Source organism: Elgaria multicarinata, chromosome 2 (genome assembly GCF_023053635.1).
Source record: "Elgaria multicarinata webbii isolate HBS135686 ecotype San Diego chromosome 2, rElgMul1.1.pri, whole genome shotgun sequence".
In the NCBI taxonomy this organism is placed as follows: Eukaryota; Metazoa; Chordata; class Lepidosauria; order Squamata; family Anguidae; genus Elgaria; species Elgaria multicarinata.
In genome coordinates this window covers 41,042,104-41,285,444 of record NC_086172.1, presented here as the reverse complement: position 1 = coordinate 41,285,444, position 243,341 = coordinate 41,042,104, and the positions used below count along the sequence as shown (strand labels likewise).

General features: G+C 42.0%; 2 protein-coding genes across 3 annotated transcripts; both read right to left on the bottom strand.

Moving 5' to 3' along the window:
- Nucleotides 1-72,970: 72,970 nt before the first annotated feature.
- CHRNA1 (cholinergic receptor nicotinic alpha 1 subunit) lies at nucleotides 72,971-97,484 on the bottom strand. The gene is made up of 9 exons (XM_063118604.1): nucleotides 97,343-97,484; nucleotides 89,586-89,731; nucleotides 87,572-87,616; nucleotides 86,061-86,170; nucleotides 83,637-83,832; nucleotides 81,349-81,586; nucleotides 79,987-80,210; nucleotides 77,713-77,952; nucleotides 72,971-73,109 (listed from the first exon to the last, which is right to left on the bottom strand). The coding sequence occupies exons 1-9, from the start codon at nucleotides 97,383-97,385 to the stop codon at nucleotides 72,978-72,980; spliced, it is 1,374 nt and encodes a 457-aa protein (XP_062974674.1). The 5' UTR covers nucleotides 97,386-97,484; the 3' UTR covers nucleotides 72,971-72,977.
- A 21,580-nt stretch (nucleotides 97,485-119,064) lies between these two features.
- Nucleotides 119,065-231,506, bottom strand: CHN1 (chimerin 1). Of its 2 annotated transcripts, XM_063116347.1 has the most exons (13): nucleotides 231,387-231,506; nucleotides 201,258-201,296; nucleotides 198,581-198,636; nucleotides 188,812-188,843; nucleotides 186,534-186,647; nucleotides 162,881-163,169; nucleotides 154,909-154,986; nucleotides 138,576-138,660; nucleotides 127,676-127,849; nucleotides 127,013-127,090; nucleotides 125,226-125,363; nucleotides 123,571-123,676; nucleotides 119,065-119,969 (listed from the first exon to the last, which is right to left on the bottom strand). In XM_063116347.1, exons 1-13 carry the CDS (start codon nucleotides 231,403-231,405, stop codon nucleotides 119,798-119,800), a joined length of 1,380 nt encoding a protein of 459 aa, XP_062972417.1. In that variant the 5' UTR covers nucleotides 231,406-231,506; the 3' UTR covers nucleotides 119,065-119,797. The 2 variants fall into 2 exon arrangements, with proteins under 2 accessions (XP_062972417.1, XP_062972416.1); XM_063116346.1 differs by lacking the exon at nucleotides 231,387-231,506 and having other exon boundaries at nucleotides 119,066-119,969; nucleotides 201,258-201,318.
- Between the last annotated feature and the right edge of the window lie 11,835 nt (nucleotides 231,507-243,341).

Sequence of the window (243,341 nt, the reverse complement as noted above, 5' to 3'; positions counted from 1 at the left end):
TCCAGGACATTATTGAAAATTATAGAAAATCCCCCCTGATACCATGGAAAGAACAAAAACCAGGACAAACCCAGGGAAATCCTGACAGTTGGTCACCCTAACTTCAAGTATTTTTGCCATGTGTTTGGTATCAGATTTTTGTTTAATATAACAAGTGTTTTGCATCAGGAAGTGGTGTTAAACTTCTCTTGAGCATACATTCTGATCTTTCTTGCCCTATTTCCCAAAATTCACCCAAATCTGCCAGGCTCCATCCCTTAATCTGTTTAATGTGTTTTTGTTTTAAAGAGCACAACAAGTTGGCAACTCTTGACCTGTATAGTACAAGGAAGCCAGTGCAGTGCTAGTTTAACCTTTCAACTGGGAGAACCCCTGTCCTTTTTTCTTTGGCATCATCATGTCACATGCTGGAATGGGTGGAACTTGCCTCAGACTGCTTTCAGAATTCAGTACCATCTAGGCCGAGAATTACAATGTGGGCAAAGGTAATGGAGCTATATGCTGAAGTAACCCCTCCCGTCTTCTAGTTCACACTTCAGTTGTGTCGCTCTATTTGGGCAACAGCTATGCAGAAGCCTCGGTTAGTTACAGCTTCTGTCTAGAATGTGTCTTTTCTTCCTCACATCCCCCACCCACCGAAATGCCCAACTGCAGCATGTATTCATGACTACTCCAACCCAAAATCTCTGATCAAATGCAGCAACATGCTTTTTTGGCTCAAAGGCAACACTGTCGAAGTGAGGCAACCCTATTGCACAGCTCTGCTTTAATACCACTTACTCTAAGACAGTTTTTACATGAGGTTCCTGGAAGTGCCTTGCGCTATTTATGCCACATGTGAGCATAGTTATTTTTTATTTATATCTTAAGATAATTTACACCCAACCATTCTATTACCAAAGCAATAGGGGAGATTACATAACAACAACAACCAAAGTAAAACCCTAGGATGTTTCCTGAAGCACTTGCCTCTGATTTAAAAAAACAAACATCTCTCACACTAAAGAGCAGTTCTCTAAAAACTCTGCAGCCAGGCAGGCCCAAAGCCGCCAGAATGAAAATGTCTTGACTAAGTAGCAAAAAATCAAGAGAGAGGGAGCCAAGCGGGCCTCCTGGGACAGGAGCTTCCACTGCCTGGGAGCAGCCTCAGAAAAGGCTGTGTTCAGAAAAGCCACATCCCAACCTGCTGGGCTTCCACCAATCTACTTGGCCATGTGCCCAAGGCAGTGTACAACCAGCAAAACATAGGCCTTCTCTAGTCTCACTGAAAATCAATGGAACTAACCTTCACATGCAGCATCATAAGTGTCTTTGATGTTTGTAACATCAAAACCATGGACTGCTTTTTTTATGCTTCCCAAACGCTTAATAATTTAAAATCAAACATTTCAAATACCTCAGTAACTAAATTATTAACATGCTCATAAATCCCCTTTCATTCTCTAGGTCTAACAAACCTTTACATTGCAGGACTGAGGACTAAGTAGACAGCATGCACCTACCTAATCAGCCATTTTAAAGCAGCCATTCTAGAGACGCTTCATGTAAATGGAACACGGAAGTCAAAGCAGACAGCTCGCTGGGGTTACTCATTTCCTGCATGATTAATCTCCAAGTAGAAAAAAAAGAAAGACTAAATGACAGAGAAAGACTAAACGACCCCCAGAAACCTAATAGAACTTAGTTGGGGGGGGGGGGAATAAGTCAATAATTTCAGAGCTGGCATTTTTCCGCCTGTTTGTGCTCCCTGTCATTAACAAAAAGTAAAGGCGATTTTACAGGGCCTCAAGTTGCACAGAAGAAAAAGGAGGAAATAAAAATGTTCACCAGACAACTAAAGTAGCATCTCAACGACTTAAGTAATATAAGTGAAGTAACAAAGAACAACCCAGTTGAGGAAGACGATCTTAAAGGTGTTCTCCCTTTAAAAAGGGAAATTGACAAAGCCCATTCACCGCTCTGAAGAGAAGAGACTTTTAGGGAAGGTATGGAAGATGTGTTCCTCATTTCCACTCCAGAAACACCCATACAATACTTTAAGAGATGGGGGGGGGGGGGGAGCTGCACTTCTTACAACAGCAGGTCTGATTACATGTTAACAAGACATTCTCCCATTTATATATACAGCGGGGCTGGATATGCTGCTGTGGATACTGCTGAGGGACTTGCAGCACAAAAAGGAACTTAGGTGGTACTTTGGAAGATATATGTGGATAGTACCTGACCCCGTTCAGAAGACACCTTAAACTACAGTGGTTAAGCCAGAAAGCCAGGCTGTGTTCAGAAGACACCTTAAACCACGGCTTTAACCATGCTGAATAAAGCAAAAAGCCTTATTCACTGTGGTTAAAGCCATGGTTTAAGGTGTCTTCTGAACACAGCCTAGCTTTCTGGCTTAACAACCGTGGTTAAAGCCATGGTTTAAGGTGTCTTCTGAACGGGCCCACAGAGTGCTTCCAGATGAGACTTTTATTATGCAATCACAGTGCCTTATTTATGGAATTTCATGGGAGGTCCAGACGCTCCCATCTTCCATTTGTTAAACTCCCATATTTTCTCATCATTTCTTCCATCTTTTCTCTTATCACAAGGAAATTTGTTAACAAGAAAAAGATGGAATAGCTGCAAAATGCCTTCTAATTGGTCACATTAACAGCCCTCCACCTGGAAGCATCCTGTGAGTGCTTCCAGACAAGGTTTCTAAGTGCGATTACCTTGCTTGGTTCATGGAATTTTACAATGTCCATATGAAAATCTCATCCTCCCATAATCCTCTGTTTCCCCTCTGCTTCTTTCATCTATACTCAATACAGGGAGAATATGTAAATTTTTCAAGGCCAGAATAATAGTGCAAGTATCAACAGGAGTGCATGCTTTGATATCACAACTTTCTGGCATTTTGCTGAGGGTGTGATGCTGGCATGTACTGTGATGTTGCTGAAGGGTGTGTTCCAAAAACACACTGCATGAGTGTTTCTCCACAGCTGCGTTATTTCTGTTCTAGTATCCATGCTGTAAGAACTTTCAATGGTGCCAGAATGTTATTAATATCTTGGAATACTTATACCCAAAGATATATCTCAAATGATTAAGCATAATTTTAATAAATTGATTAACGAAATTTCTTGGGACTTAGATGAGGATCTTTAAAGCTGAGTTTGTGGGGTAAAGTAAATACACTTAAAATTAATACTATACTTCTGTGTGGGATTCCCTTACCTATATCTGGCAAATATTTTCAGAATATTTCAACACTTTAAATTGGGTTCGGAAACACACTGGTAACCAGTGTAGCTGGTGTAATATAGGCATTATATGATCAAATCACCTCGCCCCTACCAGTACTCAAACTGCCACATTCCGCATCAGTTGAAGTTTCCGAAACATCTTCAAAGGCAGACCCATGTACAGCACATTACAGTAGTCCAGCCTAGACATGCCTATTGTGTGGATAACTAAGGCAAGGTCCATCCTCCCAGAAATGGCTGCAGCTGGCATACCAGCCTAAGCTGGTAGAATGCACTCCTGGACACTGTAGCCACCTGGGCTTCCTCAATTAGCTCAGAGTCCAGGAGGACTCCCAAACTGTGTACTCAGTCTTCTAGGGGGAGTGAAACCTCATCTAAGACCAGTTGTAAACTTCCGTTCAAAGTAGTTGGTTTCCCAACCCACAATACCTCTGTCTTGTCTGGATTAAGTTTCAGCTTGTTCACCCCCATCCATCCCAAAACAGCTTCCAGACACTGGTTCAAGAGTTCCACAGCCTCCCTGAGATGTGCAGATGGAAACAAGAGGTAGAGCTGAGTATCATCTGCATTCTGATGACACTTCAGCCCAAATCTCCTGATGACTTCCCCAGAGGTTTCATGTAGATGTTTAAAAACATGGGGGACACAATAAAACCTTGTGGCACCCCAGAAGGGTGCCATTAGCCATGAGGTGGAATAAAAGATCACCAGCACCACCTTCTGATACTGCTCCTCCACAAAGAACTAGAACCACTTTAAAGCCGTGCCTCCCAAGCCTACTCCAGATAAACGCTCTAAGGCTGATGGTACTGAAAGCCACTGAGAGATCCAGAAGAACCAACAGAGTTGTACTCCTTCATCCATTCCCTGGCATAAGTCATCAACCAGGGTGACCAAGGCTGTTTCCATTCCAAAACCAGGCCTGAAACCTGACTGGAATGGATCTAGGTAATCAGTTTCATCCAAAACTGCTTGGAGTTGTGAGGCCACCACATGTTCCAGCACCTTGCCCAAGAATGGTAAATTTGAATCAGGGTGGTAGTATCTAAAATTATTGGATCTAAATTTGGTTTTTTTGACAAGGGGACCTTGCTAGACCTCAAGGAGGCATTTACCATCTCTGAAGTCCAGATATCCAACCTATGATATTATAACATTGAGAGGATAAATCTTCAGATGGATACTTAATTGGATATCTGGTTCATTTTCGTTGAAACCTATGTATAATTGCTAGTAAGTTGCATTTTCATATATATGTGTGTGTGTGTGTGTGTGTGTGTGTGTATGTATGTTTCATGTGCATTCACTGCTATGGTTACATACAAATGTATTTATATACATTAAAAACCTCCTTCCCCCCTCAACTCTATGATTCTATGAAATTGTTAGCTCAACAAATCTATTGATGCTTAATGCAGTGCAAAATTAGCACTGGTTGGGTTGTTTAAAGTACAAGACAGCACATGCAGAGTGCTAGTAAACAATATAACTACCTATTTAAATGCACAATTAAGATTCCAGTAGATACGATAGCATGGGGATAGACTTCACAGCAGATTCTGATCTTTATTATTATCAGGAGCATACTTTGCTTTCCTGCAAGAGCGATCCTTGCTAATATAGCAGGTGAACCAAAACAGACCAACAACCTCCCCTGATATGTTCCAACTGTGACCTTGTATTGGGGACATCAGATTGAAGTACAACTTACTACATCGTGTGCACTGTGGCGCTACCTCTATAGATTTAAAGTGAACGATAGCCTCAGGCCCCCATATCATTGACCTGTAGTCTTGGTTCTATTTTCTTTCAGCGTTCACATACTGCACCTAAATAGTCAATATTCCAAATAAAATTGTGACACTTCCAGTTATTCTAAAATAGATCTCCAAATAATCCAGCATTATAATGTTCAATAGCATATGCCTATAAGCTTAAGTTTAGCAATATCTGTATGTTAACAAGGCTGCTTGAATGGTTTTAAGCCAGTGGTGGAGAACTGGAATCAGGTGCAGGGCTAAATGGCACCCCGTCCACCAACCAAATAAGATCAGTGTGTGGGGCCACACCGACTGCCAACATCGGTCCCCATATGAAGCTTCTCCAGCTGGCTGTGTGCAGGGTTTCCCTGGCCTGGGAAATTCTATGCACAGCAAAGTTGCTCCCAACCGGCAAGAGGTGGAGGACTGTGTCATGTCTAGCCCTACTCCCCCTGGGTTGGAAGAAAGTGTTTCAGGTGATCAATCAGAATCAGACTCTGAAGTAGAGGAGTCGGCGCCAGAAACAGGCCAGCCTGTACCAGCGGGGGAGAAAGCTCTCACGAGCTCTTCACCAGCTGGGAGTGAACTTCTCCAGAGCTTATCTCCTCAAGGGCAAACAATACACAGTCAGTGGGAAGCCAATATTCTTCTGAGGGGGAGAACACGGAGAGGTTAGCCAATTCTAGAGTACGCAGCAGACCAAAACGGGCAGAGCTAAAAGAAGGCGAGAGAAAGTCGGCCCAGCTGGCGTCCCGTCAGAAGCTGCATCAGAACTAGTCTCTCTGAAGTTAACACTTCTTGGGAAAGAGGTTTCCATTCTTCTTGAAAGGACAATTGTCTCACTTAATTTGCGTAGTTTTGCCTAGGGAAAAGTTCCTAGAGATTAGACTCCCTTCAGGTGGGAAGAGATGCATATTGCTTGAATAAAGCTTTGTAGATTACTTAGCAAGCCTCGTTATTGTCTCCCAAGAAGACAGGAGGTTTTGAGAAACACGACAGAGTTTCTTTCCCCAGCACTTTGAACGTGGTGGCTTCACTTTCCCCATGCCTTCTCCCATTGGGAAGGATGTAGGGTGGGCAAAGTACGTCATGCTATGCTTGCCCTCCCCATCCAGATGGTGAACAGTGCGCGAAGGGGAAACCCTGCTGTTATCTCCAGTCAGTGATCAGAGATAACAGCAGGAATTCCTTTCCCCTATTCTAGAGAGATGAGGTTTTGGAGAGGGGCTTCACCTGAGGCCCCGCTGGTGAAACGGGCCTTGTTTTAAGCAGTGCTGGGCTTTAAGCAACATAGGCCCCACTCTAGCATTGCATGGGGAGAAACTGCTTACATGAGCCCCAGATTGTATCTGAAGCTACATAGTCTCATCTGCATCATAAGACTGATGAAAAGGTTCATGTTCTTCAGTCACACTGTGAACTGGCTACAAAAAGTTCATTAGATGATATGCTTGTGAATGCACACCCCATCTTCACAGATCTGAACCACATCTTTCAACATAGGTGGTGGAATTCAGTACAAATCTTTATACATAGAAGGCAGATATTTGGATTTGCCCCTTAAGCCCTCCCCTGCAAACATAGCAGGCTCATTTACCCATTTACCCATCAGAAAGAAGGCTCCTTCATCATCTCTAACCAAATTGCTATTATAGGGCAGGGTCCTCTGTGGCTGCATCTGACACCACAGTCAGCATCTCTCTTGGCGGATTCTGTCACTTACATCCTTTATTCAATGTCCCACTAGATTGAGGCATAAGGAGCAGGAGAAAAGCATCTAAAGCTATCGCACTTTCTCTGCTGCGCCTTTTAGTGTGTTGAGATAATAACCCATTAAACAAACACACACACACAAACACACACACACCTTGCAATGGCGGTACCCAGAAACCAAATGTGTTGGTACGAAAGGGGAGACATGGCAATAGCACACATTCATACACACAGGCATGCACAAGGAAGGTCAGTGCATAGGGCAAAACAAGGCCTTTAAAGAAAAAAGATGGAATAGCAGAGCTAAAAAGGATCTATACTCACGAAGGCTGTAGTTCTATTCTACTCTTTGCAAAGAAGTTACATTCCTGCAGTCTGAAAAACGTCACAAGAGCCACAGACAATTATTTAATGACTTCATCGTATAGATGCCCTGTTTTTAAAAAGTCACAAAAAATGTCAGTTCTGGAATAAATCTGACATGATATTTCAGGTAAGAATGGGAGAGAGATTTGTTCTGTTTGCATTTTAATGCCTAATTTCGCATTTTCGAATCACTTTGCAAACCAAAAACCAGTTATTCTTTGAAATTCGCACTTCTGTGAATTCTGCAACAGAGTTCTCCAATTAAAAATGTATACATAAATGCAAATAATAGGGAAATTAACATTCAACAATGTGTATGTTAGGCAAAAATGTAGATGCATTGGGAGAAATGGCCACAATAATACTTACTTAATGCAAACCTTTAAAAAATCTCAAAGTTCGAGACAAACCAAACCTAAGACTAGAAAAATTCTCAAAGGTTGAGATGAACCAAATTTAAGATTGGAAAAATAAGAAACAGAGAGAAACCGAAATGGACAGAATCACCTAACTGTTGTTTCAGATATATTAGATGTACAGTATACATTCTATGACCACCGTGGCTTAGTGTGTCATTTGAACAGGGTCAGACTCTCCTATTTCATATTCTGGAGTCCTGTAAAAACCTATAAGCAACAACAAAAAGCATAGGTCTGGAATTCCATTTGGCTGGGGAAGGGCTGTTGCAAGAGAAAAGCAACCAGCAAGGAAGGATTAGGTGTGCTCTACCTTACCTGCCATCTCTCTGGTGTGATCTGACCCTTTCTGGAATTGCTTTGCAGAGGAGAAGTGGTGCCTACAGATATGCGAATAGCAAAACTGGAGTTCGCAGAAATGCTTAAAATTCCATTTTGAAGCTCATTCCAACTTTGTTTTTTTAAGATTTGGTACATATGCTATTGAACACATTCTTTTTGGTCTGCAGATCACACTGCAAGTTTGGAAAATCTAGGGACTTTGACCACAGATTGTATCCAAGACCATGTTCAGTCAGGAAGGTGCAAACTCAGTAAATCCCGATCAAAAACAAACTGAAACGAATTTCTCATACTTCAGTAGTGGTGTCCAGGCTGTCTCTGGGACATGGAGGTTAGCCTGAGACTCAGAAGAAAAAGTGTAATGAATTCTAGGAGTCTTGTGCAGTGTATAGGTCAGAAGCTTCAGGAAGAAAGCTTCGATTTAATCTGTCCCATGTGTTACATTCAATGCATCATACCAATTGCAGGATAACTTTTTGTAAGTGTTTGAGAGAGAACTATCAACCCAATGATGAATCTGCTTTTACCAGTTAAGGGAGAGTTTAACATGAAGCTGGTGTCCTCAGCTGACCCTGCAGCTGCTACAGACTATTGGCTGGAGGGAGATCCTGCAGGCTTCAGAAATGACCTTTTTTCCAGAAAGGATTCAAAAACTGCCAACTCTCAGGAATAACCATAATTGAAACAGAATTTTAAGCTATATTTGCAAAAAGCTTACAAGCTTATCTTGTGTAGATTTAACTTGTAAACCATCATCTCCTAGTCAGAGAATTTATTCAACATTAGAGTGCTGCTGTCACTTACGTAGCCGAAACAACAGCACTCACAGACAAGAGAAAGGAATTACTCAGCTCAGGGGATCTCCAAAGTTTGCAGAAGCACTTTTTTTTTTAAGGAAAAAAACAAAAACTAAGGTGGGGTTGGGGGTGGGGGAGAGAATCTCAACAACAGTCTAATGAGGACTAGTAAGGTCAATGACCACAGAATGATAATTGGGGGTGTGGGGAAGGATAGAATGGACTGAAGTGGCAGGGAAAGGAGGAAGAGACATAGAAATATAAAACGAGTAGAGAGAACCCTCTCATTATCTGGAGAGGTCATTTTTTGGTTCACACCAAGAAGCTATTTTAAATGTCTACTGGAATGGAAATGAGAGCTGCTTATAGAAATTAATAGAGAAATACAAGATTTTAAAGTAGCTGGGACCGGGTATCAGTGTGTCCACACTACTTAATCCCTCTCAAAAAAGGTAGCAAGAAATTTAGTTCTTATATAGTATAAAGCATTAAAAAAAACCCAAAAAAACCACCAATCCTGCTAATGCAAATTCCAAAGAAAATGCAATTCATTGTTCCCATATTGCATGCTGGAATATGGGAACAACGTGGGAGAAAATGGCTTATGACAGCCCTGCAGTGCAGTTCATGCTGAGTGTTTTGCAACACCCTGCAGTGCTCTCCAGAGGTGTTATTAGGCTCCTACTGCAGGATGAGGGTTGAGCTGAAGCTACGAGAATAGCTTGCAACAACCCTGCAATGTTATCCTATCCCCTACATTGGAGATTGGGCTGAGAAAGTAGTATACAACTGAAGTGTAGTTCACCATCACACCCCTATTACAGATTGAAGGGCTGTGCTGAGAGAGAGAGCGGCTTACAGCAGCCATGCAATGTAGTCTACTTTTAATATTGTGAGCCAGAGGTGGAGTGGAGTCTGGTTTGCCTATGCAGGCAAAAAAAACCCTCCCATAATTCTCAGATTGCACCAAAGGACAATCTTCTTAAATTGCTCCCTTAGATCTCCTTGCAGGCCAAATCAAGCACTCACTTGCATGCAGAAGTGTCATGCTCTGTTGATTTGCATGCAGATAGCAATTTTCAAACGTTTTTTTTTAATTTTTTTAAATTAAAATCCACTTTAGAGCAGGTATTCCTGTCTTTGACACTAACTTCTTTTCAACGCCCTCATTTATGGGCTCAGGTGATATACCCCATTTGTATATACCATGAGCAAACTCGTTCTCTGAGTGCCTGCCCTTGTTTAGCCAACATGGCATCATTCACACACAACAGGGAGTTATCAGCAGGCTTGGGGAAATTCCACATTTTGCAGAAGCACACACACAAAAAAAACTTAAGGGGAAAAATACCAAAATGATGACTGAGCATGCTCAGAGGGCATGGAATGGGATGAGGAACACTGCAAACTGACCAGGGTGGGTGGGTGGAGGATGAATTGAAGAGAATCTTCAAAGGAGGTGTGGCTACCTGACTAGAACTCTACCCTGCAACATTTTGATGGAGGTTCCACTTGTATTTCTATACTGGTGACTGGTCCTGGCTTCTCATGGGTTGTAACAGGCCTTCACCTGATACAGTGAACACTTCAAGCAAACTTGCACAGCTGTCAAGAGTTGGACACAACGTGCCCAACCAGTCTGATGGATGCTAGGGACCCCCAGCCATGGTCCCTGCCATGGTGCACCCCCATAGTCCCTTGGGAAACAAATCTGTCAACTTCATTCCTCTGAGTAGGCTGGCATATAATTCTGTACCTTGGCCTAGTAATCTCAGAAGGACTGCAAAGCTATGTGTCTGTCAGGCATGTCTGCCTCTAGTGGCCAAAGATGTCACTGTAGACTTCAACTATATTGACACATTTATATTAATTAAAATTAATTAATGCATTTTAAACACACATACACACACACGCACACACACACAAATAACCACATGGTGCACATCCCTAGGGTCCCCCTAGCATGAATGCCAAGTTTCAGGTGCTTAGGTTTGATGATCTTCGTGCTATTGTGCTGACGGAAGGACAGACACACACACATGCTCTTTTATTCTTATAGCTTTGCTTCCTTTTTTGCTTTTATTTTGCCAGCTCAAAACAGCCCTAGCCACCCTAGCTAATGGTGAAAGATGGCAGGTGTTATAGGCCAAAAAATGTGGTGGGCCACAAGTTGCACTACTGGGCCACAGCCTCTCCCAAGGTGGATTGCAAGAGCAGCGGAGTCCCTATACAAATATTTGGTAAAACATTAGGTAATAAGTCATCAAGTGCATGTTTAGACTGAAAGCTGGGTCCTAGGTCTGAGAAGCTTGAAGACTTCTGAATGCTAGCAGCTGTCCAAAGCCTCAAGCCAAAGGTCTTTCCCATCACAAGCTACCTGAGTCCTTAACAGCTGGAGAGGCCAATGATTGAACCTGGATTTTTTTTCTGAATGCAAGGCATTTTATTTTATCTTTATCTCGTCCTTCCTCGCAAAGAGCCAAGGCTGGCATGACTTCTAAGCCCTGCCCCTCCACCATTCAACTGGCTGTGTGTGACTTTTGTTGAGTGATAAATTTTAAATTCAGTGTTAGTGGCTTAGTACAGTCATTCCCAAACAGGTGCTGGGGCACAATAGTGTGCTTTGAATACGTTTAAAGGCACCTGTTTGAGCCCAGAAATACTCACTTCTAGAGGGAGCTGCAACTCAGTGAAATCTACTGCTCTGGCCATGCCTCTTTCTAATCAGCCTCTGCTATCGTTACCAAGTTCAGAACAAGCCAGGATCTTAAGCCAACTACAAACCATGATTTCAGATCTTGATTTGTTCCAAAGCTGGTTACCATCAATTACCTATTCAACTGAACTGAAAATCCACTTCCTAGTTTGTTTGCTGCACAACATCAAGGGAGGGAGGAAGGAGCTGTGTTTGCAGAGAAAAGGCTTGTCTGAACACAGTCATGAGTGAGCCAAGCTGAAAGAAAAGCTAAGGATTTGATTATTTTAGACTGCAGCAGTTGACATTTTGCCTGATGTGGTGGAACTGTAGCTCAGTGGGTAGGACAGAAAGTCCCAGAAGATCCCAGGGTCAATCCTCAGCACCTTCAGGTAGGGCAATAAAAACTCCTGCCTGACACCCTGGAGAGCTGCTGCCAGTCAGTGTTGACAATACTGGGCTAGATGGACCAAAGGTCTGACTCTGTATAAGGCAGTTTCCTATGATCCTATGTGTGTGCGGGGGTGTGTGTCAGTGGATGGTGTGTGTGTGTGTAATGTACAGGTTATTGTTTATTCGTTCAGTCGCTTCTGACTTTTCGTGACTTCATGGACCAGAGCTTTCTGTTGGCTGTTGCCACCCCTAGCTCCCCCAAGGTCAAGTCCGTCGCCTCCAGAATATCATCCATCCATCTTGCCCTTGGTCGGCCCCTCTTCCTTTTGCCTTCCACTTTCCCTAGCATCAGCATCTAGCATCATTATCCCTAGCATCATGATTAACTAGGTATTCCTAGTTAATAATGAAGTGTTTAGGATTGTTCTCCTGTTCCCATGATATGCACCTCTAGTTTTAATTCAGAAAAAAAGTGAACTTCAGCAATTAGATGTTTGGGGAAACACTGGCTTAGAACTCTGCAAAGTAAGTAAAAATATTCTAATAAAAACAACAATTTAAGTTGTTTCCTGTATAGTTTAAGCACCTGCTAAAACCACAATCACAGAATGAGAAGGGCCGTCTGACAAAGTTTCACATTTTATTTCAAGTGTCAGCTAATCTGCCCAGTCTCATTATGTAGCTATGCAATGCTGCCAGTAGGGATAAATACTTTGGCTGCAGCAGGAAAGGAAGAAATTGTTTTAAGTTTGTCTCAACTTACTTTCTGCTTATTTAGTTTCAGTTGTTAAGAAATGGAAAGCAGCATTTCCAAAGGTGTAGGAAAAACCTTTTCCCTGCCAAAAGGAAACTAGAATCCCGATTCCCTGTCAACTTTGAGCCCATACATCTACACAAGGTTTACATATCCCATGGCAGGTCCTGCTTAGTGTAGACAACAATCCTAAATCACATCATAAAACCCTTTCACCCTTTCTGTTTTGCATATACATTTAGGGATACTATTCAACAGAACTAGTAAAGCGCTATGCAACTGTCTCTTCTGAATTACTTTGTAACTTTGACCAGGTTGGGCGAGCACGAGGGGACTGTTACTTAAGGCAGCTTTCCCTAACCTGGTGCCCTCCAGATGTATTAGGCTACAACTCCCAGTACTCCCCTAAATTCCCAGCACTAGGGCATGCTGGAAGTTGTAGTCTAATACATCTGGAAGGCATTCAGTTGGGGAAGGCTGACAGGGAATACATAAAAAAAATACAATTTAATACCACTTGCACTAAAATGGCCAACATTTTAGCCAATTTTAAGATATTTTTCCATTGTCTAACACCATGCAGAAGCTTCTGCCTGAACAAACCAAGCACAGAACATTAGAGTGTACTAACCCCTGCAAGAGTCTCACAGATCCTCCTGGGGTGGGGTGGGGTGGGGGGTGGAATTCAAGAAACTTCATGAAGAAAACCAAAACGAATTAACGATATCTGTCTAAAAGCAGACTGTTAGGTCCTAAATACATTTTTTAAAGCTGAACCGCAGTTGGGAGATCACTTTGCTCATGATCAGGCCACATGTAACTGTGGATCTTTGGAGTCTAAAGGCTTGGGTCCCAATCCAGCAAGAGTTGGGAGGGAAATAAGCAACATGTGGGTTTCTGGAATGCCTGAGCACAATGCTACTGATGAGAAATCACTTTGCATATTTTTCACCCATTCTAAAACATTGAAACGCCTGTTTTAAAGTGTAAATCCTTGCAGCAAGAGCTTTCAGCTAAAGTATGCTGTGATTTTGGCCCCACCCCTGTGGCTCTTGGCCCTGCCCACTACTGGAATCCAGGCCCCAAAGTGCTTCTCTGAAACTGAACTCAGTCCTGGGGCTGAAACAACCCTGGCTCTAAAAAGAAACTACAGCTTGATAAACAGCTTCATAATAGAGTTTTTATTATTTTGGAATGCACATAAATAGAGCAGAAAAACGTAACCCAAAACACTCCTTCCGAAATGCAAAACACCCACTAGCCCCTCCTGGTGATGTGCTTTTAATAGGGAAAAAACCCTTAATTTGTATTTAGATGGATGGAGAAAGGAGGAGGATGGGGCAAGGCAGCCCATGCACACCAACAGGAAAAACACGTTAGTGGCCAAATGAGTTCACAAGGCATGGAATGCTATGCAGCAAAAACAGATTTTTTAAAAGGTGCAACTACTAGGAGCACTTTACTAACCATTTCAATAAAGGTTGCAAGGGACTGCAATACAAAAGGCCACAATGAAACTAAATAAAGATTGAATTCCCTTCAATAACAGTATCAATAATATCAGACTATTTGGCTGAACACCCATGGTATCCTAAGCTAGAGAAACAGCTTTTGCAGTATCCAAACTGTTTTTCACGCAGGCCTTTGCATCTCCATCGTAAGAACAGAAGAACAGCCTGCCTATCAGACTGATGGTACTCTTACCCTAGCTTCCTGTTTCTGATAGTGGCGAGCCAGATTGCCTCCAGAGGCCCCACAAGCAGAACTTAAAGGCAATAGCCTTCTGCAACAGCTCTCCAGCAGCTAATATTCAGTGATAGACTGCATAGGAGCCTGGAGGTTTATTTTTATTTTATTGATAGATTACATTTTTATACTGCCCATCAGCCAAAGCTCTCTGGGCAGTGCACAATAAAAAAACATAAAATAGATAAATTTAAAATATTAAAAGTTAAAAAGGTAATATAAAACTGGCTGTTAAAATCCAGGGAAAGCCTGTGTGAAAAGGTATGTTTTCAGGAAGCGTTTTAAAGATGTTACGTTTTCCGCCTCTTGAATTGCACTAGGGAGGGTCCTCCAGAGGGTGGGTGCCACTACAGAGAAGGCCCACCGTCGAAGTTTTTCATGGCGGCATTCCGTTCGTCTCGGAATGGCCAGTAGTTGTCGTCTGGGCGTCAGCTGACTGAGTGCTCCACCTCTCCCTAACAGGTACATCTGCAGCCTGCCAGAGGCTGGGAAGGTGGGGTGTGTTTGGCTGGTGGGGGGGAAAGAAGAACAGGGACTGCTGGGGCTTCCCTCTGCAGTCTCTCCCCTCACCTGCTGGGCGTCAGCTGACTGAGTGCTCCACCTCTCCCTAACAGGTACATCTGCAGCCTGCCAGAGGCTGGGAAGGTGGGGTGTGTTTGGCTGGTGGGGGGGAAAGAAGAACAGGGACTGCTGGGGCTTCCCTCTGCAGTCTCTCCCCTCACCTGCTGGGCGTCAGCTGACTGAGTGCTCCACCTCTCCCTAACAGGTACATCTGCAGCCTGCCAGAGGCTGGGAAGGTGGGGTGTGTTTGGCTGGTGGGGGGGAAAGAAGAACAGGGACTGCTGGGGCTTCCCTCTGCAGTCTCTCCCCTCACCTGCTGGGCGTCAGCTGACTGAGTGCTCCACCTCTCCCTAACAGGTACATCTGCAGCCTGCCAGAGGCTGCGCCTCGGCGACGAGATACCATACTACTGTACCTGCAAGATCTCCAACCAGCCAACCAGCAGCAAATTGTAAAATACATTTTAATTACTTTTTAATATGTGCCTGGGGAGCTCTGGGGGATACGGGGATGCCCACATAACTGTGGTCACGGGTAGGGGGAGGTATGGTGCTAGGGGAGGAACAGGCCAGATGAGGAGAAGAGGGGATAGATTCCTTACAGCTATTCCCTCTTCTGGTTCCTACCCCAACCGGATAGTTCCTGGTGGCCATATCAGCTTGCTCTCGGGTCTGGTGGTGCTGCTGCTGAACGCCAGGTCAGTCCAGAATAAAATCTCCCTCATCCATGATTTGATTGTGGATGAGGGGGCTGACCTGGTATGCATCACTGAGACCTGGGTGGGTGAACTGGGTGGGGTTGCTCTCACCCAGCTCTGCCCTCCTGGGTACTCGGTGCAGCACCAGCACAGACTCGAGGGCCGGGGAGGGGGGGTTGCCGTGGTCTATAGGAATACAATCTCCCTCTCTAGGCTTCCTGTTCAGTCGAGTGCTGGTCTGGAGTGTTTGTACTGTGTGTTGGGTACTCGAGACAGATTAGGGATTCTGCTGGTGTACCGTCCACCCCGCTGCCCAACAGTCTCCCTGCCTGAGCTGACGGAGGTTGTCTCGGACCTGGTGTTGAGGACCCCCAGGATGGTGGTTCTGGGGGATCTCAACTTCCATGCCGAGGCTGCTGTATCCGGAGCGGCTCAGGACTTCATGGCTGCCATGACAACCATGGGGCTGTCTCAACATGTCATCGGCCCAACACATGCAAAGGGACACACACTTGATCTGGTTTTCTCGACTGGACAGGAGGATGGTGATCTGGAAGTGGGGGAACTAACATCTACCCCCTTGTCATGGTCGGATCACTTCCTACTGAGGTTTAGACTCTCGGCGGCCTTTCCCCTCTGCAAGGGTGGGGGGCCTATTAAAATGGTCCGCCCCCGGAGGCTAATGGACTCCGATGGATTCCAGAGGGCTCTGGGGGATTTTCCTGCTGATATGGCCGGTGCTCCTGTCGAAGCCCAGGTCGCTCTGTGGAATGCAGAGATGACTCGGGCGGTTGACACGATCGCGCCCAAGCGTCCTCTCCCTCTGAGCAGAGCCCGGTCAGCTCCTTGGTATACATCTGAGCTGAGGGCGATGAAGCAAGAGGGGAGACGGCTAGAACGCAGGTGGAGGAAAACTCGTGCTGGGTCTGATCGAACACGGGCTAGAGCTCACTATCGAGCCTACTCTGTGGCGGTGAGGGTGGCAAAGAGGCAGTTCTTTTCCACCAGCATTGCGTCTTCTCGGTGTCGTCCGGCGGAGCTTTTCCGAGTGGTTCGTGGCCTGTTACACTCTGGGCCAGGGCGTGAGATAGTTGAACCCTCGGTAGCACGCTGTGACGAGTTTGCACGGCACTTTGAAGATAAAGTCGCTCAGATTCGTTATGAATTGGACACCACACTTAATGCAGCACCACTAGTAGAGGCGTTCAGAGCGCCGTCCGGCTCAGTTTTATTGGATGAGTTTCAGTTATTGAGGCCCGAGGATGTGGACAAGGTGCTTGGCCAAGTCCGGTCGACCACCTGTGTGCTTGACCCTTGCCCCTCGTGGCTCATTACATCAAATAAGGAGGGGATCGCCGGCTGGGTCCAGGAGGTTGTAAATGCCTCCTTGAGAGAGGGAGTGGTGCCGGCCTCTTTAAAAGAGGCGGTAATTAGACCACTCCTGAAGAAGCCTAATCTGGACCCGGAAGATGTAAACAACTACAGGCCGGTGGCTAATATCCCTTTCCTGGGCAAGGTGCTTGAGCGGGTGGTTGCAGGACAACTCCAGGCACTCTTGAATGAAACGGATTATCTAGATCCATTTCAATCGGGTTTCAGGCCTGGTTTTGGAACAGAAACTGCCTTGGTCGCCCTGTGGGATGACCTCTGTCGGGAGAGAGACAGGGGGAGTGCGACCCTGTTGGTTCTCCTGGACCTCTCAGCGGCCTTCGATACCATCGACCATGGTATCCTTCTGGATAGGTTGTCTGAACTGGGAGTTGGAGGTACTGCGTTGCAGTGGTTCCGCTCCTACTTGGATGGCCGATTCCAGAAGGTGGTGCTGGGGGATTATTGCTCTGTGCCGTGGCTCCTAAGCCATGGGGTTCTGCAGGGCTCTATTTTATCCCCTATGCTGTTTAACATATACATGAAGCCGCTGGGGGAGGTTATCCGGAGATGTGGACTGAGGTGTCATCAATATGCGGATGACACCCAGCTCTACCTTTCCTTTTCATCAAACCCAGGTGAGGCAGTGACTGTTCTGAACCAGTACCTGGGCACGGTAATGGACTGGATGAGGGCTAACAAACTGAGACTCAATCCAGACAAGACGGAGGTACTGTTAGCGGGTGGTTCATTTGTCCGGCGAGGTGATGTTTGCCCTGTCCTGGACGGGGTTGCACTCTCCCTAAAGGATCGGGTCCGTAGTTTGGGGGTGCTCTTCGATCCAGAACTGTCACTTGAGGCACAGGTGAACTCAGTGGCAAAGAGCACCTTTTATCAGCTTAGGCTGATATACCAACTGCGCCCTTATCTGGACAGTGATAGCCTAGCTACAGTTATCCATGCTCTGATAACCTCTCGTTTGGATTACTGCAATGCGTTATACGTGGGGCTGCCTTTGAAAACGGTCCGGAAGCTTCAGCTGGTACAAAACAGGGCAGCCCGTTTACTAACAGGGACTGGCTGGCGAGATCACATTACGCCAGTCCTTTTACAACTTCATTGGCTGCCAGTCCAGGTCCGGGCCCGATTCAAAGTGCTGGTATTGACATTTAAAGCCCTAAACGGTTTGGGGCCAGGTTATTTGAAGGAACGCCTCCTCCCATATGTACCTACCCGGACCTTAAGATCATCTACAGGGGCCCTTCTCCGTGAGCCCCTGCCAAAGGAAGTGAGGCAGGTGGCTACTAGGAGGAGGGCTTTCTCCGCTGTGGCACCCCGGTTGTGGAATGAGCTCCCCAGAGAGGTCCGCCTGGCGCCTACACTGTACTCCTTTCGTCGCCAGCTGAAGACCTTTTTATTCACTCAGTATTTTAACACTTAATTTTAACTTAAATTTAAATTATACTGTTTTAACTCTGTATTTTAACCTTATATCAATTTTGCTGCATGGTTTTATCCTGGTTGTGCTTTTTATATTGTATTTTGTATTTGTATTTTTAACTTGTTGGTTGTTTTATGATGATTTTAATTTTTGTGAACCGCCCAGAGAGCTTCGGCTATTGGGCGGTATAAAAATGTAATAAATAAAATAAAAATAAATAAAATAAAATAAAATATAAGGGAAGGCAGTCTGCTAGGTATGCTGGTCCTAAGTTGATTAGGGCTTTGTAGGATAACAGCAGAACCTTGTATGTGGCTTGGTAGCTAACAGGCAGCTAAGTGCAGTTCTTTTAACATAGGTTCGATATGAGCAGAGCTAGGTGTCCCCGTGAGCACCTTAGCTGCTGTGTTCTACACGAGCTGCAGCTTCTGAACCTCACACAAGGGTAGCCCCACATAGAGCGTGTTACAGTAGTCTAGTCATGAGGTTAGCAGTGCATGAATGACCGTGGCTAGGCTATCCCTATCCAGAAACGGGTGTAGTCGGTGTACCAACCAAAGTTGATAATGGGCGCTCTGGGCCACCGAGGCCACCTGGGCATCCAGTGACAAAGATGGATCCAGGAGCACCCCCAAACTATGGATCTGCTCCTTCAAAGGGAAGGCAACCCCATCCAGAATAGGCAAACACCCCAATTCCCGGACCTGGGAACCACCAACCCACAAGGCCTCTGTCTTATCAGGTTTCATCTTCACTTTGTTGGCCCTCATCCAAGCCATGACAGTACCCAAGCACTGGTTCAGAACGTGCACACACAGCCTCTCCCGATTCAGATGTTAGAGAAATAGAGCTGGGTGTCATCAGCATACTGGTGACACCTTGTCACCGACAGCTATTGCTCTTTGTCCTTTTTATCATCATTGCTACCATTTACTTGCTTGACAGGTGGAGAGCCAGTGTGCAAGCAGACAGCGGCATCTACTGCTCCTCCTTCTCACCACCATTGTCTGAGCCAGAAGCAAGTGATCCAGCAGGTTTCAAGGGTGAAGAGAAGGCGCAACTCTTGTCAGTGGGCCCCTGCTGGAATGGGCCCCCCAGCAGATGCCTGACCATGCCTACCCTTGACGATAGCCTCGGCCATGTGGATACCTTAACTCAGTCCCCGCCTGGAACAGAAAGATGGCGCAAACTTACGTGGGTGGCGGCTATAAACTGGCCAAATTTCTATTTACTACATTTGTACAAAGGTAACAAGAACAATACGTTATTTATAAATTAGAAATAGAGGTCCTGCTGCAAGCACCCCTCTAGGGTGGCATAGATGACATTTTATCTCACCACCACTTTCTGCATGAGGTTGGGCAGGCTGAGAAATAGCAATTGGCAGTTTCCTATCCATGGCTGAGAAAATCCAATACAAACTACATCACGGTGGCTCCCAAAGCTTATGCAAGCTCACCCAAGGCAGTAGCAACCAAACTATCACTGTGAAACCCCCAGTGACACTTCCAAAGCCAGCTTCTCACCAGTATTGCTAAATCAACTCACTCCTAACACACACAGCAGGAAATGCTGACATGCATGCACGCTGACATACAAGCACGGATATTATAAGAACATAAGAGCCTTACACTACTGCTTTAAAGCGATTTAAAGCACTTTGAAAAAATTTGGAAACTGTATATGGCGTGTGTGCTGGGCCCCAACAGTTGTCAAAACTGTTATAAAGCGCTTTAAAGCAGTAGTGTAGATCCTGCCCAAGGGTCCATCTAGTCCAGCATTTTGTTCACAAAGTGGCCAACCAGCTGTCGACCCACAAGCAGGACACAGTGCAACAGCACCCTCCCTCCCACCCATGTTCCCCAACAAGTGGTATATATAGGCTAACTGCCTTGGATACTGGCATACACAGTAGTTCACATCTCTTGTTCGGCTATTGAACGGTATAAAAATGTAATAAATAAATAAATAAATTGTTCCATCCAAACTAGTTTCTCTTTCCCTTCTATTTAGCCTGAACTGCGCCTTCATTCTTCGTAGAACTGGGTGCCTTTTCTTGCTCTTCTTCATACCTTTATCATTTTAATCAGGAAAATTCATTCCCTCCTCACCCTTCTTTTTCCCAAGAACGAATGCTGGTTTACACAGTACCATTTCCGTACAATCCTCCTGTTGGGTTTTCCCCATCCTCGCCTCTGCGAGTACTCAGACTGCCCCACTTCCTCTTTTTTAAAAACTTTTCTCAGGTTTTCTCATCAAGCAATGTTATTCATTTAGAAAGTCCCAGCTCTCGTTTGCCGCTTTGTTTACGGACAGCTTTTAAACGCTTAAGTGAAGCATTTTAAATATTTTCCGTTCATTTTACGCTTCATACCAGGCCCAAAACAAAATTACCAATCTGTAACAAAACAAGAAACCTGCAGCCCAGGAATTGGCTAGTTAGCAACTTCAAGCCAATAAGTGGAATTCAGAACCCCTCCTGTAGATCCACTAATTGGCTTCTTCCTGCTCTTCGATGCTTACACTAGGCCACAATACTGCATGTACAATGACAATAGAAGCCATGACTGGCAACACTCTCCTATGAAAGTCTTTGTACCTGTCAATGTCTATGTAAGTCAGCTTCCCCAAATGTGCCACTCTCCAGATGTTTTGGACTTCTTCTCCCATCAAATCCAGCTAGCATTTCCAATGGTCAGGAATGTTGGGAGTTGTGGTCCAAGACCCACAGTCACTGTTCCTTCCAAATCCCTCCTCTACCTAAAACGTAAGTGAAGTTATGCCTCACTTCTACTTTCTCCTTTGCTTATCCTTCTTCAGTCCACCAATAATTCCCCAGCTTTAAACACACTGCTGGATTTGGCTCAGTTCAGACAACACATTTCTCTACACGGTGGGAAAACTCCACTCAACGGTTGGGTTTGTAAAGGATACTCACCACACAACATGTTCTAACTACACTGTTGTGTGACTGTGGGCTCCCGTGGAGTTGAGTAAAAGGCAACGCGATGTTTGATTGACAGTTCCTCCACCCTCTCTCCTCCCTGCAGTCCTCTTGATGGTATCTCATCAGCCAATGCTGCAAAAACACACAATCCCAGTGGTTCTCCTAGAGTAGCAATCCCTCCTTTCACCACTCTTGTCAGGGAACTCTGTAGCCAGTGGGAAAAGTCCACTCAATGAAATGGGAAACTCCATGGAGCTCTCCACGCCACACATAACACAACTGTTGTGCAGGAACTCTCTTCTGCACAATGTGGGTATTCAGCGTGGAGTGTTTTCTAAAAAAAAAAGCACCAACCTCCACTATAGGATGGAGTTTTCCCCTCCAGACAACACATTTCTCAAACTCAATGGTGGTGTAAAAACTCTTGTGTGTTGTCTGAACTGAGCCTTTGACTCACTTCCTTTAGTTACCCTGACTCTGGGACAGCTTCCCTAACACTTCCCCTTCCTCCCTTCCCAATACCACACAGCCCTTCACATTGTGAGGTTTCTTCCCCTCCCTTATTACTGCCTTCCTGTCTCAATTCCTTGTCTCCCCTACCTCCTATTCCTCTACTTATCCTTCTTCCAGGTTCCCTTTTCTCAGACCACTGCTTACTCTTCACCCTTGATTCAGCCACCTTGCCTCCAAAGTCATAGTTGCTTAGTTTCCCAACTCTTCTGGGACCAGTTGAAAAAGCAACTTTCATCACCAAGGCTTGAGGGAGGTTTTAAGCCCAACCAAACTCAACTTCCCTCCCCTCTGCAGAAGCCAAGCTGCATAGTTCTAAGATCCTTGTTCTACAAGCACGTGGAGCATTTCTGAACTTTCCATGCCACCACATCAACTCAGCCAACCAGTGTCACAGGTTTCACTATGACAAGCACAGGCAACGGAAAATGCTGGTGTCCTTCCATCACAAAATTAGCATTTTATAAGTCTAAGAGTATTTCCATGAAGCCACTCATAACTCCCTCTTAGACCTTGCAATTTTGTATTACAGCAGGAAATAGTGGTAATTAATTTTGTTGCATGTGCCAAAACTCAAATACAGCTTGCGGTTTTTCTCAGTGTTGATGATGTTATTAAAAAAAGAAAAAAGAAAAGATTTTTGTGGTGGGGGAAAAAAATCTCCAGTCAAACTTTAAAGTCAAGGATCAGCATATTATAAAACAAACATTCTAAATCCAAACATTTGTAAATTTGGAGCAGACCACAATGTATGCCAAGCTCAGCAGCCACAAAGACACTGGTTCAGTTCTAAAAGAACTTTGTTGGTGTTGCAGTTCTCCCTGGTCTTGGTTGGTTGATTTATTATGTTCATGTCCTGCCCCTTCCTCTAAGGAGCTCAAAGGTGACATGCCTGGTTTTTCCTCCCCTCCCCGCCCCCTGCCGCGTCTGCATTTTGCCCTCACAACAACATTCTCATAGGATTTGAATCTGGGCCTCCTCTCCAGTCCTAGGCTGACACTCTAACCATGCCGAGTTCTCGCAAGGCTTGTAGCACTAGGACTTCTCAGAACAAACAAGTAAGTTGTTTAACAAAGGCCAGAGTCCTAAGATCCATGAAACTGGTTCCGTGACTCTTAAGAGCTCTTTAAACAGGTTTTTACTCAAAGAGCAATTCCCGCTGGTCACAAGACAAACTGCTATTGAAACTGAAAGGAATTTTGAAAATTGTTTGTGATATGGTGGGGAAGGGGGGGAGAGAGTTCAGCTGTTTAATGGGGTGGGGGGAGAGAAAGTCAGATTCCACTGTGCAGGCCCCTTATGCGAGACTAAACAACTCCTGGGAAGGTTTCCCCTCCCGTCCTTATTAAAGCAACAATTCTTTGAGCAAGAGAAGGATCAGGAAAAATGCAATAGAGGAGAAGAAAGAAAAATCATATAGTCTTACATATCAGAACAGGGAGAGAAAGCTAACAAACTACACGAGAAGGCAGCTGCCCACATGTGCAACCCAATCTCATGAACGTTTATACAAAAGTAAGTCCTACTGTGTTCAATGGAGCTTATTTTCTAGCAAGTGGGTTTAGGATTGCAGTCATGCACTACAGTCCTAGCCATAGTTACTCAGAGGTAAGCCCCCTTTTGTTTAAAGGAACATAACCCCCAATAAGTTTGTATAGGAGTGCAGCGTCTTTTACATTAGTCAATTACACTAAAGCTCAGATTTTGTTTGATTTTTTTGTGTCTAGCCCAACAGTAAAGACATGCTACAGATTAGCAGTGCTTTTATTATGAAATATTAACATCCTCATTTTTTTATAGAAGGGTAGGATAAATCAACAGGCGCGTGTGCACACACACACAGAGAATCAAACCAACCAAGTTGAACATTAAGTCTTACATGTTCACAGAATTATCTGCATTTTTTTAATGAACTTGTGGTCAGATGTCCTATGCCATTTCATCAAATATCTCATGTTACAATATTTCTAGCTCACCCCTAACAGCCTTAAAAATGCATAACAATCATCGTCGGAAATAATAAGATTTGCTGCAAAAAACACAGACCTGTGATGTCTTCAGTAGCAGGAGACATCCATCACTTCTGAAGTTCGCTTCAGCTTTCTACTAGTTTCCTCTGAGTGAAGCGTATGACAACACACTTCCTCACTGCACCTTCTTAAAAAAAAACCTTGCTTCATCTGCTTTGCTCCTCATGGAGAAGATTTATACTTCACATTATCACGCATTTCAATTTTTTGTTTTGTTTGTTTCTTTGCATAATGCCACCAACTAGGTTTTGTTTGTTCAGCTCCTTGGGGTTCTCTAAAATTAAAGGGTAAGCACAAGGAGACAATTAAGAGTGCATAGGAATGGCTCTTCAACCAGTCAGAGAGAGAGAGAAACAGTGTGTGTGTTTGTGTGTGTGTGTGTGTGTGTGTGTTGAAGGCTTTTTTGATGCCACTCATCTGCTGACACATATAAACCATGCTGTCGCCTCAGCCAGCACTGGGCCACAGAGACAGGACCACACAAATGTGAATGAGCATATACACAAAACACATTCATTTCCCCATTAACTTCATCCTGTCCCAGAAGCCTTTCTGCAGCATAGGCTGTTTTTTGTTTTTGTATTTTTTAAGCTCTCATAGCTATATCTATGTGGGGGATATAGCTGCTGCACCATTTAGTGGTTCATCAGGAAATATCCACCACAATATGAACTACAGGAAGTTTTGAAAAAGACTGATGCAACAGGAAGAATCAGCAACGTTTTCAAAACTTCTGCCACAACAAGGGCCCATCACTGTGGCTTATGGAGCATGAATGGTAAACCCAGCCTTGGCCACTTAAAAAGGGAGTATAAGCCATTTTAACAGCAGATGGCAAACACAAATGAGATGCTCCTTTTGGTGCAACTGATGTTCTCTTTCTTGTGTTCCTAATTCATGCAAATTTGTCATATTTCCACTGGAAATACCCTGGCAAGTTGAGCTAGAAATAATACTATTAATGCTGCAATTCTCTACACATTTATCTAGGAGTAAGCCCCATGCAATTTGCTCCTGAGTAGACATATATAGGATTGTGCTGTAAAATCCCTAGAGCAGTATGGAGGAAAATTATCATATTTCATAGAAAGTTATCACTGAAGAGGATGCAGCAGTGGCACAAAAGAATGAGATAATTTTGTCTTTTCTGCTGTGGCACCACAGCTGTTTTTCCAGCACCAAGTGAAGACCTTTTTATTTTCCTAGTATTTTAGCAATTTCCGCTATTTTAAATCTCTGCACTGCTGCTCAGTTTTATTCTGATTGTACTTTTGTATTGTGATTTTATATTGTGGTTTTAAGCTTTCATATTATATTTTATGCTGTACTTATGGTTTTAACTTTTGTGAACTGCCCAGAGAGCTTTGGCTATGGGGCAGTATAGAAATGAAATAAATAAAATAGCACAAGGCATATTGACACAGAGCTTTTAAGCAGGGGTTGTGAGCAATTTAGAACAGTTTTGTGTAAGAATTCTTGTCAGAGATTGCTAACCTACAACTCAGGGTTGCTGGGAGGATAAAATAGGGGAAGGAGAACCATGTATGATGCCTTGAGCTCCTTGGGAGTAAAGGCAGGATATCAATATAAATAGTAATTATTATTATTGTGATAATGATGATTAATAATCATAATGATGATTAAAGTAAATTCTAAATTTAGTGTTCAAGAGTGTAATCGCCCTTCCTGCACAAGTACCACCACCTATTCAGTTTTAGCAAAACTCACACATGACCAACCTGCCTCTAGGTATGCTTTTACTTCGAGAACCTTGATTCAAACTCAGTTGATTAGCCAAGAGACTGGTCTCACCCAGCACTTAGTACAAGAGTGGGAAACATGTTGCCCTCCAGTTGTTCTTGGACTATAACTCCCATCAGACATAGCCAGCAAAGTCAATGGTGAGGGATGGGATTTACAGTCCAGCGACATTGGGGAAGCCACACAATCCCCATCACTGATCTAGCCCAATAGTGTCAACTCTGACTGCAGCAGTTGTCAAAGAAGGGGTCTTTCCCTGTGCTTCAACAAGAGCTGCACATAAATGGCTTCTCACAATTCACCACATTTGTGGGCAATACCATTTCACCAAATTTCTCCAGGGAAAGGATAAATTCTCCATCAGTTTCTTGGAACTGTCATTAACCACAAATCAAGAAGTGAAGCTTCTTTCTTTTTTTCCTGATTTGCTTTGTGTGCATTTGTTGCAAGGGGCAGGAACTGTTTTGGCAGTGTGACTGCCATTTTGCATCCTCCACAATGCTCTGCACCTAACATTATTCCAGGGCATTGGGAAAGAGGAGAAACGGTGACCACCACCAACAACAAAAAATAATAATGGTATGGTGGAAAACCCATATAAGAATACGTTGGAGTAAGGCTTGTTACTTGAGAACTGCCAGACCAATTTTGCTCATTTTTTGTTTTAAACTGAAGTGTGAGCAGTTAGAGCTCCATCAGACCTACTTTTTTTCCTGGTATGCACCTGCAATTTTGACCTCCGTTTCATTAGAGTGGCAAGCACTGTCCCTTTCATGATCGCTGCTGTAGCGGTGAACTCTCTTTTCACTTGTTTGCTCTCCTGCTGTTGCGCCCACCCCACCCTGCCCTCTCCAGTCCGTTGGTTCTTGTCAGGTGATGGACATGGGCACCTTCTCCACCTCGCTCTGGTTTTGTTGTCTAATGTTTCACCGATTCAGCGTTTAATCAGCTGGGTGCTGTTTCTGTGAGCAATGAGGGTGGGGTTGGAGCAGCAAAAGTCAATTCCAACAGCTCAGCACAAGTCCGTTCGTTTGACTGACAGGCTCAGCAAGCTGGAGGAGAAACACCCTGCCCTCCACTTTTGTCATCAGGATCACCCCCAACAAAAGCAACATAGCACAAGGAAGGCAATACACGGGGATGGAAGGGTGCTTTTATTTCATGTGGAGAAAATAAATCACACTTTCCCCGCTCTAGAAAAAGATGGAAAAGGGAGGGGAAGCGGCAAGACAACTGCAGGACAGGGACGACGTTGTATGAGTGTCACAGTGCAAAACGATAAACAAGGCAGGACAAGAGTGCAATAAAGCGCTGGTGTGATGAAGCTCTTTGACATGCAGAACATTTTGAAAAACTTCAGAGCTCAAGCTATAACAATTTTCTCAGCACTAAACTTGTAGGGCAGCCTCTCTGCCAGCGGATGATGGACAGCCCTACTCCGTCAATCAGTGTGGCATGAAGGTGGGCTGCAGGCACAGCTGTGCCTTTTGGTTGTTGCTGCCAGCAGGGAAGGGGAAGAGGATGGAGATGGTCAATCAGAGCACACAAGGGAGGGGGTGGCACTGTTGCATGCAAATTTTGGAAGGGGGATTCACTGTGAATTACTCATGAGCCCCTCTGTGGTGAGGGAGCTAAGGGGCAAAAAAGTGGGAAAGGAGCAGGCGACATGGGCTTTACACTAGTGTACAGAGAAGATTGGCCATTTTACAGGTGGCCAAAAATGCAGAAATGAAAGATCTCAGAAACTCTCCCAGAGAAATTAATGTCTTATGAAAAATTCAGCTCGAGCTACAACACAGGATCCTTTTAGGCAATGGGGTTGGTGATCCGCCCTGAGACTTTAGCCATTGCAAATCATGCAAGACTGGGTTATGCTTCCTTCCCTGTAACATTGTGGCAGATAGTTACTTCTACCTGAAGCCCCTATTTTCCACACTGGGATCCATTTGTGTAGAGAAAAGGGCTGAAGGGTGCACGTGTGTGTGTGTGTGAGTGTACACTGGAAACCTATGCCCAAAAGCTGAGAATGCAAATGCTGGTTATTTATGTTGGAAGAATCGTTTTTGCACACGCAGTTAAAGTGATCTCTTTCAGTCAGCAGGAAAAAAAGGCTTTCTGCGGTAGACCCCCCGAGCGTGAAAGAAGCTGAAGGGAAGTTGAAGAGTTCAGGAAGTTACTTGATGTTTGCTCATGAGACACTACCCCATTGTCTCTGCATTCGGCTCAAAACTGATCTAATTTTGAAGGACTCGAGGGGGAGAATGCTAGCACTCTTTGCTAGGAGTAGCAGGCCCCCTCTTTCGAGGAGGAGTCAACGGACCCATTTACAGCGGCACAAGTAGAGCAGCTTTACACAGTTATGATACACCAGAGAAAGGAAGCATCTACACCAGCTTTCTCATCTGGCTTCACATTACAGCTAAAATAGAGCTTTCACAGTTCCACCGCAATTAAGTGTTGGAGATAAACGTCATCTCCCATTGCAGGGGAGGAGTGTGTGGAAAGTTGTGAAAGTTTCATTTTGAATATGATAAGGAAATGCAGGAAACAGGAAGCACAAAACAGTTGTGGTTCCTTCCCACTCCCTCTCACATTCCATAATGTATAAAGCCATTCCTTGAAACTAAGGGTCAAACTACACATTACGTTAATTGTGTAGCATGTAGCTGAGCCAATTCTTTTTTACTTCAGAGTAAGTGGGGATGGCCCCTATTAGGATCAGGACCAACACACACTGGGAGTGGAGGCTTAAACCTCCCCCCTCCGCCATGTTTTCTCACTAAAATTCCCTTTGTGTGGTGCATATGTGTATGTGCCCCAACAGGGGAATTTAAAAAGGAGGAAGTCACCATGGCTTCCAGAGGAGACTTTTTTAAAAATTCCCATGGGGGGAATTGCAAAATGAGGGGAGGTTGATCTGAATAGGAATTGTCCACACTTACTCTAAAGTAAAAGAAAGGGGAAAAAAGGCTAAGCTACATAATTAACAAATTACATGGCTTTAAAGGGAGATTAGACAAATTGGCTACTGGTCATAATGACTATACACTACCTCCAAGTTCAGAGGTAATATGCTTTTATTATTTATTTATTTGATTTATATACTACCCCATAGCCGAAGCTCTCTGGGCAGTTTACAAAGGTTAAAAACAGTGAACATTAAAAACAAATATACAAAAATTGTAAACCATCAAAAGCATAAAAACAACAATATCCATTTAAAACAACTATTCTGGGGTCAGTTAAAAACTCAGCATATGTTGATAACTGCCTGGGAGAAGAGAAAAGTCTTGACCTGGTGCCGAAAAGATAACAATGTTGGTGCCAGGCAAGCCTCGTCAGGGAGATCATTCCATAATTGGGGGGGCCACCACTGAAAAGGCCCTCTCTCTTGTTGCCATCCTCCGAGCTTCCCTCAGAGTAGGCACTTGGAGGAGGACCTTAGATGTTGAGCGTAGTGTACGGGTAGGTTCATATTTACTGAATTTGTATCCTGCATTGCCGCCAAAAATGGTGATCAAGGTGGCCAACAATAATAAAAAACACAGATTAAAAATGAACTCAATTTTAACATTAAAATGAATCAATTAGTTGCTGGTATCAATTGGTTTCCACCACCAGCCTTTCCACCTGGTGACATCTGATGGAAAGCACAGTAAACAAAGGCATTTTCCAGTGAATCAGCAGGGAGCCATATTGGTCACTCTACGGAAGGGTAAGGCAACCTGGTGCCCTCCAAATGTTTTGAACGACAACTCCTGTAAGCTCCAACCAGCATGGTGAATGGTCAAGGATTAAGGGATTTATAGTCCAAAATATCTGGGAAGCACCAGAATGACTATCCCTGCTTTAGGAGGTTTTTTATAGAGGGGCTGTCAAAGCCATATGAACTAGTCCTGCCTATGCTGGAACTGCTCATCACCTCCCTTGTTTATCTAACTGCTATTTATGAGAATGAGTGCTTCACACATACAGACAGATGTTCATGTGGAGAGTTCCTACACTTGGCGAGACACTCTGATTGGGTAGAGTGGCTCCTTAACTGTATGAGATCCGCCTGAGTACAGAATCCACTGATTCTCGTGAGTGTCCACTGGATGGTCATCAGTGAAGGTGAAAGGTGGCACACGGTTCCAAAAGCGCTGGGGCTCGTTTGTTCAGCTCCCTCCATTCATTCCTTCAATTTATGGAAGGTGTAGCATGTGCCCCACTTTACAGCATCAATTGCATGCCTCCCCATCCCTTTGGTTTTGTGTTGATTAGATGGTTCCCCTGTGGGAATGGACTGGCTTGTGTTTAAATTTCTGTCATACAGTGCTTAGAAAATGTTAGTTGCTTTATTGTGAATAACAACAACAACAATAGCAGCAACAACAATAATGCTGTCTTGCTGGCTATCCAAATAATCTGTGGTGATTTTAATGCCAGGATGGGTTGGGATTTTCCCAGTATGGAGAAGGTTCTGGGGCTTAAATTGGATTCTTGAATATGAGCATTCCTAGAATCTCTCAGAATAATACTATTAATATGTACAACTGTGCACTTTATTTTATACTCTTCAAATATAATTTTGTTTGTTTCAGTGGAACATGTATGGACCTTTCTGCTGGGTATTTTACGTAACTAATATGGGGACCAGGATTGCAAATTATATTTTTGGGTCACCCCCAAACATCTGATTATCCTGCCTTCTGGATCGCGTGGAGAGCCCCTACAGATAGAGGACACTCTTCACTTCACGAAGTCACTCTCCTCATGTTCTTCGTGATGAGAGCAACAACGAAGAGGGGGTGGTGGTAGGGCTAGCTCACTCCCTCTCCTCCATAAAACTTGATGTTGTTTGGACTTTACACTGTTAGTTTTACCCTACCCTGTGCCTGTTTACATTCTCTTCCCCTCCTTATTGCTTTACTATGATTTTATTAGATTGTAAGCCTATGCAGCAGGGTCTTGCAATTTACTGTTTTACTCTGTACAGCACCATGTACATTGATGGTGCTATATAAATAAATAATAATAAAAAATAATAATAATAATAACTTGTTACAACACCTGAATTGTAAACTAGAGCCCAGCACTAGTTTAGGAAGCTGCTTTGTACCAAGTCAGGCCAGTGGTCCATCCAATTTAGTATCGTCTGCAGTGTTCCAAGGGCCCATAAAGGGTTCTTACCACTGGTTTATACTGACTGGCTCTCCACCGGTTCAGGCAGGAGTCTTTCTTAGGGACGGAACCTGAAATACCAGGGACTGAACCTGGGACATTCCTGCATGCAACGGAAATGTTCTCACTGAGTTTGTTATGGGAAGCTTTGCTCTTCACTTATGCCTATTTTTTTGCATATGCATTTAAAAAAATAACTTTGCTGTTGCTGCAATGGTGCTGTGGGCAGAACTTAACAGAAGGCACGACCAGCCACCATCCAGCAAGGCGCCCACCAGATATTTTATGTATTAGGTTGCATTATATCAGGAGGAATATCTGTTCCGGGCAGTAAGGAATTTGGGAATGTCCCCTTACTGAACCGTAAAGTTATTTTGACACACCCCTTAGAGGGAAATCACTTGGGTTAAGTTAGCTTTATTTTCTGTGCCGGCTGTCCGTTATGCCCAGGCAGGAACCAGGGGAAGGACTGCCTTGATTCTAATAACCTTTTTTAAAAAATATATCACTGGGTGTTTGTGGAATCATTACAGTTTCCTGTTCAGCACAGCACTAAAACGAGTTACTCCGGATGTAGAGCAGCGGGCAGCCATTTAAGAAAAAAAGAAAGAAGAGAGAGAGAGAGACCAGAAGCCTAGCTGCACACACAATACACGTGCGCACACACACACACACACACACAAATCTCCACACACTTTTCGGGATTGCCCATGTGTTTAGGACTGTAGGTTTCCTATGAGAAACGGCCCATCTTTCTTTCACTGACACAAGTATAGTAGGCCTATTCAAATCTGAACAGGCCATAATTGTCAAGGCTGTGAGTGTAGAGTGGGTGAAGAGTGGGTGGATACACTTAGGCAAAAGGACGGATATGTGCCCCTAGTCATTCTGAGGAATGACTCAATCACACAGCATTGGATTCTGCCAAGTCCCATCTTGTCCTTATGCTGCCATCCAGATGACGTTAATTCTGCAGACCCCAGAAGCCGATGACTGTGTTGATTATAAATGGCTTATTTGTTCCAACCAGTTCAGTTACCTAGAGATGTGAAGGCCTGGAAAAATTCAGGAAAACAATGTGTTTTTCCCCCGAAGCTTATTGGGATTTTTTTTAAAATGAAGAAAAAAATGATTATGGAATGTTTTATTTTAGCATAATGAATAAAATGTTTAAGACAAGGTGTTCAGATATTTACTTCACCAAATCATTTCAAAAAACTATGTACAGTATCAGATTATTACAATTTGTGTGCACCGAGGACAAGCAAGTCCTAGGTTGCAAACTGAGACTACAACTCTCAAATGCAAGAGCAAGATGTATTCCTGCCTCTAGGGGGCACTGCCACTGAAGCAGAGACTGAAACTGATCATGATAGCTATAGCTCAGAAAACGTGCCTGATCAAATTCGTTGCATATTCAATGAATCTTGGTCCCCACCTTTTTCTCATTTCTTTTTATGGGAATGAGCGCTTTATGTCTGCTTGACACTGTGGAAGACTAGCGGAGACATAATTTTCTTTGTTACTAATGTTGATGGTTTTTCTTTTGTGTTTTTTTAAATTGTTTTTTGCTTGCTCCTCATAGCTCCATTTGTTACAAAAGAAGTAAAATTTAAAAAAGTAAATGCAATTTGTAATAATTGTTTGAATACACTGTACTTTTAATATACCAAATGTGATAATTTTATGCCAAACCAGCTTGTACATAAGTACATTTTATGTTCCTAAAGTAACAAGGTGACTTTCAATCTGTAAAAAGTGCTAATGTTGCATTATTATTTTCAATTTGTCCAAAAATTTCTGCTTTCCCCCCGAAACCCCCAGGAAAAGCACAGTTTTTTTCCATGGCTTCAAAATGTCCGGAAATTTTACATCTCCACAGTAACCCAGGCTGTACTAGCAGCTCACATATGAAGCTGCAATCAGACTACTGATCTGCCTGGCCACTCTTGACTACCGCCACATCCCCAGGATCTGGACCAGGGGCCTTTCTGAAGCAAGATACAAGATGCCCACTGAAATGGAGACGCAAGGATTGTTCCTGGGCTCTTAATACTTGCTTAGCAGGTGCTCTACTATTGAACTATAACCTGAGCAGTACAGAAACATGTCTGTGTGTTTGGATTTCATTAGAGGGTTCACAGTGGCTCATATGGGTCTCTTATCCTGACACTTAGGAGCTAAACTACACATGTGTCATATAGACCTGACACCTTTCTTTTTTGAAAGCATCTTCTAGTAGATTTTAAGAGAAAAAGTCTGGAAGGGAGTGCTTAACTCAGTCTTCTCTAACCTGGAGCCCTCCAGATGTGTGGGATTGCAATATCCATCAGTCCCAGCCATTAACCCTAGTAATGGGAGTTGTAGTCCAACATATCTGGAGGGCACCAGGTTGGGAAGACAAGCGCTTAAGTGTTTTCCTACTCATTTTTTTCTATTGTAAATTGGATGGCCCACATTCCTCTTGCACTTTGTAATATACCTTGCATACTGATGGAGCTAAATAAAAAAATCAATCTAGAAAAAAATCATCATGATCATGCAGAAAACTAATAATAATCAGGACTCTGTCGCATGTATCTGCACTTAATAAATGCACAGTTAACTCCTCGGCTTCATGACATTCCTGGAGGCTCCCAGACCATTTTCTTTCATAAACGGTTAAAAAAAATTATGGGAAACTGAAATGGTTAAAGGATGTTAGCATATGCACATGTATCTTGGCCAATGATAAGCAAACAATTTCTTTTCAGTGTAGGGGGGAAAAACATCCTAAAAAGCATAAGATAGGCAATGAAACTGTAAGACACAGAACAATTTGCCAACAATGAGCCATTACAGCAAGCCATCCTTTGCACTGATAAAATTCAATTTTGTAAAAGTTCCTTTCTCTTTGAAATGTATGTCTTCTCATACACAAATATTTCAAAAGATTAATGACAATAACAGGTATTTTTGGTCTTCAGAAAAGCATAGACATTATAATATTAAAAGCAAATTAAATGTTTCCATCCCTAAGGAAAATAAGCTTTTGAGGACACGAACTCAGCAAAGACTTTAAAAATGCTCATGAACACCAGGAAAATCCATAGAAGTGATGACATTTCAAAACAAGACACTTTTTGAAGTACAAACAACGTGATGTGTCATATCGCAAAATTTACGGTTTGGTTGCCACTGCCATCCACTATGACCCCTGCTGCTGTTTCGATTTCCTTTTGTTAATTATCAGCACCTTGGGTTGCTGCAAATTAGTGAACAGTGGGTGTTGGTTATTGGTGGCGGGGTGGGGGTGAACTAGAGCATGTGAGATATAGGACAAGTCTCCCGTTGATACGAGTATTTAATGCATACCTAAAGGAACTGCCTCGCAAAGTTTCAAATAAGCTTGTGTTACTGGTGACCAGAAAGATGTCACAACAACAAAAATCTCCGCAAAAAGCAGCCATTTTGCCAAAGGACAAGTTTCCCCGCTGAGGTTCCTTTTGAAGCTCTCAGGATACAGGGCAAGATCTGCAGAGGTAACTTTGTGCCAATGCAAATTTTACCTCAGACCTCTGCTCCAGCTGGACTGCCTTCCCCACCACAAACTGCCCTGTGGGCAGAATCCCAGAAGAGAGAGAGAGAGAGAGAGATAGAGAGAGAGAGAGAGGCAGACAGGTGAGTGAAGTTTACCTGAGGCCCTTGCTCCAGTTGGACTGTTCCTCCCTTCCACCACAAGGCCTTCTACCAACAACTGTTCTGTGGGACGTATCCTTACAAGTTAATAATAGTAATAAATATTTTAGATTATTATTATTATTATATTTGTTTTACTAATAAGTTGCCTCGGTGGGATTTTATCCAGAAAGACCCTCTTAAAAAATGTTCATAATTCACTTACTGTGGATTATAAACCGTTTAAATATTTATTTATTTATTACATTTATATCCTACCTTTTTCCTCTTGCAGCTTATATGGTCCTTTTCCTCTCCAGTTTATCCTCACAAGAAATCTGTGAAGTAGGTTAGCGACATTGGGTCAGCGACTGTCCCAATGTCGCCCAGTAAGCTTCATGGCTGAGTGGGAACTAGAACAGGGTCCCCAAATCCCAGTTCAACACTTCTAACCACTCCACCGCACTGGCTCTATATGTCCATAGAAGTCCCTGTAGGATTTAAATATGCATGCACCCCCATTATGCAGCTTTCTAACACATATCTGTACAGCTACTCATGATCCATCTAGTATCGCAATAGAGGAATTCACATAGAGGAAATATATTCAGTTTGAAACCAGCAAAACAGGCAAGATCCCTATCACACCAAAGGAGAAAGGCTAGATATCAGGGGAAAGGTGGAGAAGTCATATTTGCATTCACATTTCAGAAGATGGGTGTGTGTGTGTCAAATGGGGCTTATTTTGATTAGTCTATCAACAGGCCTTCAAAGTTACATGTCAACACCTTTAAAAAAAGGTTTATATCCTGCCTTTTCTCAAGGAGCTTGAGGTGGAATATATGGTTATCCTCTTTCCATTTTACCCTCAGATCAACTTTATATGAATTACTCTGTTGTTGTTGTTGTTGTTGTTGTTAGTAGTATATTGTTAATTATTACATTCATGTGTCACTTCCCACCACAAAAGCAATCTCAAAACAACACACACACACGAACACACAAATCCATAATTAATATAACAGAACAGAGCCCAAGTCAATATAAGCAATGCACAATAATAAAAACAAAGCACATAAAATATAATCTAAAAAAATATAATACACAAAAACTCTCCCACTGCCATCACCACATCACAGCCTAGCGTGCGCACCACAAAAGCGGCCCCAGAAAATTGGGCCATATAACTAATGTCCAAATGCCCACCTTGATTCTTTGTACATCCACAGGTGTGAGAACTAACTTAGGACAGGAGTTACAACTAACAGAAGAGTCAGAAAGTTCCCCAGATCAAATATCACCACAGTTATGAGCTCACTAGTTGGCCTTAGGCAAGTAATTCTCTCTTAGCCTTTCTTCTGCAAAGTGTGCTGAATACAAATGTGAAGCACTTTGAATTAACCATTAAGAACATAAGAAGAGCCCTGCTGGATCAGACTAAGAGTCCATCTGGTCCAGTACTCTATTTACACAGTGGCCAACCAGCCGTCAACCAGGGACCTACAAGCAGGATACAGTGCAACAGCAGCACCCTCCCACCCATGTTCCCCAGCAAATCGTGTATATAGGCTTACTGCCTCTGATACTGGAATTCAGAATCAGCCTTCCCCAGCTTGGTGCCCTCCAGATATTTTGGACTACAACTCCCAGCATTCCTGACCATAAGTCATACTGGCTGGGGTTGATGGGATGCAAAGTTCAAAACATCTGGAGGGTGCCAGGTTGGAGATGGGTGGTTCTTATACATGTTAAGTATTATCGTTCGTTTTGTGAAAGTCCCTGACACACACGGTGACAAGATGGCTGGGATTTCAATCAGCATGCAGGAAAGAGTCCCCGGAAAATGGGCCAAGATTAAAGAAGAGAATGCCAGATGGTTGCCGCCTATTTTAAATGAATTAGCATTAGTGTATTTGGAATCTGCAGCAGGACACTGTGTGGAGACTGTAGCTCAGCTTGCCAGCCAGTAAGTATCCAAGCATTTAGATTTGAAGAAAAGCAAGATGCTCACTGGAGAAGGAAAGAACTTAAGATGAAGTTAACTTAGGACCCAGAGCCATCTGTTTATGCTTGGGCAGTGGAAATACTTGTTCATATATTATTATTCGAAGCTAAGCTGTCGCAAGACCTCTTTTTAGAATACTTTAGAAGAAGGTGACAGAGCCATGCAGAAACACAAGTCCTATCAGGTGCAACTCCCTTATTTTTCAGACTAACTCCCCACCTTTACCCAAGACCTCATGCCTTGTTATAGGATAATATTTCCCATTTCCTCCTCTTTCCCACGACCCCAAATATAACTAACAGTGCAATCCTATGCATGTCTTCTCAGAAGTACAACCCATTAGGTTCAATGAACTTACCCCCTGGTGAGTGTGTACAGCAGGGATGGGGGATTTGTGGCCCTCCAGATGTTATCACTGCAACTTGCATCATTCCTCACCATTGGCTAGGCTAACCAAGGCTGAAGGAAGTTGGAGCCCAACAACAGGGGGCCACCATTCCCCACCCCTGGTACATAGGATAGATAATATGCTCATTGAGAAATCTGTGATTTGTATGCAAAGATATATGGCGGTGTTCAATAGCAAAGGAATTCATTATAAATCAAACAAACCAAAATAAGTATTAATTAGAAAAGAGGAATCTGTTACCTTTTAAGGATTTCCAGGCCTATTTCTTAGATCTGAGCAAACAAATGCGCAAACCTACATGCCTTACTTGGGAGTAAACCCATTGACCTCAGTGGGATTTGCTTCTGATTATAATGTGTAATGGCGGACCGCACGGGACTCAGCTTAATGCCATTACCTAGCCACAGAACCACACTGTTCTGCCCATCTCTCGCCTCTCAGGCTTTGCAATGTGCTTCAACACACACCTTTGTTCAGGTGGACCTAGCATAGCACATCCTTTGATTGAAAGAACCTCTTTCTGCCCTGAGGACCGAATACCATTTCAGAAAAGCTTTTAGAGGATGAATTCCAGTGGTGGGCAAAGGCAAAAAGGGTGTGTGTGTGTGGGGGGGGGGGGGAATACCAGCCTATTTAACTTAAAGCTCTTACTGCCAGTAACTAAGTCTTAGGAGAGGCATTTCAACCAGGGTGGATAAAAAACAATTATTTTTTTTTAAAAAAATAAAAAAATTAGAATTTTTTAAATTTAAATCAGATTTTTTTAAATAAAATGCTTTTTGAGGAAAAATCTATCTAAAGATAGCTTTCTATTTAAGATACATTATAATCCAAAGGTTATTCTTCATGAAATAAGATTAGTTCTTAATTATGTAGCATGAGGCTGTTTAAATTTTTTGGTAAATGAATTCCATTAATCCATTCACAATGTCATGCTCTTCCAGAGGTTTCTGTAAGATTATTTTTCTCCTTCCAATAATGTACAGCAAAGTTGTCCAAATATGAATGATTAACCTATTAAACTGGAGATAGTTCACTTTGCAATAATTTGATAATTATCTATCTATGATGTGTTTCTAATAGTATAACCAAAGCAGTATTTTTTGATATAACTGTAAAAACTACTCTGAAAAGTTGTTATTCTAAAAATGAAACCTTCATCTGGTTGTAAATATTAAGATTATACCAGCAATAATGAGTCTTTGGTAACTCTGAGTTGTGTAAAATATAGCGAGGAAGAGTGTACTTCGGGGGGGGGGGGAGTCACATGATTAAATTGAGTCTTTCTATGTAGTGATTTAAATCGTGATTAAGATCATGATTTAAATCAAATTGATTTAAATCAAATCAACCCCCTTTCGAATAGGGGGGAAACCGGTCAAAAGTTGAGGTGGGGGAATGGGGCTTGGCCACCTGGAGGACCACACTGGGACCCCAAAAGGACCAGTTTTAGCCCCCAGGCCAGAGGTTGTATATCCCTGATTTAAAGCTATAATGTCTTCAATTCTGAAAGATCGGCAACTAGAGACATTTTCTACCATGCATGTTCTCAATGAAGCATTCTCAATCATAACCACTTTACAGCCCTGGAATTCTATGCCTCTGAAGGTTTGCCAAAGCTATATGATGATCCATCTCCCAGAGGAAATGCAAGGCCTTTTTAATTAGATAAGCATGAGCTTACTTTAGTGGCATATGTATGCAAGGCTATCTTAGATTTTTTTTAAAAAAAAATCCCACTGATTCTGTTTAAAAAGGTTGCTATTGACCCTGATCCTCCAAGAATAGAGAGGCCACCAATCTAAACATCACACTTCTTGGAAAAAATATCTCCTCCTCTTTACTTGCTCTCAGTTCAGGCAGATTCCTTTCAGGGTGACACAAAAGTTCTGGGAATCTGAACTGATTCTATTTAAAGGCCTACTGATGCACGAACACTCATGTGATATTGCCAAATAAGAAGCTAGGCTCAATGCTGCTGTCATTAAACATAGGAAAAGCCAAGTAAACAGTATTACATGGGGAATTCTGCTCAGTGAAAAAGCACTAGAGGCTGACAGCATCCAGGAGCAGCGCACAGGGGAAGGCCGTCTGCTTGTCCAAACAGAGCAAGTAGAAGGGCCCATAGTCCAAACACTTGCCTTCAAAGAAATGACTCCATCCAAATACACAGGTTTGGATCCAGGATCTGCCTTCCACAAAAGGAACAGACCTTCTGTAAGAGAAAGGGCCCTTTTTGTAGAAACTGTTCTTTGGGGAACCCTCCCCTTCCACACACCACAGCTCACCCCATTCAGCAGGGTCTTTTGACTCTCTTTGTAGCATTTTCAGGAGGATGAAAGAAGAGCCATGGGAAAGAAGAGTGAGCAAGTTCACTTCCATCAACACAATTGATCCAGTGTAAATCTGGATCCAAACCACAAAATTCTGGAAGATTAACATGGTTCTTAACTTGTAGGAACAGTAATAGATACTGGACGGTATCCAATTAAACATTCTCACTAACGTAAATTATGTTGTGGTAGCATAAACACACTCCAGTGCAATCCCAATAGTGTTTGCTGGTGTGACGGGTTTCCGTGGAAACCTGTCACATGAAGGTGCTAAAGCTTGTTTACGCTAGCGCAAGGTAATTTATGTTAGCGTTAATGCCAAATTTGATACTGTCCACTAACAGCAACATATAGGATGAAATGTTGCCAACACTGCACATGACATGGTGCAAAGGAGGGCACAACAATGCCTGAAGGAGCCAGGATTGCTGCTCATTCACTCTACATCTGAGAAGAGCCATCCACAGATAACAACCGACTAAGATCAGTCAATCTGGAATGGGCGCCCCAAGACAAGCCAAAGTGAGAGATAGAGCCATTCAAGCGCACTCTATAGTATATGTGCTTTAGTACAATTTTGCTTCTTGACTAGTTAGCCCAGAACAAGTAGTAGCAGCATAGCACCAGGCAGACAGGCCCAACTGTGCATACATAGACACTGGCTCAGACTGCATTTCTCTCACACACATGAATACACATCTGGATATAATATCACCAGGGTACTTTCATAGGCCACACACTATCTCAAAGATACAAACACATTCCTACTTTAGCTTGCGATATTGGGATAATAATAGACTAGGTATGCATTGGCAGAGAGTTTTATTTTATGTGCAAACATGCGCGCATGCACATTTTTCATGTAAAATATGATCCAAGCTAGAAAAGAGCATGAATAGGAATTTGTCGCTACCTTTACTTTCCGGACACACTGCTGCCCACTCACATATTCACTAAAACCCTGGATTTTTCCATTTTTTATGGGAAGCTATTTCTTGTGCCCCAATCACTGTATAATGAACCAGAAAATCCTGTGCAGACAATGGCTGCATTGCTTGTCTTAGGCCATAGCTAGACCTGCCAATATCCCAGGGATCACCCCGGGATCATCCACATGATGCACAGGGGATCCCGGGAGCAGGGAGGGATGATCCCTCCCTTTCTCCAGGATATCAGCATAGCCTTTAATCCCGCTTTTTCCCGCGATTTCGGGACGTGTGGGCGGGCGTCACAGTTTCATCTCGGCTCCTCGTGAGTAACCACAAGTAGCCAGGAACCGCGCACAGGGCGCAGAGCTCCTCAGGAGCTCTGTGCCTATCAGGGTGGGGTGGGGGGAGCCTTTTGCACTTGAGAGCTCCTTCCCCTTTAAAAAAACAAAAACAAAATGGCAGCAGTAACATCCTCCTTCTCCCAGGACATTGCACGCTGTGTGTAGACAGAGGGGGAGATCCCACGATCATAAAATTGCGAGTTCCTTCCCCCTCAGTCGCACTAGACCACTAGGTCTAGTCATGGCCTTATTCCCTTCTTTCTATGGGAAGAAGTGCAAGATGGGAAATAAAACAGGATAACACTGCTTCTCTGTCAGGCTAATACTAGGTGTGACTTCTCTTATTACAGGCCTGGGCAATCGACAGACCACTTATAATGGTTGCAGTTAGCTTGTTTTCAAGCTAAATGTAACCCTGTTGGTGCTCCGTAGAAGCTAAATTTGGCCATGTGGGCATGCTTTGTTTTAAAATTGGGGGGGGGGGGGCAGGAGCCACAATGGGGGGGGCAGTGGGGACGCTATGGGCCATGTGTTGCACACTCCTGCCTTTTTAGTTAGAACAATGAATGATGGGAAAAGGCTTGTTACAAATGCACAGAATACTATCTGCACATTTGCCTTGTATTTATGCTTTTACATGGGCTAGCAACTTGATTCTTTTTTTTAATGAAATCTAGCACAGCTATTGGCCCAAAGTCAGACTGCCCAGAAAATCAGGCCATATAGCAACCGCCTGCCTTTAACACACACACTTTGGGTTGGCATCCTATAGCGTAGGGTCCCTAAAATATCTCAAGTCAGAATAATGTGTGTCACAGTCCTTAGCATTTCCTTTAATCATTGCTTCATACTGAAGGCTGGCTTTACATGCTTACAGTATACAAACCACTAATCATTACAAATGCTAAAGTAATTTGAGACATGCTAAGAGGAGAGACAGGCAGACCGAAAGGATGCCAGTTCCAATCATGATCTTACAAAATTTCAGTGGAAGATGAGGTGGGCAGCTCATTGCCAAGGCTGTAAGTCATGCTGGACATTGAACAAAGAACATTTTGATCAATGGACCCCAAACAGCAGCCAAAACACACATCAATCAACCCCCCTAAAACCTACAAAGCTTGTGCCTCATTTAATCACAGGAGAGGAACTTAAATGTTTGAGAGAACTTCCTTTTTTAGAAGCCACATAACTACAGTTCCAAGTTTGCTTTTTCTCATGGGAATTATGAAGTTAAGATCAGCTCAACTGAAAAATGACCATGCTAAGTATGGCTGTGCCACTAAACAGCTTCTTCAAAAGCCGCAAGACAAGCAGAAAGCTGGTCAAATTCTCTTGCATTTCCTCATGGTTTTAAAGGACTGGTTTATGTGTTGGGGACAGCTTACCTCAACACACACCACCACTAGTGACTAAGAACTGTATGATATAGAATCACAGGGGAGTTTCCAGAGAAGGCAACTTTGCATAAAACTCCATTTGAAGGCCTGATGTTGAGATCAACTCCTCTTCTCCTTCTCTTTCTTCGTGTTTAAATGACATAACCATTTTAGGCAACTCAGAAAATGCTGAGATGAAATAAATTAGAAAGGTTTCGGAATCTAAGCTATTCTAAGGGCCCAATCCTATGCATGCTTACACAGAAAGAAGTCATACAATTGTTGGCATTCCCCAGCCAGCCATGCTGGGAGTTGTAGGACTTTTTTCTGTCTAAACATGCATACAATTGTGCCTGTATCAGAACCAATTTGAAAAGGGATTTCTCATTTTATAAGAGCAACATTTGCTTTCAGAGACACTATAAATTGGATTATTTGGAAGAAAATCTAAGCCAGCTAAGATGTGAGGATATTTTTTAAGGTGAATTCATATGGATAACATCCCCTTGAAGATATTTTAAAAGACTGTACTGCTTCCTGTTCATAACAAGTGTCAATTCTAATGGAATACCAAGGTATGATTTAGTGTTACAGGAGGCTTAGGCTCAACCCCCCCCCTTCCTACCATCCCTCTTTCAGAGAAAGGAAAATTAAAAAAAAAACATGGTTTGCTGTTAGGTTTTTGCCATTATTAGAGCGACTGCAAACTATAGCTTGCTAGTTCAGGTGTTACAGTCTGCCGCAAATGGGAAGGAAACAGAGCAAATGGGAGGAGGAGCTCCTGCATGCAATAGAAATTCATGGATTAGTGTAGCATCTGGACTCAGCTGAAGTCCTTGGAATAACAGACAATTATAATACAAGGATCTTGGGTATTAGAGATCCTGCTGATACCCCAACCTAGGAAGCAGGGAAAGCCAGAAAACCTGGAGAACTGGTGTCAGACATGGTAGGCTGTGCTGGGCCAAAAATAATTGGGGTTTCTCTATCAACCTAGAACAGTAAATCATGGGCTTTTTATATCAGGAAATACTGCTTCATGAACAAATGCAACTAACAGCCTTCAAAAGGGTCTCTGGTGTATTTTACCTCCAATATAGAACATAAGAAAACCCATGCTGGATCAGACCAAGGGTCCATCTAGCATTCTAGCACTCTGTTCATATACAGCCAGATGCCCGTGGGAAACCCACAAGTAGGACATGAGTTCAACAGCACCCTCCCACTTCTGTTCCCCAGCAACTGGTGCACATAGGCATAATGGAGTCTGGATGAGAGAGCATTTGTGGAATTTCATATCATTGACCTAGCCTCAAGGGGAGTACTTTAGAAAAGTTGTTCTTTCCTCTTTATTGCAAAGATGGTTATCTGGGATGGGCTCCAGGCTCACCCTTCATGCCAAGTTCACCAAACAATTGGGTCTTATGCATAGCACACAGCTGTTAGGGGACATTATTGAGACATACAACCCTTCTATAGTCTATCATGGCAATGTGTTTTCTGATGCTAGTAGCAGTTGTGCATTTCATTGTTGTATCTGATTTCTAGGATTTAAAGGATTGTACTTCTTCCTGTTCGCAACAGCTGCTTAATGCTGTTCTCTTTGGCCTACTTCTTTTAATATAGTTTGTATGTTTTAAATGCTTTAGATGGCAACCCTATACCCAGTTACTTGGTAGTAAGCCCCAATGAACTCCATTGGATTTATGTTTGAGTAGACATAATACAATGAACAGCACATACCTACAGATGTTTATTCAGAAGCAAGTCCCACTGAGTTCAACTGGGCTTGGGATCTTGGTTGAAGAGCAAGGTAAAAAATGTACAATTTTTTTTTTAAAAAAAACTACTGACCACTTCCTAACCTTGCTCTTTGTATCAGTGCAGATTAAAATAAATAAATAAATAAAACAAAGCATTAAAACAACTTTTACGGCACTAGTATAAGATAAATGATGCAAAGTTTCAGAATTTTGGGTCATGCCTCTGAAATATAACTGGATTATACATCTGCTATCAATTAGCAATGACTTGCATAACTGCATGCCCAATTATTTAAATAATAATAATAATAATAATAATAATAATAATAATAATAATAATAATAATATAGAATTGCATCTCACAGTGCAAAAGAAAAGCGACTAAATTTAAAAAGTGACAAAGTTAAATTGTACTGGAAGGTCAGTTTTCTACAAATTATTGTTTGTTTTTCTTTCATGGAAGCAATTTGTAAGGTCGGTGAATCTGGAATTCAGATCCCAGAAAGTATGTAGGTGTAATAAGTTCAAGCTACAGGAAGCTTGACCACAACACACCTTTATACTTGCATTAGAATACCATGACATTTTCATTGCTCAACAGATAAGTGCAGAACCTGCAAAAAAAATCTCATGTTTTCTTTAGGGTTAACACAGCTTCATACATATACTCAGAAGGGAGAGTACATAGCTCTGCTACAGTGCAAACACATCATGTGCCTTAGGCTGCTATCCTATGCGTACTTCTCTGGGAGTAAGCCTCATAGAACACTTCTAAGTAAACATTAACAGGATTTCCCTGTAATGTAATGTTCCCAGGTTCTACCCTGGGAACCAAAATTAAGGTATTTTAGGCAGAAGGTCTGGGGAAGCCCCCTGCCTGAAGACATGGGAATCCTAGTAACTCTGAAATACAAACCATGCCCACATGTACATACACACTTTGAGTATGGGAGGTTTTGTTTTTTGTTTTTTATCAAAGTGCCCACTCAACCATGGCCTCATGTCATGGATACCTTAGCAAGTAATTCAGTCTCAATTCTCTATCCTTAAAGGGAAAACACACTAGCTTTGTCCTTAAGTGTTTAAAAGGAACGTGATCATGGACTGTAGTCCATAATCTGATCAGATTGGTAATCTATCAGATTGGCAGTCTGTACACACATAAATCCTTACAAAATAATCTAGCCTCCACCTCTTCTCCTATACAGATTGAGCCATCTTATTCTCGTATAAACAATAGTATATTCACTGATCCCAAGGGAAGTTACATTGCAGCCACAACAAATTTTGCTTCCTGAGTTTGAATGGCGTTTGGTCTACCCATCCACACAAGGACCAATACTTGTGCACCAGATACCTATTTCATCTTTTCATCTGTGCTCCTTCATTGTGTCAGCTGAATCAGGTCACCTAACCCTGATGCATGGCAGGGCCAGCCCTGAAGAGGCTACATCAAGACAAAGACAAAGAAATTCTGAAGGATTTCTGTGTGTTCTTCCTTCATGAAACAACTACAGCTCATTAACTTCCTTATAAGCATTAAAACTTCCTTACTGAGGCAACTTCCTGTTTACAGTAAAGCTTCTTAGCAGTGGCCAAGTTCTTACCACTAAAATTTTACTGAGATTTCCATTATTTAATTATCCAGTTCATAAACACAAGACTACTGTGATCCAGACACTTATTGCATTGTTTCATTTTCTGGAAGGAGCATCCTAACATAAAGACACAGCACTGCTCTGCCACTTCCACTCAGCAACAAAGCAATATCTTGTTGATTCCTTGCTACAGCTGGTCAGCCCACTGGTGCCCCATCCAGCACAATGCCAATGATGTAGCCATGCATAACTAAGACTTCATGAGCACTAGCATCGGAAATACAGCCAGCCAGCCTGTCTCTAACACCATCTAGTGCCAAATAATTCCAAGAGTCTGTGAAGGTGTCATGCCCCCATACCTTGAGTTGCAGGATTGCATGGGTTGTATCCAACATTAATCTAACTTAAATCTTATTTCAATGGGTCTGCTCCCAGTAGGCTTAACATTGAAGACAACCCCATTTTCCCCCTTGGCTGAGAATTCTCTCCACCCTGGAGCAGCGTTACGTCAGCACAGATGTTAATCATAGCTAACCCTAACCAGGATCCCCTCTTAACAATTAGTGGCTAATCAGGTTCAAAGCTTGGATTCAAACCCTGGTTAAAAGGGAATCTTGGTTGGTTTCAGGCATGATTGTTTGTGCTGATGCAATGTTTAACTGTGGATAAAGTTGATGAGAGTTCACATCCAAGATTGGAGAGGGGAAGGAGAATGCACTCCTACTTAGAATCATAGAATAATCATGTTGGAAGAGGCCCATAAACCATTGAGTCAAACCCCCTGCTCAACGCAGAAATCCACCTCAAAGCATCCCTGACAGATGGTTGTCCAGCTGTCTCTTGAATGTTTCCCTTCTGATCTATGTACTGTAGTGCTATTGGTTTGAATCCAACGTTAACATAAGTCCCATTTATTTCAATGGGTCTAGCATAAGTCCCCTTTATTTCATGGGTTGTGTCCAATGTTAGTAGAACTAACATTGGACACAACCCATTATGTTTACAAAGGTTTTTTTTGCATTCATTGTTTGTGGGACATGCTGGAATTTACACTATATCATTTTCTTAATGTACCCACTTAATAACAGTGGTACATGAATTCCCTAAATAAAACCAACCAACACTATTCTTTAAACTCAATTAAATTCCCTCCTATGGCAATGATTCCAGTGCACCAGGGGCCAACAATTTCCTTTTCTTGTAAGAAAAGAAAAATACGCACACACATGGCAAAATAGTATTGCGACATTTTTTTTGTAACAGTATTGTGTTACAAAGATCCTTTAGTAATCTTTATCAAATTTAATTGTAGTCCCAAAGCATGGCCCCCATCTTGACAGCAACATGTTGGCGCTGGGAGGTCTCAGGCTCCCACACTCCTTCCTGGCATCTGCACCAGAAGGAGCACAACAGGGACATGAACTGGCACCCTGCCCTCTGACCTCCCTCTCGCTGCCCCATTCCTTCCACACATACACTGGTTTGTTTGTTTTTTATCTATAGATGTGAAGATTGCATCTATAGTTAAGAAAATTAAAAAATAAAAAACGTGGATGGGAGAGGAATGGGGCAGCCAGAGGGGGATGAAGAGAGGGACGTGCAGCGCTCGAACCTGCGCTTCTCCAGTTGATGGCAACCAATCGGTGGTCGCCATCGGCTGTGGCACGCCTCCGTGTCTAAAAAAGTCGGGGTAAGTATCCAACTTTTTTGGAGCGCAGTTTAAGAAGTTTGCCCTTGGATGGTTTCAGGATGGAGGCTGTGTCATATAGATGACCTACCGCCACTCCAACCCACCGAGGCAAAACCCTCTTCAAGACAGGCCCATGGTCTGAAGGAACCGGAGGCAGTCACCTTACTGAAGCTAAGCAGGTCTTGCGTTGCCCAATGTTTGGAGGAGAGGCTACCTGGGAACTAAATTCCAAGAAGGAAGTAAGGTAAGATATAAACGTAGTAAAATAAATAAATGAAATAATTATTCATATTCATTCAGAAAACTTGCAAATGACACAGCAGCTTTCATACAGATTTATGAAAGGAAAAATGAAATTCAGAGAAAACATTAAAGCCTGAGGAATGAAATAGTTCAGATAAAAGTGCCAACTTTCATTTGAATTGTAAGTGCCGCTCATTTCACTAGGAGAGTTGCCTCTCTCTTCCATCAGTGTCAAAAAAAGTGTGCTTAAATTTGGATGGATCATGCCCTTTTCCTTACATCTCATGGCATCACATGTCCACCAATCATTGTGGGATACTTCCAAGTTAGCTCCCAGGTTTTTTAAAAGATTATGGACAAGAATTTTATTAGATTCCAAAGGGCTAATCAGTATACTTACGTATTTCTTTCAATTCTATACCACCCAATATCCAAAGCTCTCTGGGTGGTTCCCAACAATTAAACCATATAATGTAACACAATATAAAAGTTTAAAACTACAGAGTAAAATAAAACAACCACCACCACCAAATATAGCCTAGCAACAGTGCAAAGATTTGAAATACAGGTAACAGATCACGAACCTCTTTATTAGACATCTTCAATAAAGATTTATTTGAAAATTAAAACAACAGATAAGCATATCAAACATTAAAAGAATGAACAGATGATGAAAATAATTAAACTGAACACACACCCCTCCAGCCCACCCACTGTCCATGGCAGCATCTTGTAACCAAGGTTTTTGCTAAGCCTGGGATTTATTTTCACTTTTCATTTTAGGAGCATAAATGCCTCCAAATGCCTTCTTTGCTTCACCCTTCTGCCATCACCCCCTTACTATTCTCAAATGCTTTGGGGTGGGGGTGGGGAGGAAGAGTCATCTATTCCACACTGCAAATTGTAGCTCTGTCTCAAAAACAAAAACGACTGTACACAACCTAACAGAAGAAGCAAAAGTACTTCTGCCTGTTTCAATTGCATAGCAACAGTACTTTTCACAGCTGTTGCAACAGACGAACGTAAGTGAAACTTCTGCGGGGGGTGGAGGGAGGAGGGAAGAGACAAGAATCAGCGAATGGATTTCCAGAATGGAGTGCACATTGCGCATTTGCCCCATGCAAATACCTATGTTTGCTTTGCTTTCAGTATGATTTAGGTTTTGATTTAACCATCTGTTTTGTATGAAGAGCACCTAGCAACGTGTCTCTTCAAGCAACAATAAAAACCCTTTCAACAGAACATCTCTACGCTTAATATATCTGCTGCCATTCTGTGCAAACCAAGTGGTAAACAGTTCAAATTTTGCCCGAAGATACTGCCAGGCACAGAAGTTGAAGTACACTACACAGGCTTTTCTTATCTCAAGTTCTAGACACATTTCAGCTCTGCCCAGGCTGCTCAGAGTGCCAGATCTTTGCTTGGAATTAGTGCCAAGACTTTTTAAAGGCCACTTGGGCTGCAATCCTACACCTACTTACCTGGAAGTGAGCCCCACTGAACTCCATCCGGACAGGATGGAGAACTCGGCCAAAACTAACACAATGAATTTCAGCACCGATCAATGTAAAGGGCTACATTTAGGCTGGCAAACTCAGATGCGCAGATACAAGATGTGTAGGCAACTTGGTGCTGTCCAGGTGTTTTGGACTCACATCAGCCCCAGCCAGCATGGCCAATGGTCAGGGATTATGGGAGTTGTAGTCCAAAACCTCTGGAAGGCACCAGGTTGCCTACCCTGATCTATAGATTTTAGTAGACCATAAGCTAAACATGTGTGAGTAATGGAATGTGGGGCTAAAAACGCTAATGCAATTTTAGGCTGCATCAACAGTAATGTTCAGATTGCAAGAAGTAATCCAATTCTATTCTGTTTTATTCAGATCTCACCTGGAGTACCGGGCCCAATTCTGGGCACCGCAATTTAAAGGCTATTGATAAACTAGGAAGAGTTGAATATGTTTAGCCTGCAGAAGAAACAACTAAGTAGCAATATGATGGCCTTCTTCAAATATGTGAATGACTGTCACATAGATGATGGAACAAACTTGTTCTCCGTTGCTCCAGAAGGTAGGACCTGAACCAACAGGTTCAAATTACAAGAAAGGGGATTCTGACTAAATTGTAGGAGGAACGTCTTGACAATGAGAGCTGCTCGTGGTGGAACTGCCTGCCTGATAAGGTAGCCCAACACATCTGGAAGACATCAGGTTGGGGAAAGCTGAGCTAGGAGCTGCCCACCACTGCTCTAGAAAGTATAGAGCTTTTTAAAGGAAAATCAAGTTCGCTTACCAGCGCTTTGCTTTCTGCTTTTCTTCCACAATTGTAATGAGAAGAGGGCTGACCACATGGTCAGCAGTTGACAACTTCCCCTCCTCTCCATTCTCATAGTATTGAATGGGGCAGCACCTCTAGTGGGTGTTCTGTAGTGCAGCTTTGCACACGGTAGGAAATCCAGAGATATTTCAGATGAAGTGGAATATCCAAAGTTGCTTTTTTTAACGGAATAACCAGGGGGGAGGGAGAGCTAGAGACGTGCAGGAGGTTCACGATGTTGTCAAAATGACCTGCAAACTTCCGTGAGTGGCCAGTCATGAGCTTGTTATAAATAGCTCAAATAGAGAAGCCCATAGAGAAGGAATCTGGAGAATCCTCTCATGGCTGAAAATCAATTATCCTTGTAAAGAAAGAAATAAGCAATACGCTCCTATAGACACAAGCATGTGTGAGCCATACATAGGGTGACCATATGAAAAGGAGGACAGGGTTCTTGTATCTTTAACAGTTCTATTGAAAAGGGAATTTCAACAGGTGTCATTTGTATGCATGTATCACCTGGTGAAATTCCCTCTTCATCACAATAGTTAAAGCTGCAGGAGCCCTGCCTAGTGTGACCATCTTTAGTTCCCTAAAGACGTACCTCAAGGTCTTAATCTTTTCAAAGCCCAACCCATGAACCCCATCCTTAGGCTCTGGGACTCCCTTCCGAGAGAGGCTAGACTAACACTTTCTTTGCTGCCCTTCTATAGGGTGACCATATGAAAAGGAGGACAGGGCTCCTGTATCTTTAACAGCTGCATAGAAAAGGGAATTTCAGCAGGTGTCATTTCTATATATGGAGAACCTAGGGAAATTCCCTCTTCATCACAACAGTTAAAGTGCAGGAGCTATATTAGAGTGACCAGATTTAAAAGAGGGCAGCTTTTACTGTTGTGATGAAGAGGAAATTTCACTAGGTTCTCCATATATACAAATGTCACATGCTGAAGTTCCCTTTTCAATACAACTGTTGGAGATACAGGAGCCCTGTCCTCCTTTTCATATGGTCACCCTACCTTCTACCACCAGGCAAAAACCATTTATATCCAGACAGGTCTTTGGTATGTAAGCTGGTCTGTTGCTGAAGGGTTTTTTAAGTGGCTGGTTCTATATATTTCTTTTATTGTATTTCTAAGTGTAATTTATGGAACTGTTTTTATATTATGTTTTAATTAAGATTATGTTTTCAACCTGTATTTCATTAATGGTTAGCCGCTTTGTGCGCCATTTTTGGTAGACAGGTGGGATATAAATAAAAAGTCTCAGCACCTCCGTTCTTGTGCTTTGAACACAACTTGAGGCAAGAAAAGAAGATGGGCAACATCGTGTGACAAACCCACAGGCAGATATGCATGGATACTAAAAGTAGCAACAGCAAAGAAAGGGAGAAGAACTGGAAAGAAAAGAGAGAGCAAAACAAGAGGAAATTACAATACGACTTGCTGAAATGAGTGAATTACATAATTTACTCGTCTCACTTCCTTTGTTTCCTGCAGCTTTCCCGCCCTCCCCCTCATTTTCCCTCTCATTCTTTCTTTTATCATACAGCTATTTATGGTTCTTTCAAACAGGTTTGTTTCCACTGTACTGGAAGCATATACCTCAGTGTACTTTGTTAAAGTGCAATCCTATACATGCCTACTCAGAAGTAAGCCCCATTGAGCTCAATTATATTTACTTCCAAGTATGCATGATTAGGATTGCAGCCTAAGTCTCAGCAACTCTCTGGTTTTTGTGCCACATCTTCATTGTATAGGCATTAGGTCTGTCTCTCGAGGTCTGATAGTACAACTTGGCACATGAAATAGGGATCAGCTCATTTGGGTGTTGATAAAAATAGGAGCCATGACCATCAGCTGACAACTTGTCGGTCTTTTCCATTTCAGAACCCTTCCTAATCAGCTTCAAAGTGGAAAACTTCAAAAGCAGTTTGAAGATCTTAGTGCATAAACCAGGGATGGTCAGATTTGCAATAGAGGGTGATTTGCAATAGATGGGGCAAGGAGCAACAAAATGACTCCCCCATGCCCTAAACCAGGACTTTCTGTGGAAGGATGGTGAGCTCCATTCAGTTCTGGCACTCAAAAAAAATTCCTGGTCTCAACATTCTTTAATTCTTTTGCACTAGGCTCCAGTTGGTGGATCTAGAGGTTTTAGAAAAGAAAAGAAAAAGGTAGATCCCACAAGATTGAAGTTTGCTCAACATAGGAAACTGCCTTATACTGAGTCTGACTGCAGGTCCATTTAGCTTAGTACTGCCTACACTGATTGGCAGCTTCCAGGGTTTCAGACAGGAGTCTCTCCTGGCCTTACCTGGAGATGCTGAAGACTGAACCTGGGATCTTCTGCATGCAAAGCAGGTGTACTACCTAGCTACAATTCTAGCATCTGTACAGACGCACAAGTAGGAAAATGCTTAGCTTTTAATCTGAAGATAAAGAAAATGGAGAGGAATTCAGTGACTGTTGGCTCCTACCCAATTGCTAACATCTGCTCATGACAGGCAAAGGAAGGAGATCATGGCCAGGCATCAGATACTTGTGGGAAAACCATGGACATCATGGACTTAAAATTCATGAGAGTGTTTTATGAAGTACTACCAACAAAAACCAGGAAGTTCAAATAACTTCTGCTAGAAAATGTGAGGCATTCAGGCAAATCAAGCATTAAGAAGTTAAAACTCCAGGAACGGCAACGGTCTGTTGCAACTTGGCAAGTGGGCAAGTTTGTCTGTTTGGCTTGTTTGCCGATCCCAGCCTTTCACTTCGTGATTTGCAGCTCACTCCAATGCACTGCATTTCAGGTACAGTGAGGGGAAACCAAAGTTCAGTTTGCTAGAGCTGGGTCGATCCCTTTGATGTTCTAATTATCAAGCGATAATCGTGCAGGCAGCAATCAACAGAAAGCAAAACACAGTATTTCGCCCTTGCCATCCATCCATCCAAACCCCCTCCTCTCTCTTTATCTCTCCAGACAGACACATAAATCCTCTTGCCAATATCCACACTTGTCAGAGTAGCGAAGATATCAAGAAAGGGGATCTTAAGCAGGAGCAAACAATGATGCAAATATCTAGGTTAGATTGGTGGCTTCCTTGGCAATGTAAAACAAACAAACAATAAAATGGCAAGAATCACGGGTGCTAACGCGGATTCCCACGCCGGAACTGCGTTGCTGTTTCAGGTCGTTTACAAAAATGCACTTTTTTAAAAAATAATAATCGTCTCCTGTCACGCCCCGGTGGGGAGGGGGGCGCTTTAAGCCAGGCAGGGATCTCGGGAGAGATTCCGACACGGTGGCCTGTGCCGTTGCCTCCTCTTTCGCGTACCACTTGCAAACCTCTCTCGATTAGAGGCTTTTTCAGCAGAAAACGAGGCGCAACAGGGAAATCAGCCCGTCGGGATCCGCAATTTGAGATGCGGGCAGAGGGCGAACCCGAGCTCGGATGCCCCCCCCCTCCCCTGGCTTTCGTTTGGGGGCGAGAGGGTCGAGGCAAGCAGAAGGGGCGGAGAGAGCACAAAAGGATCGCTCCGTGAAAACCAACTTGACCAGCCGGAATCTTGCATTCCAAACAAACAAACTCACCACGTAATTATTGTGTGTTGTTTTCGTTTAAAAAAGAAGAAAAGTGTGAAGGGTACCAACCTAAACTTCTACTCGCTCTCTTTCCTCCTTCCCGGAGCCATTCAGAGGTTGCCAATGGCCAAAGCCCCTCCAGAGCAAGCAGCAGCGGAGAAACCCTCCCCAGATCAACCCGTTCCAGATGTGGAGGGAAAGCCAGCCAGGCAGGCAGCAGGCAGCGGGACTCGGCTGCCGACGTTGTCAGCTGTTAACCCTGTAGGCAAAGGGGGAGGCGGCGGAAGGCGAGGGATCCGGAGAGGGCCGGCAGCCCCACCCCTCGGCGGGCCCTGCCGGGACTTGGGGGTCAACCCGGGGAAGAAGAAAGGGGGCGGGGAGAGGGGCAAGGCAGAGGAACCGCTATCCCCCTTTTTGAGATCCGCAGGCTCTGGTCATGAGCCTCCCCCTATCTACTCTTCCTCCGTAGTGGGGGTGGGGAGGAGGGAGGAAGTCAGAAGCGCTTGTTGTACAGCCAGGACTTTTCGGCCTGGGGAAAAAAGCTATTTATAGAACCGGCCAGCATTTAGCTTTTCGGCGGCGGCGGCACCGGGAGAGGGAGAAGGAAGAGCTCCTCCTGAGCTCGGTCTGTATTGGACTCCCCACCCACCCCGGCTCTACTTTCTGTACACATGTTCCCTCGTCTTGTCACCCCACTGCGCATGCGCCCCAAAGTGCAAGCATGCCCAGTGTCACTCAGAGGCGCCCCTTGCCCGAAGCGTCTGCCCTTACCCTGGCCTTTATCCTGCAGCTTTGAGCGTTAAGCAGCGCCGCCAAACGCCCCGTACTGAACAAGCCGAATATTTCAGCGGGGAAAACAATCGCTCTAATAAACAAAATAATAATAAAGTGGGACACAATGTAGTGATGGCCCCTGGCTTAGCTGGCCTTTGGAAGAGGATTAGGTGACATTTTACAAGCGGATCCCTGCAACAAAATGTTGCAGTGTGTGTATCACCTGTGGCTGCCTGAGCTGAAAAAAGAAGCAGCAAAAGTTAGCATCATTATTATTTTTTTAAAAAAGAGATGTCTCAGTGTGCATCTAGTAGTCAGCAGGAGACACCTGCAGGCAACTGATTGCTGGATTTGGCTTGAAGAGAAAGCCTGAAGGAGCAATTTAAGTAGATTGATCTCTGCTGCAACCTCTAAGTTCCCAGCAACTCCAGGGGCAGTAGCAGGTCCTTCATGCAATCAAAACACAATCTGTAGAACAGGCGCTTCCTCCCACATCTCATCTTGGGAACCTGGACATGCAGACACAGCATCAGGATGGGTTTTCTCTCCCTGATTCCCCAACTCATCCATCCTGGCCTGATAAAAAGGGACTGCACCCAAACCGTCGGAAAATAAAGCAGAAGAGAGTGTGGCTGCTGTAACTACCTGATTTGGGAGAGGCAAAGTCTGCTTTTTTCAATTCTGTAGGATCCTGTCGGATCAGAGCTGAGATCAGAATAAAGCAAAGAAAAGGTGGAAGTGATTCTCATTGCCATGAAGACAGCCCCCCAGTGAGCATCATGAGTGGAATTTGAACCCAGGTCTCCCTACCCTTAGTTCAAAACTTTAACCACAGTTGGCTGATATTCCTATCAGTATTTCAAGCATATGTCACTTCCTCAAACTTTTTTTAAACTTTACATGCTTAAAATTATCACAGATCTGTACTCACAAATTAATTAAGTTGCCTTTAAAACTACCAAAATGCACATTAATTGACATTTACTATTTGTGCTGTACAAACAGATAACGTCCATCAAGAGAGTTACAACCTTTTCCAGGCCAAAGTTATGTGCCTTTAACAGCTGCATGGCAAGCAGAAATTTAACAGCTGCAGCTTTTCCTGATATGGAGATGGTGCAGGGCTAGGAAATGTCACCTGTGGAGTTTTGATTCCCCCACCCCACCCCAGGCAGCTGCTAAAGGGCCAGGATCTCTGCCATGAGGAAACAATAAAGGGTGGCAATGTATTTTGTCCAGCTGTTCTCTGAATTTAACTAAAGGCTGGTCCTTTACAAGGAAAGTTAATCCTCATTATTTCCCGTCAAGTCTTGCGGCTATAGTCTTATAGCCTTGTGCCTCGTCATAGTCTTGTGCTTCACATTAGTTAAGCTGGAAAAATGGCCACTTAAAGTTTATATCCTACCCTTCTAGACAAAATGCTCACCCTAGATGTCTTAAAATACCCAAGATAAACATCAATAACAAAACAATATTAATATAATCAAACAATAAACCAAGAACACTATCTTCAATAAAAAGAATAACTTCAGATGAAACCAAGTTGCGTCTGTCTGCGGACAGGACAGCATCTGCCAATGGAATGGATTCCCACCCTTCTCACACCTCCCCAAATGTGCTCTTGAACCCTCTGAAGCAGATACTACTGCAGGATGGAGAAGAAAGGAGGTGGTAAAGGTCTGTTGCACAAGCTGAAGTCCGCTTGTGCAAATCAAACATTGGGAGAGGCTCAAAGCAATGCACATGCAATCAAACAATAAACTAAGACTATTAATAAAATAAAATAGCAGAGATAAAACTTACTTTAAAACCTGCTCACCAAAACAAGAATAAATTTATTTTTTCTGTATTTATTTAGTACATTTCTAATTTGCCCCCAAATTAGGGTGACCATATGAAAAGGAGGACAGGGCTCCTGTATCTTTGACAGTTGTATTGAAAAAGAAATTTCAGCAGGTGTCATTTGTATATATGGGGAACCTGGTGAAATTTAAAGCTGCAGGTGCCCTGCCGGCTTTTAAATCTGGTCACTCTAATATAGCTCTTGCAGCTTTAACTGTTGTGATAAAGAGGGAATTTCAACAGGTTCTCCATATATACAAATGACACCTGCTGAAATTCCCTTTTCTATGCAACTATTAAAGATACAGGAGCCCTGTCCTCCTTTTCATATGGTCACCAAAATCAATGTTCTCTGGGCAGGTTACAAACAATTAAAAAACTGAAGTGCCATATGACAGTTAAAATATAAAATACAATACTTTTTTGTTTAAAAGAATAAAATACAATATAATGCAAAATATAAGGCAGGTGGCTACCAGGAGGAGGGCCTTCTCTCCTGTGGCACCCCAGCAGTGGAATGAGCTCCCTAAGGAGGTTCGCTTGGCACCTACATTATATGCTTTTAGACGCCAGGTGAAGACCTTTTTATTCTCCCAACATTTTAACAATCTATAAATACATTTTAACATGGTGTTTTAAATTTGTAATTTTGCATTGCTGCTGTTTTATCTGGTTGAGCTTTTTTATTGTATTTTATATTATGGTTTTATACTGTTGTTTTATATTATGAATGGTTTTAATTTTTGTGAACCGCCCAGAGAGCTCCTGCTATTGGGCGGTATAGAAATGTAATAAATAAATAAACAAATAAATAAAATAACAAATTGCACAGGCATCAATAAAACAGCCATAGTAATCTAGAACTAGGTCCCTATAAATGTCAGGAAATCCCATCAAGACAAGGGCAAGAAACCGTTATGCTCAGAGTGAAGAACATAATAATAAAAACAAATAAGGAGTCATCCCCTTAATTCAGCCTTCCCAAAATTGGCACCCACCAGATATGTTGGACTCCAACTCCCATGATTCTCAGTCAGCATGACCATTGCTGGCTGGGAATGATGGGAGTTGGAGTCAAATACATTTGAAGGGGAAGGCTGCCAGAACTAAGAGTTGCCAGAAACTGTAGCTAAAATGATTGTTTCAGATCCACCATTACCATTTAAAAGCATTCAGTAAAAGGGTGGTGAACATAAGAAGGGCTACCGATTTCTTAATTTTTATCAAAATTATGTGTGTAGCAGAGAGATGAAAGATTTTCAAAGTAGTATGTGTCAAATTGTCTTACGTGTGTGGTCTAGCACACTTGGAGTGCCTATGTAGTACTCTGTTTACAAATGTACCATTTCAGCGGGAAATGCAGGGACAATCATACAGGCGATATCAAATTCATTGTCACATCAGTGCAGCTCCCCCAAATATAACTCCCAAGTATCTGTTTTTCAGTTATCCTCGTACACTTCAACTTAAAAGCGGTGAACCAGTTTTAGTTCCTTCATGTTGGTGCAACCTGCATGCTACATGCTTGGAATGGCTACCTGCTCATTATCCCACTCCCACAGAGCCGGCCCTACCTTAAGGCAGAGTGACAAGTCACCTCAGGCAGTAGGTGATGGGGAGGAGCAGCGGCATCAGCTCCATGGCCAGTCCCTTCTTTGAAGAATACAGGCTGCCGTTCCCACCTTTTAAGCTAGTCTCTTGCCCTCAGGCAAGGTGGAGGATGTTCTTCCATCACTGGTGTTGGACTGAGATTCAATTGTCCATCCAGTTGGCTTCTGAAGGTCGAATGGGGTGGGGGAGAAGCTTTCCTGCCCTTTGCCTCAGGCAGCAAAATGTCTTGGAGCAGTCCTGCACTCCCATATCAGGGCACCAGACCAGACTGAGCCAGGTGCCTTCTAGACATTTTATCTACAACCCTATTGGTCCCAGCCTCTATGGTCAATGCTAAGTAATTATGGGAACCATAATACAAAGCATCTGGAGGGCATCAGGTTGGGAAAGCTGCAGAGATTATAATGTGTAAAGATATTACAAATATAAAACAGGAATTACCTGGCCTGAACAGATGCCTTTGCTGAGTGCATTGTAAAATCCGGATCCAGTTAAGAATGGCTGTGAACTTTGTTGAGTACCATAGCTGAATTTCAAAGTTTTTACAGCTCAGACAGACTCCTCCTGCTCTTCTAAAACGAGTCAGTTCAGAAACTGTTGTGCAAGCTGCCTTCCAACCAGCAACCTCTCTCTTGTTTTCTGCACCACCACCAGTGGCTGAATGTGCTTTGCTGTGTTAGGTTGAAGACAGAGAGGCTCCTTTGCAGTTCCTCATTGGCATTGTGCCTGCAGTCCAACACAGTGCAAAGCAATGAAACAGGCCTGTTTTTAAGATGGTAGATGAAAAGCCAGACACCAGCTTGCTCATCTCTCAACTTGAAATTACGGTGCTTTCTGTACAAATGGAAAGCCCCAGGGTGGGTGCATGGTGCTGATGCATCAATTATACAACGCAGCATCCACCTCACAGCCACCCTTGGGGCTTTCCCACGAAGCTGTGAAGAAAAAAAGTCAGGGACTTACTCCACTTTTTTCTCTGGAGTGAGATGAGTACAGCATATCCGCCATCTATCCTTGCTCCGGAGTCGTGGCAGAGGCATGGCAGGGTGGATGGTGACCCCTGATTGGTCACTGTCCACCCAGGCAAAGGTCAGGGCGTGGGTCCACCACCGGAAACCCCGTGCTTTTGCTGCTCTGTCAGGATTAGCTGCTGCCATCCCAAAGCAGCAAAAGTGTGGAGTTTTGCTTATCATGGCCCCCTTCTTTACTGCGGCACTTTGGCACTGCGAGGCACCTTGCTCCCACACTAGAGTGATCAGATAAAAAGAGGGCAGGGCTCCTGCAGCTTTAACTGTTGTGCAGCTTTAACTGTTGTGCTGCAGCTTTAAACAAATGTTAAAAATACAGGAGCCCTGTCCTTTTCATATGGTCACCCTATTTTTTAGAGCAGGGAAAATGCTGCTTTTAATTCTGGAAGTCAAAGAAACCATTTGGATTTTATATCCATTTGTAGTTATTTATGTAAAATTCTCCCCCACAAAAAAGAACTGCAAGTGACCATCTGGTTCCCAATTCTATGATGTCTATAAGCAATTAAACATGGTATGTTTATTTATTTATTATTGCATTTATATCCTACGGTTTTTCCTTCAAGGAACCCAAGGCGGCGTACATAATTCTCCTCCTCCTTTCCATTTTATCCTCACAACAACAACCCTGTGAGGTTGGTTGGGCTGAGAGTCTGTGACTGGCCCAAAGTCACCCAGTGAGTTTCCATGGCTGAGTGGGGACTAGAACCTGGATCTCTCACCTCCTAGGCCAACACTTTAGCCACTATACCACACTGGCTCTCACACTGGTATATTCTGTTTATTTTCCTTCTAGACCCTCCGTTCTTTCCCATCCATCTTCTGTCCCTGCCCCTCCATGGGTAGACTAAAATCTGGGTTTAGAACTCCTTTCTTTAGAAGTACATCATATTTATTTCAGTGAGAATGACAATCATGGAAATGTGCTATCCCTGGCAGGTCTAGGTGAGGTGTTTTGCTTGGAAGAGTTCCTCCCACCTATATCCCTGTCCACTGACCTCCTGAGGGTTTCTCATTTTCTCTTTCCCCCACCGTGAATGGCCTCGATTACAGTTATCAGGGCTGGGAAGAGACCATGATGCTCTGGGGCACAGATGCCAGAGGCAAAGGGACGGGCGAGGGAGCAGAAACAGAGAGCCATTAAACAGTAGGAAAGTGATGCCATTGCTAGCTCTGCTGTCTCCAGATGCAGTATGTGCAGAGGTGTGGAAAGGTCAATTGCTTCTCCAAATGATGCCTGTGAGCATCTGATCTTGTTTCCCCATAAAAATAGCATTAATCTGCAGGCCACACAGCTTTCTGGGTCTTGTTTTCTTCCCCTCATACTTCATTCTGTTTTAGTTTTGCTTGAGAGGAAAAGGGAACTAAAACTTTTTTTTTTTTTAAAACAGACTTTGGTGGTGGCAGTAGGGAAGGACTTGTGACTCCATCGTATGAGCTCTGTTTACTGTAGCACAAACCTTTAGGGTGCTTCCAGACGGAGAACTCCTAGTGTTAACAATTGAAAGGCTTTCGGAATCTATGCCATCGTTCCCTGGTTAACCGGGGGGGGGGGGGGGTTCCTGTGAGAAAAAAAATATGGAAGAAGCAGTGGAGGGGATGCTGGCAGGATGTTTGGTACAGAGCAAAAGAGACGCTTATTGCACAGTGTTATAGCATGTGAAAAGAAGGGAGAAATGAATTCTCAGAATGCAGATGTCTGCAAAGATCTTCTTATCAACAGATTGTCTTTCTCTGATTGTTAATAGCGAAAGATAATCTGTTGATAAGAAGATATTTGCAGACATCTTCCTACAACCCCCTGAAGGAGGCCTTGAAAAGGTACAGGCCAAAACTTGTCAGATTTTACAACCTACAAATGAAAAGTTCAGCATCCTGAGAATTCATTTCTCCCTTCTTTTCACTTCATTGGATGACCTGATACTGTCACATTAAAAAGTTCAGCCTGGCGTCTGATATAGAGATGGGTCTAGACACTTGCATCTCTAGCTGAATGGGGAAAGTACTTGGTAAGCAGCCTTGTCATGAGGTCATTAGCATCTGGTCACATACCGAGGTTGGAAATTCAGCACTATGATTCTGGGCTCCATCACACCAGTGTTTTATCACACTCTCATCATGCCTGGTTTGCATTTTTGCAGCACAGCACTCAGATGACGTCGTGCCTGTCCTGCAGACACCCCACCTCTTTCTTTTTTGTGTTTTCTTAGAGCGGGGAAAGTCTGGATTATTTCCCCCAAACTGAATTAAAGTGCCCTTCAGCCCCCGTGTACTGCTATCATCTCGCTATTTCCTTTGTTGGGGGCATGTGCTTTGAAGGGGGAGCTTGCTGATGAAAGGGAAGGGTGGGGTGGTTCTCCTCCTCCAGCACTATGTTGGTAAATCATTAGACAACAAAGCCAGAGCAAGGGAGAAGGAGCCCATACCCATCACAATGTTACAACCAGTGAACTGGAGGCAGAAGGGATGGGGTGGGACAGGGTGGGGTGGAAGGGCAAACAAGTGAAAGGGAGGTTTCATCAGTATAGCGTGATACCACAAACCCATGTGAAAGGGGCCATTAGCTTGACACACTAATGAAATAGAGCTAGAAATCATGGAGACAAACCAAGGGGGAAAACAGGTGGGATGGAGTTCTCAATCCGCTGCACTAGAATGAGTTGGGTGTCAACAGCATATTGATAACATTATACTCCAAATCCCCTGATGACCACATCCAATGGCTTCGTGTAGATGTTAAATAGCACTGGGAACAAGATGGTACCCTGTGGAACCCCACAGTTCTTTTTATTTTTATTTTTTATTTTACATAAATAATAAAGGGACATAAAATCCAAGTGGCCTCTTTCACTTTCACAATTAAATGCTGTATTTTTCCTGCTCTAAAAAACCTTGCTGAAAGTACTCTTTGGACACAGAAATGAAACTGGAGGGTAATATTTTTTTGTCTAAAGAACACTGTGAACAACAACGATGAGCATACAGTAAATGCCTCATGTAGAAAAGCCCTAAATGTGGGGAAAGCCACTGAAAATGGCAGGAAGAGGGTTGTTGAGCCCTTTCCTTGCCTGGATAATTCAGCTCCTGGTGGCATCTCTCCCCCAAGGTCTTTTCTATTGTGGGGTTCCAAAAGACCATTGAAAAACCACCTGTCAGGGTTTAGTTGCATGCATTTCCCAGTACTATTTAATTAAGCCCTCCTGCCACTCCTGAGTAAATTCTACCATTTTCCTTTCCTGCTAAAAGCCATGCACATCTATTCTTTTAAAATATAGAAAGAGAAAGGTACGTTTTATTTGAAGAGAGGGGAATCATGTCAACAGACAGAGAATTTATATTTCAATTTCAATCTGTAATGCAACCCAAACCAAACAAATTCTGCTGTACTTTCCAGAAATTTGCTGCCCAGAAATGAACATTTTCAAATGGCCATCCTGCTTTAACTTTGTTAAGTCCTAAGTTGTTGGGTGCGTGTTTTAAAACATTTCCCTCTGGTGCTCCTTCTGTTGTTAGGGACTGAATTTTCAAATTTCGGTCTGCTGTGTTCACTTTAAGTTTATATTTGTCTCTCTGCTGTCGTTTCCTCTCTCGTGCGGAAGCTGACTAAGCAGTTCCTGTTTCCACATTTACAAGAACTTGCAGTGCAAAGCTGACACCAGAAGACTGGTCTTAGGGAAACAACGTTGGACATTTCTTCCACTCTGGAATTCTCCACTCTTCACTTTGTGTAAGAGCTAAAGTCCAGTATGGGGGCACAAGAGGCACTGCCCGATTTGAACCATGAAAAACAACATAACCACAACACCAATGGCAGAATACTGCAGCAAAGAACTCTTGCCTAAGAGTGGTTTTCATTATTAATACAATTCATTTACCTCTTTGGTTGATTGAAAAGACTGAGCTTTGCAGCCGTTACTCATCTTCTCCATCAAAACACCCTGGTTCCAGATTTTAGACTGTGGTCATTTTTTATTATTAACTCTGTGTGCACAAGGGTATATCATGAAGATGTGGAATCTGAGTGGAACACAGTAAATTCTCATGAATTTATTGTCTGAAATCATGTTTTTAAAAGAACAAAGCTGTCCAATTGCCCCATATTGGGGTCACCTAACCCAAACGTGGGCCAAACATAGTTCTCCAGATGTTTTGGGCTTCCTGACCATTGGCCATGCTAGCAGGGGCATCTGGGAGATTAACTCCAAAACATCAGCTCTCTGATCAAGGATCTGCCTTTCACAAGAAAGGACCTTCTGCAAGAGGCTCCACTCATAGGAGGTCCCTTCACTCAGTTTTAGGGGATCCCCTCCCACACCCACCACAGCTCACCCCCCTCATTCATCAGAGTCTCCAGATGGAGAAGTCCACTTCAGTCCATTGATCCAGCGTAAATCTGGCTCCGTCCCCTCTACAGCTACCTTCTACCCACATCTGACCTAACCTTTACAACGGTAGACAACATCATTTGATTACACAGGGATTCTGATGATCGCAACTATGAAGCTGCCATATAGAGAACCAAATCATTGGCTCTTCTAGACTAGGATTGCCCATTCACCAAGATCTCAGGCAGAGGTCTCTTTCCCATCACCTGCTGCTACTTAAGCCTTAGACTGCAACCCTATACTCCCTTACTTGGAAGTGCTGTTGAATCCAGTAAGGCTTACTTCTGAGTAGACATCTATAGAATTGCCTTGTGGCAGAGCAATTCTGTCTTTTATTTATTTAACAAATATTTATACTGCTTGACAAATGAATTTACCAAAGTGGTATACAAAACAAAAATACAATTTCCAACAAATAAAATGCCATGTAAAAATAATAAACTGTCCCTTTCAAGAATACATATTTAAAACAGCAAACAGCAACATACTCAATCAATGAAAATTAAGCTGGAAATGTTTTGCTGAAAATAAAAATAAACAGTTTTAGCATTACAGTAATTTGGTGTTAAGGATGCACGGGCCTTTGTGTTGATGTTACCTCGCTCTACCCAAGAACAGAGACAGCTGGTATACCAATCAAAGCAGATAAAAGGCGCTCCTTGAAACAGTTGAAATTTTCATGGGAGTAATGTTTGGCACAGACCAGTAGGTCTGCGGAGCTTTACCTTCCATAACTGGGTTTCAAAACACATGTCCACTGTCATGATTGAAAGACTGCAGCAGCTATAAGCACTCAAGGGATCAGATCATCATGAAGGGCTTGGGTCAATCAGACTATTTCCAGCTCTTGTAGAAGGTTGGAAGGTCCAAAGGTAGAACTATCTATAGGTAGAGTAGCCATATGGAAAGGAGGACAGGGCTCCTGTATCATCTTTAATGGTTCTATTGAAAGGGGAATTTCAGCAGGTGTCATTTGTATGCATGCAGCATCTGGTGAAATTCTTGCTTCATCACAATTAAAGCTGCAGGAGCCCTGTGCTCTTTTGTATCTAGTCAAAAGGGCAGGGTGCCTGTAGCTTTAACTGGTGATGAAGAGGGAATTTCATCTGGTGCTACATGCAGACAAATGACACCTGCTGAAATCCGCTTTTCTAGACAACTGTTAAAGATACAGGAGCCCTGTCCTCCTCTTCATATCGTCACCCTCCCAATGCCAATTAACACTTACATCAATGTGTTGGGAGCAGTCCTAAGGGGCATATACATGCCATTCGTGGAGATTTCTGGTGGCCTAAGCTGAGTGCATGGGATAGAGTGAGACGGACCTGCACTCCCCATTTCTTACTTTCCACTTCTCTCTTTTAGGCTGAAGAAGCTGCAAACCGTATTCCAGGGGACAGTCAAGGTCCATCCAGAGGAAGGGAGCAGCTCCTAACAAAGCTCTGCAACACCTGCAGCCTCTCCAAGGTCCTTCTGGTGGTGTTTCTGCTGCTGCAGGAACAGTGAAGTCCACCCACTGGGGCTGAAGCCTCCAGAGCAGGGAAGGCCCTGGACCTGTGCTCCCTGGAGACTACTAAGCATAAACTTGGCCATGTATTTTGAGGCGGGAAGCCTACTTGTCCAGAACCACCATTCTGGAACTGGTAAGGGAGCAACTTCAGTAGGAGACCCTCCAAGGACTTGATCTGACACTTTCCCTGTAGTGCTGTGAACAGCCTGGGCCCCTGAAAGAGTCTGAGGCAGCCCACGGTACCATGTGCTCAAACTAGCAGGGGTATCCCCATATCATTAGTAGGTGTGGGGGCAGAGGGAACCCAAACTTAGGCCATTGTGGCAGGGCAAGGGGTGAAAGCCCCCTTAAGCCCGCTCCCACAAAGCCTTCTGCTCTGTTTGTCTTCCAGTCTTGCAGTCGAGGGAAAAAATTAACCTTGGTTTCCAGGAGGTAAGTAAACGAAGGAGGAAAATGCCTCAGGTCAGGTGCAAACAAGTATGGGGAAGTAAAAAGAGCTGGTGATGATGATAATGGATGCTGATGCTAATATTAATGCTCCTTCTGTTCTGGTGGTGGTGTTAAAGGGTGCTGATGCTAATATTAATAATGCTCCTTCTGTTGCTCGTGATGGTGATAATAGATGCTGATGCTAATATTAATAATGCTCCTTCTGTTGCTGGTGGTGGTGTTAAAGGATGCTGATGCTAATATTAATAAAGCCATGGTGGACCCCCTGGGTGGGTTACGCGGATTACCAATTGGGAACCACTGTTCTAATGTGTACTATGACTGTTGTGGTTGTTTATTATGTTATAAAAAATAAAGAAATGGTTTTATATAAGTGTTAATTCCTTTTTTAGTATTTAGTATATTATTATAGTAGTTGTGTGCCTTTGCTACTCATTGGTTGCTATCATTTACTTTCTGTGAACCGCCCAGAGAGCTTTGGCTATTGGGCAGTATAAAAATGTAATAAATAAATAAATGTGACCGAGGCCACGCCCCCTTGGGGGCTGGACATGTTGAGTTGGCTCTGCCTTGGGGTGGGCATGTTGGGGTGGCCACGCCTCCTGAGGGCGGCCATTTTGTCATCCTTTTTGGTTTCCAAAATATGGTCACCCTAAGCTGGGCAGCATCTGCTTTGGGTTCAATCATCTCAAGGGAATGAATATGAAAATGTTGTGGGTGACAACACAGGGCCCGAAGCTTTGAAAACCTGGTTTCCCAGCAAAGGGTACTCTGCTGGATTCCTTGGATCTTCACTTGGCTGTTGTGAGCTGCTTTGACTTTGGGAAATCAGCAGAGAAAGTAAACTCACATGGCAGAAATCTACCATTGCAGACACCGGCACTGACCACCTCCCCAGCAAGGAAGGCACCCAGGGCCTGCTCCTTGGCTGGCTGGAGGGTTTCACTGGGTGATGCTCCCTCTGAGCAGACATGTCCAGGAGTCTGCAAGGCAGCCCATCTGCCTAGAAGAGAGGGACAGAACTTGGGTGACCACAAAACGGGCCTGTATAAGGAGGCCAGCCACACATTGGGCACCCTTGTAAAATCATAGGTCATACCCAAAAAACCACCAGTACTGAGAGGACCAATGCCCATGACTCAGCAAGGTTGCTATGTAACGACGGCATGGCTTCCATTGTGCCCCCAGGCTGGAAGGCCTTCAGGAGGCCCGTGGGGGGAGGCGATCTCTGTGGGTAGTGAGGAGAGAGAGAGAGAGAAAGAGAGAGAGAGAGAGGATTAGAGAGGGGGAGCGTGTTTGGGTGTTTGAGAGAGCCAGAGAGAGATGTAGAGAGCTGTAGAGAGTTATTGATCACTTCTAGAGTTCGTTAGGTTTACTTAGACCTTTCTAGGTCATTTTTAAATACAGTTAGAAAGCTTGATAGAGTTAAAACAAGTTTGAAGGTTAGAGTTAGAACACTAGTCTGTAGAGGCAGTTAGACTCAGTTGTTAGCAGAGTAAGTTAGTGGGAGGGAGGGAGGGTTAGGTCCAGAAGGAGATGTTGAATCCACAAAGATGTGAGTACAATTTTTATATTCTGCTTCTTACCCTAGGAGGGCTCTCCCACCTCTCTCTTGGCCAGGTCAATCATATATATGAAACAGAGCCAGGGCAGGCCTTCGTCTTCAAATATATATATATATATGATTATAAATGCTTGAAGACCAAGGCCTGCCCTGGCTCTGTTTCAGAATTCCTGCTGCTGACCCAGGGTGGGGCTGAAAGGTTTTTGTTTTTTTTTAATTTTTTTACCTGAGACCCCCAGGGTACCCTGTAATCCGCCCAGAGAGTTTTGGCCGTGGGCAGCTCGTGAAATGCAATAACAACAAATAAAAGGACACTCAGCAGAATTTTTCCAAACTGTCTCTACCATTTTGTGGTGGAGGGGGACCTTAGCTATATTCCCTTCCCCTGTCACACCCTTGACTGATGCTAGGCATATGGGGTATTCTGGAGGATGCAAAATGGGGCCGGCCGGCCGGCCGGCCAGTACAGTTGCTACTGTTGCCGCTTGAGCTGGCAGTTCAGAAAAACCCAAAGCCCCTAGGAAAAAAGCAAAAAGCTGTTCTACAACCTTTGCCAATGATGAGGCCTCTCTGTGAGTAATTGTTGGAGAATTTCTCCTCCCCCTCGTGAAATTCGGTGAAATTGTCCCCCTAATTGCTCTGCCCATAAATGGGAGCACTTGAGCACAGGTCAATGGGGCCCAGCATAGCTCTCCTTACGCTCCTTCTTCTTAAGTGTGTGTGTGTGTGTGGGGGGACATTCTTTAAAACAGGGATCTGTCTCTCTGAATGCATTTATGAATAAAAAGGATAAAGGGTTTTTTGAGCAAATGACTGTAAAACCTTGTTGAATAAGCCCTGAGGAAGGACGTTTTTTTGTCTGAAACGCGTAGGCACCTTCATTAAACCTTTTTCATACCAATAATATTTTGCAAAGATTATCCTTGGTTCCGCCCCTGCTTTCAGCTTGTTTTTTCATTCCCTCACAGGGTTTCCCTTCTCTTCCTGCATCTCTCCCAGGTGGCCATGGAGTCCGAGGGAGGACAAACTCTCCCCCGCTGCATCTTGGTGTGCGCCATGAAGGCCATCTACGGGCTCAGGTATCATGATGGCTTAGGGGGTCACGGATTGGTCTCTTCAGGCTCACCCCTCTGGCTGCTTTGGTCAAGGAGAGAGGGGAGATTTTTAGGCAGTACTCTCTGCCCGCATGGCTGGCTGGGGAGTGCTGGGGGCTGTAGGTCTTGTGTTTCTCTAAACATTAATCGGATGGGGCCCAGCTACTCTGTAGTTTTAAAATTAGATGGGGTTCTGAGCCCATCCCCCTGGCTTCTTGTCCTGGGAATGGGGCCAGGACTAGAGAAACTTTAGATGCTGGCATCTCCTCCCCACTCCCCCATTCATCCAGGAGGCCCCCTTTCTGCCCTCCCAATTCTCTCTCGAAGTTGCTCTTGCTGAGAAACTTGAGCTACAGCAGAGGTTTCCCTGCTGGTTGGGATGGAGGTGGGTGGGAAGGTGCCGAGATCAGGTATCCTCCTCCATGCTCTGAGCTGCTGCTAAGGTAACTGAGGAGGAAATCGGCATCTGGAGAGGGGTGCAAGATGGTCTCCCCCATCAGTCTGCTTCTGCCTTTAGGATATTGAAAGAGCCCTGCTGGATCAGACCAAGGGTCCATCTAGTCCAGCACTCTATTCACAAAGTGGCCATCCAGCTTTTGACCAGAGAACCACAAACAGGACGTGGTGCAACAGCACTCTCTCCCACCCATGTCCAGCAACTAGTGTATACAGGCTTACTGCCTCTGATACTGCAGGTTGCTCTTAGCCCTCAGGACTAGCAGCCATTGATAGCCTTCTCCTCCAGGACCAGCCTGAATAACAGCCCCTCCCTCTGCCAGTAGGACTGATTCCTTTCTCTTTTCTCCTCCCAGCCAAATCGGGGGACCCTTCAACCGGAAGCTGGAGTCCCATGTCTTGTGGGTGTCTCTCCATGGGGTCTTCAGCCACCCCAGGGACAGAGCAGCCCCTCGGCATCAGGTAAATCCTTTGGAGGGGGAAAGGTGTTACTGGCCAGAATGTGGGTGGGTGGGAGCCTTGGTGTGGCCTGAGCTTCTTGCACTCTCAGGCCGTTGTTCAGCACGGTGCGCTTTCCCCCACTTCTGTTGAAGACAAAGGAACAGCATTGCTCCATTGACTCTGTACAGAGGGAAGAAGGGAGACTCACGGGCAAACGGCGGGAAAAGCCTTCAGTGTCTACACTCTGGTCTAATTCCTTTCAGCATCTCTTCAAAGCCTACGGCTTTGAAACAGCTGACTTCATGCCGAGGAGCTTGCTGACCAGAGAGCCAACCGTCGGCCATTTGCTCTTCCTATTGAAAGTGAGTGGGGATGCATGAGGACTTCGTTTTAGCACCCCAAGGCAAGTGAGGACACCCAATTCGAAGCCCTGCCAGGATTCTGAGCTGCTGAGCTTGTCCACTACTGTCCCGGCCCCTGGATCAAGTTGAGAGGTGGGGGCCCCTGACATGCGGGGTGGCCCTCCTCCAGGATGCTGTGCAGATGCACGATTTGGATGTGAGTAACCCCACTTGCTGGCACGGCTAGCACCCTGGACTGGGACCGTAGGAGACTCCAAAGAAGTGGACCCGAGCTGCTCTTGGAGGAAAGAGCATGGAAGGAGCAGGGGTACTCAGGCAGCTGTAGGACACCTGTGGAAGTCACTTGGACCCCTCCAGGGTCAGTGGAGACTTCCTGATTGAGGCAGCAGCTGCCGATCGCCCTGGGAAGCAGCTGATCGCACAGAGGACCTGGGGATGGTGGCAGCTATTTCCTGTATTCCCTCTGCTCCTGGGCCCTGGTAAATACAGCCCTCCCAGGGAATTGTAGGCTGTATGGGGGGCCTAGGGCTGTGCAAGAAAATGGTGGATCTATCATAAAATGGTGGAACTGCCATGAAATGGCCTCCGTTAATCGGATTCCCAAATCTGAGGCCCGCTTGCACAGCCCTAGTCTTCAAGGAAGGTGAAGCGGAGCTCTACAAGTCGAAAGGAGAGGCCAAAAATGTGTTCTGCAGAAGTATGGTGAAGACTTCGATGATGCCTTCAGAATATTCCAGAGTCTAGCAGTGTCCAGAACAATGCAAGCAAGGCACCTTGGCATATAGATTGCTTCTCTCCATGGAGAGGGAACAGAAGAACCTTTAAAAGAGGCAAAAAAACAATGTCTTTTTTGCAGGGAGAGAAAAAAATCATGAAAATAAGGGGCAAAATTTGGCACAGTGATAACATACAATGCTCCAAGAGCAAGGCTTTAAACAAGCTGAGGCAGAGCCATGTCTGTATTCCAGAAACAGAGCTGGACATTCATTCTTGCATATGTAGATGATCTCATCAGGAGAACACAAAGAGAAGAAAATCCAGAATTTTATATCCCCTAAACAAGGACGTGGAAATAGAAGAATCTGGAAATGCAACTTTCTATTTATGCATTCAGATCAAAAGGGAAGAGGACGCTCCCTATCTTCTGTCAATCGCAAAAAGTTACTGATCTTTTGGAGACATTAAGAATCAAAGCTGCCAACACCATGGCAATTCCTATGGAAACAGACTTCCTGGAAAAGGCAGATGAAGGTCAACTGTTGACAAACAAAAGTACAGAAGAGCAACCAGTAAACCTTGTACTTTGCCACTACTACCAAACCAGGCACAGCATCCAATTCACCCAGAGACAGAGACTGTGGGAGCACTTCTATACCATGGAAAACCCCACAACTGTACCGCAGCTTTCTGGCTTCCATTTTTATCCCACAATCACAACATGTTCCCTTTACAATGCTTACTTCAACTTATAATCCTCCCACTGCTTCTCCCATCTATTTTCTTACCAGAAAAAAAGCAATTAGGGGAGGAAAAGGTGAAATAGCTGAACAAGGACCTTTGACTGGTAGCTCTAGGAGTCTGTCTGGAAGCCCCCATGATCTCACAGCTGGAAAACTCCTTGACATTGATGAGGGTGGAATAAATGGCTCTTGTGCTGGGTGTGTGTGTGCGTGGGCGTGCGTTTTAAAAAGCAGCAACTCTTTCTATGGGCCGCATGTGAAGAAAGCTGGAGGAAGGAACTTTTTCATAAAATTGAAGCTGACTCTGCCATCCCTTTACAAAAGTGTGCAACCCGAGAACAACAAAATGTCAGTGTTACGTCCTTTTTCATAAACATCTTTTAAAAAACTTGAAACGATTTCCTCCGAGATTTCAGTCTCAGTGTGTCCTCCATGATATGTTCACTTATGGTAGTGCAGACCAATCCGTCCCACTGGGGCTACCTCAGTGAGAGGAGAAACACTGTAGCGTATATCTACTGACTGAGTAGATATATGCTACAGAAAATTAGTAGATTTTCTAGCAATTAACATTTTTAGCAATTAACATTGCCCTGCCCTTCCTGAGCAACATGTGGGTGTTGTAACTGGGGGAAATACTAGATCTTCCTAAGTCATGTGATTCTAGGCATGTTCCCCCTTTGCAAATGATACCTTTGGAACCAATATGAATGGTTGGGGGACTATCCCTTGCCTACTTCTACTTTTCTCAGCAGGGGTCTTTGTGCTCTTATTTATGCCAACTGGTAGAACACACCCATTAAGATAGTGACCCTGTTCAGACAACACGCTAAGCATTTTGGGCTAAACATCGTGGCTTAGCATGCCGTGTGAACCACGAGTTAGTGTATTGTGTGAACCATTCCTAACTGGTGGCTTCATAACCACAGTTTAAACAAGCTCAGTAACCATTTGCTGTAAAAGGGTTAGCGGCCTAACCATGGTTTAGCGTGTTGTCTGAACAGGCCCAGTGGGTTGGGAGCTCCCAGTGGAGCACAGTTGTAAGTGTGTGTGGACCACCAAGTGAAAGACTATGATTGCTGATGACAATGTGGCAAACAGGAGGTAAGAAGAAAGAGAGGTGCACCAAGGAAGAGGGTTGCATGTTATATTAATGGCATACATTTATCCCAGTTCCCCTCAGTTAAAGACTTTCAACCAAAGAGAACCCATCCAGGAGAGATGAGAGAATTAGTGCAGTGAAGATCTGCAATGGGAGTCTTTCAGCTGTATACCATGCCACTAAAGTTTGTCATTTCCATTATAGCAGTGTTCATTATGGGAAGCTGATGTTACATACAAGTCGGATGTTTGCCAACATCTACTATTTTTCACCCACAAGAGGGAGCTCGAGATTCACAGATTTGAACATCAATAGAATTTGGGAGGAGTACCGTTGATATTTCCTTTTTTCAAATGAATGCTCTTTTTATTTTTAACATTTAAATTCCGTTTTATATAGTAGTACATTCAATATAGTACAATAAAATGGATGTCTAGATATTTTCCACATATATTCTCAAAAAATAATGAGCAACTAAGTAATGGTTTTGCTGATGTGGCTTCAGTGTGTGTGAAATTATTCCGTTTAGCCTTAGAACTGCAGTCAATTGGTCTGCTAGTGCTTGTCACACAGGAAGACATCGCCACCGGAGACACCTAGGCTCTTCTTGCCAGCTTGTTTTATCCCTGATCAACTGGGAATGGTCCTAAGATGTTCAATAGATCTGCCATTATCTTTTGGCGCTGGAAATAAATCCCTATGTGGACCTGAAACTGAGGGTAGACCTACACTAAGCAGGATATAACACTTTGAAAACGTTTTGAAGACTGTATAGGGAGTGCGTCCTGGGCCTCAACAGTTGTCACTACTGTTATAAACCATTTTAAAGCAATAGTGTAGATCCTGCCTGAGTTTTAAAAACCACATTATGGAAACACACTTAACAGAAAGTAAATTCTATTGAACCCAACTGAATAAACGTGACTTGGGGGGGGATCTACACTACTGCTTTTAAAGCGCTTTAAAGCACTTTGAAAATGTTTTGAAAACTGTATATGCAGTGTGTCCTGGGCCCCAACAGTTGTCAAAACTGTTATAAAGCGCTTTAAAGTGCTTTAAAGCAGTAGTGTAGATCCCCCCCAGGATGAGTCTGTAAAAAAAAACTTCAGGCGAGGAGAAGTATACAGTTCTGATCAACAGCTATTCCTTTCTTCTACACATGCCACGCTCAGCAGAACTTGGGCGTATGAAAACCAAGTTCCTCTGAGTCATTTGGTGCTTACTTTCCCTGTTTGTTCAAAAAGTAGTAAGCAATGGGCTGTGTGTGAGGATTCTGCAGGCTGGCTTGCTCAATAAATGGCAATCATTTGGTTGGGAGCAAGGCTCGGGCTGGACTAGGGATGCGCAACGGCCAGTGAAATGAATTGTTGGCATCCAGCAATGTTACGTACTTCCTTAAATATCTGGAAAAGACCAAAGTCTTGCCTTGTAGATCCTCATTGTCTTGCCTCATTGTCTTTCACCGAGAAAGATCCTTATTCAGTGCTTTAGCTGCAGCGGAAGCCACCTTCTTCAACATTCACTGTATCACTTAACAAAGTCTGTTGCAGAGTGATGCTTTTTTTTAAAAAAAGTCAGAAGCCATCTCAAAAATATGCTATCCACACAGATTTATTCCCATTGATTCTTTTCCCTCTGAAATGTCAGATTTATGGGGAGTGACAAAAGGCAGGAAGGAACCCATTTAAATTCAAGGGGGTGTCATTTAAGACACAGATTGTGCAGTAAGTTAACTGAAGGACATTCATAAAAGGAAAGTTTGGCATCCCATCCCTGTGCCCCTGAAAGGCATTTTGGAGGTTGGGAGCCCCTCCCTGCTGAACTATATGGGATTGAGTGTGTTGGGCTTCATGAGGAGTGGGGGGGGCAGGAAACTTTCCTTCTGTGAAGTTCTGTGAGTTCATGGACCTTAGGGTCCAGGCCATGCTCTCCCACGGATTTCCTCTTTTCACCCTTGCTGGTGTAATTCAATGAGGCGTCCAGCAAAAACACCCAGTGTTCCAATGATGCAAACTAACATGAAGATGCCAAGGAGAAGGTGATCAACCACCATCGCAACGAACTTCCATTCCTCTGCAGCCTGAGCGTGGAAAAACAAATAAAAGAAGAGGGCATTAGAATTCTCTGGGGCCTAGTCCCTCATTTTGTCAGGGGTTTGGCACCTGGGACATTCTTCATGGAGGAAGAATGATTTTCCTGCCTGTTCTCCCTCACACCAACAAACATGCACATGCAATGAATTCCAGTCTAAAAGGTGTTCTTTTATCACTCGTGAAAATGCCCTAAGGCAGTATTTCCCAAGCTGTGTTCTCTGGAACGCAGGAGTTCCATGTAATGTGAACAGGGGTTCTGTGAGAAAAAGTTGATGCAAGAGATATTTCTCGCTCTATGAAATATGAAATTATGCCTGTATCAAAAATACATGGCCGTTATGAAGCCTCATTGGCTCCTGCGAGCTGGCGCCCATGAGGAAGATGAAGCAACTCCCATCCCTCCTATGGGCAACATTGAGTGCAGACAGCACACTGTCGGGAGATAAAAGGTGGAAATGACAAATCCCTTCATCTCCCTAAAATGTGGGAATGTCACGATACCTGGAGTCCTTCAGACAGCACACTGTCTGAAGATAACAGATGGAAATGACAAAACCCCTTTATCTCAGTAATTGGCTATTGTCTTGCAATCAGTGCGTCTGCGTCCTGTTCAACTTCCAGCTTAATCCGGGAACAAACATGATGAGGAAAGCTAACTTAGCAAACACCGGTAATGAGAAAAGTTCATTACCTTGCTCAAACAGTGACAATTAATGATGATTCACGCAGGAAGGAGGGGGGAAGAAGTAGCAGGGATTTGGCTACTTAAACCCTGTGTATGTTCAATAAACTTCACTTCGGCCCTCAAACCTCGGCGTGCGTGAGTTTACTACAATTGGGCTTATCTACACCAAGCAGGATATTGCACTATGAAAGCGGTATGAAAGCAGTATACAAAAGGCAGGAGCCACATTGACCACTGACCACTGTTGGAGCCCATTGACACATACCATAAACTGCTTTCATACAACTTTTATAGTGTTATATCCTGCTTGGTGTAGATGTGTCATGGGCCCCAACTGTTGTCAGTGCAGTTCAGTAACACTATAAAGCAGTAGTGTAGATCCTGCAGTGCACTTCAATACCACTATAAAACAGTAGTGTGGCTCTTGCCTTTTATATACTGCTTTCATAGTGGAATATCCTGCTTGGTGTAGATGAGCCCGTTGAGAATGCAGAGCCCTATCAGAGCACAGCATTCTGCATCACGTGACTGGCGTATGCAGCCATGTGATGAATGCTCGCAGTATATAGATCTGCAGAGAGCAGAATCTGGAGCTAAGCCATCGTCTCTTCCGTAGGCAGCCTGATTGGGGTGGGGTGGGGTGGAGTAGGAGCTTTTCTTTTTTTCCTCCCCTCTCTTAATACTAGAAGCTATCCAATGAAATTGACTCAGGACAGGCAAACGGAAGAAATTCTTCATGCGGTGCATAATTGGTAAAATTCACTTGTGAGGAGGTGATAATAAGTTCATGGAAGATCGGTTGGTCAACAGCTATGAGCCATGTTTGCTAAACAGACCTGGCCCAAGGCAGATTGCTGCTGGGCCTCCTAGACACACCTAGCTGGCCACTCTGGGAAATGGGGCAGTATCCAACTGTGTCATTCCGTTGGCACAAATGACAGAGCACCGCTCTTCCCCTCCTCCGCCACCTGCTGCGCCCGCTTCCTTCCGCTTAATGGTAAGGCTGGCCCTGTGGCTAAATGGAACCACCATGTTCAGAGGCAGTGCATCTTTGAATACTTTGAATGAGGGATGACAGCAGGGAAGCGTTCTTGCTTTCATGTCCTGTTCCTGAGCTTCCTAGACGCACCTAGCTGGCCACTCTGGGAATCAGGGCAGTATCCTAATGTGCCATTCCATTAGCACAAATGAGAGTGCGCTAGCAGAAACTGTGTTCTGAACTATGCGCAAGAGAAGAATCCAACTAAAGTTATGTTTGTGTGAGCAGTGTGCAATGCCTTGTGCAACTGCCTTACACCCATTGTGCACCCGGTTGCGCTTTCCGCTTGTGTAACTGGTTACACAACTGATTGCATCCTTTGTGCAACACGTTGTGGAACTGCTTGCACAACTGCTTGTTCAAGCATAAGGGGCCACCGCTTGTACAACGGGAAGATTCAGTGGAGCTCCACTAGTGCAATTTAAGAATGCAGAATGTCACTGTTGGATACTGCCCAGGATGCTGGAACGCACATACCTTTATCTGATCCAGCAGAGCTCTACTTGCATCTCATAATAATCCAAGTATGTGTAGACATAAGGTCAGATTCACACATGCACATTCATCACTGGATGACTCACTACTAAATGTGTGAACTGTTTCAGTTGAAATGTTTTGTGTTTGCGCCAAAATAGGGTGTTAAAGTTCAGTCTCTGCTGACTAACATATGATAACTGATTCACACATGCAAGTCACCCTAGTCAGCAAGGGTAGAACATATACGTGTGAACCTGCCTACGAAATGCTTCTAATATGAGGACAGAAAGGAGGAAGAGACAGCCGGAGGCTGACTATCTGGCAGTGAACCCTGCATAGGGCATAACCCTTTTTGGAAGTGCTAAAATAATGTTGTTAAGAGGTTAGTCCTTCATAAACCTGTCAGTTTATGACAGCTGAAAAACAGCCACTGTCAAGATTTATCAGGAAGGCTAGCAGATGTTCTGAATATTCATTGCTTTCCCCTACATGTTTCTCTTCACCTCCTCACTAGTCCATGGTGGGGGGGCTCTGATTAGCACAACACATTTTCCACCCACTATTATATTCTAATCAGTTGGTTTGTTCTGGAATTATTTTGCTCAGCAATTTGGTGAGAACTTTGGCCACAAGAGGGAGCCAAATACCGAACAGCAACATTTCGACGTGGCCTAGAGTGGAAAGTAGGTGTTGGTTATGGAGAAACAAAACAAAGAAGTCATGTGGGCACTGTCTATATGCAAGGAAAGCCCCACGGGGGCAGGGAATCTGTGCTGTATCCGTTATATGACGCAGCTACGCAGCTACCATGGGGCTTTCCCTCGGTGCTGCGCTTTGAAAAAGTCAGGGAATTACCCTGACTTTTTCATTGGGAGCAAGGTCAGTATGGCTCTTCCACCATCTGGTCGTGTTCCGGTGGGGGGGGGATCTACATGTCGTACTGAAGGCGCACGCAAGTGCCTTCAGTGCGACCCGAAAGCCCGTGTGTAGATCCTGCCCTGGAAGAGGCGCAGGAAGAGGCGGAGAAGGAGGCGGCTGGGGAATCTGGCCGCGTCCTTGCCGCCGCCGCTGCCCACCACCTCCCCGCCGGCCTCCTGCTGCCGGCGAAAGAGCCTCTGCTGACCCTGGCTACTCACGGTGAGGAGGGAAGAAGCCGGGATGGGTGCCGGCAGCAGGAGGCCGGCAGGGAGGTGGTGGGCGGCGGCAAGGACGCGGCCGGATACCCCAGCCGCCTCCGTCTCTGCCTCTTCCTGCGCCTCTTCCAGCAGGATCTACACACGTGCTTTCGGGTCGCACTGAAGGTGCTTGCGTGCGCCTTCAGTACGACGTGTAGATTCCCTCCTGGAGCCAATCAGGGTGGTGGTGGTGGTCCTGATGAAAGGTGACCGGTGATTGGTTGCTTTACAGCAGGAAGAGGGCAGGGCGGTGGGAATCTCTGGTACCTGGTTGATTGCCAGAAACCCACCATCCCCCCTTGGAATCGTTACCTAGGGAGGTTGTGGGCTCTCCCACACTAGAGGCCTTCAAGAGGATCTGGACAAACATCTGTCAGGGATGCTTTAGGGTGGATTCCTGCATTGAGCAGGGGGTTGGACTCGATGGCCTTGTAGGTGCCTTCCAACTCTGCTATTCTATGATTCTATGATTACCCAATGCAACTCCGGGTGAATAAAACCACAGGGGCAGGGAAAGAGGCAGTGCCAACTTGGCACTGTGTAGACAGGGCCCTAGTACCACACTGTGCCAGTGAGGTGTGGTGGCTAGAGTGTTGGACTGAGAGTCGGGAGACCCGGGTTCTAGACCCCCACTCGGCCATGGAAGCTCACTGGGTGACTTTGGGCCAATCACAGACTCTCAGCCCAACCTGCCTCGCAGGGTTGTTGTTGTGAGGATACAATGGAGAGGAAGAGAATTATGTACACTGCCTTGGGTTCCTTAGAGGAAAAAAGGCAGGATATAAATGTCATAAATAAGTAATAACTTAATGATGAACTAATTTACTGCAGCATCAGCTTTTGTGCCACAAGACTGTTTTTTGTTTTTGTTTTACTGCAACAGAATAATACAACTACCCTTTTGGAAATCATGAGGAATAGCACTGAGTGCAGGAGATGAAAAATAGACTTCTTGAAAACGGTTTCTGCCTGAATACAACTGAATAAGACAGTGATACATTTCCTCCATTAAAACTGATTTTTTAAAAATCTGGATTGCTGTAATTACCTCTACATCTGAATCACCATTGCTTACTGTCCTTTAAAAACGGCATTAGAGGCCAAACAGGAAGATCAGAGTGTGTATGTGTGTGCATTGGTTAGAAATAGATTGGTATGGCTCCCAAACGAAAGTGGATTACTTTACAACTACAGATCATTCACATCATTCTTACATTGTTAGATTCTTGGTCTGACTTCATTGTTTCAGCGATGTATTTGATGCCCTCAATAGCACTTTTAACATCTGGGTTTTTGGTGAGCGCTGACTGGAAATTCACAGCAGCAGGACCTTGTTTCCCCGAGATTTCAGAAATATCAATGTCTTCAGTAAAAATCCTTTTCTCCTGTTTATTTCTGGAAGGCCGCTTCATTGTTGAAAAAAACATAACGTTGGGAATTGTGTCGATAAAAATCTGAAAGAAATGACGAGTCGTTTTTACAGATATGGTTTCATGAGAAAGAAAGCAGGGTGAAATATGCCATCACTCTTAATCTCAACATAAATAATATTTTCCGTTTGAAATTTGGACTCCCTTGCACACGCAACACCTGGGGGCCAAGGAAGCATCGTTGGCTGACAGTTTTTCAGGTTGTCCTTTATCATTCACTTGTAGAACTGATAGGCTCATTTTAGGGAAACTGTACATACAGTACATAAATAGTAACGCTGAGCCATGCCCCACTATCGATCAGCATGTGAAATTGGAACTACTAGTTTAGGTCCAGATGCTGGTTTTATGCTTATTTTATGCATATTGGGTGGGACTGGGAATGGAGTTCCATTTGCAGAAGGAGGCTTTTCCTCCCTGTTATTTTGACACCTGGGACAGAGAAACCCACAACAAACTCTCCCTAGGAGTACAAGTACAATAATAATAACACTAAAACAATGACAATTGTATTAAATTAACAATGTGCTGCCCTTTTGTAATATTCAGAGCTGCCTGAGATAACTGCTTCACTCTGCCTAATGGTAAGGCCAACCCAGCATAGATCACAACATAAGTTGTTATTATAGATTATTATTATTACTATTAGTATTAGTATCTCGCCTTTTGCCCAATGCTGGGCCTCGAGGCAGCTTTACAAAATTAAAACATATACAATTAAAAACTATAAATAGAAATATACAAAAGCTAAAAATATAATTAAATATGTTTTAATATTAAAACATTTAAAATACACAACAATTTTAAGAGTTGGTCCAGATTATTTGCCAAAGGCCTGCTGGAACAAAAAAGCTTTTGCCTGCCTCTGAAAGTGCAGTCTAGCTTCCCTGGGAAGAGAGTTCCAGAGCACTGGAGTAGCCACCGAGAAGGCCCTCTCAGTGGCTGCTCCAGTTTTTGAGGACTCCCAGGATTCCCTGGGAGCTGGGATACGAGGCCTAGCGCAAGACTTAAGCAGACAAGCAGAGCCCTGCTGGATGAGGCCAGTGGGCTCCCTAGTCCCATATTCTTTTCCCACAGCAGCCAACCAGATGCCCACAAGCAGAATGCAAAGGCAATAGCACCCTACACAATGCATAGGGTGCGCCAATTCTAGAAAGATTGTTCTAATCTGTTAAGAACACTAAATACAATTGTGTAAACGGTTCTTTTAAAAAGGCACTGTGCCACTTGTGACTGACCCCCAATTTAAAATGTCTGGGCCTGCATGCAGTGTCCCCCTGTTCTGTTGTGTGGGTTGACCATATATGTCAGTACAGACTAACTGGTGGGAATTGGGGTCACCAATGAACATGTGGGAGCGAATTCTTCAGGTTCTTCTGTCTGAGTCTTCGACAGATAATAATTACTAGCAAGCAAATGCTATGTTACTTTCCAGTATTGATACAATGTTTCTGGTTGCCTGAAGAATGGACAAAATCATGAATTCCAAGTAAGAATCTGGTGTGGTCCGGCAGAAAGGATTGAAAACTTGCATCTTCTGAGACAAGAAGAATGTATCTGGGCTGTAAATGAAACCACCTCTGAACTCGTACAAAATACCTTCAGCCCATTTCTTCTATATAGAGCGTCATCAGACGAGAGTTTTATAGTGGGTCCTTTTCATGACGCCGCCCACCTCCCATGTGTCTCCTGCTCCATCTGCTCATTTTTCCATCACAAAAAAAGACCCAGAAAATCCGATTTTTTTTTTTGCTGTGATGAAACTTGCCGCCATTTCCTGGTGTGTGCAGGAGAAGCAGCGCAATAAAAACACCTGCTGAAGGGGCCACGTGGTCATTGCTTGCTTCCTCTTTCTTCCCCGTGTGAAGAAAGAGGAAGCTGTTTGTCCCTATTGTGGGAAGGCAGCAGGAGGCAAAGTGACAGTAGGGAAACGTGATTTCCCCCCTGTCTAATGACGCTTTTAGAGAAGAAATTGCAAGGAAAGTCACTGCACTACAGGGTCTATTTATTTGAACAGAACAGAAGAGCCGCCCTGCTGGGGTTCATAGTTCATCTCACCTTCCTCACCCACTGTGGCATAGTGTGGGTACTCGGGGAGCGGTGGTGGGTATTGATCACAATAACAGTGATGATGATGGAGGTTATTACGAACACCATGGTAAAGAGCATGTATTTGCCAATCAAAGGCACTGCACTGGAGGTCGAGGGAATCAGCTCCACAATGACCAGAAGGAAGACAGTCAAAGAAAGCAGGACAGAGATGCTCAGGGTCATCTTCTCACCTGCGACAGGGAGGGAGTAAACAATGTATGACAGTCAGTGGGGTTAAAAAGGCGGAGAGGGTATTTCTCAGGTAGGCATAATAGGTAAAACCCTTCCTCCAATGGGAAGACAAGTAAGAGCAGAATGAGGAATGTTGTTAAATGTATCTTCGTATTTAACAAGCGGGCTGCATGTGTGTGTGTGTGTGCGCACACGTCTGTGGGGTTTTGTTTTTAACCCTTTCCTCCCCTGCTGCAGTCCTTTTGGAAAAGCTGTCTTATGAAACTAGTGGCTGCTTTGGAGGGAATTCCACATAATTCATCCTTTCCTACCCTGGTGCACTCCAAGGGCGTGTCTATTCACCCGGTATGCCCCGTCATGGTGCTGCGTTGTTTAAATGACGCAGACCCAAACTCACAGCCATGTCAGGATTTCTGCCCCCTGCCCCAAACTGTGATTTTTTGCAGTGTTGTTTTGCCACGACTTCTTCAGTTTCTCCGAAGCATCCCAGGCAAATGGCAACGCATCCTCAAAGTCACAATGAGATTGTGCTCTCTGTTCAAAATGGGGCAAAGGTTTTAGGGACATCTGCGCTGCCCCATGCCACCCCCATTCCCCCCCTGCTAAATCTGATTCTCTCCCCCATCTCTGGGGGAAAAAGATGAGGCTGCAGTTCAAAATGGCTACCTACCGTGTAACTCTGTCATTGCCGCTTTGCTGTAGCGATGCTGTGGGGTTTGAGGGAAATGGGGAGGCAAAGTGGAGCCGTATAGACACAGCCATGATGTATTAGAGTACAACTCCCTCCATCCCAGGCAATAATCCTCCCCACTGTATCAGCAATTTTTTTTTCTGTATTCAAATTGATTTTACTGCATATTTTCTATGATGCCAAACCCTGAGTGCTCTTTAAAATAGGTAGATTTAAAATAGGTTTCCAGAATTTTTCCTATCATCAATAGGACTGGGGAAAAGGTTACATTCTCACAGGAATATCATGAAATCACTCACAGGGATACATAGACAGAGCATGTCCCTCTAGCATTAAATTTCTATTATATAACTCCATAAATTCACCATTAAAAGAGAAGAATGATTGACGACAGCCAGAAGAGGGCAGATCTTTGAGTTACAATAAAATAGATAAAACGTGCTTACCTGAATCTGTGGGCAGATAAAACACTAATCCAGTTAGGAATGAGAAGAGAAGGCAAGGAATGATGACATTGACAATGAAGTAGAGAGGCAAACGCAGCAACACAAAGTGATAGGTAATATCCAGATACGGGGTTTCAGTGCAGCAGGCATAGGTAACCCAGTGCTTCCAGCCCCGGTAATCTTTCATTATCCACTCTCCACTCTCCATGTAGTTACTCAGGTCTGGTTGGTCACTTTCCTGAGGAGATGAATGTGTATCGCTAACGAGCAAGGCACAATACCAAGGCATGATACCACCTTATCATCAAGAGAAACTGAAATGCTGTAAACCAATCCCTCATTTGTATTTGTTTTGTTTTAACACAGTTATGCTCACCCTTCTTTTCCAAGAGGTGAGACACTCCATAGGGAACGCTTAGCCAAGTTTGGTTTCCTTTGGATGTTCAATGGAGTCTTATGGCATTTCTGTAATATTTGTGTATTTACAAATATATAGGTTGAGCCTGGGTGAAGGCACACAGCTTAAACACTCCAACAGACAGCCAAAGTCCGTTGCTCCCAGATCAAATCTCCAGGAAGAAAAGCCAACACCCTAAGATACTCACGTATCCCAAATCCAGCTTGCTGTGTTTCAGTCTCTGTCTAAAATCTATAGCCTCACCGCACACAGTCACCTAGATTCAAACATTGTTAGCTGGGAGGGGAAAACACATTGCCAGGCTAATCACATTCTTTTGTCAAATCTAAGGACTTCACCACATGAAGCTAAAATCCCACATCCTTACTGGGGCTTCTGCTTCCGGATACTTTGCAGGATTAAGATCGGTTTCTTTACACAGGCTGACTCATGCTCTTTTATTTCTCGGCTAGTTCTATATGTTTCATTTTACAGCCACTAGATGGCCCTGCTGTTGAAGCACTTAAATACATACAGCAAGTAAAGCGTTTCATAGTGCTTCCTAGAGGAAAATTGTATTTTCCCCATGCTTTACAATTGCATGATAAAGGTGGTATCTTGCAAATATGAAGTTATGGACTACTGGACAGATAAGTCTATTGCTAGGCAGATGGTTAGTTAATACCCCAGAATGGTCAGCAAATTTTCCTCTAGGAAGCACTATGAAACGCTTTACTTGCTGTATGTATGAAACGCTTTACTTCCTGCAGGGCTGAGTATAGTTGCCTAGAAGTCAAAGTGATTTGTGCTAAGGTGAATCAGCCAAAAGTTTTATCTCTTCCTGTGCTATGCTGCAACTTTAGAATGGCACTACTGGGCTAGTATTGATAAATATTTGCTTGTTTAGGTGCTTCCAGATGGTGAGTTTCTAGTGATTGGTAGAGTTTCTACCAATCAAAAGGCTGTGGGGTTGTTTTGAACCTTGGGTTGTCTGTTGAACTGTGGGTTAGCATAATGTTCAAACACAGCCAGCGTGGTTTGTTAACCATGCAGTGTGGCTTATTTTCTCAAAGAAGCCACCTTGAGAACCCATGATTTGTTGTTGGGTTGTTCAAGGTGGTTAACAAGCCACCCTACCTGGTTGACAAGCCACCCCAGCGGCATTCAGACAACATATTAACCCTTGATTCAACATACAACCCACAATTCAAAACAACCTGTACTCAATCACTGAGTGAGGGTTAGCACATCACTTCCTCTTTAACGTGTTTTTTTCTTGGTAAGCCAAAGACAGAAGAAGCAGTGGGAAAACATGGGAGGGTTACAAGTGGAAGACACCATCTTCTAGTCTTTTCCATAAAATTCTGTGTCTGAGGCATGATGATTGCTGGATTAAAGCTTCCTCTGGAAGCCCCCTGTATTTTTTTGCGGGGGGGGGGGATATTTTTTCCTCCAGAAGAAGGAAATTTAAATCAATATTTAAAAGTAAGAACTTTTCAAATATAGCAAAACAAAAACACCCGTCTATCACACCAGTATATACACAAATAAAAGCAGCTTGGTTTAAACATCCAAGTAGAATTCAAAGATCTGTGGGTCTAGTTCTAGGACTTTGCATTTCTTGAACAACAGTGTTGCCACCCTGATATAAGGAGACAAAACACTTTTGAAACTGAGGGGGAATTGTGAAAGACGTTTGTGATATGCCAAGATTATCTGCTGATAAATAATAATAATAATAATAATAATAATAATAATAATAATAATAATAAACCCGTACTGTGCATATACATGAAGATGGTTCCTATAGAAAGGTCCCATCCATACTATACACAGTGCGTAAAGACTTTTGGATCTGTTCCATATTCCCAGCTGCCCAGCTGTAACCTACCGGGTAGATGGCAACCACTGTGCCATCGTAGGTCCAGGTACCAAACTTCATACTGCAGTTCTGCTCATCAAATGGAAAATGAGTGACTATAATTTCACAGTAGCTTTTAAAGATGGCAGGAGGTGTCCATGTGATGTGGCCTGTATAGTTCAAAAGCACTTTCGTAAGCTGGGTAATAGCAAAATCTCCATTTGCACTGTAAAAGGAAAGAGATGGACATTAGTAGAGTGGAATTTCAAACTTATAAACAATTCCACTTGCAAATATCCAGTGGATTTTAGCAGGACAGATAATTGGAAGGACTTCTTCATATAGAGCATAAACTATGGAATTCACTATCACAAGTTGTAGTGAGGGACACCAGTTGGGGATGGCTTTGAAATGGGATTAAACAAATTCCTGGAGAAGAAGGCTATCAATTGCTACCAGTCCTGATGGGTATCAGAGCAGTATGCCTATGTACACTAGTTGCTGTGAAATACGGTCAGGAAGGTGCTGTTGCATTTATGTCCTGCTTGTGGGCTCCTGGTCGACAGCTGGTTGGCCACTGTGTGAACAGAATGCTGGAGTAGATGGACCCTTGGTCTGATCCAGCAGGGCTCTCCTTATGTTCTTATGATGGCTTGGGAAAGGCCAGGAATAACATATAGTGCAATCCATCAGAGTTCAATAGGAATTATTCCCAGATAAATGGGCATAGCATTAGGATTGGCACATCACAACATTTTGTCTTCATGTTTCTTGATGTTTCTCTTCTTAAAATAATTTATTTTTCAAAAATAAATATTACAAAACTAGAAGAGTTTAATTTTTAATGTAAAAATAAAGGATGGGAACTTGTAGAATTCAACAGCCTAAATCACTTATTTCCTAGAATCATAATTCAAAAAGGATTATACATAATTAAGCCTGTGAAATTTATGGAGAATTGAAGAGAACTGAGCCCTTATAAATGATATAGCTTAACCCCATATTTTGTTGGCTAAGATGAAATCAGATTGAAAAAGCTGATAAATAAAAATCAGTTCAACTAATAAAAGTATTTCCTGTGTTTTCTTAGGCACTCTTGTTTTAAGAATGTAATATGCAATGTCCAGTGACTGGCAGAGATTAATCTGGCACCAACCATTGCATTTAATACTGCTGTTTTATGTCATCCTTCTTGTCTCTGGTGGAATAAATGTTTTGCATGCTGCATTTCTTTTTGGACAATTTCAAAAACGACAGAAACAGGAGAAAGGAACGTCTCCTTTGCCCTTTCCAGTTCTATGGCCATTGTTGAAGCTCATTGGAACTACTAAAAAAAGAAGAAGCCCTAATCACGATTCAATATTTGTGTCACAGAATTAATTAATTAATTAATTAATAATTATGGATGCAATTATGTAATTAATTATTGAATAATTATTTACAGTATAACACTAAAAATTGTGCCTGACTTTTCCTTTCCCTTTCCCAATCCTTTTTACTTTTGAGTTGTGTCTTTTTAGATGGTAAGCCTGAAAGAGATAATCATAGAATCATAGAATAGCAGAGTTGGAAGGGGTCTACAAGGCCATCGAGTCCAACCCCCTGCTCAATGCAGGAATCCACCCTAAAGCATCCCTGAGAGATTACTGTCCAGCTGCCTCTTGAAGGCCTCTAGTGTGGGAAAGCCCACGACCTCCCTAGGTAACTGGTTCCATTGTCATACTGCTTTAACTGTCAGGACGCTTTTCCTGATGTCCAGCCGGAATCTGGCTTCCTGTAACTTCAGCCCATTATTCCGTGTCCTGCACTCTGGGATGATCGAGAAGAGATCCTGGCCCTCCTCTGTGTGACAACCTTTTAAGTATTTGAAAAGTGCTATCATGTCTCCCCTCAATCTTCTCTTCTCCAGACTAAACATGCCCAGTTCTTTCAGTCTCTCTTCGTAGGGCTTTGTTTCCAGACATGTCTACACCATAGGTTGTAGAGGAAGGGAGGGAGGGGGAAGGACTGCAGACTTACCGGCTTCCACGAACCTCCCCCAGCATCTTGATGGTCCCGGAAGAGGGAGAAGGAACATAGTTGCACTCCTCCACAATAAACCCAAACCTACTCCCCCCACGATGGGCACGGACTGCCCCCGTGCAGCTCTGTGCCCATTCTATGGTTTCTGCTACACACAGGGATGATGGTAGGACCCAGGAGCAGGGGCCACATGGCCCCGTGCTCTGCGGGGTTTCCCGGGACCGCGGTTCCCTATATTGCGGGGAAAGGCCTTTGTTGTTCCGGGTTGCCCCTGGGATCTCCCGTGCATCACAGGGACGATCCAGGGACTACCCAGGGATATAGGGCTGGTGTAGACATGCCCATTGCCTTGATTTTATGGATCTGTGAGCTGCTCAGCTGAAGAGTATGGTATAAATGCTTTAAATAATAAATAAATAAATAACTACTTACTTGTTGTACAAAACTAAATCTGGACGCCAGATCTTTTCTGATGAAATGCGAATTTGTTTTATACCCCCATAATCTTCCGGATTCCATTTTAAATTTACATCTCTCCATTGCTAGCGAAAGAATGTTAGAGAGTTTAAAAAGTCTTATTTGTATTGCTGAAGGTAAGCATGATGTAGAGCAATTATTTTACCCACTCATGTAAGTGATGTAATAAACAGAAGCTCATTAACGTGGCCTTTTCCGTTTTGTGAACAAGTACCAAAATGCATCCATTGTCAGAAACTCTTTATCATAAAGCACACACAGTATAAAAAGAGCACATGGTATTTTTACCATTACCTATTCTAAATGGAATACATTTCCACGCACTGTCTTCAATTTAGTTCCCAAATCATACCTTCCTTATCCTTAGCGTACCAATGCAACATTTTGTTAGGAACAGAATAATTAAACCATATTGAAGAACAACATTTCCTTTCCTTTTTAGAAACACAATGGCATGAAAGTCAACATAAAGTGTAGGGAAAGTTTTAAATGAATTCTAGGATATGGTCTTTGAACTCCACCACCTTTGAATAGCAATCTCGTGCTGTAACACCAATTGATTTTTTAGTTTTTGTTTTTTAATGTTACACAGTGTCAAAAGGAGTTTCCTGAATGTTGCCGTTTGAGAAACACAAACTCTGTTGGATGCATGCTGCGAGTTGCCTGGTTATTTTGAGCCCTAGCAAATGTTTCAGGAATTCCCGCCACAACCCAGCCAGTCAGCTTTCAGGAAATTTTGTAGTATTATTTAAGGTTTTTCCCCCACCTCAATTGACCAACTGCATAGCTCTATGATCTTGACAAAGGCTAATCTTATATAATTAAATGATTTTATAAATGATTTTTATTGCTGAATTGTTCATATTTTACATTATCCATAAGAATATCAGAAAGATGTTAGTCTATTGCAGCAAAACCAATTAAGAGTTTGGGGGCACCTTAAAGATTAACAGATTCATCCTGGCATATGCTTTCATGGATTATAGTCAATTTTACAAGAGGTATGAAGCATTTCCTAAATTACTATTATGTATACAGCCAGTTGGGAGGGGCGGGATTGTAAACAGTGAGGTCAGAGAGAACTGAAATGTAGGAAGAGTCATTGTCTGTAATTTCTGCATTTTATTTTATTTTTATTTATTTATTACATTTCTATACTGCCCAATAGCTGGAGCTCTCTGAGCGGTTTCCGCTAACCTCACTGTTTACAATCCACCCACTCATCTACCATGTGGGTATATACTTGAAACTCAATGTAACACTTCATACATCTGATGAAGTGGACTGCTGTTAACTTTATAAAATAAATTTGTTAGTCTTTAAGGGACCACAAGACTCTTTTGTTTTGTTTTGGCTTGGAAAAGAGATGTCTCATTTTGTATTACAAAGCTTTCCTCAAATAGGAGAGCATATCTGATCAAAACACACTCCTATGAATAATTGTAAATTATGGTGTGAAGAAATACCTGTTTTAGGCGCACGTTGGTCGATACAATTTGATTCACTTCATCCTGATAGGGCAAAATACCAAGATTAAAAGAAGACCATTTATTCAACAAAATGTACTGTGAAGGTTATATAAATATAAAAATCCCTTGCTATTCTTGCCTTCATCTCCCCCTATCAACATGTAGATAGATTGTAAGCTCCATTGGGAAGAGACCTGTTTGTTTTACTTTGTGGTACTATATAAATTATCCATATGAGTTTTCATTGATTAGTCAAAGCATTTGTCGTTTAAATTTGCATATGAGTAAAATAATAGTTCTGAAGTAACAAACATATTTTCTCTGTTGTCAGAAACTATTGCCTGTCGTAAAACACCTTGAGACTTTTTCTGATAAAGGCATCTAATACATTTAAATCATTCATCATCATCATCATCATCATGATGTTTTTAGATGATACGTGCATGTGATACGTGTCAAAATGGGGCCTGGACTCTCTGGTTTGGTTTCAGATGCTGAGTCAGAATCAGAGGCTGAACTAGAAGAAGCCCAGCCAAGACAGGAGTGGAGGAGGAAATTCCCCAAGACTCTCCAGGATTGAGTGAGGAATCTTCCTAGTAGCTCATCCAACAGGAAGCCCAGATTCAGAGACCGTCTTCCCCCTCCCAACTGGAAACTCAGCCTTTGTTGGAGCGGGAGGGAGCACTGGAATTGACAAATTCAGAGTCAGTCGCAGGATCAGGCAAGCAGAGTTGAATGGAGGTAGGGGGTGGCCACCAGACTAGCTGCATGTCAGAAGTTGGGTCAAGAAGACCCTCCCTCAAGGAGGCGTTAAGTAAAAGACTGTCAGGCATGGCAGGAAACCGTCCATTCAGTTGATAGACTACTGCCTTGCTTTGTTTGGCTAATTAGGCTTAGAGGATAGTTCCTAGCCTTCACAGTTGCTACAGTGTGAAGAGGCATGTTTTGTTTTTTAACTGAATAAAGACTTTGTGGATTGCACAGTGAATCTCTGCCATCTCACATTTTGGTGGGAGGGCTTGGAATCCTGACATATAGCAGGCGTCATTTTAGAAGAGACATTTCTCCTGCTTGTGAAAGAAAATGGGGGAGCCATATTTTATAATGGTGCTTGTCATCTGAGGTTTTTAATAATTACTTGTATAAAAATAATGTGTGTATGTATATATTAAACTAGTCAGATTGCTGTAATATCTTAGACATGGGGCTGCACTTGAAGACAACTTGAAAGCTCTAAAGAGTGCAGAATTTGGCAGCCAAAATTTTAACTGGTTCTGCTGCCAGGTTGGTTGACATAATCCCATCCTTTATAAAGCATTGCACTGGTTGCCTATTCACTTCTGGGCCCAGTTCAAAGGCTTGTACTCACCTTTAAAGCCCTAAAGAACATGGGACCCAAATACTTGAAAGAAAACGTCTTTCTATATCGGCCTGCCTGAGCTTTAAGAGATCTTCCACAGAGACCCTCCTCCAAATATCTTCTTTATTGTGCTATGTCACTAGGGCTTTTTCTGTGATTGTAACATCGCTTTGGAATACCCCCCTAAAGAAATCCACATGGGGTCTAATTTACCATTTTTAGGTGCCACAATACAGTATAGCATTTTACCCAGACATTTAAATCTACATAACTTTTCAGTCTGCCTTTGTAACTGAAATTGTAATTTTGGGTGCTGTTTTTCATAATGGTTTTTGGATTTTAGTTTTATTGTACTGTACTAGGATTTAAAATAATTGTTATTTATAGTATACCCCATCCTGGAATCTCTTATGATGAAGGGCAGTAAATGTTTTAAATATGCGAATAGATTTTTTTTTTGTTTACAAAAAATATGCTGCCAAACTAATTGTGAGCACATTTTTAGTTGAATTAAAAAAGGTTGTAACCAATTAATATAATTGATTAAGCAATTAAACATGGATGCCCTAAAATTAATACTGCTGCTAATAATTATACTAATTACTTAATAATTATACTAATCTCTAATAATCATTGATAGTTCTACTGTACCACATTGATCAGTTGGATAAGCTGCAGTCCAACAGTAACGTTAACGGCTTCACGATGACTGCTGACTGGCCGAACAACTTTGTTATAGTTCTCGAATAACTTATCCACCAGACGAGTTTCATCATCCGAACCCTGGAGCAGAACAGCTATAAGGACAATATAAAGCAATACTTTAAACTCTCTTGTAATCTATTATAAGATTTTCATCTGATTGCTGCAAAGGAGTTTGAGCAGAAAGAACTGAGTTTGAGGTAGAAGATTTGCTTGATGGAGGGTCAGACCTGAAGCCTCTCTAAGTGAGTGATAAAACCCGCTCCCTTACTGGGCTTTCTTCTTGCTGAGCCATTCTGGGATTACAATGGACACAATAAACTTAACTCCCATGGTGGGGACACGTAGGCCCTAGAAAGCCCTTTTGGCTAAACCAGCTTATCAGTACAAACAAATTTTCTTGAACTAAGAATTGAATTAGTAAATGTCAAATATGTACTTTGAAGAAAAGAGTATCACAGACAGAGAAAGCAGCAGCACGTTTTGCTCACTGTGGCCAGCCAATGATTGGAATTGGTTGCACTGGATCATTTAAAAAGACCCCTGTGTACCAGAAAATATTAATCTTTACTAATCATAATAATTTGATGAGCTTTAGTATTGGTGAGGGACTGTACTGTTGAGGTACTCAAGTCAAGTGAGTATTTGTTGAAAAGTTAGTGCAAATTTTCAGATACAAAGAAACACCATTTGAATCTCAATTATCCAGTTTTATGGAATAATGAAATTGCACACCACCATCAAGGAAATGGGATATCCAAAAGAATGAATCAGATAATATTCATGAGGGCTAACCGAAGTAAAAGAAAGCATGAGTCGAGATTTGTAGCTGAAGCCATTTTTCTTCGTAACACACTCATCAGAACTCTGCTGGGTTTGCACCAATATATCCAACGCTTAGAAGAAGGAAAAGTACTGCCTGGTGGTGACACTGTTACAGCGCAAAGAAAGAAGGAGGACAGTTTGGGTGGCAATCCTGTTGAGTGGGTGGAACATCATCACAGGAAGTTGTGAAGTCTGCATACCCAAGCAAGAGTGAGCATTTACAGGGTACAGGGCAGATGAAAGAGGGCTAAGACTGCTAGAAATTAAAACAGGGTGTTGTTAAAGAAAGATAGGAGAGAAACCCGTCTTCTGCCTTGACTGGAAAGCCTCCACAAGTAATGAGTCTCTTCTCTTGAGACAGTCCCCTTCATCGAGTAGAGGCAGTTGAACATGATGGAGAGAGGCAGCGCCAGCATCTCCCCTTTTTTCACGTGTTTGGCTTACTCAGTTATAGAATGCCTAGGGCTATAATCTGTACCCACAACAACTGGAACCGGGGAATAACAAGAAAGGGGGAAAGAAGTGATTCAACTGTTGGAGAGAAATGTATTGCTAAGTATTTAGAATAGCCGAAAGAGAAAGGAAACCCCAGATAACGAGTGAGCAAAAAAAGCCAAAGGCGAGAGGTGGAACCAGGAGTTGGGTGTCTAAAAGGATTTATTATTGTCGACGCGTTTCGGACTAAATCCAGTCCTTCATCAAGGCAATTCTTATAACAATGGCGCTCAGGAGATAAGTGATTTTACATTGTTATAAGAGTTGCCTTGATAAAGGACTGAATTTAGTCCGAAACGCGTCGGCAGTAATGAATCCTTTCAGACACACAACTCCTGGTTCCACCTCTCGCCTTTGGCTTTTTTTGCTCATTAAGTATTTGAAATCCAATAAAACGTTGCCAATTTATCCAAGGGTTTAACCGGATCCCTTAATCCCCATCTCAGATCTCTGTTTAGACAAACCCATGGCCCCAGTTGCCATCACAGATTACCAGTATGAGCGACTCTTCTTGAGTGCCAGGATGCCGTGTACTATCTTGCTTCCTTCCCTGACGTGCTTGCCTTTGCCCTTACATCTGCTTCTGGCTTTTTCAGCCCTCTATGGCTGCCTTTAAACTTGACCTTCTGCCTAGCTCTGATTCTGCACTTGCCTATGGCCCTTCGTTCCTTGTCTTCCTGATCTGGTGCCTGTCATGGTGTTTCAGAGCAGAAGCCAGGCCAAAAGGCATGCCTAGCAGAACAACCGCTTTATGGCGAACGACACTCGATGTCAGCAGCCACATTGACTGCCTCAGTTCGGGCACAGTGCCACCTACAGTTGGAATAGCAATATAACCGGTAAAGTCACCATCACAGTGCCTTATCTGTCTGTGACCAAGCCTATCAGCCTTCTAATTCTCTGCCTGCCCCAGAAATGGATCCCAGCTGCAACCAGTCACGGGGATAGGACAGGGACACAAATCCTTATTTCTGAGACATGTTATTGTGGACAGAACTCTGATGATTAAAACCACAGTCCTCCTACATGTCCTGGCCATCTGGTGTCGCTTGGGCCTGATCCTCTGGAAAGTAATCTAATCTGGATCTCATATTTTAAGATTGATAGAAGTTCTGCTTGGAGTTTCACTCATAAGGAAAACAGAATAGTTTTCAACACAAAACCAAATTATTTTCTCACTGGTAGTTTTTGCCAACTATCTAAAAAACATGGCTGGATCCTAACTTCTGTTCTGTGAATGTAACAGATCGCCATTGACAGATCTCTCCATCCATCTCTGCAGCCCTTTGCTGACCGTCCCCCCTTCCCCAGAACAGAATGGCACGACCACTTTGGATCCAGGGCCCTACGTCTATTCTGCTCCCAATGGTCTCTCAGCAAGCTTGTTGACCAAGTCAGCACCTAATTAACTTCTGTAATGCTAGAGCATCTGTCGTCTCCCGGCTATTCAAAGAGAGTCGCATTTTGCCAAGTTTATTATAGACACTGTGAGTGTATGTGTATGTATACACACATACCTACATATACACGTACACACAAAGCCCTCCAAGGTAGTTTTCAAAATTAAAAAACAAAACAAAATATACATTCACAATATGGAGAAACATCACATAATTCAATAAAAAAAAGCAATAGTTAATTTAGTAGGAACAGTTTAAAAATCACAAATTAAAAGCATTGGCCATCCTCAGATTAATCAGTTAACCTTAACCCTTAATCATGGGGGCGCTACATAAAAGGCCCTGTCTGTTGTGCTTGCCGCCCTGATGGACCTTACTGGCAGGTCCTTGAGCAGGGCTTCTGTGGCCTGTCTTAGTTTGTGTGTCAAAATATATTTCTTCTCCTTGCATTGTGGTCTGGAAATTAATACACCTCTTGACAACATAGAAATTAGCCATTTCTAATCTTTATCTCAGTTCTAAAAGTCTTGTCAGAAGTCCCAAATCAAGAATGTGTTTCCTATTCCATAGTTTCTTGCTTTTTAAAAAGACCCGTAATTAATTAAAGCTTTGAGAAATGCAAGGATGACACAAAACACCATCACTGGTGTTATAATATCCCCTTTTGGGGCAAGGTGCTTGAGTGTGTGGTGGCCGGGCAACTTCAGACGTTCTTGGAAGAAACAGATTATCTTAGGGTGACCAACTGTCAGGATTTCCCCGGATTTGTCCTGGTTTTTGTTCTTTCCATGGTGTCAGGGGGGATTTTCTATAATTTTCAATTATGTCCTGGAATGACACACCTTCCCCTTTAAGGCTGCCATTAGCATGGCAGGAGGGAGTGACATGCTTTCTTGAGGCACATCATTCCCCCACCCCGAGCTCCAATTGAGGTCTTAAAGGGGAAAGTGGATCATTCGTGGACATTATAGAAAAGGCCCCAATTGGAGTGGATGGTGGTGGTGCAAAATGAAATCCTTTCCCCTCCTCCACTCCAATCGGGTTCTTTAAGGTGGCGGGGGAATAACGTACTTTCTGCAGGACTCAGAAAGCTGCTTTCCCACACACACACTAGGTGTCCTCTTTTTTGGTTTCCCAAATATGGTCACCCTAGATTATCTGGACCCATTTCAGTCTGGTTTCAGGCCAGGGCAGGCACTGAAACAGCCTTGGTGGATCTGACTGATGACCTACTCCGGGTGAAAGACAGGGGGAGTGCTACCCTGTTGATCTTCCTGGATCTCTTGGCGGCTCTTGATACCATTGATCATGGTATCTTACTGGACCAGCTCTGCAAGATGGGAGTAGGAGGCACTGTGTTACAGTGGTTCCTCGCCTACTTGCGGGATCGATCCCAGAGAGTGATATTGGGGGATTCCTGTTCCACCCCATGGCAATTAAGCTGTAGGGTGCCACAGGGTTCTATTCTATCCCCCATGCTGTTCAACGTCTATATGAAGCCGTTGGGTGAGGTCTTTAGGGGTTTTGGGGTTGGGTGCCATCAGTATGCTGATGATACTCAGCTCTACTTCTCCTTGTCGTTGGAGTCAGCTGGGGCAGTGAAGGTGCTGGACCAGTGCCTGGAGGCTGTAATGGGCTGGATGAGGGCCAATAAACTGAAGCTGATTCCTGATAAGACAGAAGCTCTGTGGATTGGTGGTTCCAGAGTCCTGGAATTGGGTAAGCGACCTGTTCTGGATGAGGTCGCACTTCCTTTGAAGGAGAGGGTGCGTAGCTTGGGAGTACTCCTAGATCCATCTTTACCACTGGAGGCCCAGGTGGACTCTGTGGCATGAAGTACTTGGGGTCAGCTTCGGCTGATCCACCAGATACGGCCCTGCCTGGACAGGGACAACCTAACCACAGTAGTGCATGCACTGGTGACTTCCCGATTAGACTATTGCAATGCACTCTACGTGGGGCTGCCCTTGAAGATAACTCAGAAGTTATTATTTATTTATTTATTTATTTATTTATTTATTTATTTATTTATTTATATAGCACCATCAATGTACATGGTGCTGTACAGAGTAAAACAGTAAATAGCAAGACCCTGCTGCATAGGCTTACATTCTAATAAAACCATAATAAAACAATAAGGAGGGGAAGAGAAAGCAAACAGGCACAGGGTAGGGTAAACAGGCACTGGGTAGTATAAAGTCAGAACAAAATCAAGTTTTAAAAGCTTTAGGAAAAAGAAAGGTTTTTAGCTGAGCTTTAAAAGCTGCGGTTGAACTTGTAGTTCTCAAATGTTCTGGAAGAGCGTTCCAGGCATAAGGGGCAGCAGAAGAAAATGGACGAAGCTGAGCAAGGGAAGTAGAGACCCTTGGGCAGGCGAGAAACATGGCATCAGAGGAGCGAAGAGCACGAGCAGGGCAATAGTGTGAGATGAGAGAGGAGAGATAGGAAGGAGCTAGACCGTGAAAAGCTTTGAAGGTCAACAGGAGAAGTTTATATTGGATTCTGAAGTGAATTGGAAGCCAATGAAGAGATTTCAGAAGTGGAGTAACATGGTCAGAGCGGCAAGCCAAGAAGATGATCTTAGCGGCAGAGTGGTGGACAGAAACCAACGGACTGATGTGAGAAGAAGGAAGGCCAGAGAGAAGAAGGTTGCAGTAGTCCAACCGAGAAATAACCAATGCATGAACAAGAGTCTTGGCAGAAGAGACAGACAAGTTGCATTTTAACTTGGTTTATAGTTTATTTGGTTTATAGTTCATTTTAACTTGGTTTATAGTTTAATTTGTTTTTAGCTGTGTATATTTACTGTTTTTATACTGTATGCTTTTATCTGTATGCGCCCTGAGATCTTATTGATATAGGGTGGGATATAAATGTTTTAAATAAATAAATAAATAAATAAATACTCAAAAGACTCAATTCAAAACACCAAAATACCTAGCTCTCCTTCAAGCATTTCCAATGTATTATTTTGAACAAAAATGTATATTCCCATGATAATAGGAACTAGGGGAAAGCATCATCATCATTAAATTATATTCATGTACAGCCCAATCCTATACATGCTGACTTGAAAATAAGCTCTATGGATTTCAATGGGGATTGCTTCCAGTTAATTATACATGGGGTTGCAGACATATTTTATTAAAAGTCCTGAGGTAGAACTTTAATATCTGTAATGGATCACTCTGTTTAAAGAGTGGCAATCCTTTAAGATTGTGCTCTAAGTGTTCTTTTGCATGAACTAGAATCTTGAGGAGGTTCACCATTCACAAGTTGTTTGCATTACTAGAAATGGTGCTCTTTCTTCAAATTGAGGATCATATTTATGAATACCGGTCCTGCTTTAAAGGATGTGGATATCTCCCTCACAGGAGAAAAAATATCCCTTCTCCTATTTCTTCTGCAGACCGGAAAGGTGTCACATTTCGGAAGGCATGTTATGTCCTTGCATTCATAGTGAGGTCAATTAGCTGGTAGGAATTCTGTTGTGGTGGTGGTGGTGTAACTTTTATACAAGCCTACAAAGTTCTTTTCAGCATGGGCACAAAAAATTACATCTGTATTTTAATTTGGTGAAGAGACTTAAAACTATTGTGACCTTATGAAAAGGAGGAAAGGGCTCCTGTATCATCTTTAACAGTTACATAGAAAAGGGAATTTCAGCAGATAGCATTTGTATGCATGCAGCACCTGGTGAAATTCCTGCTTCATCACAACTGTTAAAACTACAGGAGCTATACTAGATACAAAAGAGGGCAGGGCTCCTGCAGCTTCAACTGTTGTGATGAGGTGGGAATTTCACCAGGTGCTGCGTGCTTACAAATGTCACCTGCTGAAATTCCCTTTTCTATGCAACTGTTTAAATATACAAGAGCCCTGTCCTCCATTTCATATGGGGCATGTCTAGACCAGTCATCCCAGGGATCGTCCCTGTGCATCCATATTACGCACAGGGGATCCCGGGGGCAGGGAGGGATGATCCCTCCATTTCCCCAGGATATTGGCAGGTCCTTTTAGCCTGATTCTTCCCGTGGTCTCAGGATTGTTATCCAACCCCCTTTTAAAGCCATCCAAGTTGGTGGCCGTCACTACAACTTGTGCTAGTGAGTTCCATAATTTAACTATGTGCTGTGTGAAGAAGTACTTCCTTTTATTTGTTCTGGATGGGATGACCCCGGGTTCTAGTATTTTGAGAGAGGGAGAAAAATGTCTCCCCATCCACATTCTCCATAAAATGCATAATTTTGTACATCTTAGTCATGTCTCCCCTTAGCCTCCTTTTTTCCAAGCTAAACAATCCCAGTTGATGTTACCTTCCCTCATAGGGGAGATGCTCCAGCCCCTGAATCATTTTAGTTTTCACCAGGTGCTGCATGCATACAAAAGACATAGAGGGAAATAAGAAGCAACAAGAGCAAAATCACTAATGCAGCAAATGGAAAAGTTAGAAAAAGAACATAAACACATGTGTTCAATCCATCTTGAAAAGACTAACAAATGTTGAATCAGCAGTTAGATATTAAACGTTCCTGTTCTTTAAGAATTACCTGTAATTTTATATGTCACTTTTTATCATGTAAATAAGCTAGGCAATGTTGGTGCTTTATTAGCAATGTTGGTGGCTTTAGAAAACTTCATAAAAGGAAGTTTATAGCATTAATTATCTATTAGAAAAGCAACCTTGGCCAAGGAAATAGTAGATCGATTCACTGCATTCCATTGGGTATTTTGTTGCACATAGGCAAGATAGAAATTGAATAAATAATAAATAAAATAATAATAATACATTTTTTGTTTCATTGTTAATTTTTATTATTGTTCATTGTTAAGAATATGTTAAAGATAGAAAAACAAGTGTGTGTTCTCTATATAATATCGTGTCCAGCTAAAGTTCATAAAGTTATAAGAGGCTTATTGTTTTGCTCTGTCTATATGAGGTGCTTCACCAAATAAGCCAGACCAAAATTACTTAAATGAGTTTACCTGGTCCAAGGAGCAGCAGGATAGGTAAACACCGGACATTCATTCCTTTTCCTCTCACGGGAGGCTTCCAAAGAGTCCAAGATCTGACACGGAGTAAAGCTTTGCTTTTTCTGACTTGGGTACTGGGGAAATGTGACCTCAGAGTTATTGTTTCACAGCACCTGCTTATGTAGGATGGCAGCTGAAAGCCAGCATACCAGTTTGGAACAGGAACAGTCTATTTTTGCCAAGCCAAAGTCTCTCTGGCTTACAGTCAGAATTCTTTTTGTCTACGTTACACATTCCATAGAAAAAAAAAGGAAAGTATATGGATTAACTAGTACTCCAGTTGTAACTACATTCACTTGGAGTAAGTGTCACTGATTCCAATGAAACTTCATTTGCATTTGTCTCTTTTCAGGGATAGCCTTCAGAAGGCACCATGAGCCCTTTTTAATCTGGAGTACATCTCTTCTGTATGAGTTAATGTGACACAGAAAGCAGAAAAGAATCATACTAGCTATACAAGAGAGGGCAGGGCTTCTGCAGCTTTAACTGTTGTGCTGAAGAGGGAATTTCACCAAGTGCTGCATGCATACAAATGACACCTGCTGAAATTCCATTTTCAATGCAATTGTTAAAGATACAGGAGCCCTGTCCTCCTTTCCATATGGTCTCCCTAGAGTGTATATACAAATTATAAAATTGGGGAACTCAGGGACTGTTTTTTAGTGTCATTTGTCCAAAAAAAAAAAGCATCCTGTTTAGAGATTGTTTAGGATCAAAAGAACTTTTGAGACTAATTCTACAAGACCAAACAGGGCTTTAGATCTATTTTCCCCTTAAACAACAGCCTGTGTTTTGGACAGAGCAAAAGAAAGGAATGGTATGGCACACTTTCACTTTCTTTTGTTAGCTTTCCAATCTCCACCACCTCTCGTCCTCCTTCTCATTTCAACCCTGCAAGCCAAAGCCTTTTGGCAGCATTTTGCATTATTTGTCAGTTAGTTCAAACCATTGTTCTTGACTATGTTTTTTTTTTAAAAAAAACACACCACAATAATAGTGCTTTGATATAGGCTGCAGTAGGAGCCTTTGCTGCTTCCATCATATCTGTTCGTTAAGTCTATGTTACATAGAAACCAGGACACAAACATCTGTAGAAATGCTGCATTTCAGCCACAAGAGAGAGCGTTTGACTCACAGAATGGAACACAACCAGAATTTGCTTTGGGATTAACACGTGCTTTGTTTTTTAAATGAACGGTATCCCTTATTATATGCACTGCAATAACATGGGTGCTGCTTAGATGTTTTCAACACATATTCTCAAACATGCCAGGAAGAGCAACTAAGGCTCCTCTGAGGATGCCATTCTGTTCTCGCGTACCTGGGAGGAAGTTCCTTTGAAATCATTTAGACTTGTGCTTGAGTAAACATGCACAGGATTGCACACTAAATAGCAGTTTTGCTGATGTGGCTTTCATGAAATTATTTGGACTTGCAGTCAATTCATTTGCTTATCCTACATCTGGTCACAGCTATAGGAGATATCTATGAACTTGTTTGTCAGCTTGCTTTATCTCTGATTTACTGGGAACAGTGCTATGATGGATCAAGAGAACTGTCAATGGGCTTCTTTAGGTTAACGGGAAATTGCGTTGCCTTATTGGGGCTTTGCTTCCTGCTTCTCTTGCGCAATTGTAATGGGCTATATTACATGGGTGGAGAGGAGCAACCACATGGCCTATAATGGAAAACTTCCCCTCCTCTTGGTGTTCATAGCCATGAATGCGACAGCGCCCTCTAGTGGGTGCTTTGTAGCACAACTTCCCCTTCCCATGGTAGGAAATATTTCAGCAGTATTGGGATATCCAGTTTTTTTTTTAAAGAATGGCATAACCAGGGAAAGGCGCAGGAGTTGTGAAGGAGGTTAACGATGTCATCAAAAGGACCTGTGAACTTCCATCAGTGGTCAGTCACGAGCATGCCTTATTTCACATCTCTTGGCATTGGAAATAAATCAATCTTTTTAAACACACACAGACACACATTATGGAAACACACATAACAGAAAGTAAATTCTATTGAACTAAGTTGGGTTTCTGAGTAAACATGATTCAGATGGAGCTGTAAGCAGGGCCGATGCTACCATAGAGGCCACTCAGGTGGCCGCCTAGAGCGCCAAGCTAAGAGGGGTGCCGGGCACAGCGCAGCACTCATGCAGGTTGGCTGTTAGCCAGCCCGGCCCGAGGATTCAGCTGGGCCTGGGCGGGCGAGATGGTGCCCTGCGCCCTCCCAGCCGAAACGAAGCCAGAGACGCAGGGATGGGGGTGGGGCTGGGGCGGCTCCATGTTTGGACTTCCGGAATGCGCCCAGAAGAGAGAGAGAGAGAGAGAGAGAGAGAGAGAGAGAGAGAGAGAGAGAGAGAGAGAGAGAGAGAGAGAGAGAGAGAGAGAGAGAATGTATGGGTGAATGGGGTCGTTGAGTGAATGCATGTGTTCATGCGTGTGTTTGTTTGGAGTGAGTGATGCCGAGTGTGTGTGTGCGCGCGCATGTGTGAGTTGGGGTGGGATGATTGGAGGTGATATTCCTATTAAATAATGCATTTTAGACCCATAGACGTTCCTTTCCAATTTGTTTGCTATAATTGGCATAACGTATTTCTTGCACTTTAAAATAAATTTAACAGTTTCAAGTTTTGTGCTTCTTATTTTTTCCAGGAAACATATGTTCTTAAAAATCAAAATTGGCATTTTTTTGGGTGGTGGGGTGAAAGTAGCTCACCTTGCCTAGGGCGCAAAATAGTCTGGCACCGGCCCTGGCAGTAAGCAAGAACCTCAGATGAGAACTGTAGAGTATGGTACCACTGATTTTGGACCAGCAACTATTCCCGTCTTCTATACATACGACATTCAGCAACATGGGAGATTCAGACCACAGAGCCAAAAAACACAGTTCTTCCGACTGAGTCATTTGGAGCTTAACTTCCCCATTTGTTCAAAAAGCCACAGGGAACAGGCAGAGTGAAGATCCTGCATGCTTGCTCGCTTGAGACGTAAGCATTGATGAGTTGGGGGCAAGGCTCAGGGCAGGATGGGGCTTCTATACCCTAAATTGCTGGATTAGGGATGATCTACAAGCAGTGAAATAAATTGTTGACATACAGCATTGTTAGGTACTTCCTTAAATACCTGTTAAAGGCCAAAGTCCTAGGTTCATAATCCCAGTGCTTTAACTGAGAAAGGTTCTTATTCAATACTTTAGCTGAAATCGAAGCCATGTTCTTCAACATTCACTGTCATTTATAAATCAAAGACTGTTGCAGAATGATGCTTTTGGAGACAGAAAGCAGCTCAAAAATCTGTTATCCATGCGGATTTATTCCCATTGATTCTTTTCCCTCTGGCATGTCAGTGTGGTGGAGATTTACAAGATGTCAGTATCCATTTAAATTCAAGGGTGTATCATTTAAGACATTGGCCTGGATCCTACGATACGCTAACTTACATATGTTCATAAAAGGAAAGTTTGGCATCCCATCCTGCCACTACATCTCCTTGTGCCATCTGAAAAGAATTTTGGAGATTGGGAGGCCCTCCTGAACCATGTGGGATTGGATGTGTTGGGCTTCCTTCTGTGAAACTTTTCTTTTGTGAAGCTCCGCAAGTTAATTTACCTTAGGATACAGGCCATGTTCTCCCCTGGATTTCATATTTTCACCCTTGCTGGTGTAATACAAGTGAGAAGGAGCTTGGAATTGTTGTAGATCACAAGCTGAATATGAGCCAACAGTGTGATGTGGCTGCAAAAAAAGCAAATGCTATTTTGGGCTGCATTAATAGAAGTATAGCTTCCAAATCACGTGAGGTACTGATTCCCCTCTATTTGGCATTGGTTAGGCCTCAGCTTGAGTATTGTGTCCAGTTCTGGGCACCACACTCCAAGAAGGATGCAGACAAGCTGGAGGGTGTTCAGAGGAGGACACCGAGGATGATCAGGGGTCTGGAAACAAAGCCCTATGAGGAGAGACTGAAAGACCAGGGCATGTATAGCCTGGAGAAGAGAAGACTGAGAGGAGACACACAGAGGAGGGCCAGGATCTGTTCTCGATCATTCCAGAGTGCAGGACACGGAATAATGGGCTCAAGTTTCAGGAAGCCACTTTCCAGCTGGAAATCAGGAAAAATTTCTTGGCTGTTAGACCAGTACAACAATGGAACCAGTTACCCAGGGAGGTTGTGGGCTTTCCCACACTAGAGGCATTCAAGAGGCAGCTGGACAACCAACTGCCAGGGATGCTCTAAGGTAGGCTCCTGCATTGAGCAGGGGGTTGGACTCAATGGCATCATAGACCTCTATCAACTCTACTATTCTATGATTCTATGAATTCAATGAGGCGTCTGGCAAAAACAGCCAGTGTTCTAAAGCTGCAAACTAACATGAAGATGCCAATGAAAAAGTGATCAATTACCATTGCAATGAACTTTCATTGTTTTGTAGTCTGATGATTGAAAAATAAACAAAAGAAGAAAGTAGAATTCTCATGGGCGTGGGCTTTTGTTGTGCCAGTGGGTTTGCATTTTGAACATTTATGTATCGCTTTCTTGGAGGAAGAATATTTTCTTACATGTGCGTGCTACTGTACATCAATAAACATTTTCATGGAGTGAATTCCAGTCCACTTGTGAAAATTTCATAAACCAGTGGTAGCCAACATTTTGGGCAACTGTCCCACAAGTTATGTATAAAGTGTACAATAGTGGCATTCTAGTGTACAGTACAGAATAGGTGCAACCACCCACTGTGTGTTGATGTGGTTTTGCTGGGGAGAACAGAGCACTGTTGTGTAGGTGGCCACGAATCTAGGCATTTCCCCCCAATTAGCAAGGCTAATTAAGGTTCCAGCTACACCTTAAATTTTATTATCAACCAACACATAGGACTTAGAGAACTATAGAATTTTTATTGTTTTTATTGTAATATTGGAGGAGAAATGCAGGATTTCATGCAATTGGTACCAAGAATAGTGTATACTACCCAATTGATTAGCCAACGGGGATCTTGTTTTCTCTTGCATTTTATTCATTCATTTATTTATTTATTTATTACATTTATATACCGCCCCCACAGCCAAAGCTCTCTGGGCGGTTCACAAAAGTTAAAACAGTAAACATTAAAAGTATACAAAATTTAAAAACCATCAGAAACATAAAAACAACAGTATAAAAACAACAGTTTCCATTTAAAAAACCAATCGTTCTGGGCTCCGTTAGAAAACAAACTTAGCGTTGTTAAATGTTGTTAAACGCCTGAGAGAAAAGTCTTGACCTGGCGCCTGAAAGATAACAACTTCCCTCAACTTCTACAGCCTACAGGATTTACAGCACTTAAACCGTAGCTCCTTATCCAGGTTGGCAAATCATGGATGCGCAAGGAAGGGAACAAGTGACTGAGGGACCGATTTTGCTCTTTTTTTGTTGTTTTCTTTTCACCTTTGAAAAACAACAACTGGTTTTGTGTATCAGACCAATTAAGCTAAATTTTGTTTTGTTTTCTCAGATGACTAGCCCTGTGGCAACGCAGGGTTTACACTAGTCTAACTGATTTTTGGAGATACTATGTTAATAACTGTAGATACTATGCTTTTTTTCTGCTCCTCACAATCCTTACTCAAGAATTGATTATTTTCCAGCCACTTCAGGTATCGTTACAAACATAACAGAAGTAAGGATATCTCTGCAGGTCATGCCCCTGCGTTATGCACTTGGAAACTACAAGAGAATAATTGTTTTAGATGGTGGGGATTAAACACCTTTTTACTTGGTGATCATGAATCATACGATACAATAATACCTGCAAGTATTGCAGATATTTGCAATTCCAACATTTTACATAGAATCATAGAATAGCAGAGTTGGAAGGGGCCTACAAGGCCATCAAGTCGAACCCCCTGCTCAATGAAGGAACAATGCATTGTTCAATGCAGGAACAATGCATGTCATTGTTATTTATTTTTTTACCATTGTTCATTGTCGTACCCCTTCCCTAGGAATCCCTTCCCTGAGTCTATGGGTATGTTTGCAGTGTATAAGAGGGGGTTTATCCTTTCACTTCAAACCTTGCCCCTTATACACCTTCAAGCCCAGATCAAGGAAATACTGCTTTTCCTACAGACTTTGACCACTCTCAATACCACTGCCAACATGTATTTATTTATTGATTGCATTTTTATACTGCCCAATAGCCAAAGCTCTTTGGGCGGACCAGGTGGTTCACAAAAATATATTCCCAACAATATCCCTATTGTCTCACATGGACTATCCCAGATTGGCTGTATAGGATTTGGGACATAGCCGATGGGAGTCCACCAGGAGAAGAGCCTTTAGTGTGGTGGCCCCTTCTCTTTGGAACTCCCTGCCCCTGGTGGGGGTGGGGTCAGGCAGGTGCCAACATTATGCTGCTTGTGGCACTCCTGAAAAAAACAACTCTTTTCCAGGAAGCCTTCCTCAGCTGACCAGCCACTGTTTTTATTGGTCCTTTGTTTTAAATTGAACAATTTTAATTTACTGTTTTTAATCTCTCTCTCTCTCTTTTTTTTTTTTTACTGTTATAGTCCTATGTGCAGAATCTATTTTAGATATGGAGTGGTCTATAAATATTGCAAATAAATAAATAATAAATAAATGGCAACTGTGAAAGAGCAGGTTGCAGGGCTCTTTGCAATCACAGTGCCCTCGGAAAGCTTGCCAGGAGATGAGCTCGAAATCTCATGCCTCTGAAATATAGCGAGATTTCAGGGTGAGACCTTGTGAGATTTTGGATGCATGGAATTTCAGGTGAGTTCTCAAAGCATTTGGGGCTCCTGCGAGGTTTCAGATGCATTTCGCAAGATTTCAAGCAAGTTGCAGCAGGGAAGGAAGAAGGCAGTGGCAGACAGCAGGGTGATGGGGCAAGTGGCCTCCCAGAGATGTGGGGCTTCAAATGAAAGATTGGGGGCTCCAGCTCTAGGGGCGCACCCCTAGTCCCACCTCAAATTGCAGCTATATTTCAAGTCCTTTGGTGGCACTTCATTGTGTCTGAGTGTTCTTTTCTGTGACCTAGAATCCTGAGATGCTCACCATTCATAAATTGTTTGCATTACTGGAAATGGTGCTCTTCCTCATATTCATGACTACCATTGCTGCACTTACGGGATGTGGATGTCTCTCTTACAGAAAAAGCATCTCCTATGTCTTTTGCAGACCGGAAAGGTTTCACATTTCGGAGAGCATCTTATGACTATGAGTAGTTTCACTGGAATTATTAATAGTCCTTCTGTAACAGATGTAGCCATCAATCAGTTTACTGCTTCCTTATCAAAGTTCTCTACAAATGAAAGGGGGAAATCACCATATTATATTTTACTTTAAGCTGTATTTATTTCAACTCCCTAGATAGATAGATAGATAGATAGATAGATAGATAGATAGATAGATAGATCTTAGTTCTTGTTTGAAATGCAACCATGGTAGATAAGAAATGGCATTCTCTAAGCTATTGTCCGTTTTGCATTTCATTGTTAATTTTTACTGCTTTTCATTGTTAGGTAAACACATGCTTTGTCCAAAAGCTGCTATACCATGAAATAACAAACCAAAATTTGGTCTGACCTCCAAACACTGGCTATTTGTTGAACAAGGGCTAGGTATGCAACTACTGCATGGCAGTCATGTCTTGTTTGGCCCCAAGTAAACCAAGTTCATAGACAATTTGCCACTAAATACATGTTTGCTAAGAGGCAACAGCGTGCCGTTGAGCTTCTGGGGGAGGCATTCGGTTGTCCGCTGTGGAAAATAGCATATTGGACTAGATGGATCCTTGGTATGATCCACCAGGCCAGATTTAAGGTTTGGTGACTAGTATATAGTGCCCCAAAGCAATATATAAAGTGGTATCTAAAACTGAATAATAAATAAATATTAATAAATAAAACAACTTGGGATTTGGCTACCCGAGGAATCACTTTCTCCCCTATAGACACATTTGATCTTTGAAGTCATCTGCCAAGGTCCTTGTGGTAGTACCACATGCTCCTGAGATCTGCTCTGTGGTTACTCGGAGCAAGGTATTTAGCATGGCGGTGCCTACTTTCCTCTGAGATTAGACATGCCCTACAATTCTTATTTTTAGATGCATGTTAAAGACACACCGGTCTTTCTAGTTTAGTTTACCCAATTATTTATCTTATTCTTCTGGATATGCAAACATGGTATATTCTATGAATTGTTTTTAGAGCTTTATGTTTTTATGGTTTGTGTACACCTTTTTGAAATGTGTAGATGTAAGTGGTTTATAAATACTTGTAAATACATAAATAATTTAAAAAACGACACCACTGGTTGAAATAGTTTACCTGTATGAAAGATTGGTACACAGTGAAATGTCCATTCTCTTTCCTGTCATACATAAACAATTGGGCTTCCAAGACTCCAAGATCTGATGCTGAGTAATTTTTTTCCTTTTTCCAACTATTGTGACCACATAATTATTGTTTCACAGCACATTCTAATGGGGATGGCAAATGAAAGCCAACATACCACTTTTGAAACAGACTATTTTTGCCAATGTTACACATTCCACAAAAGGCATATGGATTAACTTTAGTTGTAACTACATTTACTTGTAGTAAGTGTCATTGATTCCAGTGAAGGATCTTTTTACATTAGTCTGTTTAGGATTAGAGAAGACACCATCATCCTTTTTTAACCTGGAGTACATCACTTCTGTATGAGTGAATGTGTCATAAAAAGCAGAAAACAATAATTTTAAAACTGGACATACATTTCATATGAACTGTAAAATTGGGAAACACAGGGACTGGGTTTTGATGGCTTACAGTGAGAATTCTTTTTGTCTATGGGCTTTTATTGTGCACTCATCGTTCCCTATCCACTGTTTTGTTACGGGTTCTTTAGATGACATCATAACCCTCCAGTTTTACTTCTGTGTCTAAAGAGCACTTTTGGCGAGGTTTTTTTCCTTAAGCCAGAGAAAATGTGGTATTTAATTGGAAAAGCAAACAAAATGCTTTTTTTCACTTGTGTATTTGCATTATCCCACTATGCCACAGTGTCACCTAGAAGTTATGTAGTGGAAAAGCAGGAAAGGAAACGCTCATGTCAATTCTGTGATGAAACCAAAAGTAGATACACCAATTAACAGCCTCATGTAGAAAAGCTCTAAGTTACACATTCCATATTTGGAGTAACTAGTATTCTAGTTGTAACTAGATGTTGTGCAGACTTCTACTGTTACTTTCTACTGTTAGTTTTTCCCTACCCTGTGCCTGCTTACCCTACCCTGTACCTGTTTGCATTCTCTTCCCCTCCTTATTGTTTTACTATGATTTTATTAGATTGTAAGCCTATGCGGCAGGGTCTTGCTATTTACTGTTTTACTCTGTACAGCACCATGTACATTGATGGTGCTATATAAATAAATAAATAATAATAATAATAATAATAATAATAATAATAATAACTATCAGTGCTTCTAGATGGAGGGCTCCTAATGTTAGTAATCAGAAGGTATTGTGCAGCTCTTCCATCTTTTTCTTTTCTTTTATGCAGTAAGGAAAATAGCGAAAGAAATAGCGGGAAAAATGGGAAGGTGAAGAGGCAGGGCAATGGTGCCATAAAAGCCTCATCTGGAAACCCTTTATATTAGCTTGAAGTAAGTGTCATCATTTCAATAAAGCTTCCTTTTATATTAGTCTGCTTAGAATTATAGCCTTGGGGGATTTTCACAAGACAAGCCGTGTGCATGTGTGTGTGTGTGCGTGTGTGTGCGTGCTCTAATCTCATATCAACTACATCTAACTGCCTGGGTGCAAGGAGTGTTCTCCCTCCATCTGCACCACAATCATAAACCAACAGCAATAGCTGTTACAAACTGAAATACAATATACCAGTAATAACCTGTTATTAATTATATTATAAATTGGTTATAAAATGTATCCTAATACAATGATCTAATCAGCAATAAAATGGCAATAAGAGTCCAACCATGCAGTGGTATTTATTACATTCATACACTTCTCATCCTCCAAGAAACTTGAAGCAGTATAGAATTATGCCATCTTATCATTGCAGCAACCCTATGAGGAAGATTAGCGTAAGACATAGTGAGTGATCCAAAATCACTCAGCGGCCTTCACAGCTGCATGGGAAGTTGAACCCAGGTCTTCCCGGGGGAAATCTTGCATATAAACATTTTTTTTTTTACTGCTGCCTGACGCTTGGGTGAAGCTATGGTTGCCTGGAGACAGACTATCATAATACTTAAAAGCTTTACAGATTCTTTTCTAATCCTGGAGGCTACCGTAGTGCAACCATGAGCACAGGGTTCAAAGGGCATTGACCTGGTTCGCATGCAACATCCCTGGGTTGTTTGCTCTGAGATTAAATGGGGAAGGAGAGAGAGAAAAGAAACCATCACCACCTTGAAAAATGTAAATGTAAAAGATTAACATCCCCAATCCAAAAACATTATGATATTTGAAGGGTCCCCGAAACTCACAACAAACAAACCCCTCCTTCAATGCAGGACAAAGGCTCTGTGAAAGGGGTGGGGGAGACTTTCAGATCAGTTTTAATTTAGGTAGAAAGAAGTAAGGGTGTGCACGGACCCCATGATCCGCTTCTCTTCCAGATCCGCAATTTGCGGATCAGGCCGCTTCGCTGCACCCCGCTCCGCCTATAGTCCGCTCCGCTCCACTGCGGAGCTCCGGATCCGGATCGGAGCTCCGCTTCCCCCCCCCATAGGCTTGCATTGAAATCCAAAAAAGTATACAACTTTTTTTTCTGTTAAAGTTAGAAACCTCAAGTTTGGCACCTTGACACCTCATGGACGTATACACACGCATGCCAAGACTCAAGCCAATCCAAGCCTCCCCTGATTTTTGGGGAATTTTTGAAAATCGGACACCCCATTTTCAGGCATGGACTGTTCTCCGACATTTTGACAGATAAAAAAAATTGAAGTGGGCACCCTCACAGATGCCATCTAGATCCACATTCATGCCAAGTTTCAAATAAATCCCATCATCCCCTGATTTTTGGCGGGGCTCTAACCTCTAACACACCACCCATAACCCCAATTCACACCCCTTTTGATATCTCTGTCAATTTTCACGTTAGAAACCTCAAACTTGGCACCATGATAGATTATCCATGGATACACATGCATGATGAGACTCAAGCCAATCCCATCATCCCCTGATTTTTGGGGAATTTATGAACATTGGACACCCCAGTATCTCAGGGATTTAAAGCTGCAGACAGCTCAATGGGGCCATTTCAAAGGAAATCCCAACATGCCATGAATTGGGGAGTAGAGATAAACCTATATGAATCTTCTTCCATACTTGAAAAATTGATTTGGAACTTCCAAAAGTCTAAGTGAGCGCAGGAAGGACTTCTCCCCTGAGTCAAAGCAAGACACACACAAACCATCCCTGCGAGGCGGGCAGGGGAGGAGGGAGGGAAGGCAGGCAGGCAGCAGACATTTCTGGGGGCATAAGGAAGTGAGCCAAGGATAGTTTCAAAGCCAGTAATGCAAACCATCCCTGTGAGGTGGGAGCAGCACAGAGAGATGCCTTTTCTTTTGCATCCCATAACTAGGAGGCTAGGAGGATAAGAGTAAAGCTTTGTGATCCTTGCTTCAGAGTTGATTGACTGCACTGTGATCACAGCCGTTATTAAACAACAACAACAATAATAGATGTACTAATTAATATTAATAGCAACAATAACAATAACAACAACAACAACAACAACAACAACAACAATGAGTTGAACCACAATGAAAGCCTGCCTGACTTCACTGAAGAGGAAAAGCCAGGAGAGCTTGGGCTATGGGGTGTAAATATAAAATGGAATAAATAAATAAATAAACAAACAAACAAACAAACAAACAAACAAAGGAGGGGTGGAATTAAAAGCAGCAGTGTTGCTGAATAAACAACAAGAAGAATTTTTTTAAAACGGCTATATCTGTCTTTTACCAGTAAGAGGGAAGTGGACATGCCCAGGGGGAGGGGGAACTGTGCCTGTCTAGGGACCACTCTTTAAGAAGCAAACTTTCACTTCAACTCATGATAGGCATTAGCTTGCTTCTCCACTGGTTTACCTTTGGAGGGCTCTGTTGACCCTCCAAGGAGTGCACTGGGCACGTCCACATGCCCTAGGGGACCTCATCCCCTTGCACCACATCTATTCAGTTGTTCCCCAAGGTTAGGGTGGGTAGCAGTGCTGTGTTTCCTATCTGTTATTTATTTGCTTAGTATATGATTTCAGGTTGTGTTTGTGCATTTGGTGGGGCTACTGTTTTAAAAAACACTGGGAAAAGTCTGTTCAGACTAAGAAAGAGAAGTTCCCAGTATCCCAAGTATCCCGTTTTGCCTATCCCCTCCTTCAACTTTGGGATCATGTGATCATGACTGGGAGTTGACTCTGCCCCTTAGCACTTCAAAAAGGTAAATCTCCCGGGTTTTTTACCCGATTTTTAAAAAAATTCTAGCAAGCGAACCGCACCACGCAGAGAGCTGAGAGTAGGCTCAAAATGACCCCCAGCCACAACTCTCTAAGCACAAGAAGTTTCAGAAAGATAGCTTAAAAAACAACACAGTTATCCCCTATTCTTTTCCGCAATGCAATCCTATGCGCGAAATTTTTCAAAATGGTGATCGGATCGCGTCGCGAAAAGAGAATCGCTCCGCCTATGGGTGCTTCTCTTCGCTGTGCTTCTACGGGTCTGCGGTCCGCTTCTATTCTGCCTCTGGGCAAGGCGGAGCAGGCCAATTCGCTTCTGATTCTCCGATTCTAATCGGAGCGGAGCACATGCCTAGAAAGAAGGCAAGACCATTTCCTCAGCCCCATAGAACGTTAAGTCTTGGGGATAAATATGTCATATGGGGGATGCATATAAATAGAGCTCGCCCTGTTGGGTACCAGAATGGCAGCTAAGGCTGATGCCTAGCACTCTGAGGTATTTGTACTGAGCCCTTAAATGCAGCACTGATTGAACTTTACCAATCACACCAGTTTTCACTGAAAGTATAATTACTTTGTGAGTCTGAGTGTGGGAACAGCTGAATCAGTAGACTTTGGTAAAAAAAAGTATGTGTGTATGCGTGCAGACAAGGGAGATATGTGGGTGCCCTGCTGTGTATATATATTTGGCAGGCTGATAGTTAATGCTAGCTATTTTTGATATGTGGGAATAGAGCATATACTCTAACTCATTGCTATATCATGGGTGAGGCCCCTGTTGCTGAGATTTGCGACAGCAGTAGCAAAAAACAACACCACACATGGTGGTTTGCTGCTGAATTCTGAGAGATCTTCCCCAATGGGAAAGCCACATCCCTAGCAAATACAAACTCGGAAATACCCCCCATAAAGGCAAAAATATTGTTACTTTGAGGAATCTGTTATTAATATATGTGTGTCCTAGTAACTCAGAGGTTAATTAGGCTGAGAGAAAATAATTTTCTCAAGAAGACCCAGAATGCCCCATAGTCAAATAGGCATCTGTAGCCAATATCTCCAATAACAATGCAGCACACTATCCATCAAATGACACTTGCTCTCTACAGTGTCAAGCTAGGCTTGCCACTGGGGAGTCTAGGAGGAACCTGCCACTCAGCCAAAACTCAGTTCTCTGACAGCAGCTCTCTCTCTCTCTCTTTTCTTTTCTTTTCTTTTCTTTCGTTCTAGTGAATATTAGTTGGAAGTTGGGGGATATTGTCTGGTCCCAGCAATCCTTGTTCTGAAGTCTTATTCATCTTATCTAAAATCCTGTCAAAGGTGTTTCTTCAGAAACAATTTCAGGGATGGAAAACATGCCATTTTCCCATATGAGGTGCAGGATTGGCAGGGGGCAAGGACCAAATGGCAGGACTGAGGGCTGGCCTTTGAAATAAGAACAGAATGTGTAAGAATGGAACTTCCTTTTCTCTAGTCCTCTGATAAGACATGGTCATAATGTTTTCTGAAACTGATGGCTTTGGAAATTTTATAGAACAACTTTCCTTCTCCTACAGGCCTGGCCTTAGGATAAATAGAGCCCTGGGCAAGGAGTGCCTTTGGTGCCCCCACCCCATGGTCACCCTTGCAGGGCCACCCAGGTTTATGGGGCCTGGTGCCGGTGTGATGTTGGTGCCCCCTCAGCTCAGCTTGGCACCCCTGGCGACTGCCCAGCTTGCCCACCCTTAAGGCCCGTCCTGTTTCCCCATCAGACCTATATTTGGCCTAAAGTTTCAAGAATTCTCTAAGCTTCATAGAATCATAGAATCATAGAATAGTAGAGTTGAAAGGGGCCTACAAGGCCATTGAGTCCAACCCCCTGCTCAATGCAGGAATCCACCCTAAAGCATCCCTGACAGATGGTTGTCCAGCTGCCTCTTGAAGGCCTCTAGTGTGGGAGAGCCCACGACCTCTCTAGGTAACTGATTCCATTGTCGTACTGCTCTAACAGTCAGGAAGTTTTTCCTGATGTCCAGCTGGAATCTGGCTTCCTTTAACTTGAGCCCGTTATTCCGTGTCCTGCACTCTGGGAGGATCGAGAAGAGATCCTGGCCCTCCTCTGTGTGACAACCTTTTAAGTATTTGAAGAGTGCTATCATGTCTCCCCTCAATCTTCTTTTCCAATTGTCCTGTTTTCCAACCAATTAATGCACAGAAGGGCTAATGCACACGACCAGTTTACAAGGTGGCTACATGCACATTATGGCAATTGGCAGGGAACCTCTGGCAAGTCAGCCTAATCTGGCCTGCAGAGGTTCCTGGGAAGGAAGATGTGGTCTGATCTTGCTGGAAGGCTGTTTGTACACATAAAACACCCTTTGAAACACTTGGAGAGGAGGATGGGAACCCCTTTCATATGGAGGAAAAAATATGCGCTTGGATTCAAATGTGGTGATGTTTCCAACATGTGCCTTAGGTTCCTGGACAAACAGTTGTTAGACAAACACAGTGTCTAACACAGTGGCCCTGTCTTTCACAGCGGGGAGGGTGAGTAAGCTTACTGAGAGGGGATGTCTTGGAGCCATTTTGTTCTTATCTCTAAGGCTAGCCCTCCATTTGGCCCTTATGCCATTTCAGCCCTGCGCCTCATACGGGAAAAAGGAGGGAGGTGCTTACTCAGGAGAGAAGAAACACAGAGCTGCCCCCTCCCTTTCCATTTTGTTCTTACCTGTAAACCGCTGGGCGTCAGTGCAGACTTTTCTCACATGTCAAACTTTTGCCTTATGAGAAGGGAAAGAGGTAGTTGCTACTCCTCTCTCTATAATGCTGCAATGGTGTTTTGGAGGAGTTCTCTAGTTTCCAACAAAGGCGAGACACCAGCTTCCGAGGAAGAAAACTGGCAGAAAACCACTGAGGCCCAGAGCTTTTCATTACTGTTATTCCAGTGGTCATCTTAAGCATCATGACAAGGGTTCTTCTGTGCTATGGTAGAATTGTGGGAATACACAAGTAAAAATTTTTGCTTTTGCTTTTAAAATTAAATACCGCATTTTCCTTTCTCTAAAAAAAATTGATAAAAGTGTTCTTTAGACACAGAAGCAAAACTGGAGGGTCACGTCATTGTCTAAAGAAACCACAAACAGCCGTGAGTAGGCAATGACGAGCACTTGATAGATGCCTTGTGTAGAAAGGCCCTAAATCCTGCAGTTGCAATATCTATTTGATTAATTGGGTTTTCAAACTTTAGATTGACTAAAAAGGTATCCCTGACAAATCAGGAAATACACAGAAGGGAATGCCTAAGATGGTGCCTGCTACAACACGTAAAGGATGGATGCTTTATTCTTGGGATGTGGTGTTTTACTCACATGCAGATTTAATTGATTAATCAATTGATTAAACGTATACAATGAACTAAGATTTCTTTCATTGGGTGTAAGAATCCATAAATCCTGAAGAATCATGGTTTTAAAAGTGAGGAGGGTGGGGAGAGAACAGAGAAAGGATGCAACAACATGTTAAGTGTTGGGGAATGGGTTACAGATGGAGAAATGGTTGTCTAGGTAACTTAATTATGTAATCATTACAAGAAAAAAAGATAATTGGTATGTTATTGTTATTTATTTATATAGCACCATCAATGTACTTCTTCTACAGAAGGGGTGTTGTTTTTAAAAGGAGTAAAGCCTTCCTCAATTCCAAATTACTCCAAGATCTACTCTTTGTGCAGTGAATCCTATATGCATTTAGTTCAAATCCCATTGTATTTAATGGGCCTTACTCCCAGTTGTGTGCATAGGATTGCAGCCTAAATCAGTTACTGTATTTCTTTGATTGTAAGACGCCATCGATTGTAAGACGCACACTAATTTCAGTACCACCAATAGAAAAAAACCCCTAAGACACACCTGCGATTCTAAGACGCACCCCGTTTTTAAAGATGTTTATATATGGGGGGAAAAGTGCGTCTTAGAATTGAAGAAATACGGTAATTGATAGGTGATTGGTTGCAAAATATCCTATAAGGCACAATGAGAGTGTAAAACACATCTGGAATACACCTCTTAAGTGTGCGTGTGTGTGTGTGTGTGTGTGTGTGTGTGTGTGTGTGTGTGTGTGTGCACGGGTTTAAGCCCAGCAGCTCCTGGCAGTGACAAAATTAATTTCCATAAAGTCCTTACTGACCAAACTCTAATTAAATATTATTTTCCTGCTTAGACTGGCCCCTACACACCATCTATATTGTGAATGATCCAAGATGAAATCTGAATATTTGAATATCAGTTGCAGTTGCTGAAACAAACGCTACAGGAATAATTGAAAACACTGCTGAAGCAAGCCGATATAATGATCATAGAATCATAGAATAGTAGAGTTGGAAGGGGCCTACAAGGCCATCGAGTCCAACCCCCTGCTCAATGCAGGAATCCACCCTAAAGCATTTAAAAGGGAAGGAAATTGTTCTGAATAAGCAGACGAAGCATATAAAACAAATAATAAATAACACAAACTACTATTTATTTCACTACAGTTTAGAGAACAAGCTTTCCTGTGTAATATTTGGGTGACTTTGCATCGCATGAGAACATGCTATTGAGCTCTAATTATTAGGCTTTTGAAGTACATTATGGTAATCTACAATTATATTGCATTAAACATAATTCAGGGATTTTATCATGCTTGAAGTCTCTTCCGTTTATAGTCTTTTTTGTTAACCAAGGGGGAACAAAAAGAGGGACCGGGCAGTATTTGGGGAGTGCTCCGCTTGTTACAGAAGTGCACAGGGATTTTAGGGATTGTCGGAGTGAACTGTTACCTACTCATTTGCTAATTATAAGTAAGAGACGCTGGAAGTAAGTGCACAGCAGCAGTGCACAGAGGAGAGAAACCGCCAGGTGAATAATATAATTGAGCTCTCTCTTCTGCCCCTTCTCCTGGAAAATGTTTGCCGGAGAGCTTAACTTCAGTGCTGATGGGTTTGAAAGTTTCCCATGACAGTGGGCGACTTCCCCTTAATGCTTGTTTGACAAGGAAAACCTATGCTACCTGTGGGTGTTTCTGAGCACAATATAAGAGGATCATTGACCCTTCTTCCTTTCATTCACAGGACTGCATCTTCTTGTAATTACCTTGAGAGAGGAGAAATATAATAATCTATGAGACAAAAACAACAACAACCCTAGCCTGATTGCTGCTAGGACTTATTGATATACAGACTTTGGATGAGAATCTCTGAACAGCTGCCAGTGTTGTTGGGGAAGTATCATTAATTCTAACAGCTGCTCTTAAAAGTGAACAAGACAGTCCCAACAGAAACCACCAATCTGTTAAAACGCTAGGTCCTACTGATAGGTCTAATTTTTGGTTGGGAGAGCATAGCGAGAATAAAGGAATCCAATTATCCTAATTGGTCTTAATTTAGAATGCATCATTTACCTTCTATAATGCCCAATTCAACAATTCAGAGGTAAAGTATAAGGAAATTGTGCTCGACTGGTCTACTGTGTCCTATATGTCTCTCTGTGTATATATATACAGTCATGTGAAAAAGAAAGTACACCCTCTTGGAATTGTATGATTTTACATATCAGGACATAATAACAATCATCTGTTCCTTAGCAGGTCTAAAAATTAGGTAAATACAACCTCAGATGAACAACAACACATTATTATTATTATTATTATTATTATTATTATTATTTATTTATTTATATAGCACCATCAATGTACATGGTGCTGTACAGAGTAAAACAGTAAATAGCAAGACCCTGCCGCATAGGCTTACATTCTAATAAAATCATAATAAAACAATAAGGAGGGGAAGAGAATGCAAACAGGCACTGGGTAGGGTAAAAAATTGACATATTACACTGTGTCATGATTTATTTAACATAGCATGGGCCTATGATTTTGAGGGGGTCTACTCCGAATCCCCCTGGGCAAAGTTGCTTGATTTTTCTGTTGTTGATGATGAATTTGCCCAAAGAAAAGCACGTAAAGCATTTCTGAATGTGAAGAAGTGATGTGTTATATACATCTTGAATAAAAGTGCTTGCCATTACCTTTTTTTATAAATCGTTCTAGTTCATATGTATTTAGAACTGATTAAAAAATACTTAATGAGCAGTTTGAAATGGGGCCTACATTTCCTATCTGGCCTGGGCTTTGCCCGGCCCTGTTTTCTGAGCCATACTGCTCCCTTCGCTTCTGCTTGCTGAAGTGGTTATTAGTGCGAGAAGTGTACCAGCACTGTACAAAAATAATTTCACACATGTCCCTTTCTGTGTGTGCACGTCACAATCTAAATTAGCTAAGGCAGAGAGGGAAGAAACAAAGTCTGAACATGGATTTTTAATATTAATGAAAACATGTAGATAACCTGGAAGAAAATGGACTATGGAGAAAAGCTAAATGGAGAAGACAGTGTTTGAGATGAGACTTGAAACTAGAAATTCGAGAAGGATTGCAGATTTGATGAAGAAGGGAGTTTCAAGAGATGAGACAGCAATGTATGATTGGGTGGAGATGATTTAGTTTAAAGGGCAGTCTAGGAGCCCAGGGCTATCGGAGTATGGCCCGTTACTTAAGCTTGTTGCCAGGCTCAGCACTGAGAAGCTGAACAAGAATCCTTCAGTATCATCTTCAGCTGCCTGCTTCAGAAATTCACAATTAGGGTGCTGAACTTGTTTTTCAGTCTGAAACTGCCACATGTGGAAACCCCACCACTTTGCTCTTTCACATCTTCAAGTCATTCCAGACTAGGATCACCATCTGGAGTTCTTCAGATTCACTCATTACACTGGCTTCATTGGCAATCATAGCCATTCTAGCTTTGGATGGTCAAAAGAAAAAGTTTCTTCTTGAAGGCAGGAAGTCCATTTTGTTGTCTTGAGAGACCCAGGATGGTCTCGATGATAGTAGGACTTCTAAGAGCTTTCAGACAACTATCAAGATTATCTTGAGTGGGCTTCTCTGTTGACTGGATGTTTGTGCATGTGTAGGGGTGGGGTGTATGGATCATTCATGGCTGACATTTCACTTGTTATATGTAAGGAGACAAAGTGCATAATTCCCATCTAGAGTGAGGAGGAATTCTTGGGAAAGCCGAGAACTCAGGTTTCTAATATTTTCCTCAACATCATTCCTCTGAGGTCAGTATGTGGTTGACTTCGTATTGAAATGAGAAATCTAGATGGAAAATTTCTCTCTTCTCAAGGCTCAATGGTTGTGTTTTGTTTTTTGTCTGAGTGTTGTTTTGTTGTATTTGGCAGAATCTTCAAATAGCTTCAAAGGAGGCTTTGTTCCCATTGGCGACCAGTCTGACTGCTGTGATGTGATGATAGTCTCAGCCACAAATGTTTCATGTAACATGTTAAGAATGTTATACTGGATATTTTCTGGCATCAAACTGTCCTTATCATAACATTGCCACAAAAGGGGTCCCCATTTTCTAGAACGCTGTCCTTCCTACCTGAAACACTGGTGAGTCCTCTGTGCAGAATAGCAGTGGAGTCTATGGGGAGTGTCTGTAGCAGAGGAAGAGAAATGGATATTCTTGATAAAGGGTCTGAGATTCTAGAGGAGCCTGGACTACTTACTTTAGTTTTTTCATATTAACAGTTTTACATTAGGTAACGTAATACAACCTTTGTGTGACTTCAGTTTTTGAATTGCACAAATGTTCTTTTAGAACTCACTTTTTAATTTTATTTTATAAAAGCCCTGCCGAGTGGAAAGCATTTGAGAGCTTCAAATTACAGACCTCTGATGATTAAGGAGGATCTTTTGTTCATGCAGACCAGATTGTGTATAAAGGAAGCAGACAGGGCCTGGAAATCAAACAGAATGTCGCAGGTTGATGTCTATAAAGCTTTGACAGACAAACTCACAGCAGTGCAACTCCATGGAAAAGGGTGGGGGGGGGGAGAAATGGTGCTTGCAAAGTGGGACTCTGCGGTAGTCTGCTTTGAAATATGCAATCAAACCCTACACACTCGGCTGCGTATTTTGTCAAAGCTTGCCAGTGATAAATTTCTAGAGGATATTGTATATGAAACTGTATAAGATACGACAGCTAGATCAAGGGAATTGCAGAAATACTGATAGCAACTAATTTGCATAATTTGCTAAACCACACATAACCAAATGAATAATTTATCACTTTAGGTCATTTCCCCCTGATTCGAAAGGTGGAGAGGGATTTATACGGGGGTCACCACTGAACAATTTAAGTCTAAGCTATGATTTGGATTCATTTCGTTTGGATTCCGTGTAGTGCAGCATAACATATCATCAGCTGTACATTTAATTGGAAAAATACACTGGAAATTCGTTATTAAAACCACTCTTTTGATAATGTATTATGTTAATTGTGTAGCCGGCATGCTGCAAGAGAACCAAAAAACGTTCTTGATAAATCGTTTTGTTAATTAACAGGAGTCTCATTCCTATGCTGCTGCATTTTGCTTTTCCCCCTCCTCCTCCTCCCTCCCAATCCCCTTTCCTTTTGTGTCATGTCTTTTAGATTGTAAGCCTGTGGGCAGGGACTGTCAAGAAATACTTTTGTAAGCTGCCGTGAGAGCCTTTTTTGGCTGAATGGCGGCATTAAAATCCTTAAATAAATAAATAAAATAAATAAATTTTGTACATGAGGGCAGATAATTTGAGCTGCTTTATCCTGTAAGGAAGTCTGCTTAATGAAACCTCAGTGGTAAATAGTTCCATCATCAGTTCTATCTTATGCTGCTGCTTTAGCTATAGCAGGAGCAACAGGAGACTTTGCTGTTCTAAATTAAGCATCATCCAATTCAAGACAACTGGAATAGAAACAAGCAACTCTGCCCCCTTAAAATCCCCTTTTGCTTTCTTTAATCAGTACAACACTGGACCAAAGTTATGGAGCTGGGGTCATTCCAATGGGGACAAACGTTTAGTTAAACCCCACTGGCAGTTGCACCAAAAGGTGGGGATATGACGGCCCATTATAATCTTATGCTCTACTTATCTTATGTACAGTAGAGCCTTGAACAGCCCAAAACTGTTCAGAGTTAAGTTCACTTAATTTCAATGGGCACAGGCAAATTTAACTCCACATAGGGTAGGGCAGTAAAGCTCCAATCCTACTCTATACCTCACTGACCAAAGACCAGCTTACTTCCCAAATAAATATGCATAGGATAAAGCTGCATGTGACACCGGAAAAACCGCAGACAGACTTGATAAGATTCTAAAGCAAAACTTTAATAAATTAATATGCATGCCCAATAAAAATACAAAAAGACAATTTAAAACAATAACGAAGCAATCTTCATTCATTCCGTGTTGCCATCTTTAACTGGAACCATACAAAAAGGCATTACTTAAAATGGCAGTCAGAATATGTTTCTGGTACAAGAAAATGAATTCCGTCATTAAAAAAAAAATGTTATGGAACTTAGCAAGAAATTATCCTTCAAAGTAGGAAAAGAATGACAGGTGATGTCAATGAATAGTTAGAGGTTCTGGTTCACAGCCGTCTGCTTGCCCCCAGCCCCATGAAATATCAGAAACCAATTACGGAACATAAAAAGAAACCCACAACAGATTTACACTGAGAAACATGCTAAAGTACAATCACAGACTACCCCAGAACACCGATGCTGTGCTGTTCCTCTTGTGCCCTTTGTAGTGGAAGCTTCACAAAAGAAGGTGAACAAGAAGCAGATCGTGTAAGCTTGGATTTCCTGTACTATGATGAAACAACCCAGGCCTACTAGTACTGGAAAGTACAGTATATGTTAATCTTTTCCCAGCATTGTCTAAATGATGCCACAGAAGCAACAGAATAAGCATCTTTCTCACATTGAAACCTCACAATAGGAATTCAGCTACGGGAGCTTGCTCAATTACTTCAAAACATTCCTTCATCGTCCCCGGATTTTCCTTGCTGTCCATTTAAGACATACACGCACACACCCACAAACAGAGTTCAAAATAAAATATCTTCATTTTTTATAAGCATCTCCACCACAAGTCTCTGATAACGGATATCATTCAGGGCGGCCATGGCATCGAGCTCTGGCGCTCGCATAAGCGTTGGTCCAAAAACAATGCCAAGATTCTCTGCATTCATGAGATTCTCTTTTTCATGGAGTGTTACCCTGTTACAAGAAAGGCTATGGTTAAAATCTAGGCCGTTGGAAGACATTATGAGCTGATACCTTGATTTCATGAACATGGAACTGAAAAGCCACATCGACACTACAATTAAAGCAAGCTTCAAACAGGTTTTAATTGCCATGACCGCAGAACTTTAATTCCCAGGGTACCTTAGTTACCAGTCATGGTAGTGTTCCCACAAGACTTGTGGAAAATTGTTCTGTAAAGCAGACTGAGGGGGTGGGGAGGAATGAAGTTGTGATTAACGTGGTGATGCCCCTAAGGGGTGATCATAAATGTTTTGATCTTGAGAACCATTTGAACGCTTGAACTTCATAGACCAGTACCAAGATAGCAAGCCATCCTTTCATCTGTCCACTTCTGCTTATAGTTAATAGGTGCTATTATACCTTGAAACAAGTCACAGCTGCATAACAGAACCTCTGCTGGATCAGACCAAAGATTTAGACAGAGAGAAGTGTTACTGCGTGTCATAATACCAGTTATCTGATGACCATCAGATGAAGCTGATTGGTGGGAGGTTCAGGACAGACAAAAGGAACTATTTCTTCACACAGCACATAGTTAAACAATGGAATTTTCTGCCACAAAGTGTAGTGATGGTTACCGACTTTTAAAAGGGCATTAGACAAATTCATGACAGATGATACTGTCAATGGTTACTACATTATATGCCAGGGGTAGGCATTCTGGTGCCCTCCAGATGTTTTGGACTACATCTCCTGTAATCTTCTACCATTGCCCATGCTGCCTGTGGATGATGGGAGTTGTACTCCAAAACACCTGGAAGACACCAAGTTGCTAGCCCTTATATATGCTATCTCCGATCGGAGAGAGCATGCCTCTGAACACCAGTTGCTGGGGGAAACGGCAGGAGAATGCTTTTGCCCTCAAGTCCTGCTTATGGGCTTCCCAGGGGTATCTAATCAGCCACTATAGGAAACAGGATGCTATCCTAGATAGGACATTGGCCTGATTCAGGAGGGCTCTCCTTTTGCCCTTCTAGTCCAACACCCTGTTCTACACTGTGGCCAAAGAGATGTCTCTTCTGAAACACCCTTGCTGGATTGCCTGAAAGACTGTTTCCTGGAAAAGATCTGAGCATAGGGAAGCTAAGATCTCCTCTGCCCGTGCCTCCTGCCCTGCCAGCTTCAGCTCAGCAGTGTATATGAATCTCGGAAGCCTCCACGTTTGGGGTCTTCTAAGCAGCAAAGGAAGTTCATGAATTATAAAGACAACATTAAAAAATCTCACTGAGGCACCCTTAAATGCGCTGAAATGGAATTAATTCATTTCAGATATCTATAATAACAGCCAGGAATTCTGACTTGTTGGGCAAATTGCTGTGAAGTTGGCCAATCTTTGAAGCTTCTATTCATAGTTACTCCGAATATAGTAAGAAGGCTGGCCAAGTGAATTTGATAACAAGTTGCCATTAGCAGGTTCCTCACTGAAACATGTCTTAGTGAGCATCCCTATAAAAAATTAAATGCTGTTTTATGTTGAGGATATGAAGCAGATAAGGTTAAATTGTTCTCAAATGTAGGGAAATTATAAGAAAGTTCAATGTGAAATTTCTGAGTTGGTGCTATAGGTCTTGGTTGGCTTTCCAGCACCTTTATGCAAATGAAAGTTTTTGGAAGTCCAGCATAAACTACACTGTCCACAATCCACTCCTTACTTTTTATCTCTTTTCTTTCTTTTGGTTTTTTTTAATGTTAATGTTGTTTGCATTTCTATTTTTTACATTGACACTTTCTTTGGATTTTAATTTCAAATTTTAAACTTATTTATTAGTACGGATGAAGGGACAGAGGGGTGATGGAATTTATGTATGTTTGTATGTTTCAAAAAAAAAAATAACTAGGTTAAAAAAAAATAACTAGCAGAAATTTTACCTGAAGTGCCTAGTGCCCATCTGTCAATAAATCTCTTTACTATCTCACTGAGCTTTTAAAAATAAAAAAGTACTAATAATCAAAGAGAACCAATATTCCATGAGGGTATGATCTAACTGAAGCAAAACCTTTAAAACCTTTGCATTTTTAATGGGAAAATGGTAATATGCTTGACTTTCTAATGGAACTGGATTAAAATGTGCTTCATGTAGCCTGGATTGCAGCATATCTTAACAATAGCAAGGATTTTAATTGCTCAAAATCAAAAACCTGAAGCTAGTGCCAAGCACTAAATATTGGTACTTAAAAGCACAGGATACTCTATTGATCACTTAAATGTATTTTATTGGATTTTGAACTTTGTTTTAGAAATTATTGGGAAAGGCATTATAAAGTAGCTGGTAAAGATGTTCTCTCAATTCTTACTATGCTGGAAAGTGGAGTATTTCTTACATGGTTACGTATTTATATTTCACAAGAATATATGTATTGCACATCATGATTTGCTTGAAATGTATGTTGTATTTTATTGATCCAAAGGGCCAGTTGAAACATAATGTAATGGTACTACCTCAAGTTTCAAGAGGGGACGAATGCCTTTGCCACCTGTCTCTGACCTGGTAAATTGTGTCAGACATTTGCAGTGAATCTTGAATGGTACAGTCCCCACAGGAAATGTTTACCTCATCATCATGCACCTTTGAATTGGTCCTGAGTAGGGTGACCATATGAAAAGGAGGACGGGGCTCCTGTATCTTTAACAGTTGCATAGAAAAGGGAATTTCAGCAGGTGTCATTTGTATATATGGGGAACCTGGTGAAATTCCCTCTTCATCACAACAGTTAAAGCTGCAGGAGCTATACTAGAATGACCAGATTTAAAAGAGGGCAGGGCACCTGCAGCTTTAACTGTTATGATGAAGAGGAAATTTCACCAGGTTCCCCATATACAAATGACACCTGCTGAAATTTCCTTTTCAATACAACTGTTAAAGATACAGGAGCCCTGTCCTCCTTTTCATATGGTCACCCTAGTCCTGAGTCTTATATACCCTTGGGTGAGTTTAGTGATTGCTGTTTTTTATGGACTGGGACTGGATTTGAGAGGAGTTCCTAATCTCTTCCGTCTCAAAGTCAGATTGCCTGTAACTGTATAAATGCAATGGAGAAGCCCTCACCCAAGGGGGTCATGCCTCCACAGACTTGTTTAAGGGGGCTATATCACTGCTAGACAAACAGGCTGGCCTAAATCCACCCTGAAAGTTTAATATAGTCACGAAATAAGAGAAGCAAGTTAGGGAAGCTTCAAGGGAAGAACCAAACCCTTAACAGCCAGAAAATTAAAACAGCATTATTGAGAAACAGTTAATTTTAGTTTACGTGTACATATAATTAGAATAAAGAACAACTAACTAAACATGTCCTAAAATAAGTGGATTATGCTTTGAGGAGCAGACATCAATTCTTAGTTACAACAGAACTTACAGGTCCGCGTTTAGAGGCTGGCTCTCCTGCTCAGAAACCAAAAGGAAAAATCTCACCTGTTTGCCAGTGGCAATAGATTAGAGCTCAGCACAGGAGCAGGGAACTTAGGCTTTAATGTCTGCAGCCGTTAGCCTAAGAACTTGGAGCACCAAACTCCTGATGGGCTTTGAGAAGAGGACAGGGCCCGTCACTTTCGTACCTCTTTAAATGTGCCATGAGATAACGTAAGGTTTCACAGTGCGCAGGAGGCAGTAGTTTCAGTGCTTCATGAAGTATTTCCAGCTGTTCATCGGGATCTGTGGTTTCTGAAACGGAAACAGTTGACCATCAACTGTAAGTGCAAACATGCAGAAAATGGAGGTTTGAGGAGTCTCTTCCCAGGTAATCCTAGTCCAATGTAGTGACTTTTCACTGTCATCTCTCTTTAGGCAGAAATGAACTGAGGGAGGAAGACTAGGCATGGTGAATTAAAACAGTTTGAAGCAGACCTTAATGCTGATCACTATATTTAGATAAAGGAAATATTTTACTCAGTTTATGCGGTTAATCCCACCAACCCCGCCCCAGTGAATAAAAGTACAACATTTAACTACTATGGCTAAATGTTTTCTTAAGGTGTATCTGATCCATATGGGGACAGGCATATCTAAGGCTTTTAGCTAGGGATGCTCAAGGATTTTGTCCGGTTCTCATATTTAAACAAACCGACCTGATTCACACTTCCCAGTCTAATATGCAGACTGGAGCAGAGATATCCTTTTGTTTTCACACTTTTCCAAATTTTGTGATATAGTTCTGGGCTCAAAAAATAAAAATGCATATTTTAGGATAAAAAAGCTTACAAAAATGTGTATCATTCAAAATAATTTTCATGCAGATTGATGGGACAGAATAGGTTTATGAACACATGTAGAAGTAATACAGAGCAAGAAATAAACGGACCTACCCATCCCTAATATGAGTCATGATAGCTCAAAGGAAACTTCACATTCAGAGGCAGTACACCTTTTACTATCATATGCTGAGGACACACAACAGGGAAGGTCATTGCCTTCATGGCCTGCTTTTGACCCCTGAGAAGCATCTTGCTGGCTTCTGGTGGAAACTGTATACTGGGTTTGATAAGCCTTTGATCTAAGATTCTTACATTCTCATGCCTAGAACTGTTCACCATTTTTTTTTTGGTAAAACCTTTGACATTTTAAGGCATTATTTTGCTTGAACAAGCTGAACTCTTTGCATTTGTCACTATCTGGATCAGAACATCAGCTATCATCATTTAAGCTACTTTGTTTCAATGATTTCTAGTTTTGCCTGAAGACTTTTCTGAAGTTTGAGAGTTGCATTCCATTTTGACAATAGATGGAGGCCTTAAATATCGCCTTCCACTGTACCTACTCTGTATTCAACTCGTGCTTTAACTGCATGCATAGTTTTCAGTAACTGAGAGTCTGTCCTTGTCGTTATAAAATATTGAGGTTGCAATCTTACAGCTGTACATTTCAAGACCAATTATATGATTTCTACAGTATGACTGGCTGTTCTCTATACGTCCATAACAAAGTCTTCAAAAATGCTATTGAAGAATTGATGATAGTCAGTTTTCCGACAAGCTTTATACTTGGAATGGTACTTGATATAGCAAGAAATTCCTGTTTCTACTATTTTAAAACTTGTTTGCTTCAGCTAGCTCTTTAAAGGTGATTGTATGGTTAAAAACTTACTCTAGCTTACATATTTATTGCTTATCCCCATAAATTACTTCTCCAAGTAAATAAAACATGAACAAGCTAGGCAAAAAAAGCATTAAAAAGAAAAAAAAACATTTGGGAAAAAATACAATTTAAAGCTTACTTGCAGATTCTATAAACTTTGGGTAGGCATCATATGTGATCAGTGGAATTGGCAAATCCCTGAAGTACAGTTTAAGTGCACCTGTGATAATATTGATATCTTCATACATATTCACAGAAATGTCTGCTTTTTCCCCGTCTGTATGTAAAAAGAGGGACAAGTTAAAAATAATAATAATAATAAGTATTTTTGAAATGAAGACCACTGTTGTAAGGTATTGATTTCCAGCTGTTCTACAGATGAATTTTTAACATGGAGAAAGCTGCTCCAATATGTCCTGCATTCTACGACTGTGCTGCAGGTGATACATCCACTTCATCCAATCCCTATTCCCACAGAGCAGTGGTTGGCTAAGGGGATTTGGGCAGACGTGGTGCTTGGCAGATTGCCCTTTTAATAACATTTTTAAAAACCCACTAATGATGAAACAATGCATAATGGCAGTCAGGAGGCGGCTGTTCTCTTTGCTTGTTTCACTTAACCTATGATGTGATTGTCACAATGTGGATTCCCTTCTCCTGCCTCATTGCAGGCGGCAGCGAATGTTATGGCTGCGCGTGGGTGGGTGGGGAAGGATGGAATATAACATGGGAGAAGTGCTGCTACTCCTGAGCTGGAGAGAGGAGGAACACAACACAGAGAGCCAGTGCTTGGTGACAGGACTGTGTGCTATAACGTGTGGCTCAGCCTTCCCCAACCTGGTGGCCTCCAGATGTGTTGGACTGTAGGGCCTATCATTCCCAGCCAGCAATGGCCAATGGAAAGCTGCTGTAGTTTCCCACTCAAGCAGATTAGTAGCAACAGAATGGGATAAGAGAAATGTGAAATATGAAAAAAGGGGAAAGTAGCGGGAATGGGAGAAAATGTTTCACTGGGGAGGCTACTATCATCTCAAAGAATGATCTAATTTGCACAGTAATTAATGGTTAGACTACTTATGTCATTCATACCTCTTTCACTAGGATGCAGAAATAACTTAAATCTAGCTTTGCACAGTCTCAAATCTATGGAGATGGAGGAAAGAGGTCAGCGAAAATATCAGCCTATGGATTTGGTGGGTGTACTTGCTCTTTCTAGTGAAGTATGGTGTTTGCGTGGATCCTCTTCACCTCTGTGCTACCTAAAATGACCTTTGTGCACCACTCCTGCACTGCACTGGGGCTTTCCCCCAGCAGCCTAGCATAGCTTTGAGCTCTAAATCAAGCGCTCATATGAACTGAAGTTTGTTCTTCAATTCATAGGACATTAGACATGGAAACAAAGCTTTGAGGTTCTTAGAATTGACATTAACCAAGTCTTCAATGCCAGCAAATTAATATACTGTAGATGCTAGGGAAGTTAATCACTTTATCTCATAGAATTATTCACAAGAGTAATCGCTCTGAGAAGCCAGATGACAATAACTCGGTAAATAATAAACTCTGCTCTTTAAAAGTGGCCATCCTCAGTAATCAAGGCTAATTATTTAGTCCTTCTAATGACAACCTGTACAATGGCTGGGATCCAAAAATCTACATTAGGAGATCCAAAGGCTTGGATATGCCTAATAGGATTTTTGACAATTTCCATTTAAACAGCTGAACTGACCCAGGCGACCCACCATACCACACTTGACAAGCCATGCAAATTGACTACATTTAAAAAATGGCTTGCTACATGGCATAGGGGCGGTTCTCCTATGCAAGTGTAAATTCCTGCATGGCATACAATACTAGTTCTTTGGCCAACATATCTTGGCCAATATGTTGGATGTAACAGTTACAGACAGCATCTAGTAAAGAATATACCTCGATCAAAAGCCATTTTGACATCTTCAATTAGGTCACTGAATCCAGATACTCTGTAAAGTCCTTCAGAATTGAGACCTGTTCAGTTAAAAACATCACTACATTAAACTCAATATTTATCTTTCTGACAGTCAGGTTCTATCCTGCTAGCAATACAAAAGATTTGAGTTAAGCTTTAAAAGCTTAAACTTTATTTCTGAGCATAAATTTCACTGCCAGTCCTCACTGCTAAATAAGTAATATTGTTATGATCACTATCCAATAATTTTGCGCAAAAATATATATATGCTAATGGTCCCTGGAACAAGGAAGATCACACAGGAATGCTATAAATACCCAATTTATCTATATTGTTTCTCTCAAAAATATATTGGGAAGAGAAACATCTGTAGTAGTAAAACAAGAAATCACTCAATAGCAGGCATAAATATCATCCAAGAGCGTTGAAAACAATATTTTTGTATCCTGTACAATAAAAAGGATGATAACAAAATAAGCAGATTCCTCAGAGAAATAACATTTTAAAAATCAATGCAAACTTAAAATCTTGTTCAAGGAAATAGGTGAAACTGTTTTGAGCTTCAATTCAGCTAACCCCCAGCTGATACAGATCAACCTCAAGAGATTACCAGCAAAACAAGCACCCATTTAAGCACGCCTTACCTCTAGATTCAATCTCTCTAATGCACATGTCTACAACCATTGGTCTCTTTGTGAAGTGCGCTTTTACAAGGGTAGTGAGATCACAGCTGTACACTTTTTTGACATGCTTCAGGTCTGGCTTGCAGTCATTTGGGACCATCTTGGAACATTGCTTATGAACATTTAAGCCACAGTCTGATGGAAAGAAGCAAACAAACAAATGGGTTTGAAGAATATAATCACCTTGGTTCAAAATGTTTATACCAAGCTATCCATTATCACTTCACTGCAACATCAGTCTTCATGATAGTTTGGTAATGTAGGCAGGTTATTGAATACTTGGTCAATCAAAGCTCTTAAATAATGGGGCAGGGGTTGTCAATGTGTCGATATGATTTTTCCCATTCAAAGGAACTTGGCTCACAAGTTCTGATAGCAAACAAATATATAGGCTAAGCTTCTAGCACAACATAGACTGGACTCGTTGCAATGAACAAATTCTGCCCAGTGTAAAAAAATAGATTGGACAACCAGCAGATAGTATAAGTGGCAGCTATAAATACTTATAAACTGAGATGCTGCACTGAGAGCTGCTATCCATCAGAGGAAAAGGTTTGGAGATCTGCTTCTAGTATGCTTTCATTCACAGTCTCCCTGTGTCCTTTTCAAGTGCTGCATGAGATGATCAAACAGCCAGTTAATTCAATAAATTCATGGGAAACGTGACTAGGTTTGGCAACTTCAAGGAGAATAGGTCTACCAATGGGCATTAGCCATGTAGCTAAATAGAACCTCCATGTTCAGAGGCACCATGCCTTCGAATACCAGTAGCTGGGAGGCCTTCATGCATATGCTCAGAGGTACCCGGTCTTGAATTATCAGTGTAGGCCCACCACTATTTTGCATTTGGCTCTTTGAGGTTCTAGTGCATCTTGGTGGTTTAGTAAAAAAATGAAGAAGCCTGAAATCTGCCCACTCCTGGTTTAGAAGGACTGTTGGTCTGATCCAGCAGGGCTCTTTTTATGTTCAAGAGCTGCCAGCGTTGAATTATAGAATCATGGGTTAACGTGGGGGCTCAGGTGTGGCAGCTCTGCCTCTGAAGGCTTATGTTCACATTCTCCACCCCTCAAAACAGAGGCTGCCATACTTTGGTAATTCTAGTTAAAGTATCAGGACTGTCTGAGTCTTTGGATAACCATTGCCAGAGAAGACAATTGTGAGTAAACTATGTACTGTAGCTTATGCAGACTAATGGTCTGACTCTACAGCATTGTTCAGATGTGCTGATGGAAATGGCCTGTGTAAGTCTTGGGTTCAGGTGCCCTTTGGCATGGCTGCAAGAAGATTTGGAAGCTTTTGCTTATGTTTTTGACTAACAGCAGTTTCTTCTCTCTGAAGCCAATCAAACTGTGCTTCGTTTATGAAGCTGGTTTATGAAGCTGGCTTGTTTCAATAAACCATAGTTAAGATTAAGCACAGTTTAGAGTTCAGGTGATTAATTGGAAATGGAGGCAAACCCTTCTGATCTCACAGCCATGTTGGAGGAGAAAAGGAAAGACTGCATGATCACAGCCTCACAGAAATCTGTACATCTAACAATAAACTATAAGTTATCGTTATGTCTGAACAAGGCCCATGTGTCTATTCCGTATTGTGTGCTTTGGCAGCACTTCTCCAAGTCAGAGGTCATTTTCCAGTCCTGTTATTTGAGATCCTTTGAGATGCCACAGATTAAACCTGTTCATTTCTTCATGCAAAGCATGTACTTTACTATAAAGTGATGGCCTCTCTAGTGTGTGTGCGTGAGCGAGAGAGGGGTGGCCTTGAGTGTTTGAGTATAGCACAAACACCATTATGAAAACTAATAATCTAAATTCACTGTCAGTCTCCTCCACAGCCTCTAAAACCAGCAGTTCTCGTTATCTCATTTTCAGATTACCCAAATGTTTTGTAGTTTTCTCAGACCACCGTGGCAGAAGAGATTACGCTATATTTAATTTTATTAGCTGGCGGAAAAGCTTGAAAAACATCCTGAAAAAGATTTTCAGATACCATGAGTCAAAATGTCTCAGATATGCAGTTCTTTCTCAGTGCTTTTCTAGGGCATCATGGAAAAGACTTAATGTTTAAGAACAGAAAATATCGATTCTAAGATTCTCCACTGAAAGCTGAAATAATGTGCTTTCATTAATGCATGAGCAAACACAAGAACTGTAAGCACTGTATTAAGACTGCCCCATGAGGACCCTTTTCAAATATTTGCTGGAAGTACAATAAGCAGAGCTGTCACTTTCTTTTCTATTGCTGATTTGATTTTAGTCAGCTCTAACCTTCATCTTGCTTCTAATTCACTGGAATATGCAGTTGCTGAGTGTGCTTTATAGAAACATCATCATATGTTAAATACATGACTATCATATTTTATAAGTTACACTGGGGAAGAATATGTATTCTATCACTTTTGAGAACAAATAGAAATGAAGGGGGAAAGATTTATATGCTCATCAAAAAGACAATCAAGAGAGTTCTTATAGTTTTATGGTCGCTGTGGAATCAGAACTGAGAACATAAGAACAGCCATGCTGGATCAGACCGAGGGTCCATCTAGTCCAGCACGGTGTTCACACAGTGGCCAACCAGCCATTGACCAGGGATCAACAAAGGAGGACACGGTGCAGGAGCACCTTCCCACCCATGCACACAGGCTTTCTACCTCAGATACTGTTACAGTTACATCCTGATTGGATTAATATAACACGCTCTATGTGGGGCTGCCTTTAAAGAGTATTCAGAAACTTCAGCTGGTTCAAAGAGCTGCAGCCAGAGTGTTGGCCAGGGCTGGTTATAGGAAGCATACAACTCCTGTTAAAACAGCTCCACTGGCTTCCAGTCTGCTGGTTATGACCTATTAAGCCCTATATGGCTCAGGTCCAGGTTATCTGAAAGACCGGACTCTCCCTTATGAGCCTGCCCATGCTTTAATAACTTAGATACAGTTATCCATGCTCTGATAACCTCTCGTTTGGATTACTGCAATGCGTTATACGTGGGGCTGCCTTTGAAAACGGTCCGGAAACTTCAACTGGTGCAAAACAGGGCAGCAAGGTTATTAACAGGGACTGGCCGGCGAGATCACATTACGCCAGTCCTTTTACAACTTCATTGGCTGCCAGTCCAGGTCCGGGCCCAATTCAAAGTGCTGGTATTGACATTTAAAGCCCTAAACGGTTTGGGGCCAGGTTATCTGAAGGAACGCCTCCTCCCATATGTACCTACCCGGACCTTAAGATCATCTACAGGGGGCCTTCTCCGTGAGCCCCTGCCAAAGGAAGTGAGGCAGGTGGCTACTAGGAGGAGGGCTTTCTCCGCTGTGGCACCCCGGTTGTGGAACGAGCTCCCCAGAGAGGTCCGCTTGGCGCCTACACTGTACTGCTTTCGTCGCCAGCTGAAGACCTTTTTATTCACTCAGTATTTTAACACTTAATTTTAACTTAAATTTAAATTTTACTGTTTTAACTCTGTATTTTAATCCTATATCAACTTTGCTGTGTGGTTTTATCCTGGTTGCGCTTTTTATACTGTATTTCGTAATTGTGTTTTAAACTGTTGGGTGTTTTACTGTGGTTTTAATTTTTGTGAACCGCCCAGAGAGCTTCGGCTATTGGGCGGTATAAAAATGTAATAAATAAATAAATAAATAAATAAAATTAAGGTCTTCAGGGGCAGTCCTTCTCTCAGTCCCACCAGCATCACAGGCACGCCTGGTGGGAATGTGGGAGAGGGCCTTCTCAGTGGCTGTTCCAGTGCTCCGGAACTCTCTCCCCAGAGAAGCTAGACTGGCTCCCTCTCCTTGATGTGCTTTCAGAGGCAGGCAAAAACTTTCTTGTTCTGGCAGGCCTTTGGCAAATAATCTGAACCTCAGTCAATGCCAAGGACTTTTAAAATTGTCATGTATTTTAAATGTTTTAATATTGGAACGTATTTAATATATTTTTAACTTTTGTATATTTCTATTTAAAGGTTTTAACTGTATATGTTTCAATTTTGTAATGACGCCTTGAGGCACAGCATTGGGCAAAAGGTGGGATGATAATAATAATAATAATAATAATAATAATAATAATAATAATAAATAATAATAATAATAATAATAATAGCAGCAGCACATAGCCATCAGGGTGAGTAGTCATTGATATCGTTCTCCTCCAGGAATGTATCCAACCCCCTTTTAAAGCCATCCAAATTGGTGGCCATCACTACATCTTGTGGTAGTGAGTTCCATAATTTAACTATGTGCTGTGTGAAGAAGTAATTCCTTTTATTTGTCCTAAATCTCCCACCAATCAGCTTCATGGGATGACCCCGGATTCCAGTATTTTGAGAGAGGGAGAAAAATGTCTCTTTATCCACATTCTCCACACCATGCATAATTTTGTACACCTCGATCATGTCTCCCCTTAGCCTCCTTTCCCCCCAAGCTAAACAATCCCAGTTGATGTAATCTTCCCTCATAGGGGAGATGCTCCAGCCCTTTAATCATTTTAGTTGCCCTTTTCTGCACTTTTTCTAGCTCTATAATATCCCAGATATAAAATGGAAACTAGGAGAAGGGCACATGCTTCACTAGGATTGTGATGCAAGTGGTCCACCACACTCAAAGCTGTTTCCTTCTGTCCTCAGCTCATTGGCACTACTGAAAATGGAACTTGTGAGAAAATTATGTACACTTTTAGTGCTCCTTTGGAGAAGGCCCATGATTTGGGCCCTGTAGCCATCAGCATGACCATGTACAAAGGAAGACGGTGGGTCCCCCCCGCCCTGGCTCTGTCCTACTTGCCAAGGATATGCTGCTGCTTTAGCTTTAACACTGCAAGTCACTAAAGCAAATACAAGGCTAAAAGAAATCTAAAGTTGATAAAGAGGAAAAGCTCGGGAACTGTTTATTCCCTATTTTTTTTTTCAGAGTGAAGCAGGCAGTCTCTATTATTTTCTTCCCTCCCACTCACGGCTTTGGAAAAATCTGGCCTTAGAAGATTATTTTAATGTAGGTGGCTATGCATGGAGTGTGAAAGAACATTATATAAGCCATATCCATGCAGGAGACAAGCCACCCACGTGCCAGAGTAGAGAGAAAGTGCAGGCTAGTTGCCATGGTATGTCATGCACTGCTGAAAAAATACCGATTATTATAATTTCGCTCTGAAAAAGGACTGAAAAGCTCTCATGCTATAAATTAATCTACCCAGTGCTTATCGGGAAAAATCTCCATATGTTATATCTCCCCTCTCTTCTTTCTTTCTTTCTTTCTTTTTCTTCTGTCATGCAATTTTGTAAAAAGAATCCTAGAACATGTTGCCTGTAGGGCTTCACCCATGAATCCAATCAACAGCTGGACTCAGAATGACTATTTTACAATTTTGATCTTCTTGTCTGTCACATGAATTGATTTTTTGTGGCTAATACACCTCTCCTCAATATTTATTAAGTTTGTGCTAAGAAAACCAAAGTGTTTTGGGGGGTGGGGAGAAGGCAGAGGAGAAGCAATTTAATTGGACTGAACATTTTAAATAATAAAACAGTTAACACACACCTGTAGATCACAGGAATCAAGGGGCAGTATCCTATGCTGGTGCTCTGCTCCCACTAGTTCCTTTGTGCTAGCAGGACTCAGCGCTTGTGCAACAGGAGCTAGTGCTTCCGATAGCAACCCAAGACAGATTGGGAGAGGTCAGCGGAGTTCCCTTCTTTGATCTCCGCTGACCTGGACTAGATCTACACTACTGCTTTATAGCAGCATTGAAGTGCACTGAAAACTGTTAGGGCACGTTATCCATTCCATATACCGCTTTCATTGTGTTATTTCCTGCTTTTTATTCCACATTATCCAGAAGACCGCAACAAATGTCATTGTGTGCCCTACGACGTATCAATGCACAAGAGGGATGTCACGTTAGCATGATGGGATTGTAATGATTTGTCACAAGTTGCATATCTGGCCCTGCATTGTTTTGGAAATGTGTGTTTCAGCTCTTTCCAGATGCTTGAGGAACTACTAGCTTCCTGTTGTAGAAGCAGCATAGGGTATTGCCTACGTTTTCCTGAATGTCTGCAAACAAACCATTGGTTATTTTCTAAAATAAGTTCTAGCCTAACTAGAAGGTATAATTTTTCACCTAGAAGCCCTGATCTCTAATCCCAGATTTGTCTAGCCACTCTGGATGTAGTCAGTCAGAGAAGCACCTTATTCTGCTGCTTTCCATCGCATTCAAAGTAGGCTCCAGAGATGAACCACGTCAAAGGCTTTATCTCACAGGAAGCCCTGCTCTAAACGGAATGCTAGTGGGCTGTGTCCTCCTGGCCACTCTAAAATTACTTCTCAGTAAAATGCATTGAGCATGGCATTCATTCTTATTGGGGTTATGACTATGAAATACACCTCTGCTAGCCTACAGCATCTTTGTGGCCCTCCTACTCAAATATATGCCCATTTGAGGTCACCATGATTAAACTGGGGCCGTAACTCAATGGGGGAGAGCATATGCTTTGCATACAGGGGTCCCAGGTTCGATTTCCAGCACCTCCAGGTAGGGCAAGAAAAACACCTGCCTGAAACCCTGGAGAGCCACTACCAGCCAGTGTTGACAATACTGGGCTAGACGGACCAAAGGTTTGACTTGATATAAGGCAGCTTCCTATGAAGTGGTGCCTTTACAAGCCACAGAACCCATGTGTATAGTCCCACATGGGTTCTGTGGGAACACCTCTCACAATGCCTTCCTACTTGTTTCATCCTTTACCTTGTTATGTTTTTCTGGCTTTTGTACTACTCGACTAAGATGTCATAATGAGATTAAATTCAGAACTCAGGCATCTTTAACTGCTATAAAGCTTTTCTAATTTTATTTTAATGGCACTTTTCCTCTGCTCCATAGATCATCTAGGGCATTGAGATAGCAGCTGAAGGCTTTCACTCTCCTGCAGCAAGCATACTTTTTTGAATTTATATTATATGCTTCATAAGGCCTGGTGATTTCAGGCTAGGTAGCACTGCAGCAACTTTATATCCAATAACCCCCTGCCTGCCCTTGGAAGTTTTATTCTCTTTGTACTTTTTTTTATAATTTACTATTATAAAAAAGTATTATACTATTTTATAATTTACTATTAGTAAATTTTATAATTTACTATAGTAGTGCATACTACTACTACTATTATGCACTACTACTACTACTACTGCACACTGTCTCTGAAATCCAAAGGTTTAAGATCCATTTAGCCTTTCTCTGTCACTTTTTAAAGTCATGTAAACGAGTGGCTGCCATCACATCTTGTTTCAGTCAATTCAATAAATGAATTATTATCCGAAGTGTTTGTCTTCAGTTTACTGCTACCCAGTTTCATTGAACACCCTGAATTTTTGGGTGCTTCCAGATGAAGCTTTTATCATTCATAGAATTTTATCATCTTCTACTTAAAACCCTCACATCTTTCCCCACAGATTATTCCACCTTTTTTCTTTCCACAAAGAATCAAGGAGAAAATAATGGAATAGCTGCACAATGTCTTTTGATTGGTAGCTGTTGTTGTTTAAATGGATACTGTTGTTTTATACTATTTTTATATTTTTGATGGTTTTAAATTTTGTATACGTTTTAATGTTCAATGTTTTTAACTTTTGTAAACCACCCAGAGAGCTTCAGGTATGGGGCGGTATATAAATTAAACAAACAAACAAACAAACAAACAAACAATAAGGAATTATTAGGCACAATCCAGCCAAACATAAGCACTTTAAGTAGGTCCTATTAATTTTTAGTGAGAGATAAGCACACGTTTAACTGTCCCACTGACATTAAAGAGATTTAAAAATCTACGTTGTGCCTATTACAATAATTTAAAAATGATTCATTTGAGTATGCCAAACCTAAATGGCAAAAATACCCCACTTAAGTATTGATCTCTATTAGCTTGGCATTTAAAATAAAGAAATGCAGACTATTGTATTTGCAAGAATTAAATACATTAAAAGTCTATGGATCAGTTTGGCTGTAACACGAAACCACGGGGGAGTATTATGTACACTAGTTGTGGTGAGTCTTAGCCTTGCACATTTTCCTATCCCTGGGTCTGTTGTGTGGAGAGGAGGAGACTGGAAGCCTTTAGGCTGTAACTAGGGAAATAAAATGTTTTGTGCTCTTGAAAACAAGAAATCCATTAACCCACCAAGTACATCTAAGAAAGCATATTCTACACTCCTTCCTTTATATAACATTATGTGTCTAATAAATTTTATACCATCTTGCATTTAACCATGTCGGTTTAAGAAATAAATCAGAAAGCTATTGAGAGGCATAAAATGAGCTGAAATATGAATACATGGTTTCCAAAGTGCAGTCCATATCATGAGGCAGAGTGAAGCAGCCTCCTCAGTCAGTGGATTCTAGATGCTGCCATGGAAGACAGCAGATTGCAAGTTATTTCATGTCCGGGTGCACATAGCTGTACCTGAGAAGAGCCAAACGTGCAGGTTCTTAGGCTATGGCAGCCTTCTCCAATGTGTGTGCCCTCCAGATATGTTGGAATACAACTCCCATCACCCCCCAGCCAGCATGGCAATTGGGTGCTCTCTAGTCCAACACATCTGGAGGGCACCACATGGGAGGAAGCTGGGATACAGGATGAGCTGTGCTACCCTGACCCTTTGCTCTTGAGAAGAGGCAAATGCTGGCTCTGGATGGAACCCTAATAACCTCTTCCTCTTCACCCCTCCTTCTTCACAGGCTGTTCATTCCCCCTTCCCACACCGTCCCATTTTTTCCACAAGCAAATGCTTGTACAGCATTTGGATATTGATATTTTTAAATACAGATTTATTTTTAAAGGCTTCTTTTTCCACTTTAAAAAATAAATAAAATCTGTACGAAGGGGCAAGGAAGAGGGAGATTTGGCTTTGTGATTGACACAAGGATCCCGAATCTGCTTCATGCAGGGCCTGGTTCCGAAAAAGGAGAGCCGGATCTGATTGATGCACAGGCCTGCTGATTAGTACTGCGCAAATCCAAAGACTGCTGAAAATCAGAACAGGCCCACCCTGGGTCTAATGTGGGCGAGAAAGCTGCCTGTCTAAATGGGGGTGGGTTCAGTTTCTCGGCTGGCTCACCTCTGAAAGTATGTATGAGATCTGTAGGCAGCTGTTGCTATTATGCACTAGGGAATATGGCACAATTTGGAATTTATGCTTCAAAACAAGTGAACAATCTTCCCAGTGGACACAAGAGTACTATTCTGCATTACCTTTACAGATAAACAGTCTAGAGTGAAGCTCAATGGTAGAGCACCTGCTTTGCATGCAGAAAGTCAGAGGTTCAATCTCTGGCATCCCCAGGTAGGGCTTGGAAGGAATCCAGCCTGAAACTCTGGATATCTGCTGCCAGTCAGTTTCAACAATACTGGGGTAGATAGACAAATGGTCTGAGAATGCAACTTTCTATGTTCCTATGGGTCAGACTATTCATTTCAGTGGAGAGACACAATCTGTGTACGCGTCCTTTTGCGTCTTGTGACCAGTGGTGTGGGTTTTCCAGAAAATTTTGAACTGGGCATTTTTTGCAATGCAAATTAAGTTAATTCACTTTGGGTCATTTTCATAAGACACTTTCTGTTTGTATTGGAAAATGTTCTGATGTCCTAGAGCAGCAGTGGGCAACTTGTGGCCCTCCAGATGTTTTGGCCTAAAACACCCACCATCCCTCACTATTTCTGGGTCTTTTTTTAAAAACACAGAATCACGTTTCTCAACAATTTATTGTTTTTCTAACAAAAAGAAGCAAATCTTTCTCCCATCCCACATATTTCCATTGTCAAACACACCATATTCTAAAATGCAGTTTGTTTGACAGAGAAAATAAACTTCAATAATGAATGCCATGTAAGTACGTACATACATATATAGAAGTATGACTGGGTATTCCCAATAAGATATTCAGGTACCTATACCAACAAGAATTTAAGTTTCAACGCTTTCTCATTTATTTCTAACCAGAAAACGTACTGATGGCATAGAGACACTTGAGTATTCACATAACAGTATACACATAATGTATGTGAATGTGTTTATTTTAGGAAGTTTATATACCGCTTTTCATTTCTTGGGGTGAACATTCCAAAGCAGTTCAGAAAATAAAGTTATAACAAAATACAATGAAACCAATCAATTACATAACAGAACAATATGATACCTCATTAAAAATAAAACATTAATAGAACACGAATAAATCAGCAAAATATCTCATTCAAAAATATCTCATTTATTGCATTTCGGATATCATGTGCAATGTGTACATTATGGTCTGGGCTGGTTTACTCATGTGGTAGTGATTTCTGATATAGACAGACAACCACCTGAAGAAATAAATTTAACAGCATGTTAGAAGTTTAGAATTTTGCCTTGTATTGGTGTATTTATGCTCTTTTACATACTTTGCATACATTTCTGGGCTTCTTAGACTACATCATATTTTATAGCTCAATTTTATTTTTCAAAATTCAGAATCCTGTTTTAGAATCATCTTCCTCAGATTTTAGCAACTGGGGATTATTTGTAACTGGAGAAGACTGCAGCTTTCAGGACCTTTAATTTATTTTTTGTTGCACCTACTGCTGGTTTATGATTATTTTACTACTGGTTTTGCCTCCATTTCATTACGTTTATTTCAAAAGGCAGAATGCCAAAGCACCAATATATTGACTGATTCTCACAAGGGGCCGATCCAGTTTCTTCCCGCACCAGTGGGAGTCTTTCCATTATCTATAACCGGAGTCACTTAAAGATTAAGAGAAAGCATTTCATTATGAAATGGGAAGCAAGCTGAAGATGACTGTAATTTTTTTAAAAAACACACACATCCTAAATCATTGTTACCTGCACATTTCACTCCCTGAGCAATGAGGCCCCACATAAAGTTGGCACAATATTCACACCAATGTGGACCCCTGAACGTGTGAACCTGAAAAACAGAAGCAGAAACCAATGAATTAGCACAGTGATTTGCAGGTGCATTAAAAAAGGAAGAAGTTCCAACCTCAATTTCCTCTCTCTCTCTCTCTCAGTAAATAAATAAATAAATAAAAATGTATTGATTAAACTTGCTTCTGTGTTGGGCCTACCACACAGGAAAAGATGTCAGAAATCACCTTAAACAGATTTAAACTGGAAAGACTGCTTTGAGGATGTTATTTTCAGCCTGAGGACAATTCTGAACAAGTTGCCCCAAAGGGTTTTGCTCTATGTGAAGACTGGAGACTCAAGGAATAAAGTACTCCCAACTCAGTGGATGCTTGTTAGATACACGTTTCAAAAATGAGGTATCCTGCAAAGTTGTGATACTTGTGCCATGTACTATATATACAGACACCTATTTTGTATTTCTATGGAGCTACGAAGTTTTGAAAATGGATACATCAACCAGCCCTCATATTTGGGCAGTCGGGCTTGCATTTCTATCAGAAATGACAGGGACAACACAAAGCATCATGCCGTGAAGTGCGTCTTTCATAGCAACATCTAAAATATTGTTCACTTATTATCAATTCTATATAAGAATGTTATATACTGCTATTCCTCCTAACTTTGAAGCTGCAAAAGTGGGTATGGATCATTCTGGCGGTTGCATGGTGAGCCCTACCTCCTCCCCAGCTGCAAACGTGGGGGGAAGGCTTGGAGTTGGCCATGGAGGGCCAAACACACAAACCCCATCCCTCCTTTCCTGCTCCATCATGCATGGGCCAAAACCAGAATGCTCCCCATCTCCCTCTTTCTTGCAAAAAAGATTAGCGGGGCTTCCTTGGATTGGCCCAGAAAAAAGTGAAGCTAGTTTCTAGTTTTTCTGAGAATAGGTTGGCTTATCCTCATTCAATCTGATTGGACCTAAAGGGAGCTTGCTAATACTAGGTGGTATTGAAAGCCACTCAAGAGGCCCAGGGGAATCAACTGCTGTCACCTCTCTCCTGGCAAAGGTTGTCCACAAGGATGACCAAGGCACCAGTCCCCAAGCAGAGTCTGAAATAAGACTGAGCACCAAATGAATGGCTAGAGGTCACCCAGTATTTAACTAGCAATTTATAACTTTCCATATACACAAACAGTACAACCATCACCCATTTTCCTCCATTCAATACCACTAACAGTGCATATAGAATTTGAATTGCATGCCCAACCTTGCCCCCACCTGTACATTTATTTCTAAATTTTCTAGAATGCTTTTCTAATACCTATTACTCAACACAGCCTACAGGAACAAAAACAAGAAGCAACGTTAACAGATTATACCTATAAATATAACATGAGCACTGCAGAGAAAATGGAAGGTTTCTCTTGAGATAAGTGTTCGTGGTAAAGGATTAATGCCTAAATCAGAAAAAAAATCCATTTGGGCATAATATCCACAATCAAAACAGAAACTGTGAACATGCAACATGCACATTTTCAGTATGTTAGAGAAAAGTTAGATTTTTCTTCAGAATGATGTACTTCTAAACATTGGGCTGCATCTAGACATATTCATACTTAGAATAAAATTGTGGAAGTAAGTGGACATCCCACTGATTTCAACCCTATGTCTAGATCCAGCAGGGCAACAGTAAGTAAAAATAAATAGAACCCACCTATGCAAAAAGGAATTCGAGGCTAAGGGTGAAAAGGATTAAAAATCCCCTTAAATCTCTTGTTAAAACCACAATGAGCTAATGCTGACTTTGCTATGCTAGACTTCCTGCTGTACCACAACATTCTTAGCCTAGAAAATCATAACTTTTGCTAACCAGTGTGTAGACTCTGAGTCTGCACACTCAATGCTGAGTTTGAGTTTCTGTTATCTCTAGCGGAGTAGTTAAATAAAACCAACAACCAATTAATTCCAGTGTATTCATATTAGTCTGTTGTAGTGGAAGTGGCAAAGAATCCTGGGATCCGTTAAAGACTAACAATGCCCATGATCCAGCCAAAGATTAGAAATCCTATTGGGAGAGAATTAATCACATGTTTAATACCTGTTGCCATCAGCAGGACTACAAATGTTGTAAGTCTGGCTATTTGAAACAACATTGGATTGTAGCATGAACTTTCATAGGCTGGAGTTACTTTACAACATGTAGATGAGTGTGTGGCAATTAACAGGTGTAGTGTTAAATTTAAAGTGCAGCTGCTCATCCTGACAATCCTGACAGCCACACCCCCAAGGAGAGTCCAGAAATACAGGCAGCTGTGTTGATCTGCATCTATCTCTCTGACCTGGTTTGCATATTACAATATGCCACAATGGGTTAATTTAATCACGGGGCTTGTCGTTGCACGCTGGCCAGTATTTTTAAAATGTAAGCCATGGCTTGTTGCGTTGTGTGAATCCAGCCAGGGCTGGGTTTGGTCATGGTTAATAAGCCACTCAAAAGTCATGGGTAATTTTAGGGTTGTCTAACAGGAGCAGATCTTTTGCAAATGTAATGGATTTTAATTACCCGTTTAAGACCAAGCCACTCAAAAATACTTTGCATTACAACAGGAATAGCTCACAACAATATATTGTTGAGCTATTTTAGGGTTATGCAAAAGTTGTTTGACCCTCACATGAGCCACCCTCATGGGGCTTGCATGACACATGAAGCCATGGCACCTTCCCCCCCTCTCCCAGGGTGACTTGAATACCCAAAAGGACGACTGGCATGCACCACAACGCATCGTAGCTTAAATAACCCACAGTGGACTGTGGTGATTGTGCAAACCCAGTCACTGGATTGCAGCTAAATTCAGAGGAAACAGAAGTCTGAGAGGGCAGCAGATGACATCATCATCCATGCTAATTTAAGAAATCCTAAGTTTTGACCCTGCGAGTCCTGGCTTCACTACACCATTGCTAATCTTATGCATGTTTACTAGCCCCACTGAGATCGATGCAGGTTTACAGAACACCTTGGTGAACTCATGCTTTGTATGCAGAAGGACCCCTGTTCAATCTCCAGCATCTCTAGCTAAGACAGGGCTGGGCAGTGATTTTTCCTGTCAATTACCCTTGGTGGAGTAATCAGGGGCTTCATGTCAGTGGTGGGTGGGACCAGAGCCTAAAGTGGGAAGGGCCACTGCTTCTATCTCTTTCCTTCTCATTCTTTCTATCCTGCTTTATATACAGAAGTAGACATAACAAAGAGCAGTAAAAGAGCCAGTGTGGTGTAGTGGCTAAACTGTCAGACTGGGAGTCGGGAGATTCGGGTTCTAGTCCCCATTTGGTCATGGAAACCGACTGGGTGACTTTGGGCCAGTCACAGCCTCTCAGCCCAACCTACATCACAGGGTTGTTGTTGTTGTAAGGATAAAATGGAGGGGAGGAGGAGGATTATGCACGCCGCCTTGGGTTCCTTGGAGGAAAAAGGGCGGGATATAAATGTAATAAACAAATAAAATCTTTTATTTAAACCTTATCAACAACATGTCATTATAAGGTTTTTATAATAATGCTGAAGCTTTTTATTGGGACAGCAATGATGGAACTATTAAAATTTTTTGATAGTTTAATCCTCTTGATTAATGAGGCAGCAGATTCAAAGACACGTTAATTATTTTTAGTTATTTTTTCCATAGGTACTTATAAATCCTTGACTGGCAGGCACCTTAGAACAAGAAGGCATGTGTGCTGGGACAGAGGAGGAAGAATAGAAAAATAAGTGTGTCTTCCTCTAGCCACTCTGTAAATCAATGCAAAGCAATGAATATTAAAGTCATGCTTCTACAGCCCATTTACAAAAAGTCTGAAAATGACTAATCAAAGTATTCCAATTGTAACGAAGTGTTCTGGCAGGTTTGACAGCGGCTGGGCCTGAGGAGCTGTCTGTCAAGAGAGAACCCACCCCTCCCACCTTCCACTGGTTTTTCCCAACATGTTCTGATGGTCCTCTGAGACTGTGGGCCAGTTCGCACAACATGACAGCCCATCACAGGTTAATTTGCCCATGAGGAACTGTAGCGGGTACTGGCCATCATTATGAATATGCAAGCCCCAGATGGGGGTTGCTGTGGCTTGTCGTGTCATCCAAACCTGGATGGTGGGGGTTATTTGAGGGTTAAACAACCTTTGTATAACCCTAAAACAGATAATGGAATATGCGAGGGTTGTTTAACCCTCAAATAACCCTCACTTCCCAGGTTTGGACAACACAACAAGCCATGGCAACTCCCGGCCAGGGCTTGCATATTCATAATGGTGGAAGGCAAGCACCACGGTGCCCTGAGGGTTAATTAGCCCACAATGGGCTGTCATGTCATCTGAACCAGATTACTACTTCAGATTTCCCAGCTTTATGAAGGTAGGCATGCAGCCACAAGATCTTTTGGGTGGTTGCACTAACCCTGTGGAATGCTCTGTCAATAGAGATTTGTCAGGCCCCAACACTGTACGGTATGTGAAAACGTGGCTCCTTTGGAAATATATGAAAACGTGGCTCCTTAAAGGCTATTTGGTTAAAAGTTTTAATAGCCCCTGAGTGTGTGTTTTAGCCCTTACTGTTTTTATAAACTTATTGTTGGTGGTGTTGGTTTATTCACTGCCTTGAATTCCTTTCCAGGTAAATAAGTGGGATATAAGCTTTTCAAACAAAAAAATAAACCGGGGTGGAGAACACCGCCTCAATGGCTGCTGGGACCTGTCAGTTAAGGAGAAGGCCTGAGGGAAAGAAAGCTAGGCAATTAGATTGAACCCTGTCCTGGTCCTATATATATGTATAATTGTCCAGTTCTCTAAAATGAATGTCGGGATGGTGTTGCTTGAAATTGTAACAGAGTTTGTTTCTTTTAGGCTTTTAGGCTTGTTAAGTCTTGCTTTTCATTTGGCCTATGAATAAAGTAAGACCCATTTGGAGAACTGAGTGAATCCCTTGGTGTGCCTTCTTAGTGGAGATTCCTTCCCTACAACCCTCCTACACAATGTACCCTCAATCCTGCCTACTGTATTCACACTTAAGAGTGCTTCCATCCAAGCCAGAAGAATGTAGCAAATAAAAAATGGTGGCAGGAAACCTGCCTGTGCAGAAACTAGTTATATTTTATTTATTTTCTTAACACTAGAGAGCCGCCTAGGTCATTGGGAGTTACCGTATTTCTTCGATTGTAAGACGCCATCGATTGTAAGACGCACACTAATTTCAGTACCACCAACAGAAAAAAAGTTTTGATTCTAAGAATAATAATTGCACCCATGATTCTAAGACGCACCCCGTTTTTAGAGAAGTTTATATGGGGAAAAAATGTGTCTTAGAATCAAAGAAATACAGTATTAGGGAATCACACCAGTTACTACATTGATGGACAATTCAGTACCACACCTGAGCTACAGCATCCAAGAGAGGATAACTGAAAGATTGTAATTTTCCGGTCACTCAGCTGCTACCAGTTCACACAATCAGTACAGCTTTAAGCCATGGTGTGTGCTGGCACGTGTTGAGTGCCATTTGCCTAATTACTTCCTAATTATGTGTCATCCAAACCCAGGTGGCATGGCTTGTGGGAAGGGGAAACAACCCTCAAATAACTTCTGGTCTGTTGCTGAGAGCTGTTCTCCGCTCAGACAAGCCGTGCCGTCTGGATTCGGACATGACAAGCTGTGCCTGGGCAAGTAACTAGGCAAATGGCACCCAGCACGTTTCGTGGCTTAAACAAGCCACAGTGACCGGTTTAAGCTGTGGTGATTGTATGAACCAGGCTATTGTCTCTCCATGCCAGTATAACAGGAGATATGAAGACATTTGATACAGTGCATGGAGCAATAACAGGTCAGAAACAAGAGGTAAGAATGGCTTTTAGAGTCAGAGTAGCACTTCTGTTCTATATTTCCTGCTAATAGAGCTCTAGCTGGTTGATCAGAAGCAATTTGTAATTTTGTAAAAGGGATCCACGAGTGCAAGAAGGCTAGTTACTAAAAAATTCTGGGTCTGGTGTTATTTTTCCAGTTTAATAGCCCACCAAATACCTTGGCTCTTCTCAGAAGTAGATTTGGTATTCTACTCAGCATGCAGTTGAACAGCACCAGCATTTCTGTGGTGCTGACTTGCATTACAGGATGACTTATTTTCTTATTTAAACACACACACACACAAAACCACTTTAGTACGTGCCACGTGCCAATTTGAACATCTTATAAGATGTGAGAGCACAGCCCCTTTAGTGCTTTTCCACAAGCAAAAATTCCACCCATGATGGAAGAACTTGGGGTTGTTGGTTTTTTGAGCTATTATTAATGTATAAATTGTATTTAATGAGCAAAACCCAGTGCAAACGTACATAATGAATTCCAAGTGGTTTGTTTTTTTAAAGTATAGAATGCGGTTTCAAAGCCCCTGGCCTACAAATCACTCATGAAAGAGTCCCACGGAACCCAATCAGGCTTCTCCAGAGCATATACTTTTCATAGGCCCCTGTCATAAAGCCTGAGATATATGGGGCCTTATCATGATTTCCCTACAGCAATGTTAGGAACTTTTATTATTAACGTATGTCAGGACCACCAGCTCTAGGAGACACCTATATCAGTTTCTGCATTCTACCTAGTTTTGTGTTGGTTTTAGAAATTAATAATGTGATTGCTAGAAAGGGCGGCCCAATTAATTCAGAGCGAGGCACTGGATGAGGCTTTCACACTGTTCCTTCCCACCCACCTTGCTTACCTGCCTGTGAGTACAATTGAGAGATGCCACCAAATCAGACTCCATAGTTAACTAAAAAGAGATTGCTTTTGTATTACATTGACAGACAATGAATTATAGGAGAGAAAGATCAGGACACAAATTAGAAGGTCCGGCCCAGCTTACTTTGCCGCCCCAAGCGCACTGCCACAGCCACCCTGCTTCTTCATGGCGGTGGCAGCTCCCCTTCTCTTCCCCACTTGCTGGCCCACCTGGCGGTGGCACCTCCCCTCCCCCTCGGCCAGAGGTCTCACGATATTTCACCGGGTCTCAGCCAAAATAGTGAGACGTCTCGCAATATTTCGGCCGAATCTTTCAGGAGTCCCACGACTGGGGCAGAAGGTGAAAGTGGCCATCCAAGGGAAGGAAGAGGAGGAGCTTCCTCTGCTGCTGTTGCATGGCTGCAAGATATTGGCAAGCTGGCCAAGCAGGCGAGGAGGGAGGGAGGTGGTGGCGGTAGGGCAAGAGAGTGGTTGGCTGGCTAGCCAGCCAGCCAGCCAAGCAGTGGCGGGCCCTTTGGTTGCTATAGCTTCCAAATCGCGTGAGGTACTGGTTCCTCTCTATTCGGCACTAGTTAGGCCTTAAGAAGGATGCAGACAAGCTGGAGCATGTTCAGAGGAGGGCAATGAGGATGATCAGGGGTCTGGAAACAAAGCCCTATGAGGAGAGACTGAAAGAACCGCCCAGAGAGCTCCGGCTATTGGGCGGTATAGAAATGTAATAAAGAAAGAAAGAACTGGGCATGTTTAGCTTGGAGAAGAGAAGAGTGAGAGGATATAAGATATCACTCTTCAAATACTTGAAAGGTTGTCACACAGAGCAGGCCCAGGGCTAGATGGACCCTAGGTCTGATCCAGCATGTTACTTATTATGTTCTCTTCTCGATCCTCCCAGAGTGCAGGACACGGAACAATGGGCTCAAGTTACAGGAAGCCAGATTCCGGCTGGACATCAGGAAAAACTTCCTGTCTGTTACAGCAGTACGACAATGGAACCAATTACCTATGGAGGTTGTGGGCTCTCCCACACTAGAGGCATTCAAGAGGCAACTGGACAACCAACTGTCAGGGATGCTTTAATGTGGATTTCTGCATTGAGTGGGGGGGGGTGGACTTGATGGCTTTCTAGGCCCCTTCCAACTCTACTATTCTATGATTTGCTGCTCTTCCTATTCTGTGCCACCTGATGCCCCCGCATCAGGCTGCTCCGCTGTAGGACAGGCCCTACAAATTAGATGTGTAAAAGAAGCAGGGGGAAGAATTAAGGAGGAGCTGATGCCCCATGGTTAATTTGAAAAACAAGATAGGATAAGGTCTAAACCTCTTGAACAGGTGCCACAGAAGGCACCTTTTGCTGAAAACTAGATTTATGTATATAGACTATGGTTACTCAGTGGTAAGGCACGTGCATATGCTCAGACATACTATTATTGCTTAGCATGCTCCACAGCTTGAACCCTGGCATTGAACATGGGGCCAGGACAGAGCTCTTTTTCGAATTAGCTCCTGGCGTTACTGAAAGACAAGAATGAGATGGGCAGAGAACGCTGCTGGTTCCCTTTCTCCATCCCTTAGGGTTTGTCCTCCTCCATAGTTTATAAGTAGATACTCCAGCACCTGTGTTAGCATTTCGCTGGATAAATATTTAAACACACACACAAACACTAAATCATAAACAGGGAATTCAACACAATAACAACAGCAACCTCTGAACCCTGAGAGACCCTGATTGATATACTATGTGCATGCACGGGATGAGTAGGGCCTGTGCAATGCACCCAGTGAGGCAAACAAAAACCACACTCCTGGTGATAGTACCCACAGATAAAGAACAGCAGCCAGCTTATGTAGGTTGCCAGGCGTGAGCTTCTCCTTCAGCTGTGTAGATAATGTTATCACCCTTGCAGGTTTAGCCTCCTTCGTGCCCTATATGTTGTAACCCCTCACCCCCAAACTCTAAAACAAGAACAAACTGGGACAAGAGATTAAAGATTACTTTCATATGTTTGGCAGCACTGGTAAAATAATATCGGTGCTGTTAGCTCCTTTGAGAGCAGCTTCATTGCATTCCCTAGTTGTGTGGCATTAGGAACGGGCCAGGTTACCATTACAAGAGAAGCTTGAAGGACAAAGCCATGGGGGTGGAGGTGGTAAATAAAAACTGGAAATGGATTAGGTGACCCAGGAACCAATGCTGCCTTTGGCTGGGTGGGGCTCTGCCAGCCCAGTCTGTCTCAGGTGGGGTAGTGGTTGTTAGGAAGCGGCCGTAGCTCAGTGGCAGAGCACTTGCTTTATACACCAAAGGACCCAGGTTCGATCCCTAGCATCTCCAGGTCGGGCAGGAAAAACTCTTGCTGGAAACCCTGGAGAGCTGCTGTCAGTCAGTGTCAACAATACTGGGCTAGATGGACCAAGGGTCTGACTCAATGTAAGAGACCTTCATATGTTCCTATGTGGCATAAGCTATAATGCAACACAGAACAGAAGGTGGTGGGTAGAGATTGTTGCCAGCTTGTTTGAAGCATATTAAAACGCTGGGAAGCAATTCAGCCTCCTCTGTACCCTGCAATGGGTCAGCTGTTTAGTGGGAAGCTTGAGATCCTAGCAAACTTTACTTTCTTCTGTTGATTAGTGAAGCACTGGAAGGTAGTTAGTTAATTAGGCTTCTGATTATTTTTTTAAATAAATGATTAATGCTTACTTGTTTTACAATTTACTAATACCTCCTATCACATAAATAATTCAGAAGTGCTCCAAGCAAGAACTGAGCATTAATTTTGAGAAGCAAATATTATTTCCACTTCATAGATGGGGGGGGGGGCAATGGGAAGACTAAGGACACTTGTGAACTGTTGGCAGAAATGGGATTTACATAGCAATATCAGAGAAGGTGGTTGGCAGTACAAGCATGAATAGCCTAGAGGACAGTACATTTATTTGAGTGGCCTGGAGAAAGCATCAAAGACAGTTGGATAAATGCCGATAAATGGGAGCTTTGTTGCGTTGAAAAGGTTCAGTAATCAGGACATAAAAAGTTGGTCATTCAGGAGATCTAGGCAATCAAGATTTAAAACAATGGATATTCTGCAGTAGGGTGGGGGGGCTTGCTTTCATCTGATGCTATAACAAGAGAAGGTCACAGACTGCTCTATGCTCCACTCTTGTATTTCAGGCAAGGCTGAACTAGTCTATATGTATTGAGCCTGCCCTGAAATGTGGCCAACAACTTTGTTCATGACTTCAGAGGACACTGGGGACATTGTGCACTGGGCACTCCAGCATCCTTCATTGCCGCATATAAATAGCATGTTTATCAGCAAGGGCAGCGCAGACTTGAATGCAGAGTAGCCAAACATTCTTTTCGGCCCTCACTCCTTCCCAGCCAGAAGTTCTTTCGTGCTTTGCTTACTTTCCTGTGGGTATTGAACATGTCAGCAGGAATGTGAACAAGTGGAAATGGTGCTTCAGTGAGTTTACTTTCAGGAAGTAGAAGACAATGGAACGTACTCGATTTTTCTTTTAGTGAAAAATGATGGCATGCAAATTGGTAGTGTGCAATATAACCAGTATTTTTGGATATATATTTTGTGCGTGGTGGTATGATGTTGGTATTTTCTAATGCAGTGGTTCTCAACCACTTTTGCTCCATTCCCCCCTTTCACCATTGTTCAGAATATAATTCCCCCCTTCCCAAGATAGTCTAACTCAAAAGGTGCATTCCAAATAATATGCATTTAATATTGCAAATCTTTTATTTTTTTTCTATATTAGTCCCATTTAAAGGGGCAACGCAAAGCATGGGCCCTTTTACATTCTCAGCTCCCATGCTTTGAATTGCCCCTTTAAATGGGAAGCTTGAAACTTCTAGGATTGTGAGGGAGGGAGGGAAAAGAGAGCAAAGGCCTGGCTTTTGCAGACGACATGACACTTTCCTGGGACGTTTTTAATAACATGTGTAGGAAGACATAATCTACAGGACATCATACATTATTATTATTATTATTTATTTATTTATTTATTTATTTATTTATTTATATAGCACCATCAATGTACATGGTGCTGTACAGAGTAAAACTTTGCTGAATAGTGGTCCCAATTCCCCCCCGGAACCCTAAAATTCTCCCGGGGGGGGAATTCCCCCCTTGTTGAGAACCCATGTTCTAATGGATGTTCATCACGTTTTGTGGGTTTGATTTTATTGTGTTATATATTTTTGGTGTAAGTCACTTTATGCTTCTTTTTGAAAAAGGTGGAGCACAAGTTTAAATAATAAAAGAATTATTATTATTTTATTAAAAGGCTATAAATTACTTTAAAAAGTCTAAATCACAAATCCTGCAAAAATGGCAGCAACAGCCAAATCTTCAAGCTACATACAGAAATGTACAAGAATGCTATACAAAGCCGAGAATGAAAGAAACTAGCTTGGCTATGAAGCTCTAGCTAATTTGGAGGAAAAGCTGATGATGATAAGAGACTGTGACACACCATATCAAGTCCTTGAGGCAAGTGCCTTGGCTGCCTCATTAGAGTCCTTCTACACTTCATCACATAGGGAAGCTTCCCAGCTCCTCAGGCCATGCACGTGCAAAGGCAGAAGACTCACGTGCAGCAATGTGTCAAAGCTAGATTTGCCTAGAAAAATATATACAGAGGCTCCTGTTAACAGGGGAGAAAGTCTATTTTCATAGCCTTAAATGTTCTGAAATACAGAGAAAGCAGTGGGGGGTGTTACTTTTGCATTATGCATATAACACTAATGAAATGCCTAGGATGGAAAGAATACACATAGAATTTAAAGCTAAATGAAACCAAGTTGCCTTATAGTCACTTCCCCAGAAGTAGGCTTTAAATAATATATCTGAGAATGCTTGAATCCTATTTTCTGTGGAACTGTGGCAGTAAGGAGACAGATGAGACTTTGCTAGTAAAAGTCTAAACAAACAAATATAATTAACAGGTAAAGTAATACGATTAAGGAATTCCTCTTATTTTGACTATCCCCAGCATTCATAGAAATGTAGGGCGAGCCAGAATGTACTTCTTTGGTTGCTGTTAAAGTTGTTTTAATGCAAAGATCACATTTAGTGTCTTTGCTCCAGCTACAAGTCTGTATAAATCTACAGGTCTGGTCTTGTTCAACTATCAACTGGTGCCATCAAGAGCAGGTGGGCCCCTTCCACTCATCACTTCTCAAGGCTTCACAGGCAGAAGCCTATGGAAGAGCTCAGTGCTGGAAGCAGAGTTTTGTGCCCTAGCCTAACCTTCAGTAGGATTACAATGTAAGAGGAGAAATAAAATAAGAGTTAAACCTCAACCGATCCCCTGTGGGAAATGACTGATAAAACCTGGACTGTATCAAGAATGGTTGCGTAGCTTTAATGGTAGTACTGCTAAAATGCTAAGACGATTCCAGCTACTTGCTGGTCTGCACTGTGTCAGCTCACGACATGTGGGCCAAAAAAAGATATGCCAACCGCTGCAGTTTAATCAGAAGTAGCTGGCCAGGGTTGGAGGTCTTTAGTACCCTGGAACATCAACAGCAATATTCAGTAGCTGAAGAGGCTGCAGGTCTGGCTGAGAGCCAGAGAACTTGCAAGAACAGAAATCCCTTTTATAAAGGGCAGAACTACCTGTTACATGTAGTTCCACAATTCTTTTTACAGCCTTTTTTTGTTTCGGAAGACACAGCTGCTAAGATTGCAGTTTGAAGGAGGTGATGGATTTCTTAACTCTTATCCATTGAGCTGTTTCCCTCCCAAAATTCCCATGAAACTTCTATAGAGATATGGATAACCATCTCTCTTTTGTTGTGGGGGTAAAAGCAGATTGGGGGGTGGTTTTGGTGGGAAATGGCACAAGGGCTAAGAAGCCCCCCTCCCCTTTCACACTGCAGTTTCAGCAGCTGCATTTTCAAACTGCAGCTTCAATGAGCGTCATCAAATGGGGGGGGGGGGGAAATCACATTTCCTTACTGTTGCTTCTCTGCCTCTCAATACTTCCTCTTTCTTCCTGGAGGGGAAAGAGGAAGTAAACAAAGACCATATGCCCCATTCAGGGGGCATTTTTATTGCACCACTTACGCTGCACACAGCAAGAGATCACAGCATGTTCTGTTTTTTAAAAAATCAGATTAAAAGGGTTCTATTTTGCTACAGAAAAATGAGTGGAAGGAGCGGGAGGCCCACGGGAAGTGGGCATTTAAAGAACGCACACACATACGTAAGTGGGCAGTAGCAAGCATGAGATAAAATGCTCATCTGATGAACCTCATTATAAAACAAAAAATCTTTTTTTAAAAAAGAAACTCATGCAACATGGAGTTCTGCCATAAGTTGCCCAGCAAGCCAATATCTAGCTTTTCATCTGTTGCCTTGAAAACATGTTTAATTATTCCAAGAAAAGAATATATTACACAATTTATTTAATAAATGTACACATCTTTCATGATCTTGAGGCCTCTTTTGTGTTTGCATCCAGGATGTGTGCTTTGCTAGACGTACAACTCAAAAAGCTTGCTTGTTCTTTGTGATTTTCAGGGTTCTTGAAGGGTATTTTCCCACCATGATATGATACCTGTTTTGGCTCAATGCAGAACCAGCAGTGCAATATCCCATCCCCTACTCCCAGCCTTGGAACACTGAGAATTGCAATTCTACACAAGAGAATTTCTCAAATATGAAATTCACTACAACTTCATTTTCTTGGGTTCTTCGCGAAGAAGGGTCATTACAGTTAAATCAGTTTAAATCTTTTAGTGTAGATGTGCCCAGCATACCTACAAACTATGCACACTGAAGCTCTGCAGCTATACAGCGAATACCAAGGCTTAGATTGTGCTTAAGTCTTTTTCAGTGCTACATGGGGGAAATCCAATCATTTTGTTTAAACATTTGTTGTTCAAGCCATTATGTGAGGGAGTCTAATTTAATACAAACAAGGTTTATATTCTTAAATCAAGTCATGAAAAATTTGCATTATTTAAACGGGGTGCCTCTTGGTTTTATTTATTTATGTTCAAATTCCTCTTGCTATTTGCTTTTAATTCTCTGCCTGTTTTTATTATTTTTTATACCCTGGGGAAAAGTTGACTGCAGTGTTCCTAACGGCACTGTAATGGGTCCCTAAGCTCCATACCTTAGAGACTGCCTCTTCCCCTATGAGCTATCATAATCTCTGCAGTTAACCTAAGGCATTCTTTAGATAGTGCCTCCTGTGTATCAATTGCGATTGGTGAGGGCACACAGAGAAATATTTGTCACTCCTGTTCCCCATAATTCCCCTGAAGAACTGCCAAAGGCAGCATCATTCAAACTCCTATTAAAAATTGAGCAGGCTGTTTGGTTGCCAGGGAGATACATTATTTTTTAGCTGAAGGGTTTTCCTCCCATTTTTAATATATTTTCATTATAAAAAAAATATTTTCAAAGTATTATAAACCAGCCCAAGAGCTTATAGGAGAGGGCTGGATATGCATTTCATAGAATTATAGAATAGTAGAGTTGGAAGGGTCCTATAAGGCCATCTAGTCCAACCCCCTGCTCAATGCAGGAATCTACCTTAAAGCATACCTGACAGATGGCTGTCAGGCTGCATCTTGAATGCCTCTGGCGTGGGAGAGCCCATTACCTCCATAGAAGCACATTACAAAACCATTGAAGGGACTAGCAACATTTTTGGATGCTTGGTCTGGTGTTCTTACATTTATACTGCAAGGTATTCCACGGAAATGAATAGGCCTGTATAAGGCACTGCTTCAATGCTGAAGTATGAAATTAATCAAATCTGGCCAGAATCTGGCACTAAATAATGCATATTTTAAAAACCATGGGTGGGGAACTTGTGGTCCTCTAGATGTTGATTGACTGCAACTCCCATCAACCTTAGCCAGCATAGCTAATGGTGAGGGATAATGGGAATTGCAATCTACCAACATCTGGAGAGTCACGTATTCTCTATCCATGCTTCAAAAGCAGGCAACCTATTACCCCCCAGATATTTTGGCCTACAGCTCTCATAAGCTCCAGGCAGAATGGCCAAGGATCAGGGATTATGGGAGTTGTAGTGAACCAGGTGGCCTACCCATGCTTTAGTCCCTTGGAAATCAATGCAGAATGGATGTAACTGGGCATAGGATTATAATTACAGTTGTAGAGAGCACATAAAGGGACGAAATCCCCTGAAAAGCACTGGAGAAATATACAGCACATCATTCTCAAATTTGATCTTTTTCCCTAGCCAACACCATAACTGTAAACAGTGACAGTAATAGTAATTTTGTATAGTGCTTTATAGTGTTCAAAGCACTTCATAGGCATTATACAGTTGTAAATCCTTACAACAACCCTGTAAGCTAGTATTCTTGTTTTCTATACTGCAGATGAGAAGGGGGGGGAGGGTGGCTTGCCTAAGGCTACCGAGTGAGTACATGCAAGAGACAAGTTTCAAGCCAGGGACTTTCTGATGGGTAACTCAATCTCTTAGCCACTATGCTACGCTAGCTTTCCAGGCTTTAAATAATTTCAAAGTATAACCTATGCACTCCTATGATTGACTCGGCAATACTACAATAAAGCACCATATAATGCCACAGTGGGTTTCATAAGCATCTCCAATCCAGGTGTGTGTGCACATGTGGGTGGAGGTAGGTAGGTGATCTGCATGCACTTTACATTTCTGAAGAGGTAGAACGGGATTGGAGCAACTCAGCACTGACTATTTTCAAAGGAAAAAAACACAAAGATTTTTCTTTAGGTAGACATGTGGGCCAATTTTTTATCCTCACCGCTACTATCAGCATCTTTCTGGAATATACTCAACGAAGCATACCCTCCGGTGTATCATTTTCTATTCTTGTCCCAGGTTTTTTCTATTTATAAGACCTTAATGAAACATGCATCCATTTAATTACACGGATGGGGGGAAAACCCTGTCTACAAATAGTAATAGCTCAATACATACACATGAAACCTCGAGAATATTTTTTTTCAAGACCCAAAGAAATAATGGAGAAGATGACCATATTACAAAAAAATAATAATACAAACATCAGCAGCTTTATCGGCCCTGTAGTAAAGATGTGCTCTTTACATCATCATAGCCAGTTCATTAATGAAGGGGGAAATAAGAGCTAGGAAGCAGGACTAATGCAGACCATCTGCCTTGTCCAGATGCAACAGAGCCTGCCCCTGGCATCTAATGCTATTTTATAGCAATGAGCAGACATAAGATCAGTTAATCCTTTGATCAAAGATAAGGTTAAACAAAATCTTTGGGGTACCTTTAAACGACTAAGAAGAGCTCGGCTAAATTCATTTCCAAGACTTCTGTCTTTATATGAACATGCACACACACAGACAAAGCAATGTTGATAGTTACATCAACTTCAATAACAGTTTTCGAGTCATTTGAATTGATTTAAAATGCAAGATGGTAGTTTGGATGTTCTCGTTCAAACATAAGGCCATGCAAACACCCCGCAACGCCAAACAAACCTTGGACATCTAGGTTTAATGAAGCAGGTGAATGCCTTACCTTGAAACTGTGAACCTTTTCATATTTTGGAATGTGTTCATTTTCTTTCAGAGTTGCTCTTCTAACAAGCGATGTCAGCTGCGAATAAGCAAAGAGTTTAAGAGGTTGCCAGATTGTCACAGATGACTTTTGAAAGCCCAGTCGCATTCCCAAGGCTGCCATCAATAAATCTCTTTGACGGCTCTCCTGTTTCGAGTTGTGAACGGCAGATCTATTAGCTTTTTGCCCTGACCAAGACTCTTTGGATGGCATTTTTGAAGTGGCAGGTGAGAAAACCAAAAAGAAAGAGAGAAAAAGCACCCCACACACCAACCCCCCCCCCAAAAAAACCCCACACGCACAGCCTCTGTACTGATTTCAAATTGAGTTACAGCAAAATAAAAGCAACATTACTCCAAGCCTAAACTGAACTGCAGAAAGGCATCACGGTAATGTTGATGCTGTTACTCTTGTGCTGCAAAAGAAAATGCTGGTTTGGCTACAGTTCCTTCTCATTTGAGGTGTTTACAAAAAAAATATCTCTCTAAGCTTGAAAACTTATGGGTCTGAATATGAAAACAGAGTCACTGTTAACAAAAGAAATCCCAGAATGTCTTCATCCATTTAGAAACTCATACAGTGACTGTCAAATAAGCTGGTCTCTAGACTGTTTTCTCCCCTACTCAACCATACTGATGACCACTTTGTATCGAAATATGCTCTCATACTGCATATAATCAGTTTCCAGTTAACAGACACCCTGCTAACCTCAGTCTAGCAAGGAGAAGGAGGAGGGGTGGGCTTTCGCAGGCAGCAATGAATTGGGACTGGTTAGATTAAGAGATCATGTAACCAATGAAAAGCCAGCAATAGAATTTAAGAAGCGTGCTGCTCAACTCACTCATCCCTCTCCCCTCCCACATGAGGCTTTCTTGCTGGCTCAAGAGAGAGACAGAGAAATATATCGGCAGGAAGATAATGAGCAATGAATGAGTCATGCATCGTTGCAAAATGGCATCTCTGTCATTTAAAAACTAAGGCGATTACAATACGTTTTCAGGCATTAAAACTGAACAGCAAACACGAAAGGCTTCTATTACATGGATAATTTAGATGAACACTAATTTCATTGCTCGTGGCTATTCACACATGGCCTTCCTTCCTTTTGTACTTGTCATTTGCACCGGTCCTATTATTTTAAAAGGAATTCACAATCATTTTCCTGTACGCAAGCCTTAGTCAATGTGGTGCCCTCCAGATGTTTTGGACTACAACCACCATTAGCTCCGGCCAACATGGCCAATTGTGAGGAGGCACCAGGTTCAGGAAAGCTGCTCTACACAGTCATCTTACAACATGTGTAATAATTTTGCAGCACCTTAATGAACTGGGAACGGGGAGAAATTCTAACAACTTAGATATAGCTTTTCCATGGAAGCTACCATGGACACGTCTAAGCAAGTGGCATTTTGCTGAAATTCCTTGGACTTTTGTTGTTGTTGTCAAACTGTACTGACATCTTCTGGATTAGTGTCCTAGAATGAGAGAACTACAAAACAGGGAACATCTCATACCAAATCCCTATTCCTGTGGCAAAACTGACCAGGGCCCAATTTTTATAGCTGTCTTCATTGCAAAATGCATAAAAAGGCATGCACCTATACACAATGAAATATGCACAATATGGTTTCGAACATGCTCTCTCATTTAATCCTACAGTTAGAATTGTAAAGAAGGGGTGGTATTATTAAGACATGAGAAGAGGGTAGTGAACAGTATATGAGCATTTAGGTTCCCCCCTTCCCTCACTGTACTTTGTGAAACTCATTGTACGCTGTTCCCAGTTCTCAGGGCTGCTTTGCATTTGACATTTTGTACTTGGGCACAGAAACCTGAATACAAAAAGCACACAGCCTGCATCAGTTGACAATGGTGTACGTGTGTTTAAATCTCACTTTTCTCAGCAAAAAACCTTGTAAGTGGGAGTCTGATTCTTTCTGATTCATTACTTCCTGACCTTTGTCTAAGAACAGCATTGACTTAAGTGTGCCGGAACTTTTCTCAACTGATGTGATGTGGACGTATTTTGTACTGTGAGAAGTAGGGCAGTCAACCAATTAAAGCAACTGAATTAGTTGAAGAATTGTATGAAGACATAACTGTATGAAGAACTGATTAAACCTCAAATTAGATCTGAAGCAAAAAGCAAACTTCCTTTATTTTTTAGATGATGCATGCATTGCTAGCATCATCTTAGAAGAGGCATTCCCTCATATGTGTACGTGAAGGAGGAATGCCTCTTTGGTGCTTATCATTTGGACTTTTTAAATATGTACTTTATTACTATACTGCATTAAAACAATATAGTAATTTAAAAAAGCCACTGTAATTGATGCACTTTAGTCCTGAGCAGATGTCAAAATTGAGCAGAAACATCTGCACACTGTATGTGTGAGATCATACTTGTGCCTGCTGGGCCAGGCCTGCCCTGCCCTTCCAGACCGCCACACCTTGCTCGTAAGTTTGGCACAGGGCTACATGCCTACACCCCAACGTCTAGAGGCCCTGAACATGCAGTATGCATGTGCACTCCCTTTTTTGTAGGGTACAAAACTCAAGTTCAGAGCCTACACATATTGGGGCACAGTTACAATCCAACACCACGTGGAGCCTGGAGGCAGCAGGTGTGGCCATAATGTCCCCTCCACACACATTTCCCCACATCTTCACCATCTGCACATGGCTTTTACGAAGCTGCATTGACCCTCCAGGAAAACAAAACATTTTCCAGTTCAATTACCACTAGAAATAAATAAGCCACTAACTTCTTACTTATATAATTACTGTACCTTCTGAGGTCCTTGAAATACCATAAATAATTGTAAGCATTAACATAAATCATTTTGATATTTTCCTTCCCTCCCATGGCAAAGAGTATGTTTATATTTTGACGTGCTTATTTCTTAGATGTCAGTTTCTCTTTCCCTCCATTTCTTAAAACCTGATTTATTTTCAATTACACTTTGGGGTCACATTAGCAGAAAATGATTTCTGGATCCTGAAAATTAAATCTAGAGAATGCCAATAAAAAGCTGAACAAAAAATGCTTGACAGGAAAAGGTCACCCTTTCACTGCTGTAATTATAAAAAAGGGATTTCAATCTGAAAAGGTAGTTTTAAGATAATGAGTTTCCATTCTCATGCGATTTAGCAACCTATGGAACATTGGTTGCAAAGCTTACATGAATTGATGCCACCTTGATCACAGGAAGGATTTGTTTTTGCTTTTTTTAATGAACCTGTTGACTTCAGAAATGATAAACACACACATATCTATATCACGCACATTATTTAAGCAGTTACATATTAACCAGGGAAACAATACAACCCAACCAACAAAAGACTCAAGCTATTTTTTCTATCAGAATACCTATTAGAATAGACATAATCTATTATATTATAATGAGGTTAGAATTTCCCTTCTTTTTCTCTCTGGAGAAAACATTGGGCTACAATTTATGGCTCCGATCCAAGCCTTACTCCCAGTAGCAGGATGCTCCTTCCGGCAGAAGGAGGAGATGACTTTGCCAATTCCCCCTTCCCTATGAAAATCTGTGCCCTATGAAAATCTGCTCCAGAGAGTTTGGAGACTTACGACTTATATTATACTCAACCCTATACTGCTGAATGGCCTGTGGACAAGTAGATTGTACTAGAACTCTGTGTTGCTAAAAGATCATGAAACTGTCATACAAATCTTACAAATGTGTGCGGCTGATTGCTTCACAGGTGCCCTTTCCTTCCTCGGTTGCATTCTTCAGAGTGCCTGCCCCTTGCGGCGACACTTTGGTGCTCAGAAGCAGCTCCTAAGATAATAGTCTATATTTATAAATTCTCCTGAAGTCTGCCTAGACAGAACCCGGTTTTTACCAGCAGCATTAGGATAAGCCCAAGGTCTGAACAAGACTCGGGAGGAAAACAAATAAATAAATAAATTACATTAATTAACAGTACTGAGTTTAATTCAATGATATCATGTGGACTCCGGAGTTCAAACAACACACACAGCTGCCTCCTCTGCAAAGGAGCCTTTATTCGCTACTAGCAAAAAGATCCAGCTTTGTACAGATTGGAATAGCCCTCAGTTTGATATGACATTACACTGTTGTTAGAGTAGCACAGTTGTTACACACATTGTTCTCAGCTTATCTGAGGGCTCATCTACACCAAGCAGGACATTCCACTATGAAAGCGGTATATAAAAGGCAGGAGCCACACTACTGCTTTATAGCAGTATTGAGGTGCACTGCAGGATCTATACTACTGCTTTATAGTGGTACTGAAGTGCACTGACAACTGTTGGGGCCCATGACACATCTACACCAAGCAGGATATAGCACTATGAAAGTGGTATATGGCATGTGTCAATGAATCCCAACAGTTGACAGTGCACTTCAATACCGCTATAAAGCAGTCGTGTGGCTCCTGCCTTTTATATACCATTTTCATACCACTTTCACAGTGGGATATCCTGCTTGGTGTAGATGAGCCCTGAGTGAAGCCATGCCCACTGGCACTCCTAGGCATTGATTCTGCCATGGTACATCCCCATAGGTCCCTGGGGGAGGATCTGTTTACTCCATTCTCCTGAGGGGTGTTTCCCCACAGCAGGGAGGAGAGGGCAGCCATATAATGCTGTCCTTCAGACTATTCCCTCTCCCCTTCTTTCAAACTGTGTCAAGTGCAATGCTATATGCTGGTCAAGGAGGTGTGTCATCTGAAGTACTGCAGGCCTCAAAGACATATTTAAGGGCACAATCCTATGCGGATAGTCCAAACTCGGATGCTGCCAATGAACTTCTACCATTGGAGAATCCAATGCAGGGCGGGAGAACATCGGAGGCAATTTTCACCTCCACGCTCCAGCCGCCCTGCATTTCTGCTGAATGAGCAATTTTGCTGGACTAGCAGTGGTGCTTTGGGAGGGGAAGGAAGGAGGCTGGGGTGGCCATAGGAAATGGCATATCACTGCCGCCCAGGTCTCCTTCCTGGGAACATGCCCTTTCCTTCGTAGCCACGTTCCATTTTTGAAGCACGGAGAGATAGCGGATGTGGTTCTCTATGTGCCTGCAACGAGGGGGAGGGGAGCCCTGGTCAGAGCCCTGTCTCCAACTCTGGAGCCAGGAAACCATACAATCTTATGGACAGCCTGACACTGGGGGCCATAGGATTGCTCTCTAAATTAATTAAACGTAATTAATGTGTTTTAAAAACCAAGTAACCCCAAGGTTAGGGGTCTCTACTAGTTTGAGGTGTCTAGGTCTCATGGTCTTGGCGCTATGGTGCTGATAGACAGACACACATCCTCTTTTATTGTAGACTAGCTGGGAAGCTTTGATGTATGCGAATGGATGCATTTGTGAAAGTAGTGTCCTCTTGAACAGGGATGAGAGACTCTGAATGAGGCTGCACATGTCTAGCTACTGGAGTTTCTGAATTGGGGAAAAGAAATTGGAGAGGTTTCTGGGCCTATAAATAGTTGAATGTGTCAGGGATGCAGTATTTAGTGGTTTATACAAGGATCTCTGGAACAGCAATTAAATCTCGACTGAAACCCATTCTAGAATATCCCTTGTTGTGGAAACATTACACCTCCACCCATAATTTTTAGTGTTTCCATAGGCATGGGAATGTACTTTGAGCTTAACTAGATCCTTATAGATACACGGAGTTAAAAATCTTATCTGACATATTAATTTGCAGCTCTTCAGTTCATGCAGCTGATTCAGCTCTGGGTGAGTTTGGTGTATTTTGCTAGTACAAACATCATTTGTTATAGATGTAATTAGATGTAAGTTATCCAAACTAGCTGATCAGAAACAACAAACGAAAACTGCAGACTGGCCAAAGCATTACAAAGTAGCCATTCACCTATCACTAACCGACATCTCTGTCAAAATTATTTAACACTTTGTCAACTGGAAAATCATTATAAATCACATTTAAATAAACCAAGCAAAAGTTACGTTTTAGTTAAAATTATTTTGCTAATGATTTACCAGAGTAATTAGTAATTTCAGCAAAGTTATTTTTACATTAGAGATTTCCTAGATTTTCTAAATAAAAGCACTTTATAAGCATCCTTTCTCAGTGTTGGGTGAATTTTGGTCACTAAACTATCATCATCAACCAACAAAGAAATGACCCAGCCTTTCCAATAGCTTTTCCTTTGAAATTATGCCTGAAGTTAGGATGAAAATGGTAAAGTGAAGGATTTCGCTCAATCTTTCTTTTCATAAATAACAAGTGTCCAATGAGACAAAATAGCAAGTCCATGATGACCTTCATATGATAGATCAGAATCCTCAAGAATTTCAGAGTCTACCTACGCTTTGAACAGGCTGTCACATGGTCATCTTTAGTTCATGGGTGTTATGCCCAACTGGATGTTCATGAGATAGCCACAGACATAATGGGTGAAACAATTCCTTCAGATGATTGCTTCCAGCAGGCTACAATCAGGAGATGTTAATGTGGGGTACTGGGACAGACTCTCAAATATCTTCCCCCCACTGCAAGGGTGAAAACATTTGGCTGCTAAAAACATTTGAAAGGCTACCTACGGCCTACATATCCCCATGTTCAACATACATGTAAGTAAATCAGGGTTTAAAATCACACGGGGAGCCTTATTTGGATACAAAAGGCTCACTGGTTCAGAATGCTGCTGCAGCTGGTTATAGGAAGCATGCACCTCCCATGTTACAACAATTTCACTGGCCATTATCCCATTTCCAGGCACAGTTCAAAGTGCTGGTTATGACCTATAAGGTCCTACTTGACTTGAGACTCAGCTATTTGAAAGACAGCATTCTCCCATATAACTGTGAGCAGGTTTTAAGATCCATGGAAGAGGCCCTTCTGTTCTGCCATCATTGGAGGCATATTTGGCAGGAATGTGAGAGAGGGCCTTCCTGGTGATTGCTCTGTGTCGCATTTCTCCAAACCTCCTGCCTTCTTGGGAGACAATAACGATGACTGCTAAGTAATCCACAAAGCTTTATTCAAGCAATAAACATCTCTTCCCACCTGAAGACAGTTTAATCTCTAGGAACTTTCCCCTAGGCAAAACTATGCAAACTAAGCAAGACAATTGTCTTTTCAAGAAGAATGGAAAGCTTTTTGCCAAGACGTGTTAATTTCAGAGAGACTAGTTCTGAGGCAGCTTCTGATGAGATGCGATCCGGGCTGACTGACTCATTCTCGCCTTCCTTTTGCTCCGCCCGTTTTAGTTGGCGGTGTACTCTAGGATCGGCTAACCTGTCCATCCTCTCTCCTTCGGAAGAATGGAGAAGCTGCCTTCCAGCAAAACCTCACACAGCCAATGAAACAGCAAAGCCTAGAAATATATAAGAGCCAAGAAAATATTCCATAATTTAATGATTAAAAAAGACAAATTCAACCCAAATTCCTCTTACAGATTTATTATTTTAAATGTGGCTCCTAGTTTGTGAACAAGATCAAGACTCTCCCATCCATCATTCTCTTTGGTAAAATTATAATGAGAATCAGTGTTTTTTCCATTAAAAGATTATTTTTGGCTGAATAACCCTTGTTGTATTTTAATCAATATTATGTCTTTTAGTCACACTTTTTACTATCTCCCTTGAGGGTTTTCAGACTGGAAAGGTGTGGGGGAGGGACCTTTAAAAATAAGTAACTCATAATTTGAGCATATCAGACTTAAACTACTAAAATATGAATATTTAAAAAGCATTTAAATACTTTTCTAGTAATTTCTCTTTTCCTAATATACTGGATGAAATGCACTTCTCAAACTTTTATGTTCTAGAATGCATTTATTATCTTTTTTAAACAGTTTTATTTCTTTTATACTTACTAATCTGTAGAGCAATTCATTGTTTTTCAAGTCAGTTGAGTTAAATTATGATCGTAAGCTTTGGAAGAATAACATTTTGTTTAAGTAACTTACTCTTTTTTCTACTATGTCGTTGTCTCCTGTAGACTCTTTGCCATCAAGCGTATCTCTCACAGCCACTGTATGCTTCTTGTTTGTTGGCTCTCTGTTTAAAGTTGTATATCCTATGTGTTCATAAATTGGATTTATGGTCATCTTAGCAATGTATTCCGCTGCCTTGGTTTCAATATAAAGGGTGATCAATCCATCTGTCACTAGGTCGTGGATAGACTCAAAACGTTTCTCTCCGACAAAGTGTTTTCCATCGTAGTAGAGTCTGAAGTTTCTGGTTTGATTTCCAAATCTGCCTCAATAGAACAGAGTATTTTTTTAAACTTTAGTAAGACAACTTTGCACACAATAAAGGTTCTCCAACAAACTGAGACTAGTATATTCTGTCTGAGGAATATAGAATGGTCAGTCTTTGGCTTCAGTTCCCAGCTTCAGTTACTGTGCACAAATCAGAACCTCATAAAAACAACCACCACCACCATGGACAGAAAGCCAAAGATGTGCTTAGCCTTGAAAGACTTGATTTGTCCTCCAGTTACTTAATTATCTTGTAAGCAAGCTGAAATTTTCTTTAAAAAACATTTCATGCTCTGTTGTTTTTCTATGAAGGAAAAAAATATCATAATAGAGGATTCTCTGTTGCAGAATATCAATGCAAAGATCTGATGCAGTTGCATATCTCCACACCCTGTTGCCTTTCTGTAGGAAGAGGTCAAACAGGGTACAGTTGTGCTTAAGTGCCAACAATGACACTGGGTGGAACTATTGCCAGAATTGCAGTGATGTGGGACGGAATAGCACAAGGACAAGCATTCTTCATTTGTGGCCAAAGACCAAGGACTAACTCTTCAAGCTTTCTACAAAAGTTGCCTTGTGCTGAGTTTATTAAGTCTGCAGTTCAAGAAAATCTTTGTAACATACTGGATCTGTAAGTTGGAAGTTGATTCTGCGGTCTGAGTTGGAAGTCACATTTTGTCATAAGTGCAAGGTGGAGTTTTGCACCTATGAAAGATCCCATTTAAAGTTTAGAATCCTAGGATGTTGCAATACATTTTAGATGGATGAACACCACTGTGTTCACTATCCACTATGTGTAGGGCTTTGGGCCACGGTCAACACTATATCTTGTTTCCTAACCAACCGCCTTCTTCAAAACAGCAGCAGGTGATATCGGTATTAAAACATATGCCTGCAAAGTACTTATTTTGAGTATTCATGAAGTTCTGGGAGAGAAGAATATCCCATAAGAGTCCCCACCATCCCTCTGGCTGAGAGTAATAACTACAGAAGCAGTGCAATCTAAGCATCCAGAGGGGTGTTATAGGGAAGACATATATCTGCTTTACCTGAGGCTGTCTCTTGCAACCCCAGAAACGCAGGCCAGAAGTTATGATGGGTAGCCGTTATGTGGATTCTATAACACCCATACAGTAACTAATAAAAATCCAATCCAAGGGGACATGGGACTTGTGATTGTGTAGGTTGCCACAGGACCACTGTGCCCTTAATAGTTGCACAGAAGCAAAGCATGTGGCAAGAAAACCTTGTTCTGCCTCTGAAGTACTATTTTATTGATTGATTGACTGATTTGATTTGCATCCCACCTTTCTACCAAAACAGCACTCAATACAAGAAGGAGAACTGCAGCTTCTGAAATTCTTCCCTGTATACAACTCTTAAAGGGCAGAAAAATGATGCCCCCCCTTTTCTCATTCATGAACACAGGTATCTTTTAGGGTCCGAGAACACTAACATCCTCTTCAGACGGGGCAAAGGGGAAGGTAAATCATGTTTCCTTACCATTGCTCTTTCCTGGTTCTCTTCTGCGATCGAAATGAGCACAATTACATGGAGAAGACAGCAGTGACCATATAGCCTGTACATTTCAATGGGACAGTGCCCTCTAGCAGGCATTTTATAGTGCAACTTCAGAAGAATTGGGTTTTCTGAGGTTTATTTTGTGGCGGTAAAATTGAGAAAGGGCACAGGACACACACAGGAGGCTGACTGCGTTGTCAAAAAGACCCGTGAAGATCCACGAGAAACCGGTAAAGAGTGTGTTATAAATCGCTCATTTAAAGAAGCTCTAAGCCTTTTATATCAGGATTGACTGGAACAAAAGCTTGGGAGAAGAGGCCAACATAGAGGATATATTTGCATTCTAGCACTAAGCTATTACATAGAAACTGTTAAGTAGTGAATATTTTTCTCACTGTTTTTTCTGTTGTCATACACATAATACAGCTGTGTTGTACTGTTTCTGGACCATTCAGGTTTTAAGTGGGGGATTACATGCTTCAATTCTTCCGCACAAACCCCACCAGACATGTTTAAGGAAAACTAGTATGTGCTGGAGAAGGTTTCTAGACTAGATTTCCTCCAGATGTACTAGTTTTACATGGAGGCTACTGGCATATAAGGGGGCGGGGAGGAGGCATAGTCAAACATATAATTCTTAGCTGCAGTCTTGGCAAAACGCTACCCAGCAAGAGTCAGGTTTTGTTGCATGTGTAGATCACCCCCGACAAGCTCAGTCCTAAAACTTGCTGCCTGCTCTAGCACATAACTGAGCAGTGGCACAAAATGTGATGCTATGCCAGCACCTTAGGCAGATACTCCAGTATTAATTTAGCATTACAGAATAAGAAAGGGCAAAAATATATTATTTTCTCACTTTCTGCTAATGAGGACATTACAAGACTTCATTATTACATTACATCGATCTTCTTACAGAAGTGGCAGACTAAAAAGGGGCAGCGATTTTAAATAAATAAATTCTAACCCCCCCCCCCAAGAAATCTTTGATCAGTTTTGGTAAATACTTTGATAATAAACTCATATACATCACATAACTGTTACCAATCTATGGCCAAGAGAGATCCAAATGCACTTTGGAATGTCTCGTAAAACTATATAGTCTATATAGTCCATTGTTCCTTGAATCCAGTAAACATGTATATTTTGACTTCCACTATCTTCAAAGAATTTATGCAAGCTAGGATATCAACAAAGAGACAGCCAGACTCTTGGGAGTAATCTGCACAGGCTGATTTCCAAGAATATGTTATAGCCAGTACAATCTAAACCTCATCCAGAGTCCATCCTGGATTAAGGCTCCTCTTTGTCAGAAGATGCCCACACTCTTCCACATAACGCTTGGAGAGATTTCATGAGGAACACTGCCTCTGCAAGCTTGCCACTTTGAAACACGCAACAGATAGCAGGTTGGAGTGATTACACAGGAGCAAACCTGCTTGTGAATAAGTACCACAAGAACAAGTAGTTGGAGCACCTATTGGGGATCAGATATTCCAATATAGATCTGAGTGTAGGGAGGTAGTGGTGGAAACAAGAGGTGACGATACAGATATGCCCTTAGGTAGATGATGATATTGACTATGACCTGTTAGTTCTAAGTAGTGCAGAGTAAGGTACCAGAAACACTCATTCATAAAGTAGCATTTACGTGAGTGAACATCTAGAATTGGCTAGCATGTGAGACTGTGATCTCCATGTTGTTACAAACAATTCACAATAACATAATTATTGCTTTAGGATTTTTACATCACGGAAGGCAAATCAATTCAGTATCATGAGAGAAGCATCCTTACAGCAAATTCAATAAAAGGGGGAGGACTTTTTGTTGCTGTTGTTTTTATGGATCTTCCTTGTTGCTGAGAAAAGCTTTACAATTTCATGGCAAGCAATGTGTCAGTGGAAGTCCGCTCATGGAATTGGGCTTTCCTTTCCCCACTGCCCCACTACAGTCCTTCTGCTTCGCCAAGCTCATACAAGGTGCCTCCGCCCAATTTTTGCAGGTTCCACCCTCCCACTGTGGTCCTCCTATGCCCTGTCTCTCATGAGCCATGGGGAGCTGCACTGAGGAGGACGGGGATGGGAACCGCCATTCTGATCATAGCCCGCAAGGTGTGAACCTGGTTGGTTCACTTCAAACTGCAGACTAAACAAAATCCCTGAGCACCCCTAAAAGCAAGATTGAGGAGGATACTGTTAGAAAGAGGATGCTGAACTAAATAGGCCCTTGGTCTGATCCAATAGGCTCTTTGTATGTCTTTATATGTATCAAATCCTTTCAAGAAGGACAGAGGCTATTTGAGGCTGAGGTAAAGTTTATACCCCTGGTTGCAAAGGGCAAGAACAAGTCCACAAAGATGCCATGATGGTAAAATGGCACCTCCCCCACCCACAAAAAAAAACACCATTAAAGGCTAGAGGACTTTCTTAGAAAAGTGGGAATCTTGCCCTAATCAGGGAAATATAACAAAAGAGAACAAACCCTAGCAAAAGCTGGTGACAAGGCAAGCAAAGAAGAAATTTGAGGAGCTAATTGCCAAAGTTGTACAAGATAAACTTTTCTTTTGCTGACACCTATTTCCTGACAGGGCACCCTTGGGCTAATAGGGCCTCCCATGGAGGTGGGCAGCCTCAAAAAGTAGCCCCTACAAATGTATGGGGGAGAGGATGAAAGCATCTGGAATGTTTCTACTATTCAGATTTTAATCTGAGAGACAAAATGCGTTGAGGTACTTCTAATGCTCATCTCTCTGTTAAGGAAAACATTACCAAGCCCCTAGTCTTGACTGAACAATTGCATCAGCATGTTAACCTGTTGGGAGGCTTTCTTGTGCTTTGGAGAACTATTCAGAACACCCAGCAGGGATGGTTGAAGATAATGCAGTGCAGTAAAAGTTTATTAATCAACTTCAGAGAAGATTTTTATTTATTTTTTATCACTGATCTTACTTGTGATGGTGGCCTTAGCTAGACCTACCTGGTCTAGAGGGATGGAGGGGTGAAGATCTCGCGATCTTTTTATCGTGAGATTCCCCCCCTCCCGCTCTGTTCACATGCAGTGCACAACGACCTCAGACGGAGAGGCGTTGTGCCCGCCATTTTGGGTTTTTTTCTTAAAGGGGAAGATGCGCACGAGTGATCGTGCACAAAAGGGAAATACTTCTTTTTAAAAAGAAAAGAAAAGAAAAATCCCCACTCCCCACTCCACCCCCAATGGGTGTAGTGCTTCTGAAGAGCTCTGTGTCACGTGCGTGGGTCCCGGCTCCTCGCGAGGAACCATGAGGAACCGTGGCGCCCAGCCACACATTCCGCAGTCTTGGGCTCAGCCCGGGACCGTGGAAAAACTGGCCTCAATGGGTAGGGCGAGATCCTGGGGAAAGGGAAGGATCATCACTCCCTGATCCCAGGATCCCCTGTGCGTCATGTGGACACACAGGGACGATGCCTGGGATTCGCCCCGTCTAGCTAAGGCTGGTGTCTGATCACTGGCCATGTTGATGTTTATGTAGTTTTCTTTTGAAAGTTCTCTTTTCAAAGTGTGGTTTTCTATGACATCCTGCAATGTGAGAGTATTAGAACCAATCAATTACTCCCCTTTGCTACCTGGGAAGATATGAATTGTGAGTTGTATCCAATGGTATTATGCCAACCCAACAGGTTCCCCAGATTTGATCTAGAGGGTTGAAGGATCCTCCAGAGCAGATTTGCAGGGAATGTGGAGGCTGCAGGAAGATGAGCAGACAGAGAAAACCTATTGTGCAACAGAAATCTTCTCTCATGATGAATCAATCCAACATTACTCAATATACAAGTGCGCTAATGACTTATAAAATTAGGTGAGATATTTAGATTAACTTTAATATAATACAAGTGTTAAACCAGTAAACTAGAGAAGCTGCTAATGCCAAGACAATGAAGATAATTTAATGTAGTTTGTTACAGTAGCAGGTGCAGGTACATTACATTGCCTTAGGCAATAAACTATTCTTTTAAGATTATATCTAATGTTGGTCTAATTTAAATTTCATTCATTTAAAAAGGGGCTTCTCTAAGGAGAACTAACATTGGTACAATCGTTAGTCCCCTTGCCTCTTTTACAGTTTCAGGCTGTGGGTTGTAGGATTCTGCTATGGATCAACTCTTGAGCAAGGGTCAAGTTCGGTCAGGTTCTCAGGAAGCAAGATGGAAAGAGATCAGTGGTGCTGGGGCTGGAAGCTAGACATTGTTGTCTGTATGTTGCTCCAACAAGGAGCAGAGGAAGAGTGAGACTTAAATAGTGATGTAGTTGCATTTAAGCTGATTAGCCCCACCTAACTGAGGCTTGGTCTGTTAAAGGGGCCTGGCTTGTTTTAACAATCTCAGACTGTGCCAAAATGGGAGTGGCTAGGGTATGCTAGTGACCTGAAGAGTCTGAGATGGTAATATGACTTCCTTTGGATGCAGGGGAGACTACTCCTGGTGTCCTTCTGGTAAACTGGGTCCTGGAGACGTAAATGCTTTTCCATGGCTGAATCATCTCCCTGACACATTAATTCTGGAGCCCCCTTGGAGGTCAAGGAGCCACGATCTTCTGAGGATGAGTTTTGGGGTCCTGGTCCATGACACCTCTGCACTCTTAATTGCAATATTAGTTTACTTTACAAGATATTATAAGGTTTGGAATAACGTAGCAATATTCTTTCAACATTTGAAATGCATTATGTAAATGCTGTCATCATCCACTGGCAAAGATTCATCATGATTAAAATACTGCTTTTTAGTCCCATGGTTTATATTTGACTTGAATCCATTTAACTTTTTGCCACAAGGAAATGTAATTATTCACATTTTGCAAATCTCGCTATGTTATACAGAAATGCAACGATAACAGCAGCTTTGGTAACAGCTGCTTTTTGTTTATTAAACAGGAAATTAGATGTATATAGTGCATATGCTGTTGTCTCAACAGAGGCTCACTGGAAATGTTATTCCAGGAACATACAAATGTGACAATGTCATCAGGACATTCTTAATGGATCCATTGTGCATTTATTTGCAAGCAGCAGACCTCAAATAAACGACTTAGCTGTATTAAAAGTTGTTTGGAATGGCTGTGTCCGGTCTTTCTGGCTGACCAGCAGGATGGAATAAATTACACGAGTTGAGAGAGGGAGTAAAATTGGGAAGGACAGTTCTAGCTTCCAAAACTGCCTCCCCACCCACCCCTCAACTCCATAACATTTAATCCCTTCCATCCAGAGCTTGTGACAGAGCAGTGGGAGGTCAAGAAGGTTTTCAAAGCCCACTTCTTCAGAGGCCAGTCACCTGGCGGAGGAGCCCTCCTCCTCCCAGTGCAGGAGAGCAGAGGGAAGGGAGAGATGGCCGCAGATCATGGTTGCCAGACCGGCTCCGTGTGTCACACAAACTGACAGACATAAAATGCTGCGGACTCCTCCCGCCAGCTCTTCAGTCAGACGGAGAAATTTCCTGCCTACCAACAGGCAGGGAAACTTGGGCAAGGGGATGGGGCTGAGACTGAAAAAGCGTTCCACATTTCCCTTTTTTTGTCTGTGTCAGAACATGCAGCAGGCAGAGACAAGTAGTTTCCATAGGACACAGCTCCGCTGAATAGGCAGTTAGGGCCTAGGACATGGATGGAGAATATGTGGTCCTATTGATGTTGCTGGACTGAAATTCCCATCATTCCTCAGCACTGGCTATGCCATTTAGGGCTGATGGGAGTTGCAGTCTCACAACATCAAGAGTCACACGTTCCCCAATCCTGACCTGGAGAAGTAGGAATCGACAAGTAGTGTTTTTTCTTCTTCTCAGTGGCAGATTCAAAACAAGGCCAAATCAGACCCCACTCATGCTTCCCTGGAACATTCTTGTCCCCGAAGTCATATGTGAAAAAGTCCATGCTAGTAATTACCTTCTTACTTTCAGTTAGAGTGACCATATGAAAAGGAGGACAGGGGTCCTATATCTTTAACAGTTGTATTGAAAAGGGAATTTCAACAGGTGTCATTTGTATATATGGAGAACCTGGTGAAATTCCGTCTTCATCACAACAGTTAAAGTGCAGGAGCTATACTAGAGTGACTAGATTTAAAAGAGGGCAGGGCTCCTGCAGCTTTAGCTGTTGTGATGAAGAGGGAATTTCACCAGGTTCTCCATATATACAAATGACACCTGTTGAAATTCCCTTTTCAATACAACTGTTAAAGATACAGGAGCCCTGTCCTCCTTTTCATATGGTCACCCTATTTCAGTGTACCAAGTAACATTCTGTGGTATTTATACTACATTCAACTGGTTAATGGTAGGGAGATAGAAACCACCTCTATTGATGGGATACACAGTCTCAAAATTGTTAATTGACTCCAGGCTGCCTCAGGGCACAAATCTCTTCTAGAAAGTGCCTCTTCCTTTGCCCCCAAAATGTAACACACTTCAGACTTTTCTCATTTCAGTGTTGCTTTCGGCAGAAAAGCGGGGAATGTAATTTATTAATATGGGAGTGCAAAGGCGCCCCTTAGAATTATTTTGGAAATATGCCAACCTCTGATTTTAGGTTCAAAAACCAAAGAGAATTATGCAACAAGTTTCATACTATATTTCCATCTAACGGCTGCCTCCTTAGCCTGCTTTGTTTTGGGGATATCCACCCTTCCTGGCATGAGGTTATGCTACTTTAAAGGCATCATGGCACATTATCTCCTAGGCTTGCATGGAAACTAATTTAAGAGGTAAAGGAACCAAAGCAAAGATAGTGCTAAACAAGGATGAAGGTTGGCTAGGACGTTCTCTCTACCGCAGTACCTTTCAAGCACCTGAATTCCTCCCACTAAGGCCCTTCCAGTATTTTCATTTACCTCAGTACTATGTTCTATACAAAGCATAAATGCTTTAATCAACATTTAGTTTCAGTGACCATAGCTCAGTCGTTGAGCACATACTTTGCATGCAGATGGCACAGATTTGAATCCCTGGTGTCACCAGGTAGGGATAAGAAAGGATCCTAAAACCCTGGAGAGCCACTCTCAGTCAGTGTTGACAATACTGAGCTAGATGGGCCAATTGTCTGACTCCGCATAAGGCAGCTTCTGAATGCGAAGTGTTCTTGTATTATAAAATTGCCATATAATTGTGTAGGTGGAATGCTCCCATATCCACTATGGTATACGGCACATATCCTATATATGGGACACAGACACATTCAAGCTTTGGCCACTCTCAGGTCAACCCAAGCAATTCATACCACAGTATGCAGTACTTGCATATCTATAAAAATGTGCCCAAAGAGAAAATGGTTCCAGCTGACTCAAGGGAACCAGAGAATCACAAGATTTCTAAGGTCCCTGAAATGACTACTAAAATTAGGATCTAAAATCAATTAAGAACAACATCTGTGTTCATCTATTTTGCATGTTTTAAGGAGGTCTGATGGTTTACAACCTGGAAAATAGTGATATAGCCAGTATCACATCTGAGGGTCTAAAATTTTGCAACCAAACTTGCAGGTAACAAGTTGAATGGAGGAAAATTGTACCACCTGGTAAATGCAAGAGCTGCTGCATATTCGTTCAAGATGTTCTCCTGTTACCCCCATCCAGTTCAAGAGAAAACAGCATGGCTTTATAGTACAAACAAGTGATCGAAACTACTATATCATCATGTGTCAAGGACAGACAATCCAAGTGTTTGAATGCTGTGAACTTATGCTTACATGCTGCAAGAACCATAAACAATGATGGAAATACAAGCTATAATTTGTTTCTGTTTTTCTTTAGATGTCCTTGATTTTTTTTTTACGTTTGTCACATTTGCATAATGTATTTCTCTCCTAAACATTAGAAGACCTAAATGAATAGTAGTATGTCTGTAACAATTGCTCCTAATTACTAACATATTTCATTGGACTTAAAATTAAACTCCTGCAGTGATGGAAAATTATTGGTACTGGAGAACCATTGTTTTATATTCATTTTATATCACTACAAATCTATTGATGGTACAGGAATTATAGGCAATATAATCATAGAGACATATAATCAGGGAGACATCAAATAGTGGTATACAAAAGACTACGACAACATAGATACATCTTTTAGAATTGTACATATCCGCACAAGCATGATGTATCACAGGAAGTTATGCTAGTACTTTATTTTGCCTTTTTGCTAGGATTATAAAAATCATTTATACAGTGTTTTTATTCTCTGGATGTGAGCTTGAGTGTCAAAACAGTCCAATGCTGCATATATAAAATTTGTCTTAGAAGTCCGGTTGCTATTCTCTAGGAAATTTAGTAGCTTGAATATTCTGGTTGCAGTCCTTCCAATAGAAACTCCTGAATATTCAAAAACATGTGAATTATAAAGATGTCAAGGAAAGTTTGCATTCCTAAAGAGTCTCACATCTGCAAACCACCAAGGGCACAATCTAAGAAGGAATGGGAAATGTGTGGTACTCCAGATGTTGTTGGATTACAACTCCAATCATTCTTCACCATTGACTATGATAGCTAGGGCTGATGGGAGCTGTAGTGCAACAACATGGGACAAACCACGTTCCCAATCCCTGATCAAGCCCTTCCACACAGGCTGCAAGCTTAAGTGTAAGGTGCAAAATGTTTTGGATAGAACAGGATCAACTCCAACAAACACCGAAAATTTCGCCCATTTATGGGCATAAGAACATCCTGTAGCTGGCTTCCTAGCTGCTTCCAGAATTGCTTGGAAAGGTTCCGAAACCTGTGCCTGGACTAGCAAAGGCAAAACCTCCAGGCTGTTAGTTTCAAAGTGAAAAGGTCTGGTCTCTACAGAAGCCTTACTTAATGCCCTCTTACTTGGCAAAGCAATGGGGCAAACCAAACTCCATGGGGTGCAGAATATGCAATCTGTGCTGTTGTTCATAATTTTGGAGGAAAAATGAAATAAATGAGGAGTCCAGTTCAGGACGAAGGCACCTGCCAGCAATGCAATGCTAATCCTGGCTCTGCTGCCCTACTCCCTGCACACCTTGTTCTTCTCTGTGGAAAGCAGGTCTATCACCAGCACTTCCCACCATTTGAATAGGTCTTGTTCCATCTCAGGATGGAGTTGCCATTCACAAGATGCCTGAAATGATCTCACGTGGCCCACCAAGATGTTGTTGGTGCCTGCTACATGCACAGCTGTCAAAGAAAACTTCCTTGGAATGCACCATTCAAATATCTTAAGAGTCAGATTTATTAGGGGAATTGATTTCATTTCATCTTTTTTGCTTATAAGAGGTCACTTGCATAGTCCTGCTATGAAGATTGGCTTTGAAAGTCTTCAATATCTTCTGCGCTGCCAGCAATTCCAGGAGGTTGATATGCTCTTCCCTCTCTACCTTCAACCAAACCCTTGAACTATGAGGGGTCCACAATGCCCCCCCCTGTCAGAGATGTGTTCCTCATGAGCATCATTGATTGAGAGGGTTGATGAAAGGGCATGATGACAAGTAGGTGCAGTAGCGAGGTCCACCATAGAAGAGACACAGCAACTTTCCAAGGCAGTCTTAGCGGAGTCCATTTGGCATTCGCTTTGGGGTTGAACACTCGGGTGAACCACATTTGCAATCGTCACATCCAAAGGCGAGAGGTGGTGGCAGCCATCATACCTAATAGTCTCTGAATTGTAAATGCCTTTATGATATGAAGCTGGATCATACGACTTGCCAAAGCAGCTAGAGCCTTTACTCGGTCCTGAGGTAAAAAAAAGCATGGCCATGCACAGAGTCTAAAACCACCCTGATGTATCAGATTGTCCGACTCAGTTCCAGGCAAGAATTTTCTGTGTTCACATACAATCTGAGTGAATCCAGGAAATTGAGGTTTAGGGAAACTCTCGTAGAAGGTCCTCCCATGACAACACCACTATAAGCCGGTCGACAAAATACAGAAAGAGTCACTCCCTGCTACCATTTACACGAGAAATCATTATTGGGAGTACATAGTAAGGGCTGAAGACTGTTATAAGTTTCCTTCATCATTAAAGTGATCTTTCTGTGATACCAATTGGTGCCACTGTTTGAGCTCTATTGGCTTCAGGCCTGCAAGTGGTCATTGGAATGGCAAGAGGTGAGTACTTAGACCACCTTAGGCGAAGGTCAAGATCCAGAACAGTGAACAAAGATCAAAGGTGCCAGAGGCAGCTGCATAGAAAGATCAGGCAGATGGGATTGAGTTCCAAAAGGTGGCAGTCTAGGGAAAGCATAGGGCAGGAGTATGGTCTCTCTAGCAATGAATTGCTCAGACTGAGGAACCAAGCCTGAGGCAATACTTATATAAGGCCAGACAGTCCCTTATTCGCTCCCCGATCACCTGGTCTGGCTGGGCTCCAGTGTTGTTCCCAGACTCTAGAATGCAGTCCCTGTGGAGTTATGACTTGTCGCCATTCTCTCTGCATTCAGGAAGGGAGTCAAGAACGTATCTTTTTAATCTGTCTTCTTAAATTATTGTTTTGGTGATTTTTGTTTGTGATTTTTTTTTTTTTTTGGTAAACTGCCTTGATTATTTTCCCCAGAAAAGCAATACAGAAATGCTTAAAATAAAAAACTACTGGGGTTCCTAGCAGGAACACTGGTCACAGGGGGATGCTTTTGCCAATTTCCTTATGGCATACACCATGTCCTCTGCCTCTTTACTATGCAATTCTCTTGACTGTGGCTGAAGTGAGCACACACATTACGTTGGAATAAATTACTTTGTAAAACAAGTGCTAAATTCCATTGAGTAGCAGTGGAAGGCCAATATCTGAAACTATATAAATAAAACTTCAACTTGTTATAGGATAGAAGAGTGTTATTCATGTGTATGTTTGTGGGAAGACAATGCAAACGGAAAATGTCCATAGCTAGTCCCTAGGTATCAGACAACAGTACTAAAGGCATTGCTACATGCTGTCTCAGGTGAGTTCATTACTGTAAATCAGGGGTGGGCAACTTGTGACCCTCCAGATGTTTTGGCCAACAACTCCCATCAGCCCTAACTCACATAGTCAATGTTGGATGATGGGAGTTGTAGGCCAAAACATCTGGAGGGCCACAAGTTGCCCACCTCTGCTGTAAATGCTTATTAAGGTTGAATGGTACGCAGTGAGAGTGAGGAATCTTGTTGTCTTCTTTTGAAATACTCCCTGTTCTGCATGAGAGAGAGAGAGAGAAAATCTCAGCAGGAATTAACTTCTCACTGTTAAAATATATTACCCAGCCTCTGAATATCTTGCCAGTAATTGCTGAAGATCAGGTGGAAGTCTGTTGCTAGCAGAACAACTAAGGAGTTCTGGCCAAAAGAAACAGAACTGACAATAAGTGACAGATTGTAGTGGGAGGCAAGAGCGGTGGCAAGGGGAACAAGAACATAGCAAGAACCATATGGGAAGAAAAGGAGATAACCATATGGAGGGAGGACCAAGTGGCCAGGTAATTCATTATTCGCAAACTCTGGATAGAAGATGATTGTGAAACACAGACTAGAGCACTGGCCATTCTACCAGCTGCCTTGAGTAAAATTGTACTGCAAATACAGCTTGAAGGCTGTTTCCACAAATTACGCAGCAACAAGCCTGGGTTTGCCTCCAAGTTCACATTCACAAGGAGCTGCAGCCTGACACGTACGGCAATATTTCCAAACACATTTTGTGACGTATGCCCTTTACATTTTTAGGTATGCACTTTAAAAAGCCAACAACTTTTGAAATGGTCCTCAGAGCCACCTAACTACATATAACCTTGCTGCTCAGGCATCTCCGGAGGGCCTGATGACAGATAAAGATTAGGAAATATTGGCAAGAGACAAGAGAAAGATGAAAATGGAATGGCCCACAGCAAAGTATGGTGAAACAGCAGCCTCTGAAAACATAGTGCTCACCAAGAGGCTTAGGTAAGAGAGGCCCCAGTACTAGGAACAGTGGCTATCATCAGGGTTTAAAAAATAATAATTAGGCCCTGCTCACTATGCAGTCCTATGTGTGTTTATGTTTTAGCACCTATATTGGCTAAAGTCAAATAAAAAATGGATTACTGTATGTACAGCCTCCTCCAATGTGATGTCCTCAGATGCGTGGAATACAACTCCCAGCATTCTTGATCATTGGTCATGCTGGCTGGGGCTGATGGAAGTTGAAGCCCAAACATCTGGAAGAGACTAGGTTAAGGAAGCCATGCAGGATATGCTGGAGATGTGGCTTGTGAGGGTGGTAATCTTGCCAGGCTAGTTCCTATTAAATTGTAGTTAAAAGTCCGTAATCTCCTGTACTCCTTTCTGAAAAAAATGTTTGCCATTTGACTTAAAAGATGGCCCACTGATAGAGGCATCCATGCATGATAGAGGCACAATGTGAGCCCTGCCCTCTAAAACAACCCAAACAGCAATCTCTTGCAAAGAATCTTATGCTTTATTTGGCCTAGCCAGTTGAACTGAAATCATTTTAATCTATCAGTCAAAAATAACCTAGTTTTATTAATCCCCAAACGTTGTTTATAAATTTGCTCATTATATAGATGTATGGCTATAGTATTGTCTGTATTTCCCCCCCTCTTATGCCTTCAGAATGTATTACTAACATAGAAATAAAAATTTAATTTATTGTATTGTGCTTCCTTGTGTAATTCTGTAAAGTTCTGATAAAAACCATTTCCGGTGTCTACATTTCTGTATATTCTGACCATCATCACAAGATATGATGATGGTTTACCAACTTAGGCAGTTTTAAATAGGGATTTGAAAAAATCACGGAGGGTAAAGCTATCGATGGATACTAATCTGGATGGCTATATGCTACGTCCAGGATCAGAGGCTACATGGCTCTGAATACCAATCACTGGGGATCAGCATCAGGATAGAGCTCTTGGGCTCATGTCTTGTTTGTGGAAAACAGAATGGTGGACAAGATGGGCCTTAGTCTGATCCAACAAGGCAGTTCTTATATTCCAAATTGTAGATCCCATATTATCCCATTTCAATTGGTTCTAGTTGGGGAAAGGAATGTGGACCTATAAATCAATGAAAAATTACTGAAATGTAAGCAATCTGACTGTTGTGTTTTTATATCTCACAAGCTAGAAAAATCAATAGATTTCATTAGAGCACTACAGTCAGAGGCTATTGACATTAATGCCCAACGTACAGATCTGAAGCCACATCCACTGGACTATGCTGTAGCTGCATTAAAAAAAATAGATCATTTATACTAGGAGGCTTGTGATCCCTACTTCATTGATTATCCAATCCACATGACCCGTACTTATCCATTCCCACCACCACCACAGTGTGCAACCAGTCCTGTTCCTAGGCTCGGTATATTTAACTGGACTTAGCCTGCCTTTCTTCCATGACGGAACTCAAGGCGTCATACATGGAGTTCCCAGGTGGGTCTGGCCATACCCTGAACCTACCTATTTAACTTCAGCAAGATTGCTGTATCATGTGACACAAGACCATGCCTTTCAGCACTCAGCCATGACTTTGCCCCCTCCCTTCCATCAAACCTCTGCTCGTCTTCTCTGTCGTTCCCAGTCCTTTGCTCACTGCTTGGCTATTCTTGATTCGAGCTTTCCCCAATCTGGTGTCCTCCAGATGTGTTGGGTTGCAACTCCCATCATTCCCAGCCAGTGTGTCTGGGAATGATGGGAGCTGCAGTCCAACACATCTGGAGGACACCAGGTTGGGGAAAGCTGCTCTGTCCCCTCTCCTTCAGCTATTCTACCTCCTTGGCAGAACTCTGCTCTCAAACCCATTCTTACAAGTGCTTATGCCTCTCTCACACACTCCTCCCCCAGGGGCACATAGCCCACAGTATTTCTAGGCTCCACATAAGAGAGCTGCCCAGCCACCTCCTGCCACAGCCAAAGAAAACTGTTACTCAACCAACAGCTAGCCCTCCTTCACTGACTCTTTTCTCCTCAGCAGTTACACTGTTTGGAAACATCCCATGTCACATGGGGAACTCAGCTGACAGGAAGCACCTGAGAAATGAAAATTAATCCAAATGAAAACTCACTCACACACACTCTCTCTCATCTCTCCTCAAATATACACCCTATATTTAAATGCCTTTAACATTTCTTCATTGATTTGAAATTAAGTTTCCAATCAAGTTAGCTTTGCCATTCCACGTTGCAATGCCTTATTTTCCTTGTGTTTCTGATAATGCAACAACAGGACTTGCAAGAAAGGAAACCATGGTAACCAGCTAAACACTGTGCTGCTGCTGCTGCTGCTGCAGCAGCTATCGTCTCAAAAGAACACAGTGCTCCTGCATTTCAACGCCTACCACCCAGTACAATTCCTCCTTGCTTTCCTTTTCATCTTTGTCCTAATTAAACCAGTTTCCAACCACAAAATTGACACTGGGGATGATGTCTTATTGTTGCCATCATCTGTCATAGGTCTTGGCATTAAGCAGGCCCTACTGTTTAGCTGCTTTTAAAGGCAGATTTAATACCCTCTGGAATTAATTAGGAATTTACAGTCCCTTTTAGCTGTAAGGAATTTTGGATTTACATTACAATGTATTCGGCTCACTTTTATGCTCACTTGCACTCGTAGATACATGTGAAATAATTTGCTTTGGCTAGTGTTTTTCTTCTTCTTTAATAAACTTTGCTTCTGGGATGTAGAGAACTGACTGACAATGCTCTTATTTAATATTAATGAACAATCTTTTCTTAAAACACCACCCAACAACATATGAAGCTACAAGTATTCCTTCCCCCTATATTGGAGGGGGGTGTTAATGACTTATTTTCAACATTCCTCCCAAGTTTTATTTTCTTTGAGGAAAACCCACTCTCTTTCATTCTATGATTTTCACTTTGAAGCCCATAATTCACCCCTATTACACGCTGGACTGAAATCTATGAGCCGCACAACAAATACCAGTGACCATTTGCACATATGCAATCCCACTGATTTCAAGAGAGCACCATTAGGCTTGCTCATCTAGGTTAGTAAACACCACTGTTTGACATACAACCTTGTGCTTGTTGATTTGCTTTTAACTGAGAGAATCTATTTGGATTATCTGCCATGGCTGTTTTCAGCTGGGTGGTGTATTTTAATGCAGCACTGTGCCACTGTTGTAATACAAAATCGAATCAAACCTAGAAATGTGAAGGCCTGGGAAAAAAGGATGGAGAGGAAATGGAGATGGGAATTAACCCCCCCCTCCATTTCCCCCCCCCAAGGATTTTTGGGAAATTTGGAAAAGCCTCCCCCCTCTGATTCTGTTTTTCTCCCCAGCCCTTCATATCTCTAATCAAACCTTACTAAAGCCTAAAATTATTATATATTGAAATTACTATATATAAAAGCTGCAACATACCCCTCACTGAAAACCAATCTTCAAAATAAATTGTGTACAGTACTTTGAGAAGATGCTTATGTTTGGGCTTTGCAGGATTGTTGTTCATCCACTGGGAAAAGTGTAAACACTTAATGTGCAGAGATAGAATACTGAAAATATTGCAATGGGACATAGTGGCTGAAGTAGTGTCTTATGTATATAGGGCCCAAGCCAACATAGGCAAAAATCCACCTCTTGAGTTTATTGGTTAAAACATTTTTACCTTGCCTTGCCACAATGCTCAATATTGTTTACAATATAAATCAATGGAAAAACAACATATTCCTCACAAAAACACACTGCAATATACAACTATAAAACCAAGAGTAAAAATATCAGACAGTGGACTGCTGGAAGAAATGTGCTTTGTCCTTACCATAAACAGAAGTTTTATCCAGTCATTTCAGGACAGCACCATGTGTAACACACCACAATTTATCCTGAGGGTATCTGCTTTCTTATGATGTAAATATGTAAGAATGCTTCTGCTACCATGACATTCTAGACTTCCAGGAACACTGATAAATCAAGTTCTTAACCTGAAAGATCACTAGAACCGAAACCTTTTCAACTGTTGTTGTGTTCATGCCCTCCCTAGGGTTAAAAGTAGTGCGCGCTATTCACCATCTCAGTTAACTCATTCATACAGGTTGCAAACATGGAACCAGGAAGAACAGAATAGGGGAGAGTTTAGAACTCAGTAGGACCACTAAAGGAAAGTATGGTAGAAGGAAGATTCCTTGCTTGTCTTGCATTCCGTTCTATTTGTGTTAAGACATTGCTATGCAGGACTGCCGGGATATCTGGACAGAGCATCATATATATGCAAATGAGCTCCAGAAACACCAGAGTCAGAAATGTCCAAAATATTCACACAGCTTGATAGCGTTATGTTTCTGGTGTTATAAAGCAGTTAAATCTAAATGAGATAACCAAAGAAAAAGATTGCCATTACCAGGTCCTGCTGCTTTAGTGGTTCAGTACATTCTATTGATACTCCAAATACAGCTATCAAAGTACCTTAATGGAAAAATCAGTGGGTTTAAACTTATCTAATTCTGCATAGGATTAGATGTTCAAACGAGATATCTTAGATATAAAAGAACAAAAGCAATAACGTTCACAAAACCCAAAATATAAGGACATAACAGAGAAGGCCTGGTGAGAGTCAAAGATGATTTTCCAGTGGTTAGGTTACTCATAATTGCTTAATAAAAGCAAAGCTTTAAAAACAAAAAAAGAAGGACACAAAAACTTTATAAATTCTATTTTCAGAAATTATGTTTGAAAAGCAATGGGGAGAGAAATAGGCATCCAAGTGCTTTAAGTTAAGCTTGTGTAGGTATGAAAAGACTACTGGGTGTTCTCACCATCTCTTACTACTTCGCACCGTTTCTTACTAACTACTGTCAGCCTATAATTCTGTTACTGCGGCAGATGGATTTCTATTTTTTAAAAAAGAAGAAGCTATCTAGTGCCACAAACATGGATAAAGGATATCCCAGATTTCCCCACCATTCATATCTTTAAATCTGCCACTTAAATCTAAAGAATTCTGACATTAAACCTATTTCTTGAATAGCAGTTCAAGCTAGATAAGGAACATATGAAGATCAAATATACTTCAAGAACCAGGCCTGATGACTTTCAGAAATTAAGACAGAAAAAGAGAAATGTCCAGGACCAACTGGGGAAAGTCAAACATTCAGCGTTAATGGGATGTGCTGTTTAGCTGGCAAAACTAAACCTTACTTCTGCCAGTGTAGTAAATGGTAGAGAACTGCAATAAGTGCCATTAAAAGTCCAAGAAGCACTATTTAGAGGTAAAATTAGGCTTACTTCTGTGCTGGTGAACATCGCATTAACTAGAAGAGAGGTTACCAGTGTGCACCAGACAGGCAGTAAGCCTGTGTGCACCAGTTGCTGGGGAACATGGGTGGGAGGGTGCTGTTGCACCATGTCCTGCTTGTTCATCCCTGGCCGATGGCTAATTGGCCACTGTGTGAACAGAGTGCTGGACTAGATGGACCCTTGGTCTGATCCAGCAGGGCTCTTCTTATGTTCTTACCATATGAACATTAAGAAGAGCTGTGATGGATCTGTCCAAAAGCCAGCATCCTCTCTCCCACGCTGGCCAGCCCCACAAGAGGGACATGATTGCAAAAGTACCCTCCCACTCATGTGCCCCAGCAACTGATAAACTTTTAACACCAGCCACAGGAAAAGGATCAGGGATACCTGCAGCAAGCAAGGAAAGGTAATGTCATGATTAATGGAAACAGAAGACTTTGAGCTCAGGCAGAGGGTGAAGTAGGGGGAAGGGGTGAAACACTCAACTGAAGTTGAAAGAAAACAGATGCCTGCTGTTTCCTTCCTATCAGGAAGGAAAGGCACGTTAGAAAAGTTGGAGATTCCAGCTGTAGGAGACAAGTGATGCTCAAAGATCAAAAATATTTATAGTTCAACTAGAGCATGCAAGAAAAAGAAAAATGAGAGAAATCAAGAAAGCCCTCAGGGCTGCTTTCACACAATTTATCCTACAATGCAAGGAATAGTATCAGGGAGGTAATGCGATGTACGTATACCATTTCCAGCCCACTTTGTGCACAAGAGCAAAAGTCTTCAAGGTTCCTGCTTCCCACCCACAGTGGCCTCTGGGAAGTCCACATGCCAGGCATAAATGCAAAAGCCCTCTCCCCCACTGTTGTTCCTCAGCAACTGGAATTCAATCAGTGCCGTACCGAGTGAAATACATTGGATGAAATAGGTGGTTGCCTATGAGCACTCATGACATAATAGCCAATGACTTATTTGTGAGTAACAAATGAAGCTTTCGGATGCCTGCAATGAGTCAAAAGCTTGGTGCCAAGGTTTATAGTTCATTTATTCAGGAGAAGTGTGACAAGATGATGGGCAGATGGAGAAATTCCAGCATGACTTTTATCATCAAATTCATCTGGTGCAGTTCCTGAAAAATGTGGAGACCATGAAAATAGATAGAGATAGAGAGAAAGAGAGAAACCTATTTGTAGGGTGACCCTATGGAAAGGAGGACAGGGCTCCTGTAACTTTAACAGTCGTATAGAACAGGGAATTTCAGCAGGTGTCATTTGTATGCATGCAGCACCTGGTGAAATTCCCTCTTCATCACAACAGCTAAAGCTGCAGGAGCCCTGCCCTCTTTTGTATCTGATCACTCTAGGTATACTATATACTATACTATACTATACTATACTAGAGTGATACAAAAGACGGCAGGGCTCCTGCAGCTTTAACTGTTGGGATGAAGAGGGAACCTTATTTTCTAGTAATACTCATTAGTCTTGGAGTGGGACAAAGATTTCAATACACTATAGCAAGGTTTTTGAGCTTCCTATTCTCAGGAAGTCATTTCCTCATTGACATGACTGCCAAGGAATGCCATGCCTGTCTCAAAACTCCTGAGGATTACAGGATTCAAACATGCAGATTTGTAGCTGCTTCACATGTGTGTGTTCAGTGCCTGATAACAGTGTTCACAATGTATTGTAGTGCCACAGCAGTGCCCCTTCTCAGGTGGTTTACACTTTATTATTTTATTATTATTATTATTGCATTTATATCGTGTCTTTTTTCCACCAAGGAACCCAAGGCGGCGTACATAATCCTCCTCCTCTCCATTTTATCCTCACAACAACAACCCTGTGAGGTAGGTTGGGCTGAGAGTCTGTGACTGGCCCAAAGTCACCCAGTGGGTTTCCATGGCTGAGTGGGGACTAGAACCCGGATCTCCCGACTTCCAGTCTGACACTTTAGCCACTATACCACACTGGCTCACCTACACTCCACACTACATAATCATAAATTATGCTTCATAGTGAATACTGGTTTGCTGGTGCAGGGGTTCGGATTGTACTTCATTGTATGCAGTATACAGCTACCCTTCGCCAATAAATATTAAGTTCTCCCCTCCAAAATGAATCAAATTTTTTATCCTGACAGATGTCACAAATATCTTTGAGTGAAACATAGCTAGCAAGCATTTATGTTAAAACCTTGTGCATAATTTTCATATAGTGTGTGTGTGTGTGTTTGATATCTGAACATTGTTTCAAAGCAACTCCATTCAATTACTTTGTGTGCCAATTTTTATTTTTAAGACTGCTGTGTATCAGAAAGACAGACAATGACCTGGTTCGCAGGATCACGGAAGGGAAATAAGCTACAATGGCTTTCATCCCCTCCCTGGTGGGATTAGCATAATTACCCCCTGAAGCATGGCTTCTTGTGTTGTGCGAAACCAGCCAGAATGGCTTGCTGGCAAAGGTAACAAGTTACCCAGAACTCACGGGCTGCTGTAGGGTTCCTCCTGGCATGCAAGTTTGCCAGATCAGCTGCAAATTGCCAATGTTTCCACTGTCGCCAAAGCTGTGCGCAGCTTAAAGAAAACGTGTTTTTTCTCTGGAGGGTAAGAAGCACGGTGGCGGCTATGTCATTGGGGATGGGGAGAGGAGCGAGGGATAGCATGTCTCTCTCTCTCTTCACTTTCCCTTCCTGTGGGATGGACAGAGAAAGAAGGAGGATTTCCCGATGCCAGGGGCTTCTTTCATGGAGGAGGTTCTGACTCTGGTGGGCTTTCCTGCTGCTCAGTAACAAGGCTGAATGCTGCTGTGGAGTTACTGCTGACTTCCTCCTCCCTTGCTGTCACTACTTGGAAGCACACACGAGGCTTGCTGTCCATTTGGCGCCATGCAGCAGCATTGAGGGGCTCTGCTGTTTGTGAGGTGGGCCTTCGCAACTTGCAGCATTCAGGAGCTGTGTAGCTTTGCATGTGGTTGGAGGGAACTTTGCAAACTGAGCCGAGAGGGAAGAGAAAAGGGGATTGGGGTGGGTGGGGGTTCAGTGGCCATGGGTAAGAGCAGAGAGCATTGACGCCTCTTTCATTCTCTCCCTGCCTTGCTGCTGCTGCATCGGCTAGTAAATGTCTCGCTCCTTACTTCCTTAGGCTTGGCAGGACTGACCAAGTGAGGGCAGAGGAAAGGGGCCTGTTGTGTGGCAGGCACTGTCTGCAAACTCTATGATTATGAGGAGCTGGAAGAGGGGTTGAGAGGAAGGAGGGAGGCAGGGAGAGCGAAAAAATGGAGAAACGTTTAACAGCTGTTTCATACAGGTGAGAGTAGCAGTAATTGCTGTAGTCCCTGCCCACAAGTAGTTAAAAGAGACTATTGCTGAGTATTATGGCTGATCATTTTCCGTTCTCATTTATTTCCTATTTGTTTTTCAACCCTCAGCTTTAATTAGGTGGTGGTTTTATGCAGCATCCCATGTAAAAACCACTCAAATCCATAATGATCCATTTCTGATTTACTAGATCTGAAAAATTCTTAGCATTTTGTGGCTGGCCATACTTCTGGTGGTAGCCATCTTGTGACTTACCACGCCTCCCAAAGCAGCCATTTTGTGGTGGTGCCCATGCCATTTTATCAAAGCTCCAAATGTGTCTATGGACCCAAAAAGGTTGGAGACTCTTGAATTATGCAATACACCAATTCAAAAATATTGTTTTTCAAGGGCAGGATATGCACGAGAATGGTTGCAGTAACTTACTTTAAGAAAGTTTGCATTACTGGATTATGGCAATTTCAACAATATGGCTGAGGATGATTTAAACTAACTGTTCTATCAGTGAATAACTTCAATTTCAATAAATAGCAAGTTTCAGGAAAAAGGCGATGACGAAGAAGATCTATTCATAATAGAAGGATTTAAGAGCCAAGAGTATACAACTTGCAAATTGGTCAATGGACTGGATTGGATTGCTTAGTCAAAACACTTCAGCCATTCTGACAAAAGTAAGACAGTTTAACAGGTTTTTAAAGAAGGTGATGTAAATCATGGTTTAGTGGTTCAGTGTTAAATGACTATGGAAACAGACAAGCAACATGCACAGGCCTCTTTCCATGTATTAATTAAATTATATCAAAAAGCAATTGAGAGATTCTCATGCTCAGCAAACACACTCCTATGACTCAGAGCTGTCTAATTTTTAGTCTTCTCTTTTTTAAAAAAACAAATGTGGTCAAATGTCAGAACTATTTCTCTGATCATCAGTACAGCACCATAATTGTGTGTTATGCTTTTAAGGAATAATGCAAGGGAGGGGAGGAAGAGTTCCTGCCCCAAGGAGCTTACAATCTAAATTTTGACAGTCTGAGTGAGATGAAGAGGGAGGAGTGGTGAAGGGAGTGGAATCAGAGGGAGAGGTAAAATGAGAAGAAGATCTAAAGCAAACACTTGAACAGTGTTTACAGTGCTCCAGTATTTCAGTTGCCTGTTAACTTAAAGGACTTTTTAAAAGTACTACAACTAGGCCATAATAATGAAACTCAGTTAAATCTTAACTATTTCAAGAAGTTGCATAAATTAAATTAGCAAACAGCTAATGATACCACCCCCAAGAGTGCTCATAAATATTCTAATAGTCTAAAAATTAAATATTAATTACCAACCTTAAAGCCAAAGTGTATGTTCCAGGTTGCCGTTGGCTTTCACGAATAAGGTAACTTCCCTCTGCTACACTCAATAATTGATCTGCTTCTTCTCTTGATATCATCCCATGAAACCTGAAGAACAAAGACCATCTTGATCAGCACAAAGCAAAAATGTTTTTACAAAAGAAAAACTCATAAAACAAACAAAAACACTCTCAGCCTTTCACATTTTAATTTTTAAAAAAAATAAAGCAGCACATAATAAACTAAAGACAGTCCTGAAAACAGTTGTGTTAATTTCTCTATTTGGCATGTGGTTAGCTTGACTTTTTTCCCAGCTGGTATGTCTTAATGTGTTCTCTCTCTCTCTCTCTCTCTCTCTCTCACACACACACACACACACACACTCAGAGAGAGAGAGGGAGAGAGAGAATTTAGCAGATTGAATTACAGAAAGATGCCAATCTTATCTTATATAGCTTCTCATCAAACATTAACATTGCACATACTTCTCAACAATGAGACAGTCAAGACCCTATGGACAGGTCTTAAATTTGTATAATAATTGCTATATTAATTCACATAATTTACATATATTTGTCCCAATAGCATGCAAACTCCCCCAAGGTAATTTTGCTCTCTCTCCAAGAACAAATAGAGGATTTGTCATAAAAAGCAACATGTCATTATTGTCATCATATGTTTTTCTAAATATACATGTCACAGTGAATGCCACATGTGGCAAATGTCAACATTCACATGTGAAAGTTGACAATCCCAGATTAATTTTATGAACATTCAACTTTTCAGAGATACACCCAGTGAACGTTGACAGTCCCCTCAATGAGATAGTCAGCTTATGTCCAACAAGTGGGAACGTACACCGGGGAGTGCTGACAATCACAAAAGCTGTCTGGGATTGTCAGCTGCCACATGTGAATGTTGACATCCACTAAACTGTGCTCATATTGCAATTGCAATATACTATGGGGTGGACTGAAACCATGTTGTTATTTATATTCGCTCTGGGACATAGCGCAAAAGAATAATGCCGTAAGCCTTAAGAAATGGTACAAGGAAACACCGAGAGTCAAATTGGCTCTAACCAAAAGTATTGTGGCCCAACGTACACAGAGCAGAATTTTGGGTAGCTACGCCCTGATTTAAACCTTCCCTCAGCCATGGAGCTCTGTAGGCAATATGGTGCAACGCCACTAGCTCTCCTCCTAACTTTCTCCCAAGATGCTATTTTCCTACGTGCAATAACATTTTATATCCTTTGTGAGAGTAGCGCTGAAAACAGGCTGCCTCCAGCTTGAAGCAGCAGAGCTACAACTGGGGAGAAGCTTTCCAACATGATTTTGCCAACTGGATAAAATGACCCTAAGCTGCTAACATTGTACCTTATTTCAACGAATGCAAGTTCGAATTCCTTGTTACTTGGTTTTGTTAACTCGAATTAACTACACTTTTGAATGTATAAGTCCCCTTTGAGAACTTTAAAGGCCGTAATTCACTTCAGCAGCTTCAAATTACTCTGAAGAAGATACTGTATTCCCACACCCAGCCAACAAACTACAATTATTCAGTATTGAATCAAACACCAAATAGGCAATTGTGAACTCATGAATTCCAAAGGAACAAACTACACATTTAGAGGTAAGAAACAAAACAACCCTGTTTTTGTTCCACTGAAAAATACATAAATTAAGGGTTTTCTTATGACTTGCTCGCTTACGTTAAGACTGGATGGTGCCAATCCAGGGATACCTAAGAACGTCCCTTATCATTTGCTTCCCAATTTCATTGTAAAGCGTGAAAACAAATTGGCTGTAAATTTCTCTACCCACTCTCAAAAGGAACAAAACTGAAGGAAGGCTTACTGAGATTTTCTTTTTCTCTCCCCCCCCCCCACTTTTTCTTAAAACATAACTCAATGCATTTTATTTTATTAGTATCGATTTTGCCAATGGAACCTGGAAAATCTGTGAAGTAAAGCACTTTGCTCTAGGTCCAAGTCCAAAATGGGTAGCCTGTCATCAGAACTGCAGAGAAATCTCACTTGACTACTGAGGGTGTCAACATTTCATTCTGTGACCTATTCATGGTCAAATAAGATTGCCTTTGTTGAAACCACAAGTGAATTACAAAATAATCTTATCTCTGTATATAGCTTCTGAATCCTGTTAAGACAAATTGAGATATTTTACGAGCCCAGTAACCTGTTTGGGGCACAGTTTTTATATTTTTACTGTATTTAATAGCTGCCCTTAGCTCACAGCAGCATATTACTTACTCTCGTCCATAGTATTTTGGCCTGTTCTCTACCTATTGAAAAAGAGAAGAGGAGTAACAATTTACTTCAGCAATATATCTGTCATAAAAAGTTATTTTCATTTATTTCATAGTTTTTCTTCTGATTAGCTGAACAAAGTTAAAGCTTTATCATTTCTTCAACTGTTAATATGTAAGAAATTTTACTGAATTACTACAAAGCAGCCCATTTCAATTATGAAGACAAAAAACAAAGGAAAGGCTTTTTCATTTAATATATAAACTAAAAATTGTCCAAGTTGGATACTATAATGTTTTTCACAGAAATCTTGTATATCAGTGGTTCTTAACCTTTTTTGAGTCACTGACCCCTTTGAAAATCTGGTGAAAGCTATGGACGCCCTCCCTAGAAAAATGCACATAAGCACATAAACACAACTTTACATACAATGAATATACTTTATTTTATTGAAAATTGATTGCCTCATACAGTGTATGACATACACAAAGTAAGAATAAATTTATTTGACTTTCACGGACCCCCTTAACCCCAGATTAAGAACCCCTGTTGTATATAATTAAGGGTCTCTTCACACTTTACTTCTTTTATAGAAATCACTTGCATGTGGGAGATTATGCAATTTCCATCAGTAAGCCACAATGTAAATAACTGATAGTAAGCAACAATGTAAATCACATAGCCCTGGTGGCTATGTGCTACCTCCAGTATCAGAGGCAATAAACTTATATATACCAGTTGCTGGGGAACATGTCCTGCTTGTGGGTTCTTGGTTGAGAGGAGAGCTGGTTGGCCACTGTGTGAACAGAATGCTGGACTAGATGGCCCCTTGGTCTGATCCAGCAAAGGCTCCTCTTATGTTCTTATTGCACATATTGTGTATACACTTGCCTGGAGACTACAGTGGGTACTGATTAGCCCTATCTGATCCAGGCAGGATCAGGTAGGCTCAAGGGGATCCCTCCAATAGATAAAAACAAAATAGAACAAATGAAAGCAAGCAACATAGAAGAAAGGGAGTCCTCTGCAGCCCCAAATGTCTTCTAAGAACATAAGAACAGCCCTGCTGGATCAAGCCAAAACCTATCTAGTCGAGCATCCCATTTCTATAGTGGCCAACCAGATGACTTCACCACAAGCAGGACATGAGGACAAGAAGCCTTTCCCTCTGCTCCCCACAACCACCACCCTGGCATGCCTGGTCCTGGAGGTAGCATAGCCATTGCCTTTGAAGCTGCTGCGCAAATGTATTTATGCTGATGAAGAGAAGGGAATGTGTCTGTGGAAAAGGGGGGGGAAGAGAATGGAAGATGTGTGAATTTGTGTGAAGGGTTAAGGTCTGTGTGAGAAAACACGTGTACTTGTTTTCTCAGAAGTGCAATGTACCCCTCCTCAACGAAAGATCCTGTGCTTCTGTTCTAAAACCTGGGTGTACTGTGGTAGCATTCAAAGAAGAGAACCACCACAGCATAGCACAGGTGTACACTACACAAGTCAGGCTTTCCTTCTGGCTTTTGCAGGTCTGAGCTGCCGCTGTGCAATGAGTCACCTGCAGTCTGGTCATTCCAGGGAACAAGTGGAGGATATGTAGGGAGAATCTGTGTGCATATGACCGTACATCTATGTATGGAGAAGCCTTAGTGAGCTGGAAACAGCAGACAAGCCTGACATTGCCTAACTCTGGTAAAATGGATATGGATGCACGTATATATTCTGAAATTGGATGTGAGGGCTTAGTTAAGGACTGGAGAAAGTAGTTCACATGAACGGTCTCTTTTTTTTCTTTTTAAGTACTTCTTTTGCTGAAAGAGGCAACAAGTCAGCCTCAGCTTCCCTATCTCTAAAATGGCAATATTCATGAACTACTTCAGAAGGGGGTTGCTGTGCAGATCAATCCTGGTCTCAGCAACTGGCATGGTGGGGCAAATGCCAGGGCTCATTGGACCCCGGAGGGCCTACTGTGGCTGTCACCAGGAAATATACAAGAAAAGCACAGTCCAGTTGGCTAGTCACCACCATCTCATTATCTCCAATGCTTCTGGGCCGCCTCCCCATGTAAACTATTGTTGGGGCAGTGATAGGAGTGATGAAGATTATTATTATTATTATTTATTTATATAGCACCATCAATGTACATGGTGGCGGCACTTCTCTTCACAGCACTGGGCTAAGGGAGCACCGGTGGTTGGTGCTGCACTGCTTTCAGCTCCCTCTGTGCTACAGTTTCAGAGGCAGGCAAAACCTTTTTTGTTCCAGCAGGCTTCTGGAACTATACCGGACCTGTGTTAATGTATTGGATCCCCCCTTTTAACCTGTTACAGTTTTAATTTTATTTTTGACATGTTTTTAATTTTACTGTAGTTTTAATTCTATTTTAACTTTTGCAATTCATATTTATATGTTTAATTGTACATGTTTTAATCTTGTAAACCGCCTTGAGTCCCAGTACTGGGGAAAAGGCAGGATATTATTATTATTATTATTATTATTATTATTATTATTATTATTAATAATAATAATAATAGTATCTGCCCCCTGTGCCCCATAGTAAGCTTTGGAAGGTCCACAAAAGTAGCGCTGGGGGCCCCTCCAGAGGAAACCTTGCCCGGGCCCTCCTCAAACCTGGTGCCAGCCCTGATGCAGATAAAGCCCTGTAAAAGGTGATGAAGAAACAACAGAAGCAATGCTCCATTGGCAGAACGCAAGTCTAATTATGGCAGTGATACACACAAGGCACAAGGCAAATACAGCTACAATACATGGTCAGATGACCGGTGTCACCATAAATAACATCTTAAATTAGACAATGCCTTGAGACAGCAGTTTCATTTAGCGTAGCTGAAACATAACACAGGGCGATGTTCGTACACATGATCCCCTCTCCAGGAACCAATTTAACAGGAAATACGCCCAACTGCTTCTTGACCATCTACAAAGGGCTGCTTAGGACAAGGTTGCTTGCAGCTCCTGCTCACTCGGGCTTGCTGGTAATTAGCACTGCATTAGGACGAAGCTTTATTATGCAGCAAGAAGGGGGCAGCTATGTTAATTAATTCAATCATTTGGTTCACTTGATATCTTTTCACTTAAGATTATTTTAACTTCATGGAGAGATGCCCAGCTGTGACAGAAAAGGGCATCTTAAATGTGTGTTTATATCTCATGAACAAACCCACAACAAAGCAACAGCAATGAAGCATCTGGCTTTAAAAAAAAAGCAGCCTTGAAAAAAAATCATTTTACAATCAGGGTATTAAATCAGTAGGAGATATCAGTATTTTATTTTCACTGGTATGCCATCTCCTTCCTATAAAATTAATGTGTCCACAAGACACCTTGTTTCTTTGTCTGAGACTAGCTCTGGTTCAGTGTAAACTTCCCACTGTAAAAAATACACTATGATTGGATTGATACTTAAGCATCTTCGAAATATTCTTCAGTTCCACCGTTATTTGATTTAAAGCCGCTCTATACTGATATGTGTGTCACCCAAGAGAACGCTCACAGACTGATTCCCTTAATCACAAGACAACCTTACTTTTCCAAATGACCTGGGGAAATCTCTACACACACTCAGATAATAAGAAGGCCAAGTAAACAGAAGTGATATTTGCGAAGGCTTACAAATGGCTTAGGCCTAGCCATTGCACCAAGCTGAATAAGGGATAGCCCTGTGATATCTTCTACCTGCAATAGTATTGCCTGCCTTTGGTCTTCCCTGCTGGTGCCAGCTTGAGCTCTACACCCAACACGGACGACCACATGCTCAATCTCATGATTTTCCCTTGCCCCTCAGGCCCCACAAAATGCACAGCCAGTCTGGAGCTAAAGCGACAACAGAAGAAACACAAGGTAAGTGTCCCATTTCTAATGGGTGGGCCAGGACCTAGAATTACACTGTATATGGACTCATCTGAGGAATATATTGCCATCTTTTCAGATTATTATTCAGAGAACATTGGTTATTGAGCAGATTAAAAATAAAATAAATAAATTTAGATCATGTGAATTCTACTGTATCGAATAGTGTCATCCAGCACTGTAACAGTGTTAGGGATGTCCCGCACCCCCAAGTAACACATCCTCTGCTCCAGCCTTCCCCAACCTGGTGCACCATGTTGGGGTTAGGCTGAACTGCTCCTTTCCAAAAGAGAAATAAAGGACCGTATGTTGGGACCTGACGTAACCCCTACTGCAGATTAAAATATTTAATTCGTCCTACCATGATGCCAGGTTTCTTTGAGTTAGGTTTCACTTTCTGTTGCTTCCGATGTGTTTATAAGCTTAACAATTCAATTACTTGGAGAAGATTGTACTAGCCCTCCTTCCCATCTCCCTGCTCTTAAGCCCTTTAGAGAAACCCAAGCTAAAGGCCAGCTGAAAGATCAAAAAACCAAAGCAAAAAGGTCAATTACACTGACAACAGAAGATCACCAAACATCTCACTACTGTACAATTGTACAGTATGATTTGGGCTCCTTGGACATGCACACGCAGTAGTTTAAAGATATGCGTGTACGCAATCTACACTCCAGTGTACATACAGCAGTCATGTTTGCTGCATACCGGTGACCTGGTTCTCATGACACAATAAGCCATGATGGGATAAAAACCTTATCGTGATGTCCGAACGTGGCGCAGATGATTCAGCCCTGTTTGTTAGCCATGCACAAGCCAGCCTGAGAACCCACGGCTTGTTGTTGATCCGGTTCTCACAATCCCACGTGTGCCAGTCGTGAGCCTTGTAATCAGTGTTAGTGCCCTCACTGGGCCTTGGGTGTCATGACGTCCAAAGCCAGTGGGGTGGGTGGCTGGGGTGGGTTACAAACCACTCAGAAACCCATTGCGAACTTCTGAAACAGTGAAAATAGTTAAAATAGTGAACAGAACAACTGTCCCCAAAACCAGTAGCGATCGGAGTGGGGGAGGAAGGCGGAAACATTTCACTCCAAAGGGATGAGGATATGAGAGGGACTAACCGCAAAGGACATGGAATACATGCACAGAGTGGACTGGAGAACTGAGGGGGAAACAAGCCATGGTAAGCTGCAGAGCACCTAATCATCTGTTAGCAAATGAACAATCATCCCACTGTGGCTTATTTTCATGATGGCTTACGGTGACATGCGAACTGGCCCAGTATGGAGTTACCCTGATTTATAATGGAAATTTTAAATCTACTTTTCCAGAGTGCCCACTCATATTACAAACAACTCTCTGCTATGTGAATAATATGAGAAAGGCTGAAAGGTGATTTGAGCCTCACATATGAAAGTGCTTGTCTCAGAAAACTACTGTTTGAAATTAGAACACTCCATTTTACAGCTCTAAAACTATTTTCATAACTGAAGCTTAAAATCATTGATTGGCTATAATTAAATTGTTTTAAAACAGCTTTCCTTACTTTTGCCGATCTGCAGTAATAAGAACATACACAACTGACAGAGAGAATAAAAAGCACTGTAAAAACACCCTAACAGCCATTATATGTGTACAGCAGGTGGTATCTTGACAAAATTTGCATTGCTAAGCTTCTCAGAACCTTTCAGGACCTCCCAGGCTAATACATACATAAATCCAATTTCTGAATAAGCATGACTTTAATTGCCTTCCTGATCTAAGACCTCAATTCCTATGGAATTCCAAATAAAGGAGAGATAATATGAAGGCCTGCTTTTTGAAATTTCTCTAATATGCACCTTGACACATTCTAAGCATGCTGCTTGGTACCTTCCAGATGTAATCCACTGCAATTTCCAAATGCAATGATGGGAGTAGCAGTCCAGCACATCTGGAGAACACAAGGTTGGGGAAGATTGCATTATGCTACCTTCTTCTTCCACAGCATGCTGGGCAACCTGTAACCCTCCAGATGTTTTGGCCTACAACTCCCATCATCCCTTACCATTGGCTATGCCGACTGGGGCTGATGGGAGTTGTAGGCCAAAACACTTGCAAAGCCATACATCTTCCAGCACTGTTCTACAGGGATGGCCAGCAATCTCTGCTGTAGACACTGAGGCTCTTGATATGCAGTATCATACCAATCCCGCTTTACTGCAATTATAGACACATCCTGTATATCTGAAAACTTTACTGGCACTCTGCACTTAACATTCTTCTCTATTTCACTGTAAAGTCAGCTTGTCAATAATCACCAGCCTATGGCAAGTAAGAATTGCCTTCAGGCAACCAGGCAATGATATTTTATTTCTCTTAAGCTGTGTTAAACCAATGAAAGACTACACAAACTGTAATGTTTGGCTTCTCCCTCACTGTTGTATCAACTGATATATTAATCATTATATCATTATTAAATCATTTTATAGTTTAAATGTGAATGAGCCTGTGTCTTGGTGATGAGAACCGTTGATTGACTTCCCAGCCTTGTGAACTTCATTTAGTTTCTTTAATCACTCCCAAAGTTCTTTTTAGTGTCAAATACTTTACAGCCTTTATCTTGTTTGGTTTCTATTAGCTGTTGCAGATTAGGCCTGTGCACCAGCTGTCAGGCAGAGCACAGGTAGAGAAACTGGCTCCCAAGATGTTCTTAGACTACAACTCCCATAATCCATGGCCACTGGGGGGGCTGATGGGACTTGGAGTCTAGAGACATCTGGAGGGCCACAGATCTCCAAGTGCCAAGATACATCTTTCGGGCCTAGGAAAATATGAATGCAACACCTATTGGTGCATGTGGTCTCATAACCAGCTAAAGATACACACATGAAAACCAGCACCTGTGCTCACACATAACCTCAACTGGATCGGAGCATTTCTTTTTTTCTTTCTTTCTTTCTTTATTACATTTATATCCTGCCATTTTTCCTCCAAGGGACCCAAGGCGGTGTACATAATCCTCCTCCTCTCTATTTTATCCTCACAGCAACAACCCTGTGAGGTGGGTTGGGCTGAGAGTCTTTGTCTGACCCACAGTTACCCAGTGAGCTTCCATGGCTGAGTAGGGACTAGAACCCAGATCTCCCGACTCCCAGTCCAACACTCTAGCCACTACACCACATTGGCTCTATTTGGGTCACTCTGATTATGAACTATTAGGGTCACTCTGATGAAGAGAAACCTCTGTTACATTGTTATTAACATCTCAGCTTCAGAGTAAGGAAAGGGGATTGTGTTGCACATGTTTATTATCATGCTAGAGAAAAACCTTATTGGGACATTCATTAATGGGATGCAAAGCAAAACTGCTAATTTCTCCTGATCACTTCTTAACTTCATGAGTAGGAATCAACATTAGCTAGATAAATATTAAAATGCCTGCCAAACCAATATTGGCAGAGACCAGTGTTTTCTTTAACAGCACGGAACTACTTCACACCTGTTAGAGCTGTATTTTTCATGCTAGAGGTTTAGGGCATATTTGGAAGAACTGCAACTGGCATATGAAAGAGAACTGCATAAAGACACTCCTATTTAATTCAGTAAATTAATCCTGTTTGTGATCTAAGCGGTATAAGCTATTAAGGCCATGACAGTACTATGCTCCCCTGTATTTAAGGCTATGTCAGAATGACAAACACATTCTGAAGATTAATTTCCTCTTCCCTTGGGTACATGATGAAAGTGTTGCAATAAAATTTAAAACTTTAATCATTTTCAGTGCCTATTTAGCATGAATGGTGTTTTGTAGCTGCATCATAACAACTCAAATCTCACACTGAAGCATATTAAAAATTGAAATTGATGTTACTCTGTGATCCAGCAGCTTACTGTAGCATAGATAAAAGAAAACTGTTCCCTGAAAAACAAAAAGCTACTGACATAGTGATTCGAGCTACTAAATTTGTAACTTTAAATAGGTTCAATTTTCTCTAGTAGGATGAGAGAAAAGACTAGATCGAGATATCATTCTCCCTCACTTTATTATAACACCAAAGAGATTAGACAGCATTGATCATCTGCACATTGAAGATAACTGGAGGAGACACCTGGATACAGCAAACATGCGATCAGCACTATTGGTGCTGAAAGAAGCTTTACATGCTACATCAACCACAGTGCATCCCATGGAGAATCAGATCTTGAAGGATAATCCAAGCATAGAACCTGGGCCTAATCTACACCAAACAGGACATTGCACTATGAAAGTGGCATGAAGGCAGTACACAGTATAAAAGGCAAGAGCCACACCTAGCAGGATACAGCTGTATGAAAGCAGTATGTGGTATGTGTCAATGGGCCCCAACAGTTGTCACTACACTTCAATACCACTATAAATCAGCTGTGTGGCTCCTGCCTTTTATATACCGCTTTCATACTGCTTCCATAGTGCAATATCCTGCTTGGTGTAGATTAGCCCCTGGTTTCCATATGCGGATCACCTTTGCAAGATCACAGTAAATTCATTTGGCCACACACATCATCTAGATCAGGGTAGGCACCCTCTGACCCTCCATATGTTGAACTTCAACTCCCATCAACCCCAGCCAGCATGGTTAATAAGGGATTATGGGAGTTGTAGTCCAACCACATCTGGAGGGCCACAGGTTTCTCACACTGATCTAGATGAACACAAGACTCCAGAGTTTGTAAATATGGTGCCCCCATATCTGGGAAGGGTTGGTTGTCAAATGGTTATACAACTGGTTTACATTCTAATAATTGTATGTGTATCTATATCCTGTGGGTCCTGCTCTCTCTTACTTACACACACATACACAATTAATGGCTGCCTCTACCTAAACCAGTGAGTACCTGATTTAATAAGATGGGCAAATCAATAGATGGCCTGAGAATGATGCAAATCAAAACATTGGTGTTTGTTTTAAAGATCTCAGTAGTGAAAGTACCACAGAGGTCCAAAGTAGACATAATAATAGCAGTTGTGGGGTGATTTTCATCACGATTGTGGTGGGGAGGAAAAGAGTTAACCCTTCTCCTCCCCACACTCTGCAGTCCTAATGAAAATTGCTCTCTGTCGTTCACCTGCTATTAATTTTTAAGAAAACACAGACATGGATGCTAAGAAAATGTTTGCCCCTGATAGGGTACAATAAGGGCCTTGAAGATTATTTAATATATACATTTATAGGGTTGTTAAAATACTAAGTAAAGCAATGCTTTTCTTTCAGTTTTGAAAAATTACGCATGGTTTCAATATGGCAGACAAAAACAGGGTCTTATCTTGGTGGGAGGGTTGGGGCCCATTGTTAAGTTGTCAGACCAGTGTGGTGGCCACTTTCCCATGGCTCTGCCCATTCCAGAAACATCTGTATGCAGGAAATTGCATCAATACATGACGTTATTTGGCTACTTCACATGCCACCATCAACCATCCCTGAGAAGATGGAAAATTTAACTCTCTCCCTGTTCCTGTCCAGTCCTTCATGTTTGACAGAGCTGCAAAATTCACAGAAAGGCATGTGGAGGGATATGTAATGGTACCATAAAGAAGATGAATACTGTTTAATGTTTTAAAAAAGAAACATCCAAAAGTCAGGGCCAGCTCCAGGCTTAAAAGGGCTCTCATCACAATGCCCCTCCGATGGTAGTGCATCTCCCTGGAAGGCTTACCTGGCAGTAGTTGCATTTCCCACAATGCCCCTGACATACTATCATTCAGAGGCATTGTGGAGCATTGCAGAATGGTTGCTACAAGGGAAACAAATCAAGGTACAGCACATACAACAACAGGCTCTGCTGCTACACTGAGGCGAGGCAGAGGTAGATTGTAAACTAAGGAATAGTATTCAGTATTCAAATAAGCCTGAAGTGGGTTTTTTGTTTTTTTTAAAGTTTTCATGGTACCCACCTCAGTTGTGCAGGTAACTCTCCTAGGATGGGGAGCTTCTTGTTGCAACTGATATACTAGGAGAAAGCAGAGGTAAAATGGATTTCATTTTAATGCGTAACACAGAATTGATTTTAAAGCAAGAATTTGAATATTAACTTCTTTTTGTTTTTGCATTATTTAATTACATAGCAATTTCTCTGTCCCACAGTCACCATGATCAATTTATTTGTATGCCACTTTTTCATATAAATTATGCCCCCGAGTACAATTCATAAGGATAAAAACGAAGCAAGGACATATAAGCAGTAGCTAACCATCATCCAAATATTAACATTGCTTAGATCCAGCCCTCAACACCTAACAATGTATTATACATCCACAATTCTCTACGGATTTGAAAGAGAACTGAAGGTAGTTGAATACACAGGGAACATTCAAAAGAAATACATCGCTTTGTTGCCAACAAGACCTCATTATAACAAAGGCTGAACACCCTTAATATTATGGGTAGTGGCATATACTCCAAAGTAAACAAATAAACAAAAAAGGCAAAAGCTCACTTTCTTTTGCAAAAGGTTATTCCCCCCCCCCTCCCGCGATTTATTATTCTTATTTGCAACTGGAGACAACACACATGCATTTCTTCATGACAAGTGCTGGATGTATGACTGCTGTGATTAATGATGTTTAATATAAGCGACACAATGAGTGCCAATTTTATCCTTTAATCATCAGCTTGAAGACAAAAGCCCGCTTCAAGTCACTTCGTGTGTTAATGATTTTTTATTAAGTAACTGGCTTGGCATGTGACAAGTGACTGATATAATAACTTATGACTCAAAAGCTGCACTGTGGGACACTTAAGGGGCTTGGAAGCAGACAAAGGTTCTGACAATAGTGATTATGTGATAGCAGCTGTAGGCAGGGGAGTCTTAAAATGTACTGCAGTTCCTTCGAGGCTCTGAAGAGATAATGCCTGGGCACAAATGAAATGAAGGTTGGCATTACCTCCAGTTTAATACAGAACAGACTTAAATCATGGTGGAACACTGTAATGAAACACTGATCATGACAGATAAGTCCTGTGGTCCAACTATTTGGTAACAGGAGCAAATGCCCTAGAGTAAAAACTCATGAAAGATGCACCACCACCATCTCCTAATTTGTGAAAACAAAGACAAACAAACACACACACACACCCCCCAACCAACCAACCAGATACATCCTTTGATCTATACCTACCGATTTTCAGGTGTATGGTGCTACCTTTCATTGTTCCAACTTCTGCTTATAAAGGAGTGCATAAGGTAACAAGGTTATACCACATTCTACCTTGAAAGATACCCAACTTTGCTCTTGCAAATCCACCCTTAAGGGTTTGGAAAAAATATCGTTCAGCATCTCTTCAGAGTTTGGGTTTCTGTCTTGTTTCTGCTTATTCTCCAGTGTATATAAGATATTGTGTATAGATTTAAAATGAGGAGCTCTCAGTTTAATGAAAATCCCCAAACATCTAAACCAGCTTCTGGTTAGAGGCTTTTCTGTCCTCTGCAAGACAGATGTTGCAAAGTGTAGCATCATCCCCCCATCTCAATATGCCACAGCAACTAAAGTCAATCATAATATTGGGCTTTAAATGCTTGGATTTCAAATCCATGGCCTGGTTCACACATAATGCTATGTCATGGTGTGGCTTGTTAAAATCTGGCTTCTCATTGACCTGGTTTGCACATGACAGTGGCAAAATCATGTTGGGGACAGGCAAGCTGTGCAAGCCACTTTCGGGTTGCAATGCAACCTATTTATTTATTTATTACATTTTTATACCGCCAAATAGCCGAAGCTTTCTGGGCGGTTCACAAAAACCTATGAATGCATTTGTAGGTTGTTAGCATGGTAAGTGAAACTGGACATTCTGGGTTGTTAATGAGTTAACCTAGAATTAACTGAAGAACAAATTGTAGGTGAACTCTGGGTTGTTTAACCCATAAATAACCCAGAGTGTTCAGGTTTAAACATCATGCTAACAACCTATGAACTGGCGATCGTAGATTGTTTTGCAACCAGAAGTGGCTCACACAATTTGCCGCCATGATGTATGAATGAACTTAGTGTCCAAACCCATCCCACAAATAAAGAAGCCATGGTTTGTTAACCAGCTACAAAACACAAATAGAATCCATGGTTTGTTTCTGGCTTACAAAATCTGACTTGTTTAAACCATAGCTTGCTTCGGTGTCTGAACCTAGAACTTTGGCTTATCCCTGGTTTGTTTGCACTGCTGTCTGACCTGAACAGGTACACCTAGCAAAAGAAGCCTGAAAATCAAATCACTCTGAAGGATGGTAAAATGGGTGAGAGAGACATACAAGAGAAATAGGAAAAACAACCTCCAATTTGTTTGCTCGCGTGCAACACAATTCATGGCTAAAACAACAAACCATGGTGGTGTACAGCACCATGAAAACTGATGGCGCTATATAAATAAATATTAAATATTAATAAACATAAATCTTGATTTAGTGTTACGTGTGAATGCAGATAATTATTTTATTAACAGGAGCCATTCACAAAGTATTAGGTGATAACAGAGTCATCCTTGCGTTGGTGAGCTGATGAATTTAAAAATGCTAACAATACCAGAGGGGTGTAGGTGGGTGTGGTGAATAACAATAAAATCTAATCAAATACTCACAATAAGATTTCCAAACTGGTGGCCTGTATTCATCAGTATCTGGAAAAACAATGAAACTCATAAACACCAAAGCAGAAAAGCTGATGATCAGTAGAAGATGCTTGAAAGCTGTATTAATAAAATTCAAAATGTGAATATAACAGAAATTTTTAGTTTCATTTAACTATTTCATTTTTTAAACTGATTATCCAAAGACAGAGCTTGAGATCTAGTCGTTCATTTTGCCCAAATGTATTCAATTTAAAGAGAACCCCAAACCTAACAACTAAAACTGGAGGGAGGGGGGGAATATGAGGAAGACAAAATGATGATAGCAAAGTTATCTTTTTTCAACTGTAGATTGATTGAAATTAGTGAAACATCAGTCAAATGGAAGTTTTGCAACCTATAAAAGAAGCATTGGTAACATAATTTTATACTCCATAGAGATCTTCTATTGAAATGCTTTAAGAGATTTTGTGCAGTTGCTTCTCCTGGCCAGGCTCTGAACTAGCTCGACCGTACTCCCAAGTGACATCATTTACAGAGGCCTGCAGCTATAGCTGAGCCCAGGGACTCATCATCAAGGTCATCCCAAAGTCACCTGACCAGTCACAGATACTCACCAATTCTTACCTTTCCATAGATGGGATTTTGTTCAGATTCTTAAAATACATCTTGTGATTTCCCAGTTATTGCTTATTTTATTTTAATACTTGCTTGTGTGTATCTCAAGTCATTTTAAGTATCTATTAGTATATATCACATACAATAGTATTTATATTGCAGTAACTCATTGTGTTTAGGTATGCGTTATTGATATCTGTCTCCTAGGTGCATTTACAAACTCATTGCGCATACATGATCTTGCTCCCATCCTTTTTCTTTTGGCATTTCTGCTCTAAGCCCAAGTCGAAATGCCTGCCACCAGCAACATGTCCGTTTGGTCACAGGGCCAGTTTACAGGCGTGGTTCGCCATTCATTGACTGTAGCATTAAATGGTGTTATGCATGCATAGAAAGAACCATTGCATAACAAGTGCCACAGAGTCTATCGCATGGACAGAGTCTTCACTTGATGTTAATTCAAACTCAACATTTTTCAGTGGGAGACAGTTTACACTAAGAGTCATCAAGCAAAGTACATCCATGTTTAAACCATCTTTACACTTGGTGAAACTCAAGTCATGTTTTAATTAAGCTTATAGAGAAGATTGTTTTGGCAGAGCTTGAACCTTCGTCCTTTACCAGCAACATATGCATGAAAATTCATTTTACACCTAAATGATTTAGGTGAGGAACCATGTGTTCAACTATATAAACACACAGAAAGACTGCAAATACCTTTTGGCTGGATTGGCAACACTACAGATACATCTTCATTAAAAGGAATGAAAATGACTTCACTGAAAAGCAAGACTATTTTTTTGCCAAAGCCAAAACATCTTGATTAAGTCTCAAACAAGCGGCAAGAAAACTTTGCATTTAAGCTAATATTTATAATTGAGATGCTAGAAGGGGTGATTTATGCCATGCAGGTGTTCAGAAATGTTTTGTTTTGAAATCCTGCCTACATGTTTTACTGCCTTAATGTTGTTTGCGCAACCTCGAGCCATCCACATTAAGGAACAAAATGCCGAAAATTATCTGATAAACATACTACATCAGTGACAACTAAGCAAAAGTTTGTTGGTATTTTTCTGTGCCTTTTAGAGGGTGCTCATATATTATTTTCAGATCATAAAAATACCACTCTTTAATTTTCTTTTTTAACTGAAGAGGCTAGTGGTCATACGGTGACACACAGCACCAGCTGTGAAAGCATAAGAGAGGGTGCCAGCCACACACATCCCGCCCCGTGCTGGGATACACAGACTACTTGTGTATAGCTTGACCATACAATGGGGCACCAACACCTATCATGGCTGAATACTAGCACTGTGTGAAGGAAAGACCTAGACATTGCTTCTTTTCAGGGTGAGGTGAAGACAAGGAACCATCCACCAACATCCCAGACTGATCATAAGCAGCAGTCACTTGACCAGCACCCACCTGACAAGACACTAGTCCAGTAATGAAGTGGAGCTAGAATGGCAGGTTGGAGGTTATGGATGATATCCAACATCACACATGCTCCCAGATAAAGTAATTTTGGCATGGCTTAATTGCAGTCCACTCTAGAAACAAGAGTTTAAATCTGGGAGGTGACCTGTGGCCCTATGGGTGCCGCCATAACCCCCATCATCTCTGACCAGTAGCCTGACTGGCTGGGACTGATGGGAAATGGAGTCCAACATCATCTGAAGGGCCACAGGTTCCCCACAATTAGTTAGAAATATAATCTGGCTGCCTAATTAAAAACTAAAATTGGTTTAATTAAAACACCATTGGTGTTTTCTCCAACTCTATAGAATGTGTACAACAAAGCCATCATGGAAGCCCTCTGTATCCTCTTCTGTCTTTCCATAGCATATAAACAAAGGGAAAATTAATTTCCACAAACGACATGGATTTACACAAAATTTTAGAGAGATGTCCTTTGTATAATTTTAAAACTAGGTGTTTGAATGTTCTCTAAGGTGAATATAAACCTTTGTCTCTTATCTGAATTATTTTGCTTTTCCCTTTAATCTCAGAAGTTGCTTTATGGTTTTGTTAATATAAAAACTAATCTTCATTCACTTAGGATTTTCTCATACATTAAGCACTAGAAATATTCATGCAGTCTTAACAATGGGTTTTAATACATGGCAGCAAAGAAATTAAATATTGCAGTCCCAAGGAAACCATAACTCAGGCCCCTGAAGGCATATACAATAATCTGTATTACTACAATGGGAATAATTAAAAATAAAACTTAAAAAAAAAAGAATTTTCTGATGGAAGACACATTGCCATTGATATGCAGAACACAACTGTTTCCACATGTAAAATATCAGCATATAAAATTCCATTTTTTGAGAGCCACCTAGGTTGACCACTCTTAATTTGGGCTGCAATCCATAAATATAAGCAGGAGTAAGTGCTATTAAACTGTCTGTTACTTACTTCTGAATAGACATATATAGGATTGTTCTATTTGTCATTATCTCTTAATACTATAGGTTATATTTCTTCCAGCACGCATCTTAAATCATAAAGGTACAAACAATTTTTATTTGTGGCATGCTCTGTAATAATGACTTCGTACACACTCCATGGTATCAGTATTTAACTTGTAAAAACTGTGCACACTCCTGTGTAATTTTATTTCACAATTGGCTAATAGATATAAAAAATGTCTTAGATAACTTTTTCCAAAGTGATTAAACATTTAATTGATTTAAAAAACACCTTTTAGTTAAAAATGGTCATAAATACAAATCATTCTTAGAGACAGGAAAACAATGCACTCTGTGGGAAAAGTGATAAGGAGGACACTGAAAACAGAAGTCGGGAATGCATTTTTTACATTTTTATCCCAGGCCCCAGCCACAAAAACAGGTCTCCAAGGTACCTAACAATTAAAATACAATTCAAACCTATCAGTAATTAAAGCAAAAATATTAATCTGCTTGTAATACATGCTTAGACAGTCAAATCCCAGGGGACTGTATTTAAGAGTGCAAATTAATTATCTTGAGATCCACAATAAAAGAACCCAGTCTAGAATTTACATACATATCATACGAGAAAGAAATGTTTCTTTAAAAACAACGTACAAAACAACATTTTATAGAGGAAGGAATATTATATATAATATGTGCCTCCATATATATACAGAATATGTGCTTCCACCATTCTCTTGCTTTTGTACCTTCCACCTAAAAGATGTACCCAAATGTGTTACTCACCCTTGAAACTGTTCAGTAACCAACTAACAGAAAGAGGGTGTTTTTTTCGCATGTCACAAGAAGCCACCCTGTGAATAAGCCACGATAGTTTGGTTGTTCGCAGAACAATCCATGGTAAGTATGACAGACGATCAAGCTTGCTGTTAGCTTGTTCTCCCCCTCCTTCCCCCTCAGTTCTCCAGCCAGCTCTGACAGGTATCCCAGGCAACTTAGGGGCAGAACGCAACTTCTTTCCTTATCCCAGCAACCTTTCTTCTTCAATCACTACCCCTTTGTCTGTTTCCGCCTCTTCCCCTGCCTCCCCATGCTTCAGGAGTATGCAAATGTGCTTATTTATTTATTTTTAAAATTGTGTTCTTTCACAGGTGCTCAAGAATGCACTTTTGCCTGTCTGATACATGTAGTCTTGCCTTGTCAATGTCCTTGTATGTTGCAGCTGCCAACAAGCACTGAAGTGGAAAAAAATGTAACATACAAAGAAATTGATAAGGCAAAATTGCAGATAGGCTAATCTGTGCACAATTGACAAGTATCAAGGGGGAAATAATAGTGAGGAATAAGAGGAATCCATTTACGCAGTCGAAAAGCCCCAACACAGGGGGGAAATATGAGACAGTATGTACATCAAAATATGTGTGTGCGTGTGTGTGTCGGTATAGGAAGAGAAAAAATCTTCGAATTGGCAATGTAATTCATTTGTTTTTACATTTTGAACTGACATTTGTCCATGTGCTTTTCCCATTCAACACTTCCTTGAGTATCCAGCAAATACAGGGGTGGGGGGTGGGGGAAATATTGGCTCCCCTGCTTTCAAAGCAGTTACTGCAGGTGTGCAAATTTCCCCTCCACGTACTTCCCAACCCTTAAATTTGAGCAAATTTCCCCTCCATGGACTTCCCAGCTTCAGTGGATGTGTGCAAATATTCATGACAGTTAAAAACAAACAAACCAAATCCTTAGAGGATGGCTGAACGGGTTGAAGCAAATGGGGCACCCAAACCAATAGTACTTGGTGCCCCTATCACTCTTGTCACATGCAGCTGCTTTTTCAGGTTTTAAAAAACTGTCATGGAAGTTTGCGTACATCCGCTGAAGCACAGTAATCACAGCAGTAACTGCTCTGAAAAGGAGTCATGAAAAGGGGTATTTATTAAGTCTCATTTCTGACTAGCGTGAGACTCAGGGAAGTGATGAAAAGGTGGAGGACACTGAGAAGTGTCAGTTTAACACTTCAGATCAAGAGGGTTACATTGTCAAGGTGTGTGTGGAGTGGTGGTATTGTCCTGCCACCTTTTGGTGTACTTACTCCATTTGCCTTTTTTCCTCATTCACAACTGCAGATTAGCCTATGTGCAACCTGGTCTTGTGAATTTACTTGTATATTACCTACTCCACTTGGATACACTCTTTGACAGCTGAAACCTACCAGGAAATTGACCAGGCAAGACTACACATATTGGGCAGGCAAAATTGCACCCTTGAGCACTTGTAAAAGAATGGGGAGGGGAGAATTAGAGACACATCTGTGTATTCCAAAAGCACTGCAAAAAGTAAATAAATGATGATGTGATGGTTTTTCCAAAGTGCTCTTTGAGCAGTGATGGAAAGGCAGTTACTGACGAGGGAGGTGGCACTGGCGAGATCATAAAGAGCAGCTCAGGCCTTTTTTTGGTGCTCTTGCCAAGCGGCTCTGTAGCCAATCTCATCAAGCCATGATAAAATTGCTCTCTCTCTGTTTGGACAACACGACAGCCCACCGTGGGCATTAACAACCTCACAACAAGCTACAGTATGAGTTCTCAGAGCAGCTTGTTCATGAACATTAAGCCATGCTACAGAAACCATGCTGGATCCAGACAACACGACAACCACCATGACTGGCTGCCCATGGTGAGTTGTTGTGTTGTAGGAACCTAGTCACTATGTAGATTCAGTAACTTGGAATTAACAAAGGATTACACACACATATGCTGCATTATTATTATTATGTTCATGCTCTGATAACCTCTCGTTTGGATTACTGCAATGCGTTATACGTGGGGCTGCCTTTGAAAACGGTCCGGAAGCTTCAGCTGGTACAAAACAGGGCAGCACGTTTACTAACAGGGACTGGCCAGCGAGATCACATTACAGCAGTCCTTTTCCAGCTTCATTGGCTGCCAGTCCAGGTCCGGGCCTGATTCAAAGTGCTGGTATTGACATTTAAAGCCCTAAACGGTTTGGGGCCAGGTTATTTGAAGGAACGCCTCCTCCCATATGTACCTGCCCGGATCTTAAGATCATCTACAGGGGCCCTTCTCCGTGAGCCCCTGCCAAAGGAAGTGAGGCAGGTGGCTACTAGGAGGAGGGCTTTCTCCGCTGTGGCACCCCGGCTGTGGAATGAGCTCCCCAGAGAGGTTCGGCTGGTGCCTACACTGTATTCCTTCCGTCGCCAGCTGAAGACTTTTTTATTTTCTCAGTATTTTAATACCTATTAACTTAAATTTAAACTTTGCTGTTTTAATTCCATATTTTAACCTATATCAATTTTTGCTGTGTGGTTTTATCCTGGTTGTGCTTTTTATATTGTATTTTGTATTTGTGTTTTTAGATTGTTGGTTGTTTTTGTGCTCTTCTTGATTTTAATTTTTGTGAACCGCCCAGAGAGCTTCAGCTATTGGGCAGTATAAAAATGAAATAAATAAATAAATAAATAAGGCACGGAACAACATCAAATATAAAAATACTATAAAATATATAAAATTGATTAAAAACATATAAAACTACTACTTCATTAAAGTAACAGCCAGACATTTTAAAATTCGACTGGGCAGGCCTGCTGGAAGAGATCAGTCTTAATAGCTTTTTTAAATTCAGAAAGTAAAGTTGGTGAATCTCTCCTGCAGGCCATTCCACAGTCTGGGAGTGGCAGAAGAGAAGGTCCTCTGGGTAATGGTTGTCAGCCTACTTTTCACTGACTGAAGTAAATTCTGACCAGAGGACCTGAGTGTGTGGGGCAGATCGTACAGGGGAAGGCGATCCCATAAGTAACCATAGGTAACCATGAAGGGCTTTAAAGGTAATAACCAACGCATTATACTTCACCGGGAAACAAATTGGCAGCCAGTGAAGTGATTTTAAAATTGGTGTAATATGATCACCCCTAGGTAAACAAAGCCTCTTGATATCTAGGAAGGTATCAAATAAATATAGTGTCAGAATTGTTCATGTCTTGGATCATAACTTTTTGCTCCGTGAATAGGAGAAGAGCTACTTTCGAAGAAGAGGTCCTTCCATGAAGTGAAAAGTCTGAATCCTAGCTACTGGATTTGTCACTCATAGTAGAGTGTCTCTAAACAAAAGGAATTGTTTTGGACCTTTTAAATATGTTTCAGCTGTTTTACCTTCATTTTATTTTTTAAAAAAGAAGTTCATTGCTTAAACACCCAGTCCTCTATCCCCCTTTCCCCCCTACTCCTACTTTTAAATTCACAGCACGTACAGACTGTTTGTATGCATCATTCCTACAGGACTCTTTTCTTATTTTGCAGTGAGTACATATGAATGCCACGTATTTAGCCACATAGATTTGCCTCCATTTTCCAATTAATTATAACAGGCCCATCATGAAGCTTTTGATCAGTTGCGTAAGATCCAGCTTATTTAATAATGAGCCTGGGGCATAGGAGGGGAAACAAAGTTCTGTTTCCATTCTAGAAAAAGAACCCCAAACACCAGAAAAGTATGGCTTCTCTTGTTAGGATGATGCTACCTCAAGCCATCCTTTATTTCTGACAAGTCATTAAAAAATCAAGGCAGAAAGAGAAGAGCTGTAAAGTTTTTATGCTCTGGGCTACAGAGTTTCTTAAACCTAGTCACAGTGGTATTCTTTCTGAAAGGTGCCAGGTGAATTCCCATATGTAGCAGAGATTATTCAGCTGTGCCTTTCACTTGGTTCATATCCGTTTAATTTACTCTGAAGATGTGTTGTTTAAAATGGAATATAGCAGGGGTAGAGGCTGCTTAACTCTTTCTCCTCCTGCCATTTGTCTGGCCCAAATAGACACGCACCAGTTGCTTCTCTGCCCAGGGACAAAAAGACACCTCCATTCCCCACAGATGGGAAAGCAGCTGTGGGAGGGAAGAAAGCAGACAAATGGCAGGGGGAGTTAATGCATTCCCTTTCTCCCCAGCCATCAGCCTTCCACTCCAAATCACAGCCTCAGAGGCTGCTTTTCATTATATAAAACATTCAGACAAACCCCAAAATGTCAGAAGACTGTGCACACATTTTGTGCATAACATTCAGTTACTTGTGGTATCCCTGTGGTATGAGACGCATAAGGGGGCCGAGCCCTTAAGGAATGCATCGATGAACTGCAATTGGAATGTCAACATCAAATCGAAGCCATAGATTTTATTAGTAGAGGAAAGATAAGCACATGCATTCTTCTTTCTAAGAATTCTAAGATCTAAATTCGTTTTTTAAAAATCCTCCCGCTTCCCCCCCTAAACTGGGGAAGGGACATAGACATGTGCACAAGCCCCGCCCCTTGACATCCCTACATGCCTGGCTGCTTTATTATTTATTTATTTATATAGCACCATCAGTGTACATGGTGCTTTAGAGACCTTTGCACATTTTGCAGAAAGATCTGAAAGGGGACTGTAAGCATATTCCGCTGAATGTAGCTGCAGCCCCACCCACGATTTGGAAACCTGAAAAGGCAGAGTTCCCAAACGCACAGGACTTTCTAACTATGATCAGCTGAATGCACTTACAACTCCCTGTCAGATCTTTGTGGTAAATGTGTGGAGGTCTCTGAAGTAGTTGGATTCGCAGGAATGCTGAAGATGGGCACTTGTGTGAGTGCCCATGTCCTTTCCCTGGTTTTGCACTACTCATGTTGCAAACAAAAGGCTGCACAGGGCATACGTCCTATTGGCGTCCCTCCATGTGTGAATGTCCCACCTACAATGGACTGGATTGAGTCTTAGATATATATTTTTTAAAAGACCTACTACCGATTTGATCAAGTAGTTCAAGCTTCAACCTAACTCTGCAACACTACCATTTTGTTTTCTTTTTCCAGCCTTAGTTTTAATAGCCTCATCAATGTTCACCCACGAAAATACCCACCCATGCTTAAAATATATTGTAGTTTAGAATGGGTTCCAAACTCAACCTTTAAGACTAGTTCTGATACTCTGGAGGACAGACTACTAAATCTTAAAGTGTTCTCACATGAATTCTTGGTCCCGATATTCGACTTGATCTTGAACATTCACATTTTTGTTTCCAAAAAGCTCTAGCTAATAATTCCTCCCTACCAAATAGCCATACTCAATCATCATTGGATTTACCTATCTGTAAAAACAATTGACTAGAGTCATCCACCTTTGATGCTTACTTTTAGCCCCTCCCTGTCTAAATCCTGCTTTTATCATGTTGTTCATCTCATTTACACACACAAAAAGATAAATGACTCAGAAATTATTCGGTGATCTTATTTATGTCACAAGAAATAATCTGTTCTGAATGAAGCATTCCTGCAGAGCTTGGAAGATTAAAAGCGCCATCTTGTGGACTTTTAAATCTACAAAGCAATGCAAGCAAGATTTTAGTTTCCAGCAGGCACATTCACATTTTCTCATGTTCTTCTCCTCTAAAGCAAGCAAAACATTATTCAGACACACGCAACAACAAACCTGCTGGCCATAAGCAGGAATGAGCCTTACTCTTCCCCTTCATCCACACAAGGAAGGAGATTAAAAGCTTCTAATGGAAGGCATGTAGCAAACCATGGGATTTTTCATTTCTTTCAGTATAGCCTACCACTATGGCAAAATAGGGGAGTGATGGACTTGGTCTTGGTCTTCAAATCTCCACAGAGGTCACTGCATGGCTTGGTTCAGTCACTGTCAAATTACCCACTTTCACAGGGCTGTGGCAAAGATAAAATGCAATGAAGCTCTCGGGAAGGAGAGGGATGATAAATATAATCAATGGTATGTTTTTTTCTAATTTGTTGCACATAGTTTATGGGTTGGATCCAGACTTATCCTACTCAGGAATAGACCAACATCCAGTGGAGGCTTCCCACTGAAAGCAATGAGAGGGGGAGAGATTATTATCAATTATCGCTCCTGCAGCCCCCAAGGCAGTCTCCCACCCACACTGTTCCTGAAAGTGTCCCAATAATAGTCATCTGACAATATTTGAATGCTCAACTGACCAGCATGCCGACCCCATATAGGTTTTCACCCAAAGCCACATTTCTTTTGCGAGGATATCATATTTTGCCAATTATTTTGGGTTTTACCACCAGCACTCCCTTGAGCAGACTTCAGTGGGGGCTGGTGAGGCAATCCCTATGTCTCCCAGCCCTCTGGTTCAGATTTTCAGAGGCATAACTGCAGGTGGAGTGGAAACAGGTGAAAGTCGCCTCCTACCCCATTCTGCCAGCAGAAACTTTCTGCGGGACTAGAAGACTTCCATGCGTGGAAAGAGCCCTTCCAACCATAAGAGGCAGACTCTGGATCCAAGCTTTCATACTTTGTTCCTGAGAAAATGCGATTCTTATCAGATAGTTCATGTGTGGCTATGTGTCTGCTGTATGGAATACAGTCGTGTAGGTGTCAAATATAAACATTAGGCATTTGTGGCATTTTTAGTGACAAGAGACCTTCCCCCGCTCTAATCCTGTGCTTGCATGTTGTTTCAGTAGGTTTTGGATTTGTTTTAATTTTTGGAAGTCATATAACTCCAGCAGTCATCGAAGTCATATTCCTTTTCTTTCTTTTTAAGTGGCAAAACAAGCATGGCTATCCTCTTCTCCCTGCATCAACATCCTGTCATTTTGTGAACTTCTTTTAAAGACACCTTCATTATTACCTTTCCCATTAGTGCAATTTTGTTTGCACATTTTCAATCAAACTTTGAGTGAAATCCAATTGTGCTCATCTGCTGACAGAACAGCATCCAACGGTGGAAAGGAGTGGATTGCCCACCCACCCCCAAATGTGCAAAATGGGGTAGCCTAAAATTGGATCAGCACTAAATTAGGGTTTTAGGTGGTTTTTTTGTTTTGCTATTTTCTTTACATAATACTGCTTCAGTGAAAGACTATTACTACCTAAGTAAAGAAATGAATTCTTGACTTTTTAAAACATGCACACACATACACAATCTTGCTGGTCGCTACCATGTTAACAACTTCCTCCCTCCCTTCCTTTAAAACAGTTACATTTTTAATGTCATGTTGCAATCACAATGAAATAAATGCAATAGCACGAATTTAACTTTTTCAAAGAACAGAAAAAACATTTTTTAACTTGACTGCTCAGATATATTGTACTTTCCCTCCTACACACCCACATAGGCCATGTCACACCCACTAAGTGTGGACAGAACATAGTGGTATGTACACACTATGTACGTGTGCAGTGTAGGATGTCAGTTACAATTCTTGTTGTAGCTTATAGAGGAAAAGTGATGCATAGACAGGGCAAGGAACTGCCCATCTGGAAACAGCCTTGTCATAAACACAGGCTACAGTAAAGGTGACAAATAGTGTGGAAAGGACCCTACATTTATTTATTATTATTACATTTATATCCCACCTTTTTTCCTCCAAGGAACCCAAGGCGGTGTACATAATCCTCCTCCTCTCCATGTTATCCTCATAACAACAACATTGTGAGGTAGGTTGGGCTGAGTGTCTGTGACTGGCCCAAAGTCACCCAGTGGGTTTCCATGGCCGAGTGGGGCCTAGAACCTGGATCTCCTGATTCCCAGACCAAAACCTTAGCCACTATACCACACTGGCTATAGTCACCACACTATAGTTGCTAGAAGAGGAATGGAACTGTGGCTCAGCTGCATCTCTAGCAGGCAGTGATGAATTCCTGGGTGCTTCCAGACTAGGCTTTTACTGCGCCTTCACCCTGCCTCGTTCATGGAATTTTTTTACAGGGGGCTGAGTCTAGATGACGCTGTCTTCCCTTTGTAACCTCCCTGTGTTTTCAAGTTGCTTCTTCCATCTTTTTTTCTTATCCCCAAACATCTGTTCAAGCAGGGAAAGATGAAATAGATGCTCAGAGCCTTTGGATGGGTAGTACTAGAAGAACCCCATAGTGAAGTCAGGAACTGAATTTTAGCTATAAACAACGTTACATATTTATACACAAAAGCTGAAGTCTCATCTTCGATTCTAAAAATTCTTGACTGTTTCTTTCTTTAAAATCCTCCACTTGCCTATTATTTCAGTGCAGTTTAGTTGCTTTGTTGTAACAAGCAGAGTTATTAACACAGAGGAGGAGCGGTAGTACCTGGGTGCCTCGCTAAACAATGCCACTCTGGGAACTAAGCCTTAGGAGGCAGCCCCAGAATGTATGCTCATTAGTCCGGACAAGGCTGAGTGCACTCTGGCAGCTACTTTCTTAGCCGTAGGGTAAAAAAAAATGGCATAAGACTGCAATTGTTTCAATAACTTTGCCCCCACCCCCGCCCCATCCCCTGGCTACATTAAAACAACACGCAAGCCAATTTCATATAAATGTGATTATACGGAGTAGCCTTACCATGTGCAAAACTCCAAAGGCCAAATGGAAAGGAAGGCTCATTTAATGCAGCAAGCATGTTGAAGTGTTCTGGTGTGATGGAATCGTAATGGTATTTTTCAGGAATTCCCATTAAAAGTTTTATAAAACTGTCACAAAATACCTCTCTGGATTTATGGCTCAACACACATGGGCTAGTTTGCCTACGGCGTCCCCATATTTAAAGCAAACATAGCACGAGAACTTGATTATCCCCTCTGTTTTCAAGTACGCATAGCCCCTGGCTCCTTAAGGCTGGGGCACCTGGTATCTCCCCAAGGGCAATGTGGCACTCATGCGCTCAACATTGTGTAATTTGGAACACTGTATAGGCAGTGATAACTTTTAAGAAGCAAGCGCGTAGGCTTTAAAGTGATCTCAAGGAGGGACTGAATCCTTGGGAAGAGGTAAAGTTCCCATGAGAGAAGTATAGCAACTTCATCCACTCCCTACGATGACATATAATGGGCCCCTAACATTTCACACAAAGGCAAGAAGCTGAATTTTTCAAAGAGCCTTATATAGAATCAGATCCTTGGTTCATCTAGTTCAGTATTGTTTATACTGACTGACCGCAGCAACTCAGGATTTCAGGCAGGGGTCTCTGCCAGCCCTACCTAAGACATCAGGGATTGAACCCAGGGCATGTCCTCTATCACCACTGTCATATACTTCTAATGTTTAGGTAAAACTTGGCGCCTTCCAGATAATTTTGAACTACAACTCCCATAAACCCCAGCCAGCATGGCCAGACATCAGTGATTATGGGAGTTGTAGTCTAAAGTGTCTAGAGATCACCAGGTTGACTATCTCTGCTGTATACACATACACACCACTATCAGGACCAAATTCAGTTCAATCATACAGGGGTATTTCAGATTTCTCTACTACATAAAAATAGCACATAACACCAGGGGGTTAATGGTGGCCGTGTCAAAAAAAATCACAGCACTCAGCTGTCTTACACAACCATTAAAATCCATGTTAGCACAATATTCAGAAGACGCATACCTGACTGATGTGTGTGCTACTTCTGGACACGAGTGCTCTAGCGATCGGTCTCACCAATAATTCAAAGCTGAGAACTGTTTCTTTCCATTTAATCTAGTCACTCTAGGAAATTCAGCCACAAGGTGGAGCAGCTGCCTAACATTACAAATTCCACTATTATGCTGTGAACCAGGAACAGCTCTATTTCCAGATTCCAGGAGACAAGGGAATTTAGGGAGGCGTTTTGAGGTTTTTTTTGTTTTTAAACAAGGGCATTTCATTATACAAGTCTGTGCTGATTGTATCAACAGAGTAATCTTCATTTTCATGGCGTTTCCTTAGTTTTAGACACATGGTTGGCATTATTACTAATATGATAAATGACAAACCAATATGTTAAGTTCCCAAACTTCTCTCCACCCCTTACCCCCTAAGGTTGAGGTGAGGCCTTCCTTCATGAGTCCCATGGGTTGGTGGAAATAAAATAAAAACATAGGCACATGTACAAGCTCAGGACCTATTGGTGGAAATTAAAAAGATGCAATCCAAAAAAAATGTTCCACAACCCACCCACCCCAAAACAAGAGGAAAAATCACAGAAGTAATGGTGTCATTTAAATTCTGAACATCTGGACAAGCGAGCTACCGTCCCTTGAGAACATAATCTTAATATACCCCACAAGTGTTGGTTACAGCTGCTAACATGAAACTGAGTTGACTCCCTGAAGATGTCAGCGTGAACATATCGAATGCTTATAAGATCTCCACATTCCAGTATATGCCTAAACGTCCACCAGCTACCTATCTGGTCTGTTTCATAGCCATGCCAGGAAGAGATGCTCTCTCCTTTAAATGACAAGAAGTATGTGGGAAGGAACAGTTCCAGGCATTCTGCTTTCTCCACCCTTTGTTGGGATAAAAAATTATTTATTTATTTATTTATTTATTTATTACATTTTTATACCGCCCAATAGCCGAAGCTCTCTGGGCGGTTCACAAAAGTTGAAACCATAATAAAACAATCAACAGGTTAAAAGCACAAATACAAAATACAGTATAAAAAGCAAAACCAGGATAAAACCACGCAGCAAAATTTATATAAGATTAAAATACAGAGTTAGAACAGTAAACTTTAAATTTAAGTTAAAATTAAGTGTTAAAATACTGAGAGAATTAAAAAGGTCTTCAGCTGGCGATGAAAAGAGTACAGTGTAGGCGCCAGGCGGACCTCTCTGGGGAGCTCATTCCACAACCGGGGTGCCTCAGCGGGGAAAGCCCTCCTCCTAGTAGCCACCTGCCTCACTTCCTTTGGCAGGGGCTCACGGAGAAGGGCCCCTGTAGATGATCTTAGGGTCCGGGCAGGTACATATGGGAGGAGGCGTTCCTTCAGATAACCTGGCCCCAAACCGTTTAGGGCTTTGAATATTAGTACCAGCACTTTGAATCGGGCCCGGACCTGGACTGGCAGCTAATGAAGTTGTAGAAGGACTGGCGTAATGTGATCTCGCCGGCCAGTCTCTGTTAGTAAACGGATGCCCTGTTTTGTACCAGCTAACGTTTCCGGACCGTTTTCAAAGGCAGCCCCACGTGTAACGCATTGCAGTAATCCAAACGAGAGGTTATCAGAGCATGGATAACTGTAGCTAGGCTATCTCTGTCCAGATAAGGGCGTAGTTAGTATATCAATCTAAGCTGATAAAAGGTGCTCTTTGCCACTGAGTTCACCTGTGCCTCAAGTGACAGTTCTGGATCCAAGAGCACCCCCAAACTACAGACCCGATCTTTTAGGGAGAGTGCAACCCCGTCCAGGACAGGGTAAAAAGGTAACAGGAGATGCATACACATCAACTCAAGTAGGTATATGTGACTTTTGTTGCATACTCTGCTATGTGATAAACCTCCTTTCACCTATTCCTAAACCTTACATTACACAGCTGAAGTGTATAAGGACTGCATGTCTTCCAGGTATGAGTTATAAGACACCCATTCTCAACACTAATTCCTGCATCCAAATTACAGGAATAAAAACACATGCCTCTTCTGTGCTTCTGCTTGTAATATCTGAAACGCAAATGAGCTCTAAATTCAGTTCAACCCCTTCTCAAGGGTTTGTGAATTGAAAAAGCCCTTTTCCTTCCCCCACTCCCACCAGGCCAAACTACAGATTAAATAAATTTTAACTTGTTTTAAATTTGTAATTTTGCATTGCTGCTGTTTTTATCTGGTTGAGCTTTTATATTGTATTTTATATTATGGTTTTATACTGTTGTTTTACACTTTTAATGGTTTTAATTTTTGTGAACCGCCCAGAGAGCTCCGGCTATTGGGTGGTATAGAAATGTAATAAATAAATAAATAAATAAATAAATTTGAAGGCAAACATATTTGAAATATTGGGATGGGGGAGAAGCCTGTTGGGGTGGATTTAGAATAGAAAAATGGAAGGCAGGGAGAGGGTTAAGGATTCTCCAGAAGTAGTTATTTTTTCTCATCAAAAAGAATGCTGGCTAACATGTTCCTGCAAAACCTAGTTTGGCTCTTAAATTTCAACAAAGGATTGTTGTACCTCCAGCCATCTCCAACCTGGTACCTTCCAGACTTAGTCTACACTGGAGATGATGGCGGTTGTAGTTCAACCATCTGGAGTGCAAAAGGTTGGGAAAGTTGCACTTATAGTTGTGTCAGAGTCGGTTCCCAATTAGAAACACATACACATATCAGGGCCAGCGCGACCTGGGAAGGGTTACCAGATTCAATATGAACCCTTCACTGTCTGCCCTAGGGCCTAGTTACATATGACCTGCATACCCATGGAACAAAAGCCTGGAGCTGTTTTTCCTAGGGAGAATCTGCTTTGGGAGGGGATGGCATCGAATGGAGAAAGAGCAGAGGGAAATGGGGTGCTTAACCTTTTCTTACCTGCTTCTCTTCTTTGAACTACCACCAGGTTCAGCACCACCACATAATCATAGAATAGTAGAGTTGGAAGGGACCTACAAGGCCATCGAGTCCAACCCCCTGCTCAATGCAGGAATCTACCCTATATGGTTGTCCAGCTGCCTCTTGAAAGCCTCTAGTGTGGGAGAGCCCACGACCTCCCTAGGTAACTGGCCCACCATTGTTGCCAGTGTCCCTCTCTCCTTCCTTATGCCCACCCCCACAAGAGGGACAAATTAAGCTTGTAAACAAACTGGATTTGACATTTTGGACACTCCATAGTGCTCCACACATTTTTTAATATATATTTTTTAAAAAACCTTTTTTTGGTGGGGGTGGGGTGCCTGGCATACTGTGGTTTGGGATCACTTCTTTCCAAGAGCTAATGCTAGTTTTCTCCTCCCTTCCCTCCCCCACCCCTGCAGAAAATGAGTTGCTTGAAAAGGAGTTGCTCAGTTCCTATTATTGTAGTGATGGTGCTATGAAGAAAAGAGAACTCCTGCTACAATAATATTTAATATCCATTCACCCCAAAGTACAGATTCTTGCATGCAGTTATGGGATGATGCATAACATGTTACCTGCGAGAACTTTTATCCACTAACCAGATTGTTGATTCTAGTCTTGAGGATGGGAAACATTGGATGTTTAAGAAACCCACTGCCCCTCAACAGAGGGGGTTAGGGTGGTGTGCTGGTGCCACTTCACCAGCATTACTGAAGACGCTCTGCTACGCTGGCCCCTGCTAATCCTGGGCAAATGGAAAGGCCTGAAATGGGGTATTCTCTGGGCAAGGCAGAGATGGGCCCGTAGATATTTAACTGCCACTACCCCCGCGGTTGGGAGAAGAGGATGGCATTGCAAACACATGGATCCAGCAGGCTGAACAGCCCAACAAAACATCCACCCCCTTCCTGTTCTGGTTGGTGTGAACCAGCAGGGCTGGGGATGTGACAATAAATCCATCTCATTGCTCCCCAGCAGCCCCCCAGATTGCTTTGTAAAATCTCAAGTAATCGCAGCAAGTAAGACATGACAACAACAGACCTGCCTCTCTAAATGTGAGTCTGCCCTATGATATAGACATTACAAAAGCTGGAATTGTTCAGTTTGGGGAAAAGGTGAGGGGTATACAAAATCATGCCTGGTGTGGAGAATGTGGATAGGAAGGTATTCTTCTCCTTCTCTCATAATACTAGAACTTGGGGTCATCCAATGAAGCTGACTGGTGGGAGATTCAAGACAGATAAAAGGATTTCTTCACACAGTGCATAGCTAAACTATAGAATTCACTATCACAAGACATAGCAATGCCCACCAATTTGGATGGTTTAAAAGGGGGGTTAGATGAATTCCTGGAGAAGCCTATCAATGACTACTAGTCCCGATGGCTATATGTTACCTCCAGTATCAGAGGAAGTATGCTTGTGTACACTAGTAGCTGGGGAACATGGGTGGAAGTGTGCTGTTGTACTCATGTCCTGCATTCATTTCTGTGGCCAATGTGTGAACACAATGCTGGATTAAATGGACCCTTCACCTGATCCAGCAGAGCTGTTCTTATGTAAGTGGTCAGAGTTCTTCAGCAAAAGGCATATAGTGGCGCTGAAACCTTCCCATACCTGTTTCTTTCCTCCCCAAATTCTCTACGCACTGCCCAATAGTTTCTCCCTGCAGGTTCACTTCTAGTATCAGAGCCTGGCTGATAGAAAAGTGACATCAGGGGACACATTGTAGAGAGGTAAATTGCAGGCACGATTAGCATGTTCGCCAATATTCTTACTGCTGTATTATCCCGACCTCAGCAACTGTATTTACTGCTTTTGCAAGGCACTAAATTGATCAGCCGTTACTGAAATTTTTCATCATCAGGTATGAACCTCAGCCTCCAGGTCCCCAAATTATTTTATCCACTGAAACCAATTTACCAGCTAACAGGTCCATTTTGTTTTCTGAGCTTCCAGGCAAGCTTCCTCTTCAATTTTAGTCAAGAGAATGCACTGCCAGCAAAAAAGGGAGATCTTTTCAAGGTTACTGTCTTTATTTGCTTCATTAGATTTTTCAAATTAGATAAGAGTTTCACTGCACCAGGTGAAGACAGCCATCCGATTCTCAAGGATAGATACACTTTTCAAATGGTACAGACTTACAGCCCTGGGTGGAGGGCAGCTCTCTTGCTTTGACTGCAGTGCACTCGTTTTTATTGCCTTTAAAAAAAAACTTTTAAAAATTAAACTTTTATTTACAGGTTATCCAGCATACACTGGTTTGAATAGGATACATTGGACTGGTTAAGGATGGACAACTGGTGGCTGGCTCCCAAGCCAATTTTAACTGATGGTCCAGGACTCCTGATAGTGCTGCCATTTTTAATTTTTTTTTTTACAAAGTTGCCCATAGTTTCACTGAAAAGGGCAAGACATATTATTTCATGTTGCAAGAAACAGCAATGTTGTGTAATAAATTCAAAAAGAGAAGGTGTATGCAATCAAAAGATGTACATTACATGTCAGCCAGTAATGCATATGATCTAATTCTATAAACTGATTTTTTTTCCTGTGCAAATGACCCTATGCAAATGAATCTAATTTGCACTGGAAATCTTTTTAATTCAGAATTTCCCAGAAAACCCACATCACTGACTGAGAGACAGTGAGTGGCGCAAAGTCACCCAGTGAGCATCATGGCCGAGTGGGAACTGCAACCCAGGTCCCAGTCGAATTAACTACTACACTCCATTGGAGACAGAAGTTGGCCATCCCTGGTCTAGTTAAATTAATAATTCCTACTATTGGAGTTCTGATGAAAGATGAAATGAAGTATCAATAATAAAAATAAACTTCTCTCAACTCTATTCTAACTTACTATAAAACCCAAATTCTAAAAGACGGAAATGATTTAAAGGGTAACATTATCCACAGGAACTTGTACTTTCTTGTATCCTCTCCTACTGTACACACTTGCACACACCCTATTCCATCTCTGATGACTAAGTACACTAACTTTAAATGTACCATATTTAAATGTACTTCAAGCTGAGGTAGGGTGGGAGGAGGGGAAAACTCAACTGTCAATCTATCACTAACTGTATACTTTTTCAGAGCCACTAACAAACTTTCAAAGAGTACAAAATCAGATCCTCAAAAGACAGCACAAAGCCATTCTTTGGAAAGTGTCCTTCAATCCAACATCAACCAAGTTCTTCATTTGCATCAATTTCCTCTCTCCAGACCCCTAGTCAACTGCTAACACCCTGGCAATAGCATGACCCTTGATGTGTTGCTCCCAAACATAGCATGTGAGCTATGACTGGGCGCTACTATTTTGGCTTTTAGAAAGGGCGCAAAGATACATCTCTTTAATATAGTCTTTTAAGTTATGTAGGTATTTAATGCTTTAATATTTTTTAATGTACTTGTTGTTTTAACCCATTTTTTAGAAGTTTTAACAAAATAAAACAATGAAACGAAAAGAAAAAACAAAAACAATGCATACTTAAAAGGCTTCAGTTTCAAATATTACAATACTTGAAACTGCCAAAGGAAGTGAGGCAGGTGGCTACCAGGAGGAGAAGGGCCTTCTCTGCTGTGGCACCCCGGCTGTGGAATGAGCTCCCTAAGGAGGTTCGCTTGGCACCTACATTATGTTCTTTTAGACGCCAGGTGAAGACCTTTTTATTCTCCCAGTATTTTAAGGGTCTATAAATTAATTTTAACCTTGCTGTTTTAAATTTGTATTTAAATTTGTATTTAAATTTGTATTTTTGCATTGCTGCTGTTTTTATCTTGGCTGTGCTTTTATATTGTGTATTATATTATGGTTTTATACTGTTGTTTTGTTTTGAATTGTCTTAATTTTGTGAACCGCCCAGAGAGCTTCAGCTATTGGGCGGTATAGAAATGCAATAAATAAATAAATAAGTATGATAAATGAAAAAAGAAAATAAGGGGGGAAGGGAGTAAATAATACATAAAACCTCAGTAAAGGAAGACCAAATATCTAAAAATAAGTCCATTCGTAATTGGTGCCACTCTTTCAAATTATGTTGCTAGTGTTTCTAGGTCTTCAATCCACTGCATTATAGGCGGTGAGCTTTTATCTTTCCAATGTTGGAGCATCAGTCTTTTAGCAGTCAAGATGGTGTGAAAAATCCATTTATGCTGACCATGTGTTACATTCCAAGAAGCAGGTACATAATTTAAGATAACATGTACATCAGAAAATATTAAAGAGCTCTCCAACCCAAAGTTTGTTTGTCTGATAATTTCCTCCCAAAAGGAGGCAACTATTGGGCACTTCCAGAACGTATGATCAAAAGAAGCATTAACGGTTTGACACCTCCAACAATTACCCGACTTAGACGAACCTTTGTTAACGAGACATTGTGACATCCAATAGACCTGAAACAATTTTTTTTTCTGAATAAGACATAACCAGAGGTCGATAGACATACAAAAAAAGCGGTCCATTGATAAAGACAAAATAGGACATTCAAATTCCTTATTCCATTCCTACCGAAGACCCCATGTATAATATTTATTCACTGATAATAAGTATTTATAAACCTGAATTGTGGGTTGATATACCTGCTCAGCTTCAATAAGTGTTTCCAATAGCAACTACAGGGCAGCAAAGGCTGCAGGGCTCAATCTAGATTTTAACAGATGTTGCAATTGCAAGTACTGCCATTCAGCTGTAGCAGACAATTCAAATTTATCTCACACAGCTGAAAATAGCAAAACCTCATCATCGACACCCATTAATTGATCCAGGGTAAAAATCATTTTATCTGTCTAAGTCCACCACAAAAACATTTTCTTTCCTATTTATAAATCCGGATTTCCCCATTAAGTCAACTTAGGAAAATGGGAAAATGGGCCAAACTGCAATTAGCGGAATATTATATGCCACACATCTCTACCTGCCAAAATTGTGGGAGGAACTCTGTCCACCTTAATATGCTGAGAATCTAATGTCACCCATTTGGAAAGAGGCTCCAGACAAGAAAATTCCAAAACTGACCAAGGTGAAAAATCAAATCTAAATGGAGAAGACCAAGGTTTGGTTCAGGTCAGCAGGTAAGCCCGAGTATAGCAAGATCTGGAAAGTCAAACCTACCTTCTTTAATTTAAAGTTGCATCCTTGTAGTACTGGAAGTTTTACAACAAGTCCGATGAGACCATCCACAAAGGTCTTCAACTAGCAGAGACTCTAATGAGTCCACAGCGCTTTTCCCTACATGCAGATGAGTGTGCATGTGTGTCTTGTCAGAACAGCACGGATGAATCGCTGACATTTTGTTCATCTGTTACATCTTTACCCCATTTTAAAGTCATTTCAAAGCTCTCTCATTATGAAGTGCTGAAAGACAGTGGGCAGGTTCAGACGTAATTCATGAGGGAACAAAAAGGAATATGGACTTTTAAAATGAAACATCACTCATACCCTCATTCAGATACTCTCCTATTCATAATTGCTACTGAGTGCATTCAGATGTAACACTAAACCACAAGTGTGCTCACTCTCCCTCCACTGCAGCTGCAAGGATGAGTTCAGAAGCGTTTTCTGATGAAGTGTACCTTGCCATGTCATTCAAAACCAGAAAAATTTAAGTTAGATTTAACTATGGTGTGTGGAAACAACCCAACTTCAACCCACAGTTTAGAGTTCAGACAGAAACTTAAACTGCAGTTAAACTTCCAATCTGCTCCTAGTAGCCACACCAGAAGAGGAAAGAGAGGAGGAAGAAGAGCAAGCCTAAAGATCAGAGACTTATTCTGGTAACACTGGAGATCTGAATACGGTCAACAGAGATTAGGAATAAGGAGGGAATCTAAATAAGGGTGCTAGTATTCTTTCACTTTTAAAGTCTATGACTCAGTTCAGACAACACGTTTCTCAACAGTGGTTTTAGAATTCCACATGCATTGTCTGGCGGGAAAACACTCCACATTGAACATCCACGCTGTGCAGAGGCAAGTTCCTGCACAACTGTTGTGTTGCGTGTTGTGTAGAGGGCTCCATGGAATTTGCTGTTGCGCTGTGTTGCCTTTTCCCACTCGCTACAGAGTTCCCTGGCAAAAGCAGTGAAAGGAGCAAGTGCCACTGGGATTATTTATTTTTTTGCAACAATGGTTGATGGGATACCATCAGGAGGACTGGGGGAGGAGAGAGGGCAAAGGAACTGTCAATCAAACATCGCAATGGATTTTACTCAACTCCATGGTAGCCCACAGTTACAACATGGTGTGTGGGGTGTACCTCCTAAAAAATCAACCGTTGAGTGGAGTTTTCATACTGCGTTGACTAATGTGTTGTCTGAACATGTTTTTTTCCCTTTTCAATGAGATCATAAGTCTTCCAGGGAAAGGTATGGGTAACTGCCCTAAGCCTTTGATATAGATATGACAGTAAATCTCATTAAGAAATACATTTGTGATATAGGAAGTGATGTTCAGGCAGAGTGCCACAGGAGGAGAGGAAGAGGAGCATGGAATTCTGATTTCCTCCTTTAATTAACAATCTTCATCAAGGTCTTCAAGTGAATGACAACTATCACACATCAAAATTCCCCAGTCATTAGTGTACTAAAACTAAATAAGTCAATTATTGTATAGATTTAGAGGAGGCACTCTCTTAGAGACTCTCTAGAGTTGCAAGAACAAAATAGGATGTATCAATACTGGAAAATGGAAATGAAAATCGTGACCCCATATTCAAGGAATACTTTATTAACATACAAGCCCTGTGTCCTTGGTTAATTGCTTTATATTGATGTTTTTATGAAACTGTCATTTTCAAATTTTGTAAGCTGCCCTAAATGTCCCTCACAAGGGCTGGAAAGAATGTGTTTGGCCACAGCATGAAGAACTTGATCAGGAGGGCTTTAAACTGAATCTTACGGGGGCGGGAGACGTAAACCTCGAGGCAACAGTGGATGAAGGCCAAGGCACCACAGTACAGAGAACAGCTCCAATAGTGCCCCAAAACAGTGTCCGCAACAATGTAGGAACAAAGCCAGACTATAAAACACATGGTCTTCGATGTCTATATACTAATGCCCAGAGCATGGGAAACAAACAGAACGAACTTGAACTCTTATTACATGAAGGCAAATACGACTTGATAGGTATAACTGAAACTTGGTGGGATGACTCCCATGACTGGAATATAGCAATTGAAGGATATAACTTGTTCAAAAAGAACAGAAGAAACAGAAAGGGAGGTGGAGTTGCACTATATGTTAAAAATACCTATCCCTGCACAGAAATACAGGCGGATCAGACTGGGAGCCCCATCGAGAGCATCTGGATTAAAATAAATGGGGCAAGGAATAAAAAGAACATGATAATTGGAGTCTACTACCGACCACCCAATCAAGGAGAAGATGAGGATGAAACTTTTGAGAAACAAATTGCTAGTGTTTCAAGGAAGTGTGATGTAGTAGTGATGGGGGACTTCAATTACCCTGATATCTGTTGGGAGACCAATACTGCTAAAAGCGGCCCTTCCAAGAAATTCCTGACATGTGTGGGTGATAACTTACTCCTACAGAAAGTGGAGGAAGGAACTAGAGGATCGGCAATCCTTGATTTGATATTGACCAATAGGGGTGACTTAGTGGATAAAGTGGCAGTTACGGGAACTCTGGGGGAAAGTGACCACGTCATACTTGAATTCTTGATTATGAAGGAGACAAAAGTTGAGTGTAGCCATACACGTACTCTGGATTTTAGGAAAGCTGATTTTAATAAACTCAGAACTATGATAAGTAAGGTCCCATGGCAAATGAGCCTAATGAGAAAAGGAGTGCAGGATGGGTGGGAGTATTTAAAAAAGGAAATTTTAAAGGCACAGTTACAAACAATTCCAACAAGGAGAAAAGATAGAAAACAACAGAGGAAACCAATGTGGCTCCACAAAAAGCTTAGAGATGACCTGAAAACAAAAAGGGATACATATAGGAAGTGGAAGGAAGGCCAGGCTACAAAAGAAGAGTACAGACAAGTGGCGCAGAAGTGCCGAAATGGCGTCAGGAAGGCTAAAGCTCAGAATGAGCTGAGATTAGCGAGGGATGCTAAAAGCAATAAAAAGGCTTTCTTCAGATATGTGAGTAGTAAAAGACAGAGGAAAGAAATGGTGGTTCAACTGCTTAATGAGGATGGCAAATTGATAACAGATGACAAAGAAAAGGCTGAAGTGCTCAATTCCTACTTTGCCTCGGTCTTCTCCCAAAAGCGGGTCTATGACCCCCCTGGAGAAAGTGAAGCAGAAGTTGAGGGGGCAGGATTACAGTTTGAGATTGATAAACAAATGGTCAAAGAACACCTAATTTCCTTGAATGAGTTCAAATCTCCAGGGCCCAATGAACTGCATCCTAGAGTAATGAAGGAGCTAGCGGAAGAACTCTCAGAACCTTTGTCTATTATCTTTGCAAAATCATGGAAGACGGGTGAGATGCCGGACGACTGGAGGAGGGCTAACGTTGTCCCTATCTTCAAAAAGGGCAAAAAGCAAGAACCTGGGAACTACAGACCAGTCAGTCTGACATCCATCCCTGGGAAAATTCTGGAGCAGATTATAAAGAAGTCAATCTGTAAACACCTTGAAATCAATGCGGTGATCACTAGAAGCCAACAAGGATTTGTCAAGAACAAGTCCTGTCAGACAAATTTGATCTCATTTTTTGATAAGGTAACCTCCCTTGTGGACTGTGGGAATGCTGTGGACGTCATATATCTTGACTTCAGCAAAGCTTTTGACAAAGTACCACATGACATTCTGATTAACAAACTAGCTAAAAGTGGGCTAGATGGAACAACTATTAGGTGGGTTCACAGTTGGCTACAGAATCGGACTCAAAGAGTACTTATCAATGGAACCTTCTCAAACTGGGGAGAGGCAACGAGTGGGGTACCGCAGGGCTCAGTCCTGGGCCCAGTGCTCTTCAACATTTTTATTAATGATTTGGATGAGGAGGTGCAGGGAACGCTGATCAAATTTGCAGATGACACCAAATTGGGTGGGATAGCTAATACCCCGGAAGACAGAAACAAACTTCAAAGTGATCTTGATAGGCTGGAGTGCTGGGCTGAAAACAACAGGATGAAATTTAATAGGGATAAATGCCAAGTTCTACATTTAGGAAATAGAAACCAAATGCACAGTTACAAGATGGGGGACACTTGGCTCAGCAATACTACAAACGAGAAGGATCTTGGAATTGTTGTAGATTGCAAGCTGAATATGAGCCAGCAGTGTGATATGGCTGCAAGAAAGGCAAATGCTATTTTGGGCTGCATTAATAGAAGTATAGCTTCCAAATCACGTGAGGTACTGGTTCCTCTCTATTCGGCCCTGGTTAGGCCTCATCTAGAGTATTGCGTCCAGTTCTGGGCTCCACAATTCAAGAAGGAAGCAGACAAGCTGGAGCATGTTCAGAGGAGGGCAACCAGGATGATCAGGGGTCTGGAAACAAAGCCCTATGAAGAGAGACTGAAAGAACTGGGCATGTTTAGCCTGGAGAAGAGAAGATTGAGGGGAGACATGATAGCACTCTTCAAATACTTAAAAGGTTGTCACACAGAGGAGGGCCAGGATCTCTTCTCGATCCTCCCAGAGTGCAGGACACGGAATAATGGACTCAAGTTAAAGGAAGCCAGATTCCAGCTGGACATCAGGAAAAACTTCCTGACTGTTAGAGCAGTGCGACAATGGAATCAGTTACCTAGGGAGGTTGTGGGCTCTCCCACACTAGAGGCCTTCAAGAGGCAGCTGGACAACCATCTGTCGGGGATGCTTTAGGGTGGATTCCTGCATTGAGCAGGGGGTTGGACTCGATGGCCTTGTAGGCCCCTTCCAACTCTGCTATTCTATGATTCTTTGCCCAAGTAGGGCAAGATATAAATGTCTTAATAAAAACATAAATTTTAAAAATAAACTAATGTGGCTAGCTGGCAGACAATGTCAGTATTTTATAATATTTATATCAGGGATGGGGAACTTCTGGTGTGGGGGCAAATATGACCTGCCAGATCAGCTTGTTTGGTCTCCATTGAGGCTCCTCCCTCAACGCCCCCCCCCCCCGGCTATTAATCAGAGATAACATTGGGGATTCCCCTGCATGCTGCTTGCCCACCCAATTGGGAGGGCAAGCAGCATGTTAAAGGCTTCGCCTGCCCTATATTAGCATTTTTATTCTGCCTCTGGATTAACTGAGGCTAAATTTAAATAACCAATCACAGGATGGTAGCTGCTTGAAATGAATCTGCATGGAGGATGCTCTACATTAACTAGCTTGACAACATAATGGCAGCAATGTTCACCATACTACCAGACCATCACCATGAAAAACCAAGGTTTGCTGTGGTGTAAAACAAAGTGCTACAACTACGCCTTAGTTTAGATTAACAAATATTTGATTCAAGAGATGCCTCCACACTTTTCCATTTCAAGTGCCCCAATTCTGCTGTTGAAATCCATACACAGATTTCAAATTGTGCACTCCTTTTCAGAGTAAAAGACTGCCATGGCATTTAGATACCTTATATTGTACGTTGTTTTATTTTGAGAGGAACATTAAAATGCTACTACTGCTAAGAAATGCACAGCCTTGTTTCTTCTCCCCAACACAACCAACTTCATGTACATAATATATCTGCAACACAAAGATAGCAGCACATTATCAGAAAAGTGTCTAATTAGTAGATACCACACAACAGAGTTTTCCCAAATGTTTCCATTTGCATTTACCTAAAAATTACATTTGCCTCTTCATATTAGTAATTGCTTCCTTTAATTTGGTTACTGCTCCCACAAGGCTGCTATGAAACACAGCTGGCATATACAACAGTACCACACTTTTCAAATTATCTATTAACAAGGCACCATATCTGCAGATTCAATATGTAGATGGAGCCCAGAAGCAAGGTTTGCTAAGCCACACAAAACAAATGATTTTAGCATCCACTTAGAAATAGGTTTTATAAGTAACAGTGGAACAAAGGCCTGAGAACAGGAACAGATCGAATGGGTCATTATGTTTTTGTAGCTGTCTCTCAAGGATGGAGTATGTGGGGTTTGCTTTAATAGAGTTATTAAACAGATGGTTGCCAGGCTTCAGAAGAGTTGCAACAAGTGAGTGGTGTGTGTATTTTGCTTGTTTTCAAATCCCAAAAGTTGGTATGTTTCAAAACTACTCTGCAGCTTCTGAGCCCTGTTTCACACACTAAAAACTTGAATAAGGCTCTTGTACATTGGCTGTGTTCACACACACAACGATAAGCAAGAATTCTGTAGAGTACTGGCTTACTGTTCATGACCTACATGCTTGTGCATGCAGACTGTTTGCTCCTCCTTGGCTCCTCCCACCAGTGGGAGGGCTAAACCAGATGTGCAGAACCTATCTTCAAATTATGCACAAGCAGATGACATCAGTGAGCATGCTTCCCTCAGCATGGAGAAAGGCGCTCAGCTGGTGCTGGCCAAGCCCCTAGCTTCATGCACCACTTGACACCCTGATGGGAACGGCAAACACTGTTCAAATGAACTTGGACTGCACTGGGAACAGCTCCTTCAAGCACCAGCTAGGTTGGTCGTCTAGCTGCATACCTCTCACCATCCTCATCAGGGGTGGCGAGAGGCCCACGAGAAAAGACTCAGTCAAATACCCCACTGCCATATCCCTGCTGTTATCTCTGATATCAGTCCAGCGATAACAGCAGCATGCAGGGAAATCCTCCAGGGGGAAATCCTCTAGGGGGAGGAATGTAAGGATGTATTGGGGAGTCTGGCTGGCTGGATTAGGCTGGCGGTTCCATACCCCTGGGTTAAACTAACCAGGTATTGAAAGCTTAGCATAGCCATTGCTCCCATTAAGCCCAGCCAGCACCTCTTACAAGCCAGAACTGCAAACCAGAGTTTGTTCTTAGTTTACAGTCCCTGACTTGTTTGGGAGCAACAAGCTAGGAGAGACAACATGCTAAGCTTTGTATTTCTTTAGTTCATGAGCTGCATGAGTGTGAACAAACACACAGCTCAGGAACAATAATTCAGGATTCTCCTTATTTTTGCATCTGAGCACTGTCATAGGCTGTTTCCTCATCTCTACAGAGGTGCAGAGACTCTGAACTAACTAATCTAAATAGGGGAACCATTCTACTTCCTAATATTTTCATGTGCTAGTGTGGTATATCCAATTAAGCAGTTTAAACCAGCAAACCTTATAATAGAGGAACTCCAGTTGCCTTGCCAAGAAGGCACACTGAAGTACTTCTCATAGGTATATAAAAGTATTGCAGCAGTTTTAACATGAAGACTGAAGAAGCACTTTGATCTTCATGAAACTCTGCATTGCCCACAAGTGTCAAACAGACCTTAGCAAAATTCTAAATATGAGAAGTAAACATCATCTTTGCAACATTATCTGAAAACACATTATGCATAAATAATAATTATGCGGAATTACTCAGTAGAAAGCACCCCTCAAGTTAAGAAGCAGGCATGAGTTATTTATGTAATGAAATTTGCTTCCAGAAATTATATGTTAATATCAAGATTATTTTTGCTTCACTTTACTGCAACCAAATGGTTTCTAATTGCCAAGTTAGGAATGTGCGCAATTAAGCTTAATAATCAGTTTAAATATATCAATACGCCAGCATTTAATCCTCAGACATTTCAATATTTTATTTACCAGAAATGTTGCCTGCTGCTAAAAGCATACAGCATCAAATACAAATGTTTTTAAATAAAAATCTAATTCCTTAGAAATGTAGTCTTTTGAAATGCTTTTTATGTAGTTTTGTAAATTATACACATGAATCACATCTTTTTACTCACCTTGCATTTGTTGTACCTATGATCTTTCCTTGAAGAAGGAATGCAAATATGTTCTTGTCAAATCAGCTTTCCATGCAAATAAAAGCCCAAACTCTCATGGTGCAAGAAGAACTTCTCCCTGACTGAGGTTAGGGGTTTAACTGGGGAAGGGGTGTGTGTGTGAGGGTGTTTCCAATGTTCCTTTGGGTTTGGATGAAGATACACAAAAACACCACTTCCAAAGGGCATCCGTGTTAGTCTACTGCAGCAAAAACAACAAAGAGTTTTTTGGCACCTTACGAACTACAAAATTAATTGAAGCACAAGCTTTTGCATCTGACTAAGTAGCCTACAGTCCACGAAAGTTTATGCCACAATAAATTTGTTGTTCTTTAAAGTGCCACCAGATTCTTTGTTGTCTTTCCAAACACCACCATTTCAAATGAAAGCTGTACAGAAAAACAAACCAAAGAGCACCTGAAAGACTGGCCAATGCAGTTTGGTACAAGCCTTTGTGGACACTGTCCATCAGACCTGGATGATGAAGTGGACAGCGTCCACAAAAGCTTATGCCCAGATAAATTGGTTTTTAAGGTGCCGCAAGGCTCTTTGTTGTTTTCCTGCAATAAGACCGACAGGGCTACCACTCCAGAAATTATACACTTGAGAGGTGTGTGGGAGGATTGTATGGGTAAACAACAGATCGCCTGGAAAGTCCGAAACTTCATAATCCAAATGCCATTCAACTACAAAACCCCGAAACTGGCTGAAGGAGCCAGTACACGCCCATAGGCTTTGCCTGGAGGGGAAACAATGGGAGAGGGAGAGGAAGGAGGCTTATCTTGCTAGCCATCCTAAGTTAAAAAGGACTATGAGAGAGAGATGCTGTGCGCTCGTGCACCTTAAACGATAAGAAAACGCGATCCTCAATCTCTATTTATTATCCATGGAGGGGGGAGACAAGAAGCCCCGAAGCGGGTTTTTTACTCACCAAACAAGGTAAGAGCCATTGCAAAGGTGCAGCAGCAGCAAGTCGCAGGATCACGTCGGGGCTGCTCAGGCAGACTTGGCGGCCGGACATTGGCTCCGCGGCTCTCCTCGCCGGCGGCGCGCAGAGGGCAGGGAAGAAACAAACACAAGAGAGCGACGAGGCTGCAATGAAAGTTATCGAGGAGACATTGCGGCCAGGGAAGGCGCGGGCGGCGGCTGCTAACGAGGCGTGAAGGGGGGGATTATATCGCCCAGGAGGGGGGGGGGCTTGAAAAGCTGGTAGGGCGCGTGAGGGGGGAAGCCAGGCTGCCTCAGCAAGCGGGGAGGGCAGGCGAGAAAAACTTCGGGCGCGCAACAAACAGCTGTTGCCTCCCGGAGAAATGAATGGCTCCCTGTTTTAGGCGGCGCTGCTCGCGGTTCCCACCCACTCACCGCTCGGGCTGCAGCCTTCAGGCTCGGGTGGCCATCTTGCTTCGCCACATGACCAGCTTCTCCTCCCTCCTGCCTCCGCGGCTTGCGGGTCCCTGTGTGCGTTCCCATAGCAACGGGGATTCATGGGCCACCACCTTCCTCCATCCCTAGCCCTCCATGGCCCCTTCAAGAGAGGCAGGCCCTGACAGCCTGAGAAAGGCAGAAGCAGCACGCACAGACAGGTTCAACACGCCCCTAGGATTGGGGTTGCATGGCATCGCTCGCTCGCTCGCTCGCTTGTGGGGAGCAAGGAGGTCTCCATCTCTCACTCTTCTGTCATCTGCTCTTGCTAACTTGCAAGCTAGCTGGAGTAAACACTCCTCTCCCACTTCAAATTTGTATTGTTGGTCTCTCAGGCAAGCAACCTGTTACTGGCCCTGCCATATTCAAGCTCATTGCCCTTACATTCTGCATTAGTTTATACAGAATAGTCACCATCCCCACACGGGCTAGCATAGATTAGAATCCACACATCACCTGTAATATTTAGGACACATTGAAAGGATGGATGGGGGAAAAAAAACACAATCTTTAGTCATTCTAACTGTGAGTGCCGTATAACTGCTAAAAGGTAACTAATCCATGTTATTTTATGGGTGTGCCCTTTTTGGTTTTGCATTTTTGACCAAGCAACTCCTTGAAAATGCATACATTGAATTGTTGTTATACTTTAACATGCATATTATATTCAATTTTTTTTTGTTAAGAGACGTGGCCAGAGTTTATGAATGGGCAGCATGCTTTTGTGAAAAGGGTTTTATTTCCTCTGTACCCATCTACTGTATAGCAATCAGGTCTTTCCACTTGGTCATTTTTAGTTTCCTGGCTGGGTTTCCTTGCATTAGTTAATGCACCTCAGAAAACAACTAAAAAACACACCAACTTAAATTTTATTTTATTATTTATTTATTGTCCTAGTCTGACAATCTAACCACTACACCACACTGGCTTTCAAAGTCTTGCTACATTGCTTAGGAATTAAACTTTGGTTCTACAAATTAGAACTGGCTGCATCCCAAATGGGAAATCCCATATACCAAAAAAGCAATTAACCTGATTTTTACATGAGAAATTTTTAGGAAATGGGAGAAGACAAATGGAAGGCTGATAACAGGAAGATACTGAGATCTGTCAAATGATGGATTATTATTATTTATTACATTTATATATCACCCCATAGCCAAAGCTCTCAGGGTGGTTTACAAAGATTAAAACACAGAACATTAAAAACAAATATACAAAATTTAAAACCATAAAAAGCATAAAAACAGATTACATACATTATCCATCTATTCTGAGTCAGTTAAAAACTGAACATATGCTATTAAATGCCAGGGAGAAGAGAATAGTCTTGACCTAGCGCTGAAAAGATAACAATGTTGGTGCCAGGCGAGCCTCATCAGGGAGATTGTTCCATAATTGGGGGGGCCACCACTGAAAAGGCCCTCTTGTTGCAGTCCTCCCAGCTTCCCTCAGAGTAGGCACCCAGAGGAGAACCTTAGATGTTGAGTGTAGTGTATGGGTAGATTCATGTCGGGAGAGGCATTCTGTCAGGTATTGTGGTCCCAAGCTGTGTAAGGCTTTATAGTTTAAAACCAGCCTCTGAAATGTACAGGCAGCCAATGCAAGCAGGCCGGAGGCCGTTTTATATGTGCAAACTTTTTGGTTCCAGTTATCAATCTGGCTGCTGTATTTTGCACAAACTGTAGCTTCTGAACCATCTTCAAAGGCAGACCCACATAGAGCGCATTGCAGTAATCTAACTTGGAGGTTCAATAGCCACATTATCCCAGTCCAGATAGGGGCGTAGCTGGGCCACCAACCGAAGTTGGTAGGAGGCACTCCATGCGACCGAGGCCACCTGGGCCACAAGTGACAAAGATGGTTCTAGGAGAATCCCCAAGCTACGAACCTGCTCCTTCAGGGGGAGTGCAACCCCATCCAGAACAAGTTGAGCACCCTCTGTCTGGTCACTAACAGCATCTCAGGGTTATCTGGGTTGACATTGTTTATTAGCCCTCATGCAGTCCATTGTCACAGCCAGGCACTGGTTCAGAACATCCACAGCCTTACCTGTTGAAGATGAAAAGGAGAAATAGAGCTGTGTGTCATCAGCATACTGATAACACATTCCAAAACTTTGGATGACCACACCCAATGTTTTCATGTAGATGTTGAACAGCATGGAGACAAGACTGACCCATGCGGAACCCCATACTGGAGAATCGCCGGGGCCAAGCAATGTTCCCCAAGCACCTTCTGGAGCCCACCCAAGTTGGAGCGGAACCACTGCAATGCAGTATCTCCCACTTCTAACTCAGGAGTGTGCGTGTGACTGATAGGGAAAGCATCTTGTGGGGAAATGATGTTAAAAGATCAGGAGCTCATGCAAAAAGCAGTTCCTATCCTAGCAATGCAGCATTTAGGCAGCATGGGCCAAAGCACTCTATATGGGAGTATGGGGAGTGAAGAAATGGTGCTTTAGATCCGTAGAGTGCTGGTCTAAACTGGTAGAACTTGCTGCTTCACATTCCAGTCTTGGAAACTAGGTTTGCAGAAGGTTATGCCATAGTTATATCTTTAAGGTGATCTCCTTAGATAAGGGGAAAGGAAAGTATTGACTAATCAGCCTCTGAAGTAGGGAGCTGGTAAATGTATTAAGAGGGGCTATTGCCCTAATTTATTTTCCCCCTTGATTGGTGCTTTATGTTCAGCATATGCTGAAAGCTATGTTAATGAAATCACTTGAGAGGGAATTTGATAATGTTTGAAACCAAAGAAAACCAGAAACATGTACACAAAAAGTAACCAGTTTTTCAATGGTTTCTGTATATTTTTTTGTATTGTGCAACTCAGCTGGCGTGGCTATGTTTTACCACCCAGACTCTGTTTTTATTAACTACCGACATGTATATACATTTGCAAGAGCTGTCCATGTTTTTAAGCAAGTGAAGCTTGACTGAACTTGAGGAAGTTCAACAGAGCTCTTCAACAGTGATGCAGTGTCACAGCCACCGGGGGTGGGGGGCCAAAGCAGTTGCCTCTCCAGACACACTTTTAACAGTCAGATTCTCATACCGAAGGTCACTGTCTCAACAGAACAGCCTTCCTCCCCTTTCCTACTACACATTTATGCTTACTTGTGTACATCTCTCCTCCACCTTCTGTGTACTATATAAGTGTGTGTGCAGCAGTTATCTTCCACCCATCTAAAAGTCAGGAGAAAGTGAGCATAACCATTCTATAATGGACTATCAATATTTCAAAATATACCTCAGTGTGCCCAGCATGGTGCCTTATAGCGTTCATGTGCCCACATTGACAGAGATGATGCATCCACTCCCCATGCTGAGATTTGACTTCTCAAGGCGGCCCTGGGGAGGGAACTGAACCTTGAAAAGTGACAGCTCTAGCGACTCACACAAAAATTTTTTTAACCTGGCATTTCTAAAAGACATTGAGAGAGATAAAATAAGGCCAATGATTTCTCAGGGAGAGTGCGAGCAGAAAACAGAGATAGTTGGAGCCCCAAATGGCACATAATAAAGACCCATGGGTTGTTTAAACCATGAGTAGTCAGGAGCTTCTTCCCACTGATCTTTTCCCTTCAATTTTCCCTTGCATAATAAGTTGGCGTATGGTGTATTTTTCTCCTTGAATAATATGACCAAGATATTGCAATTTTCTTCTTTTGATGGTATTTATTGTGTTTGTTTACCTTACATAGTATGTCATCACTTGTAACTTGGACAGTCCATGGTATCTTCAACATACATCATACAGTTTTGTTTTTTTTGGTGTGTTTATACTTCTATAAGGCTCTGAAATCTAATATGGGGAAGGGAGATATATTAATAGTTTCAATAAATAAATAAAACAAACATTATGGTATGTGCATATCCTCCGGAGAACAACAGTGCACTAGAAGTCAAATGTAATGAAGCAGAAGACTAGGGAACTGCCTTTGAAATGCACAATTCTTTAGAGCTGCCTCAAATAAATAAATGAAAGAATAAATAGACACAATTTGTTCAGTAATTGAATAGGTACATGCATATTGTCATCCATTTAGTCTTTTTGGTTTGGAAATAAATATATTTCTGGACTGTATTTAGTTGCCATCACTTACAAGCTTTACAAAAGAGGTGAGCCTATTACAGCATAAAGCAGCCTACCCAGATAACTTGCTTGAAATATAAATCTTTTTTAGTTTTTTTTAAAGTCCAAATTGCATTTATCCAAATGAATCAAGAATCCTTTTGAGAAAGGATTTCCAAATTATTTCACTTTTAAGCTCAAAAATTTCATTTTTTTCTTTTCCTGGTCTTGATTCATGCTTTAGCCATTTCTTCTTTTATTCATTCCTATTTTATTAATGAACCACTTTCAAAATTTCTTCTATTACAGATGCATTTTTAATTCAAATGCAAACTAATTTATGGATCATAAAACTTTTAAAAATAACAATTTGCTGTGATAAAGGTAAGGTTCCCAAGAGTTAAAATTTCCAGCTTGTGAACACAATGGGTGAGTTTGCACATTGCACTAACCCACCCGATGAATAAGCCATGGCACATTGGTTGTTTGCAGACAAAAGATCAGGTTTGCCGTGGCTAGTTCTCCCCGTCCTTTCCCCTCACTCCTCCAGCCACCTCCAGCATGTATCCCAGGGATTTTGCAGCAAAAATGTCTTGTCTCATTGCTCCCTCCGTGCTTCAATTGCTATCCCATTTTGCTCCCTGGCTTTAAAAGAAAATATTGGTGCCTCAAAAATTCACAATTTGGGTTGCTCACAATTTGGGTTGCTCTGCTTTTATTTTTCAGTGCTTCAGAAATGTGCAGTTTGGGTTGCAATGATAAAACATTGCAGAAATATTTGACAATTAAAAAAACCCACCCACCTTAGAGGGCGACAGAATAGGATGGATTAAATAGATCAAATAGGGGACCAGCACCAGCAGTACTTACACTGACCCAATGGGGCCTCATTCACTCCATCTCACACAGCTGCCTTCTCAAGGTTTGATTTTTAACTATCAGGGAACCTCAGTGTGTGTGTGGCAGGGGGAGTTAATATCTCCCCTTTCTGGGCTAGGTAGAGAGTTAGGGAAGTGTTGAATAGGTGGAGGACGCTGAGATATATCACCTGCATGATACTACCTCTTTCAAATATTTCCTGAAAGCCCACTTTTCCATGAAGCTTTTCGCACAAACACTTAGCCCTTATACTCCAATATAATCAAGCCTAAAATAAATATCACTCCCTGGTTTAGTCCTGCTTTTATCTTCCTCTCTTACCCTGTTAACTCTCCTGGGTCAACATGTTAGAGTCAGGGTCCAGGGCATGGGCGGCAAGGCCTCAGCGCAGGAACACCAGGGCCGGGATGGACGATGTGGAACTGGCAAACAGTCCAGGCAGGGCTGGAGGCAAGGTCCAGAAGCAAGCAACGTTCAGAGTCCAAAAGCAAAACAGAGTACAAGCACAGCTGGAGGCAAAAGGCAAGGTCCAGAGGTGAGCAGGGTTCAGAGTCCAAAGGCAAAACAGTCCAAGCAGGGCCAGAGGCAAAAGGCGTGGTCAGGCAAAGCAGAAGGTAAGGTATGAAATTGCAGGAAGTCAGGAATGGGCTACAGGAGACCGTGTTGCTGTAGCAAAGGCTGGAGTGGAAATGCCATTCTTATATAGCCCTTTCCTGGCTGCTCCCAGCTGGTCTGCATCAGCCCATCTGGGAGTGCTTGCTGATATGGGCCTAGGTCCTGCAACTACTCTGCAGCCGGCAAGGTGCACTGCGGCCACCAGGTGGTGCTGCAGGACAGAACCTGACAGTTAGATGGTGAACTCCCTAGGATAGGAGCCTGTACTTTTATATAATGCCATGGACATTTGATATGATATTAATGCTTAATTTGAAAGTATTGGAAGGAAAAAATGAGGCCATAGCATACACAAAAAGTAACTATGTTGGTACGTTGGCAGGCTGGGATACTTTAATCAAATCAGGAAAGTGTTAGGAAGCTAAAGCAGCCTTTCCAGATCTGATGCTGTCCAGAAGTTTTGGACAACTACTCCCAACATTCCTGACCATTGGCCATGCTGGCAGGAGCTGATAGGAGTTGATGGGAGGTACCAGGTTGGGGAAGGCTGAGCTATAGGCTCCTGGAGTTGAAATCAAGTAACACAACATTTCCAATGAGTTAGTGGATTTTAAAAACAACAACAATCAGGAAAATATCCCAGAGTGATTTTAAAGTGGACATAGTTTAATGCAAGAGTATATTTTTCCTATTAACTTCAATGAGAAAGCCACACATTTTATCATCATGATTATCATCCCTGTCCTTATTTTGCTCCAGCCAAGTATAGTGTCGCTGTTGCCAGGTAAGTCTGTCAGTGAACACAAGGGGGAAGTGGCCAGCTGCTTGAACACCCCCCCCCCCCAAATCTGGAGCTGGACCAGTTTAAAGGCTTAAATTAAGATTTGGGATAAGGCACTTCACCAAAAGAATTGTAGGCACACACAGGGATGTACAACCAAATCTTCTTAATCAGATTGCTTGCAAGTAGGGTTAGAATGGTTTACACTTGCTTAATATTTGCCTTACCAAGTGTGATCATTTATAGGTGTTTTTTTTTAGTTAATGTCACTAGGGTAAATTATGGAAGCTACCTGATATTTCAAAGTGAGGATGTATTTCCCTAAAATATTTTCACTTGCCACTAGATGGGGCTTTATTTCAGAATATGAAAGAGTAGAAATCTTGGGTTTTGAAAGGAAGATAAACAACCAATAGAGTTATCTAACTGTGGTTATATAGTTGCCTAGTTTGATTGATTATGCGTTATCTGTTTTGCAAGTGATAGCAAGTGTTTCACACAGTATTCATTCATATTGGTTATAACAGTCTCACAGCATGTTTGTTGACATTCATTTGCACCTTTACTTTTCCACCCCAACCGCGCCATACACTCCTTTGGAACACTCGTAATGCTTATTAAAGAAAAACACACACCACACACCTCATAGTTTGCAGTGTTGGTGCCATCTAGCATGACGTAGATTCAGGAATTACCTAGTAAATTTGCATGACTGAGGACAGTATAATCACGACACACATACACACCATTTTGAATCCAGGGAATTGGCATAAAGGGGAACAGTATGAATAATAATGCCAACCTGAGGTCTCAGTGATATAGGATAGGATACAAATGTTTTAAGAAATAATAAATAAATAAATAAATAAATAAATAAATAAATAAATAAATAAAAGACATTTTGCCCAGATAACATTCAATGTCCAATTTTGGAAGTTTCTGTCCATCCACAGAGTTATATCCAACGTTGCGCGAGTGGACTTCCACCTGAGCAATTGGACTTTGGCTCACTCTCCTCCCCTCTGCAGCCCCAGTGTATCTCCCAACCAGATTTTGAGTTGTGCAGAGGGGACGGTAAATCAGTTCCACCAGCAGTTTCTGTTCTCCTGGATGCAACTCACAATTTTGTGGCTGAACAGGACCTGAAATAAGGGGAAATTTGTCTTCTTTTACAAACTGACAATTTCTAGAGTTGTAGACATGTTCATCTGTGGCAGAAAATACGCAAGCACCTTGAAGTCTTGCAAAACCTTTGTGAATTAGAGTCCACTTCATCATATGTATATGACCGAAAAGTTGCCATTCTTGAATAGAGAAATTTCAAGAGAAAGACTAGAGAGAAACTGCTGAATTAGAACTTAAATTAAGATCAATAATAATAATAATAACAATAATAATAATAAATTTCTTACCTGCCTCTCCCTTTGGATCACGGCGAGGAACAACAACAAATCAACACATCTTAAAAATTCTTGATTTCACATTCATCTGGGCAGGCCTGCTGGAAAAGGCTAGTCTTTAAAGCTGTCTTAAATTCAGAGAGAGAGAGTTGTGCATATAGATATCTATCTATCTATATATTAATTATGATATATATTTATATGAAAGCTGTTGATATCCATGAACATATATTAAAAATTCACTATGACTATTTACATATGATTTTATTGGGGTGTTTTTTGTGTGTGTGAATATTTATGGTATTTCTCAATGACCATTAATAGATTTAATCATCACTTTCCTTGTCAATGTACGAATTGATTTTTATGATAATATGTAAGACCATTAATATATGTATTTACTTAAGGTGTTTTGTAAGGAATATAGGTAATATATTAAGGGAGCAATCATATGGCCACTGGACACTGATTTCGGAGCCCAGAAACAGCCAGCACAGTTCTTGCTGCTCCGGCCATGTCTCTGTGCTCAGAAACAGTGTGCAGAGAGGGTAAAAGGGGGGCAGTCCTGGGGGCAAGGAAGGGGGCAAGGAAGACTGACTTCTGGTACTCTGTACGCTGCTCTGGGATCTTAATGATTTAGGGCAGGATATAAATGTTTTAAATAATAAATAAATAATACTCCCCCCCTCTTCCCAAAGCCGTGTCTAGATGGGCAAAATTGCCTGTCTGTGCAAAAATGTAGGATGGCTGGAGCATAGAGGGAGGATCCCCTCTGTGCTCCAGCCGCTTTGCATAGGATTGTTGGCAGCCTCCAATTTTTGGAGGCTGGTGACTATCCGGATAGGTTTGCACCTTAAGAACATTAAGATGGGTATTTGTAGGGAAGATAGGGTATGGGGCAAAGGTTAGACATATAGAAATACCGCTATCTCAATAAAAAAAGTAGCAAGTATAGTTACTATATAGTTCTCCCATTCATATTTGAGGTTAGTTGGTGATAGGCATTGCAAAACTAAAGAACTGAACAAGATATTTGATTCTGTCATTTGGGCATGAATAAAGATGTTTTCCTGTCCCCACTAGGATGATAGTAGCCATCTCCACACTTTACTTGCATGAAGGGGCAACATACATATAAAGGGGCTGTGTGGCCGTCTATTTAGTCTTGCGTCTGAGATCACAAGGCTACTCACACATTGAGGGATAACTTCTAACTTTGTAGGCTTGCTATGTCATCTAGAATCCTGGGACATCACAGTTCCAGATCATGCAAAGAGCATCCCTGGGTAAAGCAGCTCCCTGCTGCAGAAATTATCATTCCACACGTGAGCGGCCGTGTTTCTTTGAGAGTGGGACTAAATGTACGACTCCCATATGTTGTCCTTTCACATTAGTAACGCTTGAAGAGGGCTATTGTTAATGTCAATTATAGCTGTTGTGAACGATCCTTTAATAAAATCCGAGAAGACCTGTCTGTGACAATTCAATTGACATTTGATCCTCAGTGCATACATTTTTCTTCTTTCCTGTACATGCACCCATATGCACTTATAACAGCCCACTGAGGATAACATCTCATGTATCTAATTAAGTAGTCCATGAAAGCTTGTGCCATAATAATGTTTTCGTTAATCTTTAAAGGTGTAAGTACCACACCGCTGAGATTACTCTGACAACTGGTGGTACAGACAACCCCGGTCACAAGCAGACTCCATAGACTGCAACTGGGCACCAATTCCTGGTAAAATCCTATTGCAGACAAGGCCCTAGTGACTTCCAGCCCAACAGAAAGAAAATACTTAAGACTTAAAACAAATTTAGTCCCATCTGTTTCAGTCGTATTAAATTGGCTTCTATCCAGATATTTCAGCTATGGGTTAGGCTGGTCATATTGATTTCTTGCTCTAAATGAGAGTTATTTAGGAAAGCTTATTACTAGCAAATTCACAAGCACTGACACACAATCTCACTATATTTTCTTTAAACCATAAGCTCTCAGAGGACAGATTATATTGCATCAAACACAATGTCAAATATCATGGAACACTGCTTTACGTTTTGTAACTTTTCTGGGAGGGAAAAGATTTATTGGAAGTTGTAAATATTAGAAACAATTCCTTGCAATCTTATCCTGTGCTCTACTGATGTACCGGTAGCTACGTAATGGATGTGTGATCACCATGGAGGGGAGAATACGCTCAAAAGAAGGACCACTATACCTCCCTCTATCCATGCCATCCAAGGAAAGGTCTGGGTGAGGAGAGCACCCAGACCATGACCACAGAGTATCTACTCCTGGCAATAGGGGAAAACCTAACCTCCTATGTGCTTAGTAATTCTCTTTAACACAACAGATAGGACTCTATTTTTACACCGCATACCCTTCTGTGGTGATTCCCTCCTTTACTTATGTGGTGGCTTTGCTCTTAAATCCATTCCAGTACTCGATTCCCAGTGGAAGAGTCTGCTTATACAAGAAGAGTTTCCACACAATATTGGCAGTATTGTGAAGAGCACTCAAGAGAATAAGCTTTGTGGCACATGTGAGCAAGGGGCCTGTGTGAATTGTGTCATTGTACACTTTTCTCCAGCCTTCCACAACTTGTCATGCCTCCAGATGTGTTGGGCTACAACTCCCATTATCCTCAGGCTGCAGGGCTAATGGCTGCTTTAGTCACTAGGTGGCACTGGATGCTGTTGTATCTGCGTGGAGTCAGGAGTTTCCTGGGTCTGTTCTGTCCTTGCTGGAGAGATAAAATAAAGTTTTTGTCTATAGTTCCCTGGCTGGTTCTCTAAGCCTTCCGTGACAAGGGAGAGGCAGGTGAGGGAGAGGAAGGCAAGCAAGCCCATCGCACTTGTATCACCCTTGTAATAGGATCTCAGTTTAGCTTTCGACAGAAAAAATGGATGTTGGGGGCTAGCAAAGAAACCCAGCATATATCACAAAGGACACTCCAATCATGGGAATGCACAGACTTATTCAGTCACAGAGCACATCTTCCATTATCTCAGTCATTGAAGATACACTCCTGCATAGGCACAGATGCAAGCTAGCCTCCATGAATGTCTCTTACCCCCCTTTAAAACCTTCTAAACCAGAGGCTATTGCCACATCTTGCGACAGTAAATTCCATACGATTACATATTGCATGAAATAGGACTTTCTTTGATTTGGACCTGAGTTTATGGCCCATCCATTTCACTGGGTGACCCTTAAGTTCTAGATTTATGAGAGAGGACAAAACATTTTCTATCCACTTTTTCTAGACAATGTCTTATTTTATACACGTTTTCCATCCCAGGAGGATGGGAATGGCTAGGGCTGGTGTGTGCAGTGCTGCTCCATCCCCCAGCATCTGCTGGCCCCAGATGTGGGAGGCCACCAGGTGAAGACCTTTTTGTTTGCCCAGCTTTTCAATACAACTTTTGTTTTTATTGAGATTGTGCCAGCACTGCTGTTTATAGTGTGATTCATGTCTGAATGCCTTTTCAATGGGGGTGTGGAAGCTGTGGTCCTCCAGATGTTGTTGGATTACAATTCACATTATCCCTGGACCTTTGGCTATGCTGGCTGGGGCTGATGGGAATTAAAGAGTTCAACATGTGGAGGGGCTCAGCTTCCCCAACTGTGCTTTACATTATATGCCAGACCAAAGAGCAGCTTCTAAATACTTGTAATAAATAGCTCTAAAAATAATTAAGATAAAATCAT

What these genes read in the sequence shown, in the direction of transcription:
- CHRNA1 (XM_063118604.1), bottom strand. Translation starts at nt 97,385, where the DNA reads ATGAATGTCCGGTGTTTACCTATCCTGCTGCTCCTTGGACCAG. An exon ending in TTATCCAACTGATCAATGTG is followed by an intron (nt 87,617 to 89,585) that starts GTACAGTAGAAC and finishes TTGCCCTATCAG; the next exon opens with GATGAAGTGAATCAAATTGT. An exon ending in TTATCTGCCCACAGATTCAG is followed by an intron (nt 80,211 to 81,348) that starts GTAAGCACGTTT and finishes TCCCTGTCGCAG; the next exon opens with GTGAGAAGATGACCCTGAGC.
- CHN1 (XM_063116346.1), bottom strand. Translation starts at nt 201,318, where the DNA reads ATGAGTTTCATTGTTTTTCCAGATACTGATGAATACAGGCCACCAGTT. An exon ending in ACATACACTTTGGCTTTAAG is followed by an intron (nt 163,170 to 186,533) that starts GTTGGTAATTAA and finishes CTATTGAGGCAG; the next exon opens with ATTTGGAAATCAAACCAGAA. An exon ending in TAGAGAGATTGAATCTAGAG is followed by an intron (nt 127,091 to 127,675) that starts GTAAGGCGTGCT and finishes TTAACTGAACAG; the next exon opens with GTCTCAATTCTGAAGGACTT.